This window comes from Temnothorax americanus, unplaced genomic scaffold, assembly GCF_048541705.1.
Source record: "Temnothorax americanus isolate GAGA-0224 unplaced genomic scaffold, ASM4854170v1 Scaffold23, whole genome shotgun sequence".
NCBI classification, from domain to species: Eukaryota; Metazoa; Arthropoda; class Insecta; order Hymenoptera; family Formicidae; genus Temnothorax; species Temnothorax americanus.
Window position 1 is genome coordinate 1276179 of NW_027509371.1, and position 282308 is coordinate 1558486.

At 36.3% G+C, this 282308-nt stretch overlaps 30 protein-coding genes, 1 long non-coding RNA gene and 2 pseudogenes across 82 annotated transcripts; 14 read left to right on the plus strand and 19 right to left on the minus strand.

Moving 5' to 3' along the window:
* The first annotated feature begins 690 nt into the window (after positions 1 to 690).
* On the plus strand, positions 691 to 8219 carry Rab5 (RAS oncogene family member Rab5). 7 transcript variants are annotated; one of them, XM_077408059.1, is made up of 7 exons: positions 691 to 900; positions 1065 to 1644; positions 4157 to 4325; positions 4410 to 4561; positions 4677 to 4893; positions 5247 to 5371; positions 7561 to 8219. In XM_077408059.1, the coding sequence occupies exons 3-6, from the start codon at positions 4163 to 4165 to the stop codon at positions 5357 to 5359; spliced, it is 645 nt and encodes a 214-aa protein (XP_077264185.1). In that variant the 5' UTR covers positions 691 to 900; positions 1065 to 1644; positions 4157 to 4162; the 3' UTR covers positions 5360 to 5371; positions 7561 to 8219. The 7 variants fall into 7 exon arrangements, with proteins under 7 accessions (XP_077264185.1, XP_077264186.1, XP_077264184.1 ...); XM_077408060.1 differs by having other exon boundaries at positions 691 to 896; XM_077408058.1 differs by having other exon boundaries at positions 691 to 1644.
* Positions 8220 to 9437: 1218 nt separating this feature from the next.
* On the minus strand, positions 9438 to 22773 carry LOC143898510 (uncharacterized). The gene is made up of 43 exons (XM_077408055.1): positions 22385 to 22773; positions 22039 to 22221; positions 21772 to 21965; positions 21652 to 21667; positions 21180 to 21259; positions 20771 to 20954; positions 20269 to 20478; positions 19934 to 20074; positions 18617 to 18664; positions 18505 to 18546; positions 18273 to 18392; positions 17997 to 18143; positions 17838 to 17888; positions 17619 to 17756; positions 17445 to 17540; positions 17180 to 17311; positions 16985 to 17095; positions 16792 to 16887; positions 16543 to 16683; positions 16217 to 16249; positions 16056 to 16139; positions 15783 to 15875; positions 15551 to 15709; positions 15377 to 15469; positions 15237 to 15296; positions 14977 to 15066; positions 14764 to 14907; positions 14479 to 14574; positions 14153 to 14215; positions 13979 to 14074; positions 13358 to 13441; positions 13117 to 13260; positions 12627 to 12674; positions 12401 to 12551; positions 12090 to 12319; positions 11548 to 11796; positions 11371 to 11451; positions 11149 to 11286; positions 10869 to 11057; positions 10647 to 10793; positions 10243 to 10490; positions 9938 to 10130; positions 9438 to 9860 (listed from the first exon to the last, which is right to left on the minus strand). Exons 1-43 carry the CDS (start codon positions 22601 to 22603, stop codon positions 9654 to 9656), a joined length of 5469 nt encoding a protein of 1822 aa, XP_077264181.1. The 5' UTR covers positions 22604 to 22773; the 3' UTR covers positions 9438 to 9653.
* A 1328-nt stretch (positions 22774 to 24101) lies between these two features.
* Positions 24102 to 29593, plus strand: Cycy (cyclin Y). 4 transcript variants are annotated; one of them, XR_013257183.1, is made up of 5 exons: positions 24102 to 25256; positions 25346 to 25566; positions 25762 to 26048; positions 26207 to 26566; positions 27036 to 29593. XR_013257183.1 is itself a non-coding variant. In XM_077407782.1 (5 exons), exons 2-5 carry the CDS (start codon positions 25004 to 25006, stop codon positions 26493 to 26495), a joined length of 1050 nt encoding a protein of 349 aa, XP_077263908.1. In that variant the 5' UTR covers positions 24102 to 24744; positions 24822 to 25003; the 3' UTR covers positions 26496 to 29593. The 4 variants fall into 4 exon arrangements, 2 of the variants coding, with proteins under 2 accessions (XP_077263908.1, XP_077263907.1); XR_013257184.1 differs by having other exon boundaries at positions 27164 to 29593; XM_077407782.1 differs by having other exon boundaries at positions 24102 to 24744; positions 24822 to 25256; positions 26207 to 29593.
* Positions 29594 to 30498: 905 nt separating this feature from the next.
* Positions 30499 to 43125, minus strand: LOC143898350 (uncharacterized). 3 transcript variants are annotated; one of them, XM_077407751.1, is made up of 20 exons: positions 42898 to 43125; positions 41898 to 42093; positions 41572 to 41630; positions 41221 to 41404; positions 40958 to 41130; positions 40754 to 40870; positions 40300 to 40416; positions 40094 to 40224; positions 39631 to 39992; positions 38686 to 39547; positions 38279 to 38591; positions 37339 to 38145; positions 35955 to 36848; positions 35310 to 35687; positions 35060 to 35160; positions 33549 to 34729; positions 32907 to 33258; positions 32256 to 32375; positions 32043 to 32168; positions 30499 to 31630 (listed from the first exon to the last, which is right to left on the minus strand). In XM_077407751.1, the coding sequence occupies exons 2-20, from the start codon at positions 42066 to 42068 to the stop codon at positions 31089 to 31091; spliced, it is 6990 nt and encodes a 2329-aa protein (XP_077263877.1). In that variant the 5' UTR covers positions 42069 to 42093; positions 42898 to 43125; the 3' UTR covers positions 30499 to 31088. The 3 variants fall into 3 exon arrangements, with proteins under 3 accessions (XP_077263877.1, XP_077263878.1, XP_077263876.1); XM_077407752.1 differs by having other exon boundaries at positions 32256 to 32363; positions 40300 to 40425; XM_077407750.1 differs by having other exon boundaries at positions 40300 to 40425.
* A 319-nt stretch (positions 43126 to 43444) lies between these two features.
* On the minus strand, positions 43445 to 53799 carry Ugp (UDP-glucose pyrophosphorylase). Of its 5 annotated transcripts, XM_077407770.1 has the most exons (12): positions 53740 to 53799; positions 53504 to 53650; positions 53333 to 53380; positions 46116 to 46352; positions 45595 to 45777; positions 45272 to 45477; positions 45121 to 45196; positions 44900 to 45046; positions 44679 to 44817; positions 44421 to 44558; positions 44102 to 44268; positions 43445 to 44001 (listed from the first exon to the last, which is right to left on the minus strand). In XM_077407770.1, exons 2-12 carry the CDS (start codon positions 53525 to 53527, stop codon positions 43789 to 43791), a joined length of 1578 nt encoding a protein of 525 aa, XP_077263896.1. In that variant the 5' UTR covers positions 53528 to 53650; positions 53740 to 53799; the 3' UTR covers positions 43445 to 43788. The 5 variants fall into 5 exon arrangements, with proteins under 5 accessions (XP_077263896.1, XP_077263893.1, XP_077263895.1 ...); XM_077407767.1 differs by having other exon boundaries at positions 53333 to 53375; positions 53504 to 53770; XM_077407769.1 differs by lacking the exon at positions 53740 to 53799 and having other exon boundaries at positions 53504 to 53668.
* A 3361-nt stretch (positions 53800 to 57160) lies between these two features.
* Positions 57161 to 60045, plus strand: Dcps (Decapping enzyme, scavenger). Its single transcript, XM_077407780.1, has 4 exons — positions 57161 to 57558; positions 57644 to 57789; positions 57905 to 58241; positions 58353 to 60045. Exons 1-4 carry the CDS (start codon positions 57186 to 57188, stop codon positions 58523 to 58525), a joined length of 1029 nt encoding a protein of 342 aa, XP_077263906.1. The 5' UTR covers positions 57161 to 57185; the 3' UTR covers positions 58526 to 60045.
* A 1419-nt stretch (positions 60046 to 61464) lies between these two features.
* On the minus strand, positions 61465 to 71113 carry LOC143898356 (macoilin-1). Of its 3 annotated transcripts, none has more exons than XM_077407765.1 (12): positions 70325 to 71113; positions 69336 to 69477; positions 69120 to 69246; positions 68823 to 68952; positions 68628 to 68694; positions 68299 to 68512; positions 67944 to 68202; positions 67622 to 67861; positions 67233 to 67409; positions 66044 to 66322; positions 65753 to 65946; positions 61465 to 65516 (listed from the first exon to the last, which is right to left on the minus strand). In XM_077407765.1, exons 1-12 carry the CDS (start codon positions 70402 to 70404, stop codon positions 65260 to 65262), a joined length of 2166 nt encoding a protein of 721 aa, XP_077263891.1. In that variant the 5' UTR covers positions 70405 to 71113; the 3' UTR covers positions 61465 to 65259. The 3 variants fall into 3 exon arrangements, with proteins under 3 accessions (XP_077263891.1, XP_077263892.1, XP_077263890.1); XM_077407766.1 differs by having other exon boundaries at positions 67233 to 67391; positions 68296 to 68512; XM_077407764.1 differs by having other exon boundaries at positions 68296 to 68512.
* Sting (transmembrane protein sting) lies at positions 69355 to 74770 on the plus strand. 4 transcript variants are annotated; one of them, XM_077407778.1, is made up of 3 exons: positions 71305 to 72044; positions 72410 to 72569; positions 73084 to 74770. In XM_077407778.1, the coding sequence occupies exon 3, from the start codon at positions 73322 to 73324 to the stop codon at positions 74414 to 74416; it is 1095 nt and encodes a 364-aa protein (XP_077263904.1). In that variant the 5' UTR covers positions 71305 to 72044; positions 72410 to 72569; positions 73084 to 73321; the 3' UTR covers positions 74417 to 74770. The 4 variants fall into 4 exon arrangements, with proteins under 4 accessions (XP_077263903.1, XP_077263905.1, XP_077263904.1 ...); XM_077407777.1 differs by lacking the exons at positions 71305 to 72044; positions 72410 to 72569 and adding an exon at positions 69355 to 69474; XM_077407779.1 differs by lacking the exons at positions 71305 to 72044; positions 72410 to 72569 and adding an exon at positions 69736 to 69963.
* An 800-nt stretch (positions 74771 to 75570) lies between these two features.
* Positions 75571 to 81234, minus strand: Thor (eukaryotic translation initiation factor 4E binding protein thor). The gene is made up of 3 exons (XM_077407788.1): positions 80660 to 81234; positions 76268 to 76426; positions 75571 to 76056 (listed from the first exon to the last, which is right to left on the minus strand). The coding sequence occupies exons 1-3, from the start codon at positions 80799 to 80801 to the stop codon at positions 76007 to 76009; spliced, it is 351 nt and encodes a 116-aa protein (XP_077263914.1). The 5' UTR covers positions 80802 to 81234; the 3' UTR covers positions 75571 to 76006.
* Positions 81235 to 81383: 149 nt separating this feature from the next.
* On the plus strand, positions 81384 to 87595 carry Koko (cyclin Q). 4 transcript variants are annotated; one of them, XM_077407787.1, is made up of 6 exons: positions 81384 to 81405; positions 86288 to 86421; positions 86552 to 86649; positions 86722 to 86940; positions 87108 to 87338; positions 87437 to 87595. In XM_077407787.1, exons 2-6 carry the CDS (start codon positions 86295 to 86297, stop codon positions 87530 to 87532), a joined length of 771 nt encoding a protein of 256 aa, XP_077263913.1. In that variant the 5' UTR covers positions 81384 to 81405; positions 86288 to 86294; the 3' UTR covers positions 87533 to 87595. The 4 variants fall into 4 exon arrangements, with proteins under 4 accessions (XP_077263913.1, XP_077263910.1, XP_077263912.1 ...); XM_077407784.1 differs by lacking the exon at positions 81384 to 81405 and adding an exon at positions 84445 to 84467; XM_077407786.1 differs by lacking the exon at positions 81384 to 81405 and adding an exon at positions 85899 to 86090.
* On the minus strand, positions 83584 to 83702 carry LOC143898512 (5S ribosomal RNA; annotated as a pseudogene).
* A 210-nt stretch (positions 87596 to 87805) lies between the features above and the next one.
* Positions 87806 to 91000, minus strand: Spt-i (serine palmitoyltransferase subunit I). Its single transcript, XM_077407773.1, has 3 exons — positions 90649 to 91000; positions 89640 to 90552; positions 87806 to 88626 (listed from the first exon to the last, which is right to left on the minus strand). Exons 2-3 carry the CDS (start codon positions 90541 to 90543, stop codon positions 88100 to 88102), a joined length of 1431 nt encoding a protein of 476 aa, XP_077263899.1. The 5' UTR covers positions 90544 to 90552; positions 90649 to 91000; the 3' UTR covers positions 87806 to 88099.
* A 1620-nt stretch (positions 91001 to 92620) lies between these two features.
* Positions 92621 to 110926, plus strand: Capt (adenylyl cyclase-associated protein 1). 5 transcript variants are annotated; one of them, XR_013257182.1, is made up of 10 exons: positions 96640 to 98737; positions 99809 to 100021; positions 101629 to 101953; positions 102043 to 102327; positions 102404 to 102648; positions 102748 to 102923; positions 103037 to 103240; positions 109435 to 109578; positions 109667 to 109813; positions 110265 to 110926. XR_013257182.1 is itself a non-coding variant. In XM_077407758.1 (9 exons), exons 1-9 carry the CDS (start codon positions 97687 to 97689, stop codon positions 109748 to 109750), a joined length of 2727 nt encoding a protein of 908 aa, XP_077263884.1. In that variant the 5' UTR covers positions 96640 to 97686; the 3' UTR covers positions 109751 to 110926. The 5 variants fall into 5 exon arrangements, 4 of the variants coding, with proteins under 4 accessions (XP_077263888.1, XP_077263884.1, XP_077263886.1 ...); XM_077407758.1 differs by having other exon boundaries at positions 109667 to 110926; XM_077407762.1 differs by lacking the exons at positions 96640 to 98737; positions 99809 to 100021 and adding an exon at positions 92621 to 92776 and having other exon boundaries at positions 109667 to 110926.
* Positions 103431 to 107164, minus strand: LOC143898353 (uncharacterized). The gene has a single exon (XM_077407757.1). The coding sequence runs from the start codon at positions 107162 to 107164 to the stop codon at positions 103634 to 103636; it is 3531 nt and encodes a 1176-aa protein (XP_077263883.1). The 3' UTR covers positions 103431 to 103633.
* LOC143898302 (uncharacterized) lies at positions 108188 to 109420 on the minus strand. Its single transcript, XM_077407681.1, has 4 exons — positions 109360 to 109420; positions 108909 to 109042; positions 108479 to 108759; positions 108188 to 108383 (listed from the first exon to the last, which is right to left on the minus strand). Exons 1-4 carry the CDS (start codon positions 109418 to 109420, stop codon positions 108188 to 108190), a joined length of 672 nt encoding a protein of 223 aa, XP_077263807.1.
* A 480-nt stretch (positions 110927 to 111406) lies between the features above and the next one.
* On the minus strand, positions 111407 to 127424 carry LOC143898351 (uncharacterized). Of its 4 annotated transcripts, none has more exons than XM_077407755.1 (13): positions 126545 to 127422; positions 119342 to 119501; positions 119121 to 119144; positions 118935 to 119050; positions 118600 to 118837; positions 115435 to 118143; positions 114493 to 114687; positions 113647 to 114337; positions 113277 to 113483; positions 112743 to 112877; positions 112384 to 112661; positions 112033 to 112233; positions 111407 to 111834 (listed from the first exon to the last, which is right to left on the minus strand). In XM_077407755.1, the coding sequence occupies exons 1-13, from the start codon at positions 126620 to 126622 to the stop codon at positions 111587 to 111589; spliced, it is 5280 nt and encodes a 1759-aa protein (XP_077263881.1). In that variant the 5' UTR covers positions 126623 to 127422; the 3' UTR covers positions 111407 to 111586. The 4 variants fall into 4 exon arrangements, with proteins under 4 accessions (XP_077263881.1, XP_077263880.1, XP_077263879.1 ...); XM_077407754.1 differs by having other exon boundaries at positions 112743 to 112901; XM_077407753.1 differs by having other exon boundaries at positions 112743 to 112904.
* A 3661-nt stretch (positions 127425 to 131085) lies between these two features.
* LOC143898416 (uncharacterized) lies at positions 131086 to 133971 on the minus strand. Its single transcript, XM_077407876.1, has 4 exons — positions 133396 to 133971; positions 132729 to 132885; positions 132079 to 132277; positions 131086 to 131982 (listed from the first exon to the last, which is right to left on the minus strand). Exons 1-4 carry the CDS (start codon positions 133454 to 133456, stop codon positions 131761 to 131763), a joined length of 639 nt encoding a protein of 212 aa, XP_077264002.1. The 5' UTR covers positions 133457 to 133971; the 3' UTR covers positions 131086 to 131760.
* A 619-nt stretch (positions 133972 to 134590) lies between these two features.
* LOC143898360 (uncharacterized) lies at positions 134591 to 137624 on the minus strand. Of its 2 annotated transcripts, none has more exons than XM_077407774.1 (4): positions 136565 to 137624; positions 136292 to 136435; positions 135895 to 136204; positions 134591 to 135565 (listed from the first exon to the last, which is right to left on the minus strand). In XM_077407774.1, exons 1-4 carry the CDS (start codon positions 136729 to 136731, stop codon positions 134996 to 134998), a joined length of 1191 nt encoding a protein of 396 aa, XP_077263900.1. In that variant the 5' UTR covers positions 136732 to 137624; the 3' UTR covers positions 134591 to 134995. The 2 variants fall into 2 exon arrangements, with proteins under 2 accessions (XP_077263900.1, XP_077263901.1); XM_077407775.1 differs by having other exon boundaries at positions 136292 to 136367; positions 136565 to 136722.
* Positions 137625 to 137637: 13 nt separating this feature from the next.
* Positions 137638 to 150433, minus strand: LOC143898355 (uncharacterized). The gene is made up of 12 exons (XM_077407763.1): positions 150047 to 150433; positions 147310 to 147524; positions 146974 to 147128; positions 145790 to 146004; positions 144591 to 144735; positions 143887 to 144129; positions 141782 to 142154; positions 141221 to 141401; positions 140866 to 141029; positions 140558 to 140761; positions 140298 to 140465; positions 137638 to 140163 (listed from the first exon to the last, which is right to left on the minus strand). The coding sequence occupies exons 2-12, from the start codon at positions 147404 to 147406 to the stop codon at positions 139574 to 139576; spliced, it is 2535 nt and encodes an 844-aa protein (XP_077263889.1). The 5' UTR covers positions 147407 to 147524; positions 150047 to 150433; the 3' UTR covers positions 137638 to 139573.
* A 2438-nt stretch (positions 150434 to 152871) lies between these two features.
* Nmdyn-d7 (nucleoside diphosphate kinase homolog 7) lies at positions 152872 to 156085 on the minus strand. Its single transcript, XM_077407859.1, has 9 exons — positions 155595 to 156085; positions 154475 to 154641; positions 154234 to 154392; positions 153917 to 154124; positions 153722 to 153842; positions 153455 to 153579; positions 153261 to 153374; positions 153092 to 153199; positions 152872 to 153021 (listed from the first exon to the last, which is right to left on the minus strand). The coding sequence occupies exons 1-9, from the start codon at positions 155709 to 155711 to the stop codon at positions 152986 to 152988; spliced, it is 1155 nt and encodes a 384-aa protein (XP_077263985.1). The 5' UTR covers positions 155712 to 156085; the 3' UTR covers positions 152872 to 152985.
* A 1138-nt stretch (positions 156086 to 157223) lies between these two features.
* On the plus strand, positions 157224 to 162019 carry LOC143898349 (uncharacterized). The gene is made up of 8 exons (XM_077407749.1): positions 157224 to 157585; positions 157727 to 157799; positions 157992 to 158195; positions 158428 to 158550; positions 158994 to 159178; positions 159803 to 159932; positions 160210 to 160508; positions 160640 to 162019. The coding sequence occupies exons 1-8, from the start codon at positions 157546 to 157548 to the stop codon at positions 160834 to 160836; spliced, it is 1251 nt and encodes a 416-aa protein (XP_077263875.1). The 5' UTR covers positions 157224 to 157545; the 3' UTR covers positions 160837 to 162019.
* Positions 162020 to 162266: 247 nt separating this feature from the next.
* Oatp26f (Organic anion transporting polypeptide 26F) lies at positions 162267 to 183734 on the plus strand. 2 transcript variants are annotated; one of them, XM_077407747.1, is made up of 13 exons: positions 162267 to 162495; positions 165023 to 165075; positions 175058 to 175277; positions 176731 to 176899; positions 177326 to 177464; positions 177821 to 177998; positions 178320 to 178422; positions 180856 to 180977; positions 181108 to 181371; positions 181606 to 181807; positions 181907 to 182057; positions 182154 to 182536; positions 182845 to 183734. In XM_077407747.1, exons 2-13 carry the CDS (start codon positions 165031 to 165033, stop codon positions 183029 to 183031), a joined length of 2163 nt encoding a protein of 720 aa, XP_077263873.1. In that variant the 5' UTR covers positions 162267 to 162495; positions 165023 to 165030; the 3' UTR covers positions 183032 to 183734. The 2 variants fall into 2 exon arrangements, with proteins under 2 accessions (XP_077263873.1, XP_077263874.1); XM_077407748.1 differs by lacking the exons at positions 162267 to 162495; positions 165023 to 165075 and adding an exon at positions 173580 to 174605.
* An 876-nt stretch (positions 183735 to 184610) lies between these two features.
* LOC143898310 (uncharacterized) lies at positions 184611 to 186260 on the plus strand (annotated as a pseudogene). Its single transcript, XR_013257173.1, has 6 exons — positions 184611 to 184698; positions 184784 to 184946; positions 185046 to 185158; positions 185279 to 185316; positions 185712 to 185854; positions 186037 to 186260. The product of XR_013257173.1 is annotated as an uncharacterized LOC143898310 (transcript).
* Positions 186261 to 189980: 3720 nt separating this feature from the next.
* On the plus strand, positions 189981 to 191621 carry LOC143898506 (uncharacterized). Its single transcript, XM_077408051.1, has 2 exons — positions 189981 to 190307; positions 190491 to 191621. Exons 1-2 carry the CDS (start codon positions 190227 to 190229, stop codon positions 191619 to 191621), a joined length of 1212 nt encoding a protein of 403 aa, XP_077264177.1. The 5' UTR covers positions 189981 to 190226.
* Positions 191622 to 191702: 81 nt separating this feature from the next.
* LOC143898507 (uncharacterized) lies at positions 191703 to 194475 on the minus strand. Of its 3 annotated transcripts, none has more exons than XM_077408054.1 (6): positions 194059 to 194475; positions 193838 to 193944; positions 192934 to 193031; positions 192184 to 192488; positions 192019 to 192102; positions 191703 to 191846 (listed from the first exon to the last, which is right to left on the minus strand). In XM_077408054.1, the coding sequence occupies exons 1-6, from the start codon at positions 194351 to 194353 to the stop codon at positions 191842 to 191844; spliced, it is 894 nt and encodes a 297-aa protein (XP_077264180.1). In that variant the 5' UTR covers positions 194354 to 194475; the 3' UTR covers positions 191703 to 191841. The 3 variants fall into 3 exon arrangements, with proteins under 3 accessions (XP_077264180.1, XP_077264179.1, XP_077264178.1); XM_077408053.1 differs by having other exon boundaries at positions 191946 to 192102; XM_077408052.1 differs by having other exon boundaries at positions 191703 to 192102.
* Positions 194476 to 196997: 2522 nt separating this feature from the next.
* On the minus strand, positions 196998 to 219108 carry LOC143898505 (uncharacterized). 4 transcript variants are annotated; one of them, XM_077408049.1, is made up of 14 exons: positions 218948 to 219108; positions 217923 to 218112; positions 217005 to 217361; positions 216526 to 216799; positions 216103 to 216216; positions 213986 to 214078; positions 203228 to 203317; positions 202876 to 202998; positions 202220 to 202546; positions 201834 to 202055; positions 200812 to 201660; positions 200567 to 200668; positions 198716 to 198849; positions 196998 to 198354 (listed from the first exon to the last, which is right to left on the minus strand). In XM_077408049.1, exons 2-13 carry the CDS (start codon positions 218105 to 218107, stop codon positions 198826 to 198828), a joined length of 2760 nt encoding a protein of 919 aa, XP_077264175.1. In that variant the 5' UTR covers positions 218108 to 218112; positions 218948 to 219108; the 3' UTR covers positions 196998 to 198354; positions 198716 to 198825. The 4 variants fall into 4 exon arrangements, with proteins under 4 accessions (XP_077264175.1, XP_077264174.1, XP_077264173.1 ...); XM_077408048.1 differs by having other exon boundaries at positions 200099 to 200668; XM_077408047.1 differs by having other exon boundaries at positions 200039 to 200668.
* LOC143898509 (uncharacterized) lies at positions 205804 to 209375 on the plus strand. Its single transcript, XR_013257232.1, has 2 exons — positions 205804 to 207538; positions 209083 to 209375. It is a non-coding gene; the product is annotated as an uncharacterized LOC143898509 (long non-coding RNA).
* Positions 219109 to 221702: 2594 nt separating the features above from the next.
* Positions 221703 to 229554, plus strand: LOC143898324 (uncharacterized). Of its 9 annotated transcripts, none has more exons than XM_077407703.1 (5): positions 221703 to 222052; positions 222339 to 222369; positions 225040 to 225548; positions 225642 to 226166; positions 226672 to 229554. In XM_077407703.1, the coding sequence occupies exons 3-5, from the start codon at positions 225196 to 225198 to the stop codon at positions 226970 to 226972; spliced, it is 1179 nt and encodes a 392-aa protein (XP_077263829.1). In that variant the 5' UTR covers positions 221703 to 222052; positions 222339 to 222369; positions 225040 to 225195; the 3' UTR covers positions 226973 to 229554. The 9 variants fall into 9 exon arrangements, with proteins under 9 accessions (XP_077263829.1, XP_077263828.1, XP_077263831.1 ...); XM_077407702.1 differs by having other exon boundaries at positions 222339 to 222360; XM_077407705.1 differs by having other exon boundaries at positions 221703 to 222036.
* A 745-nt stretch (positions 229555 to 230299) lies between these two features.
* On the minus strand, positions 230300 to 233028 carry Noi (splicing factor 3a subunit 3 noi). Its single transcript, XM_077407697.1, has 2 exons — positions 232699 to 233028; positions 230300 to 232585 (listed from the first exon to the last, which is right to left on the minus strand). Exons 1-2 carry the CDS (start codon positions 232909 to 232911, stop codon positions 231296 to 231298), a joined length of 1503 nt encoding a protein of 500 aa, XP_077263823.1. The 5' UTR covers positions 232912 to 233028; the 3' UTR covers positions 230300 to 231295.
* A 788-nt stretch (positions 233029 to 233816) lies between these two features.
* LOC143898322 (transferrin-like) lies at positions 233817 to 239969 on the minus strand. The gene is made up of 9 exons (XM_077407696.1): positions 239811 to 239969; positions 237708 to 237944; positions 236879 to 237175; positions 236537 to 236697; positions 236280 to 236389; positions 235613 to 236005; positions 235052 to 235521; positions 234647 to 234768; positions 233817 to 234339 (listed from the first exon to the last, which is right to left on the minus strand). The coding sequence occupies exons 1-9, from the start codon at positions 239866 to 239868 to the stop codon at positions 234013 to 234015; spliced, it is 2175 nt and encodes a 724-aa protein (XP_077263822.1). The 5' UTR covers positions 239869 to 239969; the 3' UTR covers positions 233817 to 234012.
* A 1492-nt stretch (positions 239970 to 241461) lies between these two features.
* Positions 241462 to 245738, plus strand: LOC143898311 (modular serine protease-like). Its single transcript, XM_077407687.1, has 10 exons — positions 241462 to 241498; positions 241587 to 241803; positions 242202 to 242398; positions 242542 to 242758; positions 242835 to 242954; positions 243228 to 243556; positions 243659 to 243919; positions 244160 to 244591; positions 245004 to 245305; positions 245555 to 245738. The coding sequence occupies exons 1-10, from the start codon at positions 241462 to 241464 to the stop codon at positions 245657 to 245659; spliced, it is 2217 nt and encodes a 738-aa protein (XP_077263813.1). The 3' UTR covers positions 245660 to 245738.
* Positions 245739 to 246110: 372 nt separating this feature from the next.
* Positions 246111 to 261652, plus strand: LOC143898312 (cilia- and flagella-associated protein 47). The gene is made up of 25 exons (XM_077407688.1): positions 246111 to 246134; positions 246361 to 246555; positions 246635 to 246912; positions 247224 to 247361; positions 247435 to 247565; positions 248537 to 248596; positions 248790 to 249113; positions 249288 to 249437; positions 249549 to 249763; positions 250129 to 250514; positions 250891 to 251278; positions 251382 to 251667; positions 251972 to 252291; positions 252511 to 253037; positions 253224 to 253512; positions 254319 to 254608; positions 255093 to 255338; positions 255404 to 255581; positions 255734 to 256360; positions 256936 to 257094; positions 257275 to 257488; positions 257642 to 257860; positions 258507 to 258703; positions 259912 to 260137; positions 260460 to 261652. Exons 1-25 carry the CDS (start codon positions 246111 to 246113, stop codon positions 260627 to 260629), a joined length of 6237 nt encoding a protein of 2078 aa, XP_077263814.1. The 3' UTR covers positions 260630 to 261652.
* Positions 261653 to 262377: 725 nt separating this feature from the next.
* On the minus strand, positions 262378 to 278562 carry LOC143898371 (uncharacterized). 6 transcript variants are annotated; one of them, XM_077407798.1, is made up of 15 exons: positions 278261 to 278562; positions 276909 to 277130; positions 269689 to 269810; positions 269457 to 269553; positions 268834 to 268942; positions 268460 to 268756; positions 268128 to 268366; positions 267910 to 268038; positions 267661 to 267775; positions 266669 to 267575; positions 265779 to 266339; positions 264619 to 264771; positions 264082 to 264270; positions 263830 to 263975; positions 262378 to 263760 (listed from the first exon to the last, which is right to left on the minus strand). In XM_077407798.1, the coding sequence occupies exons 1-15, from the start codon at positions 278336 to 278338 to the stop codon at positions 263648 to 263650; spliced, it is 3477 nt and encodes a 1158-aa protein (XP_077263924.1). In that variant the 5' UTR covers positions 278339 to 278562; the 3' UTR covers positions 262378 to 263647. The 6 variants fall into 6 exon arrangements, with proteins under 6 accessions (XP_077263924.1, XP_077263922.1, XP_077263928.1 ...); XM_077407796.1 differs by having other exon boundaries at positions 264082 to 264273; XM_077407802.1 differs by lacking the exon at positions 278261 to 278562 and adding an exon at positions 277650 to 277860 and having other exon boundaries at positions 264082 to 264273.
* Between the last annotated feature and the right edge of the window lie 3746 nt (positions 278563 to 282308).

Genomic DNA, 282308 nt, shown 5'->3' on the forward strand with positions numbered 1-282308 from the left:
GTCTGTTTTTGAATGCCTTAATATTACATGGAGCATATTTTGAGCGGAAAAGCGGAACGGAGAATTATAAAATATTAATTTTTAACGGTATTTATTGATTAAAATGCTTGTATTCAATAGATAAGCTGAAAAGATAAGCATATTAATAAAAATTGCAATGAATTAAGTGAACACAATTTTAAGAAATGAATACAAATGTCTATTTGTCACTATACTGTTCCGCTTTTCCGCGCAAATTGTGCTCCATGTAATATAAGGAGAAACAAACTCGCGGAACGAACGCGTCAAAATCCGTTGTCAACGCGGATACAGTATACTCCATCAAATTTCAGAGCTGAGATGCCGTAACCGTTGATTTAAGCTGTAATCTTTAAGAAATTGACCAATAATAGTCGAATGTGAGAAGAATAATCGACTGTTACTACGTTTACGCGAGCGTTACTTCTGTAGTAACTTACGATAATACGATAATTTACGCCGCGTAAACGGGTAAATTATCGTAAGTTACTACAGAAGTAACGCTCGCGTAAACGTAGTAAATGAGACTCTCTCGTCAACTCTCGTGGAGGCCGAGTGCCGGATCGCGACGCCAGACGGCGCCGCGACGACAGCGCGTGGAAATTCTGACGCGATACGCCGTCGGGGTTCGCGCTGCTTCCTACTTGTTCGTATTCGTAGTGGTCGGTACGTATATGCTCTCGGTGAATTCGGCGGAGAGAGAAAACCGAGTCGGGTGGGAGCTGTACGAGAGGCGTATCCGCTGAGACCTCGCGTTCCGTTTGCCGCGGACTCGGCGATACGATCCAACGGGTGAATCGCTTGCGTTCGCGTGATCCTCGGGAACCCGAAGCGGAACGAACAGCGAAAAGTGACGCAGTACCGTATGCATCGCGCGTGTCGGTAATCTCCTTTTCCCTCTCTCTCTTCCCCTCTCAATTTTTGTCTCTCTTTCTCTTTCTCACTCACTCACTCACTCATTCACACATACACACACATTCGCTCTTTCTTCTGTCTCTCCCTCTCCCATCGGAGTGTCAAAGTTCCGAGACTACTCGTCGATGTAGGTTACGAGAAGGAGAAACGAACGGATCCGGGGTGCGAATCGTGGAAGTGTGACGCGGCCGGGCGGCGACACGCACCTCCCACGGGGGAAGAAAAAAAAACGAAACGAAACGAAACGTCGTTCCACGGTGGTATCGCGTTTCGCAGTGCGAGCGGGCAGGCGAGCACGGTTGTAGCGGGGGAGAGCGCGGAGAGGAGATCCGGAGTGCGAACGCGGAGTGCGGAGTGTCGCGAGACTGTTCCGGTGGGACGGACCGTGGTGCGAGAGACCGCGAGAGAGAGGAGCGATCCTCTCCGGTGGTGGAGAACTCGCGTGCCATCCGGGTGTTGTCATAAATGTGCAGGTTCTACGTAGATTGCGCGATCTATGCACGGTCGACGACGGGCCGATCTATCGGTGGCGAGTGCTGATCGTGCCTGACGCTTCCGCGACTCCGACTCCGGCAGCGAGTCGACGTTGAGATCCATCATCGGTCGCGCGGCGCGTTGCGCCTGGTCGCCGCCGTCGCCGCCCCGAGAAGCAGCTAAGCACAGCGCGGCGTACCTATCTAACGGCGTGCTCCCCTCGACAACGCAAAACAGGTTAAACATAAACTCCTCGAGACTCATGATTTCCACTCTTGGCAGGTGTCCGTCATTCCGCGAGCGTGCGCTCGCGCGCGCGCGCACGTTTATTAGCGGGCGAGCGAGCGAGATAAGGAGCCCTAAATTAAACCCCCGTCGAAGAAGCCGAACGACGCGGACGGGAGGTGGCGGGCAGGTGGGGAGGATGTTTATGCCGGAGGATACACTGGCTGGTACATACATCCGGACGAGAGAGGCGAAGGGACGGCGAGCGCGCGTGTCACCCGATCGCGCTTCCCTCCGTTGCCCCTTCGCGTGCCAGAGGGGGGGGGGCAAGCGCGCTTACGGTTGAACGAGGAGAGAGCTCTAGTTTCTTCCCCGGAAGCGGGGACAGGCGGTATTTCGGATGTCGCTGACGTTTCGACGGGCGGTGACAAGTTACCTCAGGGCAGTGACAATCGTGCATGGCGCATTCATTCCCATTCCCTTTATTTGCCTCTCTCTCTCTCTCTCTCTCTCTTTGTTCTCTTCTCGCTCGCTCGCTCTCTTCCTCCCCCCCCACGATCTTTTTCCGCTATCTCACATCGTCCATCTCCGTCTGTCTCTCCCTCCTATTTGCACACATACACGCGCGCGCGCACGCACACGACGCTTGGCGCTTGCGCGCACACATGCAGCGAGTGTATGTATACGTGACATGGCTGTTCCGTCTTTCCCCATTCCTCCTTCCTTGTGCTACGTCGATGCATCGTTTTAACGGTTTCTCGTAATTTCACGATAAACACCCCGACTGCTCAAGGTTACGGAAATGTCGGTGACGTAGCCGATCGCATTCCGACGGGTTTTTCCTTTCGGCGACGGATGCCGTGGCGGCGAGAAGGCGAACAGGGCAGGCGGACGACACGCGCACGACGGTATACATATAGAAGAGCCGCGCGCGCTAGAGTCCGGAGCTGCCCTCGTCTCGGTGGCCCTTTTTCACACGAGCGTTGCACGTATCTCTCGGATCCGGATCTCTCGTGATCGCGCTCCGAGCAAAATTCTCGGAGCCTGGGTGCATCGCGCTCTCTCCTCCTCGGCCCCTCCCTCCACCCGTGTACATTCGCTCTCCTTCGCACGAGCCTCTCCCGCCGGCGGAAGGAGAGAGAGGAGAGAGAAAAATATAATAATGCCGGAGGACGTATTCGACGACGTTTTAGCGCCGAGACTAATTGGATAATACAATTAACAGGATCCCCTAATGGGTTAAAAGAGAGCTCGCGAGATTCTGTTTTCCTTCCTCGCCTCCGTTCCCCCTCGTCGGAGGGGGCAAGATAGGCTTGTTGCTACCTTTGACTTTTTATCAAACGGTGCACGCATAAGTAATTCGTTGATTCTCGGTCGCGGTCCCGCGTGCGGGCCGCGGGGTTTCATTCGATTAACTCCGGTAGGCGGACCGCGCGGCCGGGCCGGACCGCGCTAGTGATTCATTTCATTCGACGCTCGTCTCTCGTCTCCACCGACGGTGATCACCCATGCCGGTGCCCCATGCGCGCACTCGTCCTCGTCTTTGTGGACGCGATTCTTTTTATTATTCCCAATAATACTCCGTTTTTAGCCCGCAATATATCTGTGTTTTTCTGGACATTCTTATCTTATCTGCTCTGGTGCATTCGTGTTTCATTGAAAATATCTTGCTCTTAAAATGATCCTCTGCCTCTCGCGCACGTCTCTCTCGCGATTGTTCTGTGTAATTATAACTGTCGCTTTCGGTTGTGCGACTAAAGTCTCTGTCGTGTCTGTGCCTCCCGTTGTTACTTGTTATTTGGAGTTCCGTTAGGTACGTAGGCTCCACAGGTGATCGAAAAATTTTGTAATTAATTCCTGTGTGTGCGCGCGCCTGAAGCGAGATCTTATATCGGTCAAGGTACAAAGCGCCAGTACAAAGACACTGATCTGTCGAATTGAGCTTTTTGCATTGTGCGACGACAACTGGAAAGAAACGTATAATATATTGTAATGCGTTACTTGTTTGTATAAAGTTTCCTTGACGTGAGCATTAGAGAAATAATGTGTGTGTGTGTGTGTTTTATTCAGGAGTTATATTAAATCCTTAATCTTAATATATTGCTGATATTAAATTTTTGTGTCAGATTATATACATAAAAATGTGTACGATCTAAAAATCTTACAAAATATTTGTTTTCATTTAAGTATTTAGTTGTAGAATACATTTTTGCTAAATACTCTTAAGAAACTTCTATTGAAGCGCTGCATCACTAGGATAAGATATTTTAGTCCTTCCATTCTACTTATATTCCTGTTTTTTTTTTTTTTTTTTTTTTTTTTTTACTTAAATGTAGTAGAAAGTAGACTGAAAGAAGATGTTATCATACGTACAATCTATGTGCAAAACTTGTGAAACAGAAGACTGCTTCTCAATTTAATCCCATAAATGTATCCTATGGTTAACAATATAGTCAGCGCTATTGTTAACAGCCAGTAAAATTGCGAGATTGATCAAGAATTGAAAAATTAATTTTCTTTCTAGGTGATCATGGCGAATCGGGGTACGGCCCAGAGGCCGAATGGATCGACGCAAGGAAAAATTTGTCAGTTTAAACTAGTTTTACTCGGTGAATCGGCAGTTGGGAAATCGAGCCTTGTCTTAAGGTTTGTCAAAGGACAGTTCCACGAGTATCAGGAGAGTACAATTGGTGGTAAGAATATTTATCTGCAATTGCTTTAATATCACTTTTTTTTATTGCATTGTCACTGACACAAAAATATATCGTTATTTCCAGCTGCATTTCTAACACAAACCGTATGTTTGGATGACACAACTGTAAAATTTGAAATCTGGGATACCGCGGGGCAAGAACGTTATCACAGTCTTGCACCGATGTATTATCGTGGTGCACAGGCAGCCATTGTCGTGTACGACATAACAAATCAGGTAGATAGTTCGTCAGTGGTCCGTGTAAATGTTAAATAAAGGAAAAGAATATTTGTAACAAAGATTAAATCAACTAATGTAGAACTAATTGATACTCTTCTTGTTATTTTACTAGGATACATTCTCACGTGCCCAAACATGGGTAAAGGAATTGCAGCGCCAAGCCAGTCCGAGCATAGTAATAGCATTAGCTGGAAACAAGGCAGATTTGGCAAATAAGAGAGTCGTCGAATATGATGAGGCTCAAACGTATGCGGATGAAAATGGCCTTCTTTTCATGGAAACGTCTGCTAAGACGGCAATGAATGTCAACGACATATTCCTTGCGATTGGTAAGTTGTGCTATACCTTTGTTTCTTTCCTGTTGACATTTAATTATCACAGATTACATTGTCACTGATAACTGCATAAAAATTAAACTATAAACGTAACGTTGGTATTTTCAAGTTATATAAATATGTATTATTAGTTCAACTTTAAACTGTTTAAATTTTCTGTTTTATTTGATAGTAAGTACACGATCAGAAATGTTATCCCATCTCGTATTACGCGTTATCATTCTAATCAAAATGCATGGTTACTATAACTTTATATCTGCTGATAATTAACAAAAAAGCTGTTTTTGAGAAGTTTTAAAATACTTTGATACAATTTGGCTACAACGAGATGATATTATTTTTTACAGCTAAAAAGCTTCCTAAAAACGAACAATCAGGAAGTGCAAGTACGAGTGGTCAAGGTCGTCGACTAGTCGAGTCAGATGGGCAAAAGGCAGCAACCGGCAATTGCTGCAAGTGATTATCTAAATCCGTATGTGTCTCACAATATATTCGTATCTATATTTTTACATTATTTGAATATATATATATATATTCAATATATAATATGTATATATATATATATATATATATATATACATAACATCTTTAATATTAATTGAATTGATGAGAGACGTTATTCCACTGATGAGAGAAACCAGCAAATATTTGATATGCCTAATGAATATGTTACGAATCAAACACGTTCGGTGTAACAACATGTTCACATATTTTTATAATATTAGAATATATAATGAAACGAAAGTGCGATCAAAAGAAGAGAACGGGAAAACGGGAAATATATCAATTTGATATTGTGTAGAGTAGACATTTGCATTTTAAAATGTTTTTAGCAAATTTTTGTATTAGAATCAATAATATGGGGGTAACTGAGTAGTCATGCAGTTTCATAGAGTATATTATATTTCTTGTTATATTTATGATATTTTTTATAGCGTATAATTCTCTTCTCTCGACTTTTGCCTTCTTTATATTTACTGGAACAGTAGATAAATAAAGGCTGGAAATAAACAAAAAGATAAAGAGCGCGGATTGAGAGTAAGATCCAATATATGACCATCAAATATTTAATATGCAGGATATAAATGTAACTAATATTGCTGTATAATATTTAGCTACCATTGACAGTTTATTGTAATTAAAAAGTGGTTTACGCAAAATGTGCATGTGAAGAAAACGATTCTAAATTTTATGATGTTTCCATGTTAATAATGTATCTATACTTATTTCTCAGAGAACTTTTCTTTTAGCATTATCGCAGTATATATTTGTTCAAACCGTTCAATACATACAAACTTCAATACAAACACATATAATATAATGATCCCGTATACTCTTAAAATAATTCTTTAGCCAAAAAATCTTCTATTATTTTATTGAATAGGCACATTGAAGGATATTATACGGTACTGCTATTAATCGATTCTTTAATAGCAAATCTTTAATATTCTTTTAATGTATTTCTACTAGATTTAAATATAGCATTTACATTACTGTGACAGCTTTATTAAAGTCAGAGTCTTTATTTGCGCATAAAAATTGTAATCTATGTGATACAACGTCTAAAAGCATAATACTTTTTTATTAGTTTCCTCGTTTTATTGTATATTCATCCGTGATTAATTTAAGTGCACTATTCAAAATTTTGTGAAAAGAGAAGTTGTCTAATGTAAGGCACTAGATATCCCTTAGGCACATTGTAGTGTTTACAAGACACTCTATATGTTTATAGATATTATAAATTTGTAAAGTTTCCTTTTCTTCTTCGGAAGACACTAATTTCTGACTGATAAAGGTGCTACAAGAATACACGTGCATGATATTTATTGTGCAAGCTTGTAAAAATGTTTTCTTGTAATTTACGATAATGCTCCTATTTCCTGTGCAATGATTCGTATCATTGGATTGTATATCTAAAATATTATTTTGTAATAATAATAGGTAAAACTGTTTAAAATTGTTACGAAAAAAAAAAGAAAATTCTCAGGGTGCAATCCTTCTCTTCAATCTCTAATATTGTTGTATCCTAAATATATATTTATTTTTATTTCCGCTATAATATACGACTATCTAGATATGTTTCTGTTAAAAATCACAGGTAGGTTCGATTATTCCTGTATAGAGAGGTTTTTAATATTCACCAAGCAAATAAAATGTTTTACAGTAGTTACAGTCTTGTGCATTGTAGATATTCAACAGTTGTAATACAGTACATTATGGAATCATACATTGTGACTCATTTTTTCCTTATCATTTACATACATGTAATGGAAAAGACGATCTTTATATACGTTCGTAAGAATCTTAAGCTATATACTTTGCATTACACTTCAAAGTAATTAATAACGATTATATACGCTATTTAAACGATTATTTATTACGTAGATTTTATTTCTACGGGGGAAATTTATTTATTTCTCAGAGAATCTTGATTAAATTAGGTAAGTTGCAAGTAAACGTGTTAATTATCCGAGAGAATTTATATCTCAACGCAACGTTATCGACATAATTTTGTATCGCTGACCTGTAAAACTTTTAATTAAGTTTAATTTACCTAATTAAATTGCTCGATATTGCTTCTAATTATTATTAATTAAACTTGCGTTTATACGTATTTAGAATAATATTGCAGTAGACGGCGCTATCTATTTCTGATTACAGATATGTACTATAATCTACAAAGATAGGTACACCACGAGTGTGCTACGATGAATTTGAGAAGAAGACACACAACAGGGGAAAAATACAGAATGGGAAGTGAACAGTGTGGGACATTCGCAAACATTTGCTTGAGTGATTGACTAAGAGTCTGCGTCTCAATGTAATCGACGATATATCATCTATTTTGAGTATCAGATCTATTAAGAGGTGGTAAAAGAAAGCTCCCATTTGTAATTCTAGTAGTGTAATGGGTGGTGTTCGTTATAAATATATAAATATATATAAATACACATTATATATTATAAATCATATATAGATAAATATGATTTATATATGTAATAAGTATATAAATGCTAATGATAATAAATAATAATAATAATTAATAAAAATATAACATCGTAATTAATATTACCGTAAATACTGATAAAATAACAGTAAATTTAAATTGAAATATGCAACGTCTAATGAATTTTTGGCACGCGGAGATCTTGTAAGATAGGAGAAGCTATCCCTGCTGCTATTACTATGTATTTCCTTTCTTAGTTTGTAACACGTATAACAATTTCTTGCTCTAAAATATATTGTATATTAATTTTATTGACAACTCATAATGAATTATAAATGATTACACGGCAAAAAGAATAAACTTGTGAATATTACGACGGCTCTTGATAATTGCCTATTTATTCGAACCGGAACTCTGTAGACAACGTAGATTCATACAGAGAATTAGACAGTTTATTGCTTTTTGTTTTGAATATATTAGATCTTTTGTTATGACGATTTATTTATATATTCACTTGGTGACCTTGGTGTATCACATAAATATTAATATGCTTCTATGTTCAGTAGATATGTTACTAACATACTGGAATATGTTACAGAAATGAATGACGCGTGTAATCGCGAGTCTGATAAAACGAATGCGACAATAGATATAAAATGCAAAAGTTTCTATCCGAATGCACCATGCCGAATGATACGAGAATTTTACATTCCGCGCCTGAGTTGGAAAGTAATACAAATTCTGACGGACCTTGGAAATTCGACAATGTACCGTGGCAAAACCAACGTAGTCTATCTTTTAAATTGATAACGTCCGAAGATGTAACTTACATGAGAAAGCAAAGAGATCGAAAATCAATTTCGCTATTTCTCGGTAAATTTGAACTTTGGTTAATTTATTAATTGACAAACAATAGATGCTTCTTATATAATTTGTTGTATCCATACTACGTTTTTAAAACTAACATATACGATAAATACGCGCTATTTTTGCAGAAGAAAAGATTTTATCTGATATATCACAGGAGGAAAACAAAGAGATACTTGTAAAACTTCTATGGCAAACTTTTAGGTTTTTTAAGTAAAATATTTAACGTTTATCTTATATTTTTAATTAAATGGAATATATCTTTGCTTCGCAAATCGATGAAAATCACGTTGCAATCAACATATTTACCATTGCACTTTTTATTTTTTAGAGAGAATCTATTCAGTGACCAACAAATTGCGACAGTTATGAAATTAATACTTTCAACTCATAATTTTTATCTTGCAAACTATTGGAACACAGCTGAAGAAACGTATAAATATTTTTTTGAACGCGTTCTTCAATGTACTGTCATGGTAATTATTTTAATTGAGCATTTTAAGTACATGTATTAATTTTATATCGAGTGTATTTATCTTCCACGTTCGGAAATTTTAGGATCCACCAAAATGCGCAGAAATATTTACACCAGATCAAGCTGAAATGGTACTTGAATTTTTTCGTAAAATATATTTGGAAAATCTCGTATTATTGCATCTCGTTTGTATGACTCATTATTGTATCATTATGCGATTTAATGAAAGTAAATGAATGAACAATGATGTTCTCGCACGCGTCACACGATGTTTATTTATTTTTAAAAAAGGATACATTTAATTATATATGTATATATTATATAGTACAAAATTACATTTACATAAAAGAAGATGCAGCACGGGCTAATGTAAATTGCGTTACAAATTTCGACGTTCCATACTCAAACGTCAAACTTTCACACTGTTTTCTTCAGTCTTCATCAAGATGAATCCCCTGTTCTCCTTCATTTGCTTGTAGAAGAGGATTGATAACCGTAATCGCGGTTTTCTTCCAATGAAGTGTCGGATTCTGTTTCGTTCTTAAAATTTTCATGCCACCACCGATTATTTTTTCGGACCTCATTTATTAAGTGTTCCATTTTAGGAAACCACCATGAATTGCCACATGTTGATGTACGTCGACCGGTTTTGATTGGCTTCATTAAATATTTCTAAGAAATTGCAAACATAAAGCAATTAAATATCAATCAATGCTTAGATTTTCTTGTTGTTTTTAATAATCACTAACCTTGCGTAAATCTGTACAGTTCAAATTCGAAATTTGATCTGTGTCCGCGGTCTGATGCGCTGTAATTGACGATGATATATAACCATTTGTATGTACTTTTCTAAAACTTCTAGCAGTTAATTTATGCGTTCTTTTCAGTTTCTGCGCCAATAAATTAGTTTGTTTCATCTTCCTGATTTTAATTAATAGAGCTCTAAAAATAAGTTTTATTTAAATAAATAAATGCCTGTTGAAAAGGAAGCACTCTTGATTTTAGATCATAACAAAATGCATATTTCGAATTATTAAATATATTATGTACTTACTTTTTCTCGAATACAAGCTGCATTAGAAGCTGTTGTTTATTTTCTAAATTTTTTGTCAGGGTTTCATTGTATTTTTTCTGTTGCTCCATACAATCACGGATGCATGAAAGTATATATTGAGATTCTTTGCAGAGTTCTGATCTACTCATAGCTGTTTCAGTTAAATCAGCTGACATGTGTGTTAGAGATCGGTCCTTTAAGTGACATTCCTTTTTTAACTCGAGCAAGGATTTGCGCATGTTTTGCAACTAATAAACATAATAGTTCGAAATTAGGGGAGTTGTAGTGGATAATAAATATATATAATTAGAATGAGAAAAATTATATTTACTGATTATGCGGTTATGCATAATGTGATAAAGAAAATGAAGGAGATATTTAAGAGATAGAAAAGAGTGTCATACCTCAATTATGTACGTAGAATTATTTCGTTCGAGTGAAATTTTTTGTTGGTCGAGATGGTAATTGTTTTCCATGTATTCCTGCAACTGTTGAATCAGGTCACGGTTTACATTTTCGGCCTTCGTCAATTCTTCTTTCTTTTTCTTAAGCTAGAAATATTAAAACGAAGATTTATTTTACCCATTTACTTCAATATAAAATTATTGGATAATATGTAAACATACATCTTGACGTACGATATCCAAATGATCGGTGTGATCCTTCCATTTATCTTGCGCTTGACAAAGTTCAATATCTTTCGATGCGAGTGTTCTTTTGGTCTCTTCCAATTCCTCGCTTAGTTTGTCCACTAAATTACGAAGATAAACGGCTTCATCTTCTACTTCCACAATCTTGGAACGATAATCTTTTTCCTAAATGAAATAAATACGATTTTGATAATATAAATATATATATATAATTTTTTTTTAACACAGTAAAATCTGTTCTATAATAACGAATTACCATAATCGTCAACGATTCTTGCGAGTCAGCTTCTCGTTCTGTTGCAGATATTAATAGTTTTTGAACTTTATTGAAATTTTCAGTCATTTGTTGATAATTGTCTTCTGTTTGGCGCAATTTTATGCGTGTCTCTTTGAGCTAAATAAGTTTCAGACAAAATAAGACACAGAAAAACATGTTTTTTTTTTCACCAAAAATATAAAACTGTTATATATACATTACCCTTTCCTTCAACTGTAAGATATCTTCTTTGGTTTGAGTTTCAATAATATCATTCTGACTTTTTAATATAGAATTTTCATTCTGCAAACGTGATTAATATTTCAATAGATATCTAAATCATTGTCTATTCTATTATGTACCTATTAGATGATACAATTGATACAATTATCTACATACCTTAAGCAATTCGTAATCTGCTTGCAATTTAACCATGTTATTCGATTTCTCTTGCAATAAAATTTTCAAAGAACACATTCGATCACACAGAATAGTCAGCATCTCGTGCTCTGATACATTCAATTCGGATAAATTTTCCTCTGCCTGTTGGTCATTTGCGAGCAATCTTTTCCGAAGTACCTCAAGTTCGTGAGATTGATGTTTAATAATTTCTTCGTTACTGATAATTCGATCGTTTAAAGTATTCATCTGTAAATTTTTTATTGATCAATTCAGTTGCTTTGAAAAACAGATATATATAACATTTTGATATAAAAAATAGATATGTAATATTCATTGTCACTGATTGAGATCTAGTAAATGTTATTAATATTTGTATAAATTTTAATTGTGAAATATATAAATTGTTAACAAAACTTTTTACATTTTTACTTGGCATTGTTATAACTGTAGGTGTGGTTATGGACATTTTATAAAGAAGTAAGATAAATTTAAAAATAACACAAAACTAGTGTAAGAACGGAGAGTTTAAACACGATCACCTCTTTCTTCCCATTTTCTAGTTTCAACAAAAGCTCCTCGTATTCAGTTTCCTTCTGCTTAATACGCTGTAGTTTCTTCATTAAATTATCAGTCTCTGATATGTGATGCTGTAAATTGATTTTAAGCTGCTGATTTTCGCATTTTAAACCGTTCTCGGTATCTTTCACCTTTTGCAATTCTGCTTTTAATTGCTGTATCTGAACGATGTTCTCAATTTCTGCTTCTTTATCTAAAATATTATTTTAATTAACTATAATTTTAATGATTTTAATAAAATAAAATTAAATAAAATAAAATTAAATTAAATTACCTGAGCGTCCTTCCACATATGATATTCCACACGTGATGCTGTTTGAGTAGTATTCCAAATCTCGAGTATCACAGTTTTTGTCTTCAAGATATATTGCGCACGATCTGTTTTGGGTTTCGGAGTAATTCTTCGTCTGCATAAAACTGTCCATCTGTAACAAAATACATTCAGATATATATACAGAAAGTAGAAATGTCATTGTAGAATATAAAAATTTCTAGTATACCTTCCATTTTAGTTCCCGGAAATCTTTTACATGATCGCGTATTCGTTCCTGTGAAAAAATTTAGATAAAGTTACTTCCATAAAAGATTCCTTTCAATTCTTTGAATATTTATATCAAATTAATATGGTAAGCATGTATACATAAAAACGTCTAATATATGAAGGGATAAAAACCACAGTGGTGTAAGTCAAATTTTTAAAAATATTTTCTCGTGTGCATAGATGCAATTTATATATAGTACAGATTGCATCTATGCACACGAGGAAATATTTTTAAAAATTTAACTTACACCCCACTGTGGTTTTTACCCCTCCATATATACTGTACTTTTTAAAATCATTTGTTATAAACTACTTTAGAAAACATAACATTTATTCGACATGCTCGTTTCTTTATTGAAAATACACAAGACGTCTCATTATTTCGATTATTATAAAAATGTAGATTACAAAATCAATACACCATTAAAAATAAAGTCTATATACTATACCTGTATTCCGCTTAAAATTGAATAATACATTGCGTGTAACGCGGTAGTGCTTAAACGTTTATTATATTCCAGACAACGAATTTTTTTATGCAGACTTTCAATAGCATCTCGTTGCAGGTCCAATAACACGTCTTGATTAGTTGCCTTTGCGTATAAAAATACAGATTAACAATAAGATTAAAAAGATGTTAGCTAATCAATCGACTAATAATTCTGGTTGATATAAATAATTTCTATTCACCTGTGTAAAACATTCGTTATATTGATCCTGCGTCTCATCGATGCGCATCGTTAGTTGACGTATAGTTTCATCCTTCTTGAAAAGCTGTAAAAATACTTACAATACATTTACCGTACAATCCGTTTTTAAATTTAGAAGCAGAGGACACTCACGCACGATCGTAGTTCATGCAGTTTTGTTAACTGCAAAATGCAACAGCTACAACTTGATCATCCAGGGCACTTGTTAATCCAGACAGCATGTTACGCTTGTATGTACATGCCACAATCTCGTGTCATTTCGTTGACGGGATATTCAAATATAGTATCGCGAAAGTTTTAAATTTAGTTTTTTAGTTAAACAAAGCACACGTCATGCATGGCACTCATATTCCTCACATTCGCAATGTCACAACGTGAATGTAAATTAAAGGCAAAGAGAAATGATTATGGTCCGCATATTCGAGAATCAATCTTTAATAAGCACTTATATATATCAACAATATTTACAATTGTATACATGTTGGCGCGAAAGCTATATGGCAATTTAAACTATTTATAATTCATATTTAAATCATTAAACATCATGCACGTTTCTATGATTAAAGGCCGAAGACGATATCGCTGGCCTCAGCTCACTCACATCACTCATCGTTTTATGAGCCATTTGATCCAAATTTCGTTTAGCTTCAACAACGGCATTTTGTAAGTGCCCGATAGTTTGTATCTGAAGTTCATTCTGCAACGCACCGCACAACGTTAGAAAATAAATCTTATCACGGCTAAGCGTACACGAGGGCGAAAAAAAAGGACAAACCTGCTTCAGCAATTCGTTCTTCTCTCTCTCATATTGCGCGATAGTAATGCCTTGTTTATCTACCTGTAAGAAGATTTCTTTTATATTTTGTGATACCATACATACCTCAAAATTTCATGCTTGACAAGTATAGTAGGTAGAATCTCTGTGTCGTTCGTTCATGCACAAAATGCATTGAAAAAGCGTAAATAATCATGATAAGATAGTCACGGTACAATAATTTAAAGATTTCAATTTAAAAATGTACGACATTATATCTTCAATTCAAAAGCTACTATCATAACAATCTTCTACTTATCGCTTAAAATATACACTACTCAATTTACCTTTTCTTGCAGCTTTTGATGCAGATCTTTTACTTCTGTTTGACTCATTGCTAACGAGTTCCGTTGTATCCGCACGATTTCCTCCATGTTTTCTAACTAAAATAATTTTGGTTCTTTAATTTACATTCAATCGTATGCAATGCTTTCCTATATATTTGTGGATCCAACCACGAGAAAAGATTTAATTTTATTCAGAAATAAAATAGAATTATTTATATATACGTCGTATTTTTTATATCATTAAACTCATATAAATTTTGCCACATAATAATAAACATCACTTACAAGTTTTTCTTTAGAATATACGGCATTTTTAAGTTTGCTCAATTCGTGAGAGCAAGTATCCAGCTTTTCCCTACATTTTCCTAACGAATCGGTCAGTGTCACAGCAGATTTTGCCGAGACAGAGGAGAGAGATTCTTCATGTATCTGTAAATAGATATTCATAACAGTCTCTTTAATATTGTCTGATATTAATAATAAGAAACAGATACAAACCAATTTTTTAAGTTCACTCTCAAAGTTTTGAACCGCCATTTTTGCAGATTGCACAGCATCTTGCACGGTTTTGAATAAGTGAGATAAATTCTGGAATAATAAAAGTACAAAAGATATTATCATCTTATAAAAAATTGACGAGATGCATCTTCTATTATTACAAAATTTGTGCACCAATATGCGTAAACAAATACGCATTAAATTTTATGTATATTTTATAAATGTTTTATATAACGTTTGCAATAAGTCGCAATAGTTACCTCATGTTTAGATGGATAATCGCAACGTAAAAGCGTTGCTTCTGTGCCGCACTCCGTATGCTTTGTAATAAAAATGAAAATTTTAATAAGGAAAATAATGTGCAAATATGTACTTACATAATTAGAAAATTGTTACTTACGTAAGCATTTGGGATTTCTGCAGATTTCTTAATATTCGCTACATTGTTTAAGTTTTTCCTAAGATCATTCTCCACTTCCTTTTGTGCTTTGATCTAAAACCCGGAATTATGATGTTAGTATCTATCTTAATGATGATTTTAGATATATGTATAAAAAAGAAAGCTGATGCTTACAATATTTTCTAATTCTATTATCTTCTTTTTCAGTTCCATACTATCTTTGCTGTGACACTGTCTATAATTTTCTGCCTTTGTTCGTGCAACAATCAGCTCCTTCTCCATAGATTGAATATTATTCTTTAAAAAATTAATTGCTTCTTGTTTGCATTTTGCCTGTTACAGAACAACATTATATAACTCACAATTAAAAATAAGATTTTCTATTTAACTAAATAATAATATTTACCTCATGTTGCAACATTCTGACTTGGTCTTCTAAATCAGTTATACGATTTCTCCACTTATTTAGTCTTTCATCATATTTCATTTGACACGTTTGCTACAAACATACATAATATACATACATAACATATATATATATATATATATATATATATTGCATATAAGTTAATCAACAAATAATTTGCATAGGTTGTTACATAATACGTTACAAGTAACTTATTTGTTAAATATAGCTTTTTTTCTGATAAAAAGTAAATCTAAAAAGTTATTTGATTACCTGGATCATGTCAAGTTTTAGATCATCGTATTCCTTTCTTAGTTTATGTAAATCTTGTTTTGCTTTTATTATGTCGTTTACTTCCTGTAAAACATAGTGCGTAGATAGATACACCATGAATAAAAAAAAAACATCTAATAAATTATAACTTGTTTAAATACCTGATTATCATAAGTGTAGTGAGAAAACTGCTCCTGTAAAATATTTAAGTTAATTAGTTTAATCTGTATATTATTTATTTATACTTGATGCAAGACTTGTTTTTTTTTTATTATATAAAAAAGTATTTTATCTCTTATGTCAATAAAGAATTTAGTTTTAAACATAAACGAAATTCAAAGCATTTTGAAAAAAGCTATTTAAAATATTTAAAGAAGAAACTGATTTTAATACATTTAAGAAAATTTTATTTTTTCCAAAAAAGAATACTAATAAAATTAAAGTTTCTTTGAACAATCGAATACATATAAAAATTACAAACAATAACCTTTTCTTCCTGTTTTGTGGAAAGAAACGTTTCCAATACGTCTTGCATTTTTGTATGTGCACAATCGACTTCTTCTTCGAATTTGGCCAACCTGATTTCTCTTTCACAGAATGTTGTTTGTGCGATTTCGTTGTTTAACAGCTGCGTAGAAAATCGTTCAATTGGAAATATATTAAAGACATATTATTTATATTATATAATAGATATTATTTATTTTTCTAGATATATACCTTTTCAAGACACACTTACCACTTCACCAGCTTTTTTCTGTAATTCCTTTAAAGAACTATCTACAGTGCATAGCTGACTTCTTAATCCTTTTAGTATTGACGTCATACAACCACCCTAAAAGACGATATTTATATAACATGTAAGTTTATACGATATGTGGTTAAGCTCATACAGAAACTATTTTTCTTCTAATTTTTTTTTCAGAACCAACCTGAGTTTGAAATAATTGCAAATTAGTCAATATTTGTTCAACTTCTTCCATTACCACAGTTAGTAAATCACTGTTGGCGCACGCTTTTGTATATTCAGATTCGTTATATTCCTAAAATTCATTTCACACTTCATATTTGTTGACGAATCGATCGATAAAGTAATTTAAAATAGTTATTTAATAAATATTCCGAACCTGTACATTCCCCTGCATACCATTAACGCAACGAGACAATTCTGATTGAACATGATTAATTTCATTTTTTATATCCTTCAGTTTAAGATTGCCATTCACGATTCTTTCGCTGTGCCTTAGTCTCTCCTCCTCCTGATAATAAAAATATATTTTTCAATTGCACAATAAAACTGTAATCAATTGATACTCTAACTTCAAGAAGAATTTTATTTCAATGATGATATCATATATAAAAGTAACATGTGTTTTGATATATAAATATTACTTGTAATTCTAGTCTGTTGATAGTTTCTATTAGTCCTTCTCGCGTTTTCGCCAAATAACTTTGTGCATTAGTAACCATCTCGTTTAAATCTTCATACTGAAAATTCAGTAAATCAGCATTAATCGCTAATTTGATCACGAACATTCATGCGCCTATCTCTTGATCTAGACATACATTTTGGTGTCGTGAATTAAATGTCGAAATAACAGTGCTTATTTCCTCACGAATATCTTCTGTTGCTGCTTGAGCTTCTACAGTGCATATTCTAAATTCCTCCATCAACTTGAATTGCCGTACACTATTTACGTTTTCCTGGAAGAAGCAAAAAGATTAATTAATTTTCTTGTAAACACACGATAAAAATAAAATAAATATTAAAGTACGTAATCTTACTTTAATGTTTTTGGAATCACCACATACGCAACGACTTTCTTCTTTCTTTACCTGCAGAAAAAGAAAGTATAACGTGATTAAAATAAAGCTAGTAATGCGATTATGCTCAGAAAATAATCAACAAACAAAACAAATTTCGTTTGTACATCATATACATACCATACAATCAAAAACAATAACTTCGTTTTCTCTTTCTAGATACATTTTAGTAATAATTTCAATACAATCGATCAGCTTGTCCGACATGCCACTTGCACAAAGTTTGTTTTTATTTGTGCAATTATTAGATATAATACAATCGCCCACCTAGAAAATATGTTTTAGAAAAATAATCTATTTTTTGCTATAATAGATTAATTCAAAATAGTAACAAATAACATTCTGTGACAATGTTCACTTTTACTTTGTTATAATCCTAGGAAATGACGCTTTTACCTCGTTATCTTTGGTCAATTTATTTACAAACTTCTCGAGTTCGAGTTTCAAATCCGATAAAATTTCACATTCTTTCTGCACGTGTGCTTTTGTACTATTCAGGAGTGATACAAATTCATCCTAAAAAAATTAATTTAAATAGTATAATAAATGTTTAGGATATGCATGTATATAAATGAAAATATACTTCTCTTTAAATATATCAAAACATAATATACAATATTGTGCAAACCTTTTTAGAATGTGGAGTATCTATTGAAAGCAGAAGACATTTCTAAGGAAATAAAATACCATTATTTTAATATAACATTGCGTTATATATATTTATATTTAATTTGACTGACCTCCGGAGAATTATTCGCATCAATGCGAACTTTTCGAGAAGACGTATCCTGCAACAAATTTAAAAAATATATATATATATTGGCGAAATAGTGATATACATATAAATAAAATTATTATGTATATTATTAAACTCATATTTATCGACAAAAATAAAGAAATAAAGCAATTGTTAAATTTGTGTAGTGAGTTGTGCTAAGTCACGAGATGTATTTCATAAAGTTAGAAACATATTTCTTGAATTTTATGAGTGCAGATATCATGTACACTCGCAAATAAAATATATTTAACAATTTACTTCTTTATTGTCTTATTTCTTAATTCTTGTCGCTAAGTGTATATTTGTCACAAGTGTATCAATATATAAAAGTACAAAAGTTTAATTAAAATTTACTATGTTAATTCTGTAAGCGAGGCAATCATGTTGATGTACATATCCTTGTTTTTCACAGACATTGTATAAAACACAAATTTATTAAAATATTTTAAACACATTAATAATAATAATAATAATATATAACATTCACTGATCATAAATTGCATATAAATTTGTAAATGTATAAATTTATTAAACATCTAAATATGTAATAATTTATTGATTTGAAAAGATCTGTCTGATTTATTTCATTATTGAATCTCATTTCATACAGATGTTAAAAAGGAAATGATAATCAAATCAGTATAAAAATTCATATTTACCTTGCTACACACATTTAATTCTAAAATACTTATCAAAAAAGGTCAATTTTCGTAAAAAAAATTTTCTTTGTAAAATGCCTTAATGCAGTGATTTAAATATAAATACATTTCATTTTATTTCACAACTGAATCATTGGTCTTGAACGTGTGTTGCAGAACAAACGTAAGTGTCTGTCACACAACTCAATCTTATAGATCGTTATCTTTACACGGAGGTGACAATTTTCTAGCAGTCTGCAGAATTTTTCTATCAATATTCTTTATGTATTTATATCGACCAGTTTGAATATTTATGCAAGGTCGAGATCGGCTCTGTAGATTATGCAATCTACTTTGAAACTTTGCATTAATCGTTGATAAACTTCGTTTGCCACAGTTTAATAGGACTCCAGAATCGTCGTGCAAAAATGCAAAATCGTTCTTTCGCTGTGTGGATATATGTAGGAGGTTCGATACAGGAAATTGCTCAGGAGATTCATGGGATGATTTCATCTTAGTGATAGTAGCGATACGATCGTTAGAATACTTGCGAGGACGGAAGGAGGGTAGGGTCTTCTACAAATGTAGAAAATTGTAAGCTTACAATTAAAAATTTTACAAATATTAAAAATGTGTTGTACCTCTAAGGTCGTTTGCTTTAGTCCTTTGCGCATTTCTTTAATCAAGTCATCCTTTAAAAGATTGCCGATATTGGCATGATAATTTTGTTTTTCCAAAGCCACAATCTCCGCCGTCAGTGTATCCTTTGTTTCTACAGCTTCCTAAAAATAATAAAATATATTCATAAAAATTACAGATTATATACAGATATATGTATAATTGATAGGATCAAAATAATTAGATAGACTAAACGTACATATATAAATATTTATATATGTAATATACATATAAAAATAAACTTGTATTAATAATATGATTTATACATAATAGTTATTTTTTAATATGATAAACTAACTTTTTCGAGGCGAGCCACTTTGTCCTCCAGTTGTTGTACTTTTTTACATTTCTCTTCCAGTTGCAGCTGTAGGTTAATTGTGTCGACATTGTTTTCGTAAGTATACACCATAAGCTTGGATTCAACGTCCTGGAGTTGTCGATGTAAGCTCTTGTTTTCTCTATCTTTCGCATCTAGTACACTTTCCAGAATGTCAGGTGTTAAGATGATCTGAACAGCAACATAGATTTTAAAAGACTCTTGATTTCCGATGTTGGGACAGGTGAGCTAAATTTGATCTTGCTTGCAAAATGTAAAGCTCAGGGCACGTTATAGATAGCGACAAAAGGAATTATTACAATGTACCAAAGTAATTGCTATTTTATATATGCTATTTTTATATACACTACAACATGATTGCCTCTAAATTAAATCTATAGGGGGGAATCAGTACCCAAAAACCAATCCAAAATTCATTAAAATAAGTTTCCATCTGTACAATAATTATGAAAAACGTACTTACATTGCAATCTTGATCAGAACCGAATGTCAGTGGATGACTAATAACTTGATTCGCTTGTTTAGCATGTTCTTTGAGCTTTTCACAAAAGCACTGAAGTCTAGAAACATATTTTTTTATAGTATCGTCCTTTACTGATAACTCTGTCATAAGATCCGTTACTTTTCCTTCCAACTCCAATTGACATCTGAAAAATGTGTTTGTCCATGCATGTATAAATATATATATATATATAAACGTAGAAAAAAAGATAATATATAGATAGAATAAAAATAGAATTATATTTCTGTTTGTACAAATATGATATGAAGATTTGAAACCGAAATGATAACTGTGTGTGTGTGTGTGTGTGTGTGTCTATCATAAATATTTAAAAAGTAATAACAATATTAAGATTTTGTACATATCTTACCTGATCATTTTTCTCTCATTTTCCTGAAGTTGTTCTATTTGCAGATTCAATAATTTTATATGGTCAGTATCTGTCTGCTCCTGATTTAAAGATATATAATTGAATGTAATATCGAAATATTATTATACTTAATAAATAATAAAGATTTCTCGAAAACATAGTACTCTATCAAATGGGACTACAGGCAGTTTATTCAACGCTATGTATGCATATATGTATATAATAATTTAATTTAATAAAGATGTAGGGAGAGCTACAAAAAACTTTCTGGCTTGTTATGCATATATGTATATAATAATAATTTAATTTAATAAAGGTGTAGAGAGCTACAAAAAAACTTTCTGGCTTGTACGTGGCGAACACCTGGTATAGTATCACATGCTTTTGCTTAACACATAATTCTCTGAAATTTGCCGTGCTCTATATCTAGAACAAATCTGATCTTTTTGGCTGGATTCACGCACATATTTACCTGACCACAAATACAGCTGTAATAGTAAAAAAAAATTTCGTCATTATATGCTTCACAACGCAAGAATATAAGAATACAAAAGATATGTTAAAGCATTAATCGACGATACGGTAGACTTACTCTTGAACTGGGATATCCTCAGGCTGAATCTCAAAGAACGTGATACCCTCGAGACTCCAAACATTCTGCCGGCGCGCGCGACGAATCACTTCCAACAATCCCCTAATGTCGCTTTGCAGATACTCTATTTTTTGTTGCAGATATTCCTCATCCTTTTCCAGCTGACTGACGCGATTCGAAAGAGTATTTAAAGTCTATAATATAAAGACATTACAATTTGATTTTATCATGAGATTACTACGGCAAAAGGTAAATAATTTCTCTTGCCTTTTCCATAGGATCGGCTCTTGTTAAATTATCCATGACTATCTGCGACGATTGGTTTAGTTTCTCCTCCAACAGCTTAACTCTACTACACGCAGCCTGCTCTAAATCTTCCACCGTATGCACCAACATCGCATTTTGCTCCCCCAAATCCTTAATCCAGTCGCTCATCACTTGTAACTTCAACTGCAAAGTAATCTTTTGATAATGCGTCAAATGCGAATGTAATGATGGTTGTTAAGCAGGTAATTTCAAACATTTAAAGACTGTACGCAGAAAGTATACAGACAGAGTCGAGCGCGAAACCGCATGAAATTGATAATAAACCCAAACATAGCTGGTCGCTTACGAAGACTTGGTCGGGATCGCCGCCAGATTCCTGATCGATCTTCTCGATGCGACTCTCGTACAGCTTGCGGAACTCATCGAGGATACGTAGGCCCTCGGTTTCGCCGCACGGCCCGTCGGTGCCGACGTCGGCCGCTCGACAGTCCTGATCCCGCTTAACCAACGCCGGGCCGTCACTCACGTCCGTGGAGCTCGGCAAGCTGGCGCTGACCGAGTGCATCGCTTCTCGCGAGTGTTAATCACCGATTGACGACGGATTTCAAGATCTCCCTACACCTGGTTTTCCGAGAGACGAGAACTCGCTTCGAGCAGATGTCAACACACTATCGCGCCATTTTAACGGTCGCGCGACGTCGCGGGTCGCGGGGGCGCGGGGGATAGCCGGGAAGCGAGGACGAAAAAGGGGATCCACGAGGACCACGAGCGACAAGCGTAAAGCCCGTGTCACACTACGGCCGGTATTCATAGGCTGCGGTCCACTTGACGCTACAAATGCTTTAAAGTATTCCTCTTCTCCTTTCTTTTAATGAAGAAAGAAGGAGAAGAAGAACGCTTCAAAGCATTTGTAGCGTTAAATGGACCGCAGCCAATAGTCGGTTCTTATATTTAAGACCATCTTCATTAACCAATCACGGTAATTCTTCAGTTTAGCCACAGCAGCACAAAAAGCCAATCACAAAGCCGTATTAGCATCTTAAGATATTGGGTGCGTTCAGCCGATACTTCGCTAGCCGCTAGCCTAGCAATCGTGAGCAGTCGCTCGTTTCCTCTCCTTTTAATCTATTGGGTCAAAGGAGAGGAAACGAGCGAAAACGAGCGACTGCTCACGATTGCTAGGCTAGCGGAGTATCGGCTGAACGCACCCATTACTTAAGACGGTCTTGAAATAAGATCTGATTATGAATACCGGCCTTACGTATCGCGGACACGGATCGGATTGAGATTGCGGATCGCGGATCGTAATCTAGCCAATCATAGACGAGCAGCTCATCTGTAATTGGCTAGATTACGAGCATTTATTAAGCTGGCCACACACACTTTCCGTAGAACGTAACAGTAGGATTTCGACCAATCGCGTTGCTCGATTCGAAAACGTACGGCCATACGTTCCCGAATCGAGTAACACGATTGGTCGAAATCCTACTGTTAGGGTTGGTTTATAATAGCCGTAACCGTTGATTTAAGCCGTAATCTTTAAGAAATTGACCAATCACAGTCGATTATTCTTCTCACATTCGTCTGTGATTAGTCAATTTTTTAAAGATTACGGCTTAAATCAACGGTTACGGCTATTATAAACCAACCCTTACTGTTACGAAAAAGTGTGTGTCCGGGGCCTTATAGACGAGCAGCTCATCTGTGATTGGCTGACATCCGATCCGCGATCCGTAATCCCAATCCGATCCGTGTCCGCGATCCGCGATACGTAGTGTGACACGGGCTTAATGAGAAGGGTGCACGAGGGTGACAGCGGAACCGCGGCATTCGTAATAAATTGATAATTTCTGATTGGCGGCCATGTACATGCGTCCACATGAGAACGATATCTTACGATTTACGATCATATTAGCCCAGTCAATAGAGCCCGACCGAAAAAGCCGCTGAAATGGAATTAATTCCGGGAAGCGATTTTGTTTCTTTGACTGTTTTGGAGGGTCATGGGTTGTGCCCCAGCACAATCCCCTCCACATGCTCCATCTCCGTCAACTCTGTGCTCCGGCTCCGTCTGCAGAGTGCAGTCTGGGATCACCGCGGGGAGGTGCGCAGGGCCGTGGATCGCGGACAATGCGGACATCGCGGTTCGTTTCGTCGCAGTTCGTGGAGCGCGTTCGCGGCGGGGTCCGAGACTCCGAGGTACGAGCCGGATAGACGCGCGACCGCGATGAGGATGGGATTGCCGCCGTGCGGCGACAATGAAGCGCGCTGCGAGTCGCGACCGCGGCCGACCGCGTAGCTCAGGCTACTCAGGTGCGATCGTAGAGCCCGAAACGGAGTTGGCCGGCGCGAACGCGGCACCGAGACGTCACCGCCTCGTTCTCTGACGATCGCAGGACGAACGACGAACGTCGGTCCTCCCCGAAGGGAAAGAGAAAGAGAGAGAGAGAGAGAGAGAGAGAGAGAGAGAGAGAGAGTGTGTGTGTGTGTGTAAGAGAAAGAGAGGGAGGCAGAGGGAGGGAGAGAACGGAGACGCGAGGACTGCGAGGAGGTCCCCGTCGCGCGAGAGCCGTTGCTTTTTTTTGGTCGAGGGTCGAGCGTCGCCGACATGAGCCAGACGAGCCGCGGGCGAGCGAGTCGCGTCACCAGTCGCGCGAACGGCTGCCGCCCCGTCAGCTGATCGTTCATCGCACAACGAAATATGAGGTAGCGAGCGTTACCTCTACACCTATCTCTACCTATCTACCTGTCTACCTACCTTATACCTATACCTAAACGTCAAGCCAGAGGACGTCGTGCTTGCTGCCGCGCGCATCGCGGTTCCGATTCACGCCCGGCCCGCGGTCCCCCCCGCTCTTCTCCCGCGTACGAACTGTGAGACCAGTGAGACTAACAACGTGACCGCGCGCGCGAAGTGCGGGAAGCGGGAAGCACACTGGCAACCGGTTAGAGTTTACATGGGAACATGGGGAACAAGAATAGCTGTTGCGTCTACTCCAGTCCGCAGGTCGGACGCAAGGAAGGCGGGGCGAAGATACGGCCCGAGTGCAACTCGCGCCTGGGCCCGGGCCTGGAGGAGCACCTGCCGGAGGGTGGGATTAGCGTAAATAATTTGCAACATATCAGTGAACGCGAGCCGGAGGACTGGGACTCCGATCCGTCGTTGCACCCGTGCGCGGGAACTATCTTCATGGAGCGTTCCAAGAAGTCTATCGAGAGTGAGTAATACCCAGGGAATGGGCGCAGCGGGCTAGTCTTTAATAAACGGGCATGTATTTGATCGCTTCCCGGTCTCTTCTTTTTCCAGATGGCATGGTGAGGAAGAAGAGTCAACATCAAATAGCGGACACAAGGCCTTTGAAGAAGAGTAGCAGCTGCAGTACAATATATTTAGACGACAGCACGGTTTCACAACCTAACTTGAAAAATACCGTCAAATGCGTTGCCTTAGCCGTTTATTACCATATTAAGAATAGAACGTCGCAGCGACAGATCGATATATTTGATGAGAAACTGCATCCATTAACGGTACTGACGTCAAAGAGATACGACGTTGTGCATTAGCTGCCTCCATAAACCACTCATCTATTTCTGTATTTTCGTATCTCTTCTCTATATGCTCATTTAATACCAATCGAATTGATTGCTATAGATCAGACAAATCTTAAGATTTTTTCTTACACAATACTTACATCATACTTGAACGGTAAATCTGTCTTTCAGAGGGACGGTGTTTCAGAGGATTATGACAAGCATAATCCGGAGCATAAGCAAATATATAAATTTATAAGGACTCTGTTTAATGCCGCTCAGCTCACTGCTGAATGTGCCATCATAACGTTGGTTTATCTCGAACGCCTACTTACTTATGCGGAGATAGACATAACACCGGCTAACTGGAAACGTATAGTGCTGGGAGCTATTTTATTGGCGTCCAAAGTTTGGGATGATCAGGCGGTGTGGAACGTGGATTACTGTCAAATCCTGAAAGACATCACCGTGGAGGATATGTAAGTTTTTTTTTCTTTTTTTTCCAATTACATTTTAGATTATTGCGCTTGCTCGTTTTATGAAACTAAAACAAACTGAAGCCCTGAAAGATACGAGTGGAAGTTTGAGATGCTGCTATTAACCATATCAATCGAATAAATTTATAACTTCTAACTAGGAACGAATTAGAGAGGCAATTTCTGGAGATGCTGCAATTCAACATAAATGTTCCTTCGAGTGTATATGCCAAATATTACTTCGATCTTCGTACACTTGCGGAAGCGAACGAATTAACATTCCTTAGCGAGCCACTTAGCAAGGAGAAGGCGCAGAAGCTAGAAGCTATGTCCAGAGTTTACGAAGATAAGGTCACAGCCGAGGCTCTACGTACCGGTATTAAAAAGTGGTCCAGCTTAGACAATGTATGCATAGGCGGACCTAGACGTAGCATTGCTATTTTATCTTAAACATATGCACGGATGTAAAAACGGATCTAAACGCAGATTCGCAAACGTTACTGCTCAGATTTTAAATGAAGGTACGTGAAACTTTGTAAAGACATTGTTACCGATCAATTTTAATGATTTTTGAAAGAGATTGTTTGGATTATACCAAACATTTGTGTTACATCTTTGTTTAATTATTGTGGAATATTTGATGTATTATATACATCTCTTGGCAAACTGTTTTTATATATTGTCTAAACTAGATGTAAAAATATCGCATATATACCGTAATGTACGATTAAGTTGTATCATATTTCCGTCGCAAGTATGGTTTGCAATAACTATCTTAAATCTAACAATTATATATGTACTCTAAAAAATGTAGACGTTTCTCAATTTATTATAATTTCCAACCTTAAATCTAACCGTTATATGTGTACTTTAAAAAATTTAGACGTTTCTCAATTTATTATAATTTTCAATGCGTTATTCTTGTTGTCTTCATTAAAGAATTGTGAGGTGATCCGATAGAGAAAAATTTCAGATTGGTCTTCTTTCTAGATACAATTCCCGATTCCAAATTCTAGATTCACTTTGATTAACCGTGTTATACCGCTAATTACGGAAAACTATAAATATTAATCTTATTTGGCAATAAATGTCAATATATTTCTGTTGATTGTGCGAAGATTCTACTGTCTGGGACCTTAAAATGTGGATATAACAAAGCATACGAGAATGTGAGGCGTACTGACGAAACAAAGGGTGAGAAAGAAAATGTTTTAGTCGTAGCATTATCTGTACTGTCCTTATGGGAGAAAATAACTTGTGATATATATTAGTCAACTGTTCATTATCCAAAGCATTTTATATATTGACTGAATTTAATAAGAATCAAACTTACGGCTGATTTACTAATAACATTCTGAAAAGCGAAAATGTATACAGCACGCTTCAAATAAAAGATCATTGATATTTGTTAATAAACGCTACGTAATTTATCAAGATAATCCAATTAGAAATTTGTAAGCCAAAGTTGTAATACATGTCATTTGATATGTCCAAATTATTTTTTAAGTATATTAATATATTTCTTTGATTTGCCTAACTCTTCTCACTGTCGTGTACATCAAAAGTTTATTATATGAGAGAGAAATTATCATGGATTTAGAAAATGAATTATATACGTTTTTTTAATATATAATATTCCTATGTACTTTCTTTTGATATATTTCTGTAAGTACACATGTTTATTTGTTTTAATTATTTTGATTTAGAATTATTGCTATTATTATTAGAGTTTCCTTTAATGACAAATGTACAGCATAACAATTTATTTAAAAAAGTTTGCGACACTTAATTCGATATATCGGATTTGATAAATGATTTATGTATACTGAATAATGGTACATAGCGAGAACACCATTTACAATAAGTATATTATAACGTAAATATTAGCAAATCAGCCTTTGTAGCTTATTAAGAATGAAGGGCACGATTAAATTAGTCTGAATATATGCTTTTATATAGCGCCACTTCCATGGATTTATAACTTTAGATAATGCGCGCGATAAGGATAAGCCATGATATCAGGGTTGCATCTTTTTTCTCTTATAAGATTACTCAGTCTTGCAAGGTTATTCACATTATTAATGATGGAACTTTACTTATAATTAATTTATTTTATCAGGATTATTTTGAAGTTAACACAATGTCAAGTCCACATTTGTTTGTTCTTTTCATTATGTAATACGTATTACTTTTAGATGCTTTACAGAGGTGTGTCGATTCATCAGCCTTTAATATAATAGGAAATTATGAAGTGATCACATTTTTACGGCCATAAAATTTCTATAAATACTACTATAAAATATTTAAATCGGACAGCTATGTAAAGTATATGCTTTTCGTATAGCATGCAATTAAATCTTCCAAAGATCATCGAGGAATACGCTCACTAAAAAAAAAATAAAAATAAAATAAAAAAAAAAGAACTTAGAGGTTGTATCATATTCACATTTTACTGTATAACAAGGTCAAATTGAAATACCATTAATATAACGTGTACCATATATAATACTAATTGACTTATATATGATATAATTTAATATTTTCTACCTACCAATTAGAACTTAAAAATATAAGATAGTCTTATTGTATGACTGGTTGTACGTCTATAAGAATTAAAGAGTGTAATCTGAAGTTCCATTGGATTTTCAGAATGTCCGTTACGGAGGAAGAGTAATTCCGATTTATTATTATTTTTATATTTTATTACACGAAAGTCGGAGTATTGTAACGGTCAAATTTATAATATAGAGCGGCTGCAAAGCCCGATGTATGCGTGAGGAAACGAAACGAACTACGTACGTTCTCAGCTTTTAATGCGTTTGTATAGTATATACCGGATGATAAGAGCATGATGTAACGTATTTGCAATTTCTGTCCATATTGCAATTTTTCATTTCGCCTGTCCGATAAATAAAAATATATTTTTACTGCATTACTATATCATATATAGGTAACTACATACATACGTGCTATGTATGCTGCGGAAGTGTTTATACAACTTTACAGAAGCAATTAATACACCGTGCGATGCCAAAATGTTGTTAAAATTATATTGTATAGACTATTGCACACACACACAGGAAGAATGTGTACTGCACTGCGATTTCCGGTTCGTTTTTATCTCTGTTCTAATTTTCTGATAAAAACTAGATCTTTATAGATTTTCACGCGCATGACTATTTTTATAAATAGATATTCATTATAAAGACAATCTTCGAGTCTTATTGCGTCCTGTAAATAAATTGCCGAATTCGTGTAAGATTCGTAAACGTGTGTATCATAAATCGTACCACTTTGTTATTAGTTACCCGAGCACTAAAAAAAAACCGCTTGAAGGTGATATTTCATAGGGTCGCCTTTAAGTCTTCCATCCTCTAGCGTCTGTATAGAGTCCTACAATACTTCAACTCCATGTAATAAGTATTATGTTTAACATATTATGAGACCGATGCTTTTACGATACGAATTTGTGATAAATAGATATACCAATACATTATAATATCGTTTTGTACATATATATATAGATATATAAATATCAGCATCAAACACGCCTGTATCTATTTTCATTGTAAATTTTATTGTCCGATTACAAAGGCAGATATTATAAGGCTATGAAATTTATACTCTGTCACATCTTTCACGTTTACTAAAAAAAAAAAAGGAAAGAACAGAACTAGGAGTCTCTCTTATCCCTACATTTTGCCCGACATTAAAAGAATGGATGCTTCCGCTTAAACACATAACGCTTTCATATTCATATGATTATCGCGTACGAAGTAGCGATATTCCTTGGGAATGTAAAGCACAAGTCGCTCGCGTTTTCAGCACTCCTTTTTAACACTACATCTTATCCGAAGAATCGCGATTGGAAGCATAGAAAGCGGTATGTGCGCGCGTACGTATGACAGTAAGATGTATAAAACGTGTGCTTCTTTTTTCGTAAAGAAATTATTATTGATAACGATTATACACAGAAATACAATTACGTGTTATTCGACTATGTATACAATGGTTGTATCGAAACGATGATTGTATACACAAGCGAAGTCATTCTCATCTTTCCGAAAAGCGCCAAATTTCTAAAAAAAAAAAAGGAACGCAACTTTTTACAAAAATAAATTGTGCCTGAAATAATTTACTTAACCGACATGTATATTTGCATTTGTATATTTATATCCTATGCCAAAACTTTTAATACATATATATAATAATATATATAATGTATAGATGTCTAAAATGAATACACATGGAATTTTAATAAACATTTCATCTCGTAATACAAAAAGGTAAAACGAACAAAAAAACATCATCTCAAAAGATCACATTGTAAATATCTCTTTCCAGTTAATGTAAGTATCAATAGATAAAAATCCATCAGATAAAAGTATTGCAAAGAGATGGCACGACAAATTGCTCTATTCCTTATGATTAAGATAATCAAAGTGGGAAGAAGTACGTTCTGAATGATTTATTTGATGGCATTTAACGTTCATCCGATCGGTAAATACATATTAATATTATATAACGACCCAGTTCCCCACACTTTCATATTATAAGATATAACAGAAGCATCCCTAAAAAGGACAGTATCGTACTACAAATACAGTCTAACAGAAACGATGCAAAGAGCGCTTTTTTAAATTATAGGAATATAAAAACCACATAAACTATACAATAATAACTAATTGATCGAACATATATTATTTTATATTTATACATTATGTGTTTCTTATGTCTCTTTGCAGAACATAAGGAAATTATAGCACAATATGGAAAAGAATAAAATACAAATTTTAGTCCGTAGCAGTCTCGTGCTATTTATCACTGTGATACAATTAGCCGAGATTGACAAGCGATTGCGATAAAAACCTATTACCGCACATCGCACATTAGCATATCCCTCCTTGCAATCTATCGAAAAGAAATTTGTTTGGGGGCGAACCACGATACTGTGTTACATCTTACGTGTATGACACATTCATTGCAAGCTTTATAATACGAAGAGAACGTTTACTTTCATCTCCGTCTACTACAAGCGTAGAATCACTGCAGGATATTTAATTGTCCAGTATTTGTCGCGTAAACCATCCCTTGACCCGGCTGCGGCGCCCATCTGATGCAATTTAGACTAAGATAATTCGAAACCTCCCGGTTACTTTGCAACAATTCCCGGATAAGCACCATGCTCTCCCTGTGACGTTTGATGTCCATGTCCAGCTCGTTTCTCATCCGAATGTCGCGGATCCGCCAGTCGCGAATATGTCTATAACTGTTGGCTGTAACATTATTTCGTCTAGGTATACTATTCGTAGAAACGTTATCATCGAGCATCTCATCGGAGGAATCGTATGTCAATTCCATGGTCGGATCTGTCGACGAAACATTCTTTTCGTCGTCGGGCTGCTTCTCCTGCAGCTTGTAAATCAGAGCCATCGGGAATGGTCTGGCAGGTACGTGAATCCTGCGTGCCAAACCTACCAAGAGATGTTGTTGCGTAGGTGATATCGAAACAGACACTACCGTTTGATCGATATTGGTCGAATAAATCTTTTCTCCCAGCGTTTCCCATTGCAGGCTGTAAATACCTAAACCGAAAAAGTAAATCGTATAGCTTTCGTCTTTCGACAATTTAAAACAATCGAGTTTTTACTTCATTCTATTTCTTTCAATTTCTATGCCTTTGTCAAGTAATGAAAAAATTGCATAGCAATGCACAAAGAAGAGAGTAAGTTCACATTATTTGTATATTGTTTTCCTACCCCTTGTGGAAGAAAAGTTATCGTTTAAAAATATTCCCTGCAAGATTATATTGGCGTGAAAGAGATGCGATACAAAAATAAGAAATTATCCCTTCAAAATAAAAAAAGGTGCTGAGAACACGCGCCCTGAGAAAGAATCGTTAATATATTTTGATATATATATATATATATATATATATATATATATATATATATATATTTCATGAATAATGGAAATCAACATGCATTCCTCGTTTACCTAATGTAGTCGTCACATTGATACGACCAGACTGCAAAAGTGTCGCCAGCAATTTTCCATCTGTAGATATGTCAATACTGGCATCGTTATGAATCTTACATTCAGGCACCACGACGTTTTTCTCAGCTGAAAAATCGTATCGGGATATATAAGCATACGCAGAAAAAGAATATGTTTATGGTTAATAATTTGTATTTGACATTTTATACTAACAGTCCGTAATGTCAGGTATGTCACCATTGAAGAAATCCCATGCTTGAACGCGATAACTCTGAATTTCCAACGCTGGATTGAATGGTATACCCACAGGTATATGATGTTCTGAAAAATTATCTGATTTTTACATCTTCACATGTATTGTATATGCATGTACACACATTCGAAAATAAATTTTGTATTTAAATCCTATATAGAAAATGATCGATTATTGGTGGCAATTTTATACAAAAAACTACGTGGAAAAAAAGATGGTAAATCTTTTTGAGGTTTTGTTCTTGAGAAAATCGCAATTGTTAATAACGTATCTTATTATTTTAAAACTTGCATAATTTTCACTAACATAAATTATTCAACGTTATTGAAGTACAATTTGAAAAATTCGACATTTCAAGAACAATAGGAAGTATTTAAAGTTATCGAACAAATATCATTCATCTTATTTATACAGTAAAATAATAAATTTATATTATTTCTTTTTAAGCTAAATATTATATTTTTGTTCGTACTTGAATAACTGCTGTTGAAATAAATTCATCAATTTTGAGAATCAGTACCTCTCGATTGTACCACCAGTAGAAGACCATTCTGTATGTCGTAATATGTGTATTAACAGTATGTATTTAAAATTTTGAAAAAATGTGGTACCAAAGTCCCAATAATAATCGTTTTCGTCATTTCCTGGATCCTGTCCTCCTCCTCCTCCTCCGCCTCCTCCTCCTCCTCTTCCTCCTCCTCCTCCTCCTCCTCCTCCTCCTCCTCCTCCTCCTCCTGTTCCACCACTTCCACTTCCTCCTCCTCCCCCTGCTGCTCCTGCTCCTCCTGTTCCTGGTCCTGCTCCTCCTCCTCCACTTCCTCCATCATCACCACCGCCACTATTACTGGGATTGGCACCCCCTCCAATCCGTGATCCTGTATTAGTCACGAATTCAGTATAACGGGGTATCCAGGTGGGCCCAACCCGATTGCGCCACAATGTCAGGAATGTTGGAGTAAACACCTAATACAAAAATTAATAATGATCAGAAAAGATTTAGCCTTCAAATAAGCAACAATCGAACCTATTATTTATCAATTTAAAGATCAGAGAAACAAAAAGTGATTCATAAATAGATGTCAAAAATTATTTGTAAACTATAAATTTTTGCAAGGATTAAGTACAAAATAAGTGCTCTAAATAAAATCATAAGAATAATTGAAAATTCACGGAATGATTCACCATGATTAGTCGTCAGATGATAATCGACTGTCAGTTTTATAAAACGCAATGTCTCAAAATTTATACTATACCGAGGTTCTAGTATTGTTCGATTGTCCAGCCCAACTTGGTCCAGGCTGATCTGTGGACTCGTTTGTCCGATCGTTGTTCCTGTTAGTGGCGTTGTAAAGGAAATTATTGATCAAGAACGGCGGAGGCGTATGTGGTGGAGTTGGCGGCGTGTTCTGCCTTCTTCGCGGATTACCGGAAAGATTGTCCAAGTCATTAACGGGCACGTTGTTCACCTGTAGCTCAGGAACGTTAAATTCTCGTCGGAGAGACGCGCCCTCCCTATTGTGGGGGAATCTGCGATTGTTATTCGGATCGGAGTTGCCGTATCTGTGCAAAGGACGCTCGAGCAATGACGAACACGCGCCCCGCGCATATTGGCGAGCCCAACGAGTTCTCTGATGCGACGGTCTGCCGCTTTGTTCATCTCCCGATGAAGTGTAAGAAATGTAGTTCCTCCAGCTCTCGCTGGCACGCGTACTGGAGTCAATCTCTTGCGGACCCCTCGATTCGTTGATGCGTCTCACCGCCGGCTCGGATACCGTAGCATTTCTGTAATTCCGCCTATAGCTCTCATTCGAGTTCCGCGACTCGTTTGCAGCGTCTATTGTACGATTCTCAACTCCCGCCCTGACATCGGCACGTTCGTCGTTGTCGATCGAACTGCTATTTTGGATTCTCTCTACAATACTCTGCACCTCTGCCGACAGGGCGTTTTCAGAAGTTGACTGGCGATTATCTTCGTTTTGTGCATTATCGTCGTAATTATTATCGTCACCGTTATCGCTAGGTCTAGCTGTCGCTGGATTGTTGGTTTGATTTTCGGATGCATTATTACCGTTTTGAGTTCCCTGTCGATGACGAAACAGCCGCCTTAATTGTTGCGCCATAAGGCGATAACGTCTATTCCCGTGTACTGAAAGGAGCTCTTCCGCATTTGGCATCTCATCACGATTCCTCGGAAATCTCTCTCTGTCGGCGCTTCGTCTTGGCGCGTTATCGCTCGCGCGATGCAAACTTTCCGTTTGCAGACTATTGTCAACGCTGTTATTACCGCGCGTGTCGCTTCTGTTTTGGTTGTTAACTGATAAATCAGAAGTGAAAGGTCCGTATTGACTAGATTCCAGCTCTCTTCTTGTTATTACCAGCTGTGCTAACAATAAGTCTGTTAGCTCCAGTGCCAGATGTAACAATACGTACAATTCTGAAAAGAAAGAAATACATAAATCGATATAAATTAACAATCAAGAGATACACAATTTAGAGGATGTGGAAAACATGTGGGATTACTTTATACAAACATTCATATTTTCAATAAAATCACAAATATGTCAATTTCAGATACTGTTTCCCTTTTTAAAATTGACAAGTAATATTAACTTCTCAATATTCAGATTACTTTTGAAGACGATATTGCATGTAAAAAAATTTATCTCACGTCTCGGGGTTACTTTTTCATGTAGAATCATTACTTTTCCACAATTATATTACATTTCAATAATTTATAATCTTATATAATACACGATAAACTTACTGTACATCTGTTCATAGAGAACATTGCTTTGAGAACCGTTTCCTGATCTCGTTACTTCGAAGAATTGTATCAGAGATCGCACCATCAAGCCGAGGACTTGTCTGAAATAATATTAATTGGTCCGAATATATTACTAATTATTCGCATAACAAAAATTCTTCGAAATAATGTATACTTGCTCAATATCTTAATTTCTTTATAATATTTTAATGTTAATATGTTATATTATAGAATGTGTTGTCCTGCCTACCTAGCTCTTAATCTTGTAGCTTCGCGAATCTCTTCCATTTCCCGATTATCATTCTCTCTATTAGTTTCCGATTGGCGATTATTACCATTCAACCTTCTATTGCTGTTCCGAGCTAAGGCCCTCTGCTGTCGGACTAGCAATTCCAGTCGTAGGATCATTTTTTGTAGATACTCAGATGTATTCGAACCTCGCGTTCTATCCCGGATATCTATATCTACATCTAAATTGTCGTTATTACTGCTGTCATTATTTTGGGATGCATTTCTGCGTAAATGCCACGGTCTTCTGACATGTTCGCAATGACGAAATGGATTATTGGGAGCCTGAGACCTAGAGCTTTGTCTACCACGAAGCGATTTCAGCGACCATTTTAAACGTCTGAAAATTGAAATATATATTAAACGGAATTACAATCTATTTAGAAAAACACTTACAATGTATTTAATATATTATATTTTTTTTCATCTAATAATTTGTGTAAAAAGATTTTTTCACATAAAAGTTACTTTACTTTTTTAAGTAATAATCTAACTATAAATCCAAAATCACTTGTTTTCGAATCTTTACTAGTTAAATGCATACTTGTTTAATTAACACTTTTAAAACAAAACGCACTGTCTCTATAGAATATATGCACATAAATACCGGAGATATATCTTTTGTCTGGTATATCTCATAGGTTCAGATGATGATGTAGAAGGTGAAATCCTGGCCCTTTGATTCGTTGGATTTCGCTTAAAAGGAGAACTGATTTTACTATCGCCGTTCCTGCTGTTGCTACTGGTCGCGTCGCTGGTCGCGGGATAATTAATATTCGTATCCGATGCCTGGGTCGATCTGCTGGGACCGGCACGATCGAGACCGCTGACGAAACTCGAGATGCTGGGTAACGGTTCCGACTCGGTCGTTATCGCAGTGACCGCCGGTAAATTCGAATTAGCCCCGATATTTGACACGACGCTGGACATACTGGGCAACTGCACGTCACCGTCGGTCGTCAAACTGGAATACGTGTGGTCGTTCATCGCCCGCGCGTCGGTGACGCGAGAATCACAGTTTTGGCAGCGCGAGGTCAGCCGCGCGTACAAGCCGTCCAGCATCTCGTTCAATTTGAGACACTGCATCCGCCGTAATTCAGCGTCGCTCGGCAGCAGATTCGAAAGACTTATATTGCTCTCCTCGACGTTACGGGTGCTGGACGTTGGCTCGTCCGCGTGAGTCCTCTCGAGGCCGGTAACTCCGCTCGATGTCGACGGCTGATTCTGATCGTATGATCTCGCGTCAGTACGATCGCCCTCGTTACTTTCCCTCTGATAGTTCTCCAAAAGCGCTTTCTTAAAATTCCTCGCCGATTCATTCGATGAATTTGTAGCCGACGTTGACGGACCAGGATTACCAGCCGCATTGTCTCTTTGCGTCTCTGCCTGATCGCCGTTCTGTCTCTCTACACGGACCGTCACATGCAATGATCGTATTTGTCGTTGTAGATCCTCCCACATTTTGCGCACTTGACACAGCTGGACTATTTCTAAGCGTGCTCTGTTAAGAAATTGAGAAAATTGTTATTTTTTTATTGACACAGGAACCAAAAAAAGCAATAAAAAATATTGTAATTCATTTTCTAATGTTGCTTTAACAGTATAGTATAGTATATACTTAAAAAATATATATATAAATCTACACAATCTACGTAATCACGTGTTTATTTATTTTATTTCCATTTTAAATGCTAAACAAAAAACTTTCGAAAAAAGTTATTGCGTTCAAATAAATTCCCGAAAAGTTACAATTCTTGCAGTTTACACAATATCGATTAATATTGAATATTTTAATCAATATTGTATCAAATCTATGCAAAATTTAGTCAAAAAACATTTCATCTCTAAATTATTACATTAATTGTAATAAATTCATAATACATATACATACATTAATCATAAAAAATCTTATAAATTTACATTTTTTAAATATAATTCGAGTTGTGTGTATAATAGTAGCCATGTAAAATCCTGTCGTATCGTCAACTTACCGACACAAGCGATGCATGTTGTCGATATGACGACTGAGCAACTGAATCCCTTGTCGAACTCCCAGTGAACTCTCTCTTGGATCTATATTGTCAGCACCGAGCATTATCGGATCTATAATGTAATCGATATCCGGGTCATCTGTGTTTCGTTGCTCCTGATTCTGTTGTTGTTGTTGTTGTTGCCTGTCGCTCGTTGTCGATCTGCCCTCGCGGTTAGTTACATTAGCGATTCTCGTTGCAACGGGATCGTTAACCGTTCTCGACAATTCCGCAAATCCCGCTAATGTCGCACGCGTTGTGCCCGAATCAGACGTCTGCGATTGAAGGGGAGTACTATCGGAGTTGCTGGTATTGGGTGTTTGATTTTGTTCTACCCTTTGGGATTGATTTTCTCGTAAACTTCTAAACGGGAACAACGGTGGTTGCTCGTAACGAGTAGGATTCGCAGACACAGGTGATAACTGATTCCTTTGCTCTCTGTTATCGTTAATATTTTGTTCTGCGTCTTCCGAAAGGGGCCTCGGTAGAGTTTGTTCGTTCGGTGAGTCGTTGGTATACTCCGAGTTTCTGCTAGAAGTATCCAATTGTATCCATCGACTAGTCCACCGACGAGAGTTCGAGTTGGTGTTGGAGTTCGTATCATCCAAATTTGAATCTGAATTACTGTTTTCCTCGAGCAGCCAATATCCATTCTCCGAGTCGTCTAATAATACTTGTTGGGTAGTATTATTGTTTTCCGTCCGGTCCGCATGCAAATTTCGAAGAATTTGCAGAACATCTATCACTCTCCTGAGTAAAGGTGAATTTCTAAATGTTAAAAATTTCAAATATATGACATCTTCAAAAAGTGTACATAAAATGTATGATGAAAAAAAATCTCAACAAAATATATTAAAACGTAAAACTTAAAAATAAAAAAGATTCAATGAAGTATACTCACCCTTGCCTGCGACTGAGTTCTTGAGATCTTATTTCTTGCATATTTCGCGTAATCCTTGATGCTCTATTATCTTGGTTGTTATCTTCGTTTAATTCGTTATTTAAACTGTCAAGTAAATTGTTCCTATCTGTTTCGTCTAATCTGGGAGAACTAGTTGTCGCTTCTTGATTTTGCGAGCTGCTCGCTCGTTGGGCGACGGGCTTGGGGACATTTGGTTGAAACGCTGAGTGAGTTGAAACTGTAAAGTTAGATGTGCCATTACGGGATGTCGATGCTCGCGAATAACCTTCATCACTCGAAGATGAGGTGTCTTCTAGAATAACAGAATATATATTTTAAGTCAACAATAGTAATCTTATTTTTCTATTTTATATACTTGCAGTTCTGTGTTCAAGTAGAAATATTACCAATATATGATAACGGCATTGGTATGGAAAACTCAATAGGCCCCAATTTACGCTTTCGCCGCCTCGGCGGTTCGTCCTCCGTGTTCGAGGCATCAAATCGTCTTCTCGTTGCCCTTCCAGCACTTCTTGACGAAGTACCAGCGTTTTCACTATTATTGGCATTGGCATCGGACCACATCGTGCCACGCTCTTCGTTCTCACCGGCGTAACTTGTGCTAGGAAACACATTGGATTCCAAATCGCGCAGTCTCGAAGACAACATTGATGATGCGGAACTAGTGCTGGGAACTTGTCCGTCATTCGGAGTAAGAGCTCTCCATTCGGCCTCGGTTAAATTCACCTGCGAAGGGTCGGTCGCGATATGCCGATTTCGCGGCAGAATACCATACATGGTGAATTCATCTCGCAACCGCTCGATCCTAGAACTCGTGTTAGTAAATTGCGCCTCCATATTGTTAAGCGCTTCGATCTCGTCGTTCAGAGCGTTTCGAAGCAGCTGAAGGCGAGAGTTACGGTTGTTAGAATGCTCGAATAAAGTCGCGGTCTGCCGCTGTAGCCTTTCCCGCAATTTCTGCAATCGCACCAAGCAAGAGCTATTATTCTCGGCGGCGGCGTTCAGAGCCTCCCTCAAATTCTGAAGAGTAGTCCCAATCTCCTCTTGCTCGGAACGTTCCATCAATAATCGCTGACATCGTTGCAACCTTTCCAGATTCGTGTTATTCGCTTGCGCGCTAGAATTCAATTCGTTCCTTAATCTTCGTATAGATGATTCAGTCGCTGCCGATTCGTTTCTATTACTAGACTCCTCAAGATTAGAGGATAACGCTTCCGGCATATCCATGGGATCAGTGCCACGGTCAATCTTCAAAGAAAATCGACATATTCTTTACACACATTTGATGAAAAGGAAAAAATTCTAGTGAGATTGCAACATATATAGCTCACCGTATCTCTATTTCTGGAAACGTCGAAGTAACGTCTTACAAGCGTCACATATTGATCGACGAGATCTCTGTAACATAGATTTATTCTTCTTTCCGGATCTTGAGAGTTACTCCCGCGCAACCTTTCGTCCACGCCAAACCACACGTTGTTCAATCGTTCGTTAAACTCGTCCCTGGGACGAGAGTCGTTTATCGCGCTAGGTTCTCGATCGCGCCTCCTCACGGAGCTCGGTAAATCATCGTCGTTGCTGTCGTCCGCCGATCTGTTCTCGGCATTGTCCGTGTTCGCTGGATTGCCGGTCGGACGAAGTGGATTTCTCGTAATGCTTGGAGAAGATGTAGCCTCCCTAGTTTGATTCAGTTCTACATCGTAAGACATAAAACTATTACGATGAATCTCGATTGTTACAGATGGAGTTGCATTAGTTCACAGTATCCGTAATTGACACGATAGTATAATGTACCTTCGGACAGATTTCGTCGCCGATGAAACCGCGTTTCCTCTTGCCGCACGCTGTTTCTAAACTGTTGGTGATAATTGGCAAATCGTGAGAAGCTGGACATTTCATGGCCTCTGCGCATGAACAGATACGCACTGAAAAAATTTATATTCAAATTTCGCAAATTTCCCGATGAATTTCGATGATTTTGCATTGTATAATTTAAATACCGAGAAGGTCTGTCTGCAGTATGACTGTCCGCCGATCCTCTTCCGTAAAAAGAGCCATGGTTCCACAAGTGAAAAGGCGAAAGTTCGATATCTGGGAAATTTTCTCGTGGCTGATACCTAAAGTTCCTAATTTTTTCAAAATTAGTTAAAATACAAAGTTATTTGGAATGACGCACATATAACAAAGGAATAAGTAAAAGATACAGATTTGTCGATAAAAAGAAATACAATTCAACACTGAGATATTAAATTTTACCTATTTGTTTGTAAAAATAATTATAAATAGAAAATAAGATTATTAATAGATTTATAATAAATATTTCATTGTTTTTGTATTCCAAAATTCAAACTTTTTATTTAAAATTGTGAAAAATATCCAGATGTTATGACAAACAGATCCATATCTAAAATTTATTTATACGCGCAATATTCACGTCATAGTGTTTTTACTTACATCAAACTAGTTCTAAGTAATTGTCCCACGGGAGCCCGATCCCACTGTGATTGTACTTGCGGCGTATTTGCGATGCCTGTGATTAGTTTTCTTCCTAAACTGTCAAAAGCTACATATCTGTAATTTTTACAACGTAAGATATAGTTTCTCGTTACATTTTTCTCCGTATATCATAGTCTATGATGCAATTTCTTTTAAAATTACCTCACTTTTTCTTTGTCAGTCTTTGTAGCAGTTACAGCAAACGGTTGAGACTTACTCCAGTCCCAGAAGTGAATTTCATTATATGTGGCTATAACTAACAATCTTTCAAAGGGATGAAACGCGAGTGAAGCGATAACGGTATGGCTGTCAGCATTCCAAATTTCGCTACCACCCTACACGGACAAATTTGCGTCGTGAGTCATTAAACGCATTGCCGTTTCATGCCGAAGTAAATTATATATAATTCCAAAAATTATACTCACACTTAAATCCCACACGCGAACTTGACCTCCTAAGCAACCGGACGCTAAAATCTGACTGGAGGACGGGTGAAAAGCTATGCACCAGGGAGTACGTGGGTGTCCGGACAAAGTTCTAATATTCTTTCCCGTTGTAATTTCCGTGATATAAACATTGTGATTCCCATGTGTAGATGCTACCATGGTCCTGAAATTATTCCATAAATCTGTAATTTCCTCTAATGTTCTCCATTGCATTATTATAAATAAAAGTAGATACTGTACGCATGTTACTTCGTTCTTAAACTTATTAGCATTACTTTCTAGTAATCACACAACGAAATATATTATTATATTTTGCCCATTGCATCTTACCCATCAGGACTGAAAACCATTAGGAAAGTGGCTCTAGGAACACCAGGTAATTCACATTTCTGCAAATAAACAGACAACACTTAGTATGTTACTTTGCTGTAACATATGTAGCGATAAATATGTGTCATTATTAACTCAGCCATTAGAAACTGATGAAGTTGGAGAACAAAATTCGTTGTAGAAGGCCATTTTATCAGGCATTTATCGTTGTACTGACTACATCTACTTGGGCCTTCACAAATTAGAGATACAGACACACGAAAAACACTGAAGTTACACAAGTTGTATTATACGGCTATTAGGCGATCGGATATAGAAGTATATACCAATTCCTTGTGGTCCCTCAGCACAAAGTTTGCTTCAGCTATCGGCTCCAATTCGCGCGTACTGGTCTTATGCGTCGTGCGTAACCCAAAATCTCTCAGCATCAAATTGCGCAGTATATTGTGCGACTTGCTGCGGTGGAGCAACTCCGGTCTTTTCTTGACTTTCCCCATTTAGCTGAATGTCCTTGCAACACCTCTAAATAAATTGCAAAATATATTACGGCATATAAATACAACCCTAAAAGTATTTTTTTTATTTAAGAAAATAAAAGCGTTCTTCTCTGATACACCATAAGTAACTTGTTTGACAAATTTAAATATTTCCTATTGACAAGTCTACTTTGTTTTATTATCATTATCTATCTTTCCTCATTTTTTTTCTTTGCTATATATTTTTTTATATTTAGTTATCAAGCTTTTTACAGTTTCTATGCCTCAAAATATATAAAATACATATATGTGTATATTATATATATATATATATATATATATATATATATATATATATATATAATTATATATGTACATATACATATATAATTTATATTTTTCTGTCGTAATTCTCATTCGAGAAGGTCGAGAATAAGTGCATGCAGGAATACTTTCAATTTCGACAAACATCACGGTCCTACTGCTGTCTTGCTAGAATAATCCGCATCAAAGATATATAATATATTGTTAAGGTAAGTTAAGCTCTCAGAAGCGCCCATACCGATCCGAACCGAGAATCTCGACGAAGGGCAGCGCGATTACGCGAAAGGATTAGCGGACGCGGCGTTCGTAATTCGGACAGTATTGGCGATCTCTTTCTGGCGGCGTTCGATCCACGTCGATAAGTTAATTACTGATGCGCTGGGTGGCCCGGAAATAGCAACGTCGTACGAGCCGAGACGAATTCCGAATTTGCGTCCCCTCCCTCTCCCTGAGTCCCTCTCTCGTTCCTCTCGGCCCCTTTTCGCACGGACGGACGGACGGACGGACGGACGGGGATTCCGTTTACCTGCGAGAGTTATCGTTCCGCCCGGATGACGGGCATGGAAGAGAAGGATACGCCTCACTCCGCGTACACGGCGAATGCGAATTTCCAATCGCGTATCCTATCGAAACACATCGTTGTCCTCCATTAGCTCGTTCGGACGTTTGGAGTATCGTGGACTATCGCGAGGCACTGCGGACCCTCGGGCCTCGAGCTCGTCGGTCACAATGTTTTTCGACTGATTAAATTCGTGGTGCGCATCGCTAGATGACACTAATCTTACGAGTGGCGCGGAGAGGGGGGAGGAAGAGAAAGAGAAAGAGAGAGAGAGAGTGTGTGTGTGTGTAAATAAAAATGCAATATTCTCATGGAAAAGCAAGAAAATAATTTTAATCTTCTTCAATTAAATAATTTTAATTAATTTCTATTACTTTCAATTGATAGAACAATTTTTATTGGCGCAAATCGCCTATTTATTTAACATGATTAATATACTATATATATATATATATATATATATATATATATATATATATATATAGAGGGAGTTTTTCGTTAATAAACAAATAAATAAAATTTGAAAGTATTTATTTATTATAATAGAATAATATGCCTTGTAAGCTTCCATCGCGCCTACACAACAGTATATATTTTGTACATTATAAATTTCTCTTTGATATCTCATAATTAAATTCTTATATAAGTTCTTATATACAAGTAGGTAAAATAATTTTTGTAGAAATATATTTCCGGCCCTTTCTTCCTAAAATAACATTATGAATATATACGATTGAATCGCTTGACTAGTTAATTTAAGCTGGAACATGATTGCTGAAAACACAGACCCCCCCCCCCCCATTCTTTCAGACATGCACGCGAGACGAATTAAAGCGGTCCTTTGCCTGCCGTTGTGACTTAGTGATCCAATATGCGTAGATTGCCCGATACAATTTTATTTTCTAAAACGGTTCCAGAAGGTAGATCTATGCGTTCCCCGTGATTGGCGATTATAATGACGGTGCCTTTCAGCGTTACCCCTTTTCCGAAGGTGACATCGCCCGACACCGTCAAATGATCCAATTCGAGGAGATCCGGTATTGTCGGAAATCTGATGAGAAACTCTTTCACCTGTAAGAAAGGGAAAAGAGACTTATAGACATCGCTATGATGAAGTTAAAGAGTTACATGAATTTTAGCAAAGATTAAAATAAGAGTTAGTCCTACTGACTTTTGAAAAGTGATTGTCTCCTAATTTGATGAGAGGCGTTGTGGGGAACATCCTTTGAGGACTCATCACAAGAGATCCGTTGCGCAGTGTATATAAATTGCTCATTACAAGCATCAGATCAGAAGTCTTTTTCACCGGCAAGAATCTACTGCGCGGTACATTTATACCTGTACCAAATAAATAAACATTTTTAATTAATCACAATCGTGTACACAATTGATATAAAATAAAGCAGGATCCTTGAAGAGATAAAGAATTCAGATTAAAGAATAAAGAATTATTTTTATTAAAGCAGGACTTGTTATCTCTTTAAACTTACCAACACTTCCTTCGAATGATTTCATAGCGGCTCCTACAGCTGTTTCAAGTTGTATTATATTTAGGCCATTGGGAAAAGTTTTGTTGTTTACAATTATCTCCATATTCAACGCTTTTTGCTCAAGCACTCTCTCAACAGCTGTTAAAAAAAAAAACGACATATGTTAAATACGGCTTTCATATTATATGGCATACATGATATTTATTTATTATATAGCATTTATTTATTATGTGGTACGACAAATTTAAATATACATACCACTAAGTTTAATCCAGAGGTTGTTAGTGTTGAAATACTTGAATGTTTTAATGGACTTAAAATCGTCGATATGATCCTTGGGAACTTGAGCTATTTCAAGGAGACGAAGTTTATCCTCGTATTTTATAAGTGTACCACCCTACAAAATAAAATATATGTATAATTAGGGTCTGCCTCATAGCGCTAATCCAGACATATGCCGTAGTTCTCACGAAACGCACCTTGACATCCGCTCGCGTTTTGTCGGTTACTTCCATCACAAATTCAAGAGGTGGTTCCGGCCTTTTACTCAACAACGACTTCAAGATTTTAATATCCACCGTAGCACCAAGATTATCTATGTTCGAGATAAAACAATATTCGCGGCCCTGGAAAGAATCAGAGTTTCTTTTAAGCGAATTGTTGCTACTGTTTACGAACGCCGAAAATGAAATCTCATTACCTCACGAATGAATTTTTTAAGTAAACCAGAGTTCTGGAAACTCTCGTAGAAGTCTCCGTGGCCGGGTGGGTACCAGCTGTTAACAAATTATACATTATTTTGCATGAACGTTTAAAAAATATTAATGGTGACTTTATGAGAACTGTCTTACGCTTCTATATCTTCATCAATTTGACAGTGCTTAGCGATCGGGAGGAGAGAATCCCTGTTTATACGAGGATAACAGCTCTGATTAAAAGTGTAAATATCTATATCGATTCCTTTGTACTTCCTAATTATCCGTTGCGTATCGTCGTCCGTGTTGAACGAGTTCATCAATATGAGTGGCACGTTAGCGTTATACGTTTTATTCAGGTGCTGTTACAACAGAAATGCATTATCAATTATTATTTATTGTTATAGTCTTATAAATAATAAGTGACTATATATGTAAATGGTAAAAAAAAACTGTTAGCTATAATTATTTTGCGATACCTCGATTTGTTGAACGGTAAGATCAAGAAACGTGAGTCCATTTCGCACAGCGATAACGGATTTCGGCCCGTGGCACCCCATGCTCGTTCCAAGACCACCGTTTAATTTGACAACAATCAACTTGTCCAGCAGCTCCTTCACCTCGTTCGTCTCCGGCGATGGCAAGGAGTTGTAATCCTTGACCTATGAAAAAGAAAGCACAATTTTGACTTAATTTGATTTTTCTAGTAGTTAATAGAATTCATTAATCCAAGCAGACCCACAAGATACGTCTCGGAAAATTTCTAGAAGATGGTTTTATAAAATATCTCAATGTTCCCCTTCAATAAATCATCGTAATAACATCGATAAAATTTAATTCATTATTAATCAATACAGAGTTTGTTGATTAAAACGAACTAAAGAGCTACACAGAACTACGGCTACACAGGATATCGTTAACATTTCTTCAAAGGAAGAAAAGGAGAGCGCTAGATCTCCTCGCGGCAGTATTTCCGTCTACACGGTCGGGTTTCACTCACCGCATCTTCGGACAGCTTCTGAATGTGGTTCCACTCCAAGGACGGGCCCTCCTCCTGCAGGAATCGCTCGAACAGATGCTGAAATCCGGAGAACTGCCGGCCGATCATCGCCTTCTTGTCCTCGCGGGCGGTCGCCCCCAGCTTCTCGAGCTCGCGCTGCAGCTCATCCCGTGCATCTCTCTTCGTACGCTCGCGGAACGCCTGTGTATCTGAAGAGCTGCGTTGGTGACCGCGTGCCTGTGGAGTTTTCCTCCGAGGTATAGACTAGATCTTTTATTATTTTTTTTTACCTATCCTTTTCGCGAAGTCTTCCGAGTCCGATCCGCTAAACTGCTCGCCGCAATTCGAGAGATCGCGCATGATTTTTCGAGACCGTCAAAAATCAATTACAAAAAAAAATAGAGGGGGGAAAAAAGGAAAAAAAATAAATAAATCGTGTATATGCGTGCGATGACACGGGGTGTCCGACCGCCGTCTCAAAAGTTCTCGTTTAAAATCTCCCGCGTCGGGGCAAAATTCCCATGTAGAAATGCAATCACGCAAAAATCGCCCGCAATCCGTAATCAACTGCGTCGCTAATGAGCGAAGACGAACTCCGTTTTTTCTTTTTTTTTTTCATCCTTTTTTTTCTTTGACATGCGACGAATCATCGTGAATTTGTCTGTCTTGAAAAGCGACCAGCGATCGCGTCGTTCACGCCTGGGAGGTCTCTCGAGGAACGAAATGAATAGATAGTGAGAAAACTATTGAGGAAAAAAAACGAGCAGTAAAATAAATTAACGCCGGGATTAAGTCGCGCGCGATAACGATAACGAGTCTATAGCACTATTAAATTCGTAGTGTCAAATTACATTTAATTTGAGTCATTTTTAATTATTTCTATCGTCTATCATTGCCTCTACTCGATATGTCGTTAATTTAACTAAAACAATGTTAATTTATCTAAACTAATAAAATTAAAATAATACTCTTTTGTGTTAAAATAATAAATTTTTACACATGGTAGTTAAAAATAACAGAATGTCATTTAACTCAATGTATTGATTTAAATTTTATTCTTTGATATTTTAAACAGTGAGAGGCGAAAATTATCATAAAAAATACGTAGGTGTCTCAGGACAGGACAGGAGGAAAGAAGAATTTCTTCTTCCGACTCTTTCTCTCCGGAATAATTAAAATTAATCGTGCGATCTGTCTTTCATTGTCTTTATGTCGCGGCTAGATATGTAAGTGGATATCGACTAAGCGAGGTGCAGGCAAACGACGGTAGCAGCCAGTAGACCCTGAGGGTGAAGTCCCATGGAACCAGCGTATATGGCGTACCGGCGTATGGCGTACAGAAGCTTGGCTAATCACCAGGCTTTGCGATCGTTTTCGTTACGCCAGCACAAATATCGGCTGTCCCATGGAGCGTATTTAAGCAGCGTAATGATTAATAAGCTAATCACAGTGTTGTACAAAGCTTATTTTCAAAATGAATGCTCAAGGAGTCTTGTGATTGGCTTATTGATCATTTCGCCGGCGTAAATACGCCCCATGGGACAGCCGATGAAATTTTCAGCGCAATTTTTAACACATACATTCATATATACATGAAGCAATATTCCATATGCGTGTACGTAGGTGTGTGTTATCATCATCGTAGCATAAACGCTGAAACGCTTCAAAAACCAGCGTAACATCTGTGCTGGCGTAACAAAAACTGAACAAAAACGAGCGTAAAGTCTGTGATTAGCCAAGCTTCTTCACCCTGACCCAGTGTCGCGATCGCGTTGATCTCGCTTGCCAAGCGATAATCCGAGATGACCCCTTCACCGGGGACTCTCGGTCTATTGTAAAAAAAAAAAAAATTTAAGAAAGAGAATAATGAAAAATGAAGATAAAGAGAAAAACGATATATTTCATTTTACTTCGACTTAAAGTTCAGATGATATGCTCGGATTTAGTCTTTTCCCTCTTTTTTTTTTCATTCTTTTCCCTGCGGATGAGTCGGACGTAAAATGCGCGGGATGTATAATATAATCGCCTATTTAAATGTTTAACTTTCAAATGTGTGTGCCGCGATAGTAATACGCCACATAAATCGCCGGATTTGCATTGAAGGTGCGTAAAGCTTTAGGACGTGAGAGAGAAGTTTCGCGACTGGTTACCGTGACTTATATACCGTAACAAGACACGTGAAAATTATCGTAGAAAACATTTTTGGCGTGTTAAAAGAAAATTAATCTACTTTTCATACATATACAGCGTCGAGAACCACTAAATTCATAATCGACGAAACAATAATCGATACTCGTATAACGCTGGCTCCCTCGCCCCCGCAGTTGACCCTTTTACGGCTACGCGATAAGATAATTTCGAGACACGGAGTCCACGTCGCATGAATTTTATCTTTCCGTTAAAATAACAGTCGTTAGTCGAGTCACACTCGCGGAATCGGGAGAGATTAGGAGATACGAGACCTGCCACGGGAAGAGAAGAATTTGGAACTGCTAATATAGCCCAGTCAATATATAGCCCGAAAAAGCCGCTGAAATGGAATTAATTCCGGGAAGCGATTTTTTTTTTTTTTTTTTTTTTTTACTGTTTTGGAGGGTCATGGGTAGTCTAAAACCGGATTTTCGGGATCCTAACCCTGGAGCGTTAGCCGCCATTTTGATTAAAAGGGTGATTTTGTAAATATCTCGCTTATTTTCAACTTTAGAGTGAAAGTGGTAACAACCAAACTTGTAGAACATTTAATACTCTACAATTTTGGTCCTTATCATTTTTCACGTAGAATCGATATTTTGGGTCTTAAACTCAAAAGTGGAGGGGTAAAATTTTATTTTTTTTTTATTTTTTGAATTTACTTGGTATAATGAAAAACATCTTTTTCACATCACCACGGGGGTAGAGTTTATGGCGCGCTTATTCAAAAAATAAAAAAAAAATAATAAAATTTTACCCCCCCCCCACTTTCGAGTCTAAGACCCAAAATATCGATCCTAGGTGAAAAATGATAAGGACCAAAATTGCAGAGTATTAAATTTTCTACAAGTTTGATTATCACCACTTTCACTCTAAAGTTGAAAATAAGCGAGATATTTACAAAATCACCCTTTTAATAAAAATGGCGGCTAACGCTCCAGGGTTAGAATCCCGAAAATCCGGTTTTACACTACCCATAACCCTCCAAAACAGTCAAAAAAAAAATCGCTTCCCGGAATTAATTCCATTTAAAAGTCTATGTTGACTGGGCTAATAATACGCGAACATAATTTAAACGCTGTTGTCACAAGTGTTTGTGATAACAGGTATTCGGAAGATTTAATCGGGACGCCAGACACTTAGAATCCACCTTTTGCGACACATATGTGGTGATAAACTAAATCGCAGATAATTCTTGCAATTACTATCTCGGTTATCATCTCGCATCAGTTATCACAATGTCTTACGTGTAAAATAATTGTTGGATGGCAGAGAAGAGAGAGAGAGAGAGAGAGAGAGAGAGAGAGAGAGAGAGAGAGAGAGAGAGAGAGAGAGAGAGAGAGAGAGAGAGAGAGAGAGAGAGAGAGAAAAAGATCAGAAAACTCAGCAAAACTTCGTCATTTCTTACGTAAACGTCAACGATGACAAGAGAAAAAGAGGAGTTTCTTAAGGTCGACTGAAGGTCACAGCGTGTTCTCTGACCGGGACATCATTTTATTTACATAAGTTGATTTTACTGATCTTCCCGCGCGGTAAAGTAGCCGCGGATACCGGCGCTTTACGAAAAATATCTCGTATTTACTATTTTGACACATGGATATTCTGACAGAAAAAAGAAATACAAAACAAAGCGTGCGGAGCGTTTCCGCGTCACGAGCTCTGTTCCCGTCGCCTTTCGATCTCTCAGAGAGAATCTTTTCGTTACGACCCACGAATGAGGGAATAATCGTCGTTTTCGAGAATTAAAGGAGATAAGTAAGTCGCACGGGTCGACGCGGGTTCGAGGGTTAAACGGCCAACGAGATCGGCCAACGAGATCGGCCAACGACGATTACACCTCATTGTCAGCGTGACGCTGCGAGCCGAGTATCGCCTATCATTAGCTTACATAACGACAGATTAACACGCGTGCTCGTCCAAGGACACGCACAATTTTCATCTCGCGGCGAAGACAAGCTGCCGAGGTGTTGTCCCGATCCCCGACGGATTCCCGACGGACACGGGACGGAACGTCCTCCGGCGGGGATTATTTCACTCCGGGATTACTCCGGGCTGGGGAAAACGTCGATCGAGGCAACGACTTAATCGCATTAGGATTTCTAAAGATAGACGATTATCTCACGTGGGGGGATAAGGCACGAGAGAGTTTAAGGAAGGAAAATCGTCAACGTTACAACGTAAACAGGTGTACACCTCGCGGGCCGGCTTTTGCTAGGATCAAGATCCCGCTTTAGATTCTCTCTCTAGCCGCGATAAGGAGAATTCGCGGCTCATTTATGCTTTATTCAACGATATCGCCCGCGAATGCCCATTGATAAGCGTATAGATACGTCAATGAACTACAATATCTATGTGTGAGTTTACGTTATGTAATATTCAGTTATTATGCAAATTAAATTATTAATTGAATATTACATAACGTAAACTCACGCCACAAATAACTGCACTTGACTCTCATATAGCCCACTTTTCCCTTCGTTAGTTTTAATATATCGAGTGTCTTCAGTTAATTAATCGAATAAATTTAATTGAACTAGAATATATGTTTCGCAAGTTCCCCGGCAGTTCGCAACGTTTTTTTGTGTGGCCTGTGTCGATGTTTACTCCTCGAGCAACCGGACGAGCGATTAGAAGCCGATAACGTTGTTTTAATCGGCAGATCGTTAGACGCGACATTCTTTCCGCGACGAAACGCTCGGGGGTCCCTTAAATTTATTCGGGCGCGAAATTCTTTTCTGTAAAGAAAAAAAAGTACTCAGAAAAATCCTTTAGATTTAATTCGAGGTCCTTTCCGCGAGGGAGGAAAATGCCTGGAGAATCCTTCGGATTCGATTCGAACGATTTCACCATGCACGCTTGGAACTTGGAATACCGGAGGGGCGACCGGTCAACGGGGGCTCGCGACGGTTATCACTTAGCTTCTTTATCACTTACTTGCAACAAGTACTCCATGTGCGCCACTTTGTACACGCGTAGCGGACGATCGGCGGCCGTGGAATGCGACTGCGGCATCGCGCGCGTGCGATCGGCGGCGCTCCACCAAACACGACGCGAATGCGTGGGGTACAACACGTGACGCGGCGTGCGGAACGAGACCCGAGAGCGAACGCGGGACGTCTCTTTCGAACGCGGGTTTTTCTCGGGGATGGAACGTGTGCGGAAACGATGCGGAACCCTAATCACGCCGGTAACGTATGTCGAGACGTCGAGGAAGTCGGCCTATTTATTGCATACGTTTGGCATTGACGAGAAATTATAAATTGTATTATTCCTCCCGCCTTCCCGCGACGTTCCTATATTTGACTTCTTAAAACGCGAAACAATAAGTGTCACTTGGGCTTAAAACATATTTCATGAATTTGCAACAAATTATCAACCGGATATCGCGCGACTTGCAAAAATGCAAAAAAAGTCATATACATTATACATACGCGTCATTTTATCTTCCGCCTGTCAACCCGAAAGATACGGCGGATCTATGGAAATGGTACGTGCCTAATTATGCGAGTAATGCCAGTGATTATGTAAGCGCGAAGGTTGTCTGGAAAAAAAAAATATATTGCGCGCGAATGGATTAAGACTGTCTATAATTAGAATAAACGATATTTACAGCTATTTACAAAATCTTGATCGCTATTATTCCCGCGGGCGAATGCGCGCGGAGAGGGCCGTCACTCGAAGCACGAGCTAAATCCCGAGAGTAGCGCAATAAGAAACGCTTTTAAGACCGACCGAATATGTCTAGCACGAGATGCGGAATCGTACAACAGCGCGCTGATTCGGTATCTTCGTCGATCGCAATTCTCACTATTTCTCTCGATATGAACTCGGAAAACGAATGCCAGGCAGCGAGCGGAGGGCCGGAGTTTTATCAGCTCGCGCACTCCGCCCCCCCGGTCGCGCTCCGAAATTTCGCTGGGCCAATCGGCCATCGACACCCCGAGACGTACACTCGACAATTTCAGCAGTCCTCGGGCCCGATGACCGATCAGCTGTTTTCGTATGTACATGTCTTTCCCTTTGTCCCGAGCGTTTACCTCTCGCTCAGAGGTTCCCGAGACAAAGGGAGAGTATCGGTACACGCGGAAACGGCACTGTTTATGATCTCTCGCAACTTCTCGGAGAAACGGCACTTATATTCTTCGAAACGAGAATATATTTAGCTTGAAATAATCGAAATAATCCGATTGCGTTGCGAGAGAAATTATGCTATCATTAATTCTGCCAGCAGTTCGATTTCGAACATATATATATATTCGTCTCAAATATAGTCCTTTCAACTAGCCGGAATTGCTCCCAGCGAAATATTTGTCTGACCATAAAATTCGTCTTTCCTACGAAAAATTAACAGATCTATTCATGTCGGGGAACACAATATGGTACGTAATAGTTTGAACAGTAAGGTAAACGTCCCAGTGGCCGGACACGTATGTACACCAGTGTTCGACTACATTGGAGAAAAATATTTACTATTTATTTGAACAATTAAAAATAAAAATAATAATTATTGTAAAAAAAACTTTAATATTTAACGATTTATTGGGAAAAAGCTTATTTTTATTTTGAATTGTTCAAATAAATAGCAAATATTTTTCTCCAATATGGTCGGACACTGATACGTGTCCGGCCATTGGGACGTTTACCTTACGGATACCCAGACAGCACGCATGTCCAAAAGCGGGACATAAGATGTCTAAAAAGACATACTTATTTTAGACGTCTTACGAAAAAGATGACTAAAAAAACGTGCAAAAGACGTCTCATGCCCCGATTTTTAACACGGTGTTGTCTGGGATAATATCTTAATCGATAAGTTAAGCATTTTGAAAATTAACGCTTTGACTTCTAGGGTCACCTCAAGAATAACAGAAGCCGCGCCCGTTAAATGTCCAGCTGGAACGTGGAACATAACCTCAACGCGAATCCGTGGCGAACACTTTTGACAATCGAGGGCGAAACCGAGAGAAACGAGGAAAACCGTTGGGATTTCGCTTGATCGCTTGCAAAAATAAGATTCCAGTACTTACATGGCCATACGTCGGCTTCTCATCTTTTACAACCCTGTCGGCACTGTCCTTGACAAGTGAAAACAAAAGAGAGACGTGTGAAGAGGAGAGGTTCGCGCGCGACGTCGGGCAGGCTTAATCGGCGGACAAACACGGCAAAGACGAGGCTCCAGAGAGCACGAGAGGATTTACCTTTCTGTCGTCGACTTGCAGCATCGTCGATCGAGATTGCGAGACGGTTGACCGTGCCCTTTAACGCCGCGGCGAAGGTCACGACAGGTCGCAACGGTGATCGAGACTCGTCGGATACTCGGGTGGAATCGCTCCCGAACTGGGATCGTACGCGGCCACCTAAACACCGTGCAAAACTTCTGTTCTATTGCGAAACAATCCATATATTTTTACCTCAAACGTATAAAGATACTTATCTCGACCACACGAAAATATGCCGGCTCGTGTGTGACGTGACGTGTCTTTGCGGTCGGTAAGTGACGTTACAGGACACCGACTTTACCAACGACGATGTTCCAAATCTGCTATTACGTCACGATCTATTCGCGGACGAACGTATTCAAATTCAGTTTTAACATATCGCAAATTAATGCAAGTTGATACCGATTGATACAAATTTAACCGGATTGAATGTAATGAAGAAGGAAAGCGAGAGGCGGCAAACGACTCCCCCTTTTGAAGAGATGTCTATTTTTCGTGTTACTTATGTATGTATACATACATACTGTACAACAAAACTCTGATATCAACGAGTTGAAATCGATCACGTGATCCCACGTCACGTGGACGGTTGAGTTGAATTCAAATCTGCGCGCGCTTATATATGGCGGTCATATGAAATCATCTACATTACTTTCTGCGCGCAGTTTTGGAATATGTTATAATTTAAAAAGTGCAGCATTGCAATAATTGACAGTATACGATTAATTGGAGACCCTCCAGTTACATAAGAGTCTGGCCACTTTGACAAACAACGGCTGCGTTTAAGAACAATGCACTTTTATATATACTACGTTTATATATACTAGCGTTACTTCTGTAGTAACTTACGATAATTCCTTCGCGTAAACGGGATTTTGTAGCAACTTACGATAATTTACTCCGCGTAAACGAGTGATATATCGTAAGTTACTGCAGAAGTAACGCTCGCGTAAACGTAGTAATAGTTTAATATATTAGTTAGAGACACTTGACATATTTTGTATGCTGGTTCGGTATTTATGGCAAATATAAGGCTGGATTCGTTTTGCGCGAAAACTTTCAGTATTTTGGATTAGTTCGGCCAATCAAAAACGGTCGATCAGTGACCAGAATCTTACTTGAGGTCCTCTACGTTAGGTATAGATATGTTCAGCGTTATGGTTTTTATTAACGGTTTTCAATCCAATTTAATTCTATTTATAAAATTTTTTTTAAACAAATTAATTATAAAATGTATACTTCTATATATAAATAAAAAAGTCGAGACTTGTTTTTTATTATTTCATAAAGTAGGAATAGTTCTAGAACTTTAAAAGTTACACAATCAAGGTTTTAATTATATTATAATACGAAAAGAAAATTGATTATCTCTGATAAAGATTCATTATTTTATATTAATTACCGTTAGAATGATATGTATCAAATAGTGAGTGAGTGAGAGACAAAGAAAAAATACACAATATATATGTATAATAATAAACTAAAAAATATAAATTAATGTAAATATAATGTAAATGTGATGGAAGAGTAAAATAAAATATATATTTATATAGTTTTTTACACAAACATATTTTATTGAAGCCTTAAAATATAAGCTTAGCATATAATTATGTCTTATACTTAATTGTTTATTTTCAATATAATGCGAATCTTCTCATAGCATATAATATGATAGTGCTACGTAACAAATTATTTCTGTGGTTGCTAAAAAGGCACTGATCATTAATATGTTCGTTTAACTTCGCAAATATATTGCTATCTATAAACTCTTGCATTACTCTACATGTAAAACTATGCATATTAAAGTGTTTTAAAGTTTTATTCGTATTTAAGAGATTACTTATTGTATTTTCTGTTATTTTACAAATATATATAAGATCTCGTGACGGATATATTTATCGTCTTTTATTCTTTTTATTTATTAAATTGACGTGTGGTTGGCCTATTAAAATGTTGAAACATACAGTGCAATGTAATAGTATTGTAAGTTCTTTTAATATGTATCCAGCTATATAACTAATAACTTCCGTTTTATATTCTGTAATAGGACTTGAATATCGTGTTTGTAATGACGAATAATCAAGGTGAATCTCATCATGTTCCATTCTAAACATATCAGGCCATTGTATGCGTAATGCTATGTTTGTCGTTGCATTTTATGATATTAATCGGCTGTTCGGATGACATATATATACAATATTGGAATATCCTCTAATGGTGTACAAGTGCCACTATTTTTGTCTCGCAATTCCGTGTGTGTAATTAATTTTTTATACGCAGATTTAAATTGTACAACTGTAGGATCAATATTACACATTTATAATAAGGTCTTAAATAATTAAAAATTAAATCAAGGTTGTCCAGACTTAATTTATACGTAGGAATGTACTTAAGAAGATCATTATCAGTGCATACAAATTTGTAAATATGCAACAAACTTTTGATATTCATTAAAAAACCGCGAAACCCTATTTTTAATTTAATATAAGTTGCACATTCTTGAAGTTTTCGATCAATTTGAACATAATTACTGTTATGTATGGGCTTTTTGAGACCATGTTGTCTTAAATTTATGGAGTTGAATATATCGAAGAGATCGTTAAATAGAGTTATGAATTTTACAGTTGGCGAATTTTACAGTTATGAAGTTTTCAGGCTTGCTTAGAGCTGCAAAGCTGCTTAGGAACGGTTTTTCTCAAATTTTAGCCAAATTAATTAACGAATCTCATTAAACTTATGCTCGTTTTAATCAGTAAGATCAGCCGCAAGGCTGACAAAAACAAAAGCTTGACGGCACCGGGCACCGCGGGCCGCGGGCACGCTCGAAATCAATACTCCGAATGTTTCCGAGTCTAACCGAAGATTGTCGAGTTTGCCCGTTCTTCCCGAGTCGTCAATTGGCCGATTTAAAATAAAAATATCTGATTGGCTGGTTCAGTAGAAAAACTACAGGCACCGGGGGCTGTGAGTGGCTGTGGTAAATCGCAACGTGGTCAAACGAAGGTGCATTTCACGCATGATGCGCATATGCGTTTATCCTTGTTGTTCATCGAACGTTAAACAAAGATTTGAATGATGCAGCCCGGGACCCGGAACGGCCGGAACGCTCCCGCAAGCTTACGTTCCGTCTATGTTTTTCTAAGTCTATGGTTTCGATTGAGTTATTATGATTATTACAATTTTTTATCCTTCCACAACTGGACGATCGATTCGTCACCACTTGTCACGACTTGTGTTTACCGCCTTTGCCGGTGTTTACATCAGTTTAATTGTGGGGTGAGAACTGTGCTAAAGGAAGAACGTGCGAAATACGAACAGGATTATCACGGCGCCTGATATTTTCACACGGCGATCCACATAATTCATCTCATTCACGATCGAGAAAATCGTAACGGTAATTCAACAACCATCAAATCACTGTGCATCGAGAGAAAGAGTGAAGAGAATAGCGAGTTCTGACGCGCTTTTTTTCGCAATTATCGGTAAAAAGACTTTTTTTTACATAATATTATATATATAACGACGAATAACTTGAAGAAAAAAGTCTTTATAATGTAATGCTATATTTTTGTCATTAATTACAACAAAAAGACAAGTTCTTGGATCGACATCTAACACGTTTTACTCTACTTTCAGGTTTTTTAACATTAAAGTGACGAGCATGGCGGAAAAATGTAGGAGTGAAAACGATAAGGACTGTCCGCCGGCGAAGAAAGTTAAATTGGACGACGAGAGCTCCGATGTGGTCGAGAAGAATCCAGATGAGAATGATAAAAGTAAAACAGAACTGGATCTGTCGGGCTTCAAAGTGACGAGGGTACTGCAGAATAATTGTGCACGGAAGTTAATATGCGTGGAAGGGACGTTCGAGGGTCACGAGGGCTCGGCGATTGTTCTGCTGGAGCAAAAGAGTTTTCCTCATGACAAGGTGATCTTGGAGAAGGATTTCTTCGACGGAAAGACAATCTTCCAGGAGATCTTTAATAACGACATCTACAGAAACTACAATTGCTGGCCGACCAAAGAGCATAATGGTATATCAAAATGTCTATTTTTTTAACTTTTCATGTACCTTAATGTAGTCGACATTTTATAAGCAAATCTCTCTTATTCTTTAAGGTCTGCATGCGACCGTGATATATCCTGCTACGCAAACACACATCGACAAATACAAGAGACAGGAGTTATATGTGATAGATGAAACATATGAACTTTATCAGCAGGTCACTCTCCCTTACATAGAATCGAAGAGTCTGGGCTTGGAGGTATAATTTATTTAAGATATAAGATTGAATCATACTTGGCATAATTTTACTTGAAAATCACTAATATATATATATATATATATTTTTTATTTCTATATTATTAATATTTTTTCAGTGGATAACTAATATTCTGGAGCACAAAGCTGAACAGGAAAATGTTATTTATGAGGATCCTGACAAGGATAATGGTTTTGTGTTAGTGACCGATTTCAAGTGGGATAAACAGATGGACACGTTAAAGTTATTGGCCCTGCCATTTCAAAAAATAAGGTCATTGAGAGAGTTGAATGGATCTCATCTTCCTTTATTAAAAAATATACGAGATGCCGGGACGGCAGCGATTAGTAAAAAGTTCAACATACCTGCGTCGCAGCTCAGAATGTATTTCCACTATCAGCCATCGTATTATTATCTACACGTGCATTTCTGCTATCTTATGTTTGAAGCGCCAGGTAAATTGGTGTAAAACTACAAAAAATTAACTGAAAAAGGAAATATGTATTGTTTTATGGACAATTTAAAAATGGATATTTCTAACTGGAGGATTTCTTTTCTTTATCTAGGAATATATGCGGAAAAGGCGCATCTTTTATCAACAGTTATAAGAAACTTGGAACTGATGTCGGACTATTATACGAAAGCGGTACTTTCGTATGTAGTGTTTAAAGGCAGTCCGCTTTATGAAAAGTTTAAATCACATGGAGCCCTACAGACATCGACATGTGAAACGCAATAGACTGTAAATATAGCGTAAATAAGACTGTTTTACTTTGAACGAACGTAAGTTGTATTCTACGTTTTTATATCAGACGACAAGAAATTGATATGTATTTTATTTACTATTTGGAAATAAGAAAAATGATTAACAAAACATGCAGTGTTGTTAATCAAAAACATCTACAGTAGAAATAGCGTATTAAATCTTCGTATTAATAAAATATATTAGAACCACAAACGTCAAATTACTTACAGTTAAAAATTAACAAATTGAAAAAAAAACAGATTATATTTTAATTATATATAATATTACGTAATATTATATATATTACGTAAATGAAATGAAAGATATGCTAGTATTTATTTTGAAAAAAAATTTATGTGAAATGCAATATATATCATAAAATTCTAAGTTTTTGTTTTTTTGTTGTAGCTGTATGAAGAATTCTGATAAAATTGAGATAGTGTGTAAATTTGTTCTTTGCATTATACATCAAAATGAGAACAAATTATTTAATTTCTTGTTTTTTTTTCAGTATAATGAAAAAAACAGGTTAGAATGAAAAAAAAAAAAAAAAAAAAAAAAAACAGAAATTTGGAAAATTAGAAATAATTAGAAATTTGCATGCTAATACGTAACGCACAATTGCGAAATTAGAAGTGTTATATTCGCATAAGAAAAATTTACATGAAAGTAGATTGTGTTAGACATTTAATATAGATTAGTAAGGGCGAAAATAATATACTTCACTAATTATAATTTCTCTTGTCGTTTTGAAATCCTTTTATTCGTTTGTATTTGTATACGACGCATTGACACATTTAGTAGAGAGCAGTAAAGTATTTCTAGAACATGAGAAAAGAAACTTACACGATATACATACGTATTACCTACGTATCTGTGTATATGCATTCTTGATTTATTAAAAATTCGGTCACAATCGCGTTGTGTAGTACAGATTTTTTTAGATTTGTGGTAATTGGTAATCGTTCACTTTCGTGTGTATCCGAGAGTAAAATAAAACCATTTGTTCTCAAGACTAATAGGAACCTGTAAGTACAACTGTGCTTTTTATTAATCAACATAAAACCCGAGTGTGTTAAAATCAAATTTCATATTGCTGCGTTCTGTATGATACTGCCAGATAACGCGCTTGCTTCTTATATTGCTCTGTAGTTGCTATTACATTGAATGCATCTTACTCTGTTTACAAAAGAGAGACCATCGATCAGAATGACGTTATTCAGTAGACCGACCTCTACAATTTTAACTGGTTGCTTCTACTACAAGCAAATCATCTACGAGAGTTCGCTCATTTTCATTAAACGAAATAACGTTTTATGCAAAATAAATAAAAAATACCGGATCGTGTCGCCAGTGTCAGCATCAATAAGCAATTCACATACTTAAGTCACGGAAATTCTGGAAATTCCTCTTCTTGTTTTTAATCACCGTGCAAAAGAAAGCTGTATACACGTGAATATGAAAATAGAATCGTGCAAGAAATAAAAATGTAATGTCATTAATCGTATCACAATCACAATACAGAAAAAAATTGGAGTTTAATCAATATATCTATGTAGTCGTCGATATATAAATTGTACGCAATATGTATCAGTTTTTACAATGTTTATTTTAATAAATATTGCTATATGGAGAATATTAGTAATGGTACGTAATACACAATAAAGTCGTCCATTATTATCATGGATAATCTCTACTTCCTTAGGTTTCGAAAATTGTGGTCTTTCTGTATAATTATATATGATTTGAATGTATCTCATGTATATTCGAAAATAATTTTCTTTTCCAGCAAACAAATGCGTTTGTTTTTATACGGTTCTAGAATTTTTATTTTTTAGGAACAAAATATGAATTTCTAATAGTGAAGCTGTAGTAACACTGTTCCACACGTGTCGCTATCAATCTACAAAAATTATGAAAGAATCGCCTCTCTTCTATGAAATCGCGCTATCAGGATATTGCAAGAAGAGGAATCTCAATGTTCTCACATCTTCTTTTAATAGGAAATTATGTATGATCTCGAAAGGATGCAAGGAAAATTTATAAAGCGTGTATTTTAATATGAAAACAAAAGTCAAATATATTCTGTATGACCGACAGAAAATATGCAGAAGAGAGAAGGATCATTATAAATATAAGATTGTTGTAGCATCGGGGCCACAGAAGTGCCATCGTTCGAAACAGGATTCTCAAGCTCGGTTACGAATTAACAGTAGAAACGCATGTATGATAGTGTCGTACATATATACTGGTTCACGAGTTTCACGATCAATCGTAAAAGAGTTCTTTTAGCCGGATTCTTACTATTCTCCTTTTTTTCCCTTTTAAACACTGCCTCATTTATGTGATATAAATGTATACGTAGTACGTTAAAACGCACTATATATAGTTCTCTTCTCAGTTAGGCGTAATGTCACATACTTGCTTGATTTTATCTTAGAAAAAAAACACGTTACAATGTGTTAAAAATTTCACTCGACGATCCCGCGTGTCGGTTATGTAATGAATCGTTAATAAGGGCATTTGCGTGTTACGGTCGCACGATACATGAGATCAATAGCGGTGTTGCTGGTTGTTGTTGCATTTAATATGCTACACTCTTCGCTCGCGACGGTAAAACTTAATGCTACACGCAATGACAATAAGTACGCAGTTAAGTGTTTGTGGAAGCGCACAAGACGTTAATAACTAATATGTAAAAAAGAAAAAGGAAAGAAAAGACGTCCGCGATACTTTTCCCATTGGAATTGCTGATCGGATTCGACGTCGAAATCTCATATAAATCTCTATCTCTCTCTATAAAAACGAAAAGGCTTTTTTATTGTCCTCACCAACTTAATAAATTAACTATGTAATATCAGGAAACTTCCAAATTATACAGGAAGCAGGTATTACAAAAGTACCTGAATTTTCTTTTGTGCATGTCTCTATAATCTCTCTCTCTCTCTCTCTCTCTCTCTCTCTCTCTCTCTCTCTCTCTCTCTCTCTCTCTCTCTTTCTCTTTCGCTCTCACACATGCATCCGAGAATGCTGAACGAAATATAACGTAAAAATTAAGTACCTTGGTTACGCACGTCTTCTTGTCGCGCGAAATGAAATGATGCATTTGGAAATAGGAAAAACTTACCTATTAACGATCGATTAAAAGCGATCTCATTATTAATTTATTATAAGAGAACATCGTTATGTAGTAACTAAAGTAATTATACACATATATGTATGTGTATACGCGTAGACGGCTGTATGTATTCCAATGTGCACGCGATGTACGAGTATGCACAAATAAATATGTAAAACGAATGCATATTTACATATGATGATTATGTGCGTGTTTATCTGTGTGTGTGTATATTGCGCGTGTTTTTCTTTGTGTATGTGTGTATGTTTATGTATATCACAATAACTCAATGTATACGATATTATCTCGCATAATATTAATTGCTTATCAAGCCAGCCTTCTCTCTGGTAGAATCAAGTCCAAGATAAGTAAATTAGCCAAAAGCAAACGAAAAGAAAAGAAAAAATAATCATTATAGCACACGTCCTGGTCAGGTACACGTTATTCACGATCGACTTTTTTGGAACAAATCAATAGTCTCTTTGAACTTTTTTTTTTCTTTCTTTCTACCTCACTGACAAGCCTGTCGTTTTAGCATTTAAACCTCGTTATCCAATCGAAATCGGCAAATCGTGCTAATCGTTAACGTAAATCAAAGTGACTATGCTACGCAAGTGCCCCAACAATTTACACCGATATGTTTACGTAGCGGTATCAAAGTTCCTTTCCGGCAAATATTTACATGTCTATATCGTCTTCGCTATATTATCTGTGTACAAACGAGTGTAAGCAAACGCAAATCTAAATCGAAAACTTATTTAACGATTTTATTCGCAAGATCAAACGTAAAGTATAAGTAATATCTTTGACACTGGGACAACAATTCGGAAACAGAAATGCACATACGGTTTACCACTTCTTTCCCCCGTAAATTAGCAACCGTCGGAGTTATTTCATGCACTGAAGTACACCACAAGTATACACGATATACACGTCACTAACATATGCAAATTAGAAAACATCTACGTAACTTTCTTATGAGTAACAAACTAGCACTGCTCTTTTGAAGACAAATTTAAAATTTAATAATATACACATTGTGCGGGAAAGCCTTTACAACGTCGTCCTTTATATGTGGATCATTCGGGAAATCGTGGACTCATTATTCACATTATCCAATGAGTCCAAAATACTAAATCTTAGTAAAGTGAAAGGGTTCTGTACGCTTCTTTCCATAGAAGGCGAAAAACTTTTAATGTTGGATACCTAATAAATATTTGTGCTTGTAGAACTTCCTCCCTTCGCTTGACTAGTTGGTCATGATCCACTACTAGTGTCCATAAGTAAATTGTCATGACAGTGCTTTGTATGTACAATTATGGAAGAATGACCGTAATAGTTAACAAGTTTACACAACATTTTGACGTAATGAAGCAAGTACTGGCTTTCTTGCGGATAGAATAAAATCGCAAACTTTATTAACGTCGATTAATTATTCAATCAATTCCACACACACACACGCACACTCACTCACACACATACACACAATTTTTGATCACTATTGATTAATTATTCGTAATGCCATTGTGTGCTCTTTCAAACAACTCTTTCAAATACTCCACGTAAGCCAATTAAAATTAAAGTAACAATTTTTATCAATTTCCAAGGTAAAGGTATATACATCTATCGAAATCGAAATTATAATATATAGCACCCGCTCAAATAGCGTAATTAGTGAATCAATAGACTGATAGAGATCGATTTTCGCGAATATTTAAAATTATTGGCGCTAGATGTACGCCATATACAAATAATATTTTTATAAGAGTAAACACAGATCTCTCTGTAAACATTATGTACCATACCTTCAATGGTGCCATATTTTGTCCAAAGTCATGTAATATTTGCACACATATGTATGTATATGTAGACGTATGTATTTGTACATGTGTATGTATATATATGTAGGTATGTATATAATTAATATATATACATACATATATATATATATCAACATATATCATAAATATGCACATACATACATATATATGTATATATACACACACATATTGTATGCAGATATATACGTTAAGAATAATAATTAAAAAAAGGAAAACAAAACTTCTCTTTTTAACTTTGAAATTATATTAATGGACGTCACATAAGAAAAAAAAAACTTTATCCATATTTATATCTAGTCACAATGTAGTTTTATCAACTTTTTTTCAATGCTAAATAACGAAATAAATATTCTTCTTACTTAAATAAAGTGATCTTATAATATGAAAATAACTTTTTCTATCTTTGTACTTGTAATAAAATTATCATTTTGCGTTTAAATTCTTCTTTTTTTCTTAACCAAATATATACGGCATTACATAGTTTCATTTACCTGCATGATTGTTATATAAATGCCAAGTTTTTTTTTTTTAATTTAGATCAAGTTAGCCATCACATCTTTTCATTTCTAACGAGTTTTACGAGTCAATCGTTCTTATCACATTGGAATTTATATTCTTTTGCCTACACGAAAAATGTAATGGCCACTTCATACCGTTTTAAAAGCCAATACATAAAACAAAATTCTTAAACTAAAAGTATGAAAATTTTAAAAGCACAGAAATATGCGCATGTGTGTATGTGAGAGTATCATCGTACGGCTTATGATTACCTAAAACAAATTTAGCGTCGTGACATTTACTTTGATCCTTCTTGAATAATGCTCATATTTCTTTTTATGTTGTCAATGGCTATTTTCTGCATGATGATCGCATAACATAAAATGGCTCGACACGCCAATGATATTTAAATAGTTTGTATGATGGACTAGCTTCAGTTATACGACTTGAATAAGAATGCATCTTTGACAAGTCATCGTATGTTTAGGCATATACTGCAGGAAGATCGTAATATGGATATTAACTTTTCCCAGCTTCTCGTTTACCGTGGCTTTGCTGACAAAATAAAATACCTGTCATCATTTTCCTGCTACTTTACATAAAGATCGATTTGAATTCTAGCATAGAACTCGCGAGTGCTCTGAGATAATTGGAAAATGTACACAACGTTCACAAAAAATCTATATCATAACGTTAAGCATATGACAAATGTATGTATAAGATAAACACTTTCAGAGATACTCTTTTAAAATATAAAACACATTTTACTTACATATAAATTAACGATCAGATATGATTTTTTCAACTGTTAGGTATTATTATCGATATTTATGCACGTGTAAAAAGAAATAGTTTATGATTAACTGGTTATTCATAAATTGTTATATATCCCGTAAGATCGACCTACAGCATAAAATGTTACAAATTAAGACTGTCACTGGATTTCCTTGACATTCTAGAAACCAGTGCCGCGTCGCATGATCATAAGTAATGTCAACGGTTCCATTCCTTTTTGAAACGACAAGACACGATACAAAACATGTTTCGCGAAGTTTCTCATGGAAGACTTCCAGGTTTCCATATATAATAAAAAAATATGTCTCGTCTTTTAAAGAAGATGGATACATAAAAGATCCAGCAGTTGATAACGATAAATCCATATTTTTGCGTACTTGTAAACTGAATGATAATATTTCCACGGAGAAACTTGAAACATTCTTTTGTAGTTGATGTATCCTACTATCGGGTTCTGATGAGAGAATTGCAGTTCCTTAAGCTTCAGTCGACGCTACAAGGGAACTTTTAGGCGTGTACGCTGTCGCATTCGGATCCAAATTCGACACGGTACACCCCGGACTTTCATTCGAACGTATTTTTGTTCCTGCTACTCTCACTTCACTATTTAAACGGAGCTTGGACGTCGCACAGGTTGGCGCTGGACCAAATGTGTCTTGTGGCATCACAGCTAAATCTTGCGCTATTTTTGTTTTCAACATCTCAATTTCTTTCTCTTGAGATCTGATTAAGCCTGATTTGAACAAAAAAAAATATATATGATACATACATTGCTGGGGCAATAACAATGTGCAGTATAATATATGCGTTTCTATTTTCTTTAATAAATGTTCACACTTCCTTCGATCGTATACTACAAATACTAAAAAAAAAAAAAAAAAATTTTTTAATATAAAAACAAACAAAAAAATGGAGCAAAAATATATGAAACAACGCGAGTAAAGCGTTGTTTTAATTGCGGTTACTTACCTTCTCGGATTTCTAATTGCCGCTTGACCTCGCCGAGTGCCGAAAAAAGATCAAGTTTTATACGTGTTTCTGCGCTCAAGCTGTTTTCCAAATGTGCGTTTTTATCTTGCAACGCATTGAGTGCGGAGAGTAGAATTTCACATTCTCTGTGGTTCTCCTTAAAACGTGCTGCGTCGTTTTCCAATGCGTTACACCTGAATCAACGTGTCATATATACATTTGCGCATTGCTCATATTTTCAATCTTATTATTAAAACAGTTATAAAACAGTTTACGAATTTATGCTCTTACCTTTCTTCCTTTAATTTGAGTTCTCGGCGCAGACTTTTAAGGTCTTGTTCCATTTGAGATCTTCGACTTTTACATGCGTCAGTGCACTCTTGTCTAATAAGCGGAGGTGGCGGCGGTGGAATCGCGGAGCGTGCCTCTTCAGCAGCTCGTCGTGCCCTTCGTTCGGAGAGCAAGGACGCTTCGCACGCACTACGTTGTTTTCGCTCTTCTGCAACCCGCTTTTCCAACGATGTCATTGTTTGCTTATCCAGTTGACGCGCCGTTACTAGACCATGTAATCTACAATGTTGAAATTTATGTTATAGACTTCGTTCAATTTTATTCAAGAGTCAAAATAAAAATTTCCTCCAAATCCAAAATTTTGCGTATCTAATGGTAAAAATAATACTGCGTTATTTTTTGAAAAAATTTATGGAGGATTTACAAAAGAATTTTGGTATGAAAAAGAAGACAAATTCTCTAATATTTAAGAATTTTTTTTAAATATAAATATCAAGTATAATAATTATTAATTATTTATAATTAATTATTGAATCTTCACAATATAAACTATAGTTCCACATGTCTTTTATATACACACTTTCAGGTTTAATGTTAAAAAAAGAACTAAAAGAATTAATGAGACTTTTTTGCATATCCTACCACAAATGATAATTTTTGTTTGAATATTGATACACGTAGAAAAGAACGTAATGATTAATAATTCCAGTATATATCGAAATCGTAAGAATATGTAAAATAAGCATGAATAATTATATAACATATGTTGTATATTTAAATTTAAATAAAATTTGAAGTTACTAAAAAACCTTTATATTAGCTTATGTAAATATATTTATATATACAATTTTTCTGTTCAAAAATATCAATAGGATAGTTTATGTAGATATATTTAAATACACATTTTTTCTGTTCAAATACCAACAGACAAAAAAAAAACAAGACAAAAAAATTATCCACAGATTTGTAAAATACATCATAGTTTATATAAAGTTTAAAATTAAAAGTTGGAAATGTAAAATTATGTTAAAATAATAATATTATTTAAAAAATATTAATTTTTTAAATATTAAAAATACTATTTTAAAAAGTAAATAATACTAACTCTGGTTAGATTTTTTAAATAAATATATAAATTCGTAGTTATATAATTGCAATCATAAAAATAATTTACAAATAATACACTTACTTGCTTTGCAATTGATCATTATCATGTTGGAGTTGTTGAATGTCGCCTTTAGCTTGTCGCTCTCCGTTGAGCAAGACATTGACTTGTGATCGTAATTCTTGTTCCATTTGCCGACTTGACTGCAAATCTGATTTCAAACGTTTTATGTCTGCCTCGAGCCTGCGACACACCAGTAACCTATTTCAACGACAAATCATGCTGAAGAAACTGATAGGAAGTCTATCAAAGAGATACAAGACGGTATAGAATTTGACATCTAAGTGTGATATACCAGATTTGTCATTAGAGTTTCAATCTGTGCCTTCGAAAACATGTGAGATTATCAGCAGAATTTCTGTAGTAACTTATAGTAATGTATTTAAAAGAAAAATTCCTCTCGTACGATATACCTTTGATAATAATCGTCTTGCTGTTTCTGTTGCTCTGCCGTGATATCACTCGTATTTTTAACCTGTCGAGTCTTACGCTCCCGTTGGGCATTGGTGGTCGATGATGAATCCCGACTTTCTTTCACGTTATTCCATTTACCCGTTACCGAACCGTTCGTTTGTGATTTTATCGTGGTGTGTCCGCAACCCTTGATAGATTTGTCCTTTTCTACCTCGTTTACGTCAAAATCATTTACAGATCTGTTTTAAGAAATTGCATCGATAAGTATTTTCAAGTGTAATTAAAAAGAAATATATTTTTCAATATGGAAATCGACCATACCCCAGCCTTTCGATGAGCTGTATGTCACTGTGCGATACTGTACTTCCATTACTGTGTATAAATCTCTTGTCGCTCTTGTCCGACGGTGAATTATTTGATACATTGTGTTTATTATGCTGCTCTTCCTGCTTTTCACTCTTGTCTAAGGATTTTCTATGAGTACTTTTGGTAGTAGCACTCTGTGTTTGTGACGTGGTCTGGCTACTATTGTGCACCCCGCCATTTTGTACGTTCGTTTCTATGGAATTGTTATTGCCCTCTAAAAGACGAAGTAGAAATATTAAAACGCGCGTAATCGCAACAATTACAGGCACACACGTATACGAGATAGTAATTGATAATAAATACAAGCTACCTCTGCTTTTTTCAGGACTTGGGTTATACTGTGGACTCAATTTGTGTGCTTGAGTTTTGACGTGCTGTTCTAACGACGCAGTGACTTGTTGCGTTTGTGACTGCACTTGCGGTTGGATTTGCTGCATCGACATAGCTTGTTGCTCTAGAGGCAGTGCTTGCTGCAGTAATTGTAGATAGAACTCGTTCTCCTTTGCCACGTCTTTCTGTTTTCTCTGTTGAAAGCAAAAATGAATTAAGATACATAAATATTATACATCAGCGTGACAGTGTGCGTTATCCAGGTATATTTATTTACAATAAATCAATGTAAGATCGTTGAAGACTAACCTGCCTCATTCTGTAGCCTACATAGCTCTTGAAACCAAAGCCCAATGTAACTACAGGATAGCCAATGCTGGAAATACACATTGCAGAAAAATTTACTTGGAGATAAACGCCAATAGATTATTCCGATAGGTATATGTGAGGCGTAACGTTTTTTGATGTTACACTTGTCTGCAAAAATAATGATAAAACTATTACCAATGTGCCGCAAACGGCCGACAGAGGTCTAGGTGAAATGGCATATGACGCAAGTCACGCAACCGCACTGCTGCCTCTATATATAGAAATAGTAGCCACAGCATCACAGTTGGTAGACACACTCCTTTATCTGTATAAAATACGAATGATTTTTGATTATTCTTTTATATTCATTAAAAATCAGAGTTTCTACGAGTAGTGTTCTACAAATATGACGCGAGCATATCAGTATGAGAAATTATTTCGATAGACATTGCAAGCTTGTCCATATTTCAAATAAATTTGTTTTCCACGTACCTGTGTGCCAGACGTATTGCACCCAAACATAAGTGCTGGCAGCGAAAAACAGCCAATGCACAGGGATGAAAAAGAAGCAAATCATGTCTGACGTAAGTGCAATACAAATAAAAAATACAGAGAAGGCCTGAAAGAGAGAAACAGAAAAATTAAAGAGACAGTGAGATTACGCCCAGTACGCGCGATAGTCTCCAATTGCGCAACGTTGACACTCACCAAGCCTTGATATTTGAAGGAATCGTAAACGCTTCGGAGGAGCAGCCAGAATGGCCACAAAAATTCAAAACGAAATTCCAAAATGAAGTCTGCCAAGATCACCATTGCCCATAGCAGAAAAAACTTCAGATAGAGCAAGGTACTAAAACAAACAAACGTGGATTATTTTGATTGTAACGCCATTCTCGCTGAATTACAATTCACCGATATACATCTGTATACTTTGTACAACTACATCGTGTTGGCCTCTGCAAGGCACCTGTTTTCCGTGTTTTTCTTTTTTTCTCTCAAAATATATTAAGTAAATATGTTTGGGTCGTGCGACGATATGCGATACAAGACACAAGTCGGCGTTATCGAAAACACACACGGAGGGCTTACATAACGCCGAGATCTCGCGTTCTCCGAATAGAAAAAGAAAACGAGGGGGAGAAGTTCGTCGGTTATCGCGGTCGCTCGCAAGCCGCTATACGCGGCACACGGAGTCATTGGAACGTGAGATGTATGTATGTACAACACACGTATGCGATAAGTATGTGGAGAGACGTTTGGACGCGAGAGTCCGCGCGGGGCGAGAGAAAGAGCCCGGAAACGGAGACGCGGATGGCTAAGGATATCTGATCCGGAGGTAAATGTCCAGCGGGACGAGAGCGGCGTCGATTCGGCGTCACTCGGCGCGCGCGATCGCCGCCGCCGCCGCCGCCGCGCCGTATTCATCACCGTCATCATCATCATCATCATCATAATTAGCATCGTTATCATCATTAATGTCACTGCCGTCGTCCTGACCCGTAACATTCGCTTCCTCCGATGCGGGACGAGGCGGAGGGGAGGGGGAGAGAGAGAGAGGGAAGGAGGAGGGGGGGGAGGGGGAAGTTTTGGTTACGTTTTTTGATCACGAAGGGGAAACGGCCATTCCCCGACGTAGGTGTACGGTACGTACCCGTACGCGTACTCGCGTACGCATATGGCGCCGCGTGAGAATTTACCTTCCGTAGATCCCCTCGGTGAGCTTGTTGCGTTTCAAGGGCCTCCGAAGCTTACCGCACTCGACATTTCTCCTCTTCATATTCCTCACGGCACCTTTCGCCACCACCAAGGCTTGAGCGACGTTACTCGCTACACGCGCGCGCTACGGGGGGGTAAAACGGAAAAAAAGCGGGCCGCGGCGAGCGGCGACGGCGGCGGATAGGTACACACACGCACACTCTCTCTCTCTCTCTCCCTCGAGGGGGGGGGAGGGCCTCTTCACCGCGCGGGGGTAACACACTCGCGTGCGAAAAAACTCGGGCCTCGGCTCGTTCGCTCTCACGCGCGCGCGACTTCTATCAGTCTCTTTTGTTGTCATTCGTCCGTGGACAGACTCGAGGTCTCACGGCGGTTTACCAAGCAGCTGATTGGTCCATCGCGGGACATGGCGCTTTAATCAGCGGACGCGAAATCACCTGCCGATTGTATTAATCGCGCGGCGCAGGGCGCAGCGCAGCGCACCACCGACGCCACCACTACCACCACCGTCGCCGTCGTCGCCGCCGCCGACACCGTCCCGCTTGCGTCGCGAAAAATCGCTAAAGACGTTTTCCTCGCTCGGTTCGCTTTGATCGCTTCCTCGCCTCGCTCGCCGGCTGATCTTTCTCTGTCTCTCTCTCTCTCTTCTCTGTCGCGCGCGCGATTTTCCGTCTCACGACACGATTTCGGGCTCTCTCAGGTCTCTACGAGCCTTTATCGATCGTAGATGTCTCCCGACCGTGCTGCGGTCGGTCCATCGGCTCGTTCACTCGCGTTAACAGCAGCGACCTGGCAACACGCGCCGCGAGCCGCGACCCGCGCCGCTTCGTCTACCCCACCATTCCCACCCCCTGCCACCCACCCGTCCCTCCAACGCGTCACGCTTCTCTTTTCATTCCGTCCTTTTCTCTTATCTCTTTCTCCCTTCCCGGCGCGCGTTACCAAGCGAGGACGCGAGGAGGTGGCGGCTTGCGGCTTCCTCCCGCGGCGGAGGGACTTTCGGTGCGTGCAGCTGCAGCTGCGTCCGAGAACCTACGGGGTTATCTCGCGCGTCGCCTGAGTCCTGAGTCGCCTCGAGGTTACGAAATCGCGAGGAGTCCCAACTCTTCCTCGTTCTCGGCGCGACCGGCAGGTGCGACGTGCGACACGGAAAGCGGAAAGCGGAACCGCGCTTTCCGTCCTCTCCCCCTCCCCCTTCCTCCCGTTCCAACGATAAAGGGCCGTGTCGCGAGCGAACGGCTTTCCCGCCAAATCCGAGCGCTCGTCGACTCGCCGAAAGTTCAATTCAATTGTCCTCTTGTCGCGCTGTCAAAACTGTCAAAAGTCAAAAGTGTTATAAGCCGCTTGCACAATAAGTTATACCTTTGTCGGCAACTTTGTCGCTGTCGCTGTCGCTGTCGCTGTCGCTGTCGCTGTCGCTGTCGCTGTCGCTGTCGCTGTCGCTGTCGCTGTCGCCGTCGCCGTCGCCGTCGCCGTCGCCTATTGTGCAAGGGGCTTTAAACGCGGACTGTCAACTGTTTAGTCGTCGTATTCGCGTCTGATGTCTGATCTCTGATCGCGGATCCCTGATCCCTGCCCGCTGCGAACCCAGCTTACCCAGCGAGCCGGAGTAGATCGAGAGATCACGCATAGGATCGTGCTCCTGGGATCAAGATCAGAGAAGCAACGTTAGAGAGGACCGACCTTCGATATATTTGCTTGGTACAAATATCCAATATTTTCTAAACGCGTCAAGAGTCACGTCTAACCTAACAGATAACCTGGATAAAAGTATACGATTATGTCCCGTGTGTGTATTCAGGTGTAACATGAGAAACGGATATACCTATATCTATTCGAAACTCGGTCGAGTCGATGCGTATATGTATAACGTTCCACTAATTTGCATTTCGTTTTAAATCAATATTCACATACCGTAAAGTGATTAAGAGCCGGTAAACGAGCAAAATTAAAGGATAAAAAAAATTTTTTGTTTGTTTGTTTATTGGCCCTTGATGACTCTACACTATTCTATTACACATACGAGTTTGCTCCTCATTTTTACTTCATCAATATTCACATTTCAGGGAATGTATATTTCATCTCAAACGTGTGCTAAAATGAGAAGAAAAAGGATAGCAATATACAGGATCTTTTCTTCCTGAAATAAGCTTACGGAATATTCCCTTCAATTTTTTGCACTTAGGAAACATTCCGTATAATTCATAGATATGAAAAAGAACAAAGGTAGTGTGTGTGTGTGTGTGTGTGTAACGTCATTCATAAATACATCAATATACAGTAAGCGAGAAACATCAAGAAACGTTTCAACTACACTTGCAACAACGTTGTGGCGTTAATGCAATACAGTTAAAATGTTTATTGATGTTTCTTGCTTACCGGATATGCAAAGTACGTAAATACTCTTCTCTAGTTCAAGTGCAAACTATGAATATTTACAATAGCGCGATGTAACGCGTCAATTAGTTTATTATTCCTCGCGTTCAATGATTACGCAAGTGAGATAAAAAAGCGTCGCCCGGTTGGCCGGCGATCGTTAAGCTGCGCGATGCACATGCATATATGAAGAAAAAATAATAGAAATCGACCAATTACGCGTTCGATGTAGAGCGCGGCAACGTGACGTTGGACGCGCGATTGGTCACGATTGGTCGGCTTCGTCGCGGCACGTTACGCGCGATTATGCGAGCCCATCTGGACAAGCCTTTAAACGTCTTTCGCGTTGTATTTCGATATATAGAATTCGCGGAAGGACAACGGGTGTGCGAGGTGTGTCCATTTGACGCAAGCACGTCACTTGATGCAGCGGTGAGCGGCGCCCCACGCGTTTCCTCGGGAGCTTGTCGCCCGGTGGATCTTTCCCGAATCCCGCGCCGGATCGAACTGCCAGCGGATCGAATTGGCAATATTGGCATTATTGGCAACTCGATTGGATTTGACTCGGATGAACGACGGCAGAGCCCGAGAGCCCGGCAAGGATGGAGAACGAGAAGTATTCGTCGGACGATCGTAAGTTGATGACCTACGTGGCGTACAGCGTCATTCTCGTCGCCGTCTTCGCCTCGGCCGTGTACAGGGCGACGAAGGACCGGGCGGTGGTGTCGGTGGTCGCGACCTCCTTCGTCGCCTCCGTCTTCCTCGTGATCCTCCTGCTCTGCGACACGACGCTGCGCCTGTGCCAGACGCTGGTCACGTTCACCACGGATGTGGGCCAGGAGTCCGAGGAGAGCTTCTGGTCGGTGGTGAAATATCACTTCACCCTCAACACCCCGTCGGCGATGGTCGTCGTTGTCGGCGTGCTGCTGGTCTTCGGCCTGATCGGCGGCATCGGCGCGTGTCCGTTCAACTACGCCTGGGACTTCGGACCCTGCGTCTGCGTGCCGCTGATAATGTTCTCCTTCTGGCTGCTCAGGATGTGCAACCTGGCCGAGTGGGAGACTGGGTCGCTGGCCGATCTCGGTGCCATGAAGGGTCTGGATTACGGCACAGGTATGGCTTACAGCTTTTACTATGGCTACCTGCGACTGATCTTACCGTCCACCGGAACTTCCACGAAGGGTATAGTTGAGAAAATTGAGAATTTCGAGGACAATCACAACGTGACGTTCCCGGTACGCAAGCTGTTTATCTTGATACCGTCGTCCGGATACATCCCGTCGGATTTGAAGGGGGCGTCCCAGTGGATGGAGAGCGCCAGCGAGCTGGAGCAGGAGGTACGCAACCGGGCCGGTAACATACGCAGAACGTACCGCAACGGCGCTTACAAGATATATCCCGGTGGAAGAAGTTCAGGTAATGAGCCGGTGTACGTGGTGGCGGAAGGTGCAACGCCTTTGTTAACGTACCACGAGGTACAGAAGCACAATCATCCCGAATCTATCGTATACAAGCGATACAAACGTAAGATTATCGAGATGTTCTATAGAAAACTGCGAGACGCCTTGCGAAGCGAGCCAGATACCCGAGATTTGTGTGAACTAATTTATTATAACGATTACGACGCGAAGGGAGACAAGGTTAATGTCGCGACAATAATCTTAGAAAGGATATCTGAAATAAGAGATTCTGCGTAAGTGTCAAGAGAAGTTGAACGACACGTACGTGTCCTGTGATAACGTTTATAATTAAATATATACCTGTCGTTGTAATTTTGATAGTATTTTAATATAATTAATAATAAATACGATCATTTATACTGCATTTACGTATTGTAAAGATTGTTATATATGAATTTATATAATATTTTTACCTTGATTTTTACATTTATAATGCAAGAACGATCTAATGTAATATAAGCACTGCGTTTGATGAAATATCAAGTATCCGTCTTGCTAAAGATTTTTGTTATGTGTGACAGTTTCTAGCATAACTGATTGAATTTGCTAATAAAAGCATATACGTGTGATCCAATATTATTGCATACAGTGGAGTTTTTTGAAAAAGTATTTACACACCCAGTTTTTTCTTACAAATAACTTTATTCGAAGGAATAATACAAATACATAATTACGAATTGTGTCTATAAGTAACTTATTACATATACTGTATGATTAACCGAGTATGAATAACTGATGATTAACGAGATTTCCACTGTCCCTGTCTACTATCTAGCGAAACCACTGCCAAGGGAACGGGCCTGGAAAAATTAGCGGGGAAAGAAGACCCTGTTGAGCTTGATTCTAGTTTGGCATACATACATATACTGTATGTAATAAATTACTTATTATGTATTATTCCTTCGAATATAAAGTTATTGTAAGTAAATTGGGTGTGCAAATACTTTTTTGATCCACTAGTTTAAAAATTGTATTCAACCGTTATGACTATTTTATTCGTAAATAACGTTTCTCTTTATTTCTATATTTTGACTTATTTTTCAACGACTTTTGAAGATATTTGAAAAGTATTGTGACTGCGAAGTTATAATTTTTCAGGAGACTTTTACAGATATTTTTTTCCAAAACAAAATTGTGACAATTTGGAATTAAAAGCACAAGCACAAAATTTAACATAATTTCTTAAAAAATATGAAGTTTAATTTTGTTATACAAAATTTTTTATTTGTTATGTAATGTTTATATATACGCCTTGATTGGTCTCAAACTATCATAAGATATTTTTGCTCAAGAATATAGTTACGATACTTCTCATTGCTCAATGTAATTGTCACATTTTATACATAGTATTTGAACATCTTTGTACAATGTACAAAATAATAACAGTAAAATTTATATGTATAAAACGTACGCATCATTTATTCACAGATACAAGTTCCTTACGAAATACGTTACAAAACATTTGGCCACTTCAAAAAGGAAGACATGTAAAATATAAGAGATCGCTAATGTCGCATAGACACAAGCACCTTCACATCCACGGCCGTTCTTTATATGCAAATCTACGTATTACATTGGTCAAAAGAACTAGCGTCGAGAATTAAATGATTTGTATACAATACATATGAATAAGATATGGCCTTTCGTCAAGGATATAATCTTTCAAAGATTCATAATTCTTAATAAGACCACTGGTAAAAAGGCACAGAATTAAGGCGTGTCAGCCATATACTCCGTGCGATTGTCATAAGACTTGATCAACAATGCTTTCGAGCGTGGCTGTGAACACATTTCAGTCGTCACGGACGGCGGTACATTGCATTTGCCTCACATATCCATCTCGAACTGCTCTGCGGATTCCTCGATCACCAGGGAGTCTGTAACGTTATGCAAACGTGTGAGAGAAGTTCTCTAATATAATTAATATTGTGTATCATCATATTAACCGTGCGAATAAACCGGGCTAACTATCATCATCAATGTAGAATATTTATGAAACAATGCAATATTTGTCCGCTCTAGATTTTTTCTTAGGAAGAGAAAGAGTCACGTGAAGAGAATCGATTTAGAAATATGAAACAAACTGACCTTTATTATTGTTATTTTTGACGGGATCCTTCGTGATGGCCGGTGTGTTGCCCTTTAGTAATTCCGACGGTATGGTCAGCGGGTTTCGCGGTGGCGTTCGCGATATCGGAGAATTCCGCAAATTCATCAGGAACGCACGTTCGTATACGATGCGAGTACCTACACAGAATTCGAAGATATAATTATCTATAGAATCTGCGACTATAATGAAGTTTTTTGCTCAGGTATGTGTTAAATTTTCATTATATATTCTTAATTATTAAATCGATTGACAAAACACAGACATATGCGATAAAAAAAAGAACTTGGTAAAAGACTTCTTATCTATTACAACCTAATTGATATTTTTATGTACAATCTGAAACGACAATTCTTAGGATTAAAAATTATCTGATAAGGTGGCAATATATTAACGATTGTTGGACAAAGTTAAGTTGGTTTTATCACAAATTCGATGTAATCATAATTTTGCCATTTCCGATTTCGATAAAAAGATTTCAGTTAATGCCTCAGGCATTGGCTGTAGTTGTTTTTTCTTAGTCGTGGAAAAATGCAAGATTGACTACAATAGAATAGGACAATGAATCGATTTTCAAGAAAAATTCGTATAGCGGCATGGTAACGATGACACACACACAGGAACGATACAATGGCCAGACGGTTATACGAAAAGCGCACCGCCTATTTATACAAATGTATTTCTGTACACCGACACCTACCTAACTTGACAGGAGTGCAAGGATCGACGAGGATGCCAAAACAAACATAATCGCAGAAAGCATGGAGATACGCGCGAAACAAAGACCGAAAGACGTTAGAATTTGTGTAGAGCACGTATGTTTTTATTCCGTACAACACAAAAGTATTTCATTATCTTTGTTAACTCTATTTTCGTTTCTTTAGTACGAGACAAAATAAATTCGTCTTTCTAAAAAAAACTTTCTTAAAGAAAAAAAACTTGAATAGAATTCATTTCGCAAAATTCTCTTTCAATGACACGTGCGACGTAACACACGTGGAAAATTTTAACGTAAAGTGCGATCCAACTTGGATAAAAAAAACTACGCGAATCAACAATCAGTTTTCTACGGTTGAGTAGCGTCTTTCTTTTCTGTCTGACAGAATCGTTCGCTAATCTGGGTAACGATAAAGATGGAATTCATCACAATTTCGTAGCAGTTCTGCGTCCATCTGCGAAACGGCTGTCTATTGACTATCATTGTTTACATGTCGAGATGTTACGCGAGATTTTCGAAGCTCGCTCACCGCGGCTAAAGTTATCTCGAAGGTCCAGCCATTTTCGCGCTGCGTACAGTGTGTGTATACCCTTGTTTTTCGGACCACCGTGGCTTTCTACGCGCCGCGCTGGCGTGACACGCGAGCGATAAACATTACGCGTCACCGATTACGCATTGGGCGACGTTCGACATGTATCGCGCGTGCACGCATTAATTCGACCTTGGTTTAACGCCCCAGGAAACGTTGCGGGGCGCGGAACAAAAACGGTATTCGAGGTATTTGAGTGCACGCGACCTGGCTCACCTGCTTTGTATCGGCGGAATCGCCGACGATCTCGCTATCGAGCTTGGCTTGCGATCATGTTGAAAGGAAAAAAGAAAGAGAAGCGGTCAACTGAATCGCCACACGTGCGGCTCATGAATTATCTATGTCTCGGCCAGATTTTTTATTCATACGATTAACGTCTTTCGAGTCTGGATATTTTCAACTCAAGTCGAAGACAGATTTTTTTTTTTTTTTTTTTTAGAAATCTAGAAACGGTTCAGAAAGGCGATTATTTTTGTCGATCTTCAAGTCGTACATCTGTATTTTTTTGTAATTTATTACAGAATGTCTTTTTATCTAATTGTAATATTTATTGACTGCTCTCGTTATGTTTGTAAATCGAGCAGCTCTCTCGGAGAGAACGATTTATTACAAAATATTAACATATGAGTATCGGCGAATAGTTTAAATTACGGTTTTCGTAATATGTATTGTAGGTATTTAAGAAAAAGAACAGTATTGTTATGTTGATTGTTAACAATCGAACTCTGTCGAAATCAAGCAAGATAAATAGATCAGAGTCATCGGTAAGAGATCCGACAATACATCTTTGAATTTTACAATCTTATCCGATTTCTCTCTGACAATTTTTCAAATCAAAATGATAAATCGTTCAAACTTACTGGACGACGCGATTTTTTTTTATTTTTAATATCAGATGACTTAATTTGTTAAATCTCAAGAGTTAAGGGTAAAAGCACACAACATGGCGTAGCGATATACGACAGTCGTAGTCCCCGACCCTGACAGATCAGGATACGCCAAAGCTTGTGCGTTACTTACGTCCACGACTACGACTGTCACATGTGCTTTGGCCCTTAGGTTTTGTTAAAGTCCATTTGGAATATTGTCTGATATAAACTGTAATTGTCTATCAATAGCGGTTAGTGATTAAAAATAGTATTATTCGTCACTCGAAATTATCGTGGAAAAAACCTCGAATTCGCAGGCCGAAGGAAGTGATGGAACATCCAGTGTAACTTTATTCCGCATTTTTTTTTTGCGTAGCGGATATATTTGCTTCGCGGCTCGCCTTCTCTTTACTCCACCTCATGATCGGAGTGACGCGCGTACGAAGAAATATAAACACAAACGCGATAAGTTATCCTTCTGTCGTTCGCTAAAAACGCAATAAGTATAGAGCCCGCATTCAGTAATATCGCGTTCAATGCCGAGTCCGGCGATCTGAACTTCAGCTTCAATAAGATTAACCCTTCAAGACGTGGCACTGGGTCAACTGGGTGTCATTTGAGTCACATTCGTTTTACCTTCGTCAATTTAATAAATAACTTTCTCCTTGAGAGAAATAGAATCTTCTCTTCAGTATTGTTCAACTTTTGCTCATTGTCTTCCTCCGGCAGATAAAAATCAGGGTTTTTACCGAGCAATAATTAAAAAGATTAACGTGACGATTGGAGAAAATATTAGAAAAGAGAAAACATGTTACGTTTTGTGGACTTCGGCCTTTCGCACAATAGAGCATATATTAGCGCAATAAGAATAAATATTAAATATTAGGGAAATCGGAATCACACAGAAATAATAATTAAACATAACGCACAATAGAAAAAAAATAATAAAAAATAATAAAATATAAGATCTGAATACAGAAATATTCCTATATTTACGTAATATTTATCCCTTCGTCTGTATACGTGGGTCTACGGCGTTCGAGCCAAAATATCTGCTCGCAATTGTAAAACTTGCAAGCCTGCCATCAGAAAACATTAAATAAACAATGATTATCAAAATGACTATAAAATCGTCAACTACAAGGTAGACAGATGTGAATTTTTTCCGATTTTTCTAAATACTTTGAGGTCAAACGTGATCGGTCCACGTATACACTCCACGGTGCAAAAAAAAAAAACGTATACAGACGGAGAGTGTTAAAGATTTTTGACTAACGATCTGTCGGACGTAGCTCCGCATATTGATGGTGGATTAACGTCAAGGTTGTTGCGTTTTCGCGAACCGATAATTGGCCGACTATTTCGGGAGGAGTATAATTTCGCGTGCGACGCAAAAGTCTCAAATTAACTCAAATATTTTTCACGCAGACGGGCGGTCAAACAAACCCGCGCCGAAACGCGCAATTACGTAACACCGTCTCGGTGTTATCGAGTCTGCGTGCATGCGTGCGGGCGCGCGAAAGAGAAAGAGAGGGATAGATATATATATATATATAATCGCATGTCGCGCTGCGCGTAAATACCAATGGCCTTGACGACATCTTGCACGTGCGCATTTTATTTGCCGAGGTCGCAAACGACTTCGGGTACTGTGTCGGGAAATCTCGAGATTCTCACAATTTACCTTTTTATTATTATTATTATTATTTTTTTTTTTTTGCAAGAATAGATCCCGGGTGGGCGGGTGCACATATGATTCAAGGAGAGAAAGAACATTTTTTTTATCTCGTTCTTCGCAGATATTTATCCGCAGATTGCCGACGTTGATTCAGTGCGATCTGTTTTTAAATTTACGTTCTTAACGATACTTATAAATGCATGATCTGCAACAAGCTGTAGGAAGCGCGGTTGATGGTCAGTGATAAGCCCATTCTACAATAGCCGTAAAAGTATCTTTTAAGACGTAAGCAGTAAAAATTGACCAACTACAGCCGATCATTCTTGGATTGTAAAAATCCCATTAGTCAATAGCTTACTGCTTACGACTTAATGCATACTTTACGGCTATTGTAGAATGGGCTATACAGTCTGGAAGCCTCGGAACCACGCGCGAGGTTACTTAAGGAAAGCATCTTGATGAGAGAGAGAGAGAGAGAGAGAGAGAAAGAGACGGAACGCAAAAGACGGATACACTGACCTCCCGGCGTGGTGGAGTAGAGCGTGCCCCCGGGTGTGGACGAGTAGTCGGCCGGTAGCTGGTTGGGATCGTGAATGACGATCCGCTTGGATGGTATGCTCTGGCTCTGGGTTGCCTGTCTGGCGATGGGAGACGCCGACATCTCGTAGTTGCGTCTCTCTTATTTCGCGTCGCGTTTATACTTTGCGCGTCAATTTGGACGCGGTTTTTCTCTCTTTCTTCTCTCCTCCTCGCGTCACGATCACGCCCGCCGTGGGAAACAAAGGCAAGGGCAAGAATTCTCTAGTCCGGCGTCGCTATTAGCGATAAGCGCGGCACCCGTTGCGCACGGCAGCAGGGTATGCACGCGATTCCTAATGGAGGACGGAGCGTGTGACTTTTATAACCGGTTCGGCTTCTCTCTCGCTCGTGCAGTCGCGGCGGGCAGAGACTGATAAGTACACGCGCGCGGTTCCACGTGCGAATTTTAATGCGATTTGAATGCGCGCTGTCGGACTCAGCGCGACATAACCTGCGAGACGGATGACGACGGGGTGGGCATCGACTCGTCTCACGCAATACGCCGCAATATGCCGTCAGCCGTATGCCGTGAAACGCGATAAGCCAACATCCGCTTATATAAGCTTTCCCCACCCTCTCGCCCTTTCGTAGGATATTCGGGGGGGGGGGGGGGAGGCAATGCGACCGACTCGCAACAAAAGACGCGTGATGGTTGGTGGAAGGGGGTGAGAATCGACATCGACGAGGTAATACCGAAGATAGCCGGCCATATACGTAAATTTTCGTGACTCTCGGCCGGATTTAGCGGGCTCAAGTGGATTTGAAAAATAATATGGCCACGTTCAGCAGGACGTTTATTTTGCAACTGTTGGAAGTTTTCGAAGCTCAGATTGCATTGATCCTCTAGATCTAAAAGAATAATCCAATCTGAGCTCAGAAAACGTCCAACAATTGCAAAATAAACGTTCTGCTGAACGTGACACCATTATGGATATTATCGATTTAAATATCTGAGTAATTGGGTCAAAGTGAAATGCTTTGAAAAAAATATATAATATTATACAGGGTGTCACTTAATACGTGAGCGCATACTACCAGGCGCTCGCCTTATGCTAGGTCTACAATGCGAGTCGTAAAGTCGTGAGCCGGAAGAATTGACCAATCACAGTCGATTATTCTCCTCAAATTCGATTGTGATTGGTCAATTCTTCCGACTCGCATTGTAGACCTAGCATAATGTAAATAATATAAAATTGTTATAAATACATTTTTGTTTGTCTAATTTTTTTTAAACTGTTTAAAAAAGTTATATTCGAATATACAAACGTGTAAACGAAACGCCTTCTCATTGGCTCGCGAGACTCGTGACATCACTGTGACAACCAGTATATCTCCATAAAGGTAATGTCCCATGGCATGTATTTTCCGCGTAACCAATCAGAAGCGTTTCGCGTTTCCCATTAACGCATATTCACACTTCTGATTGGTTACGTGGAAAATATGTGCCATACCGAGTCCCCGGATTAGTCCAGGGAGGATTAATCTGCACGATCCTTTGGGTCTAACGAACCCACGGACTCGAGTTTATCACTACGGACACCCACACGCAGTAACATACTACACACACTCACAAATACACATTTCCGACTTTGTATTCAACTGTACCACTTGCTCTGGCCGTATTGCATTCTGTAAAGAGGAGGCAGGATGCCATTTACTTTTAGACGAAGAACTCTACCGAGTCCGGTCTACCGCTTCTCATGCGCTTATTTGCTCAAACATTTTAGTTAATAACTCAATAACTATTGCAAATTTTGCAAAATGGTAAACGACTTTTCTTTTCAGTTTGACCCTAATCTATCTCCCCAATCTATCTCCATCTTTCATTATATCGAATCGAACATGCCGTATATTTATATTAATATTAATAAATAGATACTAATATATTTATGTAATTAACTAAAATTATAGTATACAGGGTGTCCCATTTTAACTTTCGCACCGCGTAATATCTCGGGAATCGATGATTTCATTGAAAAATGTTTCGGACAAAAATTGTATGGTTTAGAGGAGACCACCAGATGAGCTGACTAAATTTTGGGTCCGGCGCCAACTTTAGACCCAATAAGACCCAACTTGATTTTTTAAAATGGAAACCCCAATTTTTTATTGTATCATTTTTTTCTACTAATGAATTTGAACAACTTTTGTCTGAGACATTTTTCTGTTTGCCTGATACTTTTTGAGATATTCAAGGAAAACTTAGCAATTTTTTTCAATATTTAGCTTATTACGATATCTCGGCAATTGTTTGTCGGAGGGAAAAGTGGTACAGAACTTCTTCACTTGATTTCGTCTCAAGAATATGCTATTGCAATAGTACTTCAATTTTTTTTAAATATTTGTGTATGCATCTCCTTGGAGTTTTCATGTATAATATAATAATTCAAAAAATTAAAATTTAATACGGGCAATAAGAGCCAAGAGTGCCGTTTTACCGCTCAAATTTATTATAAAATACATATGGTCAAAGTTACGAACGTTTCGACCCTTTTTGGGGTCTTCCTCAGCGCATTATATAACAGTAAATTCTACATAAATAATAACTCAAGTTATCGATTGGGTATATACTTAGAACTTGATCGGTTGAGCGGTTATTGAGATCTCAAAATCTCGGGTACTCGCAACTCGTGCGTTCGCGTAAAAGAGTCACGGTGCGGTCTCGCTTCGCGTGTACTTGGCACGAGACGCTATACCGTGTCTCTTGATATTCATGTAATTAACTAAAATAATAATATACAATTAAATAATATATTACATGCTATTATTTTAATTAATTTAAATAATGGACAATGTATATAACTACAATTAAAAAAAAAAATCTTTCAGGCACATAAAATAAGTAAATTCCACAAAAAAAAAAACGCCAACAGTACGCGGTGTTCCCAAACGGTCACCCATTTAAGTACTAACCGCGCTCAACGTTGCTTGACTTAAGTGATCGGACGAGAACTTGTAGGTTCAACGTGATTTGACCGTTGGCGAAAGTATCTTTTTTACAAAGAGATAATAACACACTTTTTCATCAATTTTCATATTATAAGAAAGAAAAAAATTTTTTAAACTACCGATAGTGCGTTAAACTTGAAACTTCAGGCTTTAAAAATGCCTTTTTAATTTTTTGTTTACGATGATTTTTCGTCGAGTACCAACATCATTTCCAAAAAAAGTACAGGTTTAGTTTCAAAATCGTATAACTCGGTAAAAAAAAATCGTAGAAAATAAAAAAAAAACGTTTTGTAGGCAAAATATAGTTTATGGAACTTGAAAAATTTTTTTCGAGAAATTAAAAAAAAAGTAAAAATTATAATAATAAAAAACAAAATACAAAAAACAAGAACCTAAAAATTAATTGGTAAAAAAATTAGTTTAAAAAAATGTCCCCCGACTATACTGCCTAAAGTAAGTTATATAACCTTCTGGCCAGCTAACCGTTTGTTAAAAAACAAAAAAATAAGTGCATAAATACATAATTGTTATATGTACTACAAGACTTGGTAGCGAAGTTATATCCAGATCACAAGCGTCGAAGTATATACGAGCTACGAGCATTGAGTAGACGACTGCGCATCATACTGCGCAAGCGGTTGTCATGGAAACATCATGTGGGTCAGAAAACTTAGAAAAGTGATAACAACGAGGTGGACAAGAAATAAATTCCACTAATAAATAAAATAAAAAGAATGCCAGTAATAAATAAAAATAAAGAGAAAGAAGAATACTCCCGAAAACAAAGGAACATGAAAAAGTAATATAATTAAGTGAATAAGTAATAAATTGCCCAACAAGTAGCAAAGTGACGTTAAATGACGTCTTAAATAACGTCTTATATTGACGTCATGACGACGTTATTAAGACGTCATTTGACGTCACTTTGCTACTTGGGTGGATTGTTAAATGACAACTAACAGTTTTCTAAATAATTCTGCAATCTGTAAAAAATTTAAAATATTAATAAATAAATTAACTAAATAATAGAATTAACTAATTTTATAAAGCATATTAATATTATGTTTTTGTTAATATTTTAATAATAATAAAGATTTTCTGTTATATGAACAAAGTTTATTTTATGAAAAATTAGTGCGAAAATTAGTGCAAAAATTAGTGCGAATAATTTTATTTGGTAATATCCTTTTATTAATACTATTAAAAGCTCTTTGTTCGAACAAAGCCTATTACAAAAAGAGCTCTTTAAATATTCAGCAAAAGATAATTTTCTTTTTTAATAATTTAAAATATTCGATGTATATATATATATATATATATATATATATATATATATATTATCCATTTCTCTAATATATATATAAATAGAAGATATCATCTGTAAGATAAATTCATGTCATTAAAAAAAATAATACAATTATTTTTCAAAGATTTTATTAATATATTACTAAAACTTGCTATTTTTATGTATCCTTTTATTTCTACTTGTTGACCCTTTGTGAAGTAATTTTCATATTCATAATTTGTCACTTGAATTTCAAGTTTATGAGTATATATACCATCAACTAATCCGTAATCACATGTTTTATATTTAGTTAAAAGTATATTGAAACTGGTCTTTATATATATATATATATATATATATATATATATATATATATAAAGCCGCGTATATATACAAATAATTATCAAATAATTTATTTTAGTATTTAATTTATTTTTATTAATAAACATATTTTTTTAAATTAGAAAAATATAAATGATTTATAAATGCTAACATTTTTCCTAACAGATACTTTATTTGATTAATTTGTTGTATGTGTAAATGTTTAAAAATATTATGTTAAAAATATGCTTTGTGTGTAGAAGAGAAGCGGTGTGCGCGTTTCAATTATCACTCCTCGCAAGTGCTTATTATAATCCTATGATAATTGTATACATATATATTTGTAAGAAATAAATATTAATCAACGGGGGAGGGAGATTTCTTTAAACCAGCGTTAATCTCCTTTTCCTGTTTATTAATTATATTAATATTTATGTATATATATTATGGTCAATAATATACATGTACATAATTATATACATAATATATATACACAATTATTAGATAGGCATTATATATATATTTGCTATATAAATGTAGATTTGAATTTAAGCGCTACTCGTCACGTGACACACATTTAGTTCATCACTTTGACGTTGACGCTGAAATTATAAACCGTTTTCTTGACGGAAATTCCTTATTACGATTATTACATTTGCGTGGACTGTGTGGACGGATCTCTTGTACCTGAATCAGAGGGAAAATAATAGAGTTTTCTCACTGACGCGCTTACGATTTTTAAACGAAACCTTTCTCGCCAAAGACAGTATATTCCGCGATGAATCCCTCAGAGCCAAGCGGCACCGAGACTCTCAGGTACAATGAGTTCACATTGGATGACACTGACATAAGGTTATACACCAGCTTACTCTTGACAGATCAAAAGCTTTTCAGTATTTTCGCAACGCAATGTGATTCGGATATGCGTTGTTATTTTCACAGCTAATTTTTCGTATGTTCGAATGATGTTTAGTTTTCTTTTTACGTTAAATTCACACGTCGTTTCGTTTTAGCTCAAAGATGAAAGACGTGATTGACGTTCTCGCGATGCAGCGCGAGAAAAGGAATACATTACAAAAGAGTATTACGATCGATTATACCAAGTCCAGCGACAGTTTCACAGTTTCTCGATTTATCTTCGAGTGCGGTATGTTGGGTGCAACGATATCTCACCATTGGAAAGTTGTTAGGCACTTTAGAAAATTTGTCGAGCTTTAGAAAACTTGTGTTTACCGTAAAAAGGTAAAGTCTTTAATAAAACGCTCGTCTGAATTTAGGTTTGAAATTGGAGGCTCACCCATTGACGATAGCTACCGCTGCAACATTATATCACAGATTTATTAAAGAAGCGACAGCACAGGGTTATGATAATTATGTAAGAACGGATGGTACTTCAAGACTCGATAAGTTCTTAATAAATACGACAGAATTTGGTTTTTTTTTTTAGCTCATAGCTGCAACTTGCCTTTATCTGGCTGGTAAAGTAAAGGATGATACGCTGAAGATAAGAGACGTAATGAATGTATCTTACAACACGCTTCACAGAGGTTCTCAGCCGCTCGATCTTGGCGATCAGTATTGGAGTATGAGGGATGCAATCGTACAAGCTGAACTTCTGATCATGAGGATGCTCAAGTTTCAAGTCACGCCTGTGCATCCGCACAAGGTAAAGTGTTGTAAATATTACTAAGGCTGTGTTCCAAATTTACTCCAGTTAACGTTACGTACACTAGCATTTTAGTTAACTAGGGTGAATTTGGAACACAGCCTAACTGATAACGTTAACAGACATATGTGATAACGCATAAATAACCGCATTATGTTTCCTTATAGTACATGCTTCATTATCTGCGATCTTTGCAAGCTTGGTTTGGTGAAGAGGAGTGGTCCAAGTATCCGGTCGCCAAAACTAGCATGGCACTGCTACAAGACTTTCATCATTCCCCAGCTATTCTCGACTATCCACCGAACTTAACAGCGATAGCTTGTATCAACTTGTCATTACAAATTTACGGCGTGGTCGTACCTCTAATGGACGAGTGTGATCAACAGCCGTGGTTCAATGTAAGTATTACTGAGTACACATGATGCTACAAAATTTTTTGTCCGTTTTTCTATGTTAGTCGATAGATTTATATGTAAATTTTCTTATCACCACACAGGTTTTCTGCAAAGATTTAGCGAGGGATAAGTTATGGGAAATTATGGAAAAAATCATGGCGGCATATGATGACGAACCTGAAACGAGAGACAATTAATAGTAATAAGCGCGTATCTGTATCTATTACAATAATAAAGCACTTTCCGTACATTACAAACTATGGCAGTTGTTTTATATACACTTTTTTAATTACGAGCCGTATTCAGCGAATTTTTCTAAATTTTTCGATCAATAGAAAATATTAGAAAACTTTATTTTATACAATACTCGAGTATTTATTCAATATTCGGTTAAAAATATATTAATTTGTATTGTATCATACGCAAAAGGTTGTAATCATTTTTCTATGAAGTATTAAGAGACAAACCTGTAAGAAATAAAACTGAAGTATATTTTCAGAACTAATTCGTACAATTTAATTCGCTAATACATTTTCTCTATCAAACATGTTCTTTATAATCGCAATTCTCGTATCATCCATTTTCTTTAATAACAAATATGTTTACTTTGTACAAGAAAAAAAATTTACTTGGACTAATTAATACATATGTTGATGATACGTATGATGTATACGTGTATGCACAAAGTAGGAACATAAATATGTATATATATTAGATATACCTATTCCTAATATACGAGAATAAAATCTTTAAATATACCTCTTTTAAGATTCATTTATTTCACTCATAAACGACAAAATTTCTTCTGTACATTTTCTCAAAGTATTTAGCACAAACTTAATATCATTGTTATCCAGACTAGCAGATATACAAAGTCTAAGACTAGGCCTAGGTAAGATTCTTTCCGTTTCCAGATAGGCAGGTAGTATGATCGCCAAGTTATTTTCTATACATTTGTTAGAAATTGCAGACAGTAATTTCTCCTCGGTGGCACGGCCTTTCCGTTCTTTCAAATATACGTGCTTTAAAGGCGATTCTGCGAAACTAGAGCACACCAACATCGGGATTTCTTTGAGACCGTTGTGAATCGATAAGGTGTTATTTTTCAAAGATTGAAATACTTGTAAATTATTTTCAATTATATCTAAAGAAGTGATAGCAGCGGATGCCAGGAGAGGTGGTTGAGACGCCGAGAAACAGTAGCCAAGCCCAGATAAACGTTGATGATCGATGATAAAGGATGTTCCCACACAAAAGCCTCCAATAGTTCCCATAGCGTTTTCTAAAGATCCTAAAGAATATGTAGATATATATTATCATATATACATTTTCATATATTAACAAAAAATATCTAGCTTAGAGATGTGCGAACTATTCGAATTCGAATTTCTACGATTCGAATCCAAACTATTAAAAAAATTTCGAATCTAGATGGTTCGAATACGAATTATATACAGGGTGAGGCAATAACTATTACCACCTGAAATATATTCGAATCTATAAGGCCCAGAGAAAAATTAGCGCAACCAAAATTGTACGGTACGAAGGGGGCTATCATATAGCGATAATAATTGATATAAATTGATTCGGTACATTTTTTTTCCATGTCTTCTTCAAGCTCAAGGAGAATAATCGACCGTGATTGGTCTATTTTCTTACGGCCTTACGATTATGACTAAAAACTTTGTTACGTGCAATGGCCTTAACAGAAAATACGAAATGTCTCTGATTGGTTACGCGATACCCGTTACGCGGAAAATATCAGTCAATGGGGCCGGGGCCTTACAGAATAGGCCCTTTAGTTTGTAAGTGACCCCGTAGTAAGGTCGAAAAGCTTTGCACGTTATTTATTTCAAAATTTGTAATACAGTCTTACACTACGTTTACGCGAGCGTTACTTCTGCAGTAACTTACGATAATTCCTTCGCGTAAACGGGATTTTGTAGTAACTTGCGATAATTACAATTTACTCCGCGTAAACGAGTGAATTATCGTAAGTCACTATAGAAGTAACGCTCGCGTAAACGTAGTACGGTTCTTAACTACTTTTTTAATTTTTTGAACTCTGGTCTTTTATTATTTTAATAATTATATTGTTAATTAAAAATTATATTTCAACAATTCGAAATTATTCGATTCGCTTCAATTCGAATGGAACTTTGTCGATTCGATTTGATTCAAATTTGAAAAAGGAAACAAAATTTGATTCGATTCGACTTGACATAACAAATCCTTGATTCGCACATCTCTACTGGCTTTAATTTCTTTTTTTTAGTTATTATATTAGTATTAATTAATTTTTACCTATTATCATGTCTACTTCACTTCTGGGAATGTTGAAATATTCGGTAACGCCTCTTCCGTGTAGACCGATGGTACCAAACGATATCGACTCGTCAATAAAGATTCTCAATTTGTACTGTCTGCAAAGATCGAGTAATTCAGGTAGAGGACAAATGTTTCCCGTATTCATATAAATACCCTCTACGATCAGAAAGCGTCTGATTTTCGCAGCCTTTTTAGGACGTCGTTTGTCCGCTTCCTCCTGTTTCTTCAGGAGATTACGTAGATCTTGAACATCATTATGTTTAAAATATTGGATATTTCCTCGAGACGCGTCCAATCCTTTCTGCACAGCGAAATTTACTCGCTCGTCCACGAATATCAAGTCGGTACGTTTACAATAAGCTGGGATTGCGGTCGATGTAGCAGCGAACCCATAAGAATACGTTATAGCGTCTTCCGTGCCCATAAAACTGGCCACGCGTTCTTCTAGCTCCAGGTGCACGTCGACAGTTCCATAGAAACCTCTTGGTCCACAAGACCCAACGCCGTATTTCTTGATAGCCGCCTCGGCGCTGTCTATCAGATCCGTACTGTCACTTAGACCCAAGTAATTATGCGTACCCAAGTTGAGACAATCCCTGCCGTTGACCGTTATCCGCTTCCCGATTCTAGAAGCGATGTGTTTGGGACTCAGCGAAGGATGGTTCGCTGGCAGTTCTGGCACGAGGGACTCCGGCCGCCACTCCGCAAGTTTACGCTCCACCAACTCCTTCGAGGGTACCGAATCCTGGCCGCCGCTTCGTCTCTTGGAGATAAACCACACTATCCAAAGCACCAAGATCGCTTCTAGCAGAGTGTGGTAATGCGGCAAGGTGTCCCGCAGGATCGCCACCGATTCGACAAACAGGAGTTTCGTGCTCATTTTTCTTGACTAGTCCGAGCAGAGAGATATGTAAAGAACGCAGGCACTTTCTCTTATCGTACGATAAAATATCAATTAATTAAGAATTATATCTATATTTCTTACGAAACGAAAACATCCGACGAAAGGCTGATAACGATAAGCCGAATTATCAAGTCTCACGGGCCACAGGTCTCACCCTCACCCTTGCCTGGCACTTGGGGCTTGGGCTTGGGGCACTCACTTGGCAGCCCACAGCCTTCGCGCCAATCGCGCCAAGCGCCAAGCGCCAAATGACCCGCCATTGGGTCATTGGCGATACCCGTGTGGGTATACCTAGGCTGGATTCCACTTATCGCTCACAACGCTTGCGAGCATCATTTCGTCCTTGTTTAACATTTGACAAACAACAAGGATGAAATGCGTCCACGACCCACGAGCGTTGCGAGCGATAAGTGGAACGCACCCCTAGAGTTCTTACCTACTCCCTTCTCCTTCTAACTCGCTGAGATAGAAAGAGAAGGCGAGAAGGGATGAGTATACTCGTGTGCACTCGAGGGGTGACGTTTCCGAACGCAGCCAATGAGGTTAAATTAAATCTTAATTTCATAGATGAGAAATAATCTGAAAGACAAAGTAATACTTTTACGAGGTGAAATATATATAGAGTTTACGTACATGTACGCATACATATGCGTGTGTTTGTGCACCGCGAGGATAAATAATTAAAGGAACAATGGGTCGATTGTGTATCTTGAAAATTACAAAAGTGAGGAAATTCACTAGAGTATCCACGATTTTATTTGTCGAAATTTAGGCCCGGTTTCACCAACGTGATTTAATCTATATAATCGGTCGATTAAACTCACTCTTCGTCTCTTTCTAGGGAAACAGTTGGAAAGAGATGAAGAGTGAGTTTAATCGACCGATTAGATTAAAGGCCCGGAGCAAATCAGCCAATCACAGTCAAGAACTTAAGGCACGGCCCTAAGCGGTAGCGAATCCATACCGTTGATTTCTTAAGGCCCAGACACATAGAAAAACTTAAGCAGTAAAACTCAAGCAGTAAGCAAATTAGCCAATCACAGTCAAGAACTTAAGGCACGGCCCTAAGCGGTAGCGAATCCATACCGTTGATTTCTTACTGCTTAAGTTTAACTACTTAAGTTTTTCTATGTGCCAAGGCCCTTACTGTTTAAGTTTAACTGCTGAAGTTTTTCTATGTGTCAAGGCCCTAAATCACGTTGGTGGAAACCGGGCCTTAGTACTTAAGGGTCGACAGGAGTAAAACACTACCGACCTCTGTCGGGTTGCTTAGCTGCGAGTCCGTATTTTATTTATTATAAATTTTTTAAGAGCCACACACAAAATAGAAAATCCGGCTCTGTACCAGCTTGCGGCTAATTTTACTGATTAAAACGAGCATAAGTTTAATGAGATTCGTTATAATTAATTTGGCTAAAATTTGGGATAACCTTTTTTAAGCAGCTTTTTCAGGCTTGCTTATATAGAGCTTTCTTGCTTGCTTACTTTTATAAAATTTCCACCTCGTTTTAAAATACATAATCCGATCTCTAAATGATCATCTTTTTTCTAACAATTATTAGAAATTAAATTGCAAAATTATAATTTCTTTATCGGATATCGATCGTAGCTTTGTAAGAAATAATTTCTTAAAAAAATATTATTGACAATTAATTATTCATTGCAATTGAAGCGTTGATGAAAAACTGATTTACTGTCGTCTTTTATTCTCGCTAATGCTGTTTTCACACCTCCAATGGCAGCGCACGGTTCATCTAAGTAAAAGATTGACCTACGCAACAAATCCAGACAAACTTTTAGCTAGGATTGTACCGAGAGAGACACACTCTGTCACTCGAAAGTTCTCTCTCTCTCTCTCTCTCTCTCGGCTGACCAGTGACGACAGGCCAGTGCTCTTTTCAGTATTTTATCAAAATTTTGATAACGCCCGCCGCGCACCTCTATCGCGAACAGACCTGAAGGCAAGTCCGCGCGCGTGCAATCGGCGATTTTAATTAAGCCGCTGTTGCCGAGTCGAGCGGCGGAAAACAGGACTTCCGGTATCCGGCGAACGCCCAGCCTACCCCCCTCGCCCCCTCCCGCCCACCCAGTCTAAGTCTACCTGTCAGCATCGTCGGGCTCGCAGCAATTTCTGCGTACGATAGATCGCTCCCTCGGCGTTTTCGTCGATTCTATCGAGAGGGAACTGTGTCAGGACCTTCGCCGAACGGTGAGTGAGCACATTTAAGACGACAATCGTCGTCGTCGTCGCTCGTCGCGTTGCGACGAGACGCGCGACGGTGTGCGGGGCTTCCTCCCTTTTCGAAAAATTCTACTCCGTTTATTCTACCTCTCCGACGAGGGGCCGCGCCAAGCGCGAATGTGTAAAACCGATTGTGCGAAATAATATTCGTGTATAAATAAACGTGTGCGTGGAAAATGCCTGGGTTTAGTTTTCGGCCGGCATCGCTCGGGGAAATCGTACAAACAAGTTTGGTTATCTCGCCGTCGCATTCCGGCGAGCGGCGTTGCCCGCCTTGAGTCACGCACTCCACTTGACGGTTTTATAATACCGGTGACGTATACATTCTGCCTGAAGTCGCGCCGTGCTTGTGCTAAGGTTTGTCGAGGAACAAAGCACCGATCAGGAACTGCGACAGACACCTGTGTGCCTGTCATCTCTTGAAAACTGGAGAAACTCTTCGATTTTCCATCGAGGTTTCGCGCGTCTGTCGCGCGAGCATCTGAACCCGATAACCTCAAGTGGTTTTATGCAGGGTGACCCCGGCCAAACTTCGAGTAACATTTTGCGGTATTTCGGACGCAAGTGGAATCGTTAGTCTTTTGTTCGATACGAAGAAAAAAAAAGGAAGATTAGATTAAGGGCGACGGATTATACGTATAGCTAGAAATTGTGTCGGTCGAATTTATCATTGAATAAGTTTTAATCGATATATCTCACATCTGTTAAGCTTGTTCGTGAGATTTGCCACGATACGTTCCTGATGCTGGTTCCTGCAGTGGTTTGGTTTATCAGAGCGAGGAGATTAATAGCGAATTCGGTTTGCACTGGTGCACACGGAAGAGTGCTGTACGTTTCCAGTTATCTGAGCGTGAAAGTCTGTTAAAAGTATCTTAATTACACCGTATATACCTGATGTTAAATACGCGAGCCGCGAGCCGAGCATTGAATCCGAGCGCGTTCACCGAGTACGAACGATTTCGGAGCGAGTAGTGTGAGTAAATTAGAACGAATAAGGTTCGTATGAAGTACACGCCGAGCGATATGCGGTGTCTCGTTTGTTAACACTTGTTGACACTTGTGCTTGAAATTTTAGAGCACGTACAGGGTCTTCAACAAATAGACCTTACGCACTTTTGAATTACTATATTTATATGCTTCTGCACTACACACATATGCATTAATGATTTTTGTATTGAACAATTCCTAACAGCTGGGAATTTAAAATTCTACATAAAAACATATTTAATATGAGACCCATTAGCAGCCAGCGCCATTTTCGAAACGGAAACTGCTTATCACACTTCTTCGAGAATTGCGTGGGAACCCCCTTCTATACAACGGCTTGAATGTTGGTTATCAAATTCTTAATTGTGCGAAGATTATTCTGATCGACGTGATCCTTCAGACATCGTCATAAATGAAAATCACAGGGATTTAAATCCAGCGAATAGGGAGGTCAGATCTATGGAATTATATTCTGATTAAACATTACTCTATATTGAATATGTGATTATTTTCATATTGAATACGTTTTTATATAACATCAAACTCCCAGCTGTCAAGAATTGTCCAACACCAAAATCATCAATTAATGTATGTAATGTATACGAAAATGTAATATAATATATTATATATATTAGAGTTATATATAACTAATTTAACTAATATATATGTAAATAGGAAAAAAGGCTGTAAGGGTTGGACACAGTTCTTGGTGCGTAGTATCAGTATCACTGATTTATTACTCAAGTTTTACATACATCCGTACGTTTCAGCTCCAATTTGAGCCATCTTCAGCGGTATAATATTAAAAAATAAATTAAAAAATTCTCCGTTGCAACGTGGTGAGTTTCCTGATTGGAGATTTCAAGAAACGAAATTGATAATATAAGACTAAAAGAGATTCATATCTGTAAAAATAATTTTATTGTTACAAAAGGTATTTATTAAAAACAAAAAATCTAAGGTTAAGGTAACTCGCCAAGTAGTCTCTAGATATATATGTATGTATGTATAATATACATTGTATATATTAATGTAATATATTTATTATTAACTTCAGCTACACACATAGCCAAGAAGTGGACTTGGTTTACAAATAACCTTAATCATTCATCCTTCCATTCATACACTACTATCCTAACTTACAAGTAACTATTGCACATATTGTTACACATTGACCTTCTATATTTTAATCCAACCTTCTTTTTCGCTCTTCTTTCTCTAACGCTGACCGTTCTCTATATAATCTTAACAATATCTTCTCTTTGATGATGCCCATGTCATCATTCCAAAGCCTCTCTAATCTTTCTTTATTATTCTTACCCAATTCTACAAACCAATTTTTTATCGCTTCGCATTCCGATACATAATGATTCGTGTTATCCCTGCTTTGTTTACAAAACATACAAATACCGCTTTCCTCTTTTGACCAATATACATATTCGCGTCCTCCAAATTACCACATCTAAGTTCACCAGAGCTCTAATAATTTCGCCTTTATCATAATTATCCATATATTTCTTCCTTAGAAATATTAATGTAATATAGTAATACAGTAATTCAAAAGTGTTGCGTCTTTTTGTGAAAACCAGTGAAAATCCTGTATATTTTGCTACTTTTCACATAACATGCTATTAACGGAATTATATAATACTTTTCGTAGATCACACTTATTGTGATCTCACAGATAGATATACTTGTCACTAGAGTTATGAAAGACGTAATTGTGAAGTAAACCCAAATCGATCATTATATATATATATATATATATATATATATATATATATATATATAGTACTCTAGTGTTTATAGTGCTACCTTTGTACTAAATACTATTTGATTCTATACGCCTTTTCGTATCGTACCAGTTGGATATGCCAGATCGTTTACCATCGTATTAAGCTAGCTAATTTTAATTTAGTACGAATATATAATACTTGATACGCGTATCAAACGGTGTAAACTAGGCCTATCTTGAACTATGTTCGACGTATATCCCGTCGAATAATTGTTTAAAATGTATGTTAGGCGTTCGATCAAGATGTATTTTTGTTGCAATAGCAACAGTCATGATAAATTTATGGCGGCATTGCAATCTTTAGGGTGGAATAATGCGCAGGCGAGGAAATTTGTTATATCATTTACATAGTCTATTATTATATTCGTTTTTCTTTTTTAATTCATTGAGCCATAAAATGGACGCTGGTTCGAGTGGTTCGTTAAGACAATTTCGACCAAAATTCAAACTTATTGATATTTCATGACAGTCAACTTATCGGGAAACACACATTTCGTTATCACGGATAGAACTATTAACTTTATTTGTTTAACACATCGGAAAAGAACGATGAATCGTACGGTCGGAAATTTTGTTGTACAAGCACTTGTATACCGATTAATGAAACTTTTTTAATTAAACCTTTTTATATAATCAAACTTTGAAATTTACTTTAAAAAATGTTAGTTCAATATTAAGTATAAGAAGAGAAACTACGAATTAATCGATTGTTTCTTAAAATCGATTATTTGAATTTATTTTTTCAACATCGCTTACTTGTTAAGCGTAGATAAAGTTATTATTCTTTTGACGTAATATGGAAGAGAAGATTAGATTAATTAAGGGGCTAACTGGAGATCGAAATTTTATCATTTGGGTTAATCTCGTTAATTGGAGTCAAAGGCGTCCCGAAAGCACACAATGTTGCGACTCGCCTCCGAGTAGCGGCAGCACAAGGGACGCGGCCCGCCCGGAGGCGCGAAGAAAGGAGTGGCGAAGCGGCGGGGCGGGGGCGGAACGACGAACGACGCACCGCGCCGGTCGAAACTGGGGAACGTCAAATCCGGGCGGGCGTCCAGGACGTTATCTCTCGTCTCTCCCAGCCGCCGCCTCTCCGCTCGCGCTGCCTTCGTTATCGTCGCCGTCTTCCTCCGCCGTTCCGTCGACCTTTTTTCGAAAAGAAAACAACTGGCCGTTTCTCTTCTTTCCGCGATATCCATCGACGCAACAAATTCGGAAATTCTCAAGTTTTAGGCTTAGCCCGGCTGTCGGATTAGGCGAGTGCGGATGCGCTTTTGCATTCTGTTATCCTGTGGCTGTGCCTTTGGACACACACTCCACTTTGGAATCCGCCTCTGTCCCTCATCCGACTTGCTGCTGCGAAAGAAGGCTCCGCAAGGCTCTAAGAGAGCGTGACGATAATTCGGCCGATAATTAAGTTCGATTTTCCGATTTCTCGTTGTCCTTGAAAAATTGTGCACCTCCGGAGAATACATTCGGAATTTTTCAGTGTGGCTGGAGAGGAGCAAAGATTTGGGAGCTGTGTTCTATCGCGATTGGCAATTGTTCGAGCGCGGTTTTCGTTCGATCGCTTATATGCCTGTTGAGTCCTCGCTAGAGAAGGCGCACTATCGCGCGGCGCCGTGAAAAAGGACGAGCCTCTTGTTGAACCTGAGACGCAGCTTTGGGTTACCAGCGTCAATTATAGTTGACCTGTTATGTTTACCATCGACCGTATCAACGATTTAAGCGGATCGTTCAATCCGCGCGAGGCGACGCCGGCGACTACGAAGTAACGAACGAAGCGCAAATCAAAATATTCGTGACTATATACGGCGACTAAGGCGCGGGCAAAATTGTTGACCTTGTCACGTTCCATACTTGAAAATATTTGTTAAAATTTTTGCCTGTTAAGTCTATTAAGAAGCTTATAGTTTTGTCGTTGAGCCGAATGGAATTTTCTAACATTAATTTATAAGAGATTTTACGGATCGAGGAGAAAGAGAGATTGTAATTCTCGGAGGTGATACCGTCGTACGCTGGCATACATACTCAGGAAAGGCAGCAAGGATAGCGAGGGATACGCGGAGTGCGAGGCGAATGATACACGGGAACGATGTTCAAGTGCTGCGTGTGTAACAGCGCGTCGAAGAAGGCGAACGCCGAGAGATCGAAAGCGGAAGATGACACGCCGGTTGGGTCGCCCAGGCTGACCGCGGTTTCCGCCAAGGTGGACGATGAGATTAAATCCGCGACGAAGGTGGAAAAGATAAACGGCAACGTGCAAAAGTCAGAGAAGACGTCCTTGCTAGAGGATGGTTCATTAGAAAATAAGGATGCCTTGTTAGAGGATAAGAATGCCTCGCTGGAGGACAAGAATGCCTCGCTAGAAGATAAAGATGCTTCGCCAGAGGACAAGAATGTCTCGGTAGAGGATAAAAATGCCTCGCTAGAAGACAAGAAAACCGCGGTAGTAGATAAAAATGCATCGTTAGAGGACAAGAATGCCTCGTTAGAGAATGAGAACGTCTCGTTAAAGGATAAAGATGTCTCGCTAGAGGATAAGAATGCTTCGTCAGAGAATAAGAATGTCTTGTTACGGGATAAAGATGCCTCGCTAGAGGATAAGGATGCTTCGCTAGGAGATAAAGATGTCTCAATAGAGGATAAGAATGCCTCGCTAGAGGATAAAGATGCCTCGCTAGAGGATAAAGATGCCTCGCTAGAAGATAAAAATGCCTTGTTAGAAGATGAAGATGCTTCGCTAGAGAACAAGAATGCCTCGCTAGAGGAGAAGGACATGTCGCTAGATTTCACCCTGTTACGCGCCGATTCCGCGATGAGTCCGTGCGAGATTCCGCAGAATGGAAACGTCGACGTTGAGGAGAGCTCGAGTTCGACTTCGACGAAGGAAACGGTCGAGGAGGCCGGCGAGGAAACCGGCGACCGAATCGTTGACGATAAGGATAGCAATTTCGACGGCGTCGCCGAAGATTGGATGGTGCCGACGGAGGTCGTCCCTATTGGTGCTGTTGGTCCCGTCAAAATGAATCTTTACGACGCATCGGGATATATAGAAAGGACGATCGATGACGGACCGGAGGACGAAGGCGATGACTCGGTATTCGAAGCTGAAAACGAGATGATCGCCAAGAAGGCGCCAGCAGGTATACATTAGGATCCCGCGATTCTTCGCCACTCTGTGTGCCGCAGACCACCGACTAGCCACACGCTATTATATGGGTCTGCTTACATCATTAATATCGGGATATTAATTTTAATAACTTTATTTTTCGACATCTAACATTTTATACTTTTAATTTCGCACTTATAAAAATTTGAACTTTCCGGGATGATACGCATGAATTGATCGAGTAACGAGCTTGTTTGTTATAGATTTGTTTGTTATTACTGCCTGAACGGTTTTTCCATTTTTACTTTCAGTTATTTCATGAAATAAACACGCATCGTTACATTCTCAAAATAACATTTGCCCTATGTGAACAATATTGGTCAATATTTGAACAAAGAGAATTATTAATTTTATCCATATGAGAGATTATTTTTTCAATTTATTCAAATATCTCTTTTAAGTTTGAATAAAACATTTGTTCTATACATTTATGTTATATAATATAATACATATATACATTTAATTACATTTATTTTGTGTTTTCGTAATTTGAATTACTGATTGCATTTCTCCTTGCGTGTTAATATTTCGATATTTACATCGAAAATTTGCCATTTGGAAAAATATACGCTAAATGAAAAATGTATGATAATATTTTTTGGTATTTTGTGTGCATACACAGTCATTAAATATTAATATAAATAATTAAATACATAAATTGAAACACGTTCCATTAAATTCAAATAAAATGCAGCATATAAATTCTATTTTGTTTTATGTAATACATATATATATATATATATATATATATATATATATATATATATATATATAGAAATGAGCTCTTTGTGAACAGACGCATATTCTACAGCTAGCGTTACGCTATTCTCGCTTCAGCAGAAAGAACATTGATTTGTAATAATATCCGCGGTTGATCTGATACTTATGTACCATTTTTATCAATTATACATATATGTATATGGGATTATTAACTTTAATAAACTCGATGGGCGGGGCAGAGCGGGCCACGTGTGGCCGTAAGACTTCAAGAATAGAATGCCTCTTGGAGAATAAAAGGTCGACTGTTGTGTTGTCGTTTCCGCAGTTTCCTCGACTCCACGTTTGCTGTCGGAGGAAGACGACGGCGAGTATGTCTCGGGTGGATGCAGCGGTATGCAGGAACCGCCGGCGACGCCCGTCGCCCGCGACGAGTTAGCTTTAAGACGGCACAGATTCTTCTCCGATCTGTTGCAAGCTGCGCAGAATTCGACGGAGCACCGAGTGAGATTCGACCCGCTAGGACCGATGGTGCACCCCGGTTAGGACCCGCTTGAGAATTTCCAGCGACTTGTTATTCTTTCACGCGCTGTTAGTTCTGGAGCTTAGAGCTAGCCTTGCGAGGCTCGCCGTAGTTCGCAATCCACTCTCGTCTATACTATAGCTTAGGACAGTTTATTTTGTACCACCATTCATGGAAAACTTTATAAGTTGTAGGTGCAATGCCGTTGTGTGTACAAGATAGGCAAGCACTGTTGAATAAGCATGAAATATATATAAGCAAACGAAGGATTTTGATTTCCGGCTTCGATCACTCGCGTGCGATATTTTTGTTATATGTTTTGTTACAAAAAAGGAGAAAGGTAAAAGAGAAAATTAATCTATTCATCCACGATATATGTAATACGATTGCAACTGTGGTAACAATTTATACGTCAATTTACACGTAATATTACATGTCTTTAGATATGACGGCTGAATCTCTGTGCGTTAAGAGTAATATCATTGCGATTATGTTACATTATGAATCATTTGCCGACCGTATTTATGTGGATAAGACTATATAACTCCACGATGTTGGCGGATTCTCTAATAATAGTCTGGAGTATTCTCGCGTCGGACGGAAAGTCATCTCATTTGAGGTGTCTTTCAGTTTCTTGCCAATTTTCGGAAAGTCTAGTAGCCGTATCGCCGTTTATAATAGGATAATTGCAATATTCTTCAAAACCTAGGTAACATTTTGACGAAAAAAATAAATAAATAAAACCAAATGTATATATATAGATTGCCTTAAGGAAGAACGTGATTGGCATAACTCTTATGCGAACTTCATTGACGAGATATTTTTTGCATTAGGAAATTTTACGTTTTAAGTTATTTGCAACACATTATAAAATAAAGCTTAACTGATTTTATATTTTCTTAAGAGAACTCTAAGGATAAATTTTATAATCGAAATCATTTATGTGGAAAGAAAAGAATTATCGTCTTGATTGGCTTTCTCTTTTGCCTGACAATCAAATTCCACCGAAAATGTCAAGTTTATCGTAAAGAAGAAAACGAAACTTCGCGGTATGAATTTAAGTATCAAGCAAATCGATTTAATTTTACTTAAAAAATTATGCTTTCTTAGTTCAAAAATATGTCTCGTAAACAGCAATTATCGATAATGATAGCGACTGTCGTTTGTTTAATTAGGACTTAATTATATATGTGTTTTTATCATTATAATTTTGAAAGTCACGGTCGCGTTTTTCCTTACAGACTGTATATATATGCATGTGTGTATGTTTAATATATATAATTTTATTAATTTTTTTTATTTTATTAATTTTTTAAGTAATATATACACACTTATGTACTTAACGCGATATAATTAATAATGTGTACTAACGTTACTATTTATAAACGTGTTCTATATTTAGCGTTCCAAGTACTCGGAGAAGCATTTCAAGTGTCTGAGTTTTTCGGGTGTTTCCGAGTGTGTCTCCCGTGGGATAAAGTTTACATTTCTTTTTATGTTTGTTGTCTGTTTATCAGTTTTATATTGTTATAATTTTCAAGCGCGAGTGAACGAATCATCTTTTTCCTTATTGTTGCAGTCTATATATGCGAACGTTTACAAGTTTTTTAATAAATTAATTGCAGGTTGTGAGAGTTCTGATAAAGAAGAGCATCTAGAAGAGTTGGTGAACCGATTGGAAAACGTAACGAGACGACTCGAAAACTTTGCAGTTCAGACACAAGACACTGCTGTACAAACGAGCACACCTTCCCCGAAGAGATCTACGTCGTCAGGAAGTAGTTTATCTCTGTCATCGAAGCAGGAAACTATTCCGAATCCACCTACAAACATGTCTGTCGCCGGATATGAGGATCTTTTGGCTGGGCCAGTTAAAGAGTACCTGCAATTAAGTCAAAAAATCGGCGGCGATGTAGCTGTTCACAGCAAGCTTGTGGAAAAGGCTTTTCAGTAAGTAACATTTTAACTTTACGTTGAGATCGAACAAGTAGATGCACATATATCGAACAAGATATTAAAAATATTCTAATTAATTTCAGGATTCAGCTTCAGTTTGTAAAAATGACGGCGAGTCGTCCCGCACCGACGAATCAATCTGAACAAGTATCTTTATTCACGCCTATGTCCGTACAGATACAACAGATACAAGAATTTCGCGAGAAGAATCGTGGATCTCAATTCTTTAATCACTTATCAGCAATTAGTGAAAGTATCCCAGCCTTGGGATGGGTCGCCGTGTCTCCTACGCCAGCTCCCTATGTAAAGGAAATGAATGACGCCGGTCAATTTTACACTAATCGTGTATTGAAAGATTGGAAAGAAAAGTAAGTTCTTCTAGAAGTTTATTATTATTTTTTGTAATTTATTCGAAAGCGAAGCTACAGCTGTTTCTATTTATAGAAACAAAATACACATAGACTGGTGTAAAGCGTGGGTGCAAACATTGACTGACTTGCAACAGTACGTTCGTCAACATCATACGACGGGTTTAGTATGGGGAAAGACTGCCGCACCTGCGGGTATACCTGCGGGTATACCACCCCCTCCACCACCTTCGATGCCGATTGGAGATATCGCACCGATGGTGAATGACGACAGAAGCGCCCTTTTCGCCCAGATTAATCAAGGAGAAGATATCACGAAAAGTGAATACGCTTATTTATTATAAATTTTTTCTCTACGCGCAACTCTTGTAATCTCTGTGCCAGGACATTTATACGCAATATCCGACATTTGTATTGTAGGTTTGAAGAAAGTCACCTCAGATATGCAAACGCATAAAAATCCCGCTTTAAGATCCGGACCCGCACCGTTTAAAGCACCGACAGTCAACGCGGCACCGACGAAAACTGTGTTGCCGGCGAACGTGCCTATTGACAAGCCACCTGTATTTACTAGAGATGGCAAAAAATGGCTCGTGGTACGATATTTCGTAAAGAAAATAAGATAAAAATATTTAATATGCATATTTTACTATATATATTACATTATTATGTGTATTATTATATATTAAAAATATGCTATTTTTCACAGGAGTATCACAAGGGTGAAAATTTAGTAATCGATGACGTAGAGATGAATAACGTGGTTTATGTGTTTCGGTGCCAAGATAGCACACTTACTATCAAAGGCAAAATAAATTCCATCGTCATGGATTCCTGTCGTAAATCGTCCGTTGTGTTCGATTCCCTGGTGTCCAGTATCGAATTCGTAAATTGTCAAAGCGTACAAATGCAGGTATGTATATGAATACAATAGTTCCTTTTATTATTAGTGTGCATGCGTATCAGGCCACTTATGTTTTCATTAATTAAGATTACTATTAGATATAGAAATCACATTGAGATATGTAAAAGATAGATAACATTGCCAGATGCTGATATAATAGATTTTTTTTTTAAATTATTACGAGAAATCGTTTTTCTTTTCGACACTGTTCTTAATTTTAGGACATCTTATAGATAATTTAATTTTCTAAACCTTTTTATACTATAGATATATAATTCAGTACATACAAGTGTAAAAGAAAATTTATTTAGAAAAAATGCACTCTTATATAAAAGAATCCGATAAATAAAAATATTAAAAATATTTACATAGATAAAAGACAAGTTATACGTCTCAGTTCATTCATTGTAAAGCAGACATTGATGTACATGTATCTGTAATGGAAGGTTTCGCCGTAACTTCTTTTTCTGTTTTTTCAACAGTAATAGTCCATAATTTATTTTTATGTATTAGCAAATCTGTCGTGGGACTGATATTCTTCGTTAGAATAAATAGATCCGCCGGATATTTCTTTCGTAGGCTGTCATTTGCCATGATAGAAATAACAACTACCTCTTTAGAAGCAATCTTTTCTATACGTTGTATTATGCTTGTATCTGATTTACTGCCATATGTATCTTTCTTATCTGAATGGTCTTTATCGATTGTGAGGGATTCTACATTTTGATCAGTAGACAAAATTGCCGAACTTTTCTTTGATATATTTCTGTATGTCACATTCTCAGGTTTCTCCAATTTTTTATTGAAAATGTCCCTTTCTGTGTTTAATTTAGTAAAATTCGGCACAGTCTCTACATGCAAATGTTTGTTCATTGAGACATTGTCACTTCGCGCAATTTCCTTGTCTGTCGTGTGATCTCTCGTACAAGTCTTTTCTCCCCATAACATAGTCAACGGACCTCTCACAGGACTTCTCGCCTGCGCTTGACGTTTCATTCGGTGGGACGATTCTAAGCGATTCTTTAAGATCGGTATGCAAGATTTAGTGGATACCCTTCGTGGCGATATAATAGACTTTGATTGAGTTGCGAGTCGCAACTTATTTTTTACACATTTGTTTTTGTCATTGTGCAATTTTGTATAGGGCTGATGTGATGTACTGCCGATGTATTCCACAGCATTATGTCGCATCAAAAATGGATGTGATTTTTCGGGGTATAAAGTGACTTTCAAATCTTTATTTTCACTAGTTATTAAAGATATGTCGCTCTTGGCTTTAATTTGCTGGAATGGTTTTGTCAAAAAATGATCTATTCGGGGCGACAAATGTGCGATATCGACAGAAATTTCATCATTTTTTGTTTCATTGTGTTTTAAATTATTTAATGAAGTATTGTCGGCATTTAATGTTTTATTTTCTTTATCCAATGAAAAAGGTAGAAAAGAAGTTTCGGGATCAAAAATGAAATCGTCTTCTTTTAAAGGAGATGCTATTATCGAATTATCACGTCTTGATTTATCAAGAATAAGATTTGAGTCAACAAGTATTGTCAAATTAGAATATTCGTTATCTGATGGTAATTGGCTTGGCATTGTTATATTTGCATCTGGACATTCATCTACGGATATTTGTCGTTCAATAACGTTGTGTTTTTTTTCTTTCTGTATGTCCGACTTTACATGCAAGTGTTTCATGTTTGACGTAGATTTGGAAGATACATTATCCATTTTCATGTCACTTATCATCTCCTCGTCGGTGAAATACGAATTACTATGGGAGATCGAATTGCAATTAGATTTTGTTAGGTACTCCTCGCGCGTTACGTGAATAACTTTCGCATCGGCGTTTGCAACATCAAGCGGAAAAAATATTGTTGATGGCTTACTTTCGGCGATTTGTGTCTGCTTTCTACGTTTATGGAAATCCGCATTCACGTCAACTGTTCCCTTATCTATTTTATCATTTTCTGTATTTGGTACAATATGTTCTTCAGAACGAGGCGTGATCGAATCTATTATTCTGTGTGTATATTTTGAATCATTTCTGCAAGAATATGTTAGGAAAGTTGGAAGAGACAGATCATTTTCTTCCCTTTCTAATACTGCAGGTACTTCTGATTGTCGCGAATTCTTGTTAGAGAATTTATTCTTAATAGGATTAATAAGCGTGAACATTCCTGGGTTTCTCTTTAAGTATACGTCGGAAGAGCATCTTAAGACATCATCCGTTTCCTGTTTATGTTCCTGTATGTAATTCGGCCATACATGTGTTAAAAAATCTGATGATTTTTTTGAAGAATTATTAAATTGGTCGGTGCTGCTGCAGCTGGACGGTGCAGTCGATCGATTATGTATCACTACATGACTCGCTTCATCTGAAAATTGAAAAATATCGCTTTTGCCTTGACAATGAAGCGCTCTGCGTGCTTTGAAGATTGCTGTATTTTGGCTCTGAAGAAAAGTGTCCATATAATCTCTGATATTTTTAACACGTTCCAATATGAGATCCTCGAGTTTTGACATTGTCGGCGAACGTTTATCGATTACATTATCAATATTGGAGGCTGCATTTTCCCTTAAATTTTCTCGTAAATTCACACGAGTTTGAATATTCCGTAGGACAGCTTTCGTTTGCATCGGTCTCTCATTCATATCGATTTCATCTTGGTTTTTCATATTGACTGGTATCGCTATCGAGATTACTTTTTCATAAACCGGAAGCGTCAGTGCAACATTATTCTCAGTCTCAGCATTATTATGAACCGCGAGATCAGTGATGCTAAAATATTCCGAAGACGTTTCGGGAATATAATCTTCGCTTTTTGTATCTCGTTCGTCCTCACGATGCGCGAATGTATTTACCTTTTTCAAAGATTGAGGAAGTACGTCGCGTCGTTGTTTCATTTCCAGACAAATGTAATGTTGATTAAGTTTATCATGAGAATCACTGATAACTGGCGCTTTCTCTTTGATGTCTATTATCATTGAAGGAAAATTATTGTTTGACATCGGCGGAAATTCATCTGCGATATCGTCCTGTTTTACATCACTCATTGGATACGTCTTTCTCGATTGTGTCAGTAAGGCGTTTTTGAAATGCAACGCCTCCTGAAGCAACAATTCCGTCGATTTATCTTCCCCGCTATTGTTCGAGATTTTATTTTGACTGCTTTTTTGCGATATTATTACATTATCTTGGTATTGCTCTTTGTCAATTGCATCGCTGAATTTTTCAGTAGGGAATCTCTTCTTTAACGACGCCTCGTTTTGAGTTTGAATATTTTTATTTTCAGGTGATAAGATATAGGATATTCTTTCCGATATTGCCTCAGATATGCTATCTCGGGTATTAAATAGAGTATCTGTTATTATTGCATCTTTGTTAGCTTCGGGATTTGATTCTAATTCGTGTACTGCGATCTGCGATTCTAATTCGTTACCGTGATCTAAAGTGTTCTGTTCGCACTCGCTTCTCTTATATTCATTTATATTCATTTTATTATATTCATCTTCCGGTGTCTGTAATATCGCGTTGCAGGAACGTAAATGTGGTTCGGTTGTCACAAAGGCTGATGGAAGATTGCTTCTGTCTGATCTCTGCACATTATGCCGACTAAATCCTTTGGAAAAAGTATTTTGCAATGTAACATCTTCACCAGAACGTTGATACGTTTTTGATGTACGTGATGAATATTCGGTTAAGGAAGATAAGCTATCTTCTGAACGATTTAGCTCGAAATATTCGCTCGAAATATCCACGACTGGATAAGTTATAAGTGAGTTCGTTTCATCGACCCGATGTGCTGATTCCTGTCTTTCTGGGGACCGACTCGTGTCTTGATACGTTTGCAGCACGTTGTGCAAACTCTGAAGTTTCCTTCTGACCTCGTGCAAAGTTTCTTGAGAAGATTGCGCATTGTGTATCGGTCGCATTATTGGAACAACTGGGATGAGTTCTCTCGAGGGTGAACGGTTATTAGTCTTCAAAACTACAGCGTTATTATTCGATGCGTTCACTTTACTTGGACAATACGTCCCTTCGGTATCTTTTACCGTATTGTCTTTTATCCGCTCCACGCATTTCATCTCGTTTATTTTCTCTCTTTTTGCTGCTACTGGAGCACCATAGGATGTCTCTCTTTTTTCCATCGTAGACAAGGATGTCTAGAATATGATGAATGTATAATTACTATGTAATTTTATTTACTGAGCTGATTTAAAAACGGCAATTAATAAGCTTACTTGTGTCGCTGCGTGCGTAGCTTTTAAAGAAGATACTTTATTTATTTCTGATGAACGATTCGACGAACGCAAACTTTTATCGTTATATTGCAATTTCTTGAGAAATGATTTACATTTATAGACGGTATCTGTGAATTCCTGGCATGGATTGTATTTAGTATTCGTCGCACATGCACCGTTCTGTGTTAACGGAGGAATCATTCTTGAAGATCGATGCTCAATCACGTTCGGATTCAACGGTAAAAGCTGCTTTCGTCGTTGCAACGTGAAATCTTTGCTTCTAGAGAGATCATTTTCTTTCGTACTCACATTTTGCGAGTACGTACCTGGTCTCCATGAATATATGCTAACGAAATAAGCTAAATTTAGTGACTGCGCTGTTTCAAAGGTTTTGCGCTTTCTCTGAATTTTTATTATTTACACATTACAGATTGAGACAAAATAATAATTGATATGATATATTAAATTAAATATGATTTTTTACTCTTAGACGGAAAACATTCTTGAGCAAAAATATTAATAGGTTTATTATTAATATTTTTGCTTAGAAAAAAAAAAGAATTGGATAAAATCGGAAACTATCTACTATCATCGAGAGAAAGTGCAAAATATTTCTGAAATATCTCTAGGGCTATTTTGCTTATCTATAAAAGATGCATTAATGTTATTAACATTATATGAATAGAAAAAATTAATGTAAGGTCAAATGCATTTCTAATTTTTGTACTTCACAGATTGGTCACTAGTAGATTTTAAAGATTCAATGCTGCTGCAGGCTGTTGATAATTCACTACGTTTGATATGTTGTGAAGCACGTTCTTGCTTTGCGTCAAAACGATTCGTTAACTTTGTTTTGGATGAATGAAGCGCGTTCGAATAAGGAGCACATATATTGCTCTCTGATGAAGGACTGAAACAAAGCATTGTTGTGAACATAAATATATTAAAATCTACAATATTATAAAAGTTCGTTAACTATTTAATGTTTTTAGCTTCTATATGTACTTTAGCAGCACGTGCTTTAGCCAATTTTTTCGATCACCCGGGTTGGATAAAGTCAGTCTGATCTTCCGCAACTTCGGATTCAAATTACAGATTTGATGTGGTAATGGCCACGTTCCATATTGCATTTTATACGTTAAAACATTGATTTTCAATTCCAGATCCTGAATTTTATATCCGACTTTATTTAGTATTCGTTTATTAAGCACAGCATTCTTCGTGTGCATACTTTTGCAACATTTTATACGGATAAGCATCGTGGAAGCGATGGCTATCGCTAAAACCTTCAAATATTAAGGAGTGAAGTACTTTTGTGAAAACTAAACACAAAAATAACTTGTAGGTTTCAAATATTTATTCTGTAATATAAATCTTCAAAATTTTTAAAAGCAATTAGTAATAATGCGTGGAATATGTGTATAATTGCGCGTACCCATATAATTCCTTCTTTTGCTAAGTAATCAACGACATCAGACACGACCTCGTTCCATAAATAATTTGCTACCGCGATTATACATTCCTTCCAATTTGTCTCACATGTTACCGCCACAGATTCGAAATTTCCACCTGAAACACATTTCCATTTGTTCGAATTTGGAAAATAAACAGATCTTTTCGACATACACTATTTGTGTTTAATCTAGCATCACAAATCACAGCGTTAAAAATATAAAAAAGAAACAAATTTTCTTACCAACTTTCCACGGCATTTTTATATACGAAGTGTTTGTTGAAATGATATTTTAATACAGATGAAATTGTGCGTGTGTGAAATTCGAAGAACTGTCAGGCTCCTGTCTCTTTCACTACCGATACATGTTTGCAAGCAAGATTGAGCACTTATGCACTGGCAATTGTTATCGAAATTTACTCTGAATACATACAAATATCTGCGAAGGTTGTGCCGATATGAATTTTAGCCTGTGATAATCGTATCTTCCTCATATATTTTTTTATAGGTTCTTGGAAAGGTACCTACAATTTCCATTGACAAAACGGACGGTTGTCAAATGTATTTAAGTGCGGAATCCTTGGCTGTTGAACTTATCACCAGCAAATCTAGTGAAATGAATGTCATGGTGCCCAAAGCCAATGGAGATTATGTAAGTTGTCCTTCGATAAATTCTCATTGTCAGATCAATTCGCGATCTTGCAATTTTTATAGCTTTATGTGAATATGTTACATTGCAGAGCGAGTATCCGGTACCGGAGCAATTTAAGACTACCATTAGCAAGAACGGTCTTAGTACTATGGCCGTCGACTCCCTTGGTTAAAAGCACGAGGAATTTATTTGTATATGCGTAGCCTACGCTATCTTCTTAACAATATAATTAAAGGTATGATCGTCAAAGATATTATCAATTTATTAATATTATTATTATTATTTATTATCTTCTGCGAATAATGTGCGGAGTTAAAGAAAATAATAGATTCAGTACTGTATATCTCGCTTATGTGTAACGGATTGGCTTCGATCATATATTATATATCACTATGTTCCTGAACGTGTAATAAGTTGTACACATCAGAACGAGATTGCATTCGGTAATTAGCGGTAATAACGTATTCATTAAAATCATTTGAGAAATTTTATCCCATTTGAGGATCCTTAAATTGTCAAAATGTCAGGCAAACGTGAATTACATTGAATCATTGAATAGGATATTTTGAATCAAGATAATCAACTTTTGCAAAAGATCAAACTCTAATGATTGTAATATATTTAGCGGAGTTTTTGTGGATTATTGCGGAATTTTTTTCTGTGGATAAGTATTTGTATATTTTAAGGTCGAAAGTAAGATGACATAACGATGATGTTAAACATAGTATGGACAAAAGTTTTATCGTCTTCGAGTCGCTCTTTTATACATTTACACCAGTTTTTATCATACAAGAAGTTTTGCTCAAACCTGTCGCTGCACAGAACTCCTGGTACACCGAATGGAATGAACATTGTACATGTACAGCTATCAGGAACCAGATATACTAGGCCTCTGAGCATTACTCCTAAATGGTGTCGGATGCCATCATCACTAGTTCGATATGCTTTGCCTCTAAACTTATTCTGTCGAGTTCACTATTATATGATATTTATAAATGAGATATCAAGTGATCGAGAACTGGAATAGAAGTCTAACAGTGTGACATTTAACGAGAGTACGCTAATACTAATATTACTTAAGTAAAATCACTTAAGTAAAGTATTAAATGATGACATTTGTAATGAACAACAGCGACGTCATAAGTATTGTTTGTTTGTCCGTATCGCACAATTTGTAATAAATACATCATTACTTGATCTATTTTTAATCTAATAACAGTATTGTGAAATTATTTACAAAAGTTTTTATTTAAACGTCAATATGTACGATATGTTTACTGTTTCTTGTGGATATCATTTTTGGTGATGAATCTGACTAATGAAGCTAATAAAGTGAAGTTGTATATCATTCGTTGGATTGTTGTTATATTGTATAATTACCTTCTAATTGTTCCAAGACAAAAATTGAAAAGAACATGAATTTTACAAAAAGAGTATATTTACTGTGTTATCTTTTCTTATAATGTCTTTTTACATTGTAGACTAGACTCCTTTTCATTTGATCAAATCTTGCCAATAGCATAAAGTATCTGTCTAAAAGCAGAATTAACATAAGCTTCGAGTCAAGTTAGTCCCAATCTGCATGGACATGATTATTTGTATAGAGACTAAAATAATGACGTTAATAATACATTAATAACGTGACATTGAGAGACATTTGTATAAGACACATTAGACATTTATTTTAAATAAATAATTGCAAAGTTTTTTTCTATTTTTTCTCGACGTATATACAATTATTCTAGAACTAAAAGAATGCTTCTTTTGAAGATATATTTGCAGAACAATTTGAAGGAAAGTTTTGCAACAGTTTATCGAGTTTTGCTGCTTATTGTTACTGTATTTTAATTCGATTTCCATAGATACATTGTACTTTACGTATATACAATTGTGTGTGTGTGTGAGTTCTTCGTCAATGAGAAACTACACTTATTTATCAGACCGCGCTAGCGTTGCTTGTATTGTATAAATCGCGTTTACATTATCATAACGACATATCAGTCTTGTATTATCGCGAGATCGCGGAGCAATCTCGTTCGTCGCTGCCGTCGGAGCATTCTAGAAATCCATTGCAGACACGTGATTTGGGTAAACATTCTCCGAGAGGGCATCTGTGACCTTTGCAGAATTCCACCGCGGACGGTTGGATGTCTTTCTGCGTGGTGACAATATCAATGTAAGTCATGTAAGAGTGAATTTTCGTATAAACGCCCGGTCGTTCCCGTCTGCCACATCCATATCCGTTAGAAGTGATACCTGAAACAAAAGAGATAATTTCATATTTGGTGAAGGAATATTATAGGGAAATTTATTTAGCAAACATTCAGTTTTATTTATCCACAAAGTAAGATAATTAATAAATGTATTTAATATTAAATGTGCATAGAGAGTGCTAAGGATTCTATCGCTCTTGTTTACGCGACGAAAGTGACAATACGGTATCTATTTTCGTACCTTGTAACACATAACGGTTTTCCAACGGGGACAAGCATACCAAAGGCCCGCCGCTATCTCCAAGACACGCGTCTTTGCCACCGTTCTCTAATCCTGCGCACAACATGCCAGATGTAATCTTATACAGCGGTAAGAATAGAGTCTTCCGTCGACAATCTTCCGTCGATATCACCGGGATTTGTACTTCTTGCAGAGTATCAGCTATTAATAAGTACGTTATAAACGTTAATAAGTAACGGGACAAGTATTATACATATAATGTAACTTTTCCAATGTGTAAGATCACGATCGTCTACATCTACACGTCTAAAGTATATATTAAAATAATATAATAAAAAATATTCTACTTACGAAACACCCTGCCGATTTCATTTAACTGTCCCCATCCAGTCACCACGCAAATCGTCTCGCTGGGGACCGGTGCTTTTGGGAGGCACACTGGTCGAATGTAGTCACTGAAGCTGACCGTTCGTTCAAGTCTTATTACAGCTATGTCATTGACGAATCCGTGGTTTATGTAATCCGGGTGTAGCGATATGTAATCCACCCGTAAGAGCTGCTCGTGCGGGCTTCGGAAGCTTCCTCTACGAGTCGCACCGATTCTTGCGACCCAGTAGCTATCCTCTGCGCTATAAAGCGTTACTTTCGATTAGATCTTTGTACTGAAGCTTTGTATGTAAAAAAAATATTTTATTTAAAATAATAACAACCGATAAAAGCAATGCGCTGCAGAAATAACCCATCGATCTTTTATTAAAGCACCACCACATTGATATTTGCCATCCTTGTATAAAGCAATTTGCCATGGCCAGTTGCCCATGGAGCTACTGGCGCCGCCAACAATCCTGGAATGACGAGAAGGGAACGATCTGCTTTAAAGGGGAGGATACATTTGAATATAAAAATATCAAAATATTATTTTTATTGATACGAAAATTGAAGCATTTTTGGAAGCGAACTTTGAAACATCCATCATTGCTTTCAGGAAGATACTTTTATGATCAAGATTCATTTATCTTTACTAAAAAACCGTGACATGAGAAAGTAACTTTTTTTCTGTAAATTTTGAATCTTTAATTTCTTCTTACAAAGTTATTAATGAATTTGTTGATTCAGACGTAACTGTCTAAAGTAGATTTGGGTATAACGCGGTGGAACAGAAGTTTATTGTAAATATTTTTAATGTCAAGTCTTGCGCAACGGAATTAATCTCGAGTTTAGCGTCAAGTATTATGAAGACATACCTCGCGGTCGATGCCACTTGAGTTCTTATTCCGCATTCGAAATTTTTGCACCGTACTTTGAGAACTTCGCCGCTCGGGCACTCGGACGATTTCAAAGACAAGGCTGTTTTATCCGAGAGTTCGGATTTGTCATTGTACGACAAAGTGTAGTAAAACTGGTTCGATACCGGGTTCTGGTCCAGTACTTTTTCTACCGTTTCGTAATCTCTGCAAAACGAAAGCCTTTCAGTCTAAGAAACTTTATTTACTCTTTTAACATAAAATATTTAATATAAAATTTTTATATTAATATAAAACTATAAGCTTTTAATATATAATACGATTTCTCTTAATCGAGATTTCAACGAGAATGTTAGACAATGTTACGTACCGATACGTGATGGCCTTGCACGCAGCTTTAGCAAGATCTACAATGGATAATGCAATTCGGCGCGCGTGCCGCTCTCGGGTAAGACTATTCGTATCGGCTAAACAAAGCTTTCCCCATATACCATTCTTTCGTACACTGAGGTATCCTCTGTTGTTATAATTATCGATCTCCTCGTTATGAACGTTCGCTACTGGAAAAGTTCCGTTATTTTTAACACGCAAATTATTCTCCGGAGTTAAACCGTTCCTTAAGACATCCGACGAACTTTCGGGAGTCTCTCTGCTGGAAACAGCGATGACGATTTTATTTTCCCCCGCGTCTCTATTCCGAGCCGATTCCTGATCAATCAACTTCGGAGATAAGCTATTATTGTCGTTCATTAATCTCTCTCTCTCAAATTCAAGATCGTCAGGGAGGACATATGGAGTAGCTGTGTCTGTAACAGAGGGCTCGATTGCTTGATGTGTGTGGAAATGAGATTCTATCTCGGATTGATTTCTCGATAGATTTTCCGTCGAGACGAGATCAATTCGCGGTCCAGCAATGTCTTCTTCCGGCTCGTCGTCTATCAGAGCAGTGCATTTCTTCTCGTCTTCGTCGCCGGGACAATCGCTAACACCGTTGCATACCTTATCCATATCAATGCAGGATTTGCTGTTACCGCATACGAATTGACCTTTCTCGCACCAGTCTGAAAAATGAAATCAAATGAGCAACAAATGAGTCGAAAAAATGTTTAGGTATATAACTGCTCTCGTGAAAGCAATTGAAGCTAATTGAGATTGAACTTAGTTTTATGAGAGAATACCTGGGTTATCGCGACAATCTGAATTTAATTGACATTACCGCAATTGCTCTCGTCCGAATAATCCCAACAATCGGTGATACCGTCGCAGATTTTTTGATACATTTGCGTCTTGAGGAAGTCGGCGCACGTGCAATTAGCTTCGTCCTCCGCGCCCGGACATTCTACCAGCATGTTACAAATCGCGCTGGAGTTTAAGCATTTTCCATCTCCGCAGAGGAAACCGTCGCAGCTATCTGCGAAAATACGATACGTTTACGGTAAAGTACACACGTCGAGATACATCAATTTTTTTCGAGTGCTGTTTTATCGTGCATTTGATAGCAGATTGGTGAAATATACCGGAGAATCTCTTTTCAATTTATAGATTAATAAATAGAGCTGTAACTCTTGATCAATTGTCGTAAGATCAACTTTTGCTGAAGAAAGATGCATACAGATCGAATATGCATGCACTTATTAATATCAGAAAATAATAAAGAAAAGAGAATTTGATATATTTTACCAATTTATATCATCGAACGTGAGTGATGGTGTGTACGAAATTTATTTATTGCGCAGTGTAAGGAAAAACTTCACGTGATTTCCCGTAATAGTTGGCTGTAAGAAAGAAAGTTACACAAGCTCTGCGCACTACACTGTTAAATATTGAGAAGGATAAAATTAAATTTAATAAAGGATTTAATTAAATTTAAATCAATATTTTGAGTTAAATAGCATTTTGTTATTTTTAACTATTATGTGTGTGTGTGTGTGCCAAAATTTATTATTTTAACACAAAACAGTATTTATTATTTTAACTCCATTGATTTAGTTAAATTAATATTATTTTAGTTAAATTAACAACATATTGTTAAAAATGTTAAAAATGAGTAAAGTTAAAAATGACACAAATTAAGTATAATTTGATACTACGGATTTAACAGTGTAATACTTTTCCACTCGCCTGCGTACATTTAAACGGGTTGCGTTTGCACAATTACCATTGGTCTCATTAGTCTTGCTTTCTCGAATCGTCGACACTGTATCTGCCTCGTTTCTCTCTCCTCCTCGGTCCTCTTCCTTATTTAATACTTTCGTAAATATTTCCACCCCATCACGACTCAACGTGAATCCTGAACTTGCGTTCCGTAGACTCTCGTTTCCAGTCACGACGTCGGCGATTTTCTTCAGCTCGTCGATATTCAGCGACGGCGCGAGATCTTGAAGTCGCAACATTTCGCTCGAGTTTCGCTTTGAGTTGTTTCTAATGACTCGCACGGGATCGTCGTCCGTTTTGATCTGAGCGAGCTGTTTGAGCTTCTCCAGCAGAACTCTGTTCTCCTCGAGCGACATTTTTCTGTCCGACGTCTGCATCGTCCTTAAATTCGCCGCTGACAAAATCGGCCGACTTTCGGGGAGTATTTTCTCCGTTGTATCGACAGCCGACTCGAATGATTTATTTGCTTCGTCGCCCGACGTCGAAGTCTTCTCCGAATGAGTAACCGGATCGGTCGTAGAATTGGTGACGATGAATTTCAGGATGACCGGATCGCTCTTAATATTGGACGACACTCTGGTACTGATGGAGGTAACGACCTCGACTATTTGTTCCACTATAGTGCTCTTATTTGTAGATCCCTTCTCGTCGGATTTTGCAGAGTCCTGGATCTTGTGCGAGGAGGAAGAGGAGGATTCAGAGTTGGCGGATTCGGTATCCGTCATCGTGTCTCCGTCGCGCGTGTAATCGCGCACCCCAAATAGCTGCTCCAAAAGAGTATCGGGGGAGTCGAGCTTCGGTTTCGGTCGCACCGGCCTACCGATCCCCGTGTTGCTTTTCACAGGCGCCAGCGTCACGAGATTTTTCACCACGTAGGCCTTTAAAGTCTCGTTATAAACCTTTTTCTTCTGCGATTCGCCATCGCCGGCTGTCGTTTCGTCTCTCTCTGGGTATGTTTCTCCGTTTTTTTCCGACTCGCCGGGCGTGTGCTTCATAATGTCGACTTCGACGAACGTCGAGTTTCTCGACACGCCCCTCTTCCCGCCCGAATCTTTGGGGATCAGTTTTGACTCCGAGTAACTCTCCGTGATGCCAGAGTGCAATAATCTGTCGTCCTCCTTTACATTCGGGTCTGTCGACGTAATTCGTCCGTGACTTGACAACTCGATCGTCGCATCTCTCTCGTCGTGCCCTATAACAGAAGTTTCCACTTCGACTCTCGTTGACGGTATCGGCGTCAAGGCTTTATCTTGGGACAATTTCGCGTCGGTGGTCGTGCCATCCGAAAGAGATAGATCGTCCAAGTTATGAAGAGGACTGCTATAATTGATACTATAATGTACGACGGACGTGATTTTGTCGACGGGTATCGTGTGTCTGAAAGGTTTCGTCGTCGCCAGGTTCTCGATCAAACTGGACCCGCCGAGACCGCCGCCATTCAGATCAGGCGTATTGTAACTGGTGTAAATCGGTTGCTGCGAATTAACGTTAATCTTCCTGTTCCGCAACGTGTTTTCGTCCGTGGTCAGCGCCAGGATACCGCTTCCCCTGTATCGATTCTTCGCTTCCGATTCGACTTCCGTGTCTGGCACGGGTTCCGCTACGCCAATACCGCTCGTGAGCGAATCGTTCATAATTTTCTCGTCGCTGCTTGACCCGAATATATAATCCGGTTCGACCATCGATGCCGAGTTATCAAACTTGATCTCCGGCTTTCGAGTAGCATTTGAGGCTCTATCTTTTGTCGGCATTATATTTTTGGAAACTCCTCGAATCATCGGGATCTCAGAGGTGGAAGTTACCCCGTCATCGGCATTATGTGACGAGGCTTTTAACTTGACGTTGTAGATTTCCGAAGGCAACTGTCCGGCTACTTCAATGTCCAGTTTCCCGTCGTCGTTCGGCCTAGCTGTCAGACCTGGAACGATCCTATCTCGCGGAAAATCGGTGTTGTCTATATCGAAGGTATTTATCTCAGACACATCGCGAAAGTTGATAGAATCTAACGATGACCCTGTCATCGTTGACGACATCGTGCTGGTCCCAGCGTTGGGCATTCTCACGTTATCGCGGGAATCGCTCGTCGTCGGAACTACTCTCCGCGTGGTTGATTCTGTGTAACTGGTTTCTCTGACATTGTTATTTGGTAGCAACTTGAATTCCGTGGTTACATATCCCGGCACGATCGGCTTCCACGGTGAGTTGTTCTCGAAATCTGGATTACGGAAATCTTTGAAAATATCCAAATCGCTTCGAACAGTTGTGCTCCCTGAAGACGTAGTTTTCATTTCATTCTCTCGTTTTTCGTTTGATTTAGTCTTGCTGGACGTAGCTACCGTGGATTTTGTCGAAGGTTCGCCCGTTGGCGAAGATTCTACGTGATTCAATACTTTCTGTGACGTCGTGGGGTGTAACGGCGTTCTCCCTGCAGTAGTGGCTAATCCTTTGCTATCTGTTATCGGCTCAGATGTTTCTTTAGTTGAATTTTCCGCGGTGATATTAACTTTCGTTGCTCTATAGGTACCCTGGATGGTTGGGATGTTGTTGAAGTCTATGTTGGGCTCGCTGGATTCGATCCTGGTTGGTTTCGTTTTTGGCTTTGAACTCATAATCAAGCTGCTGTTTCTATTTGGTCGTAATAGACCGTTTTTAGTGATCATAGCATGTTTCTGCTGCCCTTGTTTCTGGTTCATGACACCTTCCTGACTTATTCCTGGAATTTTTAGAAAAAAAATACTTGAAACTCTGATCATATTTTGTTTGAAGACTAAACAAATGCTTGAAGCAATAAGCAAATTAGGTTTAGACGTCTAACTTTCGGTTTAGATTGTAAATAATAGGTGAGACGCAATATTTGTAGCTAAACGAATTTTTGTTAAAAATTAGAACATAGAACCAACTATATGTTGAGCAAAAGAAAGAATGGGCGAAATATATGTATATTATATAATGTAGATGAAACAAATAAAAAGTGGAAAAAAGTTTGATGTAACAATAAAGAGAATAAAGAATGGAGTTGAAAATGAAGAATATAGACATATATGAAAGACTCTGAACGGCCAGTGCGAGAAAACAGGTAGCGGGAATCCAATGAGGTTTTAATGTTTTTATGCGGTATGCGGTTCAGCGTTTTGCATAAAATTGATCAAGTCTACTTATCGCCACTCACTTTTCACTGATACGGACGTAAGGTCTAACTCCATATCTTTGAACAAGGATGATATTGAGTATGTTTCTTTGACAATAATATCTTGAATGGTGTCTTCGATATTTACGATCGAGCGTGGTATCTTCCTTCGGTCGAGATACAATCTGAAGAAAACTTTTAAAGTCCCATTCTCAAATTTGTCTATCATGGTTTGCTTGTAGGATAAGCCGAGCACGCTTCTCCTAAATAAAAGCTCGAACTGGAAATAACAATATTTGAATTTTTAAGAGGTTTAATTCCGCCTTTACCTTTTTACATACATTAGTAGAGCGATCTTGAAAAAAGATTTTACTTACAATATTTTTGAATTTTCGTTCCTTTTCTCGGAAGACCATGCTCGTGTTTAGTTTTAACATGGGATTATACCTTTCGCCTCTTGCTATTCTGAAGCTACATGAAAATCCGACGATAGCTGTAATAAAATGAAAATGTGAAAGTATTACGTAATTTATTATTGTTATTTGAGTATGTGGTGAACTCACCATTTTTAGAATCTGTTCGAAAAGCTGAAACATTTGATCAATAGTAATTAATTTTATGTAATTTATTATTTGACTTATTTTAAATTTAATTGAAAAAGAAAGTAAAAATTTGACGGACTCTAAATCTATATTTTTTTACTTCTTTAATTCTACTTTTTTTAATAATCATACGAAATTTTATTAGTCAACTTAATGGACGATAAATTAAACATTCAACGTACCACCCATCCATAGAGCTAATCCAGCAATTGCCAGAACTGCGATCAACACTAACATAGCCGATAAAATTAACATGGCACTGCCAAATCTCCATGTAGTATTACCATTTCTTCGTGCTACCGATACCCTGGACCAAGTGGATCTTGGTAGATAATAGTCACTCTGTAATGAGGATATAATTAATTTTAACCCTAACTAACCACTTATTTTCGCCACACTCCAATCTGTGAGACCGTTCGACTTTGTCGCGCATTGTCATTTCTATTTTAATTAATATTTTTAAGCTTGTACTGTAGAAATTCGAAATACAGACTTTGAACAAGACGTTTATGATAATATATTAGGTCAAGAAAATAATTTGAATTTAAACTGAACTTATTACAAAAAAACTAGAAAATTATGTTATTATGTAAAAACTAGAAATAAAAAAAAAACGTTTAGCGGTCCACTGGACCGGAGTGTGGCGAGCTAGGGGGTTAAATGATATTTTATCTATTGACTATCGTTTCTGAATGAGAGAGAGAGAGAGAGAGAGATTGAACTTAACGTTTTTAAAGCTTGGTTTCAAACATAATTTAAAATGTAAAATTTCATTTTTTAATTTGTCAATATTGCAATGGCATAACGAAACATATATTACAATAGTACTCTTTTGTATAATACTATTACTCGATAATCGCATGCGCACAGCATCTTTTAAAAGAAATAATTGTTTAATGTTCCTAATTTTTGTTTGGTATACATTTGTAGCGATGCGAGTCAGGTGGCACGCGACTTATCGTTGAATTATATATATATATATATATATGTATATATGTGTGATAAATGTAAGCGAGCGTGTACGGTAATCCCGTTAACGGTACCACCGGCGGCACGGAATGCATGGATAAGAAGAAATTTTCAAAGTGTCGAGATGCGAATAACGTTCAGCTCTGCTCGACTTGCCGGGCGAGATCGCGTAGAAAATTCATAATATTTCGTCTAGCGGTAAAATAAACGTGCCATTCGCAAGTGTGGTCGGGTATTTTCAGGCATGACTGCTTTTATATTAAAGTAGGTCCAGGTGCTTTTCGTGGCACCTGTAAATGATATTTCCGAGGTTTCCAACTGCTTCCTATAAACATTAAAACTTTAACTAGCATACAAGAAATAAAATAAAGTTGTTAAGTATAAAATGACAAATGTTGAGGTCGAAGCTGGGTACGTCGATCTCCAAGAGTTTTAGCTTTTAGCGGATCTTAAGAGTCAATTAATGTCTAAAACATTACAATATGATGTGCTTGTCTTTTTTCTTATTTGTGAAGATGCAATCAATCACTTTGTGTTACGTATAATCTTCGTATTCAGAAACGTTTTCAATGTAAAATGTTATTTTATATTACCAAGACATTTAATATTATTAAAACAAGAAGCAAAGAGCCTCGGAAAATGCCCGTTTGGCTTAGAATGTTCAAGTAACTTATACATATATGAAGATGGATCCCGTTTGCGTTCGTCGTTCGGATTATTAGTGCAAGACATAAAATTTTATACGCGTCCTCGCATCTTCTTCGAACAGGTGGAATATCTCGAATGCACCGATGAAATCGACCGTATCGAATGTGATGTCCAGATACAAAGCGCGAGCGTGAACCGTTAGAAGTTTATAGATCGTTGTGATTTTTTATTTAAAAAATACCGCGTGACTTCTACTTATTCTTATGTTCTTGCCTCTTGCGCGCAATTGTGCGCACGCTATGCTGTTATTGCTCAAATTATTTATGAGAAGAAGAAGGAAGAGTAGTATCATTATCGAGGCATATTGATAGTGATAATCGTTTTTACACTATCGAAGGAAATATTTTGAATATATCTAATTGCTAATTTTATCTAATAATATTCAAATACGCGCTTTGAAAAATTATTGATATTTTATGATAATTTTGTAACAATCTCAGAATATATTATGCTTGTTCGTGTCTGTTTTCATGCTCATAAATAAACAACCGATTTGTATTGGTTTCAGGTTTGACGCTAACATCATCGTGTTGTTATCGACCCGTGATAGCTACGTGATAGCTATGAAGCGTGATATAGCTTCATTGCACGTTATTTGTTTGCATTTTCCTTATTACACGCTTTGTTGCGCTCATAAAAGATTTGATGCAGTGCGCGATTTATTGTTTCCTATATCTTTAAACCAACGTTGAATGTTTCAAAAATAAGCTATGCAAAGATAAATAATTGGTATTTAGTAATTTTGTACTTAATTTTCGAGGTATTTGAAATTATGATCCATGAAGAAAATAGTCGCTTAGCGCGCGATGACATGGCATAATATGTCATTTTGCTAGTTGATATGCAATCTTGCTCTTGATTCGTATTTATTCTAGATCAACGATCACTCACTTTCACAAAATGCTGTCACAAATGAGAAAAGTTACCATTCAACAGTTAAACGCCATATATTGCGACTATTTTAAGTTCCTTATTTTTTTTTAAATTAATAGTTGTAAGAATAATATTTGTATCTCTCCTAATTCTTCAAGTATATAAACAACCACAAATTCAAATGTCAAAAGGAAAATTATTAGTCTAAATTATATCTGTGCTATTCTTTTCAGTGTCGCCTTTTATATCAACATCTTTTTTTATTTATCTCATATTCTTCAATGAGATATATGCAGGCCGTAAAAATAATTCTTGGCGGCACTTAAGTAGCGTTGCCGAGCATATCCAACTATGTGGATCACAAACCGTGGTAACAGCTATGCGATTCCTGAAAAGGCTGTTACCTCCGCCGCCTTATGAAAACTTCATAACTATGAATAACGACATTACAGAAATGACACCCCGGAGCTGCTAACTGTTATCAACCGTTCGTCGAAGATGAAATTAGTTTAAGAATAATGGAACGTGCAATGTGACTGAAACAACACAATTAAGTCTGTCACGGATAAGTGCCGCGGTATGAAGAAGATAGAAACACATTGCAAAAATATCCGCTAATATACCGTGGCCGCAGAATACCGAGGGCTAATATTTGAAGACGGTTAAGAAATTCAACCTTTGGGATTCGCAAATAATGGCTTGAGGAAGGTGCCGGTGTACGAAACTGTCCGTATGCGTACATTGCGTGCCATGACCTGGACGAGAGTCAATGCGCGGCCTTCGTGCGGGGCAGCACGAAGAAAATGCGAAGAAGATGCGAGTACGAGCAGCTTTGCAGCCGAGTGCAAAGATCCTTCAAGGACGCTCCCGCAACTCTCGTCCTTGTCTGGTTTAATAAGGGGCCCTAGGAAGGCGCGCGTGTGTACCTGGAACTCGTACGCGCAGATCGTAACGCTTTGTTCAGGGCCGGGCCTCGCAAAGCCACATCATATATTATATCTATGCGAGACGGTACAAAGTACGATTTAACGATTCCATTCACAAATGATCACGATCGACACATCTGGGTATTTATAAAAAAAAAAAGTGTCGATTGTATATCGCGCAAGAAGTGAAGAACACTCCACGGATAGTTTGGATTGTTTAAACTCAATGAGATCCTCGCAATAGGAATTGCGTGGGCATCGGCGAATCAGAAAGATATATTATCGCTACGGCCATCCTCGCGATTACGCTCTCACGCGCAGTCCTTACGATATATGCAAATATATCTCGACAATAGGATGGACATTGAATCGCGCTATGTATCGCGTTCTTTGATCCGTAGAGATATTTCGCGTAGGAATTTCCTCACACCAAAAGCTTAAGCTTCGCGGCGAGCTTCGCTCGAGGGTATACGCGATGTTATCTAAAGCAGAAGTACGCATATGGGAACTTCCTTCGTTTGTTTGTGGATACATATCATTGGATTATTTTATAATCGCTCATTAGTATTTTATAAACGTTACCGGCAATGTTGTTTCTCGCGTTTAAAGTTGCCAAGTCAGGTTCTCAACAGCAGACAGAGAGAGACGAGCACTGCGAGTACAGTTATAATTTGTTCCATTATATGGATATTTTCGCGATATTTCCGCAAGATTTCACGTTGGTTGCGATCGACAAATGTTTTTCCGCCTATACCGGAGACTAAAATCGCTTACGTAATTTGATTATAAAGATTGCATACAGAATTATCATCGCTCGTATCATATTCTATGTTTTCAAGGTCTATTGTACGGATCTTCGAAGCCGCATTATATAACGACATAAGATTCAGATTGATTCTCCATCTTCGAGAATCAGTTAAATTCGTACTTCTATAATGCTGTCGCAAGTTTAAATTTTAGACTGTCCAGGTCGTAAGGTCGATTTGTCAATGTTTGATTCCTCAAAAAAGACGCTGCTATTGATATTATTTTTATTTTCTCTGGTGAAAAAATTTCTCAGAGAATTTTTCATATTATTAATAAAAATTTTTATAAAAATTTTCATTTTTTCAGAATCTTGCAGATTTTTTATACAAATTGGAATGTTTTTCAAAAAAACTTAGACAAAATAGGAATAAAATATTTCAGATTTTTTTCACCAACATATCTTTGTAAAATCTGAATAAATGTGAGAAAATCTGTGCAATTTATCAGAAATTTTTATATATACGGATGTTCAAATATTCCGAAAATTCTCATCTAATTATTTCTGAAAGTACCTAAGAAACTTTATATATTTTTTCAGAATTTTTCACAAGTCTCAATTTTTACAAAATTTATGAGAAAATATAAGAAATTTTTTCACCAGGGTTGTGATGGGACACTTAATTTATTTACGGCCATACATTTATGTTACAGGTACATTGAACCTAACTGTCGGCTATTGTAGTAACTCTGCGGGTAGATAAAAAGGCGTGCCTGGCCACGTAATTCTTATATATTTCATCATAGCTCACCTTGCGGCTCATTAACTCGAGGAAACTTAATTATCATTCAGCCGACGTGTTCCGAGGGAATCTAAACGTGTGTGCGCGCGCGCCGCGCGCTAGTCCAGCAATTCAAATATATTATCCGCAATCGTTAGCGTAACAGACGCGTTGCGTGCGTACGTGCACATCAATATGTGAGAGATCCGTTTCTTTTTTCTGACGATGCGTTGAGCGTTAAGTACTCGCAGCACGATTCGAGTTCAGAGTTCCGCAGTTTCTTGGCTGCGAGGGTGCATCTCATCAGGGATGGTTATCGTGCGTAATATAATTTACCCGCGAGTAAAGTGCATCGCTATTGTCGCAATTATCGCCCACAGTCGTTGACTCGATAACGGTACCATTGTGCGAGCGGGTTGCGAACGTGTCGGACGATCGGGTTTAAACAGCCAATTAAACGAACGGCGCCGCGCCGCCACGCCGTTGTGTGGGATGTGGGTTTTGGCATAGAAAGAAGACGAGCTTATTAAGACGGAAAGAGTGTCTGACAATGAGTGTCGGATAATTCAAAAGATCGTGAGTTAAGGTAAATAAAGTTAGCTCGAGCATGAGATCTGCATTTAAAATATTACAATACACATTTTGAATATATATATTAAAATAGAATAGATTTTTGGCCCGAGGTGGATCTTGGTAGCTTAATGATATTTCTGTATAAATTTTGTATTGTAAATGTTATATTTATTTTCAAACTCAGTAAACTGCGCGCCGATATTTTGTCGGTTTTTAAAGAATAGATTAGAATGTTTCGTGAGAAATTCCGGGATTTACGTTTCTTAGAACAGTTATGTGCGTGCGCGCAAAAAGTTGAAATACACAATTATATATACATTTGCTCCTGTCTTTATTTCAGGCACATTTTCTTGGTAGTGATAAAAGCTTCAATTTAGCGAGTAAAAAGAAGGAAGAAAAGAAAATGACGACAAAGACGGGGAGGGAACAAGAATAAACGACCTCTTGTATGTGTAGGGGGAGAGGAGGAAGGAAGGATATCCCCTCTTATTGGAATGCCATAATTGTAGTTACTTTCAAATTGCTGTCTCGCGCAAAGAGATACATGGTTTGTCTCGCCGTTGCGCGTGAACTTGACGCGAGACATGTGTGACCGTGTGTTTCTTGATAAAATTATGTAATACTTTCATATGAGGCAAGGTGAAGGTTTCCGTGATGTAAGATCTATATATATATATATATATATATGCTCTAATGTTTTTTACAGATTAATTTTATCATACATAGATATAGACCGGAAGTTATGAACGTATAAAATTGCACTTTATAATCAGCCTGTATAATCACCTCTATTTTGTATTTTATGTTAAGTAAACGCGTTTTAATTCACAGAGAGCACAACGTGTCTTGTTTGAAAAGTGAACGATCGAGTCCTTAAAAGTCTAAATGTGTAAAAGTCGTGTATCCCGTCTGTCTGGTCACGATTTTATTCCTTGATAAAACTCGGATAAGACTCGTCTTATATATAAGCGATTTGCTAACTACTTTCGTTCTTTTACACTCGCACGCATATATGTAGAGTCATAACTTATCGATACGAAGAATGACAGTCGAGATAATTCCTGCTAATTCAGTTAATCTTAATGTAATATTTAAAGGATATATCTTGTAAAAGTGATAGTAAAATTTTATTCAATTAAAATATATTTGTTCGATGTGTGTATTATAACGATCAGGATTCTCTTTTTCTTCGAGTACAAAAGAGGACTCTTGTTGGAAAAAAAAAGTGTTACGCGATATTGTCAGATCTTACTAACTTGTAAAGCATCTTGCACAGCAAGAAAGCAGACTCGACAAAACAGGAAAACGTTTTTTCTCGTTACCGTCATTTCCATTATTGAACGTATCGTCAACGAATAAACAATACCGCCTATGTGACAATTAGTAAAGTTTTCAGGAGAGAAAAAAACTGTATTAACAGTAAAATAAATACAATAACTATATCTATGTAACTTTTTGAATAAACATTGAAATTCATCTGTAAATAATATGTGGCTAAAATATTTGTTGGTACAAATGCTGTAGAACGATATGGAATAATCGAAGCCAAAAAGTGCATTTGCAGAAAAATGTCACATAGACGATATTGTTTATTCATACAGACGATATATTCTTATTATACACACGTGATTGTATCTGGCGAAATTATTGCATTATTAATCTTATAAAAATTGAACATATAATATCCACTTATTACGAGTACAAAAAATAGATCAGTTACTGACTTGAGTCAACGTCAAGTTTCAAATTTAATGGCTTTATCCTGTCATATTTCCTAATGAAAACAATATGGTAAATATAAAATACTCACCTGATAAGCGTAAGGCCTGTAATAACCGCCGGCGTTCATCGCGGCATGATTTTTTCCGCTGCCACACATGGAAGTCATCGTCCGGACTCTTGAATTTTTACTTCCGATCGAATTGTATTCGTAACTCACGCTGCAGTTTCCCACGAGAGTCAGAGTTCAGTTTTTATGACATTCTTCGACGACGGTGCACCATGATGATAATTGCGTGGAGGCTGATCGTGTCAAAGCATTCTTCGCATTCTCATTGTAAAAAAGAGACGCTGCTACGTTTCTACTTGCTAGATTCGCTAATGAAGATGGTATCAAGACGTTTACTACGTATGAGATACTCCACTCTGCGCGGCCTTGATTATACAATAATTGACTTTCTTGAGCACGTAGGTCAACTTGCGGCCGAAATAAATTGCGTGTGCGGTGTGGTGGTTTTCTCAAAGTCGCGAAGGGGACCGCGATTTTCGATGACCGGGAAAATACCGTTAAGCGAATACGGAGTAACTTGGAGTATATCCTCCAAGTTGGAAAATACTTGCGCCGATCGATTGTGTTCCTCTACTAGCTGCTATTGTTCGATCAATCTATCAAGATGGTTCGTAATGTTGAACAAGTTGTTGAAAAAAAAAAAAAATAATATTTAACTCCGCTCCGATGGAAGTTATTGACCCGCATCACCGGTAAGCCAGCCCGGTGTAAATCATATCGCGTCTATTGACTTCTCTCGAGGAAGGCACGTACACGAAGCGTCCGCATGCAGGGCGATGCTTCCTCAGAGAGACGAGACGATCCGAAGCGGGAAGAGGTGAAGCGCGGCGAAGCAAGCGGGACAACACCACCACGTCCTTCCTACGTGACGGCTGACCACCAACTGACAATCCGAGATCCTGAGGTACCGCCGTTCCTCATCTTCGTTCTTCCCGTTCGGCCAGGTTCTCTCACATCGCGTCGCGCGTCGCATATACATATATATATATATATATATATATATATATATATATATATATGTATATGTATACATATATTCGGCTTACACGCCGCCCTGACGAATTCCCCACGTCGACTTTATGTATTCCCACGGTTACGGTGCTTTACATTTTAAATCCGCGGTCTCTTTGTGAAAACCACCGTTCGTAACTAAACGGGCCGTTGAACAAAGAGCGATGATATAAATAATATTTATCTTAACTCGAAAAAAGTGTGAAAGATTCGAATATATTTAGATAAAATCCAACTATTTTACCGTAATATATCTTTTTCTTACAAAAATATTTAGCGAAAAATTTTGTGGAGAGGATATAATACTTAATTACTGTGAGGATATACTTAATGAGAGAATATACTTATATACTTGAGCAACGATACATCGGCAAGGAGATTTCAATGCTCGCATCGGTCTGACAATTCGTGTATACTGCGTCGGGAGATTTCAATATGTTACAATTACAAGCATGTTCTTACCATTATGATAAACCAAACTTTTCTTCTCTCTGTATATTTATATTTTTTTTTATTTATTTAAAACGATATAATAATATATATAAAAAGTAAAACTATATTTTTAAAATGATGACATGAGCAATATAGATACAATAAAAAAAAGAAAGAGAAAAGAAGATAGAAGTAATCCAAATGTATATCGGGAAAATATTAATGTAATTTCGTATGAAAAAATATTACACACTAATTTTGAAAGATTGTTTTATATAAAAAAACATCCTACATTTATATATATATATATATATATATATATATACATTGGAGAAATATTTATTTGTTTGCGGGATATGAATTCGCGTTGCGAATAATGTATGGGCCATCACATTCTTCATCTCGTTAATATAGTAATTTTAGAAGGATAACAGTTCTGCAATTCTACATAATCCCACTGTTTGCATGTTAGGTGGAGCTACCTAATGCTACTCATTAGACGGCGCGCGCCCTTATTAGCGCGATGACGCCTAATAGATTACCGTTGTCTTATCTCGTTATTTCGCGGTAACGGTAGCGAATCTTGTGGTCCCATGATGTTCCACGGTGGACATAATGCAAAATCGCATCCAACGTATCTCACCGGTTAAAATCCCGTGCATGTATATTTTCAGACTTTGTTACGTAGTTAATTTTATTGCAACTAAAAAATTAATAGATTGATATCAAAATTTAACTTGCACAAAAACAACTGCATTTGATTATAAAATTTTAATAAATAATTACAATAATTTTTTTATAAAATATAAAATGTATATAATATCTTTTTGAATAGAAATATTGTAATTTTCGTTATAATATCAGCATATTTTAGAAAAAGAAAAAAATGTTATTTTACAATCTTTACCCAGGTAGAACAGAAAGTCATAATAAAGTCAAATGACGTTAAAATAATGACCGGGTAAAATTAAAAAAAAATCATCATTTTGACTTTATTGTAAGACTTGCTGTTTTACCTGGGTACTAATATTTTTTTGTGTATAGCTTAAGAATCTAAAATCTAAAAACTGGATTTTAAATAATTTAAAACAATGATAGTTTGTTATGCAAGACAATCCCACTAAGATATTAAAATATTAACCCAGTGTTGTAATTATAAGCTCGCCGAGATGTGTCGTTATTCAAATACTTGTTACCGCTTTGACTGAAGAGGAGTAAGTAAAATGAAAAAGGAGGAAAGGGACACGGGGAAGAGCTCAACCATGATCGGCAAAGAATTTTTCATAAAAGATTATCATCGAATTATAAATAATGGTCTTTATCTGCGGGCAACGAGCCTTAAAAGATCGTCGATAAAAGGCCCGGTCTTTTCTTTCCACAAAATTGAGCCAAAATGCGAAAAATTCCGTTTAGCATCGTTTTCGCGAAAGTTCTAGTGATAAAAAATTTAGTTGAGTCGTCGTCGAAATAGGCATATATGCACAAAAAAATCAGATACATCTGTATTACAATATTATGATATCGTATCAGATATCGAATCAGATTTTCCAATTCTTAATTAATACTTTTATGTTTAGTATATCTTTCTTCACGTTGCTCTTTCGTTATTTCAGATAAGCTTGCTCTCTGGTCACGTATATATATATATGTAAAATTACAATATTATTTTTATTTGTAGGTGCTCTATAGTAAGAAAAGAACTAACAGGACTAACGAGGAAGTGCTAGTTGGCTTGATCTCAATGTGTCGAGAACAATGTGCCAAAGTTTGACCGTATACTTGCAAGAATTGACCGATGAGTGTATATTGACGGAAATAGTTTTCGAATATATCTCGGGAGCGAAGTTTCGAAAATTTTCGACAGGAATGTCCGCGTGACGTCGGTTAATCCCACTATTATTATCGCGTATTATTATTCCGATCGCTCGCGGGATCGGCGCGTAATAGGGAACGGCCGGTGGAAATTATCGGATGGTGGCCGTGCTGAGGCGTACCGCGAGGAGCTGTAAATAACACTTTTTATCGCCCGCGGTCTGGATTTCGGACGGGCGTAATCCACCGCTGGTTTCCCTTCATCCGCCGGAGATTTATCTGTAAAAATGTTGCCGAAACAGAAAAAGAGAACGACACCCGCCGTTCGATCTCCTTACGCGCGCGGGAATGGTATTACCCGCGGGTCTCCCCGCGCTCCGGGGACGCGGCATCCGGTCTCCCGGTTCCCCGCTAAGATTGCCGTACTTGCGCTTAAGGTATCCCTCGCAGCTGACTACGTGGCGGAATGTCGTGCCGGTAAGATGCTCTGGGTGATCTTCGCAGGGCCGTATCGAGCGGAGCCGCTCTCGTTTTCCTTAACGACTTTTTTCCCCTTTCTGCTTCTTCTTTTCCCGCAAGATCTAGACAATTTTCGTTAAAATCCGCAGCTTTCGAAGTTCGAACAACTCGCCGAATCGATCCATTAAACGGACGATCTATCAGATCGCGATGCAGCACCCAGATATTTTCCTGATGCAATCCAGGAAGACTCTCGGAGACTCTTCGTTACATATTGCCTCCTCTTTGTTCGACAAGAAAAATCGCATTTAAGAATCAACGTATGGATTGCGAATTGTAAATATTGCATTGTATTATAATGTCGCACCTCTAGAAAAATACTTTCACAACTTAAAAATGTCGATTTTGAGTTAAGCCCATAAAAAGTATGCCTAAAATGTTACCTACGTGGCTGTAATAGTGTCACAAGTCTATCTACAAAATCCGCTGTACGGGGCAGAGGTATCGTTATTCTTTTAAATCAAATGTTGCGATCGCTGGATGGAAGTGTCACAAAATGAATTGACAAGTGAATCACAGCCAGACCTCTCTTCAAAAAACAGTATAAATTTCATTATAACAAAATATCTTAATTGTAATTGCGTTAGTTATCTCACAATTAAAAAAAATTGAATTAAATTTGTTTTTCCTCTCTCCTAAAAACTGTGAATTTTTAAATTGCAACGGTATTTTTCTAAAAATGCGATATATGAATGTAGTTAGTATAAAGAAGAATGAGAGGAGAAGGGGCAGTTCGCGTGGCATTGATATCGGCACCGTATCGCATCGCATGACGATCCGTGCAGCGATTCGCCGCATCATAACATGATTTATCGATTGACATTTTTTCGGGAGATTTTTATTATACGTTTTGATCCCATACATTTAACCGCCGAGCCGACCAGACCAGCTCCAGGGCTCGTTCTCTTCACCCGGCCGGGCCCGAGAACGTGACACTCGAGTTGTCGCCAAATTGTTTAATCGACTATACCTTCCAAAACGACGTTTGCTAGCCGAACAACATGATCTATCTGTCGCTTTGCTCTCATTATTTTCCGCATCCGTTTAATCTTCCTGATTCTCTCTTTAATCTTACACGCATCTTAATCTTCATATCTCTATACAAATGTATTCTTATACATATACCGAAGTTTACGGATTAACACAAACACACATGCACACATTGCACTCTATGTTATATACACTGTTAATTTAGTAATAATTTTCGAAATTTATCGCGAAGATTTCTTATACATATGAGTATTATATCATGCTCGTTAATTCTATGCCGATTAAAAGTAGTCACCCATTTTCAGGAAACAGAAAGGATTGATTGCATTTTCGCATCTCATGCCATGTCTCTCTTCGATTCGCACTTTTAAAAACTCATCTCATCGAAATGCCCCACAGATCGCTTGTAATTATTTACTTTCTATTTATCGCATACTGGCGTACTTTTTCTTTGTCAAAGAAGCGATCGAAAATCAACGCGCTCGTTCAGCAGCCTCGATTATCCTTTGAAACGTAATGGAATCGAGTCCGGCAAAGGGTTTGTCGCGGGCTGCGAGCGGAAGCGAGCGGCGTCTTTTTCGTCGTCGTCTCCGGCGGAGTATATCGTCGAAATAATCGTCCGTGGTCGGCGGATTCACTTTGGCGTAGTAGAGAGCCGCGAAACCGCTGTAGATTAGAAGAGCCGCAGTCGCGAGCTGATGCACAAATACGATAACGCGTGTTTAAATCAAATTTACATGATTACGTGAAAAAACATCAGGTGGTTAAAATTAAAGAAGATTAAGATCTACCTGAAAGACAGCCCAGAATTTGAAGCTTCCTTCGTTTATCAGAAAATCATAATAGCCGGCCCAATAATCAGTCTTAGGTTGATCCATCGCTTTCGTTTGACCGTTCTCCTCGTCATTCATGTCCTCGTCGTGATCGTCGTGATGGTCGGCGTAGTCACCTCTGTTATAATCCCATCTGTACGCTTTGTTTCGTCTGCTCCTATGGACAAAATGTGACTTATTGTTAGCGGGGTGATAAGTTATTAGTTTTGCCAATCAGATTTATATCGATCTAATTTCTTGCTTTATATTTCTTTATATATTATAAAGATTAAAGAAAATTAAGCTTTTTATATCGCGATGAAAATTAACATTCGTAGCAATTACAGTAAAACCTGGGTTTAGATTTAAAATTTGCGTCAGAATTTACGAGATAGTAATCTTATTTTAAATTCATGTTTTACGTGCCGCGTATATTGGAAAAATGATTGAAGAGAATATATACGTATGTATAGAATATATATTAAACTATACGCATACCTATTAAAATAAACAACATTTAAAATTATAGATATTATAATTCTATCTTGATTATTTTTAATGCGAATTATAGTTTGTCCAAAGCTTAAACGGTCGCTAAGATTAATAAAGAATTTCATTCACATATTTACCCGATAGATTGCGGGATCGTAGCCAGCTCAGTATTTCCTCTAGATGTTCCTGTTTTCGAAATCGATCCTTCTGCATTTTCTATATTCATTTCGCCAGAGGCGTGATAAATGCAGATCGACAACAGAACGAATTTGACTAATCGACTGTTTATTGAGCCTGTGAAATTATAATATTATATATACCTATAATGAAAATTACATACACAGTCCTTGATCATGTTGGAAGTATACAATTTCCCAATAAATAAAATATGTTAGCAATATGCTAGTCGATTCGCATAGAATATTGCGGTATAAATTCGCGTCAACTATCATCCGCATTAAGCTCGCATATTTCGCCAGCAGAGTCTGTTGACATAATCTGACAGTAGATTGCCAGCAGAATCTGTCATTTCTTAACCGTACAAATAAAATGTAAACCATCGTCGTCTTTTAACTAATTATGAAATAGCAGTCTTCAATTTCCGCAATCAATCTATCATCATATTTTGTTAGCAGATTCCTGACGTTACATTTCTGTTGGTATTGTGCCAACAAAATTTGTAACAGACACTTTGCGAAATTTATTTTTGACAGATTTATCTACCTGGATTCGTACACATGATATTCGTATCTTGTATATGTGAATCTCTTAATAATAACTCTAATAATAAAGTAATATACTGACCCATGTTAATCTTTAAGATATATCGCACTGTTTTTCTTTTCACACACATGACAAACACCATTCCACCATTAACAATTGTCACGCTACGCGTTGTCCCATGTAGTAAAAGCTCGTCATTTCCGAGTAGCACAGCAAGGAAGTCTCGGAGTGAAAAACCTTTGGTCGTCTGAGGTACTGAATGCGATTCTTGGACCTAGTTTCTATAGCAGCTTCGTCCGGCATACGCGCAACGGTAACTATATCGACGGTAACGTTAAGTGCACACAAATCCCTAAGCGCTAATTACTCTAATTGTTACAGATCTTTCGCAACGTCGCTTACAAGCCGATTCCGTTGCAATAACGCGTTCGGTAGCATCCGAGTTTCATTGATCGTTTTTAAGTGACGCGTCGATGTCATCGTTTAAGTCTAGCGATGTTTTAAATTAGGTATTATAATTATTTGTTAAGCCGCGCGTCATGTGCCATTCGATGTGCCTCGTTATACAGTAAACGTTCGGTAGCACTCCAGTTTCATTGATCGTTTCTAAGTGACGCGTCAATGTTATTGTTTAAGCTTAGCGATTTTTTAAATTATTGCATGCCTTTTTTAGATATGATTATAATTATTGGTTAAGCTGATGTGCGATTTGATACTTGTTGCAATTATATACATTTCAATTTAAAAATATCAATGAGATTTATCGAAGAATAGGTTGGGCTATATTATCGTTTAGATAAGCAGGGAGCTAAGTGAATTGCGATTTTTACGCTTTTCCTGTCCCAATGATAACATGTTGTTTATGAATCATTTCTAAGACTATATAGCTTTACACTGTTTAATCAAGAAAAAAAATTATACTACATATAGCTATACGTGAAACATCCTTATGGTTCTCTATTAACGATTCTTCCTTTATAGAGCTATATTCCTTTATAACTATGTACCATAATTTATTTTAGTAATGTGTTGTAAATTTTGATGTGTTACGGAAAAAAAAATAAAACTCGGATAATTTATTCAAGAATTAGTAATTTAAAAATTAAAGAACGATTTTGAAAGTCTAGTTTTCACATTATCAAATTTATTATTTTTCTTTGTAAGAATCTTAGACGCAGATTTAAGAATTCGTGAAATGCATCATTGCGATGATAACAAATAAACTCATGAATAACGTTGTAAATACTGTGTTTATTTATAATGTAAATGGTTAGCACAAATAGATAAGAAAAAAAATCGGTTATGGCAAAATTATAATAAGTTCTTAAGTACAGAAATAATGAAAACAATTATATCGTAGTTATGAACGCACTTTTTTAATATAATTTAAGCTTATACGATATAATATGTAACTTTTATATAATTATCATATCTAAATAAGTATTACACATATCGAGACGCACATATACATGATTGCCTTATCTAAGATACCATGAATTACGCATAAATTATATATATCTTATATATAAATAATTACTATACATATATTTACCAATGGTTTTTAACGACATATTATGCATCATAAACTTATCTTTTATATCCAATCGTTTATACCATCTATATACAGCGACGAAAATAGCGATCATTAAAAATACATAGAAATTTTGTCTCAAGTTTTTTTTTAGCGATAGCTCACTCGACGTTCAGAACTGTTACCGGATGTTTCAGCAAATCGTTCCATCCCTTCAAGTATTCTTTCGGTAAAATGCCACCATCCTTCGCTAAGTTCGCGTCTTTTACGATGAGTCACGGCCTCCGCCAGCTGAGCCGGAAAATTGATCTTGTGTCGGGCGACGCTCTTCAGTACGAGCGCCGCTATATATATGATAAAATAGATGCTAAAATACAGCGGTATATACCACAGCTTTTTTCCTATAAAGTAATACGAGTAGGGCCTCTTGTCGAGTCGCTGGTCGTTCATTTCCGGCTCCTCTGTCGTGGTCTTGGGATGATGCTCGTGATACACGGGTATGTGATCGTAGATCAGGTCGTGATGAAAATCATGATGATCGTGTTCGTATGAATCCTCTACGAACGAAGGTGGACGGTCGTGATGGTTCGCAAATTTCATAGGTTGCGGTCTAGGTCCGTCATTCTCGTAGGAAGAAGCCATTTCAAAATTAGGATAGTCCGTTTCGTGCTGGTCGCTGACGTGATATTTGTTCGGGGACGGTTTGTAAGAATCTGGAATCTACGCGATGAGATTCGAATGAGAGATCTCGTGAAGATGCATGTTTGAAAGACGAGCAATGAGAAGAATAATTTACACTGTTAAATTTTCAACGTCAAATTACACTTAATTTGAGTAATTTTTAACCACTCCTATAGGTCATCACTAATTAGTCTATGAAATTAAAATAATACTGTTTTGTGTTAAAATAATAAATTTCGACACATATGGTATAGTTAACAATAACAAAATGTTATCTAACCCAAGGTATTGGTTTAAATTTCATTCTTTAATATTTAACAGTATATATCATCTATCCGCTCGAAGCTAACGATGGAATATTTACGCACCTCATCGTTCATAGGTGCAGGTGGATATTTACTGATTATCGGTTTGGACATCGGTGGTTCGTCGTCGAGGACCGGGCCCATCGGGCTGTATTCGTATATGCCAGGGAAGATCGGACCCGGAAAAGCGGATGAGTTTATACGTGGAGAGTTTTCCGCATCCGATGTACTCGCTCCTTTCTGCGGCCTTCCGTTTGCGTAAGGGATAAGATCTTTATCAAAGAGTCCAGCCGCAGGTGGATTAAATCGCTGTTGAATTTGCTTCTTGCCCGCGTCCAGCTTAGCTATCATTTCATGATCCAACGTCGAATATCTATATGTGTAGATATAATAGGCCATTGGCAATAATAATAAATTATTAATACTTTATAGCCGCTATATCTTGAGCATCTGAATTTACCTTGGGCCGGCTGGATGATCGATCGCTTCACCTTTCTTCAGTTTCGGAGGTTTCGGCGGTACGTACACGGGCGATGCTGTGATAACAACGTCATTTATACTTCTATTTTCGTTCTCCACGCTCGTATTGTTTCTCGCTACGGGCCTAAGGTGCACAGACGGTTGCAGACTCACATTCGACCCTTTTTATCTCGCAGAATATGTCGGGGACATTGTGTTCAGCTACCGGTAGTTCAACTATCGATGTAAAAATTAAAATCTCGATGTTACGCACCTAGTGATCCACGAGAAAGAATCATGAAAGCTTCTTCCGGGTCGTCCGTTTCTCGATACTCTCGCGTATGACGTTACTTCCGATGACAGCGTGACGGAAGACAGGCGTAGGAAGAGAACCAAAGTTAAAATACGTAACATTGCTGATATTCGAAGATAACTGGCCATGGGTTCTGAAGCGAGTGTTCTCTATATAGACTTGTAACTGTAACTACCACTTGAGCGGCCGTGAATATATTGTCCGCGCGCGTTAAGCATTGTTGTGCGTGACATTTTGACTGTTTCGCGTTGCAGCAATGCAAATTTGTCATTATACATTGTCCGTTTTACAGACAGGATGACGCGAGACTACAACGGTTGACGCTTATGCTATTACAACGCTATTTTGCAACAATCATTCGAGATTCTCGCGGACAAAATATATTCAGCCGCCGCAGCTGCGTTAACGAGAAGAAACGACGCTTGACAAAATAGCTCTAATTTACTTTGCAAACCGTAGCAACCCGTTATGAGTTGTGTTGTGAATAAACAGATTGTCTCCCGTTATTGACAATGAGAGGAAGACTCCAGCATTGATATATTTTTACTGACGACATCTTGGAAAAAAAACTGATGCATAATGTATAGAATCGGACTTTTGTATCTTTGACATAAAACTATTTCTAACACAACCGTGTATGTTCTTAACATCTTTCCCTTGTTTCCTACTGATTTTATATTTTTCCTAGAACTATGCAACGTAAGCAATTACATGCAGAATAAGAAAATGAGTGAAAAAAAAAATAGAAGATACCATATCTATCTTTAACTTCGCAATTAATATCGCAGGATTTTCATTTTGTGTGCATGTACTATAGATGTAAGAGCAGGAATTAAGGGAAGGTTAATAGAAAAATTGTTTGATCACATATGGCATAATATATTGAGATTTGACTAAATTTTTCTATGTTACAGATTATGCTGTGATATATTTACATGTTGAAACTATTACTAACACGAGATCTAGACAATGGAAAATACACACACACACAAGTATTGAAATATATATTGTATATATATTATATATATTATATATATATAATTGTGTAATAATTATATATATAAAATTATTATTATAACTTTGTACATACACATATCGGATATGTGTCTAGGATGTTTTAAATCACTTATACTATCTTTTTTTTTCTCTGAAATGGACAGTGGCCGGAAGTTGGGAAAAAAAATTCCCATTACTACGAAGCTTATCTGAAGTATCTAATAATAGTATTTCGGTTTTCCGGAAACTACCGAAAGTAGGATAAATCTCGGTCAAATTTGAAATTTTTAATAGGGACATAGATCAAATTGGATTTTGTTGGAAACATTTTTAAAAAATTAACAACATTTGCTTAACATTCTTATCGATATCACTTGCGGTTGATAAGAAAAAAGAAATGATTATTTTTTAAAAAAACATTTTTAAATTAAAAAAACTTTTAATATCTTTTCAATAGACCTATTCAATAATACCTTACTCGTCTATGTTTTAATTAAAAATTTGAGAGTTCACTACATTGCAGTTTTCGTTGCTTCTGATTTGTTTCTAAAAGCACCATCCAATTTATCGCATAAGGTTTGGTTCTTGAAAATTTTAATTTAAACTTCCGATAACTTTTTATGTCTGGGAAAATGGATGATTTATAATCTGTGACATTTCTTTATTTTTCTTATAGACTGGAAGTGATATAAAAAAAATATTAAGCAAAAATGTTAAGCAAAAGTTGTTTGTTTTTAAAAGATTTATCTAACGACTTATCTATCTCACTCAATTTATGTTTCTATTAAAATTTTAGACCCAGACTTATCCTACTTCCGAAAGTTCTCGGAAAACTAAAATGCCGCCGTTATTGTATAGATAATTCAGATAGTTCTTGGCAATGAAAATTTTTTTCCAATTTCTTTTTCCACTATCCATTTCCGAGAAGAAAGAATGGAACAAAGTGTTTAAAATACCCTGTATACACACTATCGCTCAAAAGTATTTGCCGCCCCAGAAAAAATAGAACAAATTTTAATTTTTTGCAGCAAACTTAATTTAAAGTGAAGATTATTGTTACGTATACTTATTGTTACTTTACACAAAACTCATGTTATATTGATTACATATTGTTACTTTACACAAAACTAATGTTATATTGATTTCCTTTACTTTTTAATTTTATGTAATTATTCTGCGTACGAAAAATCTCATAAATAATAATACATTTTCCGAGATTATCAATACACGTTGGTGTATCTAGAAACCAAAAATCCATTACAAAATTAATCAACCGGATGCCAAAACTGTGTAAGATAAACTGTGTAATGTAAACTGCAATAAAAAAACGGCCACATTAATGAGGCGAAAATTTAAAATTATGTTATTTTCTTGTCAAATTGTTGTTTAACATTGTTTAAATAATATATAACTTATGTAATAAAACTTTTGAGCGGTAGTGTATATATAGTGTATATATCCTTAATTTTTGATAATCTGAATAAAATTATATATTATACATTTATATATATCTATAACATATAATATAAATAATATAGTAATTATTGACAAAAAGACATAGCTTCAATGACCTTGGCTTGGGCCTAATTATGGTCACAATTCTGAGTAATCTTCAAAGCTTTAATCGTTGTGTTTATTAAAACGTTATTGATAAATTAGTAAAATTTATATAAATACACACTTTTATGTATGTACAATTGAAAAATTGAATATATACATTGGTTGGTTCAATTTATTAATGCATTCATATTTTTTGAATCTTTTTAGAGTTATCCCTACTTAACTAATTATATGTGCCAATACATTTTTTACCTCTTTTATCTTTTTTCTTTCGAATAATTCAGATTTTAGATTTTAAATTTATTTTTTTCTCTCTTAAAGCTACATAAAACTGCTCACGTTGTTATTGCATTCAATTCCTTAATTGACTACCGTTAAACTAGAAATCCTCAGAAATCCTAGGCTTCTACAAACTCAATTGATATGCTTGTCGTTTTGGGATGTGCTCTGTTCGTTTTCCACTGTGATTTTACTGTGATCTAAGTTGTCAGTCTCAAAATTCGGATTAATAAAACAGCTCTCTTGCGTATCGCTTTCTTTAATCTTCGTTCGAATCGCATTGTCCTTTGTTGCTAATTTGTCCTCATGTGTTCTAATTGGATTTTGTTCAATTCCGTCAATGTTCCTAGCGTTTCTGATAGCTTCGATCTGAGTTAAATTCGGTTCATCCGTTTTTTTGTTATTTTGCGATTCTTCTTTCAAAAATCCTTTATTATCATTTTCCATCGTGCTGCTCTTGTTAATAATTCGTTCACTTCGCGGTTTTTCGTCTAAGCTAATATCAGTCGTGTGCTTCTCGGGGCTATCTTGTTCGTTAATTTTTTTCGGTTTTCGCTTCACAATATCATTGCCTTCGAGCTGAGACCGCTTTCTTAAATAAGTCATATTGAATATAAAATATATTATGCCGGTCACTAAAGTTACTACAGCGAAAATCCGATAGGTCGGTCTGGTGCCAAAATATTTTATTAGATAACCGCCGATCAAGCTTCCGGAGCCTTTGCCTATAAATAACAAAATTAAGTACATATTTATTATAAGTTGCTTACAATTATAATTGTTAATAAATTATAATTATAATTGTTATTTATTGTTTTTACCAAAAAGACTCGAACAATTAAGTGAATCTGTGACATACCAACTCCGTAATAAATCCCGCCAAGCAATCCTTGTATCGAGCTGTCGGTTGACGTGGTTGATAATTTCGCCGCGTAAGTGACGGCCGCGGTGAAGCTGAGAGACGTCGTAACCGACTCTAATGCCTCGAAGATTAAAGTAAGCCAAGGATCGTAAATCAAAGAATAGCCTGTGCAAGAAACGCTTCATTATATCTTTAAACGCGCGTGTGTCCACGTTTGTTCTCCGTCAATTATTTCGCACCGTTATCGTCGTACTTACCGACGAGCCTGATGGCGTAAAACACGAAACCTATGAAAAGCACGTTCGCGTGACCAATCTTTGATATTATCGGTCCTGAGAGTGCCAACAACGGTATGCCGGCGATGCCGCCTACCGCTACCGTGATACCCATAAGCGATCTAGATCCACCCAGGTCCTGGATCAGCCAGAAGAGAAACGACTCAATGTATCCCCAAGCGGTACCTGTCGAAATCTTTCTTCCTCTTAAGTGCTGCCTTTTGTCCAGATAATTTGTCGCGAAACATCGTAGAAAAACTCGGGTCATATCGAGCAGTCTGGTAACTTACCGAGAATAAAACATGCGAGGAAGAGCACGGCAGTTTCGATGTTTCTTAGAACAGTCAAGACGTCGCGCACAACGTTCCTAGCAGGTGCCTTGAATTCTAAGTTGATCAGCAACATGAGGACACCCGATCCAAGTTTCAATGCCGCGTATAGGTAAAATGCCGGCCTAAAAAATTCATTAAACTTTATTTCGCGATTCAATAAGATCTAATTTTAAAGTCGCATAAATATATAAAGAGTCTTGAAAGTAAAGTCTCGTATAGAAAAATTTTCAATTTGTCTTGGCACGTATAATTATCCTTTTCCGATTGTGCCTCTGTTATAGGATATTTTGTATATCATGATTAAATTACTCGCCTAAAATCTGTGTATCCTTTACCCCTGCTAGCGTAATCTATGAGAATACCCGATAAGGGTGAGGAAATCATGCCTCCTATACTGCCATAAATTCTTTGAAGACCATAATCTGCCTCCTGCTCTCGCAATATTGCTATAACAGCACCTTCGAACATGGCAAAAGATGTACCGCCAATAATACCTGAAACAAAGAATTTGACACCTTTATTTCTTGGTACTTATTTATTTCGTAAAATTAGTAACGTCGAAGCTAATATCACAATAACTGCAATACAGTTAAGAAGAAAGAAAAAACTCCAAAAAATTATTCCTTGTAGTTTTTTGTGCTTAATTAAAGATGAAATCTAAAATGGCCATTTTATAACTTTAATATTAAATTTTTTAAACAAAATAAAACCTTTTTGGAGGCCGGAATTATATTCAACATGAAAAATACTGTAAAGAACGATTACTTCCTTTCTTGGATTAAAAAAAGTTACTTCTTGCTGAACTGTATAACGATTAGAGATTTAAAAATTACAATTATCCTGAGAGACAGTTGGAACGTTGAAATATGTATACCTATGAATACTCGAATGCCGAGATAAAGCCAGAACGTTAGCTTTATGTTGTATTCGATTTCCATATTCATGTTAGTGCACATTGCGTTGCGAGGTAGAGTAACTATGCATTTCTTTTTGCACTCGTTTGCGCTCAAGACTCGCTCGGTTGCTTCTAGATTCGCTTCATGATCATAGAGCCGCATATGTATCGTGATTTGATTATCTGTAGAATCTGGATCGTTGCAAATAGATCTTCGAAAATCTCCTCCGGCCCAGGACATTTCTTCTGTCAAATACCTTTGCCGTTCTTCTTGTAAATCCTCTTCATCTTGTTTCAAACTTTTCATTTTTGATTTGTACGAATGATAATTTATCGTTCGGTTGATGTTATCCTATAAAAAAAAGGAATACGATATGTTTTCATCTCTTTTTTTTTCAGAAATAGTATAGGCCAGTTATATTAGACATTGAACCTACCAATTAATCTTCCCAGGTTGCAACCACCATTTATTAAAATTTACGTAATTTTTCGCATTATTATTGAACCATATTGCAAAGCTGTTTTTTGCAATAGGGGAGACCGGGGCTAACTCGACACAATTTTTTCAAAGGCAATTTTCAACAATTAATTAAAATTTTCAAGCAAATTTAATGGTACACATTTAAAGAGCGTTCCTTCAAGTACAAAATTGCTTAAGGAAATTTTGTTGTACGTCGCTTAGTTTTGCCTCCAGGAAAGGAAAAGTGACGCGAAAACAAATTTTCAAATTAAAAAATACCGGGGTAAACTCGACACAATTTTTTCAAAGGCAATTTTCACCAATTAATTAAAATTTTTAAGCAAATTTAATGGTACACATTTAAAGAGCGTTCCTTTAGGTACAAATAAATTGCTAAGGAAATTTTGCTGTGCGTCGCTTAGTTTTACCCGAATGTTCGATGAAAAAGTAGACCATTTTCGAGAGATCAGAAAAATTACTTTTCACTATCAAAAACGCTTATGTCGCGTTAAAAATTACACTATAACTCAGAATGTTACCAAATTCCGTTGACAATACTGGCACATAAAGACGCATTTACAGTAGGAAAGGCAAATTTCTACGATAGATTTAAAATTGGCAAAAAGCCTAGTGTCAAGTTTGCCCCGGTGTCGAGTTAGCCCCGGTCTCCCCTATGATTCAATAATAATGCGAAAAATCACGTAATTTTTAATAAAAAATAATTATTTCGGTGTAAAACAAACGTTATCTGACCTGTGCGCAACATTGGATAACTTTGCGCGTTAATAAAAAAATCAGCGTTTGTCGTACGAAAAAAATACAAGGGTCTTTTTTTGTTACAAATTTCGTCCACAACAAGATGCATACAATAAAATTTGTCTCAAATAAATTCTAAGGCCTCAAAACAGCGAAAAACTAAAACTATTCCAAAAAATCAAAATTTTTTGCTTACACAGGTACAAACTAAAGAAAAAGAGTTTAAAAAATCGGTTACACCATGAAAAGTATTCTTTGTAGTTCTCAGATGATGAGATTTTTTGGGGATTTTTAATTCCATTTTAAATGACGGAAAAAAATCACCGGCGCAACATTAAAAAAACGATGAAATCGAGTGTTTTCGGGATCCGAGTCTCGGACTTTGACGGCGCGTGCAAGCTAAACGACTGACTTGACGATAAATGCGGTGTTCAGATAATTATTATAGATAATTTTACGCTCGAATCTACAAAATAGATACGTATAGTTAGTTACTCTATCTTGCTTAGTTTTCGAGATATTTGAGAAAAAAAAAAAAAAACGCGTTTTTTGTCGATAATATTGTTGATAACTTTTTATTGCGCGTTAATTTTGCGAAGCAAAATAAATCCCACTTATCACACCTCAAATCAAAGCGATTCATGGTGGTTGCAACCTGGGAAGATTAATTGGAAGGTTAACCCCCTAAATTAGTCTAATATGACTGGCCTAGTAAGTATTTTAGTTCATTTTTTTTAGAAATTTAATTTATGATACATAAAATATAAAAAGATGACGATAATTCCTGGATTATTGCCAATCTTTAGTTGTTTTCGGATACATACGAATATAATTATGTTACGAAGTATACTATACATTCTTCTTCTACCTTCGATTTTATTAAACTATCAAATGCGCATGACGTATAATTTCTGTGCATTTTATGTGATGCTTCGATAGTAAAGTTATCGGTATCTTGGACGTGTCCCGACGGGGACGTACATGAAAATGAGAACAGCTGATCTGTTGGAAAGAAATAGTGTGTCTTCGAGACTCGCCGGATGGTAGTTTTAAAAAATTCATTATTTCTTAATTGCCGACGTTCCTTTATATCTTCCTGTTGACTAGTACTCTGTAATTAAGATAATAACATTTATTAGCCTCGTAATATTATGCACAAAACGATATGTCCAAAAAAATATATAGTAAAGATAGTAGATATACATAAAATACAAAAATGTACAAAAATAAAATTTTACTATTTAAATTCTGGAATTTATTTTTAACAATTCTTTTGCGTTCGATACTTTGCTGAAGGTAATGTCAAAGTAATAAAACATTCTTTTTGACATTAAAAAAAAAAAGTTCTATGTAACGTAATGCTGCAAGTACAGCCAAGTAGTTTTAATCGACAGATTTAGCAATGCGCACACATTGCACTGTACTCTCTTCGTGCGCGTTGGCCGGCAACCGGTATGTCTACCTTACTACCTATAAGCTCACCGCTTATCCGTTATTCGATATTATAAGTATCGAGTATCCGTAACTCAGTAACAGGTAGTTTTGTTAACATACGTTCAATGTGCAACGTACCGTTGACAAGTCGCTCTGCGCGACAATATATTTGTATGAGGTATTAACGCCAGTCTGAAAATTGAGATGTCGGACTGTGTAAAGCCTCGATCTTAGAATCAGTCCTCGATCCGTCTCGTTGTTCGTTTCTACGCGACACACGAATCTGCGAAAAAAAATTTGCTAATGTTTGAACTTTGTCCAGTATATATAGGGTTGTAAATTTATGACTCTTTTATGGCTCTATTATTAAAACTCTATCATTATAATAAATAGTATAACATTCAGGGAATCTCATTCAGAGTTGGAGTTGTTCAAATTAATTTGAATCAAACAGGAAAACGGAATGTTTATACACTGTTGGAAAACAGTTTAATTTGTGTTAAATATAACATCAATCACATGTCCCAAACGGTCCACTCAAATTTTTGTGTTAATTTAACATAATATGTTAAATTATGTGTTTGGATGTATGTCCTAGGTAAGGATCTGTTAAATGGTAACACCTATACTATATGTTAAAATATTTCAACAGAAAGGAATTCTGATTGTAACTTGAGGTTAATTATGTGTACAATTAACACATAACTTTTATGTTGAAATTAAGATTATAAAATAAAATCAACATGATCAACACTCTTTTTCTGTAAATTTTAACACATTTAATAAATACGTTCAAATTGTGTTACTTTAACATATTTTTTTAATTATTTTAATAATTGTAATTGTTGCAATATTTTAATAATGTGTTGATTATTTTACACAAAAATTTTAACAAGGACCTTTTTTAACAAAACTAAAAATTTTCCAACAGAGTATGTCTATATACATATATGTATATATGCGTTTTACATGTTTGTATATACAGGTACGTGTTTATGTGACAAAGCGTTTATCGCGATGGCACGAGATTACTATTCGTGATAACAATAACTTCCTCAATGTGCTACGTGATTTAAATTAATGACATAATATACAATGGACTAGAAAATGTCTCAAAAATGTTAGAATATTGTATCTTCAAGGCATAATGGTAACAAAAGGATTTACAAGACAAAAGAAAAAAACACACATGCTTTAGGCTCAACACAGAGAAAGAAAAAAAATAACATTTTTTAAATATTATGTAAGTGATATATTACGTAACACAATGATTCGCAACGTTATTTCATTCCTGCGACGGATGAGCTAATGCTATGTAATTGCGACTTTTTACTTACCCACAACTTTCTACTTTTACAGCGATCTCCGATTCTAGCTGCATCTCACACGGATGAGCCTGGCTCATTGTATGTAGTAGCGAACCGTTTCTACCTTCACAGCCGAGGTCCATGACTATCCTCTCTGGGAAATCTACTGTCACTCTGCCGATCGGCACCAGTAGTAGCAATAACGCCGCTAAACCTCCGAACGTAGAAAATATCGAAAGTAAAATCTGTCAGAAAAATTCGTTAAAGGTCTCAGTGATATGCTATTTTCATAAGTATATATGTAGATAGTGACACAAGATGTGGAGAAATAAATGGCAAAATGGTAAAGGTGAACGAGAAAAATTCGAATGGTTGATGACAGAGGTGTACGAATAATCAAGGATTTTTTATGTCAAATCGAATCGACAACATTTCATTCGAATCGAATCGTTTAAATATAATTTTTAATTAACAATATCATTATTATTAGATTAAAGTTTGACACGTAGATAACAAGAGAATATTTTAATATGGAAAAATAATGTTGATTATACATATATAATATACACTCTTTTTAAAAAACAAAAAAACATATTTAAATATTTAATAAAAACTAATAAAATATATTTTATTTAATGTCGCAGTAACTGAAAATTAAACGAAAAATCGTAGATAAATTATTAAAATATTCTAACGTAGTATCCAATAACATTATCCAACATGCACAGAAATTAAAATAAAATAATATAGTTAAATTTATTATCAATATATATAGCTTACTATTCTTTACGCATATCTATTCAAACTTTTACTTTCAATTTGATAGAGTTACATGGCATGTCAAAAATTTGAAATAAATTTTTAAAGCGGCTACTTAGCCGCTTAGTGAGTGATTGTAATATTATACTGAAGGTACTCACTGAATGGATCTGCTAACATGACCGTACTTTTGCTTATTAATGGGAAATATGATTTTATAAAATTGACATTATATTATATGATTCGTATTCGAACCTCTAGATTCAAAATTTTCGAATAGTTTAGATTTGAATCATAGAAATTCGAATTCGAACTGAATTAAGTCTCATTCGATTCGATTCGAATTGATTTATATTCAAATAGTTCGCGCATCTCTAGTTGATGGTGAAAGTATCTCGCTCATACATTGGTATATTATTTTGATATTTTTTATCGAGAAAAGTTAGTTAACTCACTCTGAAATTTCCTATCCGGTCGGCTAACATACCGGCAAGCGGCGGCATCACTATGGCCACGAGTGGAGTGATAGAACTCATTATCGCAGTCTCTTCCACGTTTATTCCCAATTCTCTCATGTGTATAGTCAAGTACGGATACAATACGTAAAGTGCTGAAGCAAAACCACCAGCAAAAAGACTCGTTACCACGCCAGAAATATTGGTTTGCTTATACTTTTACTTACTTTTAATTCTACTTAATTATTTGATTGATTAGAGAATTAAGATATGATTAAGGGAACAGAAAGAGCGTAAGCTGTTACATTTGACTGCAGAAAATTGCTTTTTACTTACTGGAAGCGTGAATAAAAAATATTAACTTCAGCGGCATCAGCTCTTTCTGACGGAAATCCTTGCTGATTCTCCTGAAGAAGCTTTTGAGCATTATCATTTTGATGTTTTGTGCGTCTCTGGATTTGAATTGACGTCGTTGAATTAATTGAGCGTGAGCGATGTTCAATCTGTATTGTACGTGTCTCCGCCGCGCGCGTACGTTATTGTTCCATTCTCTGCGTTTAACCAGATATTTTTAGATAATCACAGCAATTTATAATGACTTTGTGAATAACTTCTATTTGATTCGTAATAAAATGAAGGCTTTATAATTAACGTTAATTTGGTCAATCGTCCCATCACTGTTATTGAAATGTACACGGTGGCCATGGCACGAAATACTGCCAATACGAATGTCACGTCTTTTTATGTAACGGTTTTACAATACCTTCTACCTCGTGGCATACATACATCAACATCAACTTCCGCTGGTTGGAATAAATATAAAACGTTCACCGTATCGATTGACCGAACGTATTACGAATTACTTGTTGTCAGGGAAGTTTAATTTGCGTAAATCTATTTGTCGACTTGTTGTAAACAAAAAGTATATTGTATGTCCAAAAGCTCAATGTTCCGTATGCAAAAGCGGAGTATGTTTTGTTCAGGTGTAACAAATTGTGTAATCGACCAATATTATCATCATTTTTTGAAATGTAGCTGCACGGTAGTAGCACGGCGAACGTACTTTTGCAATGCTTTGTCGGTATTACCAATTGCGAGATGGAGCATCGTAATCAACATGAAATTGCTCGTTGTTAGTTGTTACCGGCGTTCGGAGCGAGCATCATTATTATTTTAATTGCATAACTTGTACGCCGGCAGACCTTGCGGAAGAAGGCAAAGATATATGATTGTCTTCTCAATAGATCGCCATGGAAGAATATGATTCAGAACTTGAGACAAAATTTTACGGATAATTTTCGGAAATATGTTTGAGCATGAAGTTCACGGATCTCGAAACTCAATTAATTAACGATGATACGATAAAAAAAACATTTTTTGTTCCAATCTCAAAAAAAGGGGAATAATTATTTTGCTCTTTTCTTTAGGTTTCTTTTTTGTTAAACTGATGACAAATAATTCAAGGTTTTAATATTTAGATAATTCGTTTGAATATTTACAGTCTTAGTGATTGAAAAATATGAGAATTAAAGGATTCTTTGAAAAGAGTTCTAAAGGGTTCTTTAAAAAATCCAAAATTGAAAATAAACTAAAAATTTGGCATTTATTTTTATAAAACGGCTTAAAATTAAAAAATATATAAATAGCAAATAAGCTTAGAGAAAAGATAATGTAAATTTTAACTATACTTTATCTATGCAACTATTCGCCAAGCACTTAGCAATGCTGAGCAGACCCGTTCTCCACTCAAGGTTTGACATGTCCTATGGATGAAAGATTGTGGATGTGCATAGAACCATGCTTTAAGAACAGTTAGAATTTCCTCGTTGGCAGTGAATGTCAGATGATTTCATCTTATAATATATCAAAAAGTGGCGTACATGATTCATTTGATTACGGATAATAAATGCAACATGAAAAAAAGAAAGAGAGATTCTCTCTTATTGAAAACATTTTCAAAGAATTTCTCGAAAAGCAATGAAAATGTAATAAAAAATACATTATTTTTTGCATATTATACGTATCTCGTAAAGTGTTAAGTATACATATACTGCATTGATAAAATTCCGCAATGTGCGATTTTCTGTATAGGCAATAAAGATTGCAAAGTGGTAAATATATATTTGTGCCGCGATTAATTTTTAAAGCAGGTAAGAATGTTTTTTTATATCAGATTATTTTATTGTTTCATAATGTTGCAACGTATGCGAATTGTTTTCATTAGGAAAATGTCAGAACACGCGACGAATTACGAAACAAATAATGACTTTTTGCGATCAATCGCCTTTGAAAACGATAAGACACCTAAACTAATTACATATACTAAAGTTTAAAAAAAGAGCAAATCGTTATTCCAGTTTATCCATATATTTCACAAAATTATAATATGTCGAACGTGTAAGACTATACAATTACCACACATAAGAAACTAACAAAGAAATAAGTCAAAAAGTAGAAAACGATGAAGAAAATGACCAAGTATGTGCGAATAACATATGTCTCGATGTATTATTAAAGGTTTCCGTATAAAGAACAAATAAGTAACATTGTGTTATGAGAATTTCTATGAAAATATACGCTCGCAATACACTGCAAATACCTTTAGTAGTTTATAGTATCTAATATAATAGTTAGCTTTTATGTCATGAAATAAAGGAACATATGTCGCATGATAGATGACATTTGTATACAATAGTCTTTATTTAACCGACGAGCATTTTAGCATAATGAGAGCAAATTGAGTCAAATAGAGATCGGGTGATTATTATATACCTCTTCTAGTTTAAATATAAAGTCTCTTTAGGGCTTGCTATATGTATAAAGAATTTATTATAAATTTTTTTATTATTAATACTTCGCAACACGCGTTATAACGTGCTAATATACCGCAAATCGTATTAACGATTAATATTGTCAAAGAGTTATATACGTAATTTTATGTTCTTGTTTTTAAAATATTCGAATATTACGTTGCCTTTCCATTTACTTGGCACAATGCTTTTTCACATATTATTTGTATTATATACGTGTACAAATTAATAACAATGTTATGTCTCATCAGAATGGGAAATACCTGCGTAATATGTAATTATAAGTAGTACTTCCGTCTTGTTTTAAATCTTGAGGTAAAAGTTTGAAGTGTAATCAGAAGAACTGCTTCGGAGTAGGTAGGTACGGCAAAGAAGAAAACGAATTGGGGAAGTGAAAAAAAAAGCGAAAATCGGAATGCGAATATGGAGAGTAACGGATCCTTAAAAAATACCGATGGATCCGTACGGCGCGATGTCATGCGTTATACTGGCACCTGGGTATACAAGCTACCGAGCTGAGAGCAAGAAGTGTATGCGAATACACCGATCCGAACTAAGTTGCGACGAATCACCTCTCAAGGATGTGTGCAACCGAAGAGTGAATTTTCTTCGACTTTTGGCTCAACATTGAATCGTATTTAAAAAATGTAAAGAAGAATAGAATAAAACAGAATATGTTTACAAGTATAAAAAAAAAAAGTGCAAAAATATTGAATTAATATTTTAGGAAACTAGGGTATCTGTAGGCGAATGCGGACCGTTATATGCAAATGTCTGTCAGACATATAGTATTGAATATGTATGTACCTACTCTTTGTAGCATTCTTCTAGTAAATAAAGATATTAATTTCGATTCTTTCCGATTCTTATTTAGTTCTCAACAGATGAAAAAATTGTTTTATCTATTAATATGTAAAACTATTAATATTAACTATTTTTGGGGGGGAAATGCATAAATTTAATATTACACATGTAAATTGGCAACAAATACTAAACTACAAGACTAATTGCTACTACGACATAACTCGATCGTCCGCGATATGCCTTTATTTTTAAATTTAAGTATTATATTATTAAATACCTTAAATATCATCTTAAGTATATCTTTTATTTAAAAATATTTAAAAAGGCATCGAGAGAGAGAGTTATGCAACAGCAAATCTTGCTAGCTGTATTCGTTAAATTTTCTGTCAATTTATCGTGCATATTTTTGCTCGACTTTTGTTTCTATTGTTTGCTGTTAGATTACGTCAGCGAAGAAGCTTACGCAGATTTTAGCACCAACTCTCATTTTATGTGCGTGAGCAGCGCAAGTTTTGCAAACGAAACACAAGCCTAACATAGATGGTTTCGGTTTTAATACAAAATTTTGATTAAATTTGCTACCAATTTGCAAGATTGCTATCATTTTATTTAAGGAGATTGTCTTCCTTGCATGATCTGTTAAATATTCTATTTGCATCATCATTTTTTAAAATATATTTTACTATTCTACAGTGCCATTTAGCATTATATCGCGCAATGTTTTCAACCCGTAATTCTTTATCAATTGAATTAAACAGTATCGTAGGAAAATCTGACTCTCCTTCTCTTCGCCTCTCTATCTGGTTTTAATGCGATGGGAACAGATCCATCTATGGAGTTTTACATCGCCGACGGACTACAGACTTAATCCTTGACACGCATCATTGTGCCGTTATTAAATCGCGGTAGATCCTGTAGTTCTTTGAGGTACAGACGGTTATTATAAGCAGCGACGATATTGCAGCGCGGAATTTACTGGTGAATTCAACGTGTATGTTGATGGATCAATTTATTCTGACCGACCACCCGAACAATTTACAGTGTTGCAATCTGCAGATAATTAATTGTTCCATTGTATGGTGTATGATAAGTGTTGTGAACTGATTTCGATCACAAGCTTTATATGTGGAGACAGTTGACGCTTAATCTTCTGATATAATATAATACATTTTTGTCGATATGTAATCATGCAATTTATACCAATATTCATATCATGTACATTAGTGCATAAGCGTTAATTATTATTGTACAACAGTGTTTATATATTTATTTATTTATTATCAAATTTTTCTCTTGTTTGAATAACTAAATATAATAAAAAATAAAGTTTAAACAGAACTTATATCCGCTGAAATAATTAATAAAATAATAATTAAAAAAAAAAAAACGAAACAAAACGGAGAGACTAAGACCATGAAAAAATAGGATTATTTTATCATTAAAGACTAAAAGCGATTAAAATGGACTTTTTGTACTTATACTTCAGTATCATGAGGTTTAAAAAATATTGATCGTTATGAGAGAGGAGCGCATAATTACGCAAATACCAATATCAACAGTAATCGCATGCCAAAGTGGGACATTGCGAAACTAGCTTCGGGCCTCTAGCTTCGAGTCACTTTAGACGTTACGCTCCCCTTTCTCCGGAAGCCCTTACTCAGTGGAAATATTCACAGCGAGATGTGTATTAAGATACACGGATATACATATATTATAGGAGCGTATATCTAAAATTAAAAAATACTAATAAAAAATATTAATATATTGAGAGGCAAAAAGTTCTCGTGTGAACATAAATCTCCTGAATAATTATTTAAAAATACGTTTAATGCTTAGAACAACTTGAACTATCTTACGATTGAAAATAATAACCTTCGTTTATTTTAATCACTGAAAATGTAAACGTTTATGTATAAATTTCAATTTTACCTAAAAGTTATTACAGCCTAAAGGTGCGATTTCATGGGCGTCAGTTGACGCGCGTCAAGACGATTTTGTTACGTCATGTTGTTTCTGCGTCGACGCTAAAAAGTTCATCAGATTTCCCAACTTCTAGCATCAACTGGCATCTCTAAATCTCTACGCGAGTTCCAAAAATTGACGCATGAAAACCTTTTTCATTGCGCGTCAGAATATCGGCGTCATTATACTAATCTAACTTACCCGAACTTACCCGAATCTAACTTACTTGATTTCGAGCGTCAACTGACGCCCACATGAAAAAGCACCTTTAAGCAATTGTAGAACTTTTATGTAAATATCAGGATGTACACTTGAATTAATATTTTGTTTTAAAAAATCATTTATTTTCTTATACCAACGTATACAAATACTTCAAATTTTTTTATTTAATAATTGTCAAACCTAGCTATTTATTTTATGTACGAGTATATTTGGTTTAAATTTCATCGAGTATTTTGAAGAAATATTCCACCTGGAAAGATCCAACATACGTAAATTACATAAGAGAAACAAGTGACAAATGTGATTAAAATTGTAATTACCTCTAATATCCCGTCTTCCGGCAAGTCAGAGCAATGTATAGCGTTTTGTACTTTTGTTTTCCCATACTTGGCTCTAAGCGTATTCGGTCTGATTTGCCGTGCAATGTCCTGTAATCAAATAAGTATGTCAATAACGCGAGGCAAAGCAATTAAAGTTGTCTGTACTTACCGGGTCCATTGGACCGCATAAATTCCTGAAATCAGCAACAATGTTAGGGCTCTCGTCTTTATGGCTCACTTCCATAACAATGCACGGACCGGATTGTAATTCTGCTACCATCGCCTATAACAAGTTCATGAAAATATTTCCAGCTTTAGAAATAATTATTTGTAAAAAGGATATGTAAATATATAGAAACCTACGGTATATTCAGGAAGAACACCTTTATATATTTCTAAAAATTCTTCGGAATTAATTGGATTAACATAAAATTGTTGTACTGCGGTGATTGTGTAGCCTGCTTTCTGAATGTCATCGAAAATGGCACCTGGATTATAAACATAAAATAAAATTGATTGAAAAGAATATATCACACCAGATAGAAATTTCAAAGTTATATGAAAAATTCCCTTAGTTGCTATTTTACAATTTTCTATTTTTACATATTAAATTAAACAAAATGAACTTACCAAGAAGCCCTTCCTGTACAGCATGTGGCTTGATAATGCAACAGGTACAGTTTTGTAGAGTTGCAGTGTTTTTCAGACCTTTATTTTTACTTTTTGAGTCAGGAAAGAAGTATTGCAATTCCTGAAAATATCCAATCAGGATATTATATCAAGATATATATTTTTAGATTAACTATTGTACATTAGAATTTGTACCAGCATTGCTGTTTCAGTATCTTTGGATCCATATACGGCATTATGTATATCATCTTTTCCATAACAAGCTCTTAATGAAGATGCTGCTATTGAATGTGCATCCTTACTATCTTCTGGGCCTGCCAGTTCTTGCCACCTCATTATACCATTTCCTCCTAATAATTCTAAAGCAACGACAGGGCCAGATATAAGATAATTTATAACAGACCTAGAAATAAACTTTCATAGCTACAGTATCTAAAATTTGCTAAAACTTAATAAACGGTTTACTTTTAGGACAATGTTAGCAATTGTTAGCAATACAAAATTTAACTTACGTCTTATCAATTTCGTCTTTTACAAGATTACATTCTGCAATATCGTTTGGAGTTAATCTTATCATTTTTATATTCGTGATATAAAAATCATAATTTATAATGGCTTTCAATATTTCACCCATTTTGTCAATAACATCTGGTTTCAAAAATACAAAAACCCTGAAAGAGTAAAATTATGTCAATTAAGTAAAAATATTTAAATATCAAAGAAATCATATATAAAAATTATTTGTCTACTTACTTTTGTAGTTGAGTTTCTAATTTGGTTTTGGTACAGGCATCTGCGTAACCTGTAATTTTGATGCATCTTGAAAATATTGTTATTACAGTACCGACATAAAAGTCTTTAGCTGTAATGCCTTCACATGTTGTTCTTCTTAGGAAAGTCTTCTTTGTTTTTAAGTCAAACTAAAATAGAGCACACACATATAGTCCCAACATTTATTGTGCATGGACGCATGAAGAACATTTAAAGAGAGAGCAACTTGATTTTTTAAAATAAAACTATATGGTTTTTCTTACGTCATACGATTCCTCTAGTCATTCTGCATATAAAATATATATTAAGATAAAATTATAAAAAGATTAATACTTTACACAAGACTTTACATTTAATATTTTATTTTGATATATCTGATATAAAATAAACAATATATTGAAAAATATTAATTTCTAAATTATTTTACTTTAATACTTTAACGTACAGAATAATGTGATAAATCAATTGACATATAGAAAATGCATAATTACTTTAAAAAAATAGATGCAATTTGTAATGTACAAATTATACATTTTATATCATTTTTTAAATATTATTTAAAATAGTGTAAAGATATTTTTAAGGACGTTCTCTCGTCCTTATACTAGAAAAAATCGATTTTCTTAGGATTTTCTTGAAATTGTGAATATACGTTAATTTAGGTGTGCTTTATGCGTAGTATAAATTTCAGTATCTCTTCCGGTATAAAAAATAAAGATACTGAGCCTCAAAGTTTCAACTTTTACTAATAAAAAGGTTTTCCAGGCCAAACGGTAAGAGATACGAGGTTGGTTAAGAGGACCAAAGTTGCTCCTCTCGTCGAGTTCTATAAGGAAAAATGCCAAAACTAAAAAAAATTAAATTAAAAAATTTTTTTTTTAACTCTGAGGCTCAGTATCTTTATTTTTTATACCGGAAGAGGTACTGAAATTTATACCACGCATAAAGCACACCTAAATTAACGTATATTCACAGTTTCAAGAAAATCATAAGAAAATCGATTTTCTCTAGTATAAGGACGAGAGAACGTCCTTATAAGGTGCTTGAGTTTGGAATAAACACATGTGGTGTATAAACATATGTAATACTAATTTGCACATACCAATTCGACAGTATTATCAGATGGATAATAATACAGATAAAATTTCTTCAGCATACAGGCAACTTGGTCATACCATTCAGCTTCAAATACATATCTGTCGCTGTAATCTGCAGACATCTCAAAACTTGCATATCCTGACGTAACGTATTGCTAACAATAATTGACAATATGTGAAGAACATTTAAAACTGCATCTCATAGAAATTAAACGGCTGGTTTTTATAAAATATAAAATCGTCACTTATATCGAGAAAAATATCAGATTAATTGGAAATATAATTTAATTCGTTTCATACATATCGTTATATCATGTCCGAATATTTCAGCAATGTCAAAGACAAAAAGTTTAACGGAACAAAAGAAAAAAAAATAATTGCTATGGCAGCAAGAAGATATAAAAACAATCGGAGCAGAGACTGAAAACAGTGAAAACCGCGTGTTCTTTTTTTGCGACGTTGTTGGGCAATACTCAGTACACTGGGCAATACGCCTCTACGTTCGCAAAATGTAAATATTGAACTACGTAACCACGTCCACGAAACTTTTCAGTAGGTAACATGCTGTGCGGTTTCTCACTTTTCTACTCCGTCGATAACACATCTTTAAAGATCTGTTATCGACGGAGTAGAAATGTGAGAAACCGCACAGCATGTTACCTACTGAAAAGTAGGTAACAAAGTAGGTAACAAGCAATTGTCTTTGCCGTATGTTTTGTATATGTTTATTGCATTAATTAATGCAATCATTATCGATAGAAAAATACGAATAAACGTGTACATACAAAACATACGGCAAAGACAATTGCTTGTTTAATTTGCGAAAAATTATAAATGCACTTTAGTACAAACAATACTTTTCCGACAAGCTTCCGATAAACAATGGAGAGAGACAAACGGTCCCGCGGATTTATGAACTTCCGTCGAATATACATACACTTCCGCTAAAATACAGAAAGTTAGAACCCTCTAAATCCGCTAAATCTCACAAAAAGACTAATGTGACCATTCTCTGCTATATAACTATAATAAAAAAATTAAAAAAAAGTTTAATAATAAAGAATATTATTGTATTTATATACCTTGGTGAAAAATATTTTTCTCAGAAATTTTGTAAGAATTCAGACATAAAAAATTCTGAAAAAAAATATATAATTTCTCAGATACTTTCTGCAGAAATAATTAAATAGAGATTTTCGGAATATTTCAGTATATTCATATGTATAAAATTCTGATAAATTGCACAGATTTTTCTCATATTTATTCAGATTTTTATAAAGATGTGTGTTGGCGGGAAAATCTGAAATATTTATTATTATTTTGTCTGTTTTTCGGAAAAACTTTCCAATTTGTATAAAAAATCTAAAAAATTCTGAGCATTTTGAGAAAATCTGAAAATTTTTATAAAAATTTTAATTTAATAATATAAAAAATTCTGAGACATTTTTCCATCAGGGTAACGCAACTGTATAACTTGTAAAAAAGGATATATACAATAATAATTATTATTTTTTCTTTCGTCTTTTGAAACAATATCAGCTATTATATGATAAAATGATTTGATCGTATCTTATCTATTTTTATATTAATTATATGCTTTTCATAAGTATAATTTGATCGATCTAGTGCTTGAAATTGATCAAGCGAGCCTTAGCAACCAAATCTCCAGCGCTAGGCAACGCACAAGCGTTTGCACAAGACAACGCGTCTGACTGACGTGCACGCACGCATATGCACGCACGAACGAACGGACGAACGAACGAACAAAACAAAACGCGGTTTTGACAGCCCCGGCTGGTCTGGCTGATGGCGCGGAGAAAACGCACCTTTCGTGATACGTAATCCCTGACGCGTGATCCACATTTTATAATTAAATCCCGTGAGTCCCCCGTGTCAAATAGTAGTGAATCGCAACCCTGTCTGGAACACTGGACGCATCCTAATTGGAATGTCCACATGAGGCTGCTGAAATTCTTGCTTCGTTATTTCCCACCAGGTAAACAGACGATGTATACAGGGTGCATTAATGATGTTGCCTTTCCCTGACCGCGCTCTGTCGGGTTTTTAAAAATTAATTTAGTATAGCATACTTCAGAAAATACTAATAACATACTTAATTGGGTTTAAATTCTTTTAGGTCTCGCTCTGGAGTACACGCAAGGCGGTGACATCAAGACAAAAATGATCGATTTACTGGACTTGTCCGCCGAGTAAGATCAGATCAGATCAGATTTAGCTTTCAACATTTAGCTTTTTTATTCGTCGTATAGCAACGTATAGCTGTTTAATTATTATTTTATATTTGCCTTTATTTTACTTCGAGTATGAAGCTATACATTTGATCGCCAAGATCGCGGAATAAAGCGAGCAATTTTATAGCAATTAAACTATTTACTTTCCAGAACGGACGTAAGAGCATTAGCGGAAAGCATAAAAGCGGCCGAACCCATAATAACCGAAAGTGTAATGGACCAGTTAGTTGAAACTTTGCAGAAGCTGCAGAGTAAAGTTTGCGATACAAATACTAAGCGCTACTACAAATACAAAACCTTACAGACACATCTTTTGCCAGTCACTAATATAGCGTTCGATAAACTAGGTAAAAGGTACTCCACATTAAAACTGTCGCTTAATTATTAATGAAAACTTGTAAAATTTACATGAAGTAAGTAATGTTTTACGTTAATTAAGTTCCATGATATGGGCACAATCGATTTAAGAGCTACTAAAAGAGAAAGATATAAAATATTTAAAAGCGTTAAGAATAAATTATTAGCAGCGAACAACTTGTCGAAGTGTAGCGTATAATCGACACATGTCATCCGTTCGAATCGACAGATGCTTGACGGGAAGCTATGACCGAACTTGTAAAGTTTGGGACATTGACAGTGGAGCGGAGCTTTTTACTCTCGAAGGCCATAAGAACGTGGTCTATGCCGTCTCGTTCAACAATCCGACTTCGTGAGTTAGTCACAATAATTCAGAGTTAGTCGCGACTATATTGATCCGGGATTGAAAGTAAGGCGCAGAACTCATCGTGCGACTTTACCGCGACCGAGGTCTCCGTTTTGATGTATAACGCGCGTTAAACGTTACATACGTTGCAATAACGGCGCATATCTCAGACAATGCCTAAAATCGGGGCATGAGATGTCTTAAAGAACGTCTTATGTCCTAATTTTGGACATTGTGCTGTCTTAAAGACGTCCTTAAAGATGTCTTGTGCTGATTTTGAACATTGTGCTATCTTTAAAGACGTCTTGTACTGATTCTGGACATTGTGCTGTCTTAAAGACGTCTTGTGCTAATTCTGGACATTGGGCTGCCTTAAAGACAGTCTTACGTCCTGATTTCGAACACTGCAGTGCTGTCTGGGATGTTAGTCCTATCGTTTATCATTTCAGAGACCAAATTGTGACCGGGTCCTTCGACAAAACGGCGAAGGTCTGGTGCTCGCGGACGGGTCACTGCCTCGCAACCATGTGGGGTCACGATGCGGAAGTGGTGGTGGCTAAATTCTCACCGACGCGTTGCAAGCTCGCGACAGGCGCCATCGACGCGACGTCAAAAATATTCCATATAGAAACCGGTATTGAAAATATCGCAATGTTATCTCACATAATAAACGTGCGCTTCGATTTGTACCAGTTTACGGATCGATCGAACGAGCAACGTGCCACACTGTCGAGTCCACTTCGCGATGCTCGAACACAGCAGCGCGCAAACAATATGCGAGAGCAGTTAACGTATTCTTGTATACTGTACTCATTGCTATTATCCAATTATTACCGGCTTTACGTTATCGCAGCGGCTGCCTGATACTCTAGTTCTAATTAAACGAGCTTAAAGAAATAAGTCACCAAGTTGTCTCGAACTCTCAGTTGTCTCTCCGAAAGGCAATTTAGACAATTTAGAATTTTAACGAAATATTAATTGCCATTGATTGATATCGGAAATGGCTTTAATACATTTAGTTATTTAGTGCAATGGACAAATGTTTTTTAAACATGGCACACACGTTTAGTCGTTTCTAAAAAGCGAACGGATTAGATCAGACAAGTTCTTGGTTTTGTTATTTAATTATTTGATATAATTTTTAAACTCTCTCAAGAATACTAAGAACGCTATCTACATCCGACATGGTTTTCCCAAATAAAAAAAAAGATACGTCGTAAACTTTTTATGCGAGAGACACACGATTTGAATTCGGCAGGTCAGGAATTAGGCACGTTACGGGGACACACGGCGGAAGTTATTGCGCTGCATTACAACGACGATGGAAATCAGATTATATCGGGTTCCTTCGACGGAACCGTGAACGTCTGGGATACAAGAACATTTGCGTGGGTTTTCCTCTTAACTCGCGCATTATCTTATCTTATTACCACTATCTCTTAAGTCTAACGCGTGATTTACGTGAAATTACATAAAATATCAAATGATTATTGCTTGACACACTTTCCAATCAATTTCTCACTTTTTTTCTCTTAATTGTTAGCATGTCGTAATGTAAGCTCTATAAAATCATATTTTTTCGAAACAATCTTTTTTTCCTTTGTATGACGTCTAGTGTGAAATTTGATCAAGGACAAAATACTTTGGATTTACAATCCTATATAGACGGACGAGCGTGTTAATCGGCCATCGCGCGGAGTTGTCCAACTGCCTGTATAATTACGACTGTTCACTGATCGCGTCGTCCTCAATGGATAAAAGCGCGAAGGTCTGGGACGCGAGAATGAATTCTTGCCTGGCTACGTTGTTGGGACACGACGACGAAGTTTTGGATCTCGCTTTCGACAACAACGGCAAGAGACTGGCGACAGCCAGCAGCGATACTACCGCGCGAGTTTGGGATATAAGCAGCAATTTTCAACAGTTGGCTCTCACGAAAGGCCATCGAGAGGAAGTGTCAAAAGGCAAATTTTTTTATCGCAAACAAACACGTCTATTCTATATCTATGTGCTACAATATATATAAGTGTCTAAATATATAAATATTTAGATATAATAATCTATGTAAATGTGCTAAAATCCTACGAATTTTCAGTTTGCTTCAGTCCGAATGGCCATCAACTTCTAACTGCCTCCTTGGACAGAACAGCCAGGCTGTGGTCCGCGGACGATGGCTCCTGCTTTCAGCAATTGAAAGGACACACCGACGATGTTTTCGCTTGCGCATTTTCATATACGGGGGATACTATAATTACCGCCAGCAAGGACAACACTTGCACGATTTGGAGGTGACTCGACTGGTTTCAAGTGTCCGCTTAGCTTCTACTCATCGCTCTGTTTATCGTTTACATTGTATATTTTTATGTTATCTGAATAACGGCGAGCGCAGCCTATTACTTTTCGATAAACAGACGACCGATAACATTAAGTGCTTTCGCGTTCTACCAGACATCGTCAACATTTTGACAATGGTAAATAAGAGTGATATTTCCAAAAAAGGAATTTTTCCATCGAAACTATTACTGATTATAGAAAATTTAACGTAAAAGCGAACAAATTTCGCTGTATCATAATCAATTATTCGATATTATAGAAATAATAAAATGTGTTCTTTTAGTAAAATAGAAAAATCTCGCTAAGAGTAAATTTGTTCGTAGAAACGAATAAATTTTTATCGCCTAATTAAAACAGTTTATTCTTAACAAACGTATTTTGCTGCTGTAGTAAATGTCATTACTGTTTCGATAACAGAATAGAAATAATTCGTTATTATAATAAAATAATTTGTATACCTACACTTAGAACAAAAACTATCTTGAACAAATAACGTTAGTATTCTATTTGCTATTTACAAAATAACTGATGAGATTTGCTTTTAATTATATAACCTGTTATTTAGCTTTTTCTCTGTATTTAAACTGAATATTTTTATCTTAAAAATAGATTTAGTATATAATCGTTACAAAAACACACTTACGTCAAATAATAAGTGTATTTTCTTAGAATATTCTAATAACCACTTATTATAGCTGATGGCTATAGTGACTGGCAAATACAAACATTATTTAAATTTATGAGGCAATTGAGGCAATTAAAATAAGTGTCTGATTTAGACTTTGAATTCATAAAAAAAATCATTGATAAGAGTTATTTCAAATACTTGTTTAATAATAATTATTCGCAAATTAACTTTATAAATGTTACACGTATACGCAGATATAGTATGTAAAATTACAAATTATTTTATAAGCATAGTTATATATATTAATAAAAGAGATAAAAATTTTATTTCTATAAATATACATCGTCTATACACAAACAAAATATTGATGACATAGATAAATAATGTATAATTTATTAATGTTGAGACATAAATTTGAAAAATTATTAGGCAAGAAAATAATATAGTTGTTTACACTTATATATATAAAATTTATGTATAAATATTGTTTAAATATAAATATATGTTATAACAGATATAAACAGATCGCGATAATACTTTATATATATGTAAATAAAGAATTATGTATAATTATGTAACATATATAATAATAAACATAAATAGACCCATTATCACACAAGAGAGACGCGTGTTGAAAATGTTAAGCGAGCCCCGCGCGAAGTAACGCTTCAGCGCGTAGCTACGTGACATAAGCCCCACTCTGAGGCCAGTCACTGACTTGAGACTACATCATGTTCGGTTAGTTAGTGAGCGTCCAAGGTAGTCGTCTTGAACTCGTGGACTCGTTCGCATCAGCATACGCGAAGTAAAACACGATGCGTTCATATACATACCGCGAGTTTCCTACTTTCTAAAGACAGAGTTCTGCCGGATGTCACCTGCCACAACGGAATTACATAATCATGTGTTGCATCGCATCGATACGGATTACACAAGTTTATTTTCAGTGTGCATTCGAATTCATCTGCTTTTAGATATTTTTTAATACGGTGAGTAATATAAGATTATACCACGGCAAATATTTTGTAATTGTAAACACACCTCGTTTATTAATTGTAAATATATCGCGCGCGAAATTGCGATATTATAAACAAATCGTTAACATATTATGTAAAATAACGATACAGCAGTGTTGAATATTGATTATGATAAAATAGATTTGATTTGGGTTTTACGTAAACTTTCGCACGTGTATATTTTTTAAGCTTGTCATGTCAAATGTCAGAAGGCATCAGAAAGGAAACGGAAGACGCATCTTACCGTTTAGAATACAGCTATAATCACTTCTCATCTTTGTTTTGTCCGTAAGTCTATGCTTACGTTAATTAATTATATGTATAGCGATGCGAAAGAGACGCACAGACAGACGCAAATTAATTAACGGAAGCGCCGTCAGTAGCCATTGAGACTCATATAATTAGCGTGGCCGAGTCGAGAAATCGTCGCGGTATACGATGCGCGGTTTACTGCAGTTTCCGACGTTTTTTTCTTTTTCGCGTTATTTTTCAATTTTACACATCGCGAATGTATTATAATATTTTAAGAGCATCGGACAGAAGAAAGAGAAAGAGTCGCGTAGAGTGACGATTGAACAATCCGTGACGATAAAAACTTTTATCCCGCCCGCGGCAGGGCCATTACGACAGGCTGAAATAAATGTTATTACGTATTCGTGATAAAGCACGATTTCTTCTCCGATCATATAGATTTTGGAAGCAATACGTTATATAGTATCCTTGTGTGTGCCAGCCTCTTCAATCATTCGAGGAAAAACATTACGATGATGAATGTATATCGCTTCCTTCGATTCTATTCAATTGTGATTTATTAAAATATTTGATATTTTTGCGGGTAATTTCCGTGAACAAAACAGTTTAAATAGTAAAATTTTGCATCTTTTTAGGACGTGAAAAAATATCTTTATTTTTCGGGCTATTATACGTTTATATTTTTACGATAGAAACGCAAAAATACTGTCAGAACGCTGGGTAAAGATTAAAGAGAACGAAAGAAATTACACTTAAAGAATTCAATAAAATGTTTTGTTCACAAAAACTAAAAGTTTCTTTTCGTAAAAAAATGTTTATACGATTTAAAATACGTTTAGAAAAAGAACAAGAAATAATTAAAATGAATAAATAAGTAATGCAAAAATTATACGATGCAATAAATCGTGTGGGAAAAAAGTAAGAAGATTGCTAATGGAAGAATCACATGAAAGACGTTTCGATTGAATCACGTTCGATTGCGACACTTGATCCACCGTATATATATACACATTTGTGTATTTCTTTTCTCTCTTTGGATTTTGGATAATTTATATCGGTCATGACGAAGCATTATGCATTCTAAGTTTAGAAAAATGTGACCATTTTTTCTATCTGATCAATTCTACCGTGAAAATGCAGAACGCACCGTCGCGTCCTAACCAAAAGTATGCAGGAAATATTAAAAACACCGATATTAATTCTCTAGGGATTCAAAGAAAAAAAAATATATAAATGGTTACGGCAAATCTAATAGAATGTAAAAAACGTAGATTTAGTGACTGTATAAATATAACTGTTACTTACTATTTTTTTTTATTAAAAAATTTTTTTGTAAATTGTTTTGATTTTTGTTGTCATATTTTTGTTTGTTGATGATCTACTTGTGTGTAAAATATTATACTGGTAGCATTTTTTAATGTTTACACTTTTTCTCTTTATAAAACTCGGATATTCAGAAATTGATAATTTTTTATGTAAATTATGAATCGATCTGAAATTTGGCCTCGAACTTTGAAAGAAAAGTACAGAGTATGATATTAAATTTTCATCAACCTCGTAGCATTTTGACAAACTCTCCGGAACATTGTTAAATTGATGCTTAAATTGATACATGTGACCTAAGTATTAAACTTTCGAGAAAATGTATTATAATAGAATCGAAAGTTTTCCCACCGGTGACCTACTACATATACGAACCTTAAATTCGATTCGTATAAAGATTAAGTCTGGACACACACATTCCGCGCAGGGTGCATAATATAATTTAATAAGTGATGTCCATTATCCTGTTACTCCGATTGTTGTGAACATATTATTACGCATTATTTGCATTTATCAACGATTGTCTTACAAAGCTACTACAGCAACATTCAAAAACATTTACTCTCTCTAGAAATTTAAATAAGGATACGTGAAAAATGTTTGATTTTAGCGATACATTTTTCGATCGCTTTAAAATCGATTTTTTAAAGCAAAAGTCATTTTTTCAGCTATGTGTGGTACACGATAATTAACATATCCGAGCAATATTTTCAATGTTTTGGTCATAATGTTATTTTAGTTTTAAAAATATATCTTGCAGATTTTTATAGCACTAGCTGCTATTTTGCTGTGTTGTCAGCCACGGGTATTTTCAGAAATAAATGGTATAACACTATTTAATAAATCGTTATTTAATAATATAATTATTTTACAAATTAATAATTTATATCAATTTGTATTAATAAATTTCATTATTATTTTACAGATCGCAGCATGACAGGAATATACAATTTAGGCTATGATGGCGTCGAACTAACGGTAAGTTAATAATATTAAATAGTAATTTTATTAAAAGATATGAATACAATAGATATGAATATAAAAGATAAATATATAATATACCGTATTCCAATACAGTCTAATAGTATTGAATTATGAGTATAATAGTAATTCATAAAAATATTAAGCGAAATTTCTGAAAACGTCCATGCTCAGATTTAGATGAAACTTTGTGAATAGGCTCTTTTTAGATAGAAAACACATATATTAAAAGGTTTTTTTGCGACTCCAAAGTTTAGCAACTTTTTTAACATTTTTAACTTACTGCCTCCGCACACATACATTTTCCACGCGAAACAAACCAAAACAACTCTCAAGTAATGTAAACAACCATAAAATCATACACAAAGTACAAATATATTAGTTTATATACTCTGCTGTATACTCTGCTTTACCGAAAAAAGTGGAGCTCCCCGCAGGGGGGCGGAACCTACTGCCTCCACGCATACACGCGCGGTCTGTCGTAAATATTAAATTTAATAAATCACTGCCACACTGCAGTGCATAAATAAATAACTTAAATGTCGCAGTTTATTTTAATGTTTTATTTCTGAGACAATATTAACTTTTAGATAAATTTTTTACAAATGCAGCTGATTATTTCTTTATATCTATACGGATGAATAATTTACCGGAAGGTTTTATCGAAGCTTTATAAAGTGACTTGGAATCATATTATGCATCTGTTTTGAATTATGTTTCTTACAGAGAGAATGTTATATTAATATTTATTATTAAATAATGTATTTAAAAAAATATTTAAAGATAGAGAAAAATAATAGACAAAATTGATTAATTTTTCTTATATATGGTTTATAGAATGAAATCATTCTCTCTGTAGGAAACATAGGTCAAAAGAAATTTATAAAAACATTACTATGGACTTTTCTATGCATAGAATTTTAAATTATTTTATAAAGCTCCGGTAAAATCTATTTAAATATTTAATTGTTGTAGCAACTTTTCCATAATTTTTAAGAATTTTACTTACGTTGTTGTTACACAAACGTTTTTACTAGAAATGTGAGAATTATCTTCTGAGGTCGAGTCAATAAAACTTCCTCTATTTTACTATTCTTTAATATTATATCAATATTATATTAAAAAGCATGTAATTATTTTCGGTCTTGTGCTCTTCTTTCTTTAATAAACTTTAACTTCATTTTAATCTCATGGATGATAAGGCAGGGAGTTTGCCACCGTATCCTATCGCATGGTGTCTCGAAAGAATAAACAACTGCCGTAACCCGTAACACCAGCGCGTTTTACCTGCCGCAACGGTGTTTGCGAAAATTTGCATCCGCATACTCTGAAAATTTGCATAAGTATATGTAAGGCGAGGCTGTTGGTAGGTTCGAGATATTGTCGAGCTTTTCTCCGGACAGATAATATAGCAACATATATATCCGTGTTTTTACGAAACTTGTAGAAAGCCAGATTGTTATGGTTGTATTTTTATCCTTTCGATCATATATTCTTATGCTTTTATAAAGTTTAGCTTGGGGAAGATTAACTATTTAGCGTTTGGCTGTAACTTCGATGATTGTTTTCGCTGAAAATACGCAATAATACTTTGATTTTCCTTTGCTAAATTGAGTGCAGTGTGTTTTTGCAGAGAAATTACTTCTGTTTAATCTACGTTCGTATATATATGCGTTGATATTATTTCCATAGCTGTTTTCTCTGTGAATTGATTGACTCTTTGGAATAGTTATACTTTTTGCGATTCTGGTTTTTGCAATTGACGGGTCCGGACTTTTCCAATTGAACGATTAATTTCGGGAATAAATATTTGTAAAACGAGGGGTGTAGAAATATATATATTTATTTATTGGTACTTTTTTTACATATCGCATCCCAAAAAAAATACTGTCACAACAAAAAAAATTTTATTTATATTTATATTTTACATATTTTCCAACCTTTGACTGCGTGCCGACTAGATTTGTCAGACTTGAAACACAGTTACTACTCCGACCAGACCGGACCGCAGTCAAAGGTTGGAAAATATGTAAAATATAAATATAAATAATAGCCCGGTTTATTCGTACAGATTTTCCATTAGAACCTATACTTCAAATTTTAAAAAATTTTAATTTTGAGTTAACCTGCTCATAAGAAGTATATTTATTCTTAAAATGTTACGTGCTATAATAGTGTCACAAATCTATATGGAAAATCCGCTGCACGGAAGCATTGTCATTCTTTTTCGGTATAATTCATAAGTAAATTGACAAGTGTATCACAGTGGACCTCTTCAAGAAACAGATTGTTTTATTATTACATTTATTTTATAACCTTTTGGTATTTTTTAATAAATTTTCGAATGTATACTTACTCATGTTGACTCTGATTTATCCAATTATGTCTTTCTCTTATTAAATGTTATTCTAAATGTATATGGCTCGATAAATAAGATATTATGTTACCATGCACATATCTTGCATCTTGTCGCATAATTTGGTAAGTTTTCGTAATATTGCTGTAGGTGTTCAGATACTTTACAGTCTTTATCGCGAATGTTATGTGTAAATAAGTGTTCTCTGAAATATTTTAAAATATTGCTTGGCGAGGGTAACAAAATTTCTTCTCTACAAACTGCGCACTTGCGAACTTTAGCGTTGCACTTTCGAATTGTTCGATATGACTGAATAACTCCTCGCGTGTCACTACTTGTGTTAGAAATTCCATTATATCCGTTTTGAACTGCAGAGTGTCTGTTACTAAATACGTTACGGAAATGACCTCTCAACAAGCGTTTGAAATACTGCTCACAAAGGTGGAAAAGAGAAGTATGATTTATTTATAGAAACGTATGTAAATGGAGGGGTACAAATCACAGTGGTGTAAGTCAAATTTTTAAAAATATTTTTTTGTGTGCATAAATGCAATTTATATATTGTATAGATTGCATCTATGCACGCGAGAAAAAATTTAAAAAAATTTGACTTACACCACTATGACTAAACCCCTCCAAATATAAATATATAATTTGAATTTGCCTAACTATATCAGATCGTACAGTTCTATCTTTGTTTATCCCATTACTATTTTTGAACTTATGCTAAAACACAAACAACGCTTACACATGACAATTTAAAATAGCGATGACAGGTAGACGTACTAAAAAATAATATATAGGTATATATATAATATATATATATATGTATATAGTTTTATTAGAACAAAATATATTGTAATTGTAATTGCGTTAGTTTTATCTCACAATTAAAAAAATTGAATTAAATTTGTTTTTTCTCTCTCCTAAAAATTGTGAATTTTTGAGTTGTGACAGTATATATTCTTCTCGGGATGCGATATATCTTTTCGATATAAGATGCACGTTAGAGTGTAACGGTTGAAAATAGCAGTTGAAACGTACGAGTGTACTATTTTACGTCGTTCTTTTTTCATTAGAAAGTCTGACAAGACTCTTGAATAGGGTAGGCTGTAGCGAACGCACGGTTTCGCTTTTCGTTTCTATTGTAATGCCTTATTTTCGGTAAAACATCGCTCGTATGGACGAAACAGTTTTGAGCCGACTTAAAGCTCGAAAAAGAGCGAACCGAGCGCGATTGCGCTGCAATTATGAGAAGTAGCGCCGCCTGTCACGACGGAGATGTCGAAAAAAGAAAATAATGGAAAAGGGGGAGACAGAGAACGCGGAAGTCACGGCGTACTTCGACATTGTCTCAATTAATGGACCGTGCTCGAAAGCTCGAAAAATTGTAAAAAATGGAAGAAGATAAAGGGAGAGGGAGAGAGAAGGAAAGAGAGAGAAGAGAGACGAAGGGAGAGAGAGACAGAGACTTGCGTTGCTGACTTATAAATAATCAGCCAATTTATATGAGTAAATATATAGGCTGAAATAATCTTGTTTTATGTAAGCCTTCTAACAATTTTTGCAGAATAGCACAATGCGTGTAATAAAAGAACGTTTATTTAACAAAACTGTACACGTAACTTGAACGTGTTTATGTCTGCAGTGCAATATCGCGAATATTACCCATTGTAATCCATTGTAAACGCACATTAACATGTGAAAAAGTATAATTATGTAATATTCGTTGCAAGTGTAATATGTCAGATTTGTTATGTATAAACGTGTACAAAGTCCAAGAGTGGGGTCTGACGATGTTTTTTGGGATGTTGTAAAGCAGAGACCCTCAAGTAAGAGTCTGGCCAATTTGACAAATAATGGTAGCTTTAAAAACAAAATGCACTCTATATAAAGTTTATATATTAAATAGAGACACATGACGAGAGAGAGAGAGAGAGAGAGAGAGAGAGAGAGAGAGAGAGAGAGAGAGAGACGTGTTCTATATGACAAATCATAACAAATATAGGTTGAATTCGTTTTGATGCTTTCGTTTTTGTATTTTGAATTGATTCTGCCATGGTTTGTCAACACAAATCAGCATACAGTCGATCAGTGGCCAAACTCTTACTTGAAGGTCTCTATTGTAAATGAATGACGAGGCTGAAAAAAGAACCGGAGTAATCTCTTCCGTTATTTACTTATAATAAGTTAGATTCTAAAAATAATATCTCGTAAATGAGCATTTTTACATTTAACAATTCCTTGCGTTTTTTCTCATAAAACATTTTTTATTTAGTAAACTTTGATTTTGATTTAATTATTGAATTTGTTGTATGTATTTTTTGAGTTGAAAGTTATTTTGAGTTCTTCGTTTTAAACGCGTCTTTTTCTTGAGGTGGCTACTGTAGACCATGTCATTTCTTCACAACACCCCCTAAAAAATCTGTGTGTTTGTCATAAAATCTAAATAATCTAAAATTAAAACAGGAAGAGAAGAACAGGTTACACGCGCAATCGTGTTATGTCACATTGTTCTCTAATTGTTCGAGAGAAACGGCTCGAGAAAAAAATAAATACTTTTTCTTCGCGTTTGTTAGCAATATCGCGCGTCAATGTCGGAGAAAATGGATGAGAACGAGAGAGGAACGAACGGTCTAAATAATTGGCATCTGCTTCACGAAATGCCTGTTTGTCGGTTGAGTGCCGTTTAATTTGCATTAACAAGCTGTTTGGCATATTCACTTTGCATACGCCCGTAAATCGACTTACTCCTGAATATAATTGTTAGAAATGCATCGGTCACGGACGTAGGTATAAGTATACGCTGTAAACGCTGTTGCGAAAGTTGTCGACTGATTAGAGGGATGGACTTTCCGTTAACTTTCCATTTTCGCTCGTCGTTTTAAGAATGCAGATATATTGCATTGTACACGATTGTATTAGTTACGATATAATTACAGATCTATCTCTGAAAAATTTTTTACGCTGTTGCGACTACCCAGGTTACATATTTACACCGGGTATTACGTCAATATACAACGATCAACGGGAATGTATATATAAAATCTCTATTCGCCGCCGGTTGCCTGTCTGCGTCATATCCGCGTTTTCAGCTTGAAACGTGTAGCTTTTTCCCAGCAAAAAGCAAAAGCGGAGGAAATCTAAATGGCAAGTGGCGCGCTTTATGTCGCGCGCCACGAAACGGCCTACCGGCTCTCTCGCTCGGGAAACCCTCGTATAGGGAAGAAAACGTGTGTCGGCATAAAGAAACGTACCGGAATATCGAACGTGACGGTATAGACGCGCACAAAGCTCTTTGGAGACACTCGTTTTCATTTCGAACGGGAAAAGACCGAGCGGCGAAAAAGGGGACGCCGCGAAAGTATATTTCATTACTACCAGCAGAAATCGGCTCCCTCCCCCGGTTTGTTTCTTCCCCCTCATCCCGCGGTCGATGGATAATCATCGCGAGAGGCAGGAAATATTTTACGCCGCGTGTAAAGGACCCTTTATCCGATCGATAAAGGAATCGACTATACGAATCGCGACTGATGTCAGTCATTTCTCGAAACGACACGAGGAATGCACCGACCAATCATTCGCGCATTTTCCAGCCAGCTATAGTATAGGTTTTATGCCGTGACTCGCATTCGTATAAGAGGATTAAAAGAGATCGCGATGCGCGTGTATCAAGAGGCACGGACACACATCGAGCGACTTCTCCCATCACTTCCGCGCGCCCGAAAGCGACGAGGAGAAACAGAACGTGTGTGACGTTTACGTGCGATAAGATCTCGTGCGTAACATCGGAATTTAAAATTAATTCTGACTATCTCTCTTATTCTTCTAATTTATCTTTGTTGCTACAAACTGTGCTTCTTGGACCGCAAATTACAACATTATTAAAAGCTTCCTCTCGCGATCTCCATCGTATTGTAACCCGCCCGAAGTCGTCCACGCCCTCGAGCATCGACACGAGTCGTTGTTTGTCTATTGTCATAGGCGTCACGACACGACACGTGTCCTCTGGATAAAAAATTGCGACGTTCGTCGCACAAATTCCTCCTGTTCGATAAAAATTATACGTTTGTCCTCGAATAATTTTTCGAAATTGCGACATCAGTTCTTCGATCGAGGATCCTCGTAACACCTATGAGGCACGAGGAGCGTTTAGCATGAATTTCGTAAGAAAATTCGACGCCTATGGGATAAAACGATCGTCGTAAGAGACAACGTCCGCTCGCTCCGTCTTCCCGACGAGCAGACCCAAGACCCATACACGGCAGCCGTAGTACACTCTCGCAAGAGCGGAAGCCATGAATCTTTATTAAATCCACGAAATTTATGTCGAAGCGGTCGCGTGGATCGTGAAACGTGCGCACCCGCGATGGTCCCCGAAAGAGTATTTATTTTCTCCCTCATTCCCTCTCCATTCCCCCCCCCCTTTTCGTGTGCAACATGCGCAATCTCGGTTTAGCCCTGCTCGACCGCGTTTACATTGTGTAATAAAATATGCCACTCCACGTATGTATATCCACGTATTACGCGTAATGTGGCTTTTTTTTTGTATTTTTGGTCCGCCTTTGCCGAGCGAATAATCACTGTCCGCGAGGCAGAGATGGATGTGATATTTAATTTGATATGGTAATTAACTGCCACCGCGAGGGCGAATACCTTTCATTCCTACGCTCGCATAATTCCTGATTTAAAACGACGTCAACATATGATTCTGCTCCGCGTTCTGTTGTTTCGCCGTTTTCCAACTTTTCTTTTTTTTTTTTTTCGACCACTTCCGCCGCATCGATCGCAGAACAGTTCGATTTTATTGCGAAATACACTACACGGTGAGGGTATTCCCCTTTTGCTCAACGAACCCTGCATTTTGCGCTCTAGCCTCTTTAAAAGACGATTTTATCATAGTGATTTATTTCGATCTTCTCGCCTCTCTGCGTACCGGCGTTATTGCTACCATAAATTCAGGCGCGTCCGCGAAAATGTTTGATATATCCGACCTGACCTACGCTTGTCTCTCAGTTGTCCGCCTCTCCCGCGTACTTAAGAAATTTCGGACATTTTCGCGAAAATGTTGAAACTTTCCTAATCGACGTCTTGCTCGCTCCTTTCCATTCCTTTTTCGCAGATTTATGAATTATACCTTCTCATACAATTCATATAAATGTACGTGTGCCCTCGTTTTATCAATTGTTTTATCTGTAATACCTTACAATCAAACATAATTGTTAAATCTGAGATCTTTTGTTTTGTTCCACGTCGATCATTCTTATCATATTCTAACGGTCACGCACAGCGAATGGAATTTTCTGGATGAACAAAATATGATTGCTATGTCGTTGGCAATTAAATAATCAAAATTCAAATTTTAAGCCGAGATACATTCGATATATATTTTGTAAGATCCATTGTCTTTGAAAAAACTGTGTAATAATCTTAAGTACAAAATTCTCTCAGAATCACAGCCAGACGCGGCAGTTTAAATCGAGTTAAAGTTGTTAGATAAACATAATGTAAATAAGAGTATTAGCCTTATCTATTCTTGCAATATTATTATTTGTACAAGATAACACCATGTTCAAAAAGAAGTGTTATCTCTCTTTAAAGAGTGATCGAGATAGATAACGAGCGTTCGTTAATTAGCGGGCAACGATGTCGAGCCCGTCGAGCCTCGTACATACATATACGTTAAGCGCTTATTAGTCGGCTGGAGCTTCGCGCAAGGAACTTTACGTTATTACGCCAGGCGCATAAATTCTCCGCAAAAGCCAATAAACTTGATCATATTTAAATGACGGATGGAATCGGGTAGCTCCTACATCTTGATGGCGAAGCAACAGCTTAGTAGGGATGGTTTATAGCGGATTGGAGAAGAGTAGGAAGAAGAGTGTACAGTGTAAGTCGGAGGTAACGATAGGAGAGGAAGGGAGAGGGAAAGAAGAAGGGTGTGTGAGAGAGAGAGAGAAAGAGAGAGAACCGGGGTAGAAGGGGACGAAAGGAGAAAAGGTATATGTCTGTGATAAAAGCGCGGGTGGTGGGTTGAGGGATAGAGAGAGAAAGAGAGAGAGAGAGAGGGGGGAGAGATAAGGGAAGAGAGAGGGGGTTGTCTATATCGCGTTTAAACTCAACGGGGAAAACTGTGAGAGCAGGAGCGCGAGCGCGCGAGCTTGAAGCGTGGGTGCGGACTTCAGTCTTCAGTCGCGTGCGACGCGCGCTCTCAGCCGCTATACGTGCTACGTTCCTCGACTCCGATTTGACGCGGCTGAGAAATGAATGCGAAAAAACGTGCGCGCGTGGAACTATAGACATCTGTTTGCGGGTTATTAGAATTTTCCCGATGGAAGTGTAATACAGACGTGTTTTTTCGCTGCAATAAATTCCTTTGCGCTGTGTACGAAAACCCACTCGGTGCACCAACTCGGGACCGGCGAGTAAATCGAGAAATAAATTGTGTGAGCCGCGGGTTACAAGTTACAACGATAAAATGCGGTGTAAACGATAGATATTCGCGGTTGCATCGATATATGGGGAACGCTATTAATTTGCGACTCTCGATTATATACGCGAAATCGAAATTGACGAGTTCGATGAGATGAAGTACGATCTTCGTGATACTGTCTGATGGAACGATGTATACGTTTTACTATCGGCGCTTCTCTGATGCCGGTTGGGAAAATTGTAATTAAAGCTCTGCACAGACAGAAATTATTAAAAGAGAAAAAAGAAGCGCAAGATGGAAAGTGGACGTAACGGCGCTTCGAATAAATAATGCTCGTCATCGAGCAAAAAAAGTGCACACAAACTCTTACAGCTTTGAAAAAAGTTAGAGGCAGCGCGGTGAACTAATCGTGTACTGTCTTATCTCTTATCAATTGATAAAGTGGAGGTTGTTAATCCAAAGTTGCATTTCTTATCCGCGCGCCGACGTTTCTCTCAAGAAGGTTCACGGAAATCGCGCGATCTCTGACCGATCAAGTGTAAATGATCTTTGTCTAATGAGACGAGATCTGTTGATGTTTTAATGAAATATTTCAGTACTAAATGTTTGCCAGATTTTTACGACCGACTATCGCCGAAAGATAAAAGAATGATTGGTAAAAGCTAAGCGAAATACGTAGATTCTTATCTCGCCTCGTGGAAATTATTGACAATTATGAGGGACAAGTTCACATTCAGCGTAAGTATCGTTTGTACGGTGTTGCAATTGATTCTTGTTTTTTTTTTAAATTATTCTGTCGCGATTTGCTAGAAGAGTTGGGAAAAAAAGAAAGGATAGAAAACGTCTGGTTAATATTTGTTTTGTAACCATCAGCGATATGAAACGTACAGAACGCATATGGACGCGGCTATATCACTCGAGACCGTAGGTCACAGAGATTGTAGCATATTCTCTCTTCTATTTATTGTTAGAGCCAATCATGTCGTTTTGCGCACGCCGCGCCGCGTGAGTTCGCTGAATTTATATACTCTTACCCGTTCTATTTGCTATTTATTTTGCACATCGTATTTTTTACAAGGCTGGCAGGGCGAATGTTGGCGTACATTGGAAAACCGAAATGCAATATGCAATATGTTTTATTTATATATCCCAAAATGATAGAGATAAATCCTCGCCGATGTAATTTACAGTCGGGGGTGCCGGACATGCACGAGACTCTGTCTAGCTTCCCGGAACAGTTTGGGGACGGCCCGAGAAAACCGGAAATAAAGCCGGAAATTCCGAAGGAGACGGATAGAACCGCGGACAATCTGAAATGCGGTTGGTTCTGGTTCAGGCCAATTTACTTGCAGAAATTTCGCACTGCGAAATGGGCGCTTTTCTGGCTGTGCTGGGCCGGGGCGATGCAAGGTACGTAGTTTGATTATTTTTTTTCATATGGAGATTCGCTCGGCGCGAACCTCACCGCGATCTCTGATAAGCCTGTCAGTGTTGCTTAAAAACAAAAATTTTAATTACAATGTTGTGAAGACGCTAACTGGTTAAGATATTAGTTTGGTGCAAAAAATTAATTATTTTTTCGTTAAGCGTTTTAAATAAAAAATACAAAGTTTTTTAAAAAATATAATGTAAGAAGTATTTAAATAAACGAAAATACTTTTAATTGGAAAATAGCGTATTTTGAAACCAGTGCTGTCAGTGACGATAATTTTGCTCTAATTTTGCTGCAATTTTATTTTTAGCCTTTTAACTACGGGTATATATTCTCGTGCCTTCTCACAATCGAACGAATCTTAATAAATCGTAAAATCGCTTATTGACGACAGCCGTAGTTTAAACGTTAAACATATGAGACAAATATGAGACATAAAATCTTTTGCCTCAATCTCTCGGTCTCTCCTTTCGAGTTTTGTCATTAGCGTTGGTGCGCGAAGCGTTAACTTTCTTCCGATCATCCGAGATTAGACGCGAGTGTCAGGGACGCAAGTATTTTCAGACCGACTTTCTTATCGCCCCGCACGCCGTTATTATAAAAAGACATCGAGCGAGCCGTATCTTTGCACATATAATATACATAATTCCTTGATAGCATTTGATGCGACACAATGTTATCGCACGGGCAACGCTAATACTCATATTATACGTTTGAATTCGCAATTTCGATGCTTCTACGCGAAAATAAGCGCGACGGGAGTGATGATTGACGATAACGAGGAAATTGTCCGACCGATGTCTATAGTTTGCGTATACATCAAGAATTACGGAAGAAGGAATAACCCATCGATGAAGGAAAGAGAAAAAACACTTGAAAAAAATCCGTCAGTCGCTGAAAAGCGTGTAAATTCGCCAATGTAAGAAATTTTATTTCTGATAAAACTTTCAACGAAATGAGTGTTCTTTCTCGCCAGACGTGATTCTCTTTAGGATTAAAATATGTCTATTAAATGCATCCTAAGGGAGCCATTTACTCGGTGTTCCTGTAATGCAAGAGAAGTTAAGAAGACTAACGTTTTATGTGCGTTATAATATCATTAAAATCCCAAAAGTGCATGTGCAAACATATACATCGCGTGAAGACAGATTGATTACAGTATGTTTTAGGACAAAAACGCGCGTGACTGATAAATTCTCATTATTTCTTAGAATTTGTTCGTACGGTCACGCGCATTTTTGCTCCCTATTGAAAAGTCGTGTATAATAATTTGTAATTGAAATTGGTCGGGGGTCGCAAAAATTGTTCAATTGTAAAACAAACTGCCGGATTTCGTGCAGCAAATAAAGTTGGTGTTGAATAGGTTGCAAATGAGCCATTGGTTACATACAACGCACGCTGGGCACACATACGGTATCTTCGTTGTTCCAGGGATGGTCGTGAACGGTTTTGTAAATGTCGTCATAACGACGATAGAAAGGAGATTCGGACTAAAGTCGTCGGAGACCGGCTTGATAGCGGGCGGATACGATATAGCCAGCTTCCTTCTTCTCGTACCAGTGAGCTATCTCGGCGGCCGCGCAAAGGCATCGAAGCCAAGGTACGCACGTGTATGTCGTCGCGCGCCATTATCTCACGCATTAATATTAATACCGATATCGTTTCTACGCGACGACTCTCATAAATATTAATCCTAACGTCAGTCCGTTCGACACCGTCCGACGTTAATCCCCCATCCCGTTTTCTTTGCTGCGACAACGCCTCGGAACCCCTCGTCCGCGTAATCGACAATCCATAGCCCTTCCGGAGATCTTGAACCTCTCGTCGGCTGGAGATATAGTTTCTCTAAAATTACTTTATCCAATTAAAAAAAGAAAAAAAAGCTAGCACTGTCGAACAGTGTATTCAACAATGGTTCATTCCACTTTTTGTTTGATTTGACTTTGAAAATACGGTCTAGAATTAATCGCATTCTTCAAATGTTTAAATCTACCCTGTTTCAATCGGATGTTCTGGGCTGTCGTAGGTATATCGGCATAGGAATTCTAGTCTTAGGTATAGGTAGCCTGCTGTTTGCGTCTCCGCATTATCTTGCCGGACCATATAGAGGGGGTCAGCAAACAGAGAACACATGCCAAGGTGTCAGCAATATATCGAGCCACTCGGTAAGCGAAACAAATTAAACTACGGTATTTAAATTTTCCATTTACATATCCGGTTTACTTTGTCACCAACGTGACAAGTTTAATCGAGACGGCTCGGCGCGGCGGCGTGTCCGCGTAACACCTTTCCAATAATACACCGGTTATATCACGTCGAGACCACACGTTAAATTCTCTCTCCTAAACGAAATTTACATCACAATCGATAATAAACACAATACACGTAATTAAATGCGTGCGTTGCGACTAATCGAAACTTGTTTGTAATACCGTGCTTTTCTCGATTTTTCCCACTTCTATTTACGTAGTTTGCCTAGTGAACCGGCGACGCCAGATTTATCATTATTTCGGCCACTCAGATATCCTGCACGGATCAATCTACCGTACAAGCGGAGCTAGAGCCTTACAGTGGCGTGTACTTAACCATATTTCTGGTAGCTCAGCTGTTACATGGCGCCGGTGCGGCACCCTTTTATACCCTCGGAGTTACGTATCTAGACGAAAATGTTTCGAAGAAGATGTCTTCGGTGTATCTAGGTAAGACGCGCATAAGCAACTCAAGTATACATATATTTGTACTGAGTACATACTGGGGAAAAAAAAAAACAACAACAGTTATTAACTTAACTAAATGCCTTCAATTAATTACCATTTTTTAAATTGAAATATTTTAAGTCAAATTACATCATCTTAAATTTAATATGTCGTATTTAAACTTTAAGTACTTAAATATTTCAATGAAAAAAAATGGTAATCAGTTGAACGCATTTAGTCAAGTTAACAACTTTTTTTTCCTCAGTGTATATGTCAACTTTTTCTCGATCGATTTTAATAAAACGAAATGTATCGTGTGTCCAGGTGTTTACTATACCATGGCCATAATAGGACCAGCACTAGGCTACGTTGTCGGTGGCGAACTACTGAAAATTTATACAGACTTTCTTACGGTGGATTCTTCAACGTAAGTATTTTAATATTTAAATATTAAAAAAAATATATATATATATCTCAAATATATCTTTATTTTCTCAAGAAGAGAATGAGAGTTCGTTGGGGTGTTTTATTTGTGCAATGAGTAGTTACAGAATGTAGTCGCGTCAAACGAAGACAGGGGCCAGGGGAAAAACGTGTGTAAAACGACCGCGGCATCGGAACTCGTCTCTTCCCGTTGTCACGCTAAACGTATTTCCCACACCTTTTTTTTCCCTGATAACACACGAGAACGTTTAGTCGCGCGTCAGCGGCAACTTTATTAAATTCTCGCGAGGATTTATCGGTCGTTCGCGTCTATCTCTCCGACGACCGAATATATACGCGTACACACCGCCGCGCCGTGTATGTACGGACACGATACGGATAACGCGCGTGTCGACGCGCGCGGTTTCGAACGCGAATAACTCACCGATCTGATGGTATGCAAATGCGCATATTTTCCTCATTTCGCCACTAGTATTCGAGCGATGTGCGTACGCCGTGCCGGTAGTTTGCGGGAAATTCGATATCGATTGCAAAACGATAATACATAAAGCATTCGATTAAATAGCGTATATAGAGTAATTATCAAACGACGGCTCTGCGGTTTCGACACCCGGTTGTCGTTATCACCCGATATGTCTCTCTCGAAAAAGGCATATATATATTTATCCGAGAAGCATGAAAACGCAAACATACACGCTTCTTTAACGCACCGCGCGCCGTTAAAAATATTCCCCAGGATCATTAGAGCGTATAATGGGCCGAGATTAATAGCGCGTGTAACTCCATCGATATACAGTGTATCTCGTGGGGAAAATGTCAAGTGGCGAACCAATGTTTGACGACGACGCCGATATTACCCTTCAAAACTGTTGGCTCATCCCCCTCAGCACTTATAGGACACAATCAAGTTCCATTTGTCCTACGCGCGTCTCCCCGAGGACTCTCCCACTCTCCCCACAGCTACGCGCACCCCTTCGTCGACCGTTGAGTCATTCTGTACCGCGCGAGAATCAAATTAATCGTTAGCCGAAGAGACGATTTTTCCCGCGTCTTTTCACACACACATACATACACGCGCGCGGGCGCGCGGATTTCGAAGTCTTTATATTTACGCGAAATAGAAATGAATAAAATGGAAATGAATCGCGATGCATCCCTACAATTAATGGTGCTCTTGCGATTGCAATTACATCTTTGTTGTTTTACGAGAAACGAGATTTCTCAAGAAAAAGGACACAAAAAATAAGGCGAAATTATTCGCGTAATAGGTATACGGCTCTCCGTATCGCTGCACGTGAGAGTCGTTCGTGCATGCGGCGCGTTTAATTTCGCAGGTAAATGAAAAGTTTCATGCCGGAGATGCAGCAGCGGCTGATGTAGCTGGCTTCAAGCTGGCTTGAAACGAATGACTTCTCTACGTGCACCTTTCCGCGTGCGCTTTCTCACTTTCAAGTTCCTAAGTTGCGTTACATGCATTATAGCTACGCTCGCGCGCGCCGCGCGCGTGTGTCGTTTCTCTAGTAATGGCTTTCGGGCGTTATATAAATTATTCCTTTTCTCAAACCAAGTATCGATTCTTTCGCATCAAGTGTCCTATCCTTTTCGTATTTATCGTATTTATTACCTTTCAGAGAATTTTAGCACTGTGTTATCAATATATATTTCCATAATTTTACTGGCTCTGGTGAAATACTTAATAAACATTCGTGTAATAAACATATTTGGATAACATGATTCGCGTAAGCTACAATTTTACGAGAAATATATTCTATATAGATCGGTATATTCAATGAAAGGTATATTCATACTTTTTTATATCTGCGATAAAGATATATATTTTTCTTTTATTATTATATATTTTTGTTTTAATTGATCAATTATACGTTACATCGAGCTTTGATAAAATTACTTTTATTCGGTTAAACGATCGTGTCATCAATGTCGAAAAGCCACGCAAGAGGGACGTTCGCTGCATCTCGCACTGGCAATTAATCAAAGAAGTTAGTTTAAGTTTAAGCTTTGTCGGACGAGAATTTCTGATTGCGCGAAATTAGAATAGTCAACGTTAAATCATCGTCAGATAGAAAGTTAAACAAGAACATGTTGATCCCGAACACGCCCGAAATATAATCTCTTATAGGTGCACATCTTTTTCTGGCGGAGAAAAATCGGTCAGATCTTTTTTTTGCGCGTCAGTTCATTCAGCCGAGATAAAAATGAGAGCATCGAGATGTTCTACTTTCGTTCTTGCACATATTTACATCCATTACCGTTAAAAGGAAACTCAAAATAGAGAGTATCGAAATCCCGAGATCATATATATTAGAATGAAATGCTAAATATATTTCCAAAGGCAAAAGACTTGCCAATATGCTTCATCGAATATCTATCGCATCCTAAAACCGTTGAATTTTAGGATTGGGTTAACTTCTGATAGTAATGTCTGGATTGGTGCATGGTGGATCGGTTTTTTGGCAGCGGCTGTCATGTGCTTCGTCATCGCGATACCGGTTTTGGCGTTCCCGGCAGTTTTACCCGGTACGATTATTCTCACCTTGTACACTCTTGGATAAAATAATAATGAAATAAACTTGGAGATATATCAGGTGGATGTTCGGTAAACGTATACACCCAAGCACTCTGTAAAAAGATCGGACGGTTTGAATAGGATCGGAGGAACTAGCCAAGGATAGGGTGTCAGAAGCGCACGAGAAGTCGACTCGATCTTCCACCGCGGCGACGGGGGAAGCGTTTTCCAAGATACGAGAGCTGCCGCGCGCTTTGACCGAATTACTTGGAAATCCGGCATTTTTCATGCTGAACCTGGCAGGTGCCAGTGAAGGGTTGCTGATCGCCGGATTTGCCGCTTTCCTACCGAAACTGATTGAAAATCAATTCAGCGTCAGTGCCAGTTCGGCCGCGTTGCTGATGGGTGAATAATATCACAATTCAATTAATCTATATCGTAATATAGATATAGCATGAATTTCATTTAAGCGCGGCTCGTTATGTGGAATCATTTACATAAAGCTCCGAAAATGATTCGATATGAAAGAAAGCGACGCGCCCCAAATCACAGTAAAGAAGTTTTAACAAGTATCAATTGATGACATGTTGATTAATTGCCGCTATACCGTTTATATTACAAAGTATGGTTTTTTTTCAGGATTGGTGACTGTACCGGCGGGAGGCGGCGGTACTTTTCTCGGCGGCTATTTGATAAAACGTTTAAACTTGCCCTGCTCTGACATTTTGAAATTTTGTTTGCTGGCTACAACCGCTTGCATCGCTTTCACGCTGTGTTTTGCTTTAAACTGCCCGAACTTAGACTTCGCCGGATTGACTGTTCCTTATCAGAACATCACGAGGTTTGTACAATTGATATTGATTTATCCTAATGGTAATGGGATTTAGCATATTAGAAAAGTGGCTCGTTTACTTGTTACACAAAGATGGCATCGTTACAGAAAGATCGCGTTATCTCTCGAAAACACCTGCAATAACGGCTGCGGCTGCTCCAGATCGCAATTCGATCCTATATGCGGTGTCGATGGAATCACGTACTACTCGCCCTGTCACGCTGGCTGTTATCGGGAAACGCCGATAAACAATGTCAAAGTATATAACTATATTCCCCTTGGCCTGGTATACTTTTGGAATAGCGGAATTTCATTTTTACGCGGCGAATAAATGTCGTGACGTTTCTTCTTTTAGGTATACACGGATTGTAGCTGTATACACGTGCCGGCGATGAATTTGACGAGCGACGATACCGGCGACGTTGTTCAGTACGAGGCTATCAATACTACCTGCGCGAGTTCATGCTCGTACCTGTGGCTGTTTATCGTCCTGGCGTTTTGTAACATGTTCATGACTTTTCTCTGCACAATGCCGGCGCTCTCGTCAACGTTGAGGGTCGTGCGCGACGATCAGCGATCGTTCGCTTTAGGCATACAGTGGATCAAGGTTCGGATTTTGGGAACGATACCGGCACCTATGGTGTTCGGCGCTCTTATAGATGACACTTGCATCTTGTGGAACGAGACGTGCGATGGCAGGGGGGCTTGCCTCGTATATGACAATTATTACATGAGCAGGTTGGCAAATTACACGAACAGTGGATCTTACAGAGAAAAAAAAGAAGCGTTAAATCAAAACTTATATATACTCATATATACACGCAACAATCTATAATTTTTTTTATAAAAATTTTCATTTTTTGGGGGGTTGAATTAAATAAAACTTTGTTTAAAATTATATATAAATAACTTTATTCTGTAATACAATCTTATTTCGAAATTATAGATTGTACATATACGGGTATAAATTGTTTTGATACTTCTTTTTTTGTGTACATAAGTTGCGGGTTAATCCGAAGTCTTTCAAATACGATTTCGTTACATAGATACATGCTCGCACTGGCATTTATCGGGAAAGCGGCTTCGCTGCTTTTCTTCTTCTTGGCATGGTGGACGTACGTTCCGCCGAGCACCAGAGGCATCGATCAGAATTCTCGGCAGCAAACGACGGCTACTTTAATGTTAAGTGACACTTCACAAGAAGTTGAAATAGTACCAACCGCGATAGCGTAATCTCGGATTATTTCGTTTCTTTTTTTTAGAAAGTTATTCTTTTAGAACTGCTATGTTATAGAAACAGTAGAAATAACTGCGGTTTATACACGGATAGACAAATGTTCTGACATTTTTCTTTGCGGTGAAATCCACAAAACTCTGAGAACTAGAATGACTCTTAAATTATAACGAGAATATTGTCGCAACTACATAAACAGATATCAAGCTAAGATAAATATGTATATGTCAAGTGTGAACAAAAAGTTGTCATAAAAATCCTTTTCACATACGCTAGAAAGTAAGCTTTTGATAGCCCTATATAGCCGAACGTAGCTCGGAAGCTATAGATTCGGAAATCAATAAGGGATGTTGAAACATATCCGGATAGTCGTGCCAAAGAGCCTACAACACTAAAAATTTTTGCATTTTCTTTCGAAACCCTTTATATAATGGACAAGTCTCGGTGCGATAAATTTATAGGCACAGACCAAAATATCCAGTTTGCGCGGCTCCTAACGCAAATTTTTATAACCCTACATTCGCTGCCTGTCAATTAAAGATTAATCAATTGTATTTCCTATAATGATAAATATCGATAGTACTTTATACCCAGAAATGCGATTTATACGTAAATTTCGAAGGTGGTTTTACCATGTATCAACCTTGGTGGTTATCGTATACTGTATTACCGATTTGATATTACACTTTTTGCGCCGTTTTTCGCTGTGACTATTTTTATTAAACGGAAAACGCCCAGTATGCCTATAGACCACGTATTTATACATGTCATCAATAAAAAAAACTAATGAGGTATGTTACACTTTAATCTTTGTCTCTTCCAATATGAGATTTTTCACATCATCTTTCTTCTGTAGAATATATTTAGAAACAAACCTTATTATTCTGTTTTAAAATTACAAAATATTGTTAAAGTACTTACATTAAAACTGCATATATTAGAAATATGTTAATTAGGCATTATTTAAATATCTTCTGTGCTTTTCTACAGATAAAGTATAAATGTTTAACTATTAATAACAACTGATAAATCAGGAAACGAATTTGATACACGTCGCTCAATACTTCCATGTAGTTGTCGATAAAGTTGTTAACGATATGTACTCTTATTTAAAAAAAAACTGTTTTATTGGTATGATATATTATTCACTTTTCAACTGCATTATTTAAATATCTTTTATTATAAATATATTTCCTTTTTTTTTATTTGGCGGAATTTTTTTACTTCAACACTTTTTTTCAAAAAACGTTTTTTAACATTTTCAACATTTTTAAAATTATAAAATGTTAAGAAACCCTTATTATTTACTCACATTTATTATTCACCTAAACACTCATTTTATTCTTTTTACGGAAATCAATACGATTTATGTTGCAATCCACTGCAATTATTTTATTCTTTTAACTGGATATGTTAAAATAGTTTTGTACAACAGTTTTTTCAATATAACACATTAAATATTACAATTAACTTTTATGTAATTATCACATTTTCTGTTATTATTATTTTTATTGTATCTACACAGGGTGATTCAGGAAGAAAGTTTAATAAATATAAGAGGTGAGAACATTGATCATAATGAAGAAAAAAGTTTGTACAAACGTGTTCGATTTGGAATCGTTTAATAAGATAAAGCGAGTTGGATTAGCCGCGGCAGAGATGATAAGTCTGAGAGAAACCATCCCGGCCTTTTTCGTGGGTCGAAAGCCTCTGTACACTACCGCCAGTACATCCATTTTCAAAATTGGTAGGTATTGCGACAGAGTACTTTATTGATCAAGAAAAATATTTCTACTTAATCCTATTTTTGCATCTACTAGCAACTATTTACATATGTTCTGCCTCAATGATGGCGACAGGAACTATATTCATTGCATATCTTTAACATATCTGCGGAATGTTTGGTATCGCCAGGTGAGTAAATGAATTCTATAATATAATCGTAAACAATATTTGTTTGTTATCTTAAAGCAAAATAAAATTAATTGAAGGAATAAAATTATTTTTTTACAGTTATCGAATCGAACAGTCAATCAATATTTTACAAAAAAATATCCTAAAGAGTGAGAACATGGTTTATAAGGAGATTACTTATGCCGTAGATATTCATCGCAAAGCTATATGGAGTTGATATATATTTAATAAAGGGCATTAAATACTCATATAATTACACGAATTTTCTTGTACTTGAAAGTTCACGGACTTTTTAATATCAAATTTTGAGAGATCGTTCTTCTTCTTGATAGTAATCGGCGTGACTTGTGCTAGCATTAATCTTTATCAGGTATAATTCTTTATATTTAATCGTAATTTCATTATATTAGAATTTTATGAAATAGTCAAGAAAATAAAAAGAAGTAGCTAAACACTTTTCTATCTATAATATATTTATTGAAAACAATAATTCATGAAAATAATGGTTACCTAATTTTTAAGATATACTGTACAGTAATTGCTAATTACATGTACAAGCTAAGTAAATAAATTAGCAATAACTAAATAAAAACTCAATATTAAAACTTTTAATTTTTAATTATTCTCAATAATTCAGTATTCTGATCCAATAATATATCATAATCTATTAAAATTTTATCATGAAATATATATAAAACACAATATGATTCCATCGTGCGTAAGAAGTCGATAGCAAATGCTTAACGGACGTATCACATTTTTTAGCTTGCGTCATATAGTGATGGAATAGTGATGGAAAAACTTGTTGTACCTATTATAAAGCTAATCTTCTTGTACAATTTCTTGTTCTTAGCCAACTATATAGCGCAAGAAGCAACGGATCATAACGAATGTTTATTTGCCACAGTGTAAGAAATATTTCCATCATTTTGTCATACATGGGTACTCGTTTTGTAATAAAAATCTAATTATAAAGAAATATTAGAGTAAAAGTACTAATACGATTCGTGGAACAAATATTATTACCAATACTTTATTATTACCAATTATTTTTGTCTTATTAAAACTAGCAATTGTTATTATTTTGTAGATACAACGTTCAGTGGTACACGGCTCCGTTACATATACAGAAAATAATATTGTTTCTACTGCAAAGAGGCACTAAACCTTTTCATATAAATCTCGGTGGAATATTTGTGGCGTCTTTAGAAAGTGCGGCTACGGTAAGAAACATGTATCATATGTTGTAGTTTATAGTAAGTTCTTCTATTATCTCTGAGAATATTGTTTAATCGAAAATAACATTAACAATTATTTTAAAATACTCTATTGCTATTTTAGTTGAATCACGCTTTACATCACATAAATCATACAAAAACGTATAGTTTCACTATAATAATTATTATTTACAAAATGTTAACTAACAGCTCAGTACAGCTAGAAAATAGAATAAAAGATAAAAAAATTACAAAATTACTATTGTATTTTTTGTTTTATTATAGAAAAAAAAATCGATTATCGTATTGTCCCCTAAATGTTTGGTTAAAAAAATTTTATTATTATAATTTGTATTGAGAAAAGTATACAAATCTGTAAGTGCATACATTTATCCAATAAAGTGTCTAAAAGTACACATAATGTTAGGTAAGTACACAATAAAGAATTTAACAGTAACTCTTTCATAACCGGAATAAGCCTCATGACACCATCGAATACAAATTCCACAAAATATAGTCATTTTCAAAATTTTCATTGCATCCTGGACAAAGAATTTTATTTAAAGATGTCAAAGACATTTTATCAATGTTTCTTTCTTCCGTCGAGGAAGTATACTCTTTCTCGTTTTTGCTGCCTTTTTTCATTTTCTTGCTTTACTTTCTTTTATTTGGTAACTTATTTTTAAAGGAGAAAATGACGTATAATTTTTGACTTTTTCGACAACGTTTCTTAGTTTCCAAATTTTATTTTGGTAGTCGACTTATATCAGAAACAGTACTATCAATAAAAAGGCGGTTTATATTTTTATTATCATTAGAATCACTTGATTTTTTCTATCAGTTTTAGATTAAGTAACGGCTTTCAAATTTACATGCAAATTAGGGCATATACCACTTAGGTTGGTACTATAACTTGGATTGAGTTTGGTAACGCAATTTTGTGATATAATAATAATTTTGTTAAGGTATATATGTATATATGTATATATGCATATTCTCTCTTTGTAATTGGCGCAGTATTAAAAGATTTTACATATTTTTTTTTAAATAAATACTACTTGTTACTTGGCCATCACAAATTATACAGAATTATTATATAAAACTGTTTTAATTTATACTAAAACAAGTTTTTTTTTTAATTAACGTCTTCTGCAAGGATTACACCATTTATGGACATTATTTAATTATTATCGTGTTCTCTTGATGTTCTTCAATCTCCATCAGATCTTATACTGTATACAAAACTGATATTAGTAGGCCATATCTGTAAAGGCCGAAGCACAGACTTTTGCACAACACAAGCTGTGGTTTGGCATTAATTTTTAATAATTTTATTGTCGTTATATTTGCTTTGCATAGATATTATATGTATAAAGTATAAAAACGCTGCGCAACGACAATAACGATAACGAAACTATCAGTAGGGAGATAGAATAGGCCCGGAATAGGGCCATAGATCCAGTAAATTACATATCACATACAAAATGATGTTAGCATGTATCTTTAACACAATTAATATCAGAATTAAATATCTGCTTCAGGAGGTTCGATGGCTACAACAAAATGCAGAGAGTTTCATGAAATTTTAATATGTTGTTCTGGAATGCAAAATAGAATTATGTGAATTTTTTAGGAATTTTTTACCGTCCTGTTTTGAAAAAAATCTACTCTAAAAACTTAAAAAGTACAATTTTTGGATTAGATTTTTTTTAAAATGGGATAGTAAAAAATTCCCAAAAAATTCACATAATTCTATTTTGCATTCCAAAACAACATATTAAAATTTCATAAAACTGGCTGCATTTTTAACATAGGTTTTTATGGGAAATAATATATTGCATATACCTTCAGAATGAAATAAGTGCAAGAAAAAATGCAAATGATAAAGAAAGAAAAATATGCACATGTAACTTAATAATTTACAAATAAATGAGCAAAAGAAAGGGGAAGATTACCGCACATTTCGTAGAAAAATTAATTATTAAAGCTTAAATTGCTTGATTTTTCGTCTGCTAGACTGCCACGGTCGTGAATGACGTGAACAGCCAGCACGTATTATACGCACGCGGCGACCAATCAGAGCAATCCCCTTCATTCCCACTACTTCAAACGCTAGTGCGCTGTTTCCAGAATCCCCGCGTCCCACTACTCCCTCCGATGAAGCCATCTCTCGAACCTCCTTAAAAAATGTACTCGCAAACAGGACGATCTTCCACCTACGATTGAAGAGGAACGACGAACTTGGTTTACGGTTTCATATGTTTCGAATATTTCTGAGGAATTTAAAAGGGTTGTTAAAGATCAAAATATTAACTTGTCCTTTTACAGTTTGAAGAAACTTAAGAAATTTATTAAAGTACAGAAGGATATTCTCTCAATTCAATCTAATAAAAATGTTGTATATAAAATATCTTGAAAAAATTGCGACGCTTCATATGTTGGTCAGACGATGAGACAATTAAATACTAGAATTTCAGAATATCGCAATCATATCCACTGAAATACAACTACTCAGTCATCACTGAACACAGAATAAATTTCGATCACGAATTTGATTGGGAGAATGTCGAAATCTTGGATAAAGAAAAATATTTATCTAGGAGACTCTAGTTTCTGAGATGACCCATATCAAGTTGCAAGAGAATAGTCTTAATTCTCAATCTGACACAGACTTTTTACATCATGCATATGTGACGGTTTTAAGCAAATTGTAATCCATGCTCATAAACATTTTGTTGTTGTCAAATCGCGTTTTACTATTGGTACATTAAATATTTATTATTTTGTTTTATCGGCTTGACCTAACAATTTATAATCTTCACCGTTGTTTTGACCTACGACTTGCTTCTTCTTGCAATATCTAATCATATCATTGTTGTGTGTCGTGTCGACAAGATCGTTAAGTCTCTTCGTAGTGAGTATTTTTATCTGCCATATAGTTGTCGGTAAGCGTGTACAGAATATGGGCCCAGGAGGACCGTCGCTCGTGTCATATCTCATCGTCGCGGTCCCCGGGACAGCGTCCTGATTCTGACACGCCGTCATCGAGAACCTCTGTCACCTCGTGAAACAGACAGATAATGGGTATTGGGTAAGGGCGAATCGAGAAAAAAGTATATTTCGTAATAAATCGGTGAACAAATATTTTATGAGAAAAAAAACAGGAGATTGAAATTAAAATTAATTCACAAACTTTTTGCAAAGTTATTTGATGAAAACATCTTTATAGTTTCAAATTAAGAATATTCTTCTTTTCTGTGCATTCTTGCAACTGGTTCAAACTGCATTGTGGTTCCACTTCGTGAAAATCTTGAAATGAGATTATTATCGTTAAACGAAGAAAACTTGCTTGAATGAAGTATTTTATATAGTTCAACTAAGAAAAAAAGTTAAAATAAAAAGTTGAAATTTGTATAAGAAGATCATAGATTGTTGCGTATTATACGAGTATATAAGTTCTGATTTGACACTTCTTTCTTTTTTTGTGTACTTATTTTATTTTCCATCAGTTGTTTGCTTTCGACGGTTTTATTCTTATTCTTGTAAACTATAGCTCAACTTATCGCATATATTTTGAAATGTGAAATGTGAATGAATTGGTACCGGCGCTTTACACGTAGATTTAATTTATAGGTTCAAGGTAAGTATGTCATAGTATAACTGCTATAACATCACAGAATATATCGATGTTCACCGCAATACCTATAACTTTCACGCAGGATGATTCTTTTACTTCTTGTTCGATTTTGATTTGCAACGCGAGTAGATCGCGTACGCGTCCATTCGCATAGGGAACAATATGATAAATAAGGATGATAAATAAGATAGGATGCGTTAAGTGTGCCAGGTATATTGTCAGGAAAGGCAAAGAGAGGGGAAGTAAAGGATGTGAGGAGGGAGAGAACAGCTTCAGACTCATCCTCTCGAGTTACTTTCACTTGAACTTCTTGTAACGCCGTGTAGTGATCTTCTAGACGATGGGAACGGAGCTCCTGTTGCTTTCCGCGTAATTTCGATCTCACGTAATCCTTTAGTATAATCTTAGATTTTTGTTTTAAAAAAAATGGCGTTACACTGGATTCTACAGTTATATCTTCTACGATGCACGCTATTCGTCGTTATTGCCCGCGCCGAAGAAGTTTTCGTAAGTAACTCCAAACGTTAGCGCATTATGTTACCTAACGATCGGATTAGCTGTGTATAAGTATACTGATGACGTAAAAACCGAGGAATAAGTTTACAGATGCGTTAAGTTGTCTCGATTTTTGCACAAACGCGAATAAACGTCTTCGAGTTGTACGATTTCAATGCATGTTCGCCCACGCAGAATACCACTCCGCCAACCGTCAGAACGAGATTCTCCTGTTTCAACCGGCCTATGGGATTCTACGCTGACGTCGAGGCGAACTGCAAGATATATCACACGTGCGACGATCACGGGAACAAATTCACTTACCGATGCCCCGAGGAAACGGCTTTTCGTCAAGACGCCTTGACATGCGACCACGCTCATCTGGTCGATTGCCAAGCGACCGTTCACCCGTCGACTCAATTTCCAAACGAGAACGTCGACGAGGAAATTGTGCGCGCAGCAGCCTCGACGAGATCCCCGGTGGAATCGATCAACTCGCTCGACGATGATCGATTGTCGTTTTCGCGTTCCTTCCAAGTGATTCAACGGCCTGACAAATCCATGCCTAACAAGTTCCAATCCGGCTTCGTCTTCCGCGCGAGTCTATTCTTAAGGAATCAGGACCGGAATCAAGCTGGGCAAATTACCGACACCTGTACGACATGCGACACCGATTCGAGGAACCGCATTTCCACCGCTCGGCCGCCTATCAAACCGATTGGTGCTTGGAATCCACATAACGAACCCAAATCAACTACGCAGTCATTGTCTTTATCCCTGTCGGAGACTCGCGACAAAAATACCGTACATTTCAATCGTTCATACGAGCCGCTCTCGAATTCTTCGCCTACGACAGCGACAACGTCGGAGGATAACCAGCGTCCACCTCCTCCGCGCGAGAAGTTTCCCTCGTCGAGTTACAACAGTGATTTCCATCCATATTCGGAGACTTTACGATCGATTCAAGCCAGCGCTCATACGACTTACGTAAAATCCACCACGGAGATTCCCGTGCACGCTTTGACGATGTCCTTGAAGCCGCTGGTACCGAACGAGCTGGAATACGATCCTTACTATCCCAAACAAGCGACGTCCACCGAGGCATATTACACACCCAGCAATCGCAACAGAGCCGACACGAACGTTCGGTTTTCCAGCTCCAGTCAAGCGCCGCTGATAGTCGCGCGTCCCAATCTTCCCTTCGAGATCCCGTCTGTGCTGCCTGATTTGAACACGTTGGAGGATTTAGTCGACCGCCGGAAGTTCTTCTACATTCCGCGCGCAAACGTGAAATCGCGGATATATGACGCGCCATTAACTGTTTAATCGCGTTTACTTGCGACGTTAAGAAGGCGAAAGAATTTTTAAGTATTCTTCGTTTTGCAATGTTGCAAAATAAACTATGCATTGTAAGTTCGTTGTATCCATACTGGCGTGTATATTATTTGGGATTATCTACAAATGTTTTAATAAACATTGAGGACCACGGAACTCGGTGGCTTCGAAGGAGCTTACGCTCTTGGAGCGGAGGATACACGGGTCGGTATTATACTGAAAAAAAAATATATATATAGTAACGTGTTGATTTTAACTTTATATGAAAAACTTAATGATAGTGCAATTAAATGTGGTGTCGCGTCTCTAAAATACTTGTCTTTTGGATTCCAGTGTTCTAATAGCGGCGCTAATAGTCTCGCGGCGATCTGCTGAATATTAATCGAACCTCGAAATATCCCGGTTAATGTGGCTATTATTCCATGTTCATTGTGATATTTTGCTTGTAAGTGTTTGATCGTCGTCGTGAGTCCTGAAAATAACTATCCGTAATACAAATTCCGCGGTATGCCGAATTAAAAGATATGGAAAATCTATGCTCTCGATTTCTCACCAAAATATGTGTCTCTGATTGGTAGTAATTGTTGCAAACTCCTTATGTCTTCCGATAAACAGCGACACTTCTCCGCGAGGCATCGAATGTATTCGTTTTCTTGTTTAAAAAATTGAATATTTTTATGCAACTCCTCGATTTGCATTTGTAGCCGCAGTTGCACAACATCCTCTACCCAACGCTTAATTTTTATATCTTTTTCCAATTTCTGCGTCTTGGTTTTCTTGCCCTTTACTATGTCATCATGCGTTTTTGTATGCATCATCTCTTTTGAATCCAAATGAAGACCTAATTCTTTAAGTTTACTGAAAAATACACGGAATATATGTTATTTTACAATCGTTTTGGAAGAGATATTATGAAGTAAAATACTAATTGTGTAATTTATATGATATATTTAAATTTTTATGTGGAGTTTTTTGCAGCATAAATAGCTTGAGTAATGGGTTATATATCTAAGAATTTAGAATTCTTTTAAACTATTGACAGAGATGTATGATAAGATTAAAATAAATTGAGCAATAAGAGAATGCTCATTATTATAGTACTATTGTAAAAAGTACAAACAGCTGTATTATACTCCTCGATAAAAAAAATTTTATAGGAATCAAAAATTCAGTGATTTACGTGGTATTTGTTGGAATAAAATAAAAAAATTTATGTGATATTTATTAACAGTCAAAGCTAATAGGATTGAAAGGACAAAAATCATACTTTAAATATTATACAAGAATTATTTTTATATTGTACGTTTTAATGAGTTTATCTTTCAATATAGGTATTGAATTGATGGAAACTTCGCTTTCGCTTCCATCTTTCACAAGCAATCCACACGCGCACGGACAGAGCTGAAAATAATACCGTAAAATTAATTATATAGACTCTCATTCTTATGTTTATTACGTTATAATTAAGTTGAGTACATGATTATATACAAGTTATATGTAATACACAACTTTTTAAATTAATCGCTCTTCTTTTCAACAGCGGACTTTTTTATTATCTTCAAGTAAATTTTTCCTTTACGAAGATTTTAAAGCGTCAACTTATTGAACTGCGATTAAAAATAAAAAATTGTTTACAAAATACGTTTCAACGCTATAAATTATTTAGGAATCTGTTTTTTACATAATTATATTAATAGGTTTTATTTTTTAATAAAATCATTCTTAGGTTACTTAATGAAGTTAAAGTAAAGTAAATGAAGAATCAAACTCGTATATGTATCAAATACTGTAAAATGATTAAGGATTAATAAACAAGCAAAAAATAGTTGTTAAAAAATTTAAATTGTGTATTATAATTTAAATATAAAAATGGGACGTTTTAACTATATCGCGTCTTTATCAGCCAAATAAATTAATTATACCTTTAAAACTAAGACCGAATAAATTTAATTGGAAATTAAGTGTCTGCTGGGGATTAGCTCGATATGATCAATATTTAACGCAACATGTTACATAATTTAAAAAATATTGATCTACATTACACATCTATATTACGATATATAATACATTAAAGAAACTGCCGTTATATCAATTTTTTTATTATATTACATTCTGACAGATTAAATAGAAAGTATTCGTCCCTCTCTTATTGGACCAAAAGTTATTCTTCAATAATTTTCTTAGTATAAATAATAAGTTTGACTTACTAGTTCCTGAGTAAGCGTCGATGCATCTTGCATGGAGGAAATTGTAGACGATATATTGACGACACATTGATTTGACGAGTCATCGGTCTTATATCCACGTTTGCTGGCTATTTTACATAAACAACAGTCATTGCTTATACATGATACCTGTTACCTATTTCGTTTTTTTTTTAAATACAGAAGCAATTTTTTTAAGAGATAAAATATTTTTTTTTACTCACTAACGTATCTCGGCATTTGACTTGCACTGTCATACTTTCGCTGAAACTCATCTTGACGCATTTGATACGTGGTTCCACTGGAAGGCGTTTGTCGTATAAACAGTAACTTCGATTTTAATCCGCTGTCACTCGTGTCAGTCGATTGAGTTTTAGAAGAGACGTTTTCTTGTGCTTTCGCGCGCTTATCAATATTATCATCTTTTTTGGGAAGAATATAATCGAATACACTTCCAGGAATAAGTAAATTATCGCTTATTTTACCCTTTTCGGCAGACGAAGAATCTTTATTTGCCATTTTCAAAAATATATTTTCAAAATGTTTTGATAAGATGTCGTAATCGTCATTTCTTTCTTTATCGACGAATTGCCTCGCATTCTCTGAAGAATCCTTCAGGCGAAGCGTGACGCCACAGAGCGCACAAACCGAGGAGGACGTGGCCGCGATTAATCCAGATCCAGAAGTGCGCGGCTAACGGAAATTACTTACTGTTTTACTTTCAATCTCTTCTGATTATTTTTTTTATTCTTAATAAATTCAAAAATAAAAATTTCACTACTTGTTTACTGCTCTCATATCGCGAATCAGGATAGCGCATCCGAGGACCTGGGTCTTTTCTCCGTTGCTCCTCTACGTCGCTCGCGATTAATTGTATCAATCTCGCAGCTTCCTTGATCGCTTGCAATAAATCGTGGAGGGTCGTAATCTATTAGCAATTTGTTATTTCCATCTAATGTAGACTCAAGTAAACTAATTATGGATACGCACGCACACGTGTACATTGAACAAATTGGACAATGTAATGATTTTTTACTTATTTTCCAATAATTATTAACGCTTCTCTTTCTATCATTTTTTGTATAATTTCTTAAACATGTCCAGTTATAATAAATTCAATTCTTTTAGTTTATTATTTGTTGCATTAAACAGATTAATAAATAAAATAAATTATAAAATTATACATTGCAACAGAAAGTAAAAAATTCTTTGCTTTTACCATATCTGATTTATAAATTCATAATACATATTTCAAGATATCAAAATTGAAGTAGAAGGCTCTGATATTAGATATTCACAAGAGAAAAGGAACAGGCTAAATAAAAGCCAGGCGCGGTAAGCGATGCGCAAATAATTATTCTTGATTAATAAGATTATTCCTGTTAATATCAAGCTCTTATTTAGCCCGTTCCTCTTCCACTTGTGGTTTTCAAGATATTGTCATCTCTTTAATAGCAATAATTGCTAAACCAATGTTAATTAACCTCATGTTTTTTTTTCATAAACAAACATATACATATAGACAAATGAAGCTAAAAAAGTTATTTTGAAATGTCTCAAAGCTTAAAAATTAGAAGTTTTATTAAGAGAATTTGTTAATATTTAATATTGCACTCTCAAGAGTACAAGACATATAGGAGAATGTTATCTACTTGCTGATCATGATCGCTGTCAAGCACGGGCGAACGGTAAGGCCCTCTTGACTCTCTGCAGAAGCGATATGCAGGACAAAGGGGCATTTTGGGTCTCGAGTGAGTAGTGCCTGATGATTCATCGCGACTCATCAGCACAACACCTTGCTTCGATGGAATCGCGACGGCAAGAGGACGAAGTCTTGCGACGACATCTTTTGCATCGCCTATCGTTTCCATCGCGTTTAATTTAAAGAAAACGAACTCGGTTTAATCTGCGGTAATAGCGGTGCGAAAGTAACACGGATGGCAGCTAACAACTCCGATGACTCGGATGACTTCCGATAATGTTGAGCCATTTTTTCATTTTTTATATCGCCATGTCACTTGTCATTTCATCATTTCGTACCGCCATGTCTCCTTCGATGCTGATTCCGACGCCAACGCGACTTGAAACTTGAAGTTTAAAGATTTTTATCCTCGATGTTAATAAAAGGCACATTCACGATGCTAATGTTCGTCTGGCATCGTGACCTAATCTCAGCTTGTCAAAATTTTTCGTGAACAATGGCTGATTTCTCGAAGACGTCGGTAATCGACGAGACAAATACCAGTATAGACAGGTCCGCAAGTGAAGTCAATACTAATAAAACGAGTTATTGGAGGCAAATGCTGAAGAGCTACGAGAAGAGAAACGCATCGTTGGAGAGGAGACGTAGCGCACTCGTCGAGAGAGTTCGTTTTATGGAATGTACATTGCCGTCTTTGCTGATGAGCGTCGCTGCATCTACTGCTTATAAACGAGGAGTCCACGATAAACAGGCAAAAAGCCGCGAGAACACGTCCAAATCCACCGCTCAAAAAGCGTAGCTACAGAATGTATTACAAAGTAAGAGCACTCTGCAGACGGTCAAATCTACTAAAAACAGATTTTATAAAATATCTGCTTTAATCTACATCTTTTGTCGGCAGAAATATAACAGCCCTGGTGACAAAATTTCTCATATTTCAGGCTCGTAATCTAAATAAATACCAAAATTTTGTAAAACTCGAGACGTATGAAAAATTCTGAAAAAATATATAAAATTTCTCAGATACTTTGAAAAATAATTGGACGAGGATTCTCGGAATATTTCTGTATCTGTGTGTATAAAAATTTCTGATTAATATTGAACAGATTTTCTTACATTTATTCACATTTCTACAAAGATATGTGTTGGTGGAAAAGATCTGAAATATTTTATTATTATTTTGTCTGAGTTTTTCTGAAAAACGTTTCAATTCATATTAAAAAATCCGAAAGATTTTGATTCTAAAAATTTTTATAGAAATTCCTATTATAATATGAAAAATTTTTCCACTAGGGAGAACCTGCCAATGAAATATGATGGCAAATTGACTACAAAAACCAAGCAGAATCTGCCATTTTATAATCATTAGAAAGACACATTCTATTTGAATAATATAGAAATAAGGTTCCGTTAACTTATTATACGTTTTAAAAATTAGCGATTTAATAATAAGAAAGACGGTGAACAGGTGGACAATTTTATTCGTTTCTCGTCGATACACACGCGACGAACAAAATCAATTCTACATATGAAACGAATCTATGAGCGAGGCAAACAGCCAAAGCTGTCGAACAGAGGCTTGATTGAATTGCTTCGGAAATTTATACAACATAAATACGACAAGCGTTTGGATATACCTATACACACTTCTTTTTGCAAAAGATACTAAATCTACCAAATCACTCAATGTCAACGTGCATGCTAAGGCACGCTGTGTTCAATGATCGAACGAAATATAGGACTAGAAACACATTGTTTATATTCTAATACTATATATCAATGAAACATTAAATGCTGAAACATACGTACGCGCATACACGTATATATATTTTTCAGATATAGAGACACACGCAAGCCTATAAGTTTAGTTTCGATAAGATTCATGAAATTATATTCTACTCTGCAAAGGTAGCAATTATTTCGGATTAATTCAATATATAATCCTATTATGTACCTTATATCGCGCAAAATCGACGTGCAAAAGTTTAAAGAGAAAAACTAGAAGAAGATATCTCGAAGTGAAGTGAATCGATCCGTTTAGGAATTCATATATTCCCTATGATACGTATATATATTATTTTCCTACAATTACTCTCTCTCAAACGATTCTTCACGCAGTGTATAATGACGGAAATATAACAGTATCTCCAATAGTCGTTGATATATGTAGATACTATAGAATCTTTGTTCTCAGCGTAAATGGCACCGCACAGACATGCCTTTGTGGATCACTGAATGCATTGTATTACGAATCGCGCGCGGTAATTTGCCACGCACACGCGCGACGTGTGTCATCTCAAATTAGTTTTACGCTCACGCGCAATTTTTCCTTGGTCGTATCAAATTTAAATGTACATCGAAACGTAGATTTAAATTTCGATAAGACGTACTAGGAATTCAGAGATACATTTGATTTACAAGGACACGTCCGTTTAGCGCAATCGTCCTTAATCATCTGATTCTCTCTGGGCGTATCTCCATCTCTTAAAAATGCATCAATCGCAGATGTTTTGAATCATACGTAATAATTATTGCAACGTTGTAGCAATTATTACAAAGTACTGTTACAGTTATTTTGCAATAATTTATCTTCATGTAATTTACGCTCGCGTGTGAAGGAGATATTTTTAATCTACGGCTTATTTGGCACTTGATTTCACAGCATGTACGAAAAGATTGGTCGTGACGTGGGGAGGTGAAGTATGCGAAACCGAGGGTTCAGGTTGGCACTCGATCCGCAGGCGCCCTCGTTTTATTTCTAGGACGTACCATTTCTGATCGTCACTTGGGCACACCAAGCAGCGCCAGCCGTATTGTCCTGTAAGAATAAATAAAAAAATTACATGAACAAGCTGTTATTTGTTATATATAATTTAAAATCGATTAGAGCACCGAATAAAATTGGAACTAATTATTATATTGTCATTTAAAGTCAGTTTATCTAATATAAAGTCAAACTTTAAAGTCAAACGATCGCTGTATATAATAATTCTCGGTACTATATTAATTTTGCACGTCTCTATTTTACTTGCGAATAGATAATATTAGACACGCAGAGACATAAATCGATATTCAATTTGCAGAATGTGTTGACGTAAATGTTTTGAAGCGTCTGGGAACCTTATTATTATAACTTGCCACTTATTAATATTAATGAACATTTGGAAACGTTATCTTACCTCGTTTATGCCGCGGGTCACCCACGGGTTCATTGACTCTTCCGTGAAACTTGTGGGTTGATGGACAGAGTCTGCGACGACGAGAAACGACGGAGAACCTCTTCTCGCCTTTATCTCCAGCGAAAATAAATCACCTGCGTAAAGTATACCCAGGGTAATGCACGAGCTCACATCACGTTCCCCCATACAGCACAGAAATTTTCAACTAACATTTCAGCAACATCGTAATCTTGTAAATTGCGGTATAATATTACAGAGACATTGTAGAGGGACATACAATTTCAACAATTTGTAGCGATATTAGCTACAGAAATATTGTAAAAAATATTACTGCGCAATATATACACTGCAATCTTGCAGTAAAATATTTTTGGAATGTTTCTGTAATCTTTTTGTGCTGTACGAGTTCTAATTCTTTCGCTATTCAGCCAGAAATGATTAGTCGAATCGACGTCAACTAGACGTCGATGCGTCGATAAATAGTCTAACTGGATAGAAATTATTGTAATTGCTTAAAAGATTTTTTGCGTGACAGTCGAATCCGCTAGATAGCAGTAATGTTTTAAACGTAACAAAAAGACGCGATAATAACGCTAAATATATATTATTGATACGTATTTTTTTCTCAAAACAAAGTAACGCAATTTTTATTAAAAAAAATGGTATTAATGTTCGCTATCAAATACTATTTTTACGAATACGTTCATGCCATGGCGATTGATTCCTAATAATAAGACAGATGAAGAAAATAGGAGAAGTGAAGCATAATAATCATTACCATCACCAACTGATATTAAGCGCGTAATGTTTAATGTCGTGACTACGCCGTATAGGCGGAAATATGCTACAAAGCGCTACGGTCTAAAAGTCTAAATAGCTAGTCAGAGCTATTTTGAATGACTCGATGAAAATTTTCTAATCAAAATACATCTAAAAAATCATTAAATGTACAAACACTGGATTTGATAATCTTGAGAATGTAAATGTGATTATTACCACAACAATTTGGAAAATATTAATATTACAGGCACAAAAAATACTGAAAAAAATAGAAATGTAGCGCTACAATATCCCAGCAAGCAAAATGTTAGCAGTATTCTAGACTATCAAGTTTGTCGAAAATATAGATTTTGCAAAATGTCTGCAGAAAGGCCGGCAAAATTTGTAGCAGACACTTCGCAGAGAATTTGTTCTCGACAGTTTTAACTATCTGGGATACTATTTGGCCATCGCGCGTATTTGATAATTATATATCTTTTTCATGTTTTTTTCCGTTGAGTCAAATAAAACTGTGCTCGTCGATCGTCTGTCTCATATACGTACGCTCAAAGACGTAAGGTAGATATGCAGTCGGTTAGCTTTCCTTCTCCTTCTTCTCCTCACCTCCTCATCCGCATATTTTCTCCACGACCTCGGTCTTCTTCAGTTCGTCGCTATTTTCTGGAAGCCGTCGCTCCGAAGAACACACGCTTTGTTCCGCGCGACCCTCCTATCCGCGAGGGAGAATCTTAGCTTCTCGAAAACTACACGTCAACTTGGGCAGAGACACCGCACAGCTTTCAATTATAACGCGAGCCACAACTTTCTTCACGGTGTGAAAACGGGGAATTACAGCGAAAGTTTACTAAACGATGTTATCGGATCTTTAAGCCACGCCCATCTTTACTAGAGTTCGTTGTTAAAAATTCGACATATAGCGACGGCGTAAAGCTAAACGCAAATTTCCTGATACAAGACCAACGGATGGTTCCGCCGCCCGAAAGAGATGTCGCGGACGAATCGGTTTGTCATTCTTGCTGTTTTCGCGGGCCGTACTTCGCGTTCGTTACTCCTAATTCGTCTTCGGCTAACCTTCTTTTCTGAGTCGTTTTTAGTAAGGTCAATAACGGCCGGTTTTTCCGATTTACAGAGTTTCAATTCGTCTTCCTTCTCCTTCTCCTCCAGGGATACAAGCTGTAGAAAATGATCAATTTACTCACTGTTTGCTTCAAATTAAAGAAGAGATGTTATATCTCTACTGCAGATGAATAGAATTAAGCTATTGAAGTTGATAAATAAATAAAAAAACTTAATCAATACGATAAATAAATATGTACCGTGATATTGCGTTGAGCATCCTGGATGATCTGCTGGTCGGAGTTATCTTTATCTTGGCATCGAGGACATTTTGTAGCCACGTAATCGCCATACGTTTCTATGGTTTGAACAGCACGCGTGCAATTTACATCTTCACATTGATCTTGCACATCTTCCGAATTCTTCTGCATATCTTCTGGAACTTGATGCTTAGTTTGGCTCACGTCATTCATTTGCTGTTCATTTGCAGTTGTCTCGCCTTTATCTTCGCCATCATGCTCGTCGAAAGTACTTTTTGCCACGGTCCGCAGTTCGTTTTCCAACCAGTATACTTTCTCTGTAAGTCTATAGTTCTCATCCAACAGCTCCTCCTCTCGCTGCTTCGACAGCCGTTTCTCTTGTTCTCGACTCCTTTCGCCTTCCTCATACATTTCGAGTCTCTCCTCGAGGTCACGAACGCGCTCCTGGTAGGAGGTCAGCTGGACTATCGGATCCATTGTCGACACATCAAGACAGATCTTGGACGAGTCAATCGGTTGGAAGACCGGTGTTGTGATCTTGGCCGCTCGTTCTTGAATTCGCGCCCTTAATTCTTGGAGACGCTGCACCTCCTGCAGAAGTTCGCCGGACGGCGCTTCCGTCTGAGTACCGCGGCTAGCGAACTCGACGTGGCGCTCATTTTCATCCTCGTACTCCTTCTCTTCTTCTTCCTCTTCCTCCTCCTCGAATATACCGCTCTCCTGGAGGGTGAGCGGGGGCTTTCGCGGTAGCACGGGTGACGTGGATATCACAGAGTTTATTGTAGCATTATTCGTGTAGGGTATCACGGTCGCCACGGCTCGGCTTCTCTGTTTGTTGATTGAGTGATCCTGAAATATCATTGCATTGCAAAAAGTAAATTACATGATTATCGGCCAGGAACAATCTTGCAACAAGCAGTAAAGATTCTTTAAGTGACTAATTATTGTATATCTCATTTATGTTAATTCACTTAAACAGAACGTTGAAACGATTCAACGTTATATTCGAAAGAGAAGCTGACCTTGTTCGTATGAGCGAGTTCCGGTGAGACGATGCCGCTGTCCACCGCATTGGGACTGTCCTTGCGCACGGGTATCTCTTCCATTTCGAGCAATCGAAATTCCAGCAGCTCGTTTTGCTCCCGTATCTCCGAGAGCTCCACCAAAAGTGTAGCTTCTCGTTCTTCAGCAGCTCGCAGCTTATCGTTCAGCTCATTCAACTCTTTGTCCCGATTGGTACATTTCTGCGAAATACAAAAACCTTCGCGTCAAAACTCTCAAGCTCGCGCAATGTTAAGAATTAAAAATTCTTAATATCCAATTTCTAAAATCCCAGATTATAATCTATTCTACATTATAATATTAAACGAAAAGAAATTGTCAAGAAAAGTACGTAGAAATATTTTACCTCTTGCAAGAGTGCTTTTTCTAAGTCGCAAATGTGAGCCCTGGCGTGCGACAGTTCGCGTTGCTCTTTAAGAAGCTTCGACTGTAGCTCCTCGATCTCGACGAGAACGGCTTCATATGCTTCTCTAGTGACACCATTGCCCTGCCACTGACCATAGCCTCCAGGCTGCGGCGACATCGAAGACGGGGCGCTCGACAGAGCGCTGTCATCATCTTCATGATCCTCCTCGTCGTCCACTTCGGCCACCGGCTCTAATTCCAGCCACTGTTTATAGAATTCCTCCTTCCTCTTCTTGTTGGATAACTGCTCCAACTTTCTCTCTCTCTCCTTAAGTAACAGGTTTTTATAGTTTCCAACTTAATTTCTAACAGAGCACTTGTCATTAAGGGAGTAAATATGAGTTGATTGTTTTATTAGCAAATTTAAATTATGATTTTCTCAAATTAAGATACCTATATTATTATTATACACCATATTTTAAAGTTGTTCTTTTTAATTCGCAAACTTTAGATTGAAATATCTTTTTTCCAAAACCAATGACGCGCGTAATAATTTTAGTATTCCGCATAGCACGTCGAAATTTACAAGATATTAATAAATAAAAAAATTATATTTTTCAAATTTTTGTATCTACTTTCTTAAGAAAATTCCATTACCTTAACTGCCTGTCTAAGTATTTCGATGACTTCCTGCTGCTCAAGCGCGAGTTCACGGAGGCGCTCGACCTCGATTTCATTTATGGCTCTGTCGGATTCTATTGCGCGCACATATGACCTCACCTTAAACAATACTCCACTTTAATGGCTTACACACTTATTACACACTTTTATCGCGATGAGAAATATTAATGAGAAATATTAACGGTAATAGAAAATCGTTTACGTATAAAGTTATGTATAAAGTTTAAATATAAAACTTATATATAAAAAAATAATTAAAGTATTTTCGCAATATGTGTTTGTCGGAGAAATTAATAGAAAAAATTACTTGCGTTAAAGAATTACGTACTATGTGACCATCGTCTTTGAGAATCTTCTTCTCTGTGCGAGATGCGGCCTGTATCGGCCGGTTCCCCTCGTTCTCCCGTAACTTCCGCATCTGTAACAGAAATCAAAATAATTACTTCAATGGACGCCTTCATCATATCAATTATTTTTGTAGGTAAACGGATATTCCGTTTTTTGGCATATTACATTAAAGTGAAATATATGTGACAAAAATTGTTTTTTGAGCAGCAAAGTTAAATGTCAAAGTTGAAATAAGAGAAAAGAAGAAAGTTCCATAATTAACTTTCTACATAAAAACTATTAAATCAATGCACAAAATGATGTTCATTAAAAAAATTTACAAGCATTTTTCTTTACAGTTACTTTACAGTACTTTTCGACATTGTTTTATCGATAACAATGCCATTTTTTGGTAAAAAAAACCGCGAGGTAAATAAAGGCATTGGATTCAAAGGGAGGAGCACAATATTATTGTGGCTTTCTTCCAAAGCGGAATTACGCCGTTCGTTCTTATAGCGTTCCTCGGAAGGAAGTAGCAGAAATCTATCGCGATAGTTTCAGCGGATTCAGTCTTCCGGATGAACGTCACGGTTCGATGCGACATATGTGCAACGAGCCGGGAAGCCGCTAGAGGAAGAGGCGGGGGGAGGGGGGAGATGGGGGAGAAAGAGAGAAAGAGGAGAGAGAGAAAAAGCAGACGAGTTGCGTTGTAACGATTGGATTACGGGAGAGTCTCGAGAGTCTGGGTGGACCGTTAGCTTGGCCCCCTGACATACAGCCGCGGCAGAGAGTCTCTCCCTCTCTCCCCCCTCGCGCCACACAGTTTCCTTCCTCCTCAGGTGATTTCAACGTGCGGCGATGTGTGTACAGCGTGTATATGCACCGAAACGTAAAGAGATGCGCCGCGAGAGAGTCGACGATTGCACCTTGCGCACTTGCCGTACCGCGCGCGATGATGCACTTTGCGCTATATATGTAAATTGTTGGACACGCGCGCCCGTTTTACACCGGCTCGTTTTTCCTCTCTTCTTCGGGCCAGGGGGATCGACTATATCGGATATAAGACATATTGGGACAGGTGAAACGAGCGCGTCACGCGTTACCGTTATCCGCCGCTTCGCCGCTCGTCTCGTCTTGTTTTATCCCGACGTTTTCTTATATTTATTCGACACCTGGGGTACAGTTAATCGGGATAAACATTGAAATTATACACAGCAATTTCAATGAGCGCAGAAAGAATCTATTTTCCGAAACCCCGGATATTTTACTTGGATTCTCCGACCTCTACACATAGTAATTAATAAATTAATACAATAACAACTTTAGGGCAATAATTAAAATGTTCCGGTGAATGAGTAGTTAATGAATATTGATAAATAATTCGATCTTTTTCCTGAGTGAAAATATATAATTTTCATTATTTACTTATCTTTTAGACATCAATTAAAACTTTAATTTTTAGAAGATGACTCTTTAACTCTTTAAAAATGAAAATCGCGTCGTGGCTCTCAAAAGGATTAATTATACTAGTGAAATTACTAATAACTTCATCAAGTGTTTTTTTTACATACTAATTGAGTCACCGAATAGAAAAATAATTGTAATCATAAATTATACTTTCTTTTATAAAGTATGTACAACCATCTTGTATAGCATTATTCTTTTCTGTGATTAAAAAAGTTGTAAGAAAAGATATCTAAAATCATAAAAAAAATATGTGATCCTTATTTTCATTAATTTATCATCTCATTTTCTTTCTGATTTAAATCGCTTTATTCATACATCTCATCCAATTATCCGCCCAACATCAATTATTTTTAAAATATATCGAGAATATTGAGAAAAAATTCTACGCTGCAATTGAAGGGTAACATCTCTACAATAGGAATCCATGTATCCGGCAACTTTATGTAACGATGTAACGAGAGAGTAGATCTATCTATAGATTCGTTCCCTCTGTGAACAGGTTGAATTTGGGATATTCTATGGAAATCTCGCGTGCGGCGTCTTGACTTGATCCGTACCATCCCATGCAGTAGGTCTCCTGATCTCACTTTCACCGATCGTCTCTCGCCCCCGCTTACAGATCTCGTAATCCGTCTGCGTGTTTTGCGAATGGCTTGCGTATTTGAGTATTTCTAATGTACTACCGCCCATTAAAGATGAACGGAATCTCTTTATTAATCCGCGATCGGTCCTTGCTCCTTATAGAGACTGTTAGATCGATCGCAATTGCGATAAAGATTTACGTTTCGAGCTTACATCATCCGAGAATACAAGGCAATCGTTTTTCTTTATATGCAATTATGAAAAAAACTAAGACGTTTTATAAAGATTTTATCGAGATTTATAAGATACTAGCTGGTTACCCGGGCTTCGCCCCGGAAGACATATGTAGTAAAACACGCAAATAGTCTCTCTCTCTCTCTCTCTCTCTCTCTCCTCGTAAGTCTGCTCGCGCGGCGTGCTAGCTCGCTCGCTCTCCTGCGTCTCTCGTCTCTCTCCTCTCTCATCTCTCCTCTCTCTCTCCCTCTCTCTCTCTATCCCTCTACTCTTCTCTCCCTCTCCCTCCCTCTTTCTCTCTCTTTCTCTCTTTTTTTTCCTTCCCTCCCTGTTTTTATATATACAATTCTTTGAGATTCGGTCATTTGGAACCGGTTTCCAAAAAGATCGGTAACAAAAAATAGTACACTTTATAGCGCTCCCCGGGAAATTCTGTCCCTACTTCATGTATAATTCTTTGAGATTCAATCATCAATTATTTCCCGAAAAATTGAAAAAATTAAAAAAACCGGTTTTCAAAAGATCGGTAACAAAAACTGTACACATCATGGCGCTCCCCGTAAAATTCTACCCCTATTTCATATATAATTCTTTGCGATTCGGTCAATTAATTTCCGAAAAATTGGAAAAATTTATGATACCAATTTCCAAAAAAATTGGTAACAAAAAATTATACACATCATGGCAATCCCCGAAAAATTCGACCCTCACTTCATATACAATTCTTTGAGATTCGGTCACTTATTTCTCGAAACGTTGAAAGAATTAGAAAAACCGGTTTCCAGAAAATTGGTAACGAAAAATTATGCACTTTATGGCACTCCCCGGGCAATTCTACCCCTGTTTTATATACAATTCTTTAAAATTTGGTCGAATAGTTCAAGAGTGTATAAAGGACATACACATACATACATTCATTTTTATATATATAGATTTTATCAAGAAAAAATTAAGATATCTAACACAGTATCAGAAATACAGTTGATAAAACTATTTCGTTATTAATTCTTCATTACGTGCAACACATAATCTAATGGTTTTTATATAAATATACATTAAAAATAATTATATAGACAATGAAGAAACGTATTATAGAGATTCTTGCTAATGACGTTGATTAACAACGTAATTCGAATTTTTCAAATTTAAATATATGCAACACAATTGTTCTCTACACACACACACACACACACACACACACACACACACACACACACACACACACACACACACACACACACACACACACACACACACACACACACACACACACACACACACACACACACACACACACACACACACACACACACACACACACACACACACACACACACACACATCTTTTTTTTACAGAAATACGAAACGCTTTTTAGTAAATATATTTTTAATCCTAAAAATTTTGTTTATACTGTACAATATACAATTATAAACTTTTATACACAATTATAAACAAAATTATAAACTTTAGTCGAAGTACTAAAATAATATAAAATTAATTAATAAACATAAATTTCGTCATATTACACAATATTACACATATTGCATAAAGAAAAACTCATTAAATTACAATTCTTCTTGAATGTACTTCCTGAAATAACATTCTAAATCTTTTCCAACTTTAATCAAATCAAAATAAATTTTCCAATATGAAATAAAAATGTCAAAAAAGTGGCATTTAGTTCCGACACGTATGTTTTTTTCAATGCGCGCGCCCGGCAACACGACGACGACGTGCGCTCATGATTTATTATTATATATTCGATTCTTGCCAAGCCCTCGCGCGCTGTCTGTCGCGCTCGAAGCGCGACTTTCGCTCTCATTGTCAGTTTTACTCGCGCTCGCCGACCCGCATGTAAAATCGAAACGTCCGCGTTATTGAAGGACGTGCCGTGGGTGCCGAACGCGTATATATATATATATAACGTACCTATAATAACGTATCGTCCTTTCTATGCGTGCTCGTTACTTCTTACGCTAAGAAAGGAAGTTGCTAATTGCACCGCGATATACGCCCACGATTACTCAGGTATTATTAATAACGTGACTACGATGATTGGATTGGAATTACATAGCGCTCCGCGCCGGCCGTATAGACTACGTGAGACTATACGTAAGCGCGCGTCTCTCCCACGCCAGTCGCGGTACGTTCCGCACAGATGCGATGCCCAAGGCGCATCGTGTTTGCGGCTTGACCACGAACTTGGACTCCGATCATCCCCCCCAGGGTTTCTCAATGACGATTATCGTCAATTATCTGCTTTCGAGAAGAACCAAAATAAAAGACCGAAATCAACTTATCCGCTAATTGTAAGACGCGGCCAAGACGGTGAAGACGTGGCGGGATGCGCAAAATGTCACGAAGAGCTCCAGGGAGATCGGTTGGTTTTTAAGCGAGCGTAACTTTATCGCGGTTTCTCGCGAAAAGAGGATGGAAAGGAGACAGGTCTCTCGCCGGATCTCTCGATTATTTTTTCCATCGATCCGCCCGCGCGCGCGGATCTCTCTATAAAGTCAAGGATAAGAGAGGCGAGGTTGAGCGAAGGTGTTGTTAAGTAGGTACATAGAGAAACCGCGACGTCGATCCTCGAGGTGATCCGGTCCGGTAACGTGACCGCGGGCTCGATCGCGCGCTAACATATGTGCGGCTCTCGTGCACCGATGTAGGTATCACGACCCGCGCTCATGTCTCTGCGGTTGCCTGCAGGTTGACAAGGGGGGACGCGAGGGGGACAGGGAGATTGGGAACTTTCTTCCGCGAAGTAGCTCACCGAGAGTGGCCGGTATCGTTAGTTGTCGAGAAGGTACTTGCCTACCGGCGCCGCGCGGCCATGCCGAGCCGAGCCGAGCCGAGCCGCGCCGCATTCTCGCCCCGAAGAGTCTGTTCTCCGCCGATTCTATAGAAGGCTCAAGATAGAATCGCGAAGGGAGAGAACGTGCCGCGCGCCGGCCGCGGCCGTTCCACTTGCAATCGAGAGACGAGAAGCGAGGAAGCGCATCCGGTGAAATAACAGCTCCGTTTGGAGCCCGCGGTATATACGCGCGCGACGGATCGCTGCCGCCTTTCTCTCTCTCTCGCCTTCTTTATTTACGCGTCGCGGAGTCATTGAAATTCATCCCGCGCGCCGGCCGCCTCGAAGGAGGACAATGGTAGATAGTTAAGTGCTTAAGGCATACTTACGTGTCCGCTCGTGCCTACACGCGCATCGGGACACATTCAGGCATGATCCGCCTTGGATATATTCCGGGCGTGTGTGAGCGCGGCGGACACGGAGTTTCGACGGATCGGCGAATTTGCATGGAGCTAGGATATTCGCCTATTAGCCGCCGATTTCTCGTGTCGATTCATATTTACGAACTTTTTGTCATATACCGTTCCCGCGAAGTCGCGGGCATTCCGCATTCCGTGATTGTTCGATCTTAATCTTTGAGCGAGACCGTGGAAAATTAAGTTAAAGTTAAGCTACTATTGTATACGGCGCAGCAAAATGCTATGTACTCTGTCTTAAGAATACTCGTCTTTTCTATAGAAATAGGAGATAATTAACAGTGAAACGCGTATGTTATTTTCAGTTCAGGTAAATCAACCGGATGATGAGTTATTGCAACGCGTTTATACACGCATCGGCGGCAACCACTATAATTCTTCATACATAATGAATGTAATGTATGATGGAAACTACTATTGTTGGCTCTTCATAACGAAAGGATTAACGGTTGGCACGGTATATTAATGTGTTGTGCAGGATACATTAATATACGGTATATTATACTGTGAGATTTGGCACTTACATATTTACATATATTTACATATTTATTGTCTATTCTAAATTTATTTTGTAAACATATTAAAATCTCTTTATTTACTCTATTTTTCATTTAAAATTCCAATTCTCCGATTCAATGCAGTACATTGCCGGCAATCCGCTCAACAGTTCTTGTAATAACTTTGCAACGACTACCAATTTATAGTCGAAAACCAATTCTTCTTAGGACAATTTCTACTTTCAGCCAATTGCCTCTTACGGAATTATTATAGGTATTACCAGAAGCGCGCTAATTCAACATGTGTATGACTAACTGGATCCACTCTCTATTCTTCATTAGGCGCAAAATGACTACGCGAAATAATTCAATTACGGGAATTGTTACAATGTCGTTCGGAATACACTCGTGTTTTCTGCTATTTTTTTTCCTCTCGCGTCGCGACCCGCATTGCGAGGATCGTTCCCACGGTACGTCGACGACACGCAACTTATGTCGATTTCCCTGGGAACGCGATCGGCTCCACGCTCTATTCGCGTTCTACTCAGGGACAAGAGAAGGCGCCGGTGAAACTGGAGTAGGAGCGTGAAAATATTCAATCTTGATGACTACGTGCGAGCGCGGACTGTCGCAGCCAATTGCTCACACGGAATAATAATGTAAATATTTGAACCCTGAGTGATGCCAATGCGCAATATTTTTAAGTCTTGAATTCTGCGCGTTTACGATAGAATATTAGAGTGTTGCTTTTTATTATTTCTAGAAAAATCATGCTCATTGTTTTGACCGTAACAGCGGCTCTTATTTCTAGATTTTGTGATTTTTCCAGATTAAAATTTTGCGATTTTTAATAAATTAATATTATTGAAAATAAGCAAGAAAAAAGATACTATCATCGTGCAATGCATCGTGTTGTTATTATTGCTAGGTATTATTGCTAAATATTTATTGCTAAGTATTTTGTAACACAACTTTCGTGACGACGAAATCGAATGAAAAGCATTATCGTCGTTATGACGTAACAAATTATATTTAAAAAAAATAAAAAAAAACTATTCTCACCTATAGAATTGAAATGTATAATTTTTATCGCATCGTCAATCAACAATTTACTGAAATATTTGTAAATCACCAATTTACTGAAAAATTGATAAAAAAAATCACTGAAAGTTTCTTTCCTAATGATGTTCCTAATGATGCTCTTTCATAACGCGTCTTAACGATGAATCGTTGTAATGTCATTATATACATATATGCAGTGAACATTTTTATTACAATGATTTCTTGTATGTGACGAACGCATAGGTGAAAGCCTACTGTATAGTAGCTGTTTGTAGCGAAAAGGTTAAAAGTTAAAATTGCCAATTTCTTCTCCTCTTACTTTTCTATTTAAGTAATTCTTTATAATATAATATAATATATTTATTATGTATTTATATAATATAATATAATATAAAATCTAAAATCAAAGTCAGAATTGCCAATTCATCTCCCCTTACTTTTCTGTTCAAGTGATTCTTTACTTTAAAGTATAAAATCTAAAATCAAAGTTATATAATTGCCAAATCATCTCCCCTTACTTTTCCGTTTAAGTGACACTTTAAAATCTAAAATCTAAAATCTCGTCCAGTGAAAAAATGACGAATTCATTTGAATAAATTCGCGATCTCGAGCTCGTCGACTCTAACGGATAATCGCGCGCAAACGGAGGAGACGAGGGAAGATGCGGACCGTAATCCTTACCTCGTTCCATGCGAACCCCATGAAGCGCACGTTGATCCTGAGAATTCATATAACGGGCGTGAAGAAGGGAGTATATCGGGATGTCAGGTATACGCGCCGGTATACCTGTAAAACGAATACACGGAGATCGTTGCGAATCCTTCGATCGTGTGTCACTACTCGAGAGAGGGGGGGGGGTGACCACACGTACAGGGAAGTGTGGTGCGGGCCTACGTCGGAAGAGAAGCGGTGCGCGCACGGCCGACGTCTAGACCAGACTGAAGCGAGGGTACCTCCTCTCCGATAATCGTGGGGGCCTTCTACGCGGCTACCTGTGCGCGCGGAGTTGCGAGCGCGGACCCGTTCCTCTCCTCCATACCATTCGGAAAGTTACGGGCGTATATATCTACGGTTTGCTGACCTGGCAGGAACTTAAACCCGAGACACAATGAAACGTAAGATTAGGATCATAACTGCTGCCTATTCCCCTTTCCTCCCAACCCCCCTTCCTCGTCAAAGGGTGTGACGGAAGACAATGCGCTCGCGGTACCCTTCCGTGTGTTATCTTCACGTCAGAATCGTATACCTGTGTGATTTTGACAAGCTAATCTGCTAATTCTGCATTTGATTGACAGAGCATTTTCTTGAAGTAAGAAGAAAAAATGGAGTTTATATCATCGAAAGCTTCCAATTATTATTCTTCTTGATATATTAAAAGAAACGTTTGAACACTCAGGAACGGTTTCAAGACTGTATATATGTTTCTCCTGATGGAAAGGAGAGTGTATTAGACATCGATTGAGATTGGAAATTGAAAAGTTTCGAGGTGAAGAGCGAAGCGTTTCTTTGTGTGTTTTCATTTCTCCTCTTTTTTAGATTAGAGTTCACGAAACCGTTGGCAAAGAAAATAAGCGTCTTTTATCGCTTTTACCGCTTTTACTGTAGATCCCGCGCTACCGTTAGCTAGCTCGATTAAGCTCGGCGATAAGACGGGAAAGGGTGTCAATTATATTGTGCGGCGCATAACTACAACCTTTTAACGGCGGCCGCTCTCGCTCGCATGGCCTTTAAGTTCCTTTAAGATGACGAAGACGCGTATAATGCACAATGAGCGAGCGGCGCGGGTCGTCTTGCGACGTTGACCCGGTACGTTGACCCGGGCGGTATCACGATATATCCGAAGTACCTTCGGCTAAAAGCGAACCATCAAGATACAAAATATCCATCGGATTCAGCGATTCGTAATGGCTTCGTTGAATCATTAAACGCTTCGACGAAAGTAAAGACCGCTGTTCAAAAAGTATAGCGACCGCGACGTCGTCAGCGCATCTCTTTTGGAGCGTGTCCAAATATCTAAGTCTTAAACGGCGCGGTATCATCTTAAGCACACTTCGGTATATCGCTTCACATAAATGGTTCATTAACCATGCATCGGCGAGCTACTACAGCCACACCTATATAGTTTTGCGTTTGACAATGACGTAATTCTAGTGACTAATGGCTTCTTTTAGCTCTGTGCCACTCTGTGGCTTATACTGAAACATCCTGACAAAGAAGAGAAGCGATAGGACACGAGTATTTCCGGTTCGAGAGAAAATGCTCTCTAAAAATCATCTTTAGCATAAGTACCGTTATTATGGATATATAGATGGCATTTTTAAGAGCTCGAGTATAAGCCAATGATTTTAACTCTCTGAACGAGCCGAGTGTCCGTGTGCCAATGGCTTCTAGGAAACTTGATGCTGTATAAACTTACATCGGAAGTCACACGATATGATAATCGCGTGCACCGGTACGGTCCTCAGGGTGAACCGTTGTGGACTGTTCACACGACGGTTCTTTGCCGTCGTATCTGAGAACGAATGAAATAAGAAAGAATTCAGAGCGAGATATCCCTGGCGAGAACGAGACAAAAGAGACTATTAAACAAACATGATGTGCTATAAATTAAATAGTTTAAAGATCTATATCTGAAGCGATAATATCAATATTCAAATTAGAAAAGATATTTTAATTTACGCTGCTTTTTAGCTTTTTTGAAAAAGCCAAACAATTTCGAGCAGTAAAATTATTGAAGAAATATCTGTGAATAAATGGATATATAATAATATATACGATGTCCTGGAACGTATTTTATCTCTGCAATCGGAAATTGGAATCGATTTTTATAGAAATATCGAAAGCCTAAGTATTGAAAATTGAATAATTATTAAACAATTAGAAATAAAGAATTTTTTAGGAAACAAGTTTTATAAATATGATTGCATAAAACAGATATAATATTTTTTGCAAAATTTAGATATATTGACACTAAATATGTATAAGTCGTAAAATCTTCCAAGATCTAATAATACGCTTCTTTTTTCTCATAAAAATGTTTAAAAAATGTTAGTTTTCTAATGTATAGACTATTCAAAAAAATTTTATTTTTCAATTTATATTAATTGCTAAGTATTGTAAAATAATTATAATATTATGTATTATAATTTTGCTTATGTACTTTGTAAATGATATACATAGCATGTTTATTACTTAATGTATCTAATGAGCATTGCTCATAGCAATGTTTCTTGTTCAAAATTAAAGTATTTTTATTAACAAAAATATATTACGATTTGATGTTAGCAATAATGAATTTTAGAGATAGAAATTTATAAACGCAAAATTTTATTATACAATTTTGATGAAATATCTTCAATTTAGATGAATAAGTCGACTTAAAATGCATTTTTCCACCTTTAATGTCACTTTTAATATCAAAGTTTTGTTAAAAACTTAGAAAAAAATGGAACACACATATTTATCACATTTTATTTTAGTAAAAAAAACTTGTCTTCAGCAAAAATGATATCACGCGCACGACTGAAAACGCAGCTATTACTAAACACTCTTTGTAAAACAAGGTAGACTTGTATCCTGGTTTTTAATCGCTCCATACGACTTTTCTCGCGGAAGCGGAAACACGCCAGTAAATAAAGCGGGTACTCACCGTCCTCTCCTGCTCCGCCGGCGCCAACTTTCGACGTTTCAAGAGCTTCGACAGCTTCTCAATCTCTCGGCTCTTGCCACGCAGCTCATCCATCTGCAAAAATTCGCAAAACTCGTTTGAATGCGGCGGATCTCTCGCTCGCGCGCGCGCGCGCGCACGCGTGGAGACGTGTGGCGAAAGTTGCAATGAGAAAAATTAACATCGCCGGCGATCGCGACGAAGAATGGAATACACGGCGATGACGAAGGGGAGGGGCAGAGCGATCGGTCCCTTTCGTACCGCTTTCGAGCTCTCACCTCGTCCCACCGCGTCTCAAGTCAAGCTTGTCAGGCCCCCGGGGCCTTTTTGCCTTCACCTTGTCTGTACAGGTGTGGGATAAGAGAAACGCCGCGTTTATCCGCCGCGCCGTCGATATCCCTAAGCATCCCAACGGTGTCCGCATCGTATATACAAGCACGTACAAGCGCGTGCGTTTTGTTCCGGTTGCGCGCGATAGCAGCCACGATTTCTGAGAACGATGAATCATCTGGCGACCGGAAGTTTTAAATTAATGATATTACCGTGATCGGATTACGATCCGAACGTGACGGCTAAATGAGCGCGTATTAAACGAGCGCCGCGCGCTTGATAATCCCGTCGAACGGCATTTTCGTCTCGTAGCGATTATAGGTATAGTTGGATGTCGAATTCGTTCAATTCTTAGCCTTAAAATACACGAAAATGACTAACTTTCATTCTATTTGTATTGTATATACTGTATATATATTGTAAAAAATTTTTAAATCTGAAAGATTCTATTGCAATTTTATGCTCTTATAATCTCAACAACAACCACTTTAGATTAACAATTAATGAGAGTTTTCCGTGAATCTGACGTTCGAATTAATTTTCATTAGGTTTCCATTCAGCAAACGAGATTCATGATTCTTCACTTTTGTTTGCTCGCTCCACATGCCGAGCCGTCTCGTCAATCTCTTTTTGTTATCTTCGATATTTGGCTGCTCGCCAAGAATCAGGTCGCGATCGTATTAGTTCGCGCGCGCCGGCAATGCGGCAGGCAACATCACACCGCACGATTTCGACCGCAATGTGGCATGCTAGGAAGCGGGAAGTGCCTCCCCAAGCTATACACACGGCGAGCCGATGAATACGAATAAAATATCTTAGAATTAAATATAGCATCCGACGCGGACTTGGACGCGGTAGCGTCTAGAGATTAGACATGGCTTAAAATAAATCATTGAAAGTGAGTTTTCGTTCATCGTAAATAAAACTAAATACAAAATGAAATTACATCGGTGACTTTGAAAGAAAATCGAAAGAAAAGAAATTAGAAATTTTAATCTTATACGTAATTCGAGAAGGAAATGAGTATATAAATTACCAAAAATACTCTTCTTTATTTTTAATGCATTATTTAAAAAAAATTTGAAATAATATAGAATAAAAAAGATCACAAACTTCATTTCCGTAAAAAATTCATGCTTTCCATATTCTAGCGATCGATTTATTAGATCGATCGAATAATTACCGTATCAGAATTGAAAAGATGAAATTTAAAAGTCGATTATTATTAAACGGAGAAACAAATTCGAGAAGAGGAATAATTTTCCCTATTTATTTGCTGCACGTACGATTTGCCTTGCAATTTGCAAACTGTTGAATCACACATCGAAATTCCGGAGCTCGAGAATAGAGCGTGGGAAACTCGTGACCATTTTGGGTAATCGCATAGCGAGGGTATTCTTTTTCGTCGACGCTATGGCAAACCGTTTCGCCGCGTGTCGGTAAAACTATTGTCCGAATAAGCCGCCGTACCGGACTGCTGCATCCTGGACAGGCTCATTCCTAGTTAGTATGGGGCCAATACCGCAGGGCATAATTTTTTAATAAGCATCTTCGGAGGAGTCTCGTGCTGACGCTAGCGCTCTCGCATTCGTGAAGGCGGATATTTTTACGTGCCCGAGTGGTGAATCGCCCCTCAGAGGCGATATTACGACTATACCCTCTATTTCTACCTTCGGGCCAACGTCACGGCCGCATAATTATTAAGAGCCATTAAGGTATTTTATGACGGCGCTGTTGATGTACTTCCGATATCTAAACTATGCGCTTACCATTTTTATAGCCTCGCTGCGAAGTGATTTTCGCAGGGCGGAAAGTTCAGCCTCGTGACTCTCCCGTTGAGCTCGTATCTCAGCGATGCGAGTTTTCTCGGCATTTAGAGCGATCTAAATATAAAAATTTCTCTTATAAGCGAGAAATTACGGAGGAACGAAGATTTATCGCGCGCACGTAATAAATCAATGACAATGTGTCTCGAAAAAGACATTTATCTAAAAGTTATAAATTAAAAAATTCATACGATTAAGTTCTTAGTAGGGAAATATGAACGTCAAATTTGTTAAAATTGAAAATATCGTAGACATTTCTATATTTGTTACTAAAATGATCTATATATCTATCATTAAAGTTGATTTCTAAATTTAAGTTCGAAAGAGTCTTTCTAAAAACTTAAAAAATTTAGAGAGTATACTTACACGCAATTTTTCTTCGAGTTTCTCGTTTTCTGCGCGTAGATTTCGTATTTCCGCTTCCAGACGGCGCGCATCACCGTAGGAAGAAGTACCATTGGTATTGCGAGCAGTGTTCGCTTGCGATTTCACCAATTGTTCGAGTTTTCGTATTGTGCCCCCAGCTTCAATTAAGCGTTTTCTGAGGGTTGACAATTCATGCTTGTGACTCTCGTCTTTCACGGGATCCGATTTGAATGGCGGCGACGGCGACGGCGATGGCGACACAGATTGGACGATCCTGAAAGAAAATATTAATACTCTTTTAATTACGTTTGTTGGACGACAGTCTTCGGGATTCAAGTTCCAAAAATTACGAATGATCATTTTCTATTGAGGCATAAGTATGGACCTTCGGACTTCAGGACCGAAATAACTGCCATAAAAAATAAAAAATTAAAGACTTAGGACACACACAAAGCTTCAGATATGTAAGGACACTTTACCTGGTCTTTAGGTCGGCTATGATCGGTTGGTACTTCGCAGCCTCGGCAAATCTGGTTTCTCTAAGGGCAGTTTCGAACTCCCTCTTGGCAATTTTTGCCGCCCTTCGCTCTTCATGTAACTCCGTTCGCACGTTCGCCAGGTCCTCGCGTAGCCTTCGCGCACCTTCCTCGAGCCATTGTATCGTTTTCCTTAATCTGGTCGCATCACTTCTTCCCACACCTGCTTCGCAAGACCGTGACATTCTAACATCTTGCGGATTTATTGGCACAGCCTGCTCTTTCTTTCTCAGACGTGGCAGTGATGAGTCCTTTTTATCTTCCGTATGCTCAGCCCTTCTTTCATTGATGGTTGCTTCACTGAGGGTGAAAAGTAAGAAATTGCATCAAACACATTAGAGAACACATAATTTATTTTATATAATATTCTTTAATGAATTTTTTTTTTAAACCAAACTAATATTTTTTTTTATGTAAGTCATAAAATCTAAATACAAGAGATTATTATAGCAATAATTGTAATAATTGCTAATATTTTGTTTTTAATGTTTAAAATATACAGAGCATTTTCAGATTTATAAAGAATAAACCTCAAATTTATCAAATTTGAGAACCAAAAACTACAGAAATATCGAAAATATTTCTGTAGTTATTTATTAAGTAACCACTGTAGTGTTTTAGTCTCTTCTAAATTTTTTCAGTTTATCTCTTCTAAACATTTTTTTTAATTCAAAGAGTGTTCTTACAATACTAGAGCTTGTTAAGAAATTGTGAAAGGACACATTCTTTTTTTTTGCATATTCAAAACTTCTTCTTTGTTTGAATATCTTTGTTTAGCTGTGTCGTTGATGCATTTTTGAACAATACCGATAATTAATCGTAGATATTTATTACGTGCGAAGTCGCTATAAATATCCTTACGCATAGGAGTTGCACGACTCGTCGCGTCGCTGCGTTTTCTCAGGGATCTCCGAGTTCGTTGTCAGAGATTCTAATCGTCGTCGTTTTCTCGCACCCTCCGTGGATGCGAGAATGTTGATTCCAGTCGTCGTTGATTTGTTCGTGTTCGTCGGCTTGACGGTGTCTCCCTCTGAGGAGCTTGCCATCGTCGCTGGTAAAAAAAACCGCAGATATTTATAAACTTTCACAAACGTTCATCTACATACATATACGTAGGATCTCCCAGCATAGGCGCACGTAACCAAAGAGCTGCGAGAAAGGGGTAGTCATTTCCATTCTTAGAAATAATTTAAAAACAATCGCGTATACATAATAATATAAATTTTTTTTATAAAACATTAAGAATATACTAAATTGTAATTAAATAAAATTGTCTTTCAGCATTGCTGTTCTTATCCCCGTAAACTTCGAAACTCGACTTTAGCGTTTAAAACTCTTTTTGCAAATGGAATTATTTTATTGTATTAGTCTGAATTGCAGCAACTTTTTTTAATATTAAAAGCTTTCTATTTTGGAATTTGTCAGGCTCGAAACAATTAATGGAAGTGATATTTCCATTAAAAAAGGCTGCAAATGAAATTAAGAATAGAACAATAAAGCCTTCATTATGTGTGTGTGAGAATATAGATGCTATTTCCAATACCTTGGTATGAGACGTGCATTAATGCTATTATCTTAAATGCCTTTACTTTATAGAGAGGGTATGCGGGGTCATAACACAAAGAGCGTTTTTTTTTTAATTATAAATTTCCTAATTAAATGGATTCTCTAATTAAACGTTTAAACGTTTTAAATGTAACAGAGATGCAATTCCATGCAAGTGAGGTAATTGCAGCTTAGAACCTCACGTGATATTTCTCTAAATGTTTATTATTATTTAGTGAAACTGAAAACGCTTCGGCCAGTTCCGTTTTACAGCCACGGCAAGCTTAGAGCAAGCTCGTTCGCCGCTTGGCGAACGAGAATCGCGACAAAAACGGACTTACCGTTTTTCGTGAGGACGTGAGAATATCTTGGCCGACCAATCTCGGGCTTAGCCGAGTATATTGTTGGATCTCCGGTACGGCGGCGAATCCTCCTCGCGAGAGACACCGTCGCCAACTAAGAGAGGCCGAGGCCCTAAACTACACCACGGCCTGCGGTTGCTATATGTGCTAATCGCGTCATCTCGTCTCTTTGGCTCCATTTAGCTCTCATCACTCCTGTCCCCTCGCCCCGCGTATACCCGCCCACCCACTCTAAGTTTGACCAACTGGCCGTGCGCGTCCGCTCTCATCTGCACGAACTTATGGTCGCGATCATTCTCGACAAAGTGTCTCGATTAGAAGCGAGATCTTTTCATATTTTAATATGAACTAATACTTAATAAAAAAATATATGGACAGATGGTGTCAAAGATTATCATCCGCTGTTGAACGCTCTGGCAAAGAGAGTGAAAGTTTGGTTCACCATTTTCGATCAGTCTCTCATCAAAACACTGCTGACTCATGATAAAGAAAAGGAAATTAAAAAGGGAAAAATGATAACAGTATTAAATTATACGGTGATACACAAATACTTTTTTTTAAAGCGTAAATGAAGTTAATTTATCAACTAACTTTAACAGTGCGTGTAAACTGTACTGTAGATATTATTAAATATTTCATATGTATATAAAGTACTTCCATCATAAGTGCTGAAATTGCAGTTAAATTAGAATATGCACTGAGAAAAAAAATTGATTGTACGGACTAAATTTTGTGTTGTTGACCCAATGATTCATTCAACAATTATTAAGTTTGCTCTAAAAAAGGTATAGTTTACTCACATATCAACCATTAAAATTTTTAAATCAAGAATTAGTTAATTTAATTAATGTTTACTTAAATCAACTAATATTTATAAGTTGAACATATTGGACTAACTATTTTAGTTGGATGAAACACACATTTTGCGTTTTTCTATAAATTTGTTTTCTCAGTGTGTATAACATAAATTAAGCAATTAATATTCTTTCTATGAAATATATAGGAAAGACCGGGGCACCATGAGCCACGGGGTACCATGGGTCATTGACTGTTTAGGATAATCTAGAATGTTTATGTTGGTATAGTATAACTATAGTATCATGTGACAGTTACTTCATTGTCCATACTTTGTATCTAGGTGATAGTGATCAAAGTCTGCGATCAAAGTCTCGTGACGCACGTGACATAAATGATTTTCGTGATACATAAGTAACTTTTTAACTGATTAAAAAAGTTTTAATATTGGTTTTGTGTATAGAATATACATGTACTGACACTCAGGTGAAACTTTCCTGCTTTCTTTTGTGATTTTATAACACTATAGATATTCATGTTCATTTATTTTTTAAATTACATTTTACCGTTTTCTATATTAAGTGCATTCGGGGCCATGGATCACACATTAACTTATGCACGCCATCGAGGATATTGATAAATAAAGATTTACAGTCAACGGCACAAGAAAAAGAAGTAGCTGATGAGATCCCAAGCCAGTTTAAAAGTTCCGCAAAAATTAAAAGCTATCCAAAGACAATACATGAGTATGGAAGTAGAAAATGTAGACAGCAGGATAGCAGCAAAATTTTGACTGATTCTCCGGGAAAAAAAGCTTAGTAGAAAAAAAGAAAAAAAAGGAAAATAAAACACGGAAGAGAGAAAGAAAACTAAAAAAGTTAAAAGTCGCGCGTCTTTACAGTTATTAATAAAGAGAGTTAGGGTCTCAAAGCACATAACATGCGGTGTAGCGATATACGACGGTCGTAGTCCTCGACCTGACAAATCAGGATACGCCAAAGCTTGTGCGTTACTTACTCGGTTACTTACGTCCACGACTACGACTTGTTTGTAAAAGAGTATAAACATTTGTTTTGTTTGTAAAAAAATAAACATTTATGTCTTTTGTTTGTAAAATGTTATTTTTGATCAAAGAAAACATGTCAGAAATAAGTTTTTCTTCCAGAAAATAATATTTCAATAGTAAGTAATTCGGTATCTCGTCTGTCCTGTAAAATCCTGAACAGTGTGATAAAAAATGTATAAAATAAGATATATTTTCAACTTTTGTAACATTTTGTTACTTGAATGAATAAATCTAGTTTTTGTGTGTGACCCATAGTGCCCCAGTGACAGACCCATGGTGCCGCGGGTATGGGGTACCTTGGGTCATTTCTCAAAAAATGTGTTTTAACGTTTTTCCAAAAACTAATCAATATTTATCAAATATGTTAAATAAACTTTAAAATATACATTGTGCTTTAACTATTAAAAAAAAAATGAGACGAAAAATCTTATATTTAAAGGTATACTTTTCAGAGTTTGAATTTTTGTGGGTCATGGTGTCCCGGTCTCCCCTACATTTGTTTTTTCTTTTTTTTTTAATTGGTCGATACTCTTGGTTATCTGAATAATTAAAGCGTTACAAAATAAAAGATATGAATTAATAAATCGTTTAGTTATCATTTATTTAACGGTTATATCTGAAGGGGAACTCAAGAAATTTCCGTCGCAAGTCCAGGAGACGGTCATTACAAAATCGCCGTCAAGTGGTCCAAAGGGTCCTAGGGCCCGGTCCGCGTCCCACGCCGCTTATAAGGGATGAAGAAGGGATGCGGATCGGCCGTTAGCTCGGTATAAGCGAGAGAAAGTCCAAATCGCGTGGGGTGCGGCGAAACTAGAGGAGAGCACAGCTATCGATCGATAGCGACGCCTGTGCAGTGAGCGAGCCCGTGTGCCATGCCACGATCGACGACCGTAGAGCCCATCAGGGGAAACAATCGCGTCGTCTCTTTGACGTAGCTCTCGCGCTACGAGAGACGACGCGCGAGAACGGCGGAGCGTTGACAGTGGTTGTTGTTGTTTCCTTTCACGTGCTCCCCGTGCACCGGCGATCTCCGCGAGCAACCGCGTATCTCCCTCGCGTTCCTGGCGCGAAGGGGACATCATCTTCTCCGAACTTCGGCTTGCGAGCCATGCACGCAGCCGGGCTGACAGACACGCCGTTCGCGACGGCGGCATCCTCGGCGCGACGATAAACGTCGTCATGTGGCTGACAGTGCGAGATACATTAGGTGCGCCGAGAGAGTGGTGAATATTCGTGCGTATTTATAGAACCGCGCCGGTTCTTCGCTCCGTTTTATCGGGGGTCTCCCATCGCCCGACGACGACGACGACGGGTTCGCTTTAATAATCGCGACGAGAATTAACCCCCAAAAAACAATAAAGCGCGATTCTAACGCAGTTGATATAAATCGCTAAACGCATATATATCGTCTGCAGTCTCGCTTAATTAGCGCAACTACGTATAACGCGTAGTTACGCGTAGTTGCGCTACCATAACAGTTTATATATTATAGTTTATGATTATGCCTAGTCTGCAGGAAACCACCGTGGAGGCAAGTCAAGTGGAGTATAATTACCTGCATATTTCTATTAATGAGGACAGGCTTGCAAAAAAATTATCGCGTAATGGAGAAATTGATTTTGAAATAGAAAATATTTATTTTATATATATATATATATATATATATATATATATATATAAATTGGGATATAAATAAATATATAAATCGCGAAATATTGAGGAATGAGTGTATTTTGTTTTTAATATTTCTTACATTTGATGGAAAGTAAATGATTTAATGGAAAGTATATTTGAACACTGGTGCACATATGAATAGTTCAAATAGTCATCATGATGAAAAGTTATTTATTTCTCGTTCGTCAGAAATGACATTTTTTCTATAATTTTTTTTTAAGTACGAAAACATCGAATAATTTAAAATTTTCACGTTTGCATATAGCGCGTTCCAGTATGCTCCTTCATACATTATTCTTTTCTATACACAGTAGAACATTTTCCATAGAACATTTCTAATAAGCATCGAAGGCTAGTAACTTTCTAAGTATCCTCAATCAAAGTTGATTCGAGAGAGATTCGCTGATAGAAATCATATAATAATTTATTCGATTTTCGCTGAGTGTCACGCGTGACACACTAATAATGACCGCGAAAGTCGATATCTGATGGCTGATGAAGACGCAGGTTCAAATATCAATCTTGGGAAAAGTTCTTGAACCTTGACTTCAAGAAAATACATAATTATCGATTACGTAGCTACATATGTTGATGCCTATATACACCAGTTGTAATACGATACTTAATTCTTAGCTAGCTCCGCGACTCAGAAATTGTTCTTTTCTATAATATAGAAAGGAGAGGAAAAAAGTTCACCCAGGTTATAGTTAATCGATTATGAGATAAAGATAGAAATAGATAGGCAGAGAAAGTGGGAGAAAGAGGGAGAGGAGGGAAGAATGATATAATAGTAAAATTCATACGTATGTTTACCATCAAGTTAAATATTGACAATAAATCACAGAAAAAGGAGCATCGAGCCGCAACAACGTGGAAGTGTTGTAAAATTCTATATTAAGAAAACAAATTGTGTGTGTGTGTGTGTGTGTGTGTGTGTGGTGTGTGACAAACGTTTCGGCCCCTTATGGGACCATCTTCAGTGTCAAATAACAATTAAGTCCAAATTTCGAAAAAGTTACACGTTACATACTCTTACACTAAAATTAACGCAACTAAATTGCGTTATTTGGACTTACTTAATTGTTATTTGACACTGAAGATGGTCCCATAAGAGGCCGAAACGTTTGTCAATTTGTTTCCTTAATATATATAGAACTTTACAACACTTCCACTTTGTTGCGGCTCGTTGTTTCTTTTTTTGTAATTTATTTTTAATCTTGTGAGTCTTTTTGATATATATTAAATATTGACAATTTTTAGAATTTTTTTGATATTCTTATGAAAATTTGATTTTAACGGCAGTCTGTAAAACATTTGTTGATTGGCAAAAAATTTACAAAAAATTCTGAGAAAAAGTCGTTATCTGTTGCACTTTTTTAAAATTATACATTAGATATTTTATTAAGTACAACTCGAATATCATTTTAAGAAAAATGAAGTCTATTCAATTTTACGTAATTAATAAACTTATTTCAATTGCACACACGCGTGAAAGGTATACACGTAGAAAATAGAACGTTTTGCAACCAATGCACTTGAAAATTACTATGTATTATATTTTAAATTTTGTTTAAAAAAATAAAAATTGAGATATATCGATACTTTTATTAGGTAATATTACGGTTTTAAAGAAAATTATTTACCATTAGTATAGATGTAAAGTATGCTTTTGCTTCCTTATAACATCGCGAGACGGAGTATACTTCACCACGCCTACGTAGTGACGGCGTTGCAAGCCGTTTAGCACCTTACCTGCACATTCCAGCTCTACAGATTAGATCAAGGACTCGTGATTAGATAATAGTTTCTCCATCTCTGCATTAATCCGCTACATGTGTGGTATCATATGTAATCCATAATATCTATTAACAGTCTCATCATAATTATCTTTCCAGCTAAAAATAAATTTACTTTTATACTGCATATTTCATTAAAATAAAGCTATAATAATAGTATGCTGGCGTTCTACAAAAACTACATATTTCTAGCTGACACCTCTGTCTGGTCACTGCATATCAAATTATGACGTGGAAGCGAGAAACTGTGATTTCTATTTATAGTATACTTATATCGAAATTAATAATTTTATTGCACGTTTAATTATTATATATCAAATCTGATTGAGATAAAAAAGCTTGCAATATATATATATGTGCCAATTTCCTTTTCAGCTTCCGACTTAATGAATGCTGCAATTAAGCAACACAATATAATTAGGTCAATTTTTATTGAGTACAGAGGATGTACGCGAATTAAATTACACGGCCATTTATTGATGAACGAATATTAAAAAAAGGAGTCTTTGGTATATTTAATCTATTCTATCATATGAGAAAAAAAATCATTGTTCTCATTTGTACATGATATTAGAAAACGATTAATTAGGGTTTCTTCCTTCTAACGTTCTAATCAAACATGGCCGCCATAACAGAACGGGAGCCTTAAAGTAACTTCTTGGAAAGGTTTCTGATTAAAAATTAATGTTTTCACATCCTGATTTTATCGTCTTTATCTCTAAGTTGTCGTCTGTGTATAGTTGTTACTCTGGAAACGGCGAAGAAGCGTCGGACGTTCGGCATGACGTAAAAGCTAGCTGCAGTTACCGCGGAAGAAATTGAAACGGTTGAAGCGCCGTGCGACAGAAAGGAAGACAAATAGATAGATAGAAAAAAAAAACGGACAAAGTGCAAAAATGTCCGAAAATGAAACGAAGTCGGCTTCGCCGATACCCGCGGTTATGTGCGCGCAATGCTGCAGCAACGACGACGGTGGTGACAATGACAGTGGCGGCGGGGGCGGCGGTGGAGGTGGCGGTGGCAGTCGGACGACCATGCAATGCCCGGTTCTACAGGTCACCTCGCGGATGCTGCGCTCGCCGAGTCACGAGAGCGTCACCACCGATCTGTCGCTCTTCAGCGTGTCGTCGATCGCCAGCGATCTGCGCAGCGCCAACAGGTTGGTTACCTTCAAGTCCTACAGCGACGCGCAGCTCACCGGACGGGGGCCCTCGCCGAAACCGGACTCCCGACAGATTCAGGGCAACAGGTTCGTAGTACAATCGCTACCGTGCACGATGAAGAGATATGACTACTTCACATCGACTAATTATTTATTTATTACGTGCATTTTGCGCGTTAGGCCAGCGGACATTCCCGAGATTTTATGGTTCGAGGAGGAGAACGAACTGATCCGCAGTTGCGGTGTTCTATCGTCGGCATTGGGATTGCGTAAGAGCTTCAGCACGAGCGATGTATCGCAGCTTCCCAGCCCAGACGCGGCCGGGGCCGGTGGCCTACGAACGGCGGTATCCGCGCTGGCCCTCGACACTGCCCAGCGCAACACCCTGTTGCTGGAGCACGCCAGGCTCGATCACGCTTCGAGGTCCTGCAGCACCTGGGTCGCCGTAGGCGAGCCCGTGGCCAGCACGTCCCAACTTCCCAGCCCGCATGGAGGAGCCGCGCAGGAGCAGCAGCCTCAGCAACAGCAGCAACAGTCGCAATCGCAGCAGCAGCAAGCGCAGCAATCTTCTTCAAACGCTCAATCGGTGCCGCAGCTACCACCGCAACCACCGGCACCGCCGCCACCACCACCCGTGCCCTTCACTGGAGCGGATCTCGTCAGGTCCGTCAATAAGAAAGTCCGACAGAATTACATACGACGAAGGTTAGTGGACTCGAAGTCTTTCTTCTTTGGTCTGCCTATGTTCGAAATACGCGGACTTTTCGGATACAATTTTTTTGGAACAAGAAAAAATAGAACGTTTGTATTTATCTTTTGTTAGCTGCATAAAATGGAAATATATAATAAATTTTAATTCTTTTATCTAGAATAAGCTATATACTTTGATCATTCTTACCAAATTACATTTAACTGTGGGAAAAAAAAAAACCACGCATAAGTGTCTTTCCCCAATTTTAATAATTTTCCGATACTTTATAATATAAATAAAAAAATAAGAAATAATGCATCTTTCTGAGACATTTTTCCACCAGAGTGAGAACGGTCTCTTAAAAAAAAAAAAACTTATCTAAATTTCATCGAAATTGGGGCGCTTACGTATGTTGTAATCTAAGTGGGCTCAAAATTAACGCATTTTGAAGTTATTAAGCCGTTATAAGTTTCAATATAAAAAAGGCAGGACTAGAGTGTCTCATTCATGTTTCATCAGGCTACTGACCACGTATCGCGCTTTGGAGCGCCTCTCGCAGAGTGAATTTAATCTAGACCAGCTAGAAGCGGCGGCTACCGCGGCGCAGAGCTCTCACGGAACCACTTTGCTGGTGCCCGGAACGACCGGCGGAGTTCCTGGTGGTTCCTTGATCGGGCGGAAAGAGCGAAATCACGCGTTGACGGTACGGGACGTCGAGAGGGAACGTGGGAATCAGCTGTCCAAGTATGAGAGAAACATGATGATCTTTAATTGGCTCCACACCTTGGACGACAGCGCGGTCGTAGACAGCATCGAATAAGGGACAAGGAGACCTCTCCAGCATCTCCCCAGCAGTTCCGACAACGTGCGACCTACCGTGCCTAAGTCTCTTCCTCCTCGATATTACTTTATCGAAGACGCTTCGTTGACACCGCATATTGTCGCATTTCGGAGAACACCGCTAATATGTAAGACTTCTGATCTTGTTGTTAGCTATATTGAATTGTGACAACTAAAGCGAAGAATTATATGAATCTTTCTCTTACACTGTTCACCGAAATAAATTAGTTTTTTTTTTTCAAATGCTCCACACTCATTTAGCAAAACAAAACAAAATAATGCATATAAAATGCATTTCCTTCTCTCTCTCTCTCTCTCTCTCTCTCTCTCTCTCTCTCTCTCAAGTCCTTCTTTATTAATTCTCGTCTAGCGGATGCCGGGTTTATTCAGATCAATCTCTGCTGAATCATCAAAGATGTCGTTTATTTTACCCTTCCCTCATGTTTAGATATCATGGGATGCATTTTAGACAGTCAGCAGAAAGATGAGTTAATATTCAACAGAGATAAGATACGTATGTGTCAGGCGAGAATTAATAAATATTTATGTAATTCAAGTTAAATGTACTCTCTATGTTTAAAAAAAAAATAAGCCTCATGATTAAGATTATTAGGATTTACGCAGTTATCTTATGAATTGAAAAGAGAATTCGGTATAACCGTATTTTATCATCTTATAAGCTTATTTTATCGAATACAAATAATAGCATGTGTAAAGAGACTAATTTATTCCAATGTATGTACATTGCGAGAATAAATCGCTACAATGTATGTGATGTATAGTATGATTTCATAAGCGTGGCAAAGCGTGGTCTCTCGCGTGTGATGTCATAATCCAATATGGCTGCTATAATGAACCAGGAGCTATAAGCTATAAGCTAAAGTAACTATCGCAAAAACATCCGTCCCTCCTCGTCCAGCGATTGGTGTCGCTTAACGAGTGTATCCGAAGCACTTCGTGTAAAGCGCGAAATCCCGTTCTATTGGCTACATACAAAGGACTTATATACGGGCGTTATTATAGCGATTTCGGTTGGTTAATTACTCCACACTGTTGCACACTAAAGGCATGTAATTATCTGACAAAGAAACATATATAAATATGTAATAATATAAAAGACACGTGTTCTTTTACAGGTGCGTTAAAGAGAAACATCCCCTTGAAAATGATCGACTTTTATGTTTATAAGCGTATATTGCTGAAACATTAAATATGGAAAAACATTTTAAACAAGTTTTGTTTAAAACAAAAGTTCTGTTTTAAACAAAAAAAAGTTTTGTATTATAGTTTTGCGCACTATTTAAATATTTCAAATTTTTCGATAAAATGTTATATCTCTCGAAATATCCCACCGCCTATTATCGTTTTTGAGAATTTAAATCATTTTTATGACAAAATTAGAGCTTATTTAAAGATAAATTCAACAATACGTAAAACATTCTAAAATTCTCAGAAACGATAGTGAGTGGCGAGACACTTGCACGTGTTTCTTTTTAAGTGTAAAAATATACGTATTTTAACTGATAAAATATCCAATGTATCATTACATTATTTAGAAGAACATATGTTGACTATTTCACGGTTAACATACTTATACTCTGCTGTTGCAGAGTATATGTCAAATAAAATAGTCTTTATACGCATTAGTGTGGAATGTTGAAGGCAACTAAATTGGTTATTAGAAACAAATTGACGAATCGACTTGGAAATATCCCTAAGTGCAGTACGAGGAGTATACACTAGTACGTGTATACTTTTGGCATTCTGGTGATCAGCTGATTATAGAAATCTTTTATCTATAATATTTTATCCAAATAATTTATTGCTTAAATTAAGGAAATAACTTTTGAGATTAGAAATATTTCTACGATCTAATGATAACAACATGATCACAACGTTTCTGTGCGAGATTTCATGGAACTTTTTCGTAGAAACTTTCCTACAAGTCAGTATTCGTAAATTCAGTTTGCCAAGAAATTTAATAGGATGGATTTAGAGGCTGATTTTAATAAGCCGTAATTTAACAATTCAGTAATTCCGTAGCGAGCGTTTGCATTGAAGGAAACCAACGTATAAACTGAGAGAGTATACATCTTGCGTTAAGTACTTAGACACATATCGATAAGAAGTTTTTAATCGAAATCGAAATCGAAAAGGATACCGTGTGTAAAGATTTAACGATGCGAGACGCAATCCAAGGAAGCTATCTACTTGAGATATGAAGGATGATACGCGCGATTTAGCGTACTAGGACTTTTGTGATTGTACACCCGGTATGAAGTCGTCTGAAATTCCGTTTATTCTGAACGGTTTGAAGAACTTGTTAGTGCCGGTGATAAAATGTTACTCAGAGTACATGCCTAAAAGTATTTAATTCTATGAGTGTGTTCCTTATGAAAGTCTTAATTATCCAGTGTAAGCAGAAAATCCGGAACTACTGTACTTCCTGTCATGACTAATTAACGACAGATCACATCAGTATTATGCGCCGCAGCCCAGGGTGATACTAAAGTGTTTTTGGAATAGTAAATGGATGTGTGATCACTCACGCACACACAGACACACACAGACACACACACACACACACAGGACACCAGACAGACACACACCACACACACACACAATTAATGTCCTTTTATGTATATTAAATGTTTCCCCCCTTCTATATATATATATATATATATATATATATATATATATATATATATAATATCCGCTAACATCGCGATATTATCTGGTGCAGAAAGTAATGGAGCAAATATAAGATTTATTAAGTATTCCATATCTATATATGCAAAGACTTTGTTTTTGTAATTAAAGATAAGAAATATGAAAGTAAAAAGAAAGCAGGTAAGGAAATTGCGACTACCGGATCCTTCTTATTGATAATAGATATAAGAAAAAAAAAGAGAAGAACCTGAGCTTTGCAACCTTGTGCAATAATTTTTTTTACCGAATGCCTAGAATGTGAAAGATTTATATTACTAAGCAATATTTACGTTACAATCAATTTAAATGTTAATTTTAGAGTATATTCGAAAAGGAAAAGTTGTTATCTTTTAATTTTTTTTAAATTGAATTTTTAACACAAATCCAATTACTATTATAATAAATAAAAAATGAAACAATCTCCACTAATTAAAAAGAACAAAGTGGAAACTCGTTTTTCTTTTGGGCCACATTCATTTTTATTAGTAGGAGATAGAGATAGCTAGAAAGATGATCGATTATAGGCGAAATTTGAACAATGAGTTTCAATGAAATATGCTTCTAATAGTATAATAAAAAAACTAGCAACAAAACAAAATATATTTATATAAATTTATTTAAAGCATAATTATTCTTAAACTTAATAAATTCTCAAGCTTTTAATATATTGTTTAAGTAGACATAATTTTTTTACATTGTAGTTTATTTTCAACGATATATTTCAAAACGGAATTCTATTTATAATTTTACATATTCCCCATAATGTAAAAAACTTTTAAAAAATTACATATACATATAGAAAATATACGTATTAAAATGCATGCGCACACACACACACACATACACACACATATCAAAAAGTATAGCAAATAAAATTAATTATAGCATTCTGAATTGTAATACAAATTATACATTATTTATAATCATGAGCTTAAAAGTATGCTCTTATTGAATGCAATCAAAATTCTTGAATATAGCGTTAAATATCCCTTAAACACACTTAATTTAATTTATCTAGTGAAACTGGAATGTTTTATTACCTCAAAGTTGGACACAGACAAATAAAAAATACTCGTGTCCAAATCAGAAATGTGATTCATATGTGATAAATGTATTGAAAAGCAGAAATAATAATTTCTGAATATATATATATATATATATATATTAATATATTTTTTTTTATAAAAAGGATAATCTCATTTTACATTTGAATAAGTGTCTGAATTTTTACTTCTCAAGAAGATATCCTTTTTTAGATTACTTCCAATTTATATCATTTTACTTTTATTTACCTTTTTTTATTTAAAATAATCTGAGAAATATATATATATATATATATATAAATCTGAAATAAAATTTCTCTCTATACAGATGCAAACGCATGCGTAATCGTGTGAATAATATTGCTCTTTAGCTATTTAAATGCAAGTTTCTTTTTTAAGGTACTAACACAATTTAACAAATTTTAAAGCAATTGGATAAGAAAATATTTCACTCGTGAAATCACTTTAATGGACAAGTAGATTTATAAAAAGATTAGTGATACAGTTAATAATCAAGGATTACACAATAAGATCCGACTAAGAAGTACACTTTAGAGCAGACCTTGCCTTTTGAGATCTTCATACGTTTTACGATTTACTACATTGCCAAGCGAATCTTCGAATTCCTCTTCCTGCTCTGGTTGCCAACGTTCGGCTTGTTTCTGCGCCTTGAGTTTTTCCCACAGAGCAAGAGCGTCTTCAATCTGAGTGACATTAGCAAAGTGCGCTGTATTCGGTATGCCAAGACAACGCATGCCGTGCGCGTGCCTCCACTCCGCGAAGTGTCTCTGGAATGCTTTCGGGCCTTTATAAGTAAAGTTTCCACAAATCTCGCAGTTGTAACTGATATTTAAACCGTGCAGCTTGTACAACCAGTAAGGAATGGGCTTTCCGTCCCAGCCCAAAGGTAAATTCTTCGGATTATACGGAACCTCATTATCGTCCTCTTCTTCCGATTCGCTCGCGCTTGCTTCCGCATCAGAGTCTCCCCTTTCACCCTCGGTTCTCGCCTGTTTCCTCTGTACGTTTTCCTTCGTAGCCACTCGTTGACTAGACACTAATTCAGCAAGCTTGTATACGTGAGCTTCGAGTCGTGCAATCTCCTTTTGCTTCTCGGAATCCTTGCTCTTAGCTGACTTCCCCTTTCGATTCTTGGCTAATAGGTTGGGATCTAGGGAGGCTTCACCTTTTGTACTGAAAAGTCTTTGCGCCCGTTCCTCGAGAGTACCTCCGCACTTGAGGCCTAATGCCATCAAAGCCGATTTTAATCTGTCTAAACCGAGAGATGCTAATTCTTCCCACGACGAGAACGCAGACAGCTCCAAATGTGCCCCTACGTGAGTCAGAGCGCTTCCAGTTTCTTTAGGCCAACCAGGGAAGGTATTTTTCTCCCACTGAGCTTGAAAATCCTTGTTGGCTTCTTCAACCTCTGTGCTTATATCGAGCAGAGGCCTCATTCTGTTCAGATATTCTGTTAGATACTCTAAAAGGGACTCGACATACTTCTGATACTCTGCGTTCTTTCTCTCTCTAGGAATGTCGAATAAGTGATCAAAAGTCGACAGGTAAGTTATATAATCTATCTTCTCTATCCCCTTAAGATTAATGAATTTTTGATAACACTCGTGAAGATCCAGGTATTTTCCATAACCCTCCTCATCCGTGAACTCGACGAGATTGGACAGTTCTTCGGTAGGATTTTCTCTCATCTTGGCCAACTCCTCAAATTCGACGGACATGGGAACGCTGATCTCGTTAGGATGTCGGCGATAGAATTCTTTTATAGATTTTAAACGCGAATAAAATTCTGAGAATTCATTTGGGCCAGAAAGTGCTTGAACCTGCAAACGATAAACCATGAGATAGAACATATGAAATTCATGAAATGTTAGAAAGGTTAGAATCATTAAAGACATTGTTTTTAATTTATACCTAAAATCTTATATTAACATACCTCTTCTTTTCTCTGTCCGTCCTTGTCCTCATACAAATCCTGCAAATGCATCGTACTGTCCATGAACTGATCCAGCAACATTTTCAAGCGATGCTCCGAATTGATGGTCTCGCGATGTCCCGCTTTTTTGTGCAACATCTCCTTCACCATCGCATCCATCAGCCGCTCCCTTTCTTCGTGATAACGTCGTTGTTGTTCCAATATTGTCTCCATCTCTGGTTTTAAACTCAATTTACTTTGATATATCAACTCAACTAAAAAACACGCTAAGTCAAGGTCAAGACTGATTCTTTCAACAATAAAGGCCCCCTAACCCCCTAACGCTCGGTCTATCGGTGTGTCGGTGTCGGCAGCGCTCGGCACGCCGAGCGAGAGGGAGAATATCACTCCCTCCTTGTCGCTCTCACTTACATTTAGCTTGCGCGATACGAGACTAAAGGTGCCTTTTCATGCTGACGCTCGACGCTCATTTTCAGCGGCAAGCAGGTCGCATGAGGAAATCAGCGTCAAAATTTCGGCGTTTTTGCGCCGCTTTGGCTTTTATAAAAAGGACTCTAGGGATAGAATATAAGTGAATAGTGCGCTCCTAATGCAGCCCCGGTCATTAAAAAAAAAAGGAATATATCTTTTGGAGAAACGTTTTCATTGGTTACCTTCTACAGTACTTCGTTTCCGATTCGTTCCTCCCTCGACAACCGTGGGATTCAACCCTCGTACCTAAGGCTGCGTTCTCAGTCTATTGCACATAACAAAGTTTTAGTTTTAATCGTAAGGCCGTAAGAAAATAGACCAATCACACTCGATTATTCTTCAAGCGCGAGGAGATAATAATCGACTGTGATTGGTTTATTTTTTTACAGCCTTACGATTATGACTAAAACTTTATTATTACGTGCAATGGCCTTTATACTGTGATTATGCGTTGTTTATTTTTGACTAACATATATATTTTTTAATTCATCAAGTTATTGTAATCACTCATATTTAATTATTCATATATTTAATAATTATTTATATTTTAGTTAAAAAAACAGAGCTAATTGCAAAATACGATAGAAAAGTAGTATATATTGCACGTGTAAAAGGATTAAGTGACGTAAATAAAAATTCAGTTAATATAGAAAAGTAATAATAATTTTTTATTCTAATCTCCAAAATAAGGAAATATGGTAGTGGTGCTTTTATTTAAAAAAAAAAAAAAGGTCAATAAAAAGTTGGTCAACGCTTAGCCATCCATTATACTTAAAAGTACATATGGCAATCGTGTGTATTACGTAAATATTGTAAATATTGGAATTAACAATGCAGAGAAAATTAGCGTACGTGACTGGAAAGAAGGTGATAAAGTGCGACTAGGCCTACAAAAATGAAATTAGCGGTGACCGCGAAAGAGTTCGAGCACTCATCGACGTGACTGAAAAGCTCTTTATAGGCAAGCACTGTCTTCTTCATCGACGATGAGGAAACCAAACCCGACGAGGAATCTTTGAACAGAAGATCTCTTGTGTCGTTGAATGGTCCGAACATGTGAATTGGTCTTCGAGCTTTTACGCGATATCCTAGCCAATCTTCCATTTTTAATAAAGCTAGAATAGTATCCGTTCTAGAAATTTGCACGCTATCCTTCCTACGACCAACGATCTGGAAGAACATTGCGATTTATTCGATTTGTGCAAAGAAATGTTAAACATTTAATGCTTACATTATATAGTCTTTTAGCGTTTTGAAATTGATATTTTGTTTTTTGTTCTACATCAGCATATTTTTCATTGTTTTCGTTACATAAGTCTTTTACATTTAATTAATTATAATTAAAATATTTAGTACAATTATATACTGTGTATTAATAATATTAAGGATTTTTGACAAAGAAATATTTGATTTCTTAATTAAACACGATGACGTAGTTTAATTTAAACATTAAATAATTTCTAAGAAAGTTATTTACCTCACTGTCGATTGTTACCGATAGTGCGCAGAACTCGTCAACAGTAAACCCTGGATTTTGGGCCAAACTTCCATTTTTGCACAAAACACGGTACATATTCGAATCGATGGCGAAGTAGTCGACTGTATAACAAAAATATAATAATTACCAATTATCAAATAAAAAAAATGTTAAGACTAGTGCACGACGCGTTTAAATTCAAGGTAGAGAAATTTTTCATAATTACGAGTAAAAAGTTATAATAATAAACTTAAGGAAAGATGTTCCCACTAATATATGAAAAATTGACGACAGATTAAAAACACATTTTGTAAAATATTGATCTTTGAGATTAAAAGAATTGGTAATCGATGATTTCTTAAGCTTTTATATATATATACATCTATAATGTTGATTGCATTTTACCATAGAGAATATTCGCCTTCTCGACAAACGCAATGTCGCCGGCTCCTTCAATAAGGCATCGCATGGCCCCTCTGTCACCGTAATAGTGATTAGTTTCGTTCCCTGCGCAGGATGTATTATTTTGATGTCTGCAAGCCGAGCAAAGCTTGGACGCTATGTCCGAGGGGACGGTGGTGCTCGAGTGGTCGGTATCTTCGATTCCGGGGGTACAAGCGCCCGACAGCAGGTCGGACACCAACGATGGATAGTCGCAGGATTTAGACGAAATGATATCGTTTGTTCTAGCCGTGTTGATGAAACTCAACCAGGTGAGTCCGCCGTATTCAGGGAAACATGCTTTCTTATCCTTTAAATCGTGAAAGCTCTTTATGGGGTAATCGTCGCCTCTGGGCTCACGCACCACCGCGAGCGTCACACTATTCTTATCATTATTAGTTTCGCTGTATAGAACCGTTGACATGTCGTAAACCCTGCAAGCAAAATGTAAGAAAAACGTCAAATAATTTTACGTATTAGATATATTGCTCAAAGTTTCGTCGATACTTGAAATTTTCTGCTTACGTTCGTGCCAGATAACCGTAATTAGAATCAATGACCATGATATCCGTTCGATTTTCTTGTATATCGCGGAAGCATTGAAACGTGGAATTTGACTTCATGCAAGAAATGCTCGGTGCCACACCAAGAGCCTTCGCCGCTTTCGCCACCCATTTGCATTTGTTGGTCTCCAGATCGCCGATTGTGCACCAACGAATGTGTTTGCCGCAAGTTTGAATATTGTCGATATCGACGATTCTTCCCTTGCTCAAGTACGTAGCTATGGACATTTTCTCGGTTATCTCGGAGGCCCAACTGTCATCTTGTATAACACTGTCTAAAGTAATTAGCCAAAGTTCGGTATGAGGAGGTTTCAGCCATGTCAACAATTTAGACTTTAGAGACTCTGCGATCTCGCTGAAAAAAGAGAATTATATAATTAAAAAAAAAATATATATATATATCCAAAGAAATTTTTAAGATTTATAATCTCGTTCTCGATAGCGGTTACATCATCCTGACATTGCGGAGGGTTCACTGAGTTTTCATATATATATATATATATATATATATATTCAAGTGGATTATTTCAAAAAGAGACCTAAATAACTTATATAATTTTCAGAATAATATTTTTGGGAAATAAAAGGAAAACTATTTTTCTCATTTATCTTTGTTGCTGTTTGCTTACTTTCTAGCTACGACAACGCTCCACGGTTGTTTGAGCCAGGCGCAAGGATTTTCAGTGGATAAAGGAAGAACGGTGCCGCTTGGACATAAGAACTGATACGACTCATTTCTCTGAAAAACACATAGAAAATAATTAATTAATATAATAGCATATAAAGAAAAGACACAATAGAAATAATTAATAATTGTTATATACACGTTGGTTCTAGGAGAATTGCTGTAACCGTTTCTTAAATAAATATAAAGTATCTGACTTACTCTGAGGTAATTCTGAACGTAGTTGAGTGCTGCGTATGCCACTTTACCTTTACCACGAACTAGACATTGCAAAGCTCCGAAATGTCCATGATGATCCATATTATCATAACTGCAAGTTACCTCGTTGTCACAAAGAGCACACAGTTCTGGATATTTCTTCTCTGAAAAATATCTTATTATATTAATTATACACTTTTTCGAAATAGAGTGCAATTTTTATTCTTCAATTTATGTATGTTACCTTTAAAATATCTTGAAATCATCTTTTTTTAAGCAAAAATTTGTAATAGATAATAATTGATATAAAGAAATAAGTTTATTTTAATATGTAAATCGACTTACTTAGTTCTTGATCGGCGACGCTATCAGCAGTCCATTCGCCCGGCCTACAAGCTTTTCCAAAGAAATTTTTAAGATTTATAATCTCGTTCTCGATAGCGGTTACATCATCCTGACATTGCGGAGGGTTCACTGAGTTTTCAAAATATTTGAGAATATAATCATTCCACCATTGAGATTGGCTAAAACCAGGATGGCAAAAGCCACTATCTTTCAAATTTTTTAGACGTTCACCAGGGAGTATGTTTTGCTGCGTCAAATCTACGGGGACCACTGCCACCGTTTGGAATTCAAATTCCTCTGTGGAAGTTAAATTATGTTTATAACACATGTATTTTTTTTATCAAGATGTGCAATAACATATAACCCAAACTTAGATTTTTGCTAATAATAAAAAAAATATCGTAATAGTTATTTTAATACTCAATTTAATGCTCAATAATAAGAAATTATTAAAAAATACAAAATTCAGAATTTTTTGGCTTTAATTTTTAGTCAGTTTCAGAGGAGACTGTTAATGATAATTTGTAGTTCCAAAAAAGTAGTATTTTAAAAACATTTAAGGAATATGTTTTAATTTTTATTACTTATACATTTTGTTTAATTTGAACTAATTTTAAAATTTTTAATTTTACTCGATAAAACTCTTCACGCGCATTGATCTCTAGTAATTTAATTTTTACTATTAATTTTAATTTCTTTATTTATTATGAATTAAATTTAAGATGCTTTTCTTGTCCATATGTATATATAATATAACTAATGACGTCGCGCCTCTATAAGTAATAACTTTTTATTATATAAATTTTTCTATAAGTTTTCGAAAGACTACCTTCCTGCCTATCTTTATGCCTCAGTTGAAGAATGGGTTGTATGTGAGATGAATAGAATTGATGCGTCAACAACAATTCTTCTGCATTAAAGACACCGAAATCGGCTTGGCCTTCAGCTAAGCGGATAGCGCACTCGGCGTTGTCCTGCACTTGCAAACATGACACTTCGCTGTCTCCTCGTTGTATATTGTAGCACGCAGACTCGCTTACTGTATCGAGGGGTGCGCAGAATTTGTCTGAAAAATCGCGAATCGATCGACATAGAATAACTCATTTACCATAACAGTTACCAATGAGATTTATCAGCTTTTGATAATGTCGCTCATAGAAACCATCAAAATATAAGCTAGGAAAGAAAGAAACAGAGAGAAAGACAGAGAAATAATTTAATTAGGTAATTTAACTAGGTAACTTATTAAAAATGATAAAAATATAATAATAGCGATCGAAATGTCCTTTATTTTCTAATATTTTACATTTTAAATGCTTATTATATTTTTATCGACGATTTGATCGAAGTTTACTTCAAGTTCTTTTTAATCAAGATAATTCATAGAGTGTTATCATTATCTCGAATATTTGATCTTATGCGTTTACCGAATTCAAGTTTAATTTTGGCCGTTTATGATGCATCAAGAGATAAAAAAATTTAATAAAACTCTCAAAAAGTGTGATAGTAAAAAATAAATGATATAATATAAAATAAATATGATATAAAAAACGGCGGTTAAACATAAATACGAAATAAATACAGATTAACTCTATAGAGTTAATATTCATATTGCTTTATACCAGCAATATGGGTATATCCATATAAAACAATGCTGTAAATTGTAATCCTTTTAAACACATTGCTTAGATGCCTTACATAATAACTTTACTTAACAATATCAGTACATTTATAACATGAAATAACAACTGTAATATATTTTATATCGGCAAGACTATGTTACGTCAATTGCAATCAAGTAATTTGATCATTCTCAAGATATCTGCTTATCTGATGCTTGATAATGTCTAATAATGCAAAGAATAAGCGTTATCATAAATTTCTGACTCAAACTTCTCAAAAATTAATCACATTTTAAATGTTCACGCTGTCACGCATCTTAACTGGACACAAAAACGTATCTATTAAGTATACATTTTTAAAATTTATCTTTCTAATAAGGATTAAAGAATTCTTTTTCAAAATCACTGTTCAGAATCATTTGTAACTTTCAGATATTTACAAATTTAAAAATTTCCTAGCTATTTTTTATATAAAAATATTGTATAAAATAGTAAAAATAGTTAATTAATTTATACATATTTAAAAAAATTGAAAAAATTAATGTAATACTATCTCATCTATAAGAACGATCAAACAGAATGGCGATCTTTTATTGTTTGACGACGAATTGATTGCATGTAAATTTTTTATATTTTATCACTGAGGATGGTCCAAAGCGAAGGACCGAAACGTTTGATCGTTCTTTATATAAGTAAGTGTTTAAATACAGTTAATTTTGTCGCCTTGCTACCGGCGTTTTGGCTCTCATTTGCCTATATTGTAATTGTTTGTTGTTGCGAGAGCTTTAACCTTTTATTAATATATTTTTCATTGTTTAAAACTGTAACTTGTTTAAAAAATTATAGATATATATATTTTTCATGATTCTACTATGAGCACTATTGATTGATTTCGTTATCAATACGTAACAAATCGGACTTTGCCACGGCATATAAAGCTTAAGATACGCATTTTAAAATGGTATGATTTTTGATTTGCAGAATATTCCCGGAAAAATGCAGTAAAAACTAAACCCGTATATTTAATATTACATACTTAATAATATTATTATAAGAGTACCATTAAAAAGTTTTATTAAATTATTTAACAATAAAAACATGACACTCATCATATAACTACACAGCTTCTGCATTTTTAATTTTGCACGTAGATGAACGCGCATGTTTACTTAAATGTAGATTATTTGTACTGATATTAAATTCGCATATGAAAATATAGAGAAAATTTATCAGAGAATTTTTTTTATAAATGGACGCTTCTAATAAAATATGATAAATATATAATTTTGATATAAAATAGATTTACTTACATTTATATTGCGCACGTGCAGCGGCAACGAGCAGAATTACCCAAACGAGATTCCTCATTGCTGATCTGGAGGCAATATCCAGTGAGAGTTTGATACGAACTGAAATGATTGAACCGTTTTTCAACGTGAATCGCAAAAGAGGAACTAGGTGCGCCTCTTCACACGAACCGAGTGATAAGAAGCCTCCGATAACGAACGCACACGCCCTATACATACATATACCATATACCGCTGTATTATTATCGCCATTTCTGTGTAACCATGTTGTCCTATCCTTCAGGGATCGGATTATTGGCGCAAACCATCGATTGTAGAAACAGCGTATTCATCACAGGTTTATTTCGGACGATTTGTATTTCAGGATAAAGTCTCCGATAAAATTCTACATGTAATTTTGTAATAAATATGACATAAATTTGTAAACAAATTATAATACATTTGTAATTATGCATAAATAAGTTTAAAAAAAGTTAAGTTAAATGAATTGGGAGAAACTCTTATGTTACACTAATCGGAATTTTGAGTTGTGATTACATACGTGGGCGCAAATATGTGATTTAAATCATTGTCACATACACACACAATCTCCATCTTCTTATTTTTGAATATATTATCAAGGCGCATTTTCTTTTCCAGGAGTTCTCTATAACTATCTTTCCTATCATTGATATTTCTTTAATGATGTCATGACGAAAGATGTTAAATCGTTAGTGACGAATATTCCAAGATGCGCAACAATGAATTACTCGCTTATCTGCAGATGACGATAGCTTTCCATGAAAGTAGTGGGCCTATTGATGACTAAACGCCAACACTTTTACGAGGATGAAACGTTTCTTAGTTTTTTCGATTTGAGTCTGTAAATTCTACTGAGATTTCTGATACGAAGAAAACAAGTATTGATCTACGTTTTTAAGATTTATTTGTATCAAGAGGTATAATTTTTAGTTGACAATACACACAACTTTCTCCAACAGTCAATAAATATTGTAGGGCTTTATTTGATCAATAAATAAAAGATAGATCAGCTAAACTTGAGAGCACATGTATATATCTATGTACACTACCAAGTGGATAAAAATTTGTAAGAATGTTCTTTTAGTCTTCCTGATGTGCTACAAAAAAGTAGAAACGAATCCATTAAACGGTTGCTGAGATATAACGATTTTAATTCACTGATTTTATAAAATCAAAATTTTGAAAATTTTGAAAATTATGTCTTATACATCTAAGACGGTACCGATGATACATCCTTAAATTTGTAACTCATAAGATTTACTTGAATTATAAAATAATATCTTATATTCTACTCTGATTCCGAACCTTTTCGTTATCTTCCGAAAGAAAATAATCAACGCAATACCCATTTTTACATATTGGAAACACAACGTGCAACACAATACTTTACAATCTGCACCCTTTTGTTTTCGATAATAGGGAAACGGCATTCACACGGTATTCTATTGTGACTGGACGAACAAAATATGCAATTTCGCGTACTGCTATAAAAATTATGCACGAACGAGGGTCAGAATAACTTGTCAGATAACTACGAGTATATATAGAGCCGATGGCTATAAGTTCGCTTAATTCTGCGTTTTGTGAGAAGAATAATTTCAATTTTTAGAAATAGTAATTACTCTTTATAGGGATGATTGCATTGACGACACTAATTATAACGATGCTCGGTACGTTTGCATACAATAAAGTGGATCGTAGTGATTACGCTATATTGAGGATATTTAATCTCTATGTCAGAGGGTACATTGTGAACGTGCGTGGTGAACGTAGTCGCGACGGGGATCATTAATATTCGCGAGTTTGCAGGATTTAACAGGATATACGTTACCACGGAAGAGAATAGCCAAGTGTATTCATCATTGACATTTATTTGCGTGGACGGCACCGTGATGCCATTAGCGAACGTTTGCGATGGTATCCCTCATTGTCCGGACTCGTCGGACGAAGTCGCAACACTGTGTCGTCACGTTGTGTAAGAAGATATTTCCCGTTAACTTTCGCCATTAGTCACTAAACAAGGAATGTCGCAAAGAACCGGATATTCTTCCAACTGAAGATAAAATAGTTCAAGCACAGATAAAGCTTCCTTTTTTTTTTTTACTTAATTACGATATTACATTCTAATACTTGAGAAAAGTCTTAAATACTTTTTGCACATTTGACTTTTTATTCCAACGTTGTGGCGTTCTTCTGCTAAAACATTTTTATCTGCGAGGAAAAAATGCAAGTCTATACGTAAATCAATCTCCACACACGCGCGCGCGCTCGTGAAAGCATAATATTCTTCTCAATGCAATTAATAGAATATGCTGGTAACTCGAATAATCGTTAGGGAATATTCTGTATTATTGTATTAACTCTTTTTCGCAGATGTCCCACGCATATGTACAGATGCAATTACGGTGCCTGCGTGAGTCGCGCGGCGCGATGCGACGGTCTGGCGGATTGCGTGGACGCCAGCGACGAGATCGCTTGCGATCGAGATGCTAACGACGTTTGCTCCGACAGGGATTTCCAGTGTTCCACTGTTAATCAAGAGTGCATACCTTTCGCCGAGGTGTGCAATGGTCTGTAACCGTTAGATTAACTTTGACGACGATTTGATGCGAAATTGCATGAGCCGGCACAAGGTCGTGCAACGTAAGGAGTACGGGTGTACTCGTTTGAACTTGGAAATTTTTATCTCTGTGTTCTCTCCGCTTTTTATCAGGCTATAAAGATTGCTCGGACGGGAGCGACGAGAATGCAACGATCTGCCGCGAATATACGTGTCCCGAGCACACGTTCCGTTGCGCGTACGGAGGCTGCGTTCATCAGGAAGTGGCCTGCGACGGTGTGAAGGATTGCGTCGACGGCACCGACGAAGACTCGAGCACGTGCGCGGCTGTCGATTGTCAGGATCAAGAATGTTCACAATACGAGTGCCGGTTGGTTAAGGAATTTTATTTCTTCTTAATTAACAATTGTTTAGTTAAAATGCCGACGGTTTATTTCTTACTTTAGAGACCAAGAATTCGCATGCGAGAATAGACGGCAGTGCCTACCGATAGCTAAAGTGTGCGACGGTACACGGCACTGCGCAGACGCATCTGATGAGAGTGCGAAATTGTGCGAAGCACGTGAGTACGTATATGCCGCGTATAATTCACGATCGAGTAATTTAATTTTCTCCGTAATTTAATTTTACAGTTAGAGAAATTTTAGAATTGGTTCTAGGAGATCGACTATTTCATCAAAAATTAAATATTTTTATTAGTATATCCGTTATCTTATTCGAATAACGAGAATTTCTTCGCGAAGCATCCACTTTCAGCATTTTCAGAGTACGAAAAAATTACTGCTCGCGCGAGATTATACGCAACAAAGATCACCGATTGTTCTTTATCTTTACATCAGATGTCCTGAAAATTGGTTCCGCTGCGCTTACGGCGGATGCATTCGGCCGGAGCTGAAATGTAACTCTCAACTTAATTGCCACGACTGGAGCGACGAGGACGAGTCTCTGTGCGGGATAACGCTGCCCGAAGGCGCCTGTCGATTGCCCGCCGCGAAAGCGGGCACCCATTATAGCGTGAGCGGATGCTCTGGATGTCGGCCGGGCGAGGTTGTTCCCGAGCTCACGCGCCTCGACTACGCCTGCGACGTCGAAGGCACCTTGCAAGGTGCCAGTGAAATTTATTGTCAGAATAACCGCTGGTTTCCCGGTATTCCGAGTTGCACCTTCAGTAAGTAAACATTCTTCCCACGAGAACCACTGCGATGTTTTTATCTATAAATTGTCCAAATAAATTATTTACTTACGATTGATCGTGTGTAACATATTTCAGGCAATGAAACGGCAGGAATAACGTGCCCGGCGCTGTCCGAGACACATGATGCGATTAAACGATGCGAGGCGATGTGGGGTCCTCACGAGGGATGGCTGCCCTGCGACCGGCCCCTCCCGGTTGGCACGCGGGTTTTCCTCGAATGTCCTGCGTTTTATGAGCGTAGCAAAGGATCGTCCAGTGTCATGTGCCTTCACGACGGCACGTGGAGTCAATCGCTTCTGAGTTGTACTCCTATCTGCGGGATGAGAGACTCTACAGGTTTGACAAAATTGACGGGTTGTCATACTTGTGGAATTAAAATTAATCAGAATCGTTCAACCGCTTCGTTAGAATCGTCGTAGTTGGAAGAAATACGCGAAGAGCTTTAGAAGTTATTAATATGTCCTTTGTTCTTTTTTATCGTTAGCGCAAATATTTTTTTTATCAATATAGAACAGTATATTTGTTAGTAAAGCTTTAAATTTATTTAACTTGTACAAGAAATGTTAACATTTTTAGCGGCAGCATTGATCGTAAAGGGGTGGCGCGTCGAAGAGGAAGAGGCATTGCCATGGCAAGCCACCCTCTTTTCGCACGAAGATGGTCAATGGAGATTCTTTTGCGGCGGCACGTTGATCGGGGAACGCGTTGTGTTAACTGCCGGTCACTGCGTTTGGAAGACCGCGGCGGACACGATGCGCGTCGCTTTAGGGACTCTCTCGAGTGACTTAAGTCAAGTAGGAGAAAATACGCAGGTGATCGACGTGGAAAGTATCGAACTGCAGAACGCGTATCAAGATCACGAGAGTAATTACGGCTCGGACATCGCGTTGCTGATTTTAAAGAGAGCCGCGACTATCAACTCGGTTGTTGGGCCAGTTTGCGTTCCTTGGCATTCCGATGAAACATTACTGGAATACCAGCGAAACGGTGGACTTGGATTAGTTGCTGGTAAGTTTAAATTTTGCATTAAAAATCTAAATAGAGTTAGAGAATAAAGTTCGAGAAAATTGAATGTTTTTACTCTTAGAGAGAAAACAAGATTATTATATAATATAATTATCAAATTTCTTATTTACGTTTAATAAATTCTTTATATTTCTTCATTTTATTTTATATACATACCTCTTAATATAATATAGACAAATTATTCGTGCATTTCTTAAAAGAAAAAAGAAAAAATATTAATATTTCTTTCTGAAGCTATACTATTATATACTATACTCGTGTGTTGCTTGAAAATAAAATATTCAGTAAATTTGAAAACCACTAATATTAAACTTAAAAATCAAGTTATTAACTATTCGTTTAACAACAAATATAGATTTCCTTAACAATTCATAGAATTTGAGAAATTTTTCAGGCATGGGGCTGACGGAGAATGACACATTTAGTCCAGTTTTGAGGGTAACTACGATGAAAATTATTTCTGACGACGAGTGTCGTCAAAACCAGAACAGAGATTTTCGAAAATATTTAACTTACACTTCCTTCTGCGCTGGATGGGCGAATGGTACTGGGGTATGTAATGGAGACAGCGGCGGGGGTTTGGTGCTTCAGCGGCCAAATTCCAGTGTTTGGGAAGTTCACGGAGTTGTTTCCGTAAGTCCACGGAGATTGGGCACCAATGTATGTGATCCGAACTTTTATGCTGTTTTTACGAAGGTACATTAACATAAATATTATAAATTTATATTAATAAATATATTAAAAGCGATCTGTAATATATTTATAACTTTATTGTCTGCACACTATTCTTAAGTAAAGTCTGTCAATGTTTTTTGTTATATTTCCTATAATATTTCTTTGTTCACGATAATTGCCATTCACTATATTAATGAATTGTGTTATTTTTAATATTAATAGATTTATGTTATTTAAAATACTAATAGATTATATTATTTTTTATTACAGGTTTCTATGTACACCAATTGGATTCATGAGATTATCGAGAGCATACCTATAATCGGCCTATCTGATTTGAATCAACAACCAAACAGGGATAACATCGTTGTTTGATGAATAATAAATTAAATCAATTTCAATTGTAATATGTATGTAAATAAAATTAAACAATAAATGTGTACGTGTTTATTATACATATAATATATATTAAAATATACATATGTATAGAAAAATTTCATTATTTGTATAAGATGTATAAATTATTGACACAACCACATATCGATAAGTTAAATTCCGTTTCTATTAATATTATCCCCTAATATTTTATTTCCTTTCCTCGAAAACAAAAGAATAATTTCCCTCGAACACAAAGCAAACATAAGTAGCGTGAATATTGACAATATGTCAAAACAGAAGTAAGATTTACAATTTTATTTATATTTAACTAAAAGATATTAATTAAAGACATGCATCTTTAAATAATTCTTAAATAATTCTAATCTGTGAAAATCTCTTTTCGGTAGTATAATAGGCGTTATAATTCCGTGCGTCTATATACGTCAGCATGACGAATCTTTCAACGACAACCGTAAGTATATAATAACATTAAAACAAATAACATATTTTAACGAGCTAAATACAACAAAACGAATAAAATCGAGAAGGATATAGATATATAAATAAGATAAACTTTTTAGAAAAAAAAACAGAAAGTTTTTTAAAGATATAAAATTTAATGTATTCGCACTATCTCTACATTTAACGCCCGTTTCCGGATAGACATTACTATCTTTTAATTTGTATGTCAATATTAGATCACACAGGAAATGCAGACAATACTTTCTACGAATGAGTTAACAACAGGCATAAGATATGACGACGTGTACATCTCACCGAGTCATATAAAATTCGACGAAGCCTTCGAAGGAGTTACGTATCGACAACGTATTATTATCAAGAACATCGGATATAAACCTGCGTTTATCAGAATTCGCCAGCTAAATTTTATAGTAAATATGCTTAACATAAATAGATTATAATTACATTTTAAGAAATAAGAAATTCTCAATGATTAACGCTTTCGAATAGGCTTTTCAAGTAAAAGCTTTGAAAAGTGGCATACGGATCAGTCCTGGATTAAGTATAACAACATACGTGACCTACACGTTCAAAAGAACGTCCATATCGCATGCGATAATTCCTATTGAAATTAATGGAAAGATTTTCGATTATCACGTGATATCTACTGTAGCCATCGAATATATCAGCATCGAACCAAAGTTGATAGACTTTGGTACTATCGATATTGGTTATTCGTCCGGTTTAAAAATAGTAACAATCCGTAACGAAGGAAGCAAGAGCACCAGGTATCCGCGTTATTTTTAGAAATTTCTCGTATATTAGAAATAATATCGCAATTTATTTTTTTATATCTTTATTTTTTATTTTTAAAAAATATTTTTAAGTAATTCTCGCTATTTTTATCTTTTTTAATTTTTTGTTATATAAAAAGACAATTTCAGATTATGGAAATAATTTATATTTATGTAAATATATAGATCAATTATTAGACTTTTTGCGCAATTTATATTTTATTCAAATAAGAAATAAATTTAAATATTATATAAAGAAATATGTTTGATATAAAATAATTTGGTAAAAATCTAAAATTTTCCAGATTTGCGATTGATCTCGGGCAAAATGATCTAGACTTAATGATAAAGCCTCTTCGTGGAAGAATCAAACCGCAAAAGGAGATAAAGCTTCAAGTCGAATTAATGGGCGTAAATGAAGGCCCATTTTACAGTGAATTTTGGTAATACATCCTCGCTATTTGTCATGATAACTTTTTATCATCGTATAAGAAAAATTCGTACGAACTTTTTCAGGATTAAGTCCACTCCGAACATACGTGTTCCCATCAAAGTGCGGGTCATTGTACCGAAATTGGTAGTTTATCACACAAATACGACCGGAGATTTCACGCTCATCGATTTTCCACCTACGGTAGAAAATACCTGTAGGTACGATACCTTTGTCCTGCGTAACCTTTCATCTCGAGCCTGCAGTTACGTTGTCCTCGGTGAGATCGATAACGAAGTAAAGTGCATTCGGGTACGGAACCATTGTTCCTGATAAATTAAAGATTTTATAGCCAGTAACGGATTATCGAAAGCGTCCTTAGAAAAGCTTTAGTAAAATAATTTTACCCCACTCCCTATTTAAAACTATTAAAATCTGTTTCTAGAATTTGCAGAAGTCCAGATAGATATATATTTGAACGGTTATCGAATTGTTTATTTAATCTATAAAAGTCTTTATCTCTATAGAAATATATATATATATATATATTAAATTTTTTTTTTCATTATTAGCATATGCGAGAGAAAAGTATCGGATGCAGATATAACTGATAAGCTAGCATCATTAAGCTGAAATCCTCGAAATGCGTGGATTTTATATGATAAATCAGATAAATTGATATATTCCCTGTCACTGACTTAATCAATCTGACTTGCATATAATGAGATTCTTACTAAAATTATTTTTGCAGGACATTGACCGTAAGCAATATCTGACTTATAGTGTTTTTAAAATTCATCCGCTTGAAGGGCGAATAAACCCATTTCAAGGTATCATCTTTGAAATAAAGTGAGTCAAATTATTGTATCATTGCATACTGAACAAGATCTATTATAAAAGGTACAAATATGTTACATATTAAAAGACTTAATAATTTAATAAATATATAATTGCAGATTTTCACCAATAAATACATTGCAACGAAGAAAAAAACACGAGCAGAAGCAGTTGAGCAAATGTGAAACTGAATGTCCAAGTCTAATGAAAAACAGAGATTTTATGCAATTTATTAGAATAGTCAGAGTACATTGTACAGAATCGAAAGATATCACCAGTGTGTCTCTTTTAGTTTATTTTGCATTGCAGTCAACTGAATAAATCTTTATTTAAATAATATTTCTCCATCAGGGATTGAGCCTGTAAAGGATATTGCGACAGATAATTCATTATCACAAAGAATTTATATACGTGAGTGGATTTCTTTCTAATAATTTGTATCTTAAAAAGATTTATTAAAACTAATATAGCTTATGTTTGTGTGTTTTAAATAAGTCTTTAGATTATTTCTCTTGAATCTTTTGAATAATTTCTCGGGTAATCATATAATAGTTATAATAAATAATATATGTAATTAATTACTTTGTTATATATTTGTGAACAGAAGAATCAATGATGGAAATTTCATCCATGTTAATGTCCCGTGCATCAAGCACTGACTCAGGAATCTGCGATGTAATAAAGCTTTGTCTTTACGGTGAGGTGGAAGCGGTACAATTGCATCTCGAACCTGATACCCTCCATTTCGGAGACTTAATTGTCGGTCAGATATCGCAGCGCGTACTTCGCTTGACAAATCCTTCCGCTGTCGCACCGATATATCTAGAATGTGCGCCGAATGCAGCTGCACGTTGCTGTCCAAATTGGACGAGACTCAAGCCGAAAACGTCGATCGAAATTCTCGTTAAAGTTTGCGGCAAAGAAAGCAGTAAATTACTACAAAAATTTTTGCTTCTATATTCATATTAAACAAATAAATTATATATATTTTGTTAACACTCTATGTATTTTGTTAACCCGTTTGTGTCTCTGGTCTTTCTTTGAAATTTCGTCGAGCCGCTCCAAAATATTGAGCAAGACAGCTTAGAATTTATTTTTACAGTTGAACCTTCCTTCAAGTTGCTCTTCAACGTCGCAGCAGATTCTTACGATTCGACCGCGTCCAGACGACGCTTTGGAAGAATAAAAGTCGGAAGTTACTTCGTTGAATGCACGGTGAATATTATTTTCAAGTCTAAGAAAGGACTTTTAAGTAAGCTTACGTTAAACAATTTAGTCGGTAAAAATTTGAATTCCCTGACGTTTTAAAAATTGACTTGAATTTTTAATAAAGGTAAAAAAAGCTTGCCAACAAAAATAATAGATGATGACGAGGAAATTATGAACCGCCTTCTACGCTCACCCAAATGGAAACTATTATATAAAGATTATTCGGAAGTAATAAGTAGATTTGCGGGAAATATAAGATCTCCGTTCAAGAAATCAATTTCGACAACCAAGGCAGCTGTATTGATACCTTTATCGCCTTTACAAATATATAAAGTCCACATTTATCCAACCACCTTCGCTTTTGGAATGGTAAGTAAATCCAATATTATATAACTCATAAAAATGATCAAGAGTGTCAAAATCACAAAAAAATTGCTCAGAAACTTATTATCTTAGAAAGAGATCTTATTCATCTGAGAAAGGAATAATATAAAGTTCACAAACATTTATTTTTAATGTATTCTCTCTCTATTTTCCTCTCTCTTTTATTTGTTCCTTTATTATAGTATTATAGTAAAATTTTTAGAAAAATGTTTACACCATGAAACTATTTATAAAAATTTTTGAACATTTCATCGATTTCGTGAATTACAATAAACTGTACGAACAAGAGCGATGGTTCTAATAGAAGCTCGTTAAATTATTTTAATCATGGACATCGAGTAATTGGGTAGGTAGCACCGAATAGCTTCAACTACCGTCGTTTGGTCGTAAAGAATACGAACAACGTTCCAGTGATGATTCGATTAATAAGTTTATCAACCAAGAGCATCTACTTTCCGGAAGGCCACTTAATGATCTTGCAACCAGGCTCGACAATGACAAGATTAGTCGAGTATTTTGCGGACGGAGTTAACAAGTTTAATGGATATATCAATTATGTGATTAACGATAATCACTCTTTCGAGCTCAACATTACTGCTTACATCGTTCAAAAGCAACTGTATATTGACAAAAGAGAGATTGAATTTGGGAAGGAATGGTCGAGAGGAGAAGTTTATCGACCTTTGGCCTCTGTTGTCCGAATTACAAACAAATTGGATGCAAAAATATGTTTCAGGTAAAATGCATTTTTTTTGTGAACAAGGATAATTCGTCTAATAAAAGAATTGTTTCGAAATAATTGAAAAAATTATATATATGGAAAGTAATATACATCAACAAAAGTAACAAGCGAACATTTGAGAAAGCAAGTAGCGATTTATATATGTATGTTTAAAATTCAGAGTAAAAATGAGAGATTTTTCGGACAGGATTGTTGGGTTAGTATTAATTTCCGAGTTTGAAATACATACGACATGGCTTCTTTCTGAATCAATAAAGGAATAATTGAATCTTTTTTTAAGCGTCCACTTGTGATCTCGATAAATCTCGAACTTGTAGAATAACTCGAATAATTTAAAATACAATAACGCAGAATAATAAATTCGTTACAGGTGGGAAGTGCCAGCGGCGTCTGGATTCTATATAGAACCGAGATCGGGTTCCGTACGGGGTAACGCTACGTTACACGTTTACGTGCGCTACGAGCACTCCGATAACGCTAGAGATAATTACGCTCAAGCGTTGATGAGGTGCGAGAGCGGAAGTCGCGTGTCCCTGCGACTTAGCGTACCGCGATTTGTACCGGGGGTCGAATTCGTGAGCGACAACGCGAATCTGGGAGAAATACCTCTCAATTTGCCGACGAGGGTGGTCGCCGTTCTTCAAAACTTTGAATTCAACGAAGTGACGTACGAGATAGATAGCGCGTCACTGATACGCGGCTGTAACGTTAATCAGCTACGAGGGAAGATATCCCCGCGCGGTATCGCAATTCTTGAGGCACGTTCTCCATCAATCTCTCTCTCTCTCTTTCTCTCCCTCTCTCTCTCTTTTTTAAATAGTAAAATTTTGCAATATGCAAACTACATTTATTATCGTTTAGGTGTATCTTACGTTCGACGTTTGCTGTCGCTTTACTACAACAATTGCCGTTACGATTCAAGGATGTCTACAATTACTATATAGGATAAATGGCAGCGTATCATTTCCGCGATTGAAGCTTCTGCCGCAACGAATAGATGTAAAACGTCTCAGCATTGACGCTCTTCAAATTCACCAGATAACAGCCACAAATGTCGGGACAACGTTATTGAAAGTGCAAGTTTTGTTGGAAGAACATCCCGAATTTCACGTTTCTTTATTGGAAAATGGCAAAAGTTTGGAGATAGGTAAGCGGGCTCGGTAGTATAAAAATAATGAAGTAAAAGATAACTTTGATGAATTTAGGAATTAGAAAGGATGGCAAATATAGATGTAGTAAAAATTTGGAAGTAGGTAAGCGAACATGGCAGTATCCTAAAATAATAAAGTAAAAAGTATCTCGACAAGAGAATAGTATTTTCTTAAGAAACATATATTTATAACTATAAAACAATTAATATTTTGATAATCGCGAGATAAATAAAAAATTATGAATTTTAGCTAATGAATCGAATAATTTGATTGCAATTTATATATTCGATAAACAAAAAGGTACGGAAGGGATAACCATCGTCCCAGGTGCAAGTCAAACTCTTTATCTGCACTTTCAACCAGTCGATTTGGCCAGCTACGCTTTCTATTTGCCGATCGTGATAAATCAGCTGCTCGGTCCGGTGTCGATGCTGAATCCCAAGAGCATTCGACCAGCGGAGTTTTTGAAATCGCATGAAGCACATTATGCGCATTTACCGGGTTTTGCCATAACGCCGTTGCCTGATAAGCTGCCGACTATATCTATCGATTATACCGTGGCTAGCCGCGTTATTTTCTTCAGCAAACTTTCGTTCCGATTCTACGCTGCGACTAACGAAGTAAGATTCCGCGCATGTACCAATAAAATAAAAACAGAAAACTCAAAATAGAAGTATAAAAATACTGTAATACAAAAAGATGATTCGTGTAAAAACATGCAGAAAAAATTTCTACGCACAGAGATAAAATATGTTTGCCTTCGCAGACCGTAAATTTTATATTGAGAGTCATTTTAAGCTAATTTTAATTCAAGCTTTTTTATCATTCTTCGCCATCAGCTGTCCGAAGAATTGTTCATAGAAAATCGGGCAACGTCGAGGGAAATAGCGATGTCGATAAACATCGAGGAATTTAACAAAGCTGATTGCCCGTTCGCCATAGATCGGTCTCACGGTGCGGAGATTAGAAGGACGTTAGACTCGATCGAGTGTACTTTACGTCCCGGCGGTAGCGTCTCCTTCGTTCTCGAGTTCAAGCCGAGGAGACGCGGCAGCTTTAGCGCGGAGGTACCGATATACGTTTGCGGCGAGCCCGACGACGGCGTCTTCAATAAATTACGTCTCGACGGCGAGTTTCCCGCCAGTTCGATCGACGTCGAGCCGACGGAGATATATTTCACGGCCGTTCCTCTCGGCGCGGTGATAGGGGAAAAGTTTCGGATCCGTGCGAGGCACTTTGATAACACGGCGTTTATACGGCCGAACTTTTTAACGACGACCGCGACGACGCCGCGATGCAGCGTCGATCACAAAGACGAGTTGTTGCGCGTCGAGTTCCCGAACGGCAACGTTGTCTCTCCCAAATCGTGAGCTGGACTTACTTTTTTCTCGCTTAAAAAATATATTAATATAACGATTAAATAATTGTAATCTAATAATATTTAAATATTTATGTAGCGGAGAATTATTATTATTCTTTTTCCGATTATGTCAAATTAACAAAAATAACATTTTATGCGAGGATATTTAAGATTGTTCTTTGTTGCGAGAAGATACGTGGAACTTGAAGCAAGAATAACGTTCAAGAGCGATCAACCGGTATCGTTTTGCTTAACTATTGAGTTTTCGGACGATCGAGCGCTTGCCGCGTGTTTTTTAACGGTGTATGCCACAGCGGATAATAATTTACTAACGACGTACATGTATCCCATGAAGCCCACCTTTGATAAGACTTACGGCAGATATCTGGATAAACGTGTCTCGTGTCCATCAGTATCATCGGATAGCGCAACAGACGAGGACGATTACGATAATGAAGGAATTTCTCGCACACGCAGACACGTGCGTTTCTATTTTTACACTTTTTCGATTTGCCATGGAACAAATACTTCAGAGAATGACGATGTAATTCTGCTAAATTCAGTTTTTGATATCGCAGATACGCGATAATATTCATTTATTCGTGAATAAATCACAAAAGGCCGCAATTGGCATCCATTTTAATATTTTTAATAACATATGACAAAATTTCATTATAATTTTACGTGTCCCGTACAGCTCACTTTAAACTTTAAACGGCCGAATAATTCGCGTCAGATTTTTCAAAATAGATTTCTGCTTATAATTTTATATATTGTGTGTTTTTTAATGTGTATGCGTGTATTTTAGTTCTTCAGGTACATTTTCTGTTACGCGGTGCATAAAATTATAATTAAAATTTTATCTTGGATTTTTTAATACAAATTATAGATATATAGATAATTATTTAAAGTGGAGTTAATATACGACACTCATACATATATAACAATACGGAGTATAAGATGAATAAAATGTCATCCTGAATTCTGACGCGTTGTAACAATAGACCGTTTAAAATCCTTCTTAATGTAAGCCATTGAAGATTGAATGTATCAGAATTATGTCAGTTCTAATTTTCGTTCTTCAGAATTGATGAAAATGATTACAATTTTATGGTTCGTATACTTTCTCATAGTCTTTCTTATAATATCGTTTATTCAGACAAGAATATGCTGCAGTATTATAGACTTTAGTGTGCTTTTATATCTTTCTGAAGTATCTGTTTTGATAATAGAACAAAACCATTTGCATATATTTTATTAATATAACCTACCCGTTTTTAAATTCAGAGCGAATTACTCGAATCAAGACTCAGTATTACATCGCATTTTAATGATCAAAGCAGAAGTTTTGTCGATAAAACGACAGATTCGAAGTTGCATTGGAACAAAGAAAGAAATGATAATGGAATAGGTAACGAGAATATTCAAGTAGATGGAAAACGAACGCTGAATGATAACGGCAAACGAGTATCGATTCGCAAAAGACCTTCCGCGCTTTCTATGTCTTTCGGAACGAGGAACCGCAAATTCTCCGACAGATTATTGCAGCTTAGTTATTCCGCTAGCGATCGAAAAGAGTAAGTTACGAAAAATGAGAAACAACATTTATATTTGTCCTATTTGTCATATTTAGTGTAAGAACTTAAGACGTCTTGAATTATAGCCATTAAAGATAAATTTGTATGACTGGAAGAGCTTAAAAGTGACTTTAGATTGTTCTTCTTTAAACTGAACCTTAACATAAAGCAGATCTTATTACTTTAATGATTAAGGCAATTAGTTGGCAGTTAAAATTAACACAAATATTTATTTAAGAAAGTATAAAATGCATAGAATAAAATGTGTATAAAGTGTGTATAAAATAATGTTTTACTATTTAAGTTATAATCATCAGTGAATCTTTTATATCTTTCCAGATTTTATAAGAATTTATTGAATATTTAGGAACCGTCAATTTTTAATCATAGTTAATTAAAATTCTGCAAATCAAATTTAATTTATAGATATTATAAAATTTAATATGACTGTTGCACATATCTTTCATGTATTTATTTTTATTAGCGATTACGAGAAACATATGGGGAGAATAATGACGATTATGGAAGAATGGATGTATTCGGGACCATTGAAATTTTGTTTTTATCCAAACATTCCTTACGGCATTACGGCAGCTTTTTCGTACCTCCACATGAAGAAAAGATCATACGTGAGAAATTCTAAACAGGAAAACGGTGTGCCTATGCTATCGTTCATCGATGTCCTCGAATCGCTTGTAGGACCAAATATTCGGACCTATCTGGGAGAATTGTAATATTGTAATATTCATGAATTATTGTACATGCTTCCTCGAGTACATCGTTTCTTCGTTCAAGGTCGAAGCAACTGTTACCTGAAAATGATATTGAAAGAATCGATTACATCCTCCAGTTATATAACAAGATACTCGACTTTCTTCTGTCTCAAGGAGCGTATTTAGTTCACGTTTCGCCGCAATTTCTTCTCAATTACAACGATTATCTAATTAGCATTGACATCGTATTACAAAGCAATGTAAGTTATAAGCCGTACGAGTTTATTTAATCTCGCTTTTTTCAAGTGGCAATAATAAGATTTAATCCATTAAAGGCCAATAAACGGGAGAAACTTTTAGCTAAATTACAGTACCATGAAGATCTATCTGTCTACAATTAATTACGTTGCAGGCACGAAGAAAAAGGCTTTTCAATACGAATTGTGTGCCACGTCAACGACTGCCGCGGCAATTATTCGAGTCGCGAAATAAGCAATCCTGGTTGGATGTGATTTCGCAGACGTACAAGTGTTTCGTGCTCCGTGGAATACATGAGCGTAAATTCTGGACGTCGCCGCCTACCTCGCCGAGAAGATCCACGGTGTATCGGGAATCGATAGTATCGTCTACGTCGAGGTCCGTTATTGCGTTACGTAATTTTACAATCGCATCTTTAATTGGGTATGCATTTCCTAGTTTGCCGAAGCAATACGACCTACACGAGAGAGCCATTCAGAGTATCGCAAATTCGCCAAGCTGCGAACTCGCTTCCGATAATCGTTGCGCGGAAGAAAAGTTTCTGCTGGCTTGGTTGCAGTATCATTACGAGCAACAGCGTGCGCGAGATTGGATGACCGATCGTCGTGTAATCTTGAGTCTGCGAGAAAAGCAGGATGTGGCCGAGCGTCGCACGATCCAGAATTTTAATTATGATCTGTCAGATAGCCTCGTGCTAATCGCGGCTACCGCGGCCTACTGTCCCTTTCTCATCGACGAATGCTTCAGCAACTTGTACATTTGCCCGAGAAACAAACAAGAAGTAATTTAGTGTCGAGAATTTGACTTTATAGCAATACCTAAAGAAACTCATATATTAATTTACACATTAATGATTAAAACGATGTCAAAATTGTGCGCATTAAAACTCGAGATCCAGTTAGAATTGACTGTGAATCAATAGGAATTTGGTCACACGAATGTTAAAGCAACGGACATTATAACGAACGCTATTTTTGACAGATATAATTATTTTATTCTTAGGTGTAGAAAATACTGAAAATTTGCATATAATAAATAACAAGACGGACGAATAAAACTCGATTATATTATTGTAAGTTTCGAGATAAAAAGCAGTAAAAAGTTACGATTGGACAATAGATTTAATTAGTTAAGTTAAATTTTTGAAATTAATTTTTGTAAACGGTATTATTTTTTTTAATTTTGTGCAATTTACCATAACTGTTATAAAGACGAAGAAGAAAGTATAGAATTATAGAATAAAGAACACGATATTAAATTGACGGTTGTAATAATTTAACAAATTATTGTTATTTGCAATCTTAAATCAGGATACAATTCTAATTATGTTGGGTGCAAACTACATAATTTTTGCAGATGTTGCATAACGCTATTTGTCTAGTCACCGCTTGGAGGAAAATACGACTTGGCTTTATAATTACGCCAATGCAATTAGTTAATCCAAATCAAGTGCAAATACTAATGCTGGTCGTCCATCTTTTCCAAGTTTTGCCGACGTACGTACCTCGCGCCAAGGTTTGTGCATAAAAAAAATTATAAATTTACCATCATTTTTACATTTTATGTTATAAATATTCTATAATACTTTATAATACTTTTACTAATACTTTCTAAATGAAAGACTAATCCACAAACACATAGTCTCGCGCGTGTAAATTGAACAACATCACTGTTATTTGTGTTTTATTGTTACAGATCAAATTTAGCTGTCCACTGTCCCAAACCGTAACAAAGCAAATAAGCGTTTCGAATCCGACGGACAACATTGTGAATTATTTATTGTTGCTCGTAAACGATGTCAATCGTTTTTATACCATCCTGAAGCCCGTATCGGTCTTGCGTTTAAACGCGCACGGCAGCGGCCAAATACAAATACAGTTTCATGCCAAGAAAATACGGAAAAACAGAGGTGAAGTATAAACTCATTTTAAATTATTTTTTTAAGCTCTCAAATCCTCACCCCGATTGTACAGGACGTTTCATTTAACTGCGGACAAGATGACTTATTTAATGAGATTTCTTTAACTCTCGTGTAACATCGGATTTATTAATTCACCAACAGCGTACTTGGTGCTTTGCGGACGGGCTATTGGACCGTATTTCGGAAGGAATCAGACTATCGTCTTGGAGGGTCATATCGATAATCTGGGAATTGCGAGCGAGTATACTATACGCAGCAAACTGTACGAGATTGTCGAAACAAATCTGAAAATCAATGTACCCTACCAAAACGCGGCAGAATACGAAATATGGATGACAGACGAACGGCCGAGCCACCCCTGTAAGAAAAAATAGAATCTTTGAAATATCGAAGATTTTCAAGACTCGCTCACTATACCGTAAATGTAAATACGAAGAACTTATCGACGTTTTTCCAGTATAAAAAACCGATAACAATCCATATATCTACTAAAAGTTACTTTTTTATCTAAACTCGTGGAAAATGCAACGTGCTCAATTATTTTATTATATTATCTTTATTCTGAAAAACGTCTAAAAAAAACTGTCTATATTAGTAATTTGTAATAGTTGCATTCGACGTTTGATATGTTCCAAGCTAATTCATTATTCTTAATTTTATGATCAACGATATACCTAAGATACACTGTTAAATATTAAAGGATGGAATTTAAACCAATGTCTTGAATTAAATAACATTTTATTTTTAACTAACATGTCGAAATTTATTATTTTAACATAAAATAGTATTATTTTAACTTCCTTGGTTTAGTTAAATTAACGACATATTAAGTAGGACCAATGGCGACCTATAGAAATGGTTAAAAATGACTTAAATTAAGTATAATTTGACACAAATTTTAACAGTGTAATAATAATTTAATAATCATTATTAATCTTATAATATATACAGATATAACAATATATGCAGATATAATGTGACATAATTGTAACCTACATATTTTTAGCAACCCTAAAAATAACGCGATGGCGTGAATTGCGAGCCAGGAAAATACCAAAAAGACTTTTCCTGAATCAGGAATCGATAGTCGTCGCTGAGGGTGCATCAAAGGCGCAGTTATCGATCAGTGTGGCGTGCATCACACCCAAGCAACGAACGTTTTGGTTGATCTTCCAAGCAAAAACGGGCGACTTCATTATCCAAGTACGAGCGAATTGTTCTTTTTTTTTAAGACAGACGAAAATACAAGGTCGTCTATAAGTGATTCAAAATGTGGAGAAAATATATTACGTTGGTGCATATAAAGTGTTGAATAATTTAATAAATAATTATAATAATATATATTTTTTAAAGATAGCTTATTTAATCAAGATAAGCTCCATTGGTATCAACACATTTCTCCCAACAATTGTGTACAATAAATAAACAATTTTCAAAAAAATGTGTATTTTAAAAATCGATGAATTGTTTTACAACTCTTTCGACATTATATACCTTTATTTTTAAAAATCTATTTCTTCTTTACAAAATAATATTTGAAATATTTGAAAATATGATAACTTGTAGACGACAAATCTGGTGAATAAGGAAGATTTGGATGTAAAACTTTTATAATTCAATTTATTTAACTTTATTGTTGTTATATTCAAAATCTATGCAGTTATTAAGAACTATTACTCCATAATAGCTATCAATGTTGGACACTATTTTTACTTATATCTATTCTTCTAGCAAGTTCTCTTGTCGTTTGGGTAGGATCCTCTTTTACTAAAACTCTATAAATGCCATTATCAACTAAAACTTTTTATTTTGCAAAGAAACATTTCCAGAATGAAATTTTTGAAATCAATGCTATATTGCAGTTCTTTTATTAACATCAGTGTTTTCTACAAAAGCTCTGTTAATATTACAAGCAGTTGCAGTAACATTATTTTTTAATTTAAATTCATATTAAAAGTTTATACAAGTTTCATTAGAATTTATGCTTATTACTTTAAACAAAACAACCAAAACGTGTCTTTGAAAAAAAATTTGGCACAATAACTACAGTGATAAGCGTAACTAATGATAACTAATAATATGAGTAATTAAATTGTATATAAAATAATGTTGAATTTTTAAATATGTCTATGATTATTAATATGACTGTAATACTGTATCAATAGGTTTATTCGTTTTAGCTGAACTTTTTGCATAATTTATCATTTCTCTTTTTCTCTCCATTGTGAAAAGAAAAAGAGGAAAGATGAACCGTGCAAAAAAAGTTCAGCTAAAACGAACAAGCCTATATAATATATCTTCAATTAGCAAAACATTTTATGTGCATTAACTTAATATTTAGAATCTGGAAAAAATTAAAGATGCACCAATGATTCAATAAAATTATATACGTTTCTTATTGATTGTGACAGATAAATTCGTTTTGGCAAACATCGGTCAACGATCGCCTCGTTGTCGAGTGGACCGCTCAAGGTGAATGCATTTGCTCAAATCAGCGAAGTGGCGTAAGAGACAATTGTCCGTTTAACGTCAGCTTACCTGTACCATCCTGCAATGTTCAGCTTCGGAAATGTGTAGCTCAGATGTTTCAAAAAACTCTTGAATCGAAGGAACGTATGTTCTGGTCCAAATACTTGAGTACGTCATTCTAGTGAATCGTATAACAACCAAAGATATTAAAATGATTATTATTAGCCGAATCTTTTTAATTTATTCGTAACTCTATACTCAGACACACCACGCATATCTCAAATCGGGACATATGACGTCTTAGAGACGTCATTAAACGACTTCAAGACGTCTAATGATGCAACGTCTTTAAGACGTCTTATGTCCCCGATTTGAAACATTATGTTCACTGGGTATAGTCTATTTATTTTGCCACGTGAACAAATAATTGTCATTTTTATGTTGCTACTTTTTTTACTCAATTTCTAATTCCTCTCTTATGTTGTTTTAGATACCCATATCGAGCTACGATTAATAAAATGGTTGATGGGAGATGACGTTGATTCCGCAGCTTTGGAATTTGTCCATGTTTTTAATACTGCCGTCACATATAAAGTTACAATTTCAGACAAATTGAGCCCTCTTATTCTACCCGAATGCTTCACTATACAAGGCAAGTAAGATTCAGACTGTATGCTTAATTTTATTTTTTTTCTATTGTATACACAAGATAGTACATTTAAAAGGATATAGACTTAATTTATCTTTGTTATTGTTTTCAAAAATGCGAAAATATATCATTGCCTTCTACTATCATTCACCCATGAATAATTCCATCTTTGAATAATTTGGAGTCGATATTTATGTAACTAAAATGTTCCCCTGCAACAACTTTTTAATTTTTTAAACTATTAAAAATCTAGAGAAAATTCAAGAATTAAGTTTTGAAGATGCAAGAATAGGATGTAATTTTGTTTTTAATTTAATTAATTAAGAGGCAAAGAATCATATAAATTTGTTTGGCATTATACTACATTTCAAATAATTCTTTTCATCCATGCTCGATAGTATAGTTTGATAAGATAAATATGTTTATATATATATATATTCATTATTCCTATAATACATGTGTGTGTGTATTTCAATTTGCATGTATCTTATGTAAATTGTTATATCTTATGTGTTTCCAGTAAATAGAGATTTTGATTATTTATACATGTATGTCTAGATGTGAGGTTGTCCAACCAGCAAGTGCCAATGATTATACATGTTCTACCAACAACTCCTCCATTATATGAAGCAACAATCACTCTTACATCCTTGGATGATAAAGAACTTCGAGTGTACACCATCAGCTGCTTACGATCATAAAGTTATTGTTACTATATGATTATGCACCAAGTAAGTGTAAAGAAAACTTGTTAGATCGTAAATTTCGAATTTACTTTCTATTTTGATATAGAGAACTTATAGAAGTGTTTTGAGATTTGGAGAAAGAGATAAAGGGAAAATGAGATAAAAATGTGGAATGGTAGTAATCATCATAATCACAATTATGTGCTTTTTAATATGCATGTATTTAACAATAATTGTTCGTATATACATAGATTCAATTTAAAAATTATTATGATAAAATTTTGTTTATACGATAAAATTCTCACAATTTTTTTTCAAGACCAAGATTATCTCATTGTTTTACCATCACTGGAAAATCTGTTTCTAATAAATGACTCTAATTGATAATTGATCACGGCAGTAAAACAGTAAATGATTAATCGTATAATAGAGAACGCATATAATGTATATAATATACAATTAAACTAACGAAGATGTAACTAAACGCTTACATTTCATTAAATAATTCGGGTTATGTATACTATATATACTACATACAGTATATATAGTAGTAGTAGATATTTTTCGCGAACAAATATACGACATATTTGACACATGTAATTTAATTAAAATTCTATAGAGTTCTCTTTGCTATCGCTCGAGCTACGTAATTGAGTCGAAGATTAGTCGATATCACAATCGGGTAACTAAGTTAATATTTAATAAAACAATGACGATAATTCTTGACTAATTTTAGCTTGCACAGAATAGATATATAAAGAAATAAACGAGATATATATGAATAGACATGAAGAAAGAATAAACATGAAATATTGATATAGCGTCTTGTTTGAAAATGACTATGAAAAATCATGAAAGAAGCAATAAATAATATTTGAACATAATTAAGGGTCAAAAAATTTACAAAAAAAAATTCGATTTGCATATTTAAAAATGTCCTAACTATAAATAATCTAACTTCCACGTATATATTCACATTTGGTTGCACATTAGTTGCACATATGGAATCAATATGTGGAATCTTTTAAAGTAAATCTCTGCACTTTATCTTTCATTGCTTTTTCACAATCACGTTACCACAAATTCAGAAATATATCTATATTAAGGCAAATTTTGCCTCTCGTCATATTATTTTTCCTAAATCTGTGCAGATAGCAAAGTTCGTGATCTTTCAAGTTCGATTACTCTCACAAAGATCAGGTACTTGCTAAATCTGATTAATAATCATATGAATATTTTCGATTATCCGTACCTTATTACGTAACCACAAAAATCAATAAAATTTATCATTTATTTTGTGGAAAATTTAGTAATATTTTTGTGTGGAGAACTTAAGTGTTTTGGGATTTGGAGAAAGAGACAAAGAAAAAATGGGGTAATGTGGAATGGTACTAATTATCATAATTACAATATATGTGATTTTTATAAGGAAATAAATATTTGTACTGTTAAGGAAATAATTAAAGACATTAAAAAATCCGTATAAGAGATTGGATTTCCGAAAATTTCAAATGATTGTACGCTCCTAAAACCATATAGTACTCATCAATGGAACGAGCATTCGCGCATTCAATAATCGTTTATGTACGGATTAGTGAACACGAGCGAGTAGACAATTTTAAACTTACTCGTGCTTGCGAATGATCCGACTAATATCGGGACATCAAAGGAAAGATGTTCACGCCTATTCGATGTGAACGACCGTTCCTTTAATTCGACTGTTCGGCGAGCAGTTTATTTCGTGTCTTGTGTATAAATATATATAATTATATATAATGCAATTATATATGAATTATGTCTCTATATGATCATATATAATCATATATGTACATATATAATGAGATATAAATGTAAATATATATAGTCATATATATAGTCAATAAATATTAAAAAAGAATTCTGTTAACTTCGATTAAGGAATAACGCATTGATAAATTAAGTGTATATTTTTTTCAAAAGCTAGAATCAAAGGTGAAATGATTTACATATAACTTGGCGCTGCTTGGCGTGAGATACTGCCGTATCTCTTGATACCGTGAAATTTTAAACAGAAGCGAATTTGTGCCAGTATGGACGTAAGGCAAATATTTCGATCGAACACGAGCGAGCATTTGTCTGAATATGGGCGAACGCTCGTTTTGCACGCTCGTACTCGCTCCGTTGGTGAGTACGCGCGCGCGGATTAATATTTACTATTTACTGTAGTAAAGGAGCAGCACCAAAACACACTGTATACATGCACCGTATGCATAAGGATAGATACAGGTGCGTTTCTTCTTTCAATTTACTTTATGTTCATACTATTGTTTAAACTATATTTAAAACTATTAGATAATACGTATGTCAAGCTTTTCTTTTATTTTCTTTCATCATGCTTTTGGCTTGCATTAAGAGATAATCGAAGGATGTCTCTTCATTTCCTTGAGACAATCTCGGAGTGTTACTCCTCATATCGTCTGTTAAGAAAATATAATTGCCATAAGTAGACAATAATACTTTGTACATATATATGTATTAACTCTTACCAAGATCAGCATACGTAGAATTGCAAAAGGCTCTACGACCCCCAAAGCATATATCATATCTAGGTAAAGACGGATTGTCATTACCGTGCTCCTTAGCTTCAAACGCATCATTTCTGTACTCAAAAGTGACGAAACCGTAATTATCGCTGAAATCAATCATATATTGTAGATGAGAATAGTAATTTCAAAAAAATAATGAAGTCAATGATATAATGTTAAGAAAATAATAAAGTGGATTGTAAAGACACATACCCGCGTTCACGAAAATGTAAACTAACATCTACAATAGGTCCAAACGCCTCAAATCTTCTACGTAGATCAGTTTTGGTAATTCCTTCGTTTATGCGTCCCACATATAACACTCTCCGTTCGTCTATTTCCTTCTTTTTTACTTTGTTATAAGTGTATTCATAGGGTTTGTGATAAGGACGTAATGGCGATCTACTAGAAACAAATTATAAAAATAATGAAAACTTGTATTATTATGTTAATAAGATTTTACATATACGACTATCTATTAGGGCGCATAGTTAATTGACACCAATGGAAAAATTTAGTTTCCACAAATAAGTTCATTCTTTCTTAATTTTTTTAAAAAATATATAATTTTATAAATATTTTACAGAAAATATTAATTATAAGACATTACGAAAATAAGCTCTTCAATTAGCAACACACTATTTAACATTGAACACAATGTAATAAATTATAGTAGAAAATTTGCTAAACAAATATTCGTTTCTACGTCTAAAATCATGTATCTCATGTATCTCAAAAAACATGTTTTACCTGCGACTTCTATAATGATTGGTGGTAACGAAGGAATATGATCTCTCATACATATAAGGTCTTTCAAGATCGCTGGGATTTCTTTCTCGATGATTAGACCATCTATTTCTACCGAAATTATTCGAAGACGGTGGAGACCTACTGTTATAATTCCTATAAGAATTTTAAACATTTATATTTAAATCAACCTTATTCGTAATTTAATGTATCCTTAAGGTAGTTCTCCGGTCCTTGTACTAGAGAAAATCGATTTTCTATAAATTTTCTTGAAACTGTGAATATACGTTAATTTAGGTGTACTTTATGCGTGGTATAAACTTCAGTACCTCTTGCGGTATAAAAAATCAAGATACTGAGCCTCAAAGTTTCAACTTTTACTAGATTTTGGTAAAAATTGAAACTTTGGAGGCTCAGTATCTCGATTTTTATACCGCAAGAGGTACTGAAGTTTATACCACGCATAAAGCACACCTAAATTAACGTATATTCACAGTTTCAATAAAATCTATAGAAAATCGATTTTCTCTAGTACAAAGACCGAAAAACTACATTAACTTTATTTACTTGCTTGTTTGGAATAAATTATTTCAATAAACAAATAATAAAAAATTCATTAAAGTTAAAATAACGAGGAAGTTTAATTATTTTAATAAATATTAATAAGTATATAAATGCTTATTAAAATAATTAAATTTATATAAAATTTTTTGCTATTTTTTTTAACTTTAATGATTTTTTTTCTATTTAAACTTGGAGTTTTAATTCTATTTTTTTTTTAATCAAAAAGACAATCATTTCAAAATTATAAATAATTAAAGAAAATTCCTAGTAAATTAAGTTTCATAAGTCAAACAGATTGCACTATTCGTCTACTTAAATTCATTTACAAAGCCACATATTCTTTCACTGATTTAAAATGAGAATTTTATTTAAAATTTTTTTTTTTAATTTTTCATTATTTTTGTTAAAAAAAATATCGTTTCCAAATTCATCCAAGAATCCATTTTAATTGCAAAAATTAGTTCAATTTTACAATTAAGATTGTCAAACTAGAGAGATGTAGGCTGATTCGAGGAAATATAATTATCTTAGAATCATTCTATATAATTGATTGCATAATTATTACGTGTCATATTATTTTTCTTTCTTTCGTTACATACCTTGAATGACTGGAATAATGTTGTCTGGTAAATCTAGATCTGGATATAGATCTAGATCGAGATCGGTTGCGGGATCGAGAACTGGAACGTGAATGTGAGTATTTCGTTGAATAAGGTGAGCGAGATGAATAACTGCTGGTTGAGCTGACAGAACTGCGTCGATGACTTATTGTTCGTCGGCGGGTATTGCTACGTCGACGAGACCTACTCCGACTTCTATTCCTACTTCTACTTCTGGTTGTGCTTCTACTACGTGTATTAATATTTCTGCTTCTGTTCCTATTTCTACTTCTAGTCCTGCTCTTGCTTCGGCTTCGGCTTCTGCTTTTACTTTTGCTGTAGCTTCTATTTCTCTTTCTATCTCTACTCCTGCTTCTGCTTCTGCTTCTACGCCTGCTTCTACTCTTGCTTCTACTCCTGCTTCTGCTCCTGCTTCTGCTCTTGCTTCTGCTCCTGCTCCTGCTCGTCTTATTCCTACTTTTGTCTTTTGATCTAGATCGACTTAAACTGCGAGAAAGTTTTTTGCAGGACTCTTGTTCTTCCTTCTTTGTACTTTCCTCCCTATATAATATTATACAAATCATTATAATTAAAATAAAAAAGTTCTTATAAAATTTCACAATAATTTTTCTCAGGGAAGAGACAAAAAGGACTATATTAAAAACATGTGTCAAAACTGATCAATTAAAAAAAAAAAAATCTTTTCTAAACGTATATAGTTGTCACAATATTATCATATTGCATCATTGTTTAATATAAATAAAATCTTTTGAGTAGATTATTCGCGTTGTTAAAACAATTGGCTTGTCTTGGACACAAGGAACACTCGAATAAGAAGGTTCGTCGTGAAATCTAATAAAGCTTAATAAGACTAATATTTGATACATTACTTTTTTTCATCTTTCTCCATAACATCCGTCACTGCGTTTGTGGAAAATTCAAACATAGTTTCGTTAGTTTGTGCTTCTGCATCACAAGTAGGTGGTTTTGGCTTGTTTTTTTCTGCTTCTATCTCTGATTTCTTTTTAATGACTGGAAATATATCTCTTACACACCAAATCTCAACATTACCATCATCTTTGATTATGAGTTCTGTCATAGTGGTAGCAGTATAGATATGCACTACTTCCGTGGGATCCGGAATCTGAGTGGGAGATTTGTTTGATGTTTTCCTAATTCGATATTCTTCAAAACTTATTTTGACTCTACGAGATAGATCTGTCTTTACTTCTTCATGCAACTTCACTTCTAACAACGTGTTTTGAGTACTCTGTACATTTGTATTTTGTATTACGTTGTTTAAACTATTTGTAGTGGTCACTATATTTTCATTAGAATTATTTGTTGACAACGGTGATTGTGATGCGTTTGGCGGATTCTTCAGTACAGAAATCATACGCTGTGTTTTATAATTCGTTTGTACAATATTTGTTTTAGGTAACATACCATTCGATTGCAAGATTCTGTTAGCTAAAGCTGAACGAATGGGCATTTGAAGTGTGGCAGAAAATGTAGAAGATTCATTCGATTTTATATTTTTAACAACTGATAAATTACTTGAATCATGAGATTGTTTTAAAAACGTCTCCTTTTGACAATCTTCATGATTATTTTCAAGCAAATTATCTTTCATCGTTTTATCTTGCAAGGCTGCTAACTTGTGAGCTTTCTTGTTAATGCCATTAACCGGTTTCAAATTGTAGTATACATTTGAAGTGAGACTATTCTGACGTTCCTCAATTATGCTCGAATCCTTATTTTGGCTCGATTTTTGTATGGATATAGGTTTTGTAGTTTCTACAAACAAGATACAGAAATTTTAGTATCTTTAATTGAGATAGTTTTTTGCTATTGTTAGATTGTCCATTGTTAAATAACTTACTGTTATTATTACAGCTCTTAGTATGGACAGAGAAGTTGGGAAGACTACTACAATAATCGTGATCCAATTGTACCGAGGTATTACTGAATGTGCTACTCTTAGCATTGTTCGTTACCTAAAAAAGCGTTTTAATTAGTAATTGATTATTTTATAAAATATTTTGCAACAATGGTCGATATATGAGACAAATAGATGCGCGCATTTTACATGCACATTTCAATTGCGTCATAATTTAGGGAAAGGACTTACTGTAGAACTTGTCTTCAAAATCTTGTTACGAGGAGCTCTGTTTTGCGTTCGTACACTGTTACGACGATTCCCACCTTGTATATTTGGCATAGCAGGTATTACCGGAATAGTTTTTTTACGTCCAGATGCCTGAAAAATTCAACAAAATAATCGTAATTAAATCGTAATCAGATTATGCTAGCCTGCTTAAAAATTAAAATATTTATTCAGATAATAACCTTTATTTTATCCAGTACGTCTTGGGATAATGAGTTGCGTGCACCCTTTTGTAGAGTGGAAGCTTGCGAAACGGATTTCTCCGATACGCTAATCCGACATTCTTGTGTTACTTGGCACGGTTTGTTTGATCTCGTGTCATAAGTGCGATTATTTTTAATGACCAATTTATTGCGTGGATTTGAATTTTGAGAAGCCTCAAATTTTTCTAACAAACTCGTTGCATCGACTGCTTCTAGTACTAATGAAAAATAAATCTTATGTTAGTAAAATGTTTCTATACCTATTTTTATCTAACGGTTTAATACGCATTTATATAAATTGATTTAAATACCTGGTACTTCTTCTTTTGGTACGGTTTCAACATCTACATCTTCTTGTTCCTCTAACTTGACTTTTTTATTAATTATTGCAATCGAATTTTCTTTCTTTTTCCTTTTTCCTTTTGCATTTTGATTTTTCTTCCTAATATTTGTATTTCTCTCATTTATTTCTCGAGATACAGGCAGAGTATTACTTGATGGACACTTCAATTCTTTTTCTTTTGTTTCTTGTTCACTTTTAACTTTTATATCCGTCATCATTTTATTATTATCAGTTATTTCAGATATAACATCTTCCTTAATATCAACTATAAAAAAAATTTTATTCTCCATCAAAATAGACAAGATAATAAGAAAAAACATTTAACAATTATTGATGACAAACCTGTATTTTGTTCTTCTTCCTTTAGTATTAATCCAAAGGGTTGGTTTATTATTGTATCCGACTCATTTACATCAGGTAAACCCATGTTTACGGTTGAAGCGTCCGCATTCTGTTTCCACATTGGTTACAAATTAGAAAAACATTTAATTATTATATTGCATGCTTTTAAACAATGCAATTTATATATAGTATTTATTAAGGCTCCTGGATATATATACTCGTCGGTTTGCAATTTCCAAATAAAAAGATATTTGCATAAAATAACACTTCAGATTACTTCAGCACACTCGAAAATACTCCGAGGTCCTATCCCTTTCCCTTGACAGTTAATAAACAGCCGTAAAATAAATGTATAAATACGAACCCTAGTCATGTGCCTGCGCATAAGCCTACATGACTATAGGCTTCGTATTACATTCATTTTACGGCTGTTTTAAGGGAGTATTTTCGAAGGTGTTGAAGTAATCTGAAGTGTTATTTTATGCAAATATCTTTTTATTTGAAAATTACACGCAAGAATTCTCAACGTGTCATTTCTCGCTTCTGACGTCACATTCCAACATAGCCGCGACGAGTATATATATCCAGGAGCCTTAATTATAATATTATAAAGAAAAAGTAACCTGTAATAACTCCGAGTAATATTGCTCAGGAAAGTTAGTAGGACAGGATGATATAGATCGCATCATAATATCATCATCCCAGCCCTGTGGAATCGCCCTGTATAAAAAACAATTACATATGTTTACATATTGCACATTCGTCATAATTATCGGATCATATACATATATAAATATGCATAACGTTCTTGATTTCTTGAACGAAAACAAAATACTTGAATGAGAATGTACTTACAGTTCATTGTCAAAAATCGTGCTTGGATAAGTTGTGGCATTTTGAACATTGATAGGAGGTTCTTCTTCAAAGTTTCTTATTGCATACATCAGTGCTTCATGACGTCCTAGCGGCGATACCACCTAAATTTTTTTATAAAAAATTCTTTAAAAAATATTTGTAAAAAACATAATAAATATTTAATTTTTAAAAATTATTATTTGCGTATATAAAGAATATTTTATAAAAAATATTTTTTATGTAAGTGTATATTGATTGCAATGCTTTAATGTTTTTTACATATATAAAAAATATTAGTCGTATGGTTTAATATAGATTCTACCCGAGATTCTATATACCTTCATTTCTATCTTCATTTTTCAAATTTTTATTTTATTATATTAATTTAAGGAGGATATAGTTACGGAATCATAAAATAAGAATACCCGTTTTTCTTTTCTCATAGGTTAACATATTCGAATCATCCTTTTTTTTACTCTTTTTCTCATATAAATTGACTTCATCTTAACTGTCATTTTTGTAAATATGTTCCTTTTCGATTTGAATTATAATTTTAAAAAGTTAATTCTTTTTGCAGTTTTAATCATTCATAATTAATTTTCAATTAAATCGTAATTTATTAAAACCAAACAATCAAATCGTAGTCCATTTATTTCTAAAGAGACAAAAAAACTAAAAATTGATACTTTCTAAGAAAAAAGTATATAAAGGTAAAAAAATATGATTTCACAGAAAGGTGTTAGAAAGATGCTACTTGGCAATCTCGCATCTTTTGTAATTTATACTTTTTTTTCTTTGTTTACTTCACATTTGAATAAACAGAGGATACTGCAAAATGACAAATTGAATAAAGATTTAAAAAATTTAATTTTTTAAATTATTATCTGCTTCTAATCGCGAAGGGAATATATAGTCAAGATACTTTTTTAAACATTTAAACATATTCAAAATTATTTTATATTATTCAAAATATGCAGGAAACAATCTGCTCTTTTTAAATTAACACCTTGATGACTTCCACGCGAATTTTGTAACCTCTATTAAGCTAGCAGGACCAAATCAGCAAAATAAAACTGGATCTGTCAGATTATTCAGTAGCCAGTTTGTACTAATTTGTACAATTAATAATAATTTTGTACCCCGTGCCATTTCGAAAAAAACTGTGGCGCCGTTACAGTTTTTCCTTAATTAATATTAGCTATAACAGGACAATTAAAAAAAAAAATCAAGGGCAGAAATGCAAAAGACATACAAGTACTAATTTAAATCACCCAAAAAATCTTAATATATATTTATCACTTCTGGCACTATCAGAGCAAAACTAGTCTTTTAAGTTATCAGCAACACTTTACTTTGGTATGAAACACGCTGCGCCGCTTTGGGAAGGTAAATTAATATACTCTTGGAGTCTGTTGCCAATGCATTTAAATCTAAAGAATATATATTTGTCTTTAAATCGTTTAATAAAAACAGAGTAAATTACTTAAAAATTCTAATATCTTAATTGCTTAATATTTTTTTCACATAGTTCTACGAGCATTAATAATTTTTACAATTTATTTATATACAAGATTATATATTTGTGTATCGTTATTTATTTATATATTTATATATATTTATATAAATAAATAAATTATATAAGATTATATAAATAGTATAATTTACATAATATAATTACATTAAATATCGTGCGGGGCGCGGATATAAAAAATTGTTTGGAAATTGTTAATTGGTGAAATATCGGAGAGTCTGAACTTGTATATCTGTGTGGAACTCGAATAGAGGGAACTTTTGTCAAGAATGATAATATTTAACGCGTTTTAGTAATTTTGAAGAGAGGCTATCATGCTGGATTTGCAAAGTTACATTTTTTCAATTACGATTTTTTAATATAAGAGAAATGCGGAACTATTTTTAATGTTTATCAGAACTGTGGAAAGTGTAGAACTATTAGAACTCTTAGTATTTTTTTGAAATTCGTAGAATGTCGTGCCAACTTTACAGACGCAGTGCATGTGTGAAATGATGTTCTAATGGAAAAAGATATTCGATATTTTTATACAATTCAATAACAACATGCTAAGTAATTTCAATTAAATGTACTAAAAAAATGTTGTGTGCATGTGTGTAGAAAGATTTTTAGTGCAAATGAGTTTATTTTCAATCGTTTTCTTCTTCTCAGGTCTACCTAGTGAACTTTAATCGATTTAAGTTCAATGTCTATTAAATTTTTTTAATCCATGCCCATCGATTGCAGGAAATAAAAATGCAACTTTGCAATTATTAATTATTAAATTTATACTATTTGTATATAAAGCGCGTGCACACAGAAATAAACTAAACAGATGTCTCACGTAAAAAATTGACAATGTAGCATTCTGTTTCAATTGTGAAATATATAAGTATACTGGAATAGGCACTGCCATGCTACGCCCGTAGATGGAAAACGATCCTAAGACAGGTAAATAAGTTGGGATCTCTGTCTTTCTCTGGTGTACAAGACGCATGCCTATTACTGAGAGAAAGATATAGGTGTCTTTGTCATGCAAGTTGTATGACGAAGACACTCTGCCCTGATATTTACCTATCTTTCGGTTCGTGCCAGCCGTATACTAGTAGATATATCTACCATTCAGTTTCCATCTCCTTTCGAGTCCGGCTTTTATGTAAAGAATCATGTATAGCGGCTTAACGAGATGTTGGACCTTTGAAATGACAAAAAAATCGATTTCTAGATTTTACACGTGGCCATGGCGATAACTGATGACCTGCGCTAGCAAGTTGAACACGTGACGAATACCATTTCAATATTAATTATATTTATACATTACAAATATTATCCTTTGCGAGTTTTGCCGACTTTTCAATAGTGCCGCGTTGGCGCAACGCGTTATTGAACTCAATAAAAATACTAAAACTCGCAAAGGATGATATTTGTAATGCATAAATATAATTAATATTGAAATAATAGTCCAAAATAATGTAAATGTACTACATAATAATTTTGCATAATTTAATTGTATTATACAATATTTTGTTGAAATGTAGATTTAATATTAAAAATTTCGACATAGTTGTATAGAGACGAGCGGATTAGGGCATTCAATAAATAAGTTAATGATATCTAATAATAAGCCAATCCTTTAAAAGCATTTTGCCGTTTTATCGAACTAAAAGATATATGTATTAAAAATTACGGTTTTTGGCATCTGGAAAAACCAGAGAAAAAAATTATTGAATTTTTTAGATTTTTCTCCGCGCTTCTCATAAAGGCAAAATTTACCTGCGTATTATATATTGACTGCAAATATATTAAAAGCATCTGACCATTGTTAAAACTGCTTTGTGAAATAGAATATATATTTTAAAAAGAATACCTATCTTTTATGAAAAGGAATATCTTTTAAAAAAAATATTTTCTATAAAAAAGAATAGAAAATGTCTTCCGAATTTTCGCGACAACCGTGCTAACACGATTACGTTAAAAGCACGTTAAAAGCATCTAACCATTGTTAAAACTGCTTTGTAAAATAGAATATATTTTAAAAGAAATACCTATCTTTTATGAAAAGGAATATCTTTCAAAGAAAATATTTTCTATAAAAAAGAATAGAAAATGTCTTCCGAATTTTCGTGACAACCCCGTGCTAACACGATTACCCAGGCAGCAGTAACAGAGAAGCCGAGAGAGAAGACTTCGAGTCGAGAAGTCGAGCTGTACTTAACGTTTCGCGTCGTGCGTAGTTTCGGAGTTTATACGAGGCTCAGCCTCAGCGCCGATCGGGCAAGTGTGTTTCTTGCGTTCTGTATTATTCTCATTCCATATTAAACATAGTTCTTTATATCCTACAAACATTGGGTATCTTGCCTACATAAATGAAGATATTCAGTTAAATCGAATAAAAAATGTCATTATTAATTATTCACTAGCGAAGTAAAAGTTTTTCTGATTTGGAAAGAGTTATCGCTATATGCGAGATATTAAACAAGACGCACTACGTGATAGGCACCTTGCGCGAGAATTTATTTAGAAAAAATCCATTTCTATGTCTTCAGTAGATTAAAAAACCTCACTTTTTCTCTCTCCAAGATCTAATTATATACTTTTTTTTAATGTACGAAATACATGTTACGTAATGCTACAAAGAATAGATTTATATCTTTTTCGGCACAATAAATTCGGTAACTTTTTAAATTTAGTATTTTTTCATGAAAAATATTCTTTATTATCTTCCTGATATCATCGGCAATATGCCATCTTTGCGCATCAGTAATATATGTCATTAAATCATTAACGCGTTGAGTGACGGAGTTAATTCGCTCGTCTCTATATATCTGTGCTAGAATGAAAATTTCTCTATATTAAATCCACATCTTGATAAAATATCGCATAATATAATTGAATTATGCAAAATTACGTTTGATACTATTACTTTGGTATTAATTGTATTTACTAAATTACAAATGTCACTTGTAGGTTTTGTGCGTTTTTATTGAGTTTGGATTGTTTGGAAACGCCGATCACCAACGCGGCAGCGTGGCGTCATTGAAAATTAAAGTGCCGGTCACAGGTGACCGACACAGCATTCAACGTATTAAGCAATCAATGGAAGTTTATCACTGACGCTTAATTCTCGAAAAAATTCCCGAATTTATTTCGAATCATTAGAGGATTGACTGGTATCGTTTATAATTATAGCATGATACCTAATGCTTTCGAATTTTTGATTTTTGTGTTTAATTGAAGGACTACGTTTAGCTGAGATTAAACTATCAATTTTATAAAAATATTCTTCAAATAAAATTATTCCAGAAAATTTCATCTTATAAAATTCTTGAAGATAACAAAGTTTAGTTCGAACAATCAGAATCGGCACGCAGGTATAAAACCCTTGGATTTTTTTTGTCCCTTTGACCATTAAAATATATTTCTATAAGCTTCTTAGATATCATTGAGTCGAAATTGTGTACAGAGTGCGATGGGAAAAAATTGGGACTTTCTATCTCAATAAAGAAAAAAAATTCAATATTTTGTGTCTCAAACATGATTAGTCAGTTTTAGCCGAACGTTTCTAAGAAATATGTATCTATAATCTGTAAGAAATATGTGCGTAGGTCTACCTCGCAGCACTCACCCCTCGAAGATTGTACTCTCATTTGTTTGAATTCTTTAAACAAATTTCGTTATTGTCTATTTAAATATGTACTTCTGTTTGCAAAAAACTTATTTAAATACAATTTTAACAATTGTCACTAAAAATTCATAAATATTAACCGTCTGCAATAAATTCAACGTTTCGTTCCAACAACTCGATAATGAAATAAAAGCCCTTTATTTCTGAAAACACTACATTTTATTATGATACCTTGTCATTTTTCAAGATTTATAATAATACAAAAAGATACAATAACTCTTAGAAATATCCATACGTCAAACATAATACGACAATCGAGTTGCTGAGTGAAATACGATGTCGGGGTTATAGTTTTAACTTCGGGCAAAGAATTAATATTTTTGTATTATTATTAACATGCCTTTCACTTATATAGCCCCTAAAGAAACTATTTCTGGAAAATATTTTCGCTATTGAAAACAATAGTATCTGAATAACGAAAACCATTTTTCAAAGTCTTAATGATGACAATGAAAGTTGTAGGGGTAATCAAAGAATAAAAGGAAAGACAGGCTTCTAGATATCTAGGAGTAAAAGGAATTTTAAATATCGACTGTTTTGAAATTTTTGTTACCCGCGACGAATTCCTTTCCTTTCATATTCTTTCAAATTTGCAACTTTTACTGGTACCTAAGTAAACTAGGAACCTTACCTATGGTATAGGTTGCTTTTCAAAATTTTCTTCCTTTTATTTATTCTGTAGACCACTTTAACTAACTTTCACCATTACTAAAACTTTGAAAAATCCCGCTTTTCTTTATCCAGACACTGTTTAAATAAGGAGAAATTTGAACGACCTTGTGCTTCGTTGAAGTCAATCCGACAGTGATTAATAGTACGCAAACTTAAAAAAATAATATTTCACTCAAACAATTACACTCAATCAAAAAAATATATATTTTACTCAATTTAAAACAAGCTTTCAAAGACATTAAGTGTCTATTAGGGGAACGTTTTTATTTTATCAATAATATGTTGTATCTTTTTATACATATTTTGATAGATGTTAATGTATGAAACAATATTTTTAGAAATTCGAATTTAAGCAGAAAGATGTAAAACGACTAAAAATTATTTAATTATTACTTATTTATTACTTATATATATATTTTTTTAATAGATTGTTTCCTGCACACTCTTCGAGCTACATAAAATGTTAAGACATGTCGGGATATCAAGAAAAAGAAAAGATGTTGAACATATGAATAAATACCGCCTATGCGACAATTAAGCAAAGTTTTCAGGACTATTCAGGAGAGATAAAAGACTGCCAAAATTAAAATGTACAACTATTTATGTAACTTTTTGAATAAATATTAAAACTCTTCTGTAAATAATATGTATTTATAGAGCTTGTTGGCCCAAGCTCTATAGAATAATGATACGGAACAATCGAAGCCAAAAAATGCATTTCCAGAAAAAGTCACGTAGGCAGTATTATTTTTTCACAGACGATAAGTATGTCATTGCGCTGATCAGATTAGACAACGCGTCTATATACGACTGCGCAAGTCTAACAAAAATTTTTAAATTATACCATCACAATTATAAATTCTATTTCTGATCTTATTCCGACGCGACGCGTGCAAAAGCTTATATCAAAAATAAAAAATGAATTAAAATTGTACATTCTACAACTATCAAGTATTAATGAAAATATCTGTAAATGTTAATATAAAACGTCAATAAAATATTTTTAATCGATAAAAAATATTTTTCACTAAGATGATATTAAGACAATAAATGTCAAGGTAAAAATATCTGAATAAAAATATATGAAAGTATTAAAATATATGAATGAATGCTTTATCGTTTCCTTATGAGGGTACAAGATTTCTGTTTAATAATTCTGACTAATCCTTTATTACGAATATGTTAACAACAGCTTTTTTGAAAGACTGCCCATGCCAGATGGCATTTAGGGCAATCAAAACCATCGCGATAAGCGCCGAAATTAATTTTTTAGCCCGCCACTATCTCTAGACGTTCATAAGCACGTCGTTCGAGCGATAATGACTTCGTGCAAAAAAAAAAAAAATGCCTTACCTCGCCTCTCTCCACGGCTTGGAGCTCGTGTTCGGGAAAGAGTTCCTCCTCGGGAAAGAGAAAATTTGGTTCAATCGGACCCTCCAGGGATCGGTCATTAGCAATTGAAGAATCGACATACGGTCGAACGTAGTAGTCGTAGGGAAATCCACTGAAACTAGTTTCCATGGCACGGGTTTCCCATTCGGATTCGGTGCGCGTCGCTCGATCGCGTCTGTATAGCTGCGCACACAAACGACACACTTGAGAAAAACTGAAAAAGAGATTACTCATACGCCGATACGCGCCCCGACAGACGACAGAGCTTACGCGACTATAACATATTCGAGCGCGCTGCTGCCAAGCGTGCCACGCGCTTTTATTCTAGGTTATGTTACCGCGGGGGTAAGGGAGCGCGACGGGCGACGGGAACGCGCACGTGTACACGGCGTTTCGGGGACTTGACACTCGACGCGAGCCGCGCTTCGCACGACCGAAGGGCGATTTCGCGTATATATTCGCGCACGGCGGAGTACGACCGGAAAAACGTGCGAAACGCGTGCGTGAATCCCGTCCGGCGTCCACGTTGCACGCCAGCTCGCCGCGCCGACGAGACGAGCCGCCGTGTCGTGAACGGAGCGAACCAGCTGTGGCGGCGCGGCGGCGGAGTCCACCGATCGGCCGGGGTACCGTTATCGCGAGAACGGAAGGTATTTAGATTCGCGGACGACGACGCACTCGGTAAACTTGCACGACTCTCACGGGGATTCGCCACGCTCGACGGCGTCTCGGATGGACGGACGGGCGAACGGATACGGATGAGTGCGCGGCCCGAGGACTCCGTCTTCGAGCCCGCACATGGAAGGAGAGCGTCTCACTCTACGCGAGAGAGAGAGAGAAAAAGAGAGAGATAGAGAGACCCGTCGGTAGTCAGCACCACCGCGTCACGCGTGCGCGCGGCCTGCTGAATGAGTGAATGTGAGTGAATGCGCGAACTTGCGTATCGTATGTGTTATATTGGCGCACGAGTGAAAGGGAGAGAGATAGGAGGAAAAGAGAGAGAGAGAGAGAGAGAGAGAGAGAGAGAGAGAGAGAGAGAGAGAGAGAGAGAAAAGCCGGCAAGCCATGCTCCATGCTTGCCCACGCCGCGCGTCAGCGTCAGACACCACGCCTCCGGTGATTATAGCGGGCTGACTGGCTGACATTCCGCGTGGACGCGATTCTGAATGTCCGGCTGGATTATTAGATTTATTAGGACGCGACGTCGCCACGGGGATCTATACGCTGATGCTGTTCGCTTTGTATCGTTCCGTTCGATCACGTTAACGCCATGCGACGCGACGGCGCGCGTCAAATGGCAAAGCTCAACGAACCTCATTATTCATCGGCGGAGCGATCACCGGATAATCCACTGGATACCACTCAGGGTACTGGAACATCCCGAACATCATGTTCGCGGAGCAAGCGCGAGAAAAAATAACGTTGCCCGAAAAACGCTGCGCGAATTCCGACCGGTAGTTCCACACGCGCGAGAGCACTCGTACACGTGATCGCCACGTTTGCGGAGGTAAGGTACGGACACTGCGGAGCGGACCCGGCCACGAGACGGTTCGCCTGTACCGCGCGTACTGTACTGTCCACACACACACTGACACCGTTCTCACAAGTCTGTCCACAGAACCTATACTAGTCTGCCTCTGTGTCCGACGCGGTCAGTGACGAGTATCGGACGAACCCGAGACCAGAGACTAGCCACTAGCCAGCCAGTAGAGGGCTAGTACTGCTAGTAGGACTAGTAGGAGTAGGGTCCAGTAGAGGGGTAAAGGCGGTGGTGAGCAGTAGAACGTGGTGGGATACTGAGATATCCCCACCGCTTGACACGGGATGCATTTCGGTGTAACTGATGCTGGAGAGAGAATCGTACGGCTTTGGAAAACGAAGCAAAGGTATTCATTTTCATGCCGCTCATAAATACGAAAGACACGAGAAAATCAGCCCGCGCTCTCATCTTATTTCTAAAAGAAATTTTTTTTACGGAATGGCTATAAAAAATTAATTTACTAAAGATGATATATTTCATTAAAATGCTCATTTATATTTAATTATTATATTGTAATATAAAAATAAACATATATGTATATGCACATATAGGGAAGCTATGCCTAATATCGCATCTTATTTTATAAAACTAAAGTTTTACACATTATACGCATGCACGAGATGTAAGTCCGACCGTGTAACTTCTCCGTGAAAGACGATAATTATTCAATTTTTTCTCAAAATCGATCGAAGTTATTGTGTTTGAAAAGCTCTCACGTCACTTAAAATGAGACCACTGTCATTATCTGTATAAATTACTCGACCCAAAATACTCCAAGTCGGATTTAAATCTTGTGTGAATGCGTGTGTATGTGTGTATGTCATAGCGGAGATAAGTATCCCGCGGTTCGTCACTCCCGTATATAAACATTGCAATTTGTCATTTGCATGCATTTTGTCAACGGAGCAGTTTCAAAAGATACGAATATCGGCGGCAGAATACATATTTTTAGAGAAAAGAACCTGAAAATGCACTGCTCACTTCAAATTGTCATAACTCAGTGAAAAAAAATGGTAGCACAATGATTAAAAAAGCATTGTAAAGAGAAAATGTTAAATTTTACGATACAATTGATGAAATTTGAAGAATAAATTTTGTTTTCAACGTGCACGCTATGAAAGTTGAATTTTTTTCTTCAATTTAATCAATTTTGCAAGGTTCACTTTAAATTTGCGCCGTAATAAAATCTTCGCAGAGAAGCAGCCTTGAAGCATTCTAAAGCTGAGGATTCAAGCTTTAAAACGCTTTTTTAAACATCACTCTGCGATAGTTTTTCACCAAAATATGTAACTTCGAATTTGGTGCTTTTTAGCGCTGATTTCAAGTGGCTCATTTTTTTACGTGTAAGTGTATTTAAAAAATATATATCTTATGATTGGAACGTAGTTAGATTAATAAGGCCTCTGCAATGTCTTTTTTTTTGCTCGTCAAAATTTTTTAGCCCTCGTGCAGGCATTCAAATCCGGTAACCATTAGCCTCATGGGACTAACCAATCAGAATGATTCCGAGATTCCGTTTTCCGAGATTCCGTCTTGCATGGGGAGGCACCCTTAGGAACCACATGAAGAAACATAACTGACTAAACCATCAACAATGGTCACGGCAGGTAAGACTGATCCGCATAATCCTTTGAGCTTAATGAACCTACGGACTCGATGCTACTCGCGAACACACACACACATAGTGACACATCCATATAAACACACAATTCGGGAAAAGAGATAAGAGTCACGTACAAAGAATACCACAAATCAGGTAGAAGTTTTGTGTAAAAAATTCGGTTGAAGGCCGGTATTCGTAGTCTTCAAGATCGTCTTAAGTAATGCCTTAAGACGCTAATACGGTTTTGTGATTGGTTCATGACATCTTAAGATTGAACTTAAGACGATCTTAAATAATTATGAATACCGGCCGAAGACACCGGACAAGATTATCCTTTATTCCAAACCTTTAAAAACGAAACACTCAACAATGGTTAGCAACATGTGTTTCCAATTGAGGAATGAAATTAGACACAACATCACATGTTTTTATGACAAAAATTGATTTTTGATACAACCCTTTTTGCTGTACCAATAATGCAAGACACTTCTTGAAAAATTTCTAAACCTCGTAGTTCAAACTATGATCTGCAACGCTACGCGTTATATCACACAACTTCTGACTGAAGTAAAATAAAAAAATGTCTAAACAGCGTTGTTCAACAGTTTCCACTGCCCACCGAGAAAATACAACACATAACAGATTTAATATCGTAGAATGGGGGATTAGGGACAAGGGAGATAATAAGCATAGTTCCGCTATTAAAAAAATACTTTATATCTAAAGAAATTTTATTGACTGAAATTTTTGAGCCTCTTAGTACTCTAAACTTGAAAAAAAATCAGACCTGCTGTGATAATTTTTTAAATAATGATTCGTATATTTAAATGGATATATGCACAATAAAGCGCAAATTCGACCATACAATTTCTAGGTGGTACGCTTTAAGGAGGTTGGTTGCCGTTACATATTAAAAAATTTGATTATTTAGAGTTGGGAGCCGTTCCTTCTCTCGCCACCTGCCCCGCGGGGCCAACTCTAAATAATCAAATTTTTCGACGCGTGAAATAAACAAGTTTTAGCAAATGAATATATGGAATGCATTTAATTGGCTGTTTTTTAAGTTTTAAATCGTTGTTTGTACAATTGAAACCGATATACGTTGAAATGTGGCAATATGCTATTTTATTTTTACAATTTCTTGATAACTATGTAGACAAATCATTTCGTATATAAAAGTCCTTCTTAATTATGTAAAGAATTATTTGCACCTAGTTCCATTAAATTCTTATCATTTTTAATATGCTTTTGCGAGTTACATTATAGGTGTCGTAACATTTTTGCTACACTAAGGAAAAAAAATTTGTTAATCCCCCAAAAATATTTCTTAGTCTATCTATTAATTAGTCCGATACGTTCAACTAAACATTTTAGTTTTAATTTAGTTAACTAAACATTAGTTGAATTAATTAATGCTTGATTAAAGAAACTAAATAAATTGCTGGAACAACTAATGTTTAGTTAATTAACTAAAATGTTTAGTTGAACGTATCGGACTAAATATTTTTTCAGATTAACAATTTTTTTTCTTAGTGTATGTAGTAAGAGAAAGAGAGAGTATATAACTTCAATAATTAATTACTCGAAAACCATGCAGACAATTGTCTTCAACTTTGGCATATGGACGACAGATTCCCATAGACTCCATAAATATCCTCCATACTAATTTTTATCATATTGATTTGAGCAACCAACCTCCTTAAGAGAAGCTGATATCGGCGATAATTTTGAAAACGGCGTAAAATTTTGCATTTTTAAAATTTTATGCTGAGAAAGTAAAAAATTAAATTATGCGGATACTCTATAATTGGGAGAAAATTTTTCTGCAACGGATTTTTTTTATTTTTTTATCAAGACAAATCAAGTGTTTCCACAACACATTGTACGCATCGATCCATTTGAACGTACGGATTAATTGTTTCGTTCTGCGAGAAAAACTGTCAGCGCGGAAATCATGTTTCGGTAAATCACAAATGACAGGTTATCGTGATTGATTTTAATTATCTTGATGCGTGAGAAAGTAAAGCGGTAGAGTATTCGCGGGTAAGATTCGGAAAGACAATTTCTGAAAAAATAAAGGAATTATAATAACGATGTGTAAATCACGTTTTGGTACGTACACATGTTATATACGGCGCGCTTTCAATGCTATTTCATTTTTATTTCTATTTAGAAGAGGATTATTTTTCTGATTTTCTTTTTTTCTTTTTTTTTGTTT

Coding starts and splice junctions, on each gene's coding strand:
- LOC143898322 (XM_077407696.1), bottom strand. CDS start 239,868: ATGAGGAATCTCGTTTGGGTAATTCTGCTCGTTGCCGCTGCACGTGCG. Junction 237,945..239,810: donor TGCACGTGCGCAATATAAAT/GTAAGTAAATCT, acceptor GCGATTTTTCAG/ACAAATTCTGCGCACCCCTC. Junction 236,698..236,878: donor CGTCGCCGATCAAGAACTAA/GTAAGTCGATTT, acceptor GATATTTTTCAG/AGAAGAAATATCCAGAACTG.
- Nmdyn-d7 (XM_077407859.1), bottom strand. CDS start 155,711: ATGTCTGCAGATTACAGCGACAGATATGTATTTGAAGCTGAATGGTAT. Junction 154,393..154,474: donor TTAGAAACTCAACTACAAAA/GTAAGTAGACAA, acceptor TTACTCTTTCAG/GGTTTTTGTATTTTTGAAAC. Junction 153,022..153,091: donor CGGAAGACGGGATATTAGAG/GTAATTACAATT, acceptor GGATCTTTCCAG/GTGGAATATTTCTTCAAAAT.
- LOC143898312 (XM_077407688.1), top strand. CDS start 246,111: ATGACGAATCTTTCAACGACAACC. Junction 253,038..253,223: donor AACGTTGTCTCTCCCAAATC/GTGAGCTGGACT, acceptor TGTTGCGAGAAG/ATACGTGGAACTTGAAGCAA. Junction 255,339..255,403: donor CGGACCTATCTGGGAGAATT/GTAATATTGTAA, acceptor TCTTCGTTCAAG/GTCGAAGCAACTGTTACCTG.
- LOC143898324 (XM_077407701.1), top strand. CDS start 225,196: ATGTCCGAAAATGAAACGAAGTCGGCTTCGCCGATACCCGCGGTTATG. Junction 225,549..225,641: donor CGACAGATTCAGGGCAACAG/GTTCGTAGTACA, acceptor TTTGCGCGTTAG/GCCAGCGGACATTCCCGAGA. Junction 226,167..226,671: donor CAGAATTACATACGACGAAG/GTTAGTGGACTC, acceptor ATGTTTCATCAG/GCTACTGACCACGTATCGCG.
- LOC143898507 (XM_077408052.1), bottom strand. CDS start 194,353: ATGGCAAATAAAGATTCTTCGTCTGCCGAAAAGGGTAAAATAAGCGAT. Junction 193,945..194,058: donor TCAAATGCCGAGATACGTTA/GTGAGTAAAAAA, acceptor TATGTAAAATAG/CCAGCAAACGTGGATATAAG. Junction 193,032..193,837: donor CGACGCTTACTCAGGAACTA/GTAAGTCAAACT, acceptor TATTATTTTCAG/CTCTGTCCGTGCGCGTGTGG.
- LOC143898311 (XM_077407687.1), top strand. CDS start 241,462: ATGATTGCATTGACGACACTAATTATAACGATGCTCG. Junction 241,804..242,201: donor ACACTGTGTCGTCACGTTGT/GTAAGAAGATAT, acceptor TCTTTTTCGCAG/ATGTCCCACGCATATGTACA. Junction 243,920..244,159: donor CGGGATGAGAGACTCTACAG/GTTTGACAAAAT, acceptor TAACATTTTTAG/CGGCAGCATTGATCGTAAAG.
- LOC143898353 (XM_077407757.1), bottom strand. CDS start 107,164: ATGCGACCGATACACAATGCGCAATCTTCTCAAGAAACTTTGCACGAG.
- LOC143898355 (XM_077407763.1), bottom strand. CDS start 147,406: ATGATAATGCTCAAAAGCTTCTTCAGGAGAATCAGCAAGGATTTCCGT. Junction 141,402..141,781: donor CGGCATTCGAGTATTCATAG/GTATACATATTT, acceptor TCTTTGTTTCAG/GTATTATTGGCGGTACATCT. Junction 140,762..140,865: donor CCTCGCATGTTTTATTCTCG/GTAAGTTACCAG, acceptor AGATTTCGACAG/GTACCGCTTGGGGATACATT.
- Thor (XM_077407788.1), bottom strand. CDS start 80,801: ATGTCGGCGTCTCCCATCGCCAGACAGGCAACCCAGAGCCAGAGCATA. Junction 76,427..80,659: donor CTACTCCACCACGCCGGGAG/GTCAGTGTATCC, acceptor AATTCTGTGTAG/GTACTCGCATCGTATACGAA. Junction 76,057..76,267: donor CAAAAATAACAATAATAAAG/GTCAGTTTGTTT, acceptor ATAACGTTACAG/ACTCCCTGGTGATCGAGGAA.
- Cycy (XM_077407781.1), top strand. CDS start 25,004: ATGGGGAACAAGAATAGCTGTTGCGTCTACTCCAGTCCGCAGGTCGGA. Junction 25,257..25,345: donor TTCCAAGAAGTCTATCGAGA/GTGAGTAATACC, acceptor TTCTTTTTCCAG/ATGGCATGGTGAGGAAGAAG. Junction 26,049..26,206: donor GACATCACCGTGGAGGATAT/GTAAGTTTTTTT, acceptor ACTTCTAACTAG/GAACGAATTAGAGAGGCAAT.
- LOC143898356 (XM_077407764.1), bottom strand. CDS start 70,404: ATGAAGAGGAGAAATGTCGAGTGCGGTAAGCTTCGGAGGCCCTTGAAA. Junction 69,247..69,335: donor CCTTCAAATATCAAGGCTTG/GTGAGTGTCAAC, acceptor TCTCTCTTTCAG/GCCTTCTCTGTATTTTTTAT. Junction 68,953..69,119: donor GCAATACGTCTGGCACACAG/GTACGTGGAAAA, acceptor TATTTTATACAG/ATAAAGGAGTGTGTCTACCA.
- LOC143898302 (XM_077407681.1), bottom strand. CDS start 109,420: ATGAGGAAGATACGATTATCACAGGCTAAAATTCATATCGGCACAACC. Junction 109,043..109,359: donor CACAACCTTCGCAGATATTT/GTATGTATTCAG, acceptor AATGTGTTTCAG/GTGGAAATTTCGAATCTGTG. Junction 108,760..108,908: donor CAAAAGAAGGAATTATATGG/GTACGCGCAATT, acceptor TAATATTTGAAG/GTTTTAGCGATAGCCATCGC.
- Sting (XM_077407777.1), top strand. CDS start 73,322: ATGGAGAACGAGAAGTATTCGTCGGACGATCGTAAGTTGATGACCTAC.
- LOC143898505 (XM_077408048.1), bottom strand. CDS start 218,107: ATGGCAAGCTCCTCAGAGGGAGACACCGTCAAGCCGACGAACACGAAC. Junction 217,362..217,922: donor GAGTCGTGCAACTCCTATGC/GTAAGGATATTT, acceptor TTTCACCCTCAG/TGAAGCAACCATCAATGAAA. Junction 216,217..216,525: donor AACTCGAAGAAAAATTGCGT/GTAAGTATACTC, acceptor TTTTATATTTAG/ATCGCTCTAAATGCCGAGAA.
- LOC143898350 (XM_077407750.1), bottom strand. CDS start 42,068: ATGGGGAAAGTCAAGAAAAGACCGGAGTTGCTCCACCGCAGCAAGTCG. Junction 40,225..40,299: donor ACTGCAGACAGACCTTCTCG/GTATTTAAATTA, acceptor AAATTTTTTCAG/TGCGTATCTGTTCATGCGCA. Junction 35,688..35,954: donor AGACAAAAGATATATCTCCG/GTATTTATGTGC, acceptor TTCAATTTTCAG/ACGTTTAAAATGGTCGCTGA.
- Ugp (XM_077407767.1), bottom strand. CDS start 53,706: ATGGATTGTTTCGCAATAGAACAGAAGTTTTGCACGGTGTTTAGGTGG. Junction 45,197..45,271: donor ATTGATGAAGATATAGAAGC/GTAAGACAGTTC, acceptor ATTTGTTAACAG/CTGGTACCCACCCGGCCACG. Junction 44,002..44,101: donor GAGACAATCACTTTTCAAAA/GTCAGTAGGACT, acceptor CCTTTCTTACAG/GTGAAAGAGTTTCTCATCAG.
- LOC143898360 (XM_077407774.1), bottom strand. CDS start 136,731: ATGGCCAGTTATCTTCGAATATCAGCAATGTTACGTATTTTAACTTTG. Junction 136,205..136,291: donor GATCATCCAGCCGGCCCAAG/GTAAATTCAGAT, acceptor CTACACATATAG/ATATTCGACGTTGGATCATG. Junction 135,566..135,894: donor CTGCACCTATGAACGATGAG/GTGCGTAAATAT, acceptor CTCATCGCGTAG/ATTCCAGATTCTTACAAACC.
- LOC143898349 (XM_077407749.1), top strand. CDS start 157,546: ATGAGGCTGCTGAAATTCTTGCTTCGTTATTTCCCACCAG. Junction 157,800..157,991: donor TTACTGGACTTGTCCGCCGA/GTAAGATCAGAT, acceptor TTTACTTTCCAG/AACGGACGTAAGAGCATTAG. Junction 159,179..159,802: donor AATATTCCATATAGAAACCG/GTATTGAAAATA, acceptor TGAATTCGGCAG/GTCAGGAATTAGGCACGTTA.
- Capt (XM_077407758.1), top strand. CDS start 97,687: ATGTTCAAGTGCTGCGTGTGTAACAGCGCGTCGAAGAAGGCGAACGCC. Junction 102,328..102,403: donor TTGAAAGATTGGAAAGAAAA/GTAAGTTCTTCT, acceptor TTCTATTTATAG/AAACAAAATACACATAGACT. Junction 109,579..109,666: donor CCAAAGCCAATGGAGATTAT/GTAAGTTGTCCT, acceptor GTTACATTGCAG/AGCGAGTATCCGGTACCGGA.
- LOC143898416 (XM_077407876.1), bottom strand. CDS start 133,456: ATGGTGTTTGTCATGTGTGTGAAAAGAAAAACAGTGCGATATATCTTA. Junction 132,278..132,728: donor ACGATCCCGCAATCTATCGG/GTAAATATGTGA, acceptor TTTTGTCCATAG/GAGCAGACGAAACAAAGCGT. Junction 131,983..132,078: donor AATTCTGGGCTGTCTTTCAG/GTAGATCTTAAT, acceptor TTTGTGCATCAG/CTCGCGACTGCGGCTCTTCT.
- Noi (XM_077407697.1), bottom strand. CDS start 232,911: ATGGAGACAATATTGGAACAACAACGACGTTATCACGAAGAAAGGGAG. Junction 232,586..232,698: donor ACGGACAGAGAAAAGAAGAG/GTATGTTAATAT, acceptor TATCGTTTGCAG/GTTCAAGCACTTTCTGGCCC.
- Koko (XM_077407783.1), top strand. CDS start 86,053: ATGAATCCCTCAGAGCCAAGCGGCACCGAGACTCTCAGGTACAATGAG. Junction 86,127..86,287: donor TTGGATGACACTGACATAAG/GTTATACACCAG, acceptor GTTTCGTTTTAG/CTCAAAGATGAAAGACGTGA. Junction 86,650..86,721: donor CACAGGGTTATGATAATTAT/GTAAGAACGGAT, acceptor TTTTTTTTTTAG/CTCATAGCTGCAACTTGCCT.
- Dcps (XM_077407780.1), top strand. CDS start 57,186: ATGGCGGAAAAATGTAGGAGTGAAAACGATAAGGACTGTCCGCCGGCG. Junction 57,559..57,643: donor GCCGACCAAAGAGCATAATG/GTATATCAAAAT, acceptor TTATTCTTTAAG/GTCTGCATGCGACCGTGATA. Junction 57,790..57,904: donor CGAAGAGTCTGGGCTTGGAG/GTATAATTTATT, acceptor ATATTTTTTCAG/TGGATAACTAATATTCTGGA.
- LOC143898351 (XM_077407753.1), bottom strand. CDS start 126,622: ATGACTTCCATGTGTGGCAGCGGAAAAAATCATGCCGCGATGAACGCC. Junction 118,838..118,934: donor AACGAAAATTCAAAAATATT/GTAAGTAAAATC, acceptor TGTTATTTCCAG/TTCGAGCTTTTATTTAGGAG. Junction 111,835..112,032: donor AAACCGTTATGTGTTACAAG/GTACGAAAATAG, acceptor CTTTTGTTTCAG/GTATCACTTCTAACGGATAT.
- LOC143898371 (XM_077407796.1), bottom strand. CDS start 278,338: ATGATGTTCGGGATGTTCCAGTACCCTGAGTGGTATCCAGTGGATTAT. Junction 268,943..269,456: donor ATTACTCGGAGTTATTACAG/GTTACTTTTTCT, acceptor ATGTGGAAACAG/AATGCGGACGCTTCAACCGT. Junction 267,776..267,909: donor TTTTGAAGACAAGTTCTACA/GTAAGTCCTTTC, acceptor ACGCTTTTTTAG/GTAACGAACAATGCTAAGAG.
- LOC143898510 (XM_077408055.1), bottom strand. CDS start 22,603: ATGCACTCGGTCAGCGCCAGCTTGCCGAGCTCCACGGACGTGAGTGAC. Junction 17,312..17,444: donor TCAACAGACTAGAATTACAA/GTAATATTTATA, acceptor TTTTATTATCAG/GAGGAGGAGAGACTAAGGCA. Junction 12,552..12,626: donor TCCGGGAACTAAAATGGAAG/GTATACTAGAAA, acceptor ATTTTGTTACAG/ATGGACAGTTTTATGCAGAC.
- Rab5 (XM_077408056.1), top strand. CDS start 2,033: ATGTCGCTGACGTTTCGACGGGCGGTGACAAGTTACCTCAGG. Junction 4,562..4,676: donor TGTACGACATAACAAATCAG/GTAGATAGTTCG, acceptor TTATTTTACTAG/GATACATTCTCACGTGCCCA. Junction 4,894..5,246: donor CGACATATTCCTTGCGATTG/GTAAGTTGTGCT, acceptor TATTTTTTACAG/CTAAAAAGCTTCCTAAAAAC.
- Oatp26f (XM_077407747.1), top strand. CDS start 165,031: ATGACAGGAATATACAATTTAGGCTATGATGGCGTCGAACTAACG. Junction 175,278..176,730: donor CTGGGCCGGGGCGATGCAAG/GTACGTAGTTTG, acceptor TCGTTGTTCCAG/GGATGGTCGTGAACGGTTTT. Junction 182,537..182,844: donor GACAATTATTACATGAGCAG/GTTGGCAAATTA, acceptor TTCGTTACATAG/ATACATGCTCGCACTGGCAT.
- Spt-i (XM_077407773.1), bottom strand. CDS start 90,543: ATGAGCACGAAACTCCTGTTTGTCGAATCGGTGGCGATCCTGCGGGAC. Junction 88,627..89,639: donor TGAAGTAGACATGATAATAG/GTAAAAATTAAT, acceptor CATATTCTTTAG/GATCTTTAGAAAACGCTATG.
- LOC143898506 (XM_077408051.1), top strand. CDS start 190,227: ATGGCGTTACACTGGATTCTACAGTTATATCTTCTACGATGCACGCTA. Junction 190,308..190,490: donor CCCGCGCCGAAGAAGTTTTC/GTAAGTAACTCC, acceptor TCGCCCACGCAG/AATACCACTCCGCCAACCGT.